The sequence below is a fragment of the Meles meles genome, chromosome 9, assembly GCF_922984935.1.
Source record: "Meles meles chromosome 9, mMelMel3.1 paternal haplotype, whole genome shotgun sequence".
NCBI classification, from domain to species: domain Eukaryota; kingdom Metazoa; phylum Chordata; class Mammalia; order Carnivora; family Mustelidae; genus Meles; species Meles meles.
Window position 1 is genome coordinate 17,980,647 of NC_060074.1, and position 255,491 is coordinate 18,236,137.

General features: G+C 39.9%; 1 protein-coding gene across 2 annotated transcripts; it reads left to right on the forward strand.

The window, feature by feature from the left end:
• The first annotated feature begins 63,877 nt into the window (after window positions 1-63,877).
• On the forward strand, window positions 63,878-242,917 carry ADAM23 (ADAM metallopeptidase domain 23). 2 transcript variants are annotated; one of them, XM_046019347.1, is made up of 26 exons: window positions 63,879-64,405; window positions 65,582-65,799; window positions 110,759-110,835; window positions 157,543-157,606; window positions 170,130-170,212; window positions 171,253-171,316; window positions 175,939-176,011; window positions 180,854-180,930; window positions 182,735-182,800; window positions 189,927-189,998; window positions 192,132-192,295; window positions 193,283-193,367; window positions 194,314-194,404; window positions 196,817-196,865; window positions 198,995-199,094; window positions 202,367-202,438; window positions 203,347-203,436; window positions 204,723-204,803; window positions 210,796-210,846; window positions 211,745-211,808; window positions 213,731-213,836; window positions 216,714-216,833; window positions 218,137-218,305; window positions 220,280-220,391; window positions 232,542-232,632; window positions 239,509-239,688. In XM_046019347.1, exons 1-26 carry the CDS (start codon window positions 64,192-64,194, stop codon window positions 239,555-239,557), a joined length of 2,502 nt encoding a protein of 833 aa, XP_045875303.1. In that variant the 5' UTR covers window positions 63,879-64,191; the 3' UTR covers window positions 239,558-239,688. The 2 variants fall into 2 exon arrangements, with proteins under 2 accessions (XP_045875302.1, XP_045875303.1); XM_046019346.1 differs by lacking the exon at window positions 232,542-232,632 and having other exon boundaries at window positions 63,878-64,405; window positions 239,509-242,917.
• The last annotated feature ends 12,574 nt before the right edge of the window (window positions 242,918-255,491 follow it).

Consider the following 255,491-nt stretch of genomic DNA (forward strand, 5'->3'; position numbering starts at 1 on the left):
CTTCATGGTTCCTCCTTTTGTAGGGTTTTTCCTCTTTCCAGTGGCTTTCTAGGAAAACCGGTTTGCCCACACAGCAAGTGGGCCTTGCTTTGGTGGAGGTGGCCACTGTCCCTGGCAGGGCTCGGGGACGGTGGATGTTTTCCAGAAACGAGGAGGAACTTTTCTTTCCTCCCTTGCTTTAATTGTGTTTGACTGGAATTGTCCTTCTCTGTTGGTCGGAGCTGGACCATGAGGATGATTGCAGACCAAGCTGCGTCCTCTGGGGAGTGGGCAGCAGGTTAGGAATTCGTTTCAAGGGCAAAGAAGTGCTCTTCTCATGGCAGAGCTTCTTCGTAGAGAGCCTTGGACGAATGCTGTCGGTATTCGTGGACAAGAGAGGGTATTCACGCTAGGGGCCTATTTAGCCAGAGCAGCTCCATCCTGGCCCTGCCCCTGCCCCTCCTCCTTCAGGCAACTTACTTAAAAACAAGTCCCGGAAACCAGTCCCAGGTAACAAAGCCCAGATACAACTGTGGGTCGGGCCAGGTGGAGGTATTCAATCAGTGGGGGCCCATACTGTCTCCTAGCTACCAAGGAGTATGGGCCCCGCCCTTTGGGTGCCTTTTGGGTGCCCATTCTTACCTAGGCTAGTTCAAATATCTACTATAGGGTAAATTGAATTCAATTGGTCACTTATGTGTGACCTAGCAGGACTGTGCAGCTTTCTCTGTGTTACAATCTCATTGGTCACCTGTGCGTGGCCAGGCCCAACCACATGGCCTTTGCCCTTAAAAGCTAGTCTGTAAGGCTGAGGGTCATCGTTTCTTTGCAAGAGACGTCCGTGGCCTGTCAGTTTGATTCTTGATGCTTGGCGCGAAATAAAGCTTTGCTTGAACTTTGCTTTGTATCAGTCTCGCTCCTTTGACCATGGATCCAACATTCACAATCTAAAGGTTTTGTTTTTCTTTTTATCTCCTTATTCACAACTTGGTCTGAGATCAATCTTGATGATGTCATGGAGCACGAGAAGCATCTGATAGACCAGAGCTCTGAAATTCATCACTAAATAGATGAAAAGGGATAAAAGTCTTTCTCCCTTTTAACCTCCTCCCTCCCACTCACCCTGCTTCCCTTCCTCCCTCCTTCCCTTCCTTCCTTTCGTTGATTCAACCTTTTCTTTTATTCATTCAATCCTTTTCTTTTAGAGGCGGTTCCGTCTAAGCTAGATCAACAATTGCTTTTTCTATTTAAAATTAAATTTTAACTATATCGGTCATCCCTGAATAATATATTTTTCTTCAAAAATGCCGGGAAACTACCGCTAAAGCTTCTGTGAAGGCCCCTCGTAGCACTACTCCACCGCCCCAGCCATTCCCTGCTGTGCTGTCTCTCGGGCATCGGGCATCGCTGCAGAGTAACTAAGGGAAGGCTGGCGCCAGGTTGCCCAGGCTCACATTTAATTCTACCAATTAACTGACTGTGCACCTGTAGGCAAGCTACTTAGCCTGTCTGTGCCCAAGTTTCCTTATGTGGAAAATGAAAATGTTACTAATACCTACTCCATAGGGTTGTTGTTGTTGTTTTTTTTTAAATATATTTATTTATTTAACAGAGAGAGCACAAATAGGCAGAGAGGCAGGTAGAGAGAGAGGAAGGGAAAGCAGGCTCCCGCTGAGCAGAGAGCCCGACGTGGGGCTCGATCCCAGGACCCTGAGATCATGCCCTGAGCTGAAGGCAGAGGTTTAACCCACTGAGCCACTCAGGTGCCCCTCCATAGGGTTGTTTTAAGGATTAAATGTAATAATAATAGATGTAACACTCTTAAATACTATATCACACGTCGTAAGCTTAATTAATGTGGGCTGCTGTTATGCCGCGTCCTACTTGATATATACATACTTCTCCCCAATTTCCAGTGATAACCACTATTATGAACTTGCAGAATATCATTTTAGTGTCATTTGTGTGTGTGCGCGACAAAATGGTATCCTGTTATATATAGTATTTTGCAACTTGCCTTTTTCAATTAGCAATGACATTTTGTGATTTATCCATGTTGACACAAATAAATTTGGTGTATTCCGTTTCTAAAATTTTTTATTTTATTTTATTTTTTTAACTTATTTACTTATTTATTTTTAAAAAGATTTTATTTATTTATTTGACAGAGAAAGAGAGCACAAACGGGGAGCAGCAGAGGGTGAGGGAGAAGCAAACTCCCCACGGAGCTGGGAGCCCAATGTGGAGCTCGATCCCCGGACCCTGGGATCATGACCTGAGCTGAAGGCAGATGCTTAATGACTGAGCCACCCAGGTGCCCCTTCTAAAATTTTATTTATTTTTAAGTTTTTATTTTGATTCCAGTTAGTTAATACAGTTTTGTATGTATGTTCCTTTTAACTGCTACACAATGTACTATTATGTATCTATAATTTCTTTAGCTATTTCCTCATTGATGGACAGTTAGAATGTTACTAATTTTTGTCTATGACAAATAGTGCCACATGGAACCTTCACATAAGTGTCTGTGCCGTATTGTGCGTATGTGCCAGAGTTTCTCCTAGTTAGAAATCTATATGTGGAACTGCTGGGCTGTAGGGTGGAATTAATTCACACTCCCTCTAGCAGTATTTGAGAGTACTCACTTCCTCAAAACCTTGCAAGAGCTCATTAATAAAATTAAACACTTTTGCCAGTCTAATGGAGAGAAATAATATTTAAATGTTTAATTTTATTAATGACATATTATTGTTTTCATTTGTATTTTCATGGTTTCTGGTGAGACAGACTTTTCATATGTGTATTGGACAATTTATATTTTCTGTTCTGTAAATCTTCTGTTCATAACCTTATTTGCATTTCTGTCATGTTGGTAGTCTTTTTTTTTTCTTTTTTTTAAACAATGTTTTCCAGAATTCTCAGATCTTTTTTTTTTTTAAGATTTTATTTATTTATTTGACAGAGAGACAGAGATCACAAGTAGGCAGAGCAGCAGACTGAGGGGGGTGTAGCAGGCTCCCTGCTGAGCAGAGAGCCCGATGTGGGGCTCCATCCCAGGACTCTGAGATCATGACCTGAGCCGAAGGCAGAGGCTCAACCGATTGAGCCACCCAGGTGCCCCTGTTAGTCTTTTTCTTATTACTCCATAAAACAATCTTTTTGAAATTTATTTTTATTATTTTTTAAGATCTTATTTATTCATTTTGAGAGAGCGAGCTAGAGCAGCACAAGTTGGAGGAAGGGAGAGAACCTTCAAGTGAGCATGGAGCCCTACCCGGAGCTTGATTTCACAACCTGTAAGGTTATATGACCTGAGCTGAAACCGAGGGTTGGATGCTCAACTGACTGAGCCACCCAAGTGACCTTGTGAAATTACCTTTTGTTAAGTATGTAGAAATACTTTTTGTTAAACAGTTTTGCTTATTTTTCAGCTTTGTTCGTGTAATCTGGGATCATTCAGACCAAAAATTGGACGTAACCAAACTGACCAGTCTTTTTTCATTTTTTTTTAAGATTTTATTTATTTATTTGACAGACAGAGATCACAAGTAGGCAGAGAAGCCGGCAGAGAGAGAGGAGGAAGTAGACTCCCTACTGAGCGAGAGCCAGATGTGGGGCTCGATCCCAGGACCCTGGGATCATAACCTGAGCTGAAGGCAGAGGCTTTAACCCACTGAGCCATCCAGGCACCCCCTTTTTTTCATTTTTTTAAAATGATTTTTCTTTTAGCATCTTATTTAAGAAAGCCTCTTTGCCACAAGTTTATAAGGATATCCATATATTTGTATCTGTAGCCATATATATGTTTTTCTACCCCCCCACCCCCGCCAGTAGCCTCTTTTTCTACATGTTATGTCATCTTCTTGGCCTGTGGTGGCAGAATACTTTGACTCTAGATAACATGTTTGCTCAGAGGCAGAGGAAACACTGCAGACCGAGAGGGAGGACTCAAAATCCAATATAGGATAATATAGGATCAGTAAAAGATTGCTTGGGCTTTGGGGGCAGCAAATCTGGGATGTGGAAAGGAGCAGCACTAGCTTTAAAAATACATTTTTTTGTCTTGAGATCAAGTGGAAAGAGAATATAGCAGGAAGGATGCTATCGGTGGGACAAACAGTGTGAGTGTGTTGTAGAGGGGGAATGGGACCAATCTGGGAACAGGGCAAGTTTGGAAAGAAACATCTGACGCTACCTGAAGAAATATGAATTTCTTGGGGGAAATGGAAACAGTACGCAAGAGTAAGGAATTAGGTTGTGCCACCACAGAAAAAGTGGTAGAGAAAGCAGTATTTCTGCTGGCCTGAAAGAGAGCTAGAAAACACATCAGAGGAGATACGTAGCTATTTTCTGCACCCCTAAAAGCTTAAGAAACATCACCCATGGTAATCCCAGCTCAGGAGTATACTGATGGAAGATTCTCCTGCTGGTACACATTTGGAGGCAGAAGGGAACCTAACCCAGGATGTAGGGCTCCTAAGACTCAAAACTCCATAGCCTAAACCCGTCATGTCTTCGGCATAGATGACATCCTGGTTTCAAACAACTAACCAACCGACTAACCAGAGAAACACATGACATCTGGTGGGGGAAAAAGAAATAGAAATGAGCAAGAAACTGAGACAGTGGGGAATATAAGCTATCCCTGTCTTTATTTTCTTTCCAGACTTCCCCCCCCAAGTGATGCTCTGAGTGTATCCTTGCTTCAAACTTAGAAGACATAGCTATGGGTGGAAAAAACCCCAAACTAAAACTGAAACTGAAACCTAACCAAACCAAACCAAACCAAAACAAACAAACAAAAAAAAACCCCAAACCAAGCAATAACTAAACATTTCCATGGGCCAGAAATGGAAACACTCCACAGTAAGCTGGGATCGCAGCATCAGCCTGCTGGGCTGGAGGTCTCGAAATAGACAGCGTTAGGAGGTCTCTTCTGCAGGGGAAAGAAAAGCAAAGCGACCCACATGTGGTGGGGCACCAGGGCAAGCATCACTGTGTAAAAGCAAAGGCTAGGGGGGCCTTCCCTGACCATGAAAGGAGGTGGAGACTGTTCTGATCACGGCTTGAAGCTGTGGCCTTGTAAAGCTGAATCCCTGCAGGGGACAGGAGGAAGTAGAGCAAACCCAGCAGTGGGACTTATTTGGCTTAGTGACTCAATCGAAAATAGCCCTGTCATTCTGTGTTTGGAGCTCTTCCTCTAGTGTAAGACCTGGTTCTGGACTCGGGTGGTAGGTCTCCTTGGGGGCTGAGTGAAGGCAACCGCAAAACTTAGAGACAGAGAGGAGTGATCACAGAGAGAGAAAACACGACAAAACAAGAACAGCAAAGACCACCCCACCTATGATTACCTTCCACCCCCAAATATAAATTAGCTTTCTGAGAAGCTACTGCTACAAAAGATAGTAAAAAAATATAATCAATCAGATGGATTCACTCCTAAAGGAATAAAAAAAAAAGATTTAAAAAATCATGTTTCAAATCTTCAAAGAGATAAAGAACAAGAAGTTACAAAATAGAAGGAGGCAGATCTGAGTAAAGAACGGATGGACTGTACACCAAAAAAGCAATTAAAAATTGTGAGAGTGAGGGCTGCCTGGCTGGCTCAGTTGGTAGAGCGCACAGTTCCTGATTTTAGAGTCATGAGTTCAAGCCCCACGTTGGGTGTAGAGTTTACTTAAAAAAACTATGAGAGTGAAAATAAATTAATGAAACAAAAAACTCTGTTGAGACAACACTATATTAGACACAGTAAAAGAGCACTCTAGTGAGCTGGAACTGAGTAATATTCTAATTAATATTACATTTTCCCGTTCCCTTTGACAGTCTTGTCCATGAAGGCCCTTGTTGGACTGATCCCTGTTTCTTAGCTTTCTCTTTCTATGTATTTTTTCCTACACCACTTGTTTTCTCCTCTGGCTTCAATTTTCTCCTGCAGCCAGAAGACATGAAAATATTAGTCGCAAGAATAATTGTACAATTATGTGCAACTGCCAACCCAGCAGATGATACACAGACCACTATAGCTTTTATTATTGAGTAGTTTGCTAGAATAGGAAAGCTGTTATTTAACCAATATAAATGCTACACTTGCCACAAATTGGCTTCTAACATCTCCCTGGCCTTTCTGCAACAGACATTATGATGAATAAATGCAGGGGCTCCATGTATTCATATGACACATAAGTTATGCTTATAGAATTATTTGACAAGCTTACCTTCTCTTTACCAGTATGTTCCTTTCATAAATTTTTGAAAGTTGTCCATAAGACTTAGGTCTGAACTGACAGGAAGGTCTTTATATCTACTTTGAGGACACTTCATTTTCAGAGTTCAATTAAGAAGGTAGACCCAACTCCAAAGACTTAAATTCGCTGGACAACCCAGAAATCAACTTCCCAAGTGCCAGTAGGACCAGTCTAAGCTATTTATGGGACCATGTATATGCCCAGAATTAAGAAAAAGGAATTAGTTAACAGGTAGGGTTTTGTATCAAATGGAGTGAATGGCAGTTCTTGGAATGACGAGGCTGTGACCAATAGTCTGAGGACTGGAAGTGGAAATGTTTGGGAGATCCTTCTGGTTGCTTTCCCAATCTCCCTAAAATTCCTCCTTATTTTCTAACAGAACCCTGATATTGTTCAGAGTGGCAATGTGCTCAGCCTTATGCAAGTAAGATTCCTAGGTGAGATCCATGGTCTAAGAAGCCAGTTGTGACAGTCTTCTTCTTTGCTTTCTTTGCCTCCCCTAACCCTCCTTAAGGGTGGCCATGTCACCCAGTTCTAGTAAATAAGATGTAAACAGAAGTCTACTGGGAAGAAGAGAAATATAATTAGTGCTGCTCTTCCTTCCTTCCTCCTGCCTTGAACTTGATGTTTGAGAATGGGGCAACTATCCTATGACCGTGAAGGCAAGACCAAGAGAACCACAGAAACACTAGCCCTGACATCATGCAGCTGGGTCAATGCTAGCACTAGCCTACCATTTCACATTTCGTTAAGTCAGAAAAATAAGTTTTTAATCGATGTACTTTTAGCCATGTGTAGTTCTCACTAATAAAGTGTGGAAATAAAATAGTTGGTTCCTTTCATTTTGTATTTTGAAAGACTAAAATGACTAGAACAAGTCTAGGCTGGAATGAAAAAAAGGTACATATTAACTCATCAGCACTAGGTAAGAATACATGCTCACAGAAAAGAGAATAGGAAATGCTTCCCTTATAACTATTGCTAGAGGAGTTTTTGAACGGATGTGTCAATCAGTATAAACACTGAACCATGATAAAAACTAGATTGATTGAAGTGAGTTTTTTTAAATGTTCAAACCACTATACTTTACAGAAAAGGGTTTTTCAGAATGGGAGTAGCATATCATCATTAGAGGGGTGAAGTGAGGGGGAGTGTCTTGGAGCCATCCACCTAGCCGCATACTGCTGTTGTCTGTTGGCTTGCCTATTATTTTTATTCTGAAATAATTCAACTTTACAGAAATGTTGCAGTATTAGTACAAAGAACTCCAATACACCCTTTACATGGGTTCCCTAATTGCTTTATCATTCTTTCTATATTGAAAGATATAGATGGAAATTTTTTCTGAACTATTTGAGAATAAAGTGGGGACCTGATATTCCTTTACCCATAAATTGTTCAGTTTGTATTTCTAAAGAAGATGGAAATTCCCTTACATAACCATAGTACAGTTATCAAAATCAAGAAATAACATTGATAAAGTAGTTTTATGTAATCTACAGAACTTAGTCTCATTTTGGCAATTGTTCCAACAATGTTATAGATACGATACATAAACAGAGAGATCTTTCTTTTGGTCCATGATCTAAATCAAGACTGAGTATTGTGTTTAATTGTCACGAACCTGCTAATTTTATAATTAAGTATGCCATGTGCCCATTTTCTTGGATGACTATACATAACAACTATAAAATAAGAAATGCCATGTTGAATCATCTATACTCTCTGTTTAGTTCATTATTCTGGGACTTAAGGAAGATGACTTTAAGAGTATGAATATTATCCTTAATATAAGTTTTTAATCTGCACTGAAGTTTTAGATACATGTAGTTTAAAGAGTCAGATAATTCCACAGGTTTCTTATGAAAGAATAGCAGCCCCTACCCCAACTTTATCTTCTCTGTTTCTCCTTTCTCAGAAGCAAATATGTTAAACTATTTTATCTGATTCTTTTAGTATTTACCTTCATGTATCTAAATAACATGTTTATATTATTACTTTTAAAAAGGGGTATTATACATAATCTATTGTTTTCCTGTTGTGAAAGAGAGTATAGCAGATGAGAGAACTCATCCCTATACCTGACCTTCCAACATAGTCATATTGTAATTTTGGTTAGGTGAGTACTTAGAGTTTATATTATTTATATTGTTCTATTGTTATAAATGTTATTGACAGCTGATGTCATATGATGACTTTTCCTTTCCTACTCAAATTTGCTTTCCTTGTACTTAATATTTATCTTGTTTTTATGTTTGCTTATTTTTCTATGTATATATCATGAATACAAAGCCGAGTTCCTCCAGTTGCCTATCTTTTTAGTGTATTCAGTTGTACTAGGTCTCTTATCAACTCATCTTCTGACAAAAATCTCTCCTGGAGCCCCTGACCTTCTCTGATCTAGACCAGTTGCCCCTCTCTTTCTGGGCTACATTGTCACTCAGGCATCTCTCTTTACCCTCACTCCGAGCACTTGCAAACCTTTTCTCCTTTGTTGCATCCCCCCTTCCTAAACTCCATGTCTTTCTCTTTCTTTTTCACTCTAACAGTTTTCTGGTATCATCGGTTTTTGAGCTTTTTGGCAGTTCTAATGTTTAGATTGAATCATGTCTTTGCTGTTTCTACTGCTGTCTTTTGACTCAACTTTCCTAGTTCTCATTTTCAAAGATGAGATATAACACATGCTACAGCATGGATAAACTTTGAGGACATCTTCCAGAGTGAAATAAGCTGGTCACAAAAGGGCAAATACCATATGATTCTATTTATTTATTTATTTTTTAAAAATATTTTATTTATTTATTTATTTGACAGACAGAGATCACAAGTAGGCAGAGAGGCAGGCAGAGAGAGAGGAGGAAACAGGCTCCCTGATGAGCAGAGAACCCAATGCGGGGCTCGATCCTGGGACCCTAAGATCATGACCTCAGCTAAAGGCAGAGGCTTAACCCACTGAGCCACCCAGGTGCCCCATACCATATGATTCTATTTATATGAGATATCCAGAATAATCAAATTCATAGACATTTTACAGAAAGTAAAATTGTGATTGCCGTGGTCTGGGGGTGGGGGAATGGAAAGTTATTGTTCATTAGGTCTAGAGTTTCAGTTCTACAAGAAGAGTTCTGGATTGCAGTGAGGCAGCAAAACAATGTAAATGTTCTTAACGCCACTTAAAAATGGTTAAGTTGGAGTAAGTTGACAGAGTAGAAAGTCCTTTATCCTCCTTTCCCCCCGTGGACACACCAATTCAACAACAATACATGGATCAATATCCTTTGTGAGAGGTCCAGAAACCAGTTGAGAGGACCCTACTACCAAGGTGAGAGCAAATCCAGCTGCATCAAAGCTGGCTGGAGAATTTGAAGCTCTTTTTCACTGTAATCCTTCCTGGTACAGTGCCACATGATTGGGAGGAAAACACCCAGTTCCCAGTTTCTCTCTGAGGAGGGAAAGAAAGCATTAAAATCATGTCCAATGTTTTGACATTTTGGACCATGTTCTAGTTTATTCTTTGCATAAAGTTGGATGGTGATAGGAAAGGCTCCTAGGTTGGGAGCTGTTAAAAATGAAGTTGTCAGTCTGGACTAACACACAAGCATTTGCCATAGCCTTTCTTCTTGTCTCAGTGCTGTGTTGATGGGTGAAAAATCCCTAATTCCAGCTTTTCCCTGGGGAGGGAAAGGGTTGGATTACACATCCAAGGTTTTAGATTTTCTGGAGGCTACCTAGGAGACTTAGGTCTGTCTCTCCTGTTTGAGAGTACTGATAGCTCTGGCATACTCTAGACTCCTGAGACACACTGAGGAACAAAGGCAAAGGTTTGGATTAGTGCACAGTTACCCACTAGAGCTCTTCCCCAGGCTCAAAGCGGAGTGAGCAGAAGAAAAATCCCAAATACCAGCTTCTCTCAGGGGAAAGGATGAACAAAAGGCCAACAGTAAGTCCTAATCTATTGATAACTACTTTAAATGTAAAAAAAAAAAAAAAAAGCATAGAGTAGGTGAATGGATAAAAAAGTGAGATCTAACTACAGGTGGCCCCTGACTTATAATTGTTTGACTTACAATTTTTTTACTTTATGATGGTGTGAAGCAATGCGCATTTAGTAGAAACCATACTTTTAAAAAATTTTTATTTATTTATTTTGACAGAGAGAGATCACAAGTAGGCAAAGAGGCAGGAAGAGAGAGAAGGGGAAGCAGGCTCCCCGCTGAGCAGAGTCCGATGTGGGGCCTGATCCCAGGACCCTGAGACCATGACCTGAGCTGAAGGCAGAGGCTTTAATCCACTCAGCCACCCAGGCACCCCAAGAAATCATATTTTGAATTCTGAATTTTGATCTTTTCCCAGGCTAGTGATATATGGTATTATGTACTCTCATGATGCTGTTCCCAGTCAGCACAAGATCTCAAGGGTAAATAACCGACTGATACACTTACAACCATTCTTTTTTTGGTCTTAAGGTGTGACTTATTTATTTATTTGTTATATTAACATATAACGTATTATTTTCCCTAGGGGTACAGTTCTGTGAATCATCAGGCTTACACATTTCATAGCACTCACCACATCACATACGTCCATAACTCAGCCACTCTATCCCTACCCCCACCTCCCAGCAACCTTCAGTTTGTTTCATGAGATTAAGAGTCTCTTATGATTTGTCTCCCTCCTGATCTTATCTTGTTACATTTTTTCCTTCCCTACTTGCCATGACCTCCTACCTTGCCTTTAAAATTCCTCATATCAGAGAGGTCATATGGTAATTGTCTTTCTGGTTGACTTATTTCACTTAGCATAATACTCTCTAGTTCCATCCACATGTGTTGCAAATGGCAAGATTTCATTTTTTGATGGCTGCATAGTATTCCATTGTGTGTGTGTGTGTGTGTGTGTGTGTATCTATACCACCTCTTTTAATCCATTTATCTGTTGATGGACATCTAGGTTCTTTCCATCGTTAGGCTATTGTGGACATTGCTGCTATAAACATTTGGGTGCACGTGCCCCTTTGGATCACTACATTTGTATCTTTATCACTATATTTGTATCACTACATTTGTATCTAAATACCCAGTAGTGAGATTGCTGGGTCATAAGGTGGCTCTATTTCCAACTTTTTGAGGAAACTCCATACTGTTTTCCAAAGTGGCTGCACTAGCTTGCATTCCTACCAGCAATATAGAAGGGTTCCCCTTTCTCCTCCACATCCTCGCCAATATCTGTCGTTTCCTGACTTGTTAATGTTAGCCATTCTGACTGGTGTGAGGTGGTATCTCACTGTGGTTTTGATTTATATTTCCCTGATGCCAAGTGATGTTGAGCTTTTTTTTATGTGTTTGTTGGCCATCTTTTTTGGCCAACAAATTTGGCCAACAAATTCAAAGAATTCGTCTTCTTTGCCGAAATGTCAGTTCATTTTTTCTGCCCATTTCTTGATTGGATTGTTTGTTCTTTGGTTGTTGAGTTTGACAAATTCTTTATAGATTTTAGTTACTAGCCCTTTGTCTGATATGTCATTTACAAATATCTTCTTCTATTCTGTCAGTTGTCTTTTGGTTTTGTTAACTGTTTCCTTTACCATGCAAAGGCTTTTGATCTTGATGATGTCCCAACATTTTTGCCCTTGCTTCCCTTCCTTTTGGCAAATTTCTAGGAAGAATTTGTTGCAGCTAAAGTTGAAGAGGTTGCTGCCTGTGTTCTCCTCAAGGACTTTAATGGATTCCTGTCTCACATTGAGGTCTTTCATCCATTTTGAGTCTATTTTTGTGTGTGGTGTAAGGAAATGGTCCAATTTCATTTTTCTGCATGTGGCTGTCCATTTTCCCAATACTATTTGTTGAAGAGACTGTCTGTTTTCCATTGGACATTCCTTTCTGCTTTGTCAAAGATTAGTTGATCATAGAGTTGAGGGTCTATTTCTGGGCTCTCTCTTCTGCTCCACTGATTATGTGTCTGTTTTTGTACCAGTACCAACTGTCTTGATGATGACAGCTTTGTAACAGAGCTTGAAGTCTGGAATTGTGATGCCGCCAACTTTGGTTTTCTTTTTCAACATATCTCTGGCTATTAGGCATCTTTTCTGGTTACATATAAGTTTTAGGATTATTTCTTCCATTTCTTTGAAAAAAATGGATGGGAATTTGATAGGGATTGCATTAAATGTATAGATTGCTTTAGGTAGTGTAGACATTTTCACAATATTTGTTCTTCTAATCCGTGAGCGTGGAACATTTTTCCATTTCTTTGTGTCTTTCTCAATTTCTTTCATGAGTACTTTATAGTTTTCTGAGTACAGATTCTTTGCCTCTTTGGTTAGATCCCATTGTAAATGGGATCAATTCCTTAATTTCTCTTTCTTCTGTCTTGCTGTTGGCATATAGAAATGCAACTGATTTCTGTGCATTGATTTTATATCCTGACACTTTACTGAATTGCTGTATGAGTTCTAGCTGTTTTGGAGTAGAGTGTTTTGGGTTTTCCACATAAAGTATGATATCATCTGAGAAGAGTGACAGTTTGACTTCTTCTTAGCTGATTTGGATGCCTTTAATTTCTTTTTGTTGTCTGATTACTGAGGCTAGGACTTCTAGTACTATGTTGAATAGCTGTGGTGATAGTGTACATCCCTGCCATGTTCCTGACTGTAGGGGAAAAGCTCTCAATTTTTCTCCATTGAGAATGATATTTGTGGTGGGTTTTTCATAGATGGCTTTGATGATATTGAGGTATGTACCCTCTATCCCTACACTTTGAAGAGTTCTGATCAAGAAAGGATGCTGTCCTTTGTAAAATGCTTTTTCAGCATCTATTGAGAGTATCATATGGTTCTTGTTCTTTTTTTTTTTTTAACTAATGTATTGTATCACATTGATTGATTTGTGGATGTTGAACCAACCTCACAGCCCAGGAATAAATCCTACTTGGTCATGGTGAATAATCCCTTTAATGTACTGTTGGATCCTATTGGCTAGTATTTTGGTGAGAATTTTTGTATCCATGTTCATCAAGGATATTGGTTTGTAATTCTCCTTTTTAATGGGGTCTTTGTCTGGTTTTGGGATGAAGGTAATGCTGGCCTCATAGAATGAGTTTGGAATTTATCTTTCCATTTCTATTTTTTGGAACAGTTCAGGAGAATAGGTGTTAATTCTTTTTAAATGTTTGGTAGAATTCTGCAGGGAAGCCGTCTGGCCCTAGGCTCCTGTTTGTTGGGAGATTTTTGATGACTGCTTCAATCTCCTTACTGGTTATGGGTCTGTTCAGGTTTTCTATTTCTTCCTGGTTCATTTTTGGTTGTCTATATGTCTCAAGGAATGCATCCATTTCTTCCAGATTGTCAAATTTGCTGGCGTATAGTTGCTCATAATATGTCCTTATAATTATTTGTATTTCTTTGGTGTTAGTTGTGATCTTCCCTCTTTCATTCATGATTTTATTAATTTGGGTCCTTTTTTTTTTTTTTGATGAGTCTGGCCAGAAATTTATCAATCTTATTCTTTCAAAGAACCAGTTCTTAGTTTCATTGATATGTTCTACTGTTCTTTTAGTTTCTATTTCATTGATTTCTGGTCTAATCTTAATGATTTCTCTTCTCCTGCTGGGTTTAGGCTTTCTTTGCTGTTCTTTCTCCAGCTCCTTTAGGTGTAGTGTTAGTTTGTGTATTTGAGACATTTCTTGTTTCTTGAGAAAGGTTTGTATTGCTATATTCTTTCCTCTCAGGACTGCCTTTGCTGTGTCCCAAAGATTTTGAACCATTGTGTCTTCATTTTCATTTGTTTCCAAGAATGTTTAAAAATTCTTCTTTAAGGATGAGTCAAGATGGCGGAGAAGTAGCAGGCTGAGATGACATCAGGTAGTAGGAGATCAGCTAGATAGCTTATCAAACCATTCCGAACACCTACATATAGGAGATCGAAGAGAAGAAGAGCAACAATTCTAGAAACAGAAAATTGACCACTTTCTGAAAGGTAGGACCGGCAGAGAAGCGAATCCAAAGTGACAGGAAGATAGACTGTGGGGGGAGGGGCCAGCTCCCAGCAAGCGGCAAAGCAAGGGAGCACAAAATCAGGACTTTTGAAAGTCTGTTGAACTGAGGGACATCGCTCCAGGGGCTAAACCGGGGTGAAGCTCACACGGGGACAGCATGACCTCAGGTCCTGTGGGGTCATAAAAGGATCAGGGGTAGGGGCACCTGGGTGGCTCAGTGGGTTGAGCCGCTGCCTTCAGCTCGGGTCATGGTCTCAGGGTCCTGGGATCGAGTCCCGCATTGGGCTCTCTGCTCAGCGGCGAGCCTGCTTCCCTCTCTCTCTCTCTCTGCCTGCCTCTCTGTCTGCTTGTGATCTCTCTCTGTCAAGTAAATAAATAAAATCTTAAAAAAAAAAAAAAGGATCAGGGGTATCTGAGTGTCGCAGAACTCACAGGTATTAGATTGGGGAAGCCGGCTACAGAGACAGAGCCAAGGAGTGAGCTCTAAACTCAGGGTTATCTTGAACCATAATCTGTGGCACAGGCCACTGCTCTGTGAGTGGGGTCCCTACAATATCCGGGGAGAACTCCCTGGAAGAGCTCAGGGATCTGTGGAGTTCAGAGACTCCAGGTGGAGCTGTGTGCCAGAGACAGAGATGCTTAGTCACAGGCTGGGTGAGCTCAGAGCACAGCCAGAGGCCAGGGAGACAGGAGTGATTGAGCGCTTTTCTCTGAGGGCTCACTGAGGAGTGGGGCCCAGAGCTTTTGCTCCTCTGGGCCGGAGATTGGGAGGCCGCCGTTTTCATTCCCGTCCTCTGGAACTCTGTGGAAAGCATTCAGGGAAAAAAAGCTCCCAAAAGTGATCCCAAGCGGATTACTTAGCCTGGCCCCTGGTAAGGGCGGTGCAATTCTGCCTCAGGCAAAGACACTTGAGAACCACTACAACAGGCCCCTCCCCCAGAAGATCAACAAGAAATCGAGCCAAGACCAAGTTCACTTACCAAGGAGATCAGTGGAATTCCAGAGGAGGAGAAAGCAAAGCATGGAATTCATGGCTTTCTCCCCATGATTCTTTAGCTTTACAATGTTAATTAATTTTTTAAAAATGTTTTTCTTCTAATTTTTTTTAAACTTTTACTCTTTCTTTAATTTTTTAAATTAGTTTATCCTAACAATACCTTTCATAAAAAAATAATCTTTTTTGAAACTTCATTATTATAGTCATATTTTATCCTTCATTGTATCTAACTTTATTTTTTGTATACACATAGGGTTTTTTCTTCTAAAAAATTTGGGGTACAACTTCTTGTAATAGATCAAAATACACCCTAAATCTAGCACTGGGCTTATTCTAGTCTCCAGCCCGAGCAAATTCTCTCCACTTTCTTTTTCTTTATTCTCCCAACCAACTTATCAACTCCTTTTTTAGAACTAATCTTTGACAAAGCAGGAAAGAATGTCCAACGGAAAAAAGACAGCCTCTTCAACAAATGATGTTGGGAAAATTGGACAGCCACATGCAGAAAAATGAAATTGGACCATTTCCTTACACCACACACAAAAATAGACTCAAAATGGATGAAGGACCTCAATGTGAGACAGGAATCCATCAAAATCCTTGAGGCAAACACAAGCAGCAACCTCTTCGACCTCAGCTGCAGCAACTAACTTCTTCCTAGGAACATCAGCAAAGCAAGGAAAGCAAGGGTAAAAATGAACTATTGGGATTTCATCAAGATCAAAAGCTTTTGCACAGCAAAGGAAACAGTTAACAAAACCAAAAGACAACTGACAGAATAGAAGAAGATATTTGCAAATGACATATCAGATAAAGGGCTAGTAACTAAAATCTATAAAGAATTTGTCAAACTCAACACCCGAGGAACAAATAATCCAATCAAGAAATGGGCAGAGGACATGAACAGACATTTCTGCAAAGAGGACATCCAGATGGCCAACAGACACATGAAGAAGTGCTCCACATCACTTGGCATCAGGGAAATACAAATCAAAACCACAATAAGATACCACCTCACACCAGTCAGAATGGCTAACATTAACAAGTCAGGAAATGAGAGATGCTGGCAAGGATGCAGAGAAAGAGGAACCCTCCTACACTGTTGCTGGAAATGCAAGCTGGTGCAACTACTCTGGAAAACAGCATGGAGGTTCCTCAAAAAATTGAAAACGGAGCTACCTTTTGACCCAGCAATTGCACTACTGGGTATTTACCCTAAAGATAAAAAGGCAGTGATTGGAAGAGGCACATGCACCCGAATATTTATAACAGCAATGTCCACAATAGCTAAACTATGGAAAGAACCTAGATGTCCATCAACAGATGAATGGATAAAGAAGATGTGGTATATATATACAATGGAATACTATGCAGCCATCAGAAGAAATGAAATCTTGTCATTTGGATGGAACTAGAGAGTATTATGCTTAGCGAAATAAGTCAGAGAAAGACAACTATCATATGATCTCCTTGATATGAGGAAGTGGAGATGCAATGTGGGGGGCTTGGAGTGTAGGAAAAGAATAAATGAAACAAGATGGGATCGCGAGGGAGACAAACCATAAGAACTCTTAATGTCACAAGACAAACTGAGGGTGGCCGGGGGGAGTGGGGTAGGGAGAGGGTGGTGGGGTTATGGACATTGGGGAGGGTATGTGCTATGGTGAGTGCTGTGAAGTCTGTAAACCTGGTGATTCACAGATCTGTACCCCTGGGGCTAATAATACATTATATGTTTATAAAAAAATTAAAAAAAATTCTTCTTTAATTTCCTGGTTGACCCATTCATTCTTTAGTAGGATGCTCTTTAGACCCCATTTATTTGGGTTCTTTCCAACTTTCCTCTTGTGATTGAGTTCTAGTTTCAAAGCACTGTGGTCTGAAAATATTCAGGGAATGATCCCAATCTTTTGGTACTGGTTGAGACCTGATTTGTGACCCAGGATGTGATCTATTTTAGATAATGTATGTGTACTAGAGAAGAATATGTGTTCTGTTATTTTGGGATGGAATGTTCTAAATATATCTGTGATGTCCATCTGGTCCATTGTGTCATTTAAAGTCTTTATTTCCTTGTTGATCTTTTGCTTAGATGATCTGTCCATTTCAGTGAGGGGAGTGTTAAAGTCCCCTACTGTTATTGCATTTTGTCGATGTGTTTCTTTGATTTTGTTATTAATTGGTTTATACAGTTGGCTGATCCCATGTTAGGGGCATAGATATTTAAAATTGTTAGATCTTCTTGTTGGACAGACCCTTTAAGCATGATATAGTGTCCTTCCTCATCTCTCATTATGGCCTTTGGCTTAAAATCTAATTTGTCTGATATAAGGATTGTCATTCTAGCCTTCTTTTGATGACCATTAGCATGGTAAATTGTTTTCCACCCCCTCACTTTAAGTCTGGATGTGTCTTTGGATCTAAAACGAGTTTCTTGCAGACAGCATATCAGTGGGTCTTGGTTTTTTATCTATTCTGATACCCTGTGTCTTTTGATTGGGGCATTTAGCCAATTTACATTTAAGGTAACTACTGAAATATGAATTTAGTGCCACTGTATTGCCCATAAGGTAACTGTTACTGTATATTGTCTATGTTCCTTTCAGCTCTGTTACTTTTAGGCTTTCTCTTTCCTTAGAGTACCCCTTTCAATATTTCCTGTAGGGCTGGTTTGGTGTTTGCAAATTCCATCAGTTTTTGTTTGTCCTGGAAGCTTTTAATCTCTCCTTCGATTTTCAGTGATAGCCTAGCTGGATATAGTATTCTTGGCTGCCTGTTTTTCTTGTTTAGTGCTCTGAATATATCATGCCAGTTCTTTCTGGCCTGCCAGGTCTCTCTCGATAGGTCTGCTGCCAATCTAATACTTCTGCCATTTTTTTTTGTTTTTTTTTTGTTTTTTTTTTTAAATGTCTTCCCATTTTATTTATTTTTTCAGCGTAACAGTATTCATTCTTTTTGCACAACACCCAGTGCTCCATGCAAAACGTGCCCTCCCCATTACCCACCACCTGTTCCCCCAACCTCCCACCCCTGACCCTTCAAAACCCTCAGGTTGCCCCAACCTCCCACCCCTGACCCTTCAAAACCCTCAGGTTGTTTTTCAGAGTCCATAGTCTCTTATGGTTCGCCTCCCCTCCCCAATGTCCATAGCCCGCTCCCCCTCTCCCAATCCCACCTCCCCCCAGCAACCCCCAGTTTGTTTTGTGAGATTAAGAGTCATTTATGGTTTGTCTCCCTCCCAATCCCATCTTGTTTCATTTATTCTTCTCCTATCCCCCTACCCCCCCATGTTGCTTCTCCATGTCCTCATATCAGGGAGATCATATGATAGTTGTCTTTCTCCGATTGACTTATTTCACTAAGCATGATATGCTCTAGTTCCATCCACGTCGTCGCAAATGGCAAGATTTCATTTCTTTTGATGGCTGCATAGTATTCCATTGTGTATATATACCACTTCTTTATCCATTCATCTGTTGATGGACATCTAGGTTCTTTCCATAGTCTGGCTATTGTAGACATTGCTGCTATAAACATTCGGGTACACGTGCCCCTTCGGATCACTATGTTTGTATCTTTAGGGTAAATACCCAGTAGTGCAATTGCTGGGTCATAGGGTAATTCTATTTTCAACATTTTGAGGAACCTCCATGCTGTTTTCCAGAGTGGTTGCACCAGCTTGCATTCCCACCAACAGTGGAGGAGGGTTCCCCTTTCTCCGCATCCTCTCCAGCATCTGTCATTTCCTGACTTGTTAATTTTAGCCATTCTGACTGGTGTGAGGTGATATCTCATTGTGGTTTTGATTTGTATTTCCCTGATGCCGAGTGATGTGGAGCACTTTTTCATGTGTCTGTTGGCCATCTGGATGTCTTCTTTGCAGAAATGTCTGTTCATGTCCTCTGCCCATTTCTTGATTGGATTGTTTGTTCTTTGGGTGTTGAGTTTGCTAAGTTCCTTATAGATTTTGGATACTAGCCCTTTATCTGATATGTCGTTTGCAAATATCTTCTCCCATTCTGTCAGTTGTTTTTTGGTTTTGTTAACTGTTTCCTTTGCTGTGCAAAAGCTTTTGATCTTGATGAAATCCCAATAGTTCATTTTTGCCCTTGCTTCCCTTGCCTTTGCCGTTGTTCCTAGGAAGATGTTGCTACGGCTGAGGTCGAAGAGGTTGCTGCCTGCATTCTCCTCAAGGATTTTGATGGATTCCTTTCTCACATTGAGGTCCTTCATCCATTTGGAGTCTATTTTCGTGTGTGGTGTAAGGAAGTGGTCCAATTTCATTTTTCTGCATGTGGCTGTCCAATTTTCCCAGCACCATTTATTGAAGAGGCTGTCTTTTTTCCATTGGACATTCTTTCCTGCTTTGTCGAAGATTAGTTGACCATAGAGTTGAGGGTCGATTTCTGGGCTCTCTATTCTGTTCCACTGGTCTATGTGTCTGTTTTTGTGCCAGTACCATGCTGTCTTGATGATGACAGCTTTGTAATAGAGCTTGAAGTCCGGAATTGTGATGCCACCAACTTTGGCTTTGTTCTTCAATATTCCTTTGGCTATTCGAGGTCTTTTCTGGTTCCATATAAATTTTAGGATTATTTGTTCCATTTCCTTGAAAAAAATGGATGGTATTTTGATAGGGATTGCATTAAATGTGTAGATTGCTTTAGGTAGCATAGACATTTTCACAATATTTATTCTTCCAATCCAGGAGCATGGAACATTTTTCCATTTTTTTGTGTCTTCCTCAATTTCTTTCATGAGTACTTTATAATTTTCTGTGTATAGATTCTTAGTCTCTTTGGTTAGGTTTATTCCTAGGTATCTTATAGTTTTGGGTACAATTGTAAATGGGATTGACTCCTTAATTTCTCTTTCTTCAGTCTTGTTGTTGGTGTACAGAAATGCAACTGATTTCTGTGCATTGATTTTATATCCTGACACTTTACTGAATTCCTGTACAAGTTCTAGCAGTTTTGGAGTGGAGTCTTTTGGGTTTTCCACATATAGTATCATATCATCTGCGAAGAGTGATAGTTTGACTTCTTCTTTACCAATTTGGATGCCTTTAATTTCTTTTTGTTGTCTGATTGCTGAGGCTAGGACTTCTAGTACTATGTTAAATAGCAGTGGTGATAATGGACATCCCTGCCGTGTTCCTGACCTTAACGGAAAAGCTTTCAGTTTTTCTCCATTGAGAATGATATTTGCGGTGGGTTTTTCATAGATGGCTTTGATAATATTGAGGTATGTGCCCTCTATCCCTACACTTTGAAGAGTTTTGATCAGGAAGGGATGCTGTACTTTGTCAAATGCTTTTTCAGCATCTATTGAGAGTATCATATGGTTCTTGTTCTTTCTTTTATTAATGTGTTCTATCACATTGATTGATTTGCGGATGTTGAACCAACCCTGCAGCCCTGGAATAAATCCCACTTGATCGTGGTGAATAATCCTTTTAATGTACTGTTGAATCCTATTGGCTAGTATTTTGGCGAGAATTTTTGCGTCTGTGTTCATCAAGGATATTGGTCTGTAGTTCTCTTTTTTGGTGGGATCCTTGTCTGGTTTTGGGATCAAGGTGATGCTGGCCTCATAGAATGAGTTTGGAAGTTTTCCTTCCATTTCTATTTTTTGGAACAGTTTCAGGAGAATAGGAATGAGTTCTTCTTTAAATGTTTGGTAGAATTCCCCTGGGAAGCCGTCTGGCCCTGGGCTTTTGTTTGTTTGGAGATTTTTGATGACTGTTTCAATCTCCTTACTGGTTATGGGCCTGTTCAGGTTTTCTATTTCTTCCTGGTTCAGTTGTGGTAGTTTATATGTCTCTAGGAATGCATCCATTTCTTCCAGATTGTCAAATTTGTTGGCGTAGAGTTGCTCATAGTATGTTCTTATAATTGTCTGTATTTCTTTGGTGTTAGTTGTGATCTCTCCTCTTTCATTCATGATTTTATTGATTTGGGTCCTTTCTCTTTTCTTTTTGATGAGTCTGGCCAGGGGTTTATCAATCCTATTGATTCTTTCAAAGAACCAGCTCCTAGTTTCATTGATTTTTTCTATTGTTTTTTTGGTTTCTATTTCATTGATTTCTGCTCTGATCTTTATGATTTCTCTTCTCCTGCTGGGTTTAGGGTTTCTTTCTTGTTCTTTCTCCAGCTCCTTTACGCGTAGGGTTAGGTTGTGTACTTGAGACCTTTCTTGTTTCTTGAGAAAGGCTTGTACCGCTATATATTTTCCTCTCAGGACTGCCTTTGCTGTGTCCCACAGATTTTGAACTGTTGTGTTTTCATTATCATTTGTTTCCATGAATTTTTTCAATTCTTCTTTAATTTCCTGGTTGACCCATTCATTCTTTAGAAGGATGCTGTTTAGTCTCCATGTATTTGGGTTCTTTCCAGCTTTCGTCTTGTGATTGAGTTCTAGCTTCAGAGCATTGTGGTCTGAAAATATGCAGGGAATAATCCTAATCTTTTGATACCGGTTGAGACCTGATTTGTGACCCAGGATGTGATCTATTCTGGAGAAGGTTCCATGTGCACTAGAGAAGAATGTGTATTCTGTTGCTTTGGGATGAAATGTTCTGAATATATCTGTGATGTCCATCTGGTCCAGTGTGTCATTTAAGGCCTTTATTTCCTTGTTGATCTTTTGCTTGGATGATCTGTCCATTTCAGTGAGGGGAGTGTTCAAGTCCCCTACTATTATTGTATTATTATTGATGTGTTTCTTTAATTTTGTTATTAATTGGTTTATATAGTTGGCTGCTCCCACGTTAGAGGCATAGATATTTAAAATTGTTAGATCTTCTTGTTGGACAGACCCTTTGAGTAGGATATAGTGTCCTTCCTCATCTCTTATTATAGTCTTTGGCTTAAAATCTAATTGATCTGATATAAGGATTGCCACCCCAGCTTTCTTCTGATGCCCATTAGCATGGTAAATTGTTTTCCACCCCCTCACTTTAAATCTGGAGGTGTCTTCGCGTCTAAAATGAGTTTCTTGTAGGCAACATACTGATGGGTTTTGTTTTTTTATCCATTCTGATACCCTGTGTCTTTTGATTGGGGCATTTAGCCCATTAACATTCAGGGTAACTATTGAGAGATATGAATTTAGTGCCATTATTAGCCTGTAAGGTGACTGTTACTGTATATTGTCTCTGTACCTTTCTGATCTACTACTTTTAGGCTCTCTCTTTGCTTAGAGGACCCCTTTCAATATTTCCTGTAGAGCTGGTCTGGTGTTTGCAAATTCTTTCAGTTTTTGTTTGTCCTGGAAGCTTTTTATCTCTCCTTCTATTTTCAATGATAGCCTAGCTGGATAGAGTATTCTTGGCTGCATGTTTTTCTCGTTTAGTGCTCTGAATATATCATGCCAGCTCTTTCTGGCCTGCCAGGTCTCTGTGGATAAGTCTGCCGCCAATCTAATATTTTTACCATTGTATGTTACAGACTTCTTTTCTCGGGCTGCTTTCAGGATTTTCTCTTTGTCACTAAGACTTGTAAATTTTACTATTAGGTGACGGGGTGTGGACCTATTCTTGTTGACTTTGAGGGGGGTTCTCTGCATCTCCTGGATTTTGATGCTTGTTCCCTTTGCCATATTAGGGAAATTCTCTCCAATGATTCTCTCCAATAGACCTTCTGTTCCCCTCTCTGTTTCTTCTTCTTCTGGAATCCCAATTATTCTAATGTTGTTTCATCTTATGGTGTCACTTATCTCTTGAATTCTCCCCTCATGGTCCAGTAGCTGTTTGTCCCTCTTTTGCTCGGCTTCCTTATTCTCTGTCATTTGGTCTTCTATATCACTAATTCTTTCTTCTGCCTCATTTATCCTAGCAGTGAGAGCCTCCATTTTTGATTGCACCTCATTAATAGCTTTTTTGATTTCAACTTGGTTAGATTTTAGTTCTTTAATTTCTCCAGAAAGGGCTTTAATATCTCCAGACAGGGTTTCTCTAATATCTTCCATGCCTTTTCGAGCCCGGCTAGAATGTTCAGAATCGTCATTCTGAACTCTTGATCTGACATATTACCCATGTTTGTGTTGATTAGGTCCCTAGCCTTCGGTACTGTCTCTTGTTCTTTTGTTTGTGGTGATTTTTTCCGCCTTGTCATTTTGTCCAGATAAGAGGATATGAAGGAGCAAATAAACTACTAAAAGCGTGGCAAAGACCCCGGAAAAATGCGCTGTAACCAAATCAGAAGAGACCCCAAATTGTGGGGGGGAGAAAGGGGATAAAAACAGGTTCTGAAAAAAAAAGAAAAAAAAAATTTTAAAAATAAAACAAAAAAATATAAAAAAGAAAGAAAAAATATATATATTTAGATGAACTAGTCAAAAAACGTTAAAAAAAAGTGTAAAAGTTTTAAAAAATTTAGCAGAAGAAGAAAAAAGAAAAAAGAAAAAAAAATTGAAAAAAGAAAAAAAATTGAAAAAAGAAAAAAAAATTGAAGTAGCCGCAAGACTAAAGAATCATGGGGAGAAAGCCATGAGTTCCGTGCTTTGCTTTCTCCTCCTCTGGAATTGCTCTGCTGTCTTAGGAATTGAATCTGCTTTCTCCTTGATAGATGAACTTCGTCCTGGCTGGATATTTTGTTGATCTTCTGGGGGAGGGGCCTGTTGTAGTGACTCTCAAGTGTCTTTGCCCGAGGCGGGATTGCACCGCCCTTACCGGCGGCCGGACTAAGTAATCGGCTCGGGTTCGCTTTTGGGAGCTTCTGTTCCCTGAACGCTTTCCGTAGAGTTCCGGAGGACGGGAATGAAAATGGCGGCCTCCCAGTCTCCGGCCCGGAGGAGCCGAGAGCCTGGGGCCCCACTCCTCAGTGCGCCCCCAGAGGACAGCACCCAATCACTCCCGTATCCCCAGCCTCTAGCCGCGCTCCGAGCTCACCCAGCCCGCGACCAGTTCAAGGTAACCCCGAGCTGAGAGTTCAGTCCTCGGCTCTGTCTCTGCAGCCGGCTTCTCCGTTCTAATACCTGCGAGCTCTCCGACACTCCGACACCCCCGATCCTTCTGTGACCCTGCGGGGCCTGGGGCCACGCTGGCCCCGCGTGGGCTTCACCCTGGTTTAGCCCCTGGAGCAATGTCCCTCAGTGGAACAGGCTTTTAAAAGTCCTGATTTTGTGCTCCGTTCCTCCGCCGCTTGCCGGGAGCCGGCCCCTCCCCCCGCGGTCTATCTTCCCGTCGTTTTAGATTCACTTCTCCGCCAGTCCTACCTTTCAGAAAGTGGTTGATTTTCTGTTTCTAGAGTTGCTGTTCTTCTTCTCTTCACTCTCCCGTTGGATTTGTAGGTGTTTGCAATGTTTAGATAAGCTATCGAGCTGATCTCCTGCTACCTGATGTAGTCTCAGGCTGCTACTTCTCCGCCATCTTGACTCCTCCGCCTTCTGCCATTTTTTTTTAAAGATTTTATTTATTCATTTGACAGACAGAGATCACAGGTAGGCAGAGAGGCAGCCAGAGAGAGAGGAAGGAAAGCAGGCTCCCTGCTGAGCAGAGAGCCCGATGCGGGGCTTGATCCCAGGATTCTGAGATCATGACCTGAGCTGAAGGCAGAGGCTTTAACCCACTGAGCCACCCAGGTACCCTGTAATACTTCTGCCATTTTAAGTTACAGACCTCTTGTCCTGAGCTGCTTTCAGGAATTTCTATTTGTCATTGAGACTTGTAAGTTTTACTATTAGATGATGGGGTGTAGACCTTTTTTTATTTTATTTTTTTATTTTGAGGGGGCTTCTCGATCTCCTCGATTTTGATGCTTATTCTCTTTGCCAAATTAGGGAAATTCTCTGCTCTAATTTGCTCCAATATACCTTCTGCCCCCCCTTTCTTCTTCTGGGTTCCCAATTATTCTAATATTGTTTAGTCTTATTGTATCATTTATCTCTCAAATTCTCCCCTGGTGGTCCAGTAGTTGTTTGTCTCTCTTCTGCTCAGCTTCTTTATTCTCCATCATTTGGTTTTCTCTATCATGAATTCTCTCTTCTGCCTCATTTATCCTAGCAGTAAGAGCCTCCATTTTTGATTGCACCTCATTAATAGCTTTTTTGATTTCAACTTGGTTAGATTTTAGTTCTCTTATTTCTCCAGAAAGGGATTCTTTAACATCTTCCATGTTTTTTTGAGCCCAGCTAGCACCTTGGTAATTGTCATTCTGAACTCTAGTTCTGATATATTACTAATGTCCATATGGATTAGGTCCCTAGCCGTCAGTACTGCCTCTTGTTCTTCTTCTTCTTCTTCTTTTTTTTTTTTTGTGGTGAGTTTTTCCAACTTGTCATTTTATCCAGATAAGAGTAGATGAATGAGAGAACAAAATACTTAAAAGTTAGCAACGATCCCAGATAAATATACACTAACCTAATCAGAAGAGACCTGAAACTGGGGGTGGGGGGAGAAGAAAGGGAGGAAAAAGAAATTTATGTATATATTAGACTGGTAAATAGAACATAGCCACACACTTAATTTTGGGTATATTTTGGTATGTTAGAAGAATCTACCTCCCAAAATTTTAAAGAAAGAAAAACTTATATATATATACAAAAATAAGGGTAAGCATGATGAAGGGACGGACTATGACTGTAAAGATGAAAATTTAAAAAGATTCTAAAAAAGGAATTTATATGAAGTTGGTTGGAAAAAGAGGAAAGAATGTGATCAGGCTGGAGACTAGCACAAAGCCATGTGCTAGATTTAGGGTATATTTTGATCTATTCGAAGAAATTGTATCCCAAAATTTTAAAGAAAACAAAAAAACCCTATATGTATACAAGAAATAAGGTGAAATTCAATGAAGGGATAAACTATGACTATAACAATGAAAATTTAAAAAGATTTTTTAGAAGTTTTTGATAAGATAAAATAGTTTAAAAATGTTAAAATAGGAAAGAGGAAAATTTTTAAAAAATAGAATGAGAAAAAAATAAAATTAAAAAAATTGAACTTTGAAAGACTAAAGGATCATGGGAAAAAGACATGAATTCTTTTTTTTTTTTTAAAGATTTTATTTATTTGACAGACAGAGATAACAAGTAGGCAGAAAGGCAGGCGGAGGGCGGGAGCAGGCTCCCTGTCCAGCAGAGAGCCTGATGCAGGGCTTGATCCTGGGACCCTGAGCCAAAGGCAGAGCCTTAATGCACTGAGCCACCCAGGCACCCTGGAAAAAGGCATGAATTCTATGTGTTGCTTTCCCCTAGCTGTGGAGTTCTGTAGTTCTCATTGATTGGTAAACTTGCTGGATGTTCTTGCAGATCTTCTGGGGAGGGGCCTGTTGCAGTGATTTTCAAATGCCTTTGCCCGAGGTGGAATTGCACCGCCCTTGCCAGGGGCCAGGCTGAGTAATCTGCTTGGGTTCGCTCTCAGTAGCTTTTGCTCCCCAAAGGCTTTTCGTACATGTTTGGAGGATGGGAATGAAGATGGCCGCCTCCCAATCTCTGCCCTATCGGAGCTGAGAGCTGGCGGCCCCACTCCTCAGTGCACCTTCAGAGAAAAGCAGTCAATTACTTCCATCTCCCTGGTCTCAAGCCGCACTCTGAGCTCACCTGGCCTGTGATGGAGCATTTCTATCTCTGGCACACAGCCCTGTTTGGAGTCTCCAAACCCAGCATATTCCTGCAGCATACTCCCGCACTGCTCCTCCCAGAGGAGGAAGGTGAGTCTCCCTGGATCTGCTGCTTGTTGGGTCCCTGTCTGAAGAGCAGTGGCTTGACTGTACCTCGGATCACGGTTTAACGTAACCCTGAGCTGAGGGCACACTCTTGGGCTCCGTCTTTGCATCTGGCTTCCCCATTCCAATACCTGGGAGCTCTGCCAGCCTCAGGCACCCTGGGTTTTTCTGTGGCCCTGTGGGTCCTGAGACCACACTGTGCCCATGAGGGCTCCACCCCCCTGCTTAGCCTCTGGAGTGACGTCCCTCAGTAGGGCAGACATCTAAAAGTTCCAATTTTGTGCTCTGTTGCTCTCTCACTTGCTGTGAGCCAACACCTCCTCCCATGTCTATCTTCCCGAATGTTGCCTCGAATTCACTTCTCCATAATGTCCTACCTTCCAGAAAGTGGTCGATTTCCTGCTCCTAGAACTGCTGCTCTTCTCTTCTCTCTCCTGTTGAGTTTGTAGCTCTTTAGAACTGTTTGATGACTATCAGCTGAACTCCTGGGACTTGATGATATTTAAGTCTCATACTCCTCTGCCATCTTGCTCTTTTCTACTTACAATCATTCTTACAATTTATAGGAATCATTCTAGTCCTATAAAAACATCCTGTTTTTCATTTTTGGTACCGTATTCAATAAATTACATGCAATATTCAACACTTTATTATGAAGTAGGCTTTGTGTTAGATAATTTTGCCCAACTATGGCTAATTTAAGTGTTCTGAGTATGTTTAAGGTAGGCAAGGCTAAGCTATGATGTTCAGTAGGTTAGGTATATTAAATGCATTTTTGGTTTATGGTATTTTTGAATTAAAATAAGTTTCTTGTGATGTAACCCATCATAAGTTGAGGAAATTCTGTGTATGCTATATATAGGAGTTGTACTTTAGATTTAAAGACACACATAGACTGAAAGTGAAGAAATAGAAAAAGAGATTCCATGTTAATGGTAGCCAAAAAAGAGCAGGAGTGGTCCTACTTACATCAGACAAAATAGACTTTAACTCAAAACCATCAGAAGAGTGAAGGACATTATATAATAATAAAAGGGTCAGTTCACCAAGAAGATGCAACAATTTATATCTATAATGAAACTTTTAAACAAAACTGAGTTAAATCTGCAACAGAAATGGAAAACATGTTTGCACAGGGAAGAAGAACTTGAAAGTAATTATACAATTATAAATTTTAAAATACAACAAAATGACAAGTTATATAGATTATTTTAATTATGCAAATGAATAAATTTTTATTTCACATTGTTCTGAAGATTCTGGCTAATTCAATTAAATAAGAGAAATCAGAAGGGAAAACAAAACCAAAAAATTAGTGACTTAAAATAGCAACCATTTTATTATCTCTCACTGCTCTGTGTGTTGACTGGGAACATCTGGTGGTGTTTGTTGTCTCTTTTGTGGCTGCAGTCAGATGCTTACTGGAGTCCTGGGACAGCTGGCCCTCTCTCCTTGCAGTTTCAGAATTCTTATGTCTACATGACCTCTCCATATAATCTTTCTGATAGGGTAGCTAGACTTCTTATTCTGTGGTTCTACATTCCCCAAACTACATGTTCCAAGAAGGAGGGGGCACAAGCAACTGATCTTTCTAAAGTCTTGAAGTGATACTGCATCACTCCTGGCACATTTTGTTGGAAATCTGGAGTCAGTGTAGTAGGATAGATATAGATACCATGAGGCATGCACTTTGGGGGCCATCTTTGAAGACGAGCTACCACACAGTGTGTGTGGCTAGATATTTCCTATTGGAAGACAAGCAAAAATGAGGTAATATTCCTTAATGATAGACATAGTTGCATTAGAGGTTTTTTCTAGTTCAGGTGGAAATGTGTGTGTGTGTGTGTGTGTGTGTATAGACATTTGAATATTTGTAAATGCATACAATCATCACCTAATAACAGATTATCAGAGAATATTTATATCTTGCTAAGTGAGGTGATATGAAGAATAATGTGACATACAATGAACATTAGGCTAGAAGTCAAGGAATTCCTCTTCTGAACCAGGAATTGTTGCAATACAATAGTGTGATTTTTGGACAGGTTGAAATATTTCTGGCTCTTCCTTTCCTCAACTGTAAGAACCTTCTGGGTTTGAAATCCTCGGTCTCTAATCACCTGATTCTAGGACTCTAATCACCTGATCACTCTAATACTACTCTCAAGACTGAGCTGAAATATTACCTCCTTTGTCATGCCCTCTAAAAATCTAAATCATGACTTTCATAGAGTGATATATATCAGATTTATAGCAGCCAGCCAAATTATACAAAGAGTCTTAATGTTTAACCACATTTATAGAACAAGTGAATTGCTAAATTAGCCATAATTCAGATTATTTAGAAATGGGCTGAAAACATCAAATTTGTCTTTTTTAAATTTCTGGATATAAAACATAGGTGAATGTCTCTATGAATATGCCTGTTGCAATCATTATGTAAATATATGTAACCGTGTCTGTTTTAGTTGGGATAGGCGAACTGTTAAAACAAACAACCCCAGCATTTTTGTGGCTTAACATAATAAAAGTTTAGTTTTTGCTCATGCAATATGGATGTTCAACATGGGTCTTCCCAGGACAAATAGTCCTGGGAAGCTCTCTTCTTTCAGTTCTTTTCTACCACGTTTCTTCACTTTTCTTTGTGTCCTTGGGGGCTTCTCCATTCATTTGACAAGTGAGGTGAGAGAGGGAGAATTGCAGGTGGGAGGATTTTATGGTCCGGCTCTGGGAGTGTTCATTGTTTCTGTCTGCGTCCCATTGGCCAAAGCTGAGTCACATGCCTCCTCATTGCAGGGGAAGCTGTGAAGTGTAATTTAGCTGTGTGCCTAGAAAGGAGAGAAATTAGATGTTGGTGAGCAACTAGTACCCTATGCCACCATGTCCTTTTTTCTTTCTTTTTAAAAAGATTTTATTTATTTGAGAGTGAAAGAAAGAGAGAGAGAGAGAGAGCACAAGCAGAGGGCAGATGAAGAAGTAGGCTCTCCACTGAGCAGGGAGCCCATGTGGGGCTTGATCCTAGGGCCCTGGGATCATGACCTCAGCCAAAGGTGTGCACTTAACCATCAGAGCCACCCATGTGCCCAATCATGTCCTTTTTTCTATTCCTATTTTATTTTTTCTATTCTTATTTATTTCTTCTATTTATTTATTTGTTTCTGTTCCTATTTATTTTTTTCTATTCGTATTTTACTTCACAGGCCTTAAACATTCATTTATCTATATTTATGTTCTATTTTTCACTTTAATATTAGAGATGTGTAAGTAGAAGGAATGGAGAGAGAGTTTTGGATAGGTTTCAAAGGATCTTCTACTGTATCAATGAACCTTTGTATTTATGGTAAAGTGGGTGGGGTTATGGCTTGAGGGTCAGATGATGGGAAGGAGGCTTCTTGGTAAATACTTTCTCTGATGCACTAAATGTTCCACAGGAAAAAAAAAAGAAGTCTTAGTTTAAAACGGATAACTCATTATCAGCTAAAGTCCTGCTTTATAGTAATTCCTTTAATTCCCAGCACATTAAAATCCAAAGTGATTGGCAGGTTATAGTCTGAAGAACTATATTTCACTCTTTGAATTTCACTCTTTGAATAGTTTTGTATCTTGGTAGCTCCTTCAGCTCCTTTCTGTTGTTGCCCCCAAATATCCAGTCATTAGAAGCATGGAACTGCTCACTTTCTAGCCCATTAAAGATAGTACTGGCTAGTATTTTGGTAATGAGGCTTCCCAGTGCTCATACTGTCAGATTTATGAAGAAAGGTATTTTAGTAACAGGCAAAATTCACTTCCAAGGAGGAAATCTCAGCCATATTGCTAGTTCGTGTCAACACAGATCAGTAGAAAGATAGATTCCCTCACCAGATGCGAAGGTCATGTTTTTTTTTGGTTAACACTCCACATCTGTCACTAAGATAAATGAATCTTGGTAATGACATATTGAAAGTGAAAAAGACAATAACATTGCATTTTAATTGTCTTTATGTCTGTTATACAGTATCTTCTTTCCAGAAATGCTTTAAATTTAAAACTGACTTAGCTGGAGTTGTTTGGGATGGAGAGAGAAGTCACTATCTGTAATAGTACAGAAAATGTCAAAGTGTAACTGCTGTTCTCAAATCCAACAAGGACTGCAGACTAGATTATGAAAATGGAGTTGAATAGGGCCTTTCTCAAGCTTACAAAGAGTCTGTTTTAGTCTCATGGATGTTTTTGCCAAAGATTTTTTTCTTTGCATGCTAATTAGATATTCCTTCTTAGTTGTACTTAATCTTCTACTTTGAAAATTCTACCAACTATCACCTAATGATTAAATTTAGAATAAAAATTAAGGAATTATATTGCTGTTATCACATAAAGTTAATATATTTCCATTGTGCAAAATTGAAAAATGCAGAAAGGTAGAAAGGAGAATGATAATTGCCCCAATCTCATTCCTCAGAGAAACCACATTTATTATCTTAGAGTTTTCTTTTCTAAATATAGATATACTTTTTATAAAAGTTAAGCAGTTGTAATCATACTGTTCATCTTGATTTTTTACTTAGTATTATAAGGATTTTTCATCTCATTACAGATTCCAAAAACTTGATTTTACCAAAATACTTTTAATTATAAAAATGTCAGTATTATTATTATAGAAAATTTAGAAAATACATAAAGAGAAGAAAACAAAAAAATTACCATAATCCCATCAATCAGTATTTATTTGGCCCTTTCTTGAATATTGATATTGTATATATTTTTAAGATGATTGAAATTATTAATCATATACCATTTTGTATTCTGTTTCTATCACCTAATCATGCAATATAAACATTTTCCTAAGTCATCAAAAGTCTTTGTAAATTAAGTGTTAAGTTTTATAAAATTCTATCATATGATTATTTAGTCAATACCTTGTTGTGCAAAAAAAAAATGTTATGATGAGTTTCTCTGAATGTAAAATTTTGTTTGTATTTTTGAAATTTTCCTTAAGAGAGATTTCTAAAAGTCCAGGGTTTGAAAGTATTAAGGTGTATCATTTACATTTCCATAATGGCACACCTCTTTGCATTTCTATAGCCATGAATGTGTGCTTGGCTCACACTGTTGTCTGTTTTATTTATTTGTTTATTTAAGGCGGGGTGATAGAGAGAACATTAATGGGGAAAGGCAGAGAGGGAGGGAGAGAGAAATGCAAGCAGGCTTCATGCTCAGTGCAGAGCCTGATGCGGGGCTTGATCTCACAGCTGGAGTTGGATGCTTAACCAACTAAGCCACCCAGGCACCCCTGTTGCCTGCATTTTAATATCTAAAAAAAAGATGTAAATGATAGATGAGGATCAGTATCAGTTTCCTCTGATCAAGCTGATTCTGAATAGTCCATACAGTTTCCTGGGGACTTCAGCCATTTGAATCTTGCACCTTCCGTTCTGTGGGGTCAGAAGGAGCCTGTATACTCACGTCTATCATTCTGTAACATTTTTGAGTGCTGTGGCCATGTGCTAGATTCTGGGGATATAGAGATAAATAAGCCATAGTCTCTGAACATAGGGAGGATTTCCCAACTGATATTTTTAAGTATATGATGCTAAGATATTGAGTCTCTTGGATGTTGGGACACCTAGGTGGGGTTTGAGGTGACCAGAGCCATTGGAATGGTCACTGACAGACATTGGAACTTTCTGTTTACCTCAGTATGCTAAACAAATACTATTAAATATTGTTATTTTAATTTAGGTCTGAATGTTATTAATATTGGGAAACACTGTCTCCCAGTTGTATTGATCTTTCCAGGTCTTTGTCTTTCTTATAACTATGGAGTCATGGGCAAGAACAAATATTTTGTGAGTCAACCATTCTTTCTTCATTGACCCCATCATACATACACCCCACGATGCTGACGGTGGTGGAGCATGCTCACATTTTCTGTGACCTACAATGTAATTGGTAAAACTCAATATCCCTTATTGGGGGCTGAAATAAGCTCTTTGCAGGGCTGCAGGACTACCTGGGACAAGGAAAATCTCTCTTTCTTGAAAGCTTAGACAGCGTTTGTAAATTCTATGTTACAGAGGAAAAGATCACATTTTCAGAGGTCTTTAACAACTTTCCTTTAATCACACATGCTTCTGATATCACCATGGAGAGCAGTAAATATTTTCTAATAAATTGCTACAACTTGCAGGCAAAGCAACTGGGTAGAAGCAGCTCTGCAGTCCCCAGGTGCTCCCAGATTTAACAGACACCCACAAACACAAAGAAGCAGACTGTCAAGATATATATAGTTTAGTTTTGGTTAAATTCAACGGAAAATTCTCAATACTAATCTTCCTTTTTTTATCAAGCACTGGCACAACTGATCATCCCTTCCTTCTGGAAATATGACTTTTACTTGACTTCTGGGCACCACATGCCTCTGGTTTACCTTATGTCTCACAAGCTGATCCTTTCCAGTCTTCTTAGAGTTGGTGTAGTCCCAAGGCCAGTCCTCAGTTTCTCTATCTCCACTCATTTCCTTGGTGATCTCATGTAGTGAGGTGATTGAAAGGCTTTAAATATCACCTGCATTATGACTCCCAAATTTTTAAGAGATTTTTATTTATTTATGAGAGAGAGAGAGAGAGAGGAGAGAAAGAGAGAGCGAGCGAGTGCAGGGAGGAGGGGCAGAGGGAGAGAGAGAAGCAGGCTCCCTGCTTAGCAAGTCCCACATCAGGCTGCTTAGCAGGGAGCCTGATGTGGGACTTGATCCCAGCATCCTGGGATCATGACCCAAGCTGAAGGCAGACACATAACTGACTGAGCCACCCAGGTGCCCATCACTCCCAGTTTTATCCTCTACCCATGAACTCCATTTTCATATATTCCACCATTGCCTATTACAGTGGGAAAGGCCAAGTGGAAGACACTAGAGCTGCCTCTATCTAGGAAATTAGCAAACCCAAACCAATATTACATTCCAGAGGGGAGTGTGGAGATTACTGTCGCCATCAAGGATTTGAAAGATGTAGGGGTGGTGATTCTCATCAAATACCCATTCAACTTTTCTATTTGGCCTGTGCAGAGAACAGATGAATGCTGGAGAATAGCAGTAGATTATCAAACGCTTAACTGAGTGGTGGTTTCAACTGCAGCTGCTGTGCTAGCTGTGGTTTCATTGCTTGAGCAAATCAACACATCCCCTCATACCTGTATGTAGTTATTGATCCGGCAAATGCCTTTCCTCCATCCCTATTGCTAAGGTCTGCTAGGAGCAGTTTGTTTTCAGCTGGCAAGGCCAGCAATATATCTTCATTCTCCTACCTAAGGGTATATCTACCCTTCAGCCCTATGCCATAATTTAGTTTGATCCCTTTTCCCTTCCACAGACTGTCATGCTGGTGCATTACATTGATGACATTATTCTAGTTGTATCTAGTGAGCAGGAAGTAGCAACTACTTGAGACTCATTGCTAGGACATGTGCCTGTCATCCCCTGCAGATAACAACTTCCCTTTTGAGACAACTCTTGACCTGCTACTGAGCCTTAGTAGACTGAAGACTTAACTATGGGAAACTAAGTTAACTTGCACACTAAACTACCCATCATGAACTGGGTGTTATCTCCCACTAAGCCATAAAGTTGGATTTGCACAGCAATACTCCATCATTAAATGAAAGTAGTATATATGTGATGGGGCCTGAGCAGGCCCTGAAGACACAAATAAATATGGTCCAAATGCCCATGATCTGTCTGGAATGGAAACTTACTCTGGATATGGATTTGCCTTCCTGTATGCAGTGCTTCTGCCAAAACTACCATCTGTGGACTTACAGAATGCCTACCCAGTGGCATGGTATTCCACATAGGATTGCTTTGGATTGAGAAACTCACCTCACAGCAGAAGTGTGCAGTGGCCTATGTTCATGGGATTCATTGATCTTACAATATTCCCCATTATCCTGAAGCAGTGGTTTGATAGAATGGTGGAATGGCCTTAAGAAGACTTTGTCACAGTGCCATCTAGGTCGCAATGTTTTGCAGCCTGGGGCAAGGTTCTGCGGAAGGCTGTATGTGCTCTGAATCAGTATCTAATAAATAGTGCTATTTCTCCCAAAGCCAGAAATCATGGGTCCGGGAAACAAATGGTGGAAATGGGAGTGACAACAGTCACTATTACCCATAGTAACCTACTGGCAAAATTTTGTTTTCTTTTCCCATGATCTTATTGTCTGTTTGCCTGGAGGTCTTACCTCCAAAGGGAGGAATGCTTCCATCAGGAGGCATACCAGTGATTCCATTGAACTGGAAGTTAAGATTGCTTTCTAGTCATTTAAAAATAGGCCTTTGAATCAGTAGGCAAAGAAGAGAATTAATGTTCTGGCTGGGATGAATGATCCTCACTATCAAAGGAAGTACTCCACAATGGAGGTAAGGAGTATGTTTAGCATGCAGCAGATCCCTTCAGGTGTGTCTCTCTTTTTCTCTTTCCAGCTTTAATGACATATAACATTGCATAAGTTTAAGGTGTATAATGTGATGATTTGGTACATGTACATATTAGAAATGATGAGCACAGCAAGATTAGTTAACACATCCATCACCTCACATAGTTACTTTTCATGATTTACTCTCTTAGCAACTTTCACATATATAATACAGTATTGTTAACTATAGTCATTGTATCATACATTAGATCCCCAGAACTTAATCATCTTATAACCAGAACTTTGTACCCTTTGACCATTCTCCATTTCCCCCAACACCAGCCCTCAGCAATCACTATTCTGCTCTCTGTTTTTGTGAGTTCAGCATTTTTAGATTCCACATAAGTGAGATTATATAGGATTTGTCTTTCTCTGCCTGACTTACTTCATTAGCATAATATCCTTAAGGTCCATCCATGTTGTTGTGAATGGCAGGATTTCCTTCTAATTATGGTTGAATAATATTCTATGCATATACATATACCACATTTTCTTTATCCATTTATATGTTGATGGATACTTAGATTGTTTTAATGTCTTGTTTACTGTGAATAATGCTACAATTAATATGGAGGTGCAGGTATCTCTTCAAGATAGTGATTTCACTTCCTTCAGGTATTTATCTAGAAGTAGAGTTGCTGCATGATAAATCCAATTTTATTTTTTTAGGAAACTCCGTACTGTTTTTCACTGTGGCTCTATCAGTTTACATTTCCTCCAGCAATGGACAAATGTTCCAATTTCTCTACATCTTCACCAACACTTGTTATTTCTTGTTTGTTGATTTGTTTAGTAGGCACTGTGCCCAGTATAGAGCCCAGTGTGGGACTCAAACCCACATTGCATGCCCTCCTTACTGTTTATCACCCTCCTCCCACCCCTGTCCCCTCGAGCAACCCTCAGTTTGTTTCCTATGATTAGAATCTCTTGGAGTGCCTGGGTGGCTCAGTGGGTTAAAGCCTCTGCCTTTGGCTCAGGTCATGATCCCAGGGTCCTGGCATCAGGCTCTCTGCTCAGGGGGAGCCTGCTTCTTACTCTCTCTCTGCCTGCTTCTCTGCCTACTTGTGATCTCTGTCTGTCAAATTAAAAAAAAAAAGAAGAATGTCTTATGGTTTGTCTCCCTCTCTGATTTTATCTTGTTTTATTTTCCCCTCTCTTCCTCTATGATCCTCTGTTTTGTTTTTTAAATTCCACATATGAGTGAGAGCATACAATGATTGTCTTTCTCTGGTTGACTTATTTCACTTAGCTTAATACCCTTTAGTTCCATCCCAATTGTTGTAAATGGTAAGATTTCATTTTTTTGATGGAGTAGTATTCTATTGTATGTGTACGAGTGTATATACCACATTTTCTTTACCCATTCATCTGTCGATGGACATCTTGGGCTCTTTCCATAGTTTGGCTATTGTGGATATTGCTGCTGGAAACATGGGGGAGCAGGTACCCCTTTGGAGCACTACATTTGTGTTATTGGGGTAAATGCCTGGTAGTACAATTGCTGGGTAATAGCGTAGCTCTATTTTCAGCTTTTTGAGGAACCTCTATACTGTTTTCCAGAGTGGCTTCACCAGCTTGGATTCCTACCGACAGTGTAAGAGGGTTCCCCTTTCTCTACATCCTTGCCAACATCTGTTGTTTCCCGATTTGTTAATTTTAGACATTCTGACTGGTGTGAGGTGCTATCTCATTGTGGTTTTGATTTGTATTTCCCTAATGCCAAGTGACGTTCAGCATATTTTCATGTGTCTGTTGGCCATTTATATGTATTCTTTGGAGAAATGTCTGTTCATGTCTTCTGCCCATTTCTTGATTGGATACTTTGGGTGTTGAGTTTGATTAGTTCTTTATAGATTTTGGATCCTAGCCTGATAAGACATTTGCAAATATTTTCTCCCATTCTGTCAGTTGTCTTTTGGTTTTGGATTGTTTCCTTGGAAGTGCAAAAGCTTCTTGTTGAAGTCCCAATAGTCCATTTTTGCCTTTGATTCCCTTGTCTTTGGAGACATGTCTAGCAAAAAGTTGCTGTGGCTAAGGTTACAGAGGTTGCTGCCTGTGTTCTCCTCAAGGATTTTGATGGATTCCTGTCTCATATTTGTCTTTCATCCATTTTGAGTCTATATTTGTGTATGGTGTAAGGAAATGGTCCAGTTTCATTCTTCTCCATGGGGCTGTCCAATTTTCCCAACACCGTTTGTTGAAGAGACTGTCTTTTTTCCACTGGATATTCTTTCCTGCTTTGTCAAAGATTAGTTGATCATAGGGTTGAGGGTTCATTTCTGGGTTCTCTATTCTGTTCCATGGATCTGTGTGTCTGTTTTTGTGCCAGTACCATACTGTCATGATGATTACAGCTTTGTAATAGAGCTTGAAGTTTGGAATCGTGATGCTCCAGCTTTGGTTTTCTTTTTCAACATTCTTTGACTATTCAGGGTCCTTTCTGATTCCATATGAATTTTAGGATTATTTGTTCCAGCTCTGTGAAAAAAGTGGATGGTATTTTGATAGGGATTGCATTGAATTTGTAGATTGCTCTAGGTAGTGTAGTCATTTTCACAATATTTGTTCTTCCAATCCATGAGCATGGAGTGTTTTTCCATTTCTTTGTGTTTTCATCAATCTCTTTCAAGAGTGTTCTCTAGTTTTCTGAGTACAGATCCTTGCCTCTTTGGTTAGGTTTATTCCTATGTGTCTTATGGTTTTGGGTTTAATTGCAGATGGAATCAACTCCTTAATTTCTCTTTCTTCTGTCTCATTGTTAGTGTAGAGAAATGCAACTAATTTCTGTGTATTGATTTCATATCCTGCCACATTGCTGAGTTCCTGTATGAGTTCTAGCAATTTTGGGGTGCAGTCTTTTGGGTTTTCCACATAGAATTACATGTCATCTGCAAAGAGAAAGAGAGAGTTTGACTTTTTCTTTGCTGATTTGGATACATTTTATTTCTTTTTGTGTCTGATTGCTGAAGATAGGACTTCTAGTACTATGTTGAACAACAGTGGTGATAGTGGACATCTCTGTTGTGTTCCTGACCTTAGGGGAAAAGCTCTATTTTTCCCCATTGATAATGATATTTGCTGCGGACTTTTTGTGTATGGCTTTTATGATATTGAGATATGTTCCCTCCATCCCTACACTGTGAATAGTTTTAATAATTTTTTTAAAAGATTTAATTCATTTATTTCACAGAGATCACAAGTAGACAGAGAGGCAGGCAGAGAGAAGGGGAAGCAGGCTCCCTGCTGAGCAGAGAGCCCGATGTGGGGCTCGATCCCAGGACCCTGAGATCATGACCTGAGCCGAAGGCAGAAGATTAACCCACTGAGCCACCCAGGTGCCCCTGTGAATAGTTTTAATCAGGAAAGGATGCTGTACTTTATTAAATGTTTTTTTCTGCATGTATTGTAAGAATCGTGTTTCTTGTCCTTTCTTTTATTAATATAGTGTATCATATTGATTGGTTTGAGGATGTTGAGGCACCCTTGCAGCCCAGGACCTTAATACCTGTTTCCTTCCCTACATTAGGGAAATTCTCTCGTATAATTTGCTCTAACATACCTTCTGCCCCACTCCCTCTTCTTCTTCTGGGATTCTACTTACTTTAAGATTGTTTAAGTTTATGGTATGAATTATCTCTCAAATTCTTCCCTCGTGATCCAGGAGTTGTTTATCTCTCTTTTTCTCAGCTTCTTTATTCTCTATCAATTTGTCTTCTAATTCTCTCCTTTGCCTTATTTAACCCCAGTTAGAGGATAGCAGTTAGAGCCTCCATTTTTTATTGTATCTCATTAATAGCCTTTTTGATTTGACTTGATTAGATTTTAGTTCTTTTTATTTCTCCAGAAAGGGATTCTCTAGTGTTTTCTGTGCTTTTTTCAAGCTCATCTACTATCTTTACAATTGTTATTCTGAACTCTGGTTCTGACATCTTACTTATATCCATAGTGATTAGGTCCCTGGCAGTCAGTACTGCCTCTTGTTCTCTTTTTCGAGGTGAGTTTTTCCATCTTTTTTTTTTTAAGATTTTATTTATTTGACCAAGAGTAGGCAGAGAGGCAGTCAGAGAGAGAGAAGAAAGCAGGCTCCCCGCTGAGCAGAGAGCCAGATACGGGGCTTGATCTTAGGACCCTGGGATCATGACCTAAACCGAAGGCAGAGGCCCTAACCCACTGAGCCACCCAGGTGCCCCAAGTTTTTCCATCTTTTTTGAGGTGAGTTTTTCATCTTCTGCCCAGAGAAGAATAGATGAATGAGAGAACAAAACACTAAAATGCAACAATGACCCCAGAGAAATATAGTCTAGGCAATTCAGAATACACTGGAAACTGAAAAAGAAATTAAAATTTTAAAAAGAGAGCGAGAGAGATTATAATCAGACAGGTGAATGGAACAGATCCTGGTCCTGTGTGTATTTTGGCCTGTTTGATAGGAAACTAGATCCTAAACTTGTAAAGAAAGAAAAACTTATATGTTACAAAAATAAAATTAAGTAAATGAAAGGATAGAATGTAACTGTAAAAATGAAACTTAAAAGACAAAACAACAACAACAACAACAACAAAAAAGAAAGAATAAAAACAGACAGGTGAACAGAACACAACAATACACAATATCCTGGGTGTAGTTGGGTATGTTTGTTAGAAGAAGCTGCATCCCAAAACTGTAAAGAAAGAAAAACTTATATATATACAAAAATAAAATTAAATACATTGAGAGGATAGAATGTAAGTGTAAAGATGAAAATTAAAAAAAATATTTTAACTGACTGAGCCACCCAGGCACCCCTTAAAAAGGATTTTAAAAAGAGAGAATATAATCAGACAGGTGAAGAGAACAGAGAAATATACTGGATTCTGTATGTATTTTGGTCTGTTAGAAGAAACTACATCCCAAAATTATAAAGAAAGAAAAACTTATATATCTATATAAAAATTAAATACAATGAAAGAATAGAATGTAACTGTAAAAATGAAAATTAAGATCCCGGGGTCATGGGATCAAGCCCACATCGGGCTTTCTGTTCGGTGGGAAGTCTGCTTCCCCCTCTCTCTTTGCCTGCCTCTCTGCTTGCTTGTGATCTCTGTCTGTCAAATAAATAAAAATTTTTAAAAAATGAAAATTAAAAGACTAAAAACAGAGTTGAAATAAATAAAAAATTGGTTGAAAAGGAAAGAGAAAAAAATTAAAATTGAAAGACTAAGGACTCATGAGGAAATAACCATGAATTCTATACACTATCTTCTCCTAGTGCTAGAGATTAACAGTTCTGGGTAATCTGTAAACTTGGTCTTAGATGGATGTTCTTGCTGATCTTCTGGGGGAGATGCCTGGTGCACTGATTCTCAGGTGTCTTTGGCTATGGGGGACTGCACCGCCTTTGCCATGGGCCCAGGCTAAGTAAGCTGTCCGGATGGTTGTATGTGGCTTTTGTTCCCTGAAGGCTTTCTGCGCAGCTCTAGAAGATGAGCATGAAAATGGTGTCCTCTCAATCTCCAGCCCTGAAGCCAAGAGCTCACATCCCCCACGCTCTTCACTGAGCCCTCAGGGAAAAGCAGTCAATCACTTCTCTCTCCCTGGTCTCCGTCAGCACTCTGTGCTCACTCAGCCTGTGACTGAGCATTTTTTTTTCTTTTTTTAAAAGATTTTATTTATTTATTTGACGGAGGTCACAAGTAGGCAGAGAGGCAGGCGGGGGTGGGGTGGGGGGGCGGGGAGCAGGCTCCCTGCTGAGCAGAGAGCCTGATGGGGGCCTCTATCCCAGGACCCTGAGATCATGACCTGAGCCGAAGGCAGAGGCTTAACCCACTTATCCACCCAGGTGCCCCTGACTGAGCATTTCTATCTTAGGTACGTAACCCTGCTTGGAGTCTCCTAACCCCACAGACTCCTGTGGTGGACACCCATACTGCTCCTTCTGGGGAAGGAGTTTTGTTGGGGCTCTGTCATTTCCTGGGCCCGTGCTCCAGGAGAAGTTGCCAGATCCTGTGTGTACCCACACAGCTCTTTCCAGAGGAAGCAGGAGGGTCTCTCCCAGACTCTGCTGCCTGCTGGGTCCCTGCTTGGAGAGTAGTTGCCCAGCTGGGACTCTCTTCATGGATTATGGCAACCCTGAGTTGAAAGCGCAATCCTGGGCTCACTGTTTGCAGCTGGTTGCCCTGAACTCTGCTGCACTCCAGCACTCCCATTCTTTCTATGACCATGGGGATTCTGAGAAACCATAGTATCTCACCTTCGACTCCACCCCGCTTTGCCACCTAAGAACCTTTTAGGCAAGGCCGTCCCTCCCTGGAGCCGACTTCTAAAAAGTTCTGATTCTGTACACCACTGCTGTATCACTTTCCAATAGCTGGCTGATGGAGGTCCCCTCCTCCCACGGTTTATCTCCCCATATATTGCCTCCGATTCATTTCTCCACACCTCCTACCTTGCAAAAAGTGGTTGCTTTTCTATTTGTAGTGCAATTCTTTTCTTAGATCTCTGGTTGAGTTCGCAGGTGTTCAGAATGATTTGATAGCTATCTAGCTGAATTCCTGGGACCAGGTGGATTGTATTTTTCAGAGGGCCCAATAGATCTAAACAGTTATCTAAACAGGTTCTGTACAAATTGGAAGAAAGTTGGAAGTTGAAACATCGGTCTGTTAGTGTTGGAGGACTTCTTTTCTCTGTGGATAGGTCAGTCCCAGGAGAAGAAAAGCAAGTTGATCTGAACATGCCCAGTTTATTCGTTTCAAATTTACTCATCAGATCTCTTTTGTACCCCAGGAGTGGAGACAGTGAAGGGATAGAGAGAAGCCAGGAGTAGAATGCAATAGACTTCCACTCCCTTAGAAAAGGGATCTCTGAAGGTACTTAAGAAGGAAAAGATGAAAACAAAACAAAATTCAAAGGAAAGTATAACCCAGTCACAAATTAAAAAAAAAAAAAAGTAGTTTGGAGAGGAAAAAGGGATTGGATGGATAAGAAAGAAGGAGGTTTTAAAGGCATAGGCATTTTGGTTTTGAAGAATGTATTTCAAGAACAGAAAGGAGATGCAAGGAGCAGGGTTGTTCTGTCTTGATCCAGAGGACAGAGTTAATAGCACGTAGTGTCAAAGTTATGCCAACATGGTCTTTGGTTGAAGGTAAGAAAGAGCTCAGGACTAGAGCTATTGAAATGTGTGTTGGGCCATCAGATAGTTTTTCACAGAGCAAGTCATTCTTGTGAGCCAAATCTGGTCCACTTTCATGTTGTCTTTGACTTCAGGAGGTATTTAAAAACATTTGAGTAAGTAGTTAACATTAAGACTTAGTAGTTAATCACTTTTAAAAGTCACCAAAAATCTGGATTTCCAATTCCTCCTGAAAAATTGGAAGATCTAGCAGCAATGGGCCCATTTACCTGAAGGTCACAGTTGGACAGAGCTGTGTAGGGGCTGCCCCGTGTAGATAAGGCATGTGCTTCCCTTTTTGCCATGGTCTGTACCACTTCTAATGGGACAGTACCTTCACTTTTTCCCTTGCCTACCTGGTTTCCATAGGCATTTGACTTTTCTACCCTTGTTGTACTGGGCATCTCAGCTCTGGGAGGGAGGATAAATTTAACAATTTTTGACCAATAACTTCTCTGAATTCATGATTTGGTGCCATTTTGTCTTACTTTATCCCATTTTAAGTGTGGCTAGCTTCCTTCTGTGACGTGCTATTTTCATTATTCCAGTAATATTTCTTTTTGCTTTGGAACAACTATATGAGCTTTTCATCTGCAATAAGCAAACAAACAAACAAAAAACAGCCAACAGGATCTGCAGAGAGGCTTGATCCCAGCAAAGTGGGAACACAGCCAAATTTGTTAGAGGTATTGCTTCTTCCCCTTTGGAGTACTCCCTCACTGAAAATGGAGGCTCCCTTGTTCTGGGTGTCTTCTTTCAGCTTCTTTCAGCTTGCCCTCGCTTAACAAAGGTGTCATTGCTTAACAAAGCCCCACAGCACCCCCACACATGGTTCTGGTTAGCCTGTTGGACTATTTAGCATGGCTTAATTTCTGAGAAGCGATTTCAAAGCCAAGAGAGAAAGGTTATAGTTCCATAGTCAGCCTAAGGAGTACTGATCCCAAAGAAGTAGATGAATGAGGAAATGTTTCTAGAGAAGCTAGGAAGAGATGCAAAGGATAGTGAGGAGCCAGAAGCAATGGGAAGTGAGATGGCCAAGGGGAAGTGGTAGGGCAGGGACTGAACAAAATGTGGGTGCATGACAGAGTGGGTGTAAGATGAACTTCGTTGAGTAGAGATTGTAATTATTGCTGTTACCTCTATGTATCATTGGTACTGGAGCAGAGGTGGTTTCCTTTTGTGTTTGTCTTACCTGGTTGACTGAGCATGGCTTGTATCTTATTTTTTTATAGTGATTGACAGCCAATAAAACATATGGTGATAAAGGGAAAAGAAACCCTAGATTTTAAGGAATATATATATTTATAATAATAAAATCACTATATTATAACATGTATTTCAGTGCTTTACCCTGTAGGGTGGCTGTTCACTCACAAACATTGTCCCATTCTCAGGGAATAGTCCCAGAAAATGAAATAGAGTACATGTTCTTGGGTATCGCCAAACTACAGCTCACGATCTTTCCCAAGGCTCGTGTTGCAATAAAGCATCGTTTTTTTTTCCACAACATAAATACTAAATATTGGAGGCATAAACCAAACCTGTGTACTTCACTAGAATAATTTATATCAATCAGCAATACTGTCATATTCCAAAATATGATCATTGACGAGCTTGCAGTATGTTAGAGCTTCAAAGGATTTCCAAATGTACCACTTTTTAAATTCCTCATGAGGCTGACACATGACCTTTGATCCTTCTTCAGTCTTGAATAACGTGCTCCTGCCACTGCAAAGTACTGCCATTCTGCTGTTCTTAGCTGTTCCTGAGTTATGCGGAAGCTCATTTCCTATTAACCCTTCAGCAAGACAAACCACCACCAAATGGAAAGACATGTTGTGATGGAGGGTTGCCTTCTTGACTTAGACCCTGAAATATCATGGTCAGTAAATCAAAGAATAATTACCACTATTTCTCTTTAAAACTTAGACCCTGAAATATCATGGTCAGTAAATCAAAGAATAATTACCACTATTTCTCTTTAAAAGATAATAAAAATGGAAATGAACATGTATACATATTGATTACACTCAGATATACCATACGCATACTCAGATTATGCTCAGATATACCATAAAGTTGATATAAAGACCAGAACAATCCTAGCTCTACTGTATTATAAATATGCCCCATCTAAAGCAAACACATTGGGTGAAGTAGCCATCAGCTACATAGCCCTATGTATTTAATGTGACAAAGTACAAAATATTCAGTGATAGGGTTTTAAATTCTACATTGCAACCAACCTTTCAGGAACTACCACTTGTGTAGTTTTAGATTAGTATCAAAGATGAATGAGACATGGGGAGATGGAGAGGAGAAGGGAGTTGAGGGAAATTGGAACGGGAGATGAACCATGAGAGACTATGGACTCTGAAAAACAACCTGAGGGTTTTGAAGGGGCGGGGGGTGGGAGGTTGGGGGAACCAGGTGGTGGGTTATAGAGAGGGTACATATTGCATGGAACACTGGGTGTGGTGCAAAAACAATGAATACTGTTATGCTGAAAAGAAATTAAAAAAAAAGGGAAAAAAAAGATGAATGAGGCATACTTACATTAAAAATTACTATTTCTCTGACATTCCAATTTAACTGGGTGTCTTGCATTTCCCATTTGCTACATTTGACTGTGCAAGCCAGAATGGTCAAGGATTTATGTATTTATTTATTTGTTTATTATTAAGTTTTAAATTTCAATTCCAGTATAGTCAACATATAGTGTTATATTAGTTTCAGGTGTACAGTATGGTCATTCAACAATTCTATACATTAGTGTTCATCATATTAAGTGCGCTCTTAATCCCTATCACCTATTTCACCCATTTCATCCCCCCCCCTTTCTGGTGAGCATCAATTTGTTCCCTATAGGTAAGAGTCTGTTTATCGGTTTGTCTCGCTCTCTTTTTTCTTTTGCTTCTTGAATTTCACATATGAGTGAAATCATATGGTTTTTGCCTTTCTCTGATTTATTTCACTCAGCATTATACTCTCTAGCTTGATCCATGTTGTTGCAAATGGCAAGATTTCGTTCTTTTTGATGGCTGCATAATATTCTATATATATGTGTACGTATATACATACATATATATGTGTGTGTATATACACACCACATCTTTATCCATTTATCTGTTGATGGACACTTGTGCTGCTTCCATAGTTTGACTATTCTAAATAATACTACAATAAACATAGGGGTGGATGTATCTCTTTAGATTAGTGTTTTTGTATTTTTTGAGTAAATACCCAGTAGTGTGATTGTTGGATTGTAAGACAGTTCTATTTTTAACTTTTTGAGGAACCTCCATACTGTTTTCCACAATGGCTGCACCAGTTTTCATTCCTACTAGGAGTGCATGAAGATTCCTTTCCCTCCACATCCTGGCCAACACTTGTTTCTTGTGCTTTTGATTTTAGCCATTCTGACAAGTGTGAAGTGATATCTCATTGTGGTTTTGATTTACATTTCCCTGATGATGATTGATATTGAACATCTTTTTATGTGTCTGTTGGCCATCTGTATGTCTTCTCTGGAGAAATGTCTGTTCATGTCTTCTGCCCATTTTTAAATTGGATTTTTTTGGGGTGTTGAGTTGTATCAGTGCTTTATTATATTTTGGATACTAGCCCTTTATCAGATATGTCATTGCAAATACCTTCTCCAACTCAGTAGGTTGTTTTTTAGTTTTGTTGATTGTTTTTTTTCACCATGCAGAAGCTTTTTATTTTGATAGTTTATTTTTGCTTTTATTGCCCTTGCCTCAGGAGACATATCTAGAAAGAAGTTTCTATGGCTGATGTCGGAGAAATCACTACCCTGCTCTCATCTAGGATTTTTACTGTTTCAGGTCTCACCTGAATAAACTCAACTCAGTAAAATAAACTCAAAATGTAGGTCTTTAATACATTTTGAATTTATTTTTGTTTATGGTGTAAGCAAGTGGTCCAGTTTCATTCTTTTGTATGTAGCTGTTCAGTTTTCTCAACACCATTTGTTGAAGACACTGTCTTTTATTCCATTGGATATTCTTGCCTCCTTGTTGAAGATTAATTGACCATATAATTGTGGTTTTCTATTCTGTTCTATTGACCTATGTGTATATTTTTGTTCCGGTGTGTATTTTTGTTTTGCTTACTACAGCTTTATAATATAACCTGAAATTTGGAATTGTGATACCTCAAGATTTGTTTTTCTTTTTCAGGATTGCTTTAACTATTGGGGTCTTAGTGGTTCCATATGAATTTTAGGATTGTTTGTTCTATTGAGTTTTGTGAAAAATGCTTTGATGTTTTAATAGGGATTGCATTGAATGTGTAGATTGCTTTGGATAGTATAGAGATTTTAACAATACTTGTTTTTCCAATCCATGAACATGGAATGTCTTTCTGTTTCTTTGTGTTGTCTTTAATTTCTTTCATCAGTATTTTCTAATTTTCAGAGTACAAATCTTTAATCTCTTTGGTTAAGTTTATTCCTACATGTTTCATTATTTTTGGTGCACTTATAGATAAGATTGTTTTCTTAATTTCTCTCTCTGTTGCTTCGTTATTAGTGTGTAGAATTGTAACAGATTTCTGTACATTGATTTTGTATCCTGTAATTTTGCTGAATTTGTGGACCAGTTATAGTAGTTTTTTGGTGGAGTCTTTAGGAGTATTATATATAATATCCTATTATCTGCAAACAGTGTAATTTTTATTTCTTTCTTACCAATTTGAATGGCTTTTATTTCTTTTTGTTCTCTGATTGCTGTGGCTAGGACTTGTAGTATTATATTGAATAAAAGTGGTAAGAGTGGACATTCTTGTCTTATTCCTGACTTTGGGGGAGAAGTTCTCAGTGTTTCCCTCTTGAGTATGATGTTGGTTGTGGGTTTTTCATATAAGCCTTTTATTATGTTGAGATATGTTCTCTCTACCCTACTTTGTTGAGGGCTTTTCTCATGAGTGGATGTTGTACGTTGTCTAATGCTTTTTCTGCATCTATTGAAATGATCAGGGGTGCCTGGGTGCCTCAGTTGGTTAACATCTGACTTCCACTCAGGCCATGATCCCAGAGTGCTAGGACAAAGCTAGGACATAGCATCAGGCTCCCTGCTCAGTGGGGAGTCTGCTTCTCTCTCTGCCCTTCATCCTGCTAATGCTCTCTCTTGCTCTCTCTCTCTCACATATAAATAAATAAAATATTTTTTAAATGATCATATGGCTTTATCCTTTCTCTTATTGTTGTGATGTATCACACTTATTGCTTTGTGACTCTTGAACCACACTTCCGTTCTGGGAATAAATCCCACTTGATTGTGGTGAATGTATTAAATTAATTTATTATTAAATATTAATTATTTAATTAAATTTATTTAATGAATTAAATAATTATTAATTAATTATTTTATTTCATAATTAATTACTAATTAATTAAATCAAATAATAAATTAATTGAATAATAAATTAAATTAAATAAATTTAATTAATAATTTAATTAATTAAATATTAGTAAATACTAAATACATTAAAATGTTTTGTTGGATTTGGTTTGCTAGTATTTTGTGGAGAATTTTTGCATTTATGTTCGTCAGGGATATTGGCCTGCAGTTCTTATTTTTGTGGTGTTTTTATCTGATTTTGATATCAGGGTAATGCTGGTCTCACGGAATGAATTTTTGAAGTTTTCCTTCCTTTTCTATTTTTTGGAATAGTTTGAGAAGAATAAGTACTAACTCTTCTTTAAATGTTTGGTGAATTTGAGAAGCAGGGTGGGGGGCTGTGGGGGGTAGGCAAGGAAAAAATGAAACAAGATGGGATCGGGAGGGAGACAAACCATAAGAGACTCTTAATCTCACAAAACAAATGGAGGGCTGCTGGGAGGTGGAGGAGTAGGGATAGGGTGGCTGGGTTATGGACATTGGGGAGCGTATGTGCTATGGTGAGTGCTGTGGAATGTGTAAGCCTGATGATTCACAGACCTGTACCCCTGTGGCAAATAATACATTATATATTAATACAAATAAATAAGTAAATGGTGGAATTTGCCTATAATGCTATCTGGTCCTGCACTTTTGTTTGTTGGGAGGTTTTGATTACTGATTTAGTTTCATTGCTAGTAATTGGTCTGTTCAAATTTTCTGTTTCTTCCTGGTTCAGTTTTGGTATGTTATATGTTTCTAGGAATGTATCCATTTCTTCTAGGTTGTCCAATTTTTTAACATATAATTTTTCATAATATTTTCTTACAACTGTTTATATTTCTGTGATGTTGGTTGCTATTCCTCCTCTTTCACTAATGATTTTGTTTATTTGATTCCTTCCTCTTTTTTTTCAAAATGGTTAGACCATTTACATCCCTCCCTCAACCGGTTGAATGTGGATTGCCCATGGAATAGTGTGATCTTGGGCATCCCTGGTAATGATAATACTTTCTGCCACTGAAACAATCCCTAAGTGGACTGACATCCAAGGGTGTCTGCTGACACCATTCCCAACAACTAGGACAACAAGCCCTTATTTAAGGGGAATTCTGGGCATCCCAGTTTCATGTGAATTATACTATCTTTTTGCTATTTTTGTTTTTTAAAGTAAGTTCTATGCCCAACCTGTGAGATCGAGAGTTGCATGCTCTACCAAATGATTCAATCAGGTGTCTCTATTTTTGTTGTTTTTAATGTTGCTCTATAGCAACCAGAATCATAGAAAATCAGTTTAGTTAACTTTAGTACTACAATTAAGGTGAAGATTAGTTTTTTTCAAAACCAGCCTCTGCAATATTCAAATTCTGCATACAAAAGTAAACATGTAAGAATAGATATCGTTCATTTCTTTCATTGTTGTCTGTTTATTAGTAAGAACTAGGAGGACAATATATTTGGGTTTTTCCAAGACATTTCTGGTTTAAGCCTCTTCTCTTGGCTTAAATATTTTTTTTATTTGTTTATTTTCAGCATAACAGTATTCATTGTTTTTGCACCACACCCAGTGCTCCATGCAATACATGACCTCTCTATTACCCACCACCTGGTTCCCCAACCTCCCACCCCTGCCCCTTCAAAACCCTCAGGTTGTTTTTCAGAGTCCATAATCTCTCATGGTTCATCTCCCCTTCCAATTTCCCTCAACTCCCTTCTCCTCTCCATCTCCCCATGTCCTCCATGTTATTTGTTATGCTCCACAAATAAGTGAGACCATATGATACTTGACTCTCTCTGCTTGACTTATTTCGCTCAGCATAATCTCTTCCAGTCCTGTCCATGTTGCTACAAAAGTTGGGTATTCATCTTTTTTGATGGAGGCATAATACTCCACAGTGTATATGGACCACATCTTCCTTATCCATTTGTCCGTTGAAGGGCATCTTGGTTCTTTCCACAGTTTGGCGACCACGGCCATTGCTGCTATAAACATTGGGGAACAGATGGCTCTTCTTTTCACTACATCTGTATCTTTGGGGTAAATACCCAGTAGTGCAATTGCAGGGTCATAGGGAAGCTCTGTTTTTAATTTCTTGAGGAATCTCCACACTGTTCTCCAAAGTGGCTGCACCAACTTGCATTCCCACCAACAGTGTAAGAGGGTTCCCCTTTCCCCACATCCTCTCCAACACATGTTGTTTCCTGTCTTGCTAATTTTGGCCATTCTAACTGGTGTCAGGTGGTATCTCAATGTGGTTTTAATTTGAATCTCCCTGATGGCTAGTGATGATGAACATTTTTTCATGTGTCTGATAGCCATTTGTATGTCTTTATTGGAGAAGTGTCTGTTCATATCTCCTGCCCATTTTTTGATATGATTATCTGTTTTGCGTGTGTTGAGTTTGAGAAGTTCTTTATAGATCCTGGATATCAACCTTTTGTCTGTACTGTCATTTGCAAATATCTTCTCCCATTCCGTGGGTTGCCTCTTTGTTTTGTGGACTGTTTCCTTTGCTGTGCAGAAGCTTTTGATCTTGATGAAGTCCCAAAAGTTCATTTTTGCTTTTGTTTCCTTGGCCTTTGGAGACATATCTTGAAAGAAGTTGCTGTGGCTGATATCAAAGAGGTTACTGCCTATGTTCTCCTCTAGGATTCTGATGGATTCCTGTCTCATGTTGAGGTCTTTTATCCATTTCGAGTTTATCTTTGTGTACGGTGTAAGAGAATGGTCGAGTTTCATTCTTCTACATATAGCTGTCCCGTTTTCCCAGCACCATTTATTGAAGAGACTTTTTTCCATTGTATATTTTTTCCTGTTTTGTCGAAGATTATTTGATCATAGAGTTGAGGGTCCATATCTGAGCTCTCCACTCTGTTCCACTGGTGTATGTGTCTGTTTTAATGCCAGTACCATGCGGTCTTGGTGATCACAGCTTTGTAGTAAAGCTTGAAATCGGGTAACGTGATGCCGCCAGTTTTGTTTTTGTTTTTGAACATTTCCTTAGCAATTCGGGGTCTCTTCTGATTCCATACAAATTTTAGGATTATTTGCTCCAGCTCTTTGAAAAATACCGGTGGAATTTTGATCGGAATGGCATGAAAAGTATAGATTGCTCTAGGCAGTATAGACATTCTTCCAATTCTTGGAATTATAGAGATTTATATAATTATATAATATAATATATTATAATTATATAATTAATTATATATTATATATAATTAATTATATAATAATCATATATAATAAATAATTATATATAATATTATAATAATATAATATATATTATATATATATAATATATAATTCTTGGAATTATAGAGAATTATAGAATTCTTCCAATTCTTGGCTTAAATATTAATAGCAACTGTTTTACTCTCAAAAGTTTCTCAATTTGGAAAATAAATTTTCTGTTCTCCTTATTAGATCCTCTTTAGTGCTTTTCACTGCAAATGGGCACTATTCTCAACTTCTTTACAATGGGAAACAAAAATGCCGAGCTTTATATCCCCATAGAGTGACCCACTCTCTTTTACTTGTTCCAATTAAAGAAAAGTTTTTACAAGGCAAGGAGGTCTCCTCTCCTCACTCCTTTTTAACATTATACTAGAAGTTCTAGCTAATGCCATAACACAAGAAAAGGAAATAAAAAGATATATGGATAGGGAAGGAAGAAGTAATACAGTGTTTGTTCACAAATGATATGATCATCTATGTAGAAAATACAAAAGCATTAACCAAAAAAATCCTGGAAGCAAGTATAGCAAAGTTGCAAGACACAAAGTGAATATACAAAAGTCAACAGCTTTCCAATATACTAGCAATGAATAACTGGAACTTGAAATTAAAAACACAAAACCTTTTATATTAGTACCTCCAAAAGTAAAATACTTACGTGTAAGTCTGCCTAACAAAATATACAATATCTATCTGAGGCAAACTACGAAACCCTAATGAACAAAAACAAAGGAAAGATTTTGTGTTCATGGATGAGAAGACTTAGTATTGTTAAGATGTTAATTCTTCCCAACTTTGTCTATAGATTCAGTGTAATTCCAATCAAAATCTCAGTAGGTTATTTTGTGGATATTGACAAAGGTATAATCCAAGAAAGAAATATTATAAGCTAGACTTCATTAAAATTAAGAACTTACGCTCTGCAGAAAACAGTGTCAAGAGAAGAAAAAGACAAGCCACAGATGGAAGAAAAGATTTTGAAAGACACATTTGATAAAGGACTATTATTCCAAATACACAAAGAATGCTTGAAATGCAACTAAAAGAGAACAAACAACTGAATTTAAAAATGAGTCAAAGACATGAACAATCATCTCTCCAAAGAAGATATACAGATGGAAATAAATGTATGAAAAGATGCTCCATATCATATACCATCAGGGAAATACAGAGTAAATCAACAATGAGATACCATTACACACCTATTAGAATGACCAAAATCTAGAGCACTGATAGCACCAAATGCTGGTGACGACGTGGAACAACAGAAGCTCTCCTACATTGCTGGTGGTAATGCAAAATGGAATATACATTTTAGAAGGCAGTTTGGTGGTTTCTTACAAAACTAAACATATTTTTACCATACGATCCAGCAAACATGCTTCTTGGTATTTACCCAAAAGAATTGAAAACTTATGTTCACACAAAAACCTGCACACAGATGTTTATAGCAGCTTTATTCATAATTTCCAGAACTTGGAAGCAACTAAGATGTACTTCAGTAGGTGAATGGCTAAATAAACTTGTGTTTTCAGATGCTGGAATATTATACAACACTAAAAATAAATGAGCTATCAAGCTATGAAAAAACATGAAGGAACTGTAAAATGCATACTAACAAGTGAAAGAAGCCAATTTGAAAGGGAAACACAATATAGGATTCCAACTACATGTCATTCTGGGAAAGCCAAAAGTATGGAGATAGTAAAAAGTTCAGTACTTGTCCAGAGCTGGGGCAAGAAGGGGTGAATAGGCAAAGCACTGAGTATTTTTAGGGCAGTGAAAATACTCTATATGATATCATAATGATGGAGATATGTCATACACTTGTCCATATCCATAGAATGTACAACAACCAAGAGTGATAGTTATGTAATCTATGGACCTTTGGTGACTTGGTGTCAATGTAGGTTCATCACTTGTAACAAATGTGCCTCTGGTAGGGGGATGTGATATTGGAGAGGGAATGCATGTGTAGGGAGAGGGAGTATGGGAAATTTCTGTACCTTCCCGTCAATTTTGCTGCAAACCTTAAGCTGCTCTAAAAAAGTCTTAATAAAAAAAATCTCAAGTAAGGACTTGATGAGCCATAGTGAACGAATCAAATGTGCCTGGAAGGTGAAACACTTTGAGTGGTCCATCTTAGGGCAGGTACCTGACTCTAAATGAATAAGCTATGGCTGGATTTGGAGAGGAACTTTGGGAGCAGGATGATGAAGTGTGGACATAATCTTGGGAACTGATTTCTTAGAAAACTTTGAGAAGTGGGAAGATCTCTGAGCAGGGAGCGTTTCCTCAGAGGGTCCACTCAAAATTAAATTAACACTATATATGTGCTACTTGTTATTTGCACAGAATTTATTTATCAAATTTCAGATGCTACCCCTTCATAAAGATATTTTAGGACTTGGATGGTTATGTTCACCTTATCCACATTTCTTCTGATGTTAAAGTCTTTGAATGCATCCTCGCTCATTCTTTATCTTGCCAGATGGTATGGTCCTTATTTTTTTAGGTGTTTTCTCTGGTAACAGCTTGGTAATTTAAAATGCTTTTTCGTGGATCACATTTAATTCCTTTTTAGGGTTTGTACACAATAGTTTGGTGTAATTTTGATAACATTTTCTACTTGTTTATCAATTTTGTTTTGTTGTCATTTTTTTAGATGAAATTGTTTTATTCAGGGGACAGTCAATTTCAATCTGTTTCCCACACTGAAGTTGAAGGAGTGTGTGTGTGAGAGCGCGTGCATGGATCTGGGTGTTATTGCCAGCTATAATTTGGATAATATTCCATGTGTGGGGGGATATTTGATGGTAGGATGTATAGCTATTTAGATATATAAATAGTTTAGGTTACTTATTCCAAAACTTACTTGTTGATAATAAAATTCTTTTATTAGTTTTTTTGGCCATGTCACACAGCCGCAGGAAATTTGTTTATAGTTTATCTCTGTTCACCCAAACATTTTCTTACATGGAAGAACTCCGTGTTTTCTGCATGATAGGGCATTTCAGCATGCAATCTATCCCTCAGATAATTTATCAAAATAGCAAATAAAAAGCCTTAAAACTTGTTTCTGGAGAATCCTTGAGTTTCTCTTTTCCTTCTGGAGAAGTGATTGTGTCTATCATTTGTTCTTTGTCTCTAATCACGTCTGCATCCATGACATGAATAGTCAAGTCCCATGACAAGCTAACAGAGATAATCCAGCCAGCTAGGTTTTAACTTATATGCTGCAGTATAGTAAATGACAAGAGGTGAGCAAAACATGTTTTGTGACCTAAGGAGCTCTATAAATGTTAGGTGTTCTTTTTGCCTTAGAATAAATAACAGAACACAAATATGTAATGACTCCTGGTCAAGGTTTAAGCTTTCATAGTTATGTCTTTAGAAACCTCAAAATTTTAATATGTTGGCAAAATCTAATATTGTTTAATAGGGTAGATTAATAACTGTTGCTAATTATAATATTGATCAGATTAAGTCTAATGGGTGGCTATGTGGTTAATTTAAAACTTAGAAAAAATTAAATTCTCTGGTAAGTGAAGATCTTGGCCCTCTCTTGTGAAGTGCTACTTCAATGTAAGAAACCAATGTCTAGACCATAATTGGGTATTGTTTTGGAATTATGCAAATAATTGTATAGAATGTCTATATTCAGAAATCTCTAATGCAGAGTTACAGATATAATTCAGAGGAGTTCTGTGTGTGTGGGCACCTGGGTGGCTCAGTGGGTTAAGCCACTGCCTTCGGCTCAGGTCATGATCTCGGGGTCCTGGGATCGAGCCCCACATCAGGCTCTCTGCTCAGCAGGGAGCCTCTCTCTCTCTGTCTGTCTCTCTATCTACTTGTGATCTCTCTCTGTCAAATAAATAAATAAAATCTTTAAAAAAAAAAAGAAGAGTTCTGTGTGTGGATCAATATGTCAATGTTATTTTTTAAAAATATTTATTTATTTATTTATTTGAAGGAGAAAGAGAGAGGGAGATTGTGAGAACAAGTGGGAGGAGGGGCAGAGGGAGAAGCAGATTTCCTTTTGAGCAGGGAGCCCGATACAGGACTTGATCCCAGGATCCTTGGATCATGACCTGGGCCGAAGGCAGACGCTTAATGGATTGAGCTACCCAGGTGGCCCTATGTCAGTGGTTTTAAACAGACAAAATAAAATCTAAAGTTGTATTTGTAGCCAAGTGCCATGACTTAAAAAATAGTATAGATTCTTTCAAGAGACTGTTGCAGGTTTTCTGTTTTGTGGCAGTTGTGGAATAGATTATGCAGTAGCATGTTTTTCAGTTTCGTTTTAAACAAATCAATTGTTAGTTAAATGTGGAATAGGTAGAAGATTGAATTTTAGTTATATTTTTGTTGAATTTTATTATTACACTTGATTGGTTGATAGTGCTAGTGAATCATTCTGGTGTGGTTGGCAATTTCTGCTTTGGAGTCGGGCAAACATGGCTCCTGACCCAGCTCTGCTTCCCACGTGACGGCAGGCGAGTGAGTCTCAGTTCCCTCATCAGTCAAAATGGGGGTCATGACAGTAGACCCTTCACAGAATTGTATGAAATTAAATGAGATCATCCAGTTAAAGTGCTTAACTCAGTATCTGGCACATAGTAGGTGTTGTATAGATATTTCTTCTCCTTCCTCCTCCTCCTCCTTGTTATTTTGTTATTATTCTTTCCTGTGTTCCTTTCTGTTTCTCACCAAATTTGGGATTATCTAAAATAGGATTTAAGAAGCTGCAGTTGCTGAATTCTGAAGATATACTGAAGGTAGTACAAGAAATTCACTAGATGAAAAAATTACCCCTTGGAAATATTTGAGACATGAAAGATAAGACAAGTAGGAGAACAATAGCTATTTTATTTGGACGGATTACCTCCAGAGATGTTGGGACCACCCTCCGAGGTACTTTTCCTTCCTATTGGGCACTCCCATTGCCGGATGACCAGGATTTTTGCCAGTTTTTGTTTTGTTTTGTTTTTTGTTTTTCATTTTTTAAAACAAACCATGTACAAAGCATGATGGAAAGTACTGGAAAGCCTGGAGAAAGGAAACCTAAATTCAGTCCCAGCTTTGCCACAGATTGGTGTGGCCTTGGCAACAAGCTGAAACTCTGCTCCTTAGCTTCTACAATTGTACGATAATAACTTTGAATTCCTAAAAGATCTCAAACATAACTTCTGGCTCAAATGTTTTCTAATTCTATATTTTCTTGGGTTCTGTGGCAATTATACTAACCTTTTTTCGTTGTTTTGTTTTTGTATCTCTTCTTGTTCAACGTTAACTTATGAAAAGAGAAGATGTAGGGAAAAAGACCTTGGGAACAATACAAGACTTGAAATCAGGGTTCTAATTCCAGTTCTGAGGTAATCTTGGGAAATCCCTTGACCCAGTGCATTTTAACCCTGGCTGCACATTGAATTAATCTAGGAGGATTTTAAAAATACTGATGTTGGATTCCACTCTTGAAGGTTCTAAATGGTCAGGCATCGATAAGTCGTTAAAGCTCTCTAGGTAATTTGGATGTGCATCCAGGAGGGAGACTCTCTGCAACACTGGTGAGCCTTAGTGTCCTCACATCTAAGATGGAGTGTCTAAAAAAAATAGTAATAATTGCCCTTGCTATGTCACAGAATTGAAGATCAAATAAAATAAAACAGATAAAAGCACTTTGTGATGTGTAAATGCATAGTAATTATTAAAGCAGACATTATTAAAGGGCTTAGCTATTGTTATTATGCAAATGTTAGGGATTATCATTGGTATATTAATTCTGCTGCTGGAGTTCTAACCTTTTCAGATAAAATTCACTTGCTGTCTCTAAAAGTAGTTGAGGTTTCCGCCTACCTACTCAATTAGTATGTGGCAATTTCCTTCCCCTGTTTTGCTCTGTGACACAGTGAGGGCTTAATGATTACCTGTTGACTCAGATTATTCTTTTTTTTTTTTTTTTAAAGATTTTATTTATTTATTTGACAGAGAGAGATCACAAGTAGACAGAAAGGCAGGCAGAGAGAGAGAGAGGGAAGCAGGCTCGCTGCTGAGCAGAGAGCCCGATGCGGGACTCGATCCCAGGACCCTGAGATCATGACCTGAGCCGAAGGCAGCGGCTTAACCCACTGAGCCACCCAGGCGCCCTGACTCAGATTATTCTTAATAAACATAATTCTTCCAAGTTTTGCATGGCATATGTCATCACCACGAATCATCAGGACTTGGTTGTTTATTCCTTTGTGCTACAGCTTGTAAATGCTCCAAACTGTGGGATAAACTAGCCCAGTGTTTGTGTGGTTGGGAAAAAAATTAAACTGTTTTTCAAATGTATCCTATTCTGTCAGGAAGTCCTAATCATCCTTCATTGTAATGTCAAATCTGTGAAGAACTTCATTTTAGGTTTCTAACAGTGGTTACTTTTCTTTAGATATGTTCATGCTTCGACAATCTGACACATTTTTGTTCAACTGTTCCACCAGAAATGCCTGTGGCCAATACATTCTTTCCTCCCTGCCCCAGGACTGTTGGACTGTCACATCTGGACTTTGGAAGTTGTCCTACTGTGGTCAGTCCTTCAGAATGAGCAGAGGCATATTTAACATAGACTTGTGGGCTTACTTTTCAGGCACTTGAAGGTTGCCTGAGACGTCAGGCGTGGCCCTGCGTCTGGAGACCGTACTTGCTACGTCAGAGCTTCCTCAGGACTGAGTTTTGAGGAGTACAGGCAGGTCACGGATGGTAACAGGCTCCAGGAAGGGCTGTCACTGTGTGTGTTTCCCTGTCCCCTGACCTGTCATGGCTGTAGCATTTATTCAGCATTTTCCTGCTCACCAGAAAATACATCTTGGCAAGACAAGAGAGCAGTCTGGGATCTTTCAGTATCTGTATTTTTTTTTGTGGGGTCGGGGGCAGTGATTTCTGGCATCCCCTCCATTGTCTGAGTCTAGGAATTATCTCTAAATGGAGGATTGCTTCTCTCCTTAGGAATCCCTTCAAGGGATGCGTGTGTATTAAGAATTAAACAATTGCATTGCTAATGAGATGGATAGCTAAATTCAGTGAAGAGGTGGTTTTTTGGGAGTTAGAACCATGTCTATTATTACACATGCTTTTCTGCTCACAAGCAGACAAGATAATGCAGTTGATGAAAAATGTTAAGCTTAAGATAGATATTTATACACACATGTAGTTAAAAATGGTAGGTTGACAAACGAGAGCCTGCAGGCTGCATGCTTTTTACATTTTTAAGAGGGTTGTAAAAAAAAAAAAAGAATATGCGTCAGAGACCATATGGCACACAAGGCCTAAAATATTTACTATCTGGCCCTTTATAGAAAATGTTTGCTGACCCTTGAACCATGTGCAAAGCACCCACAATAGATCTCTCTCTTTTTTCACTTTCCCTGAGAAGCACATTGTCTTCTGTCCTTGGTGATATTCATTTCTACTTGTAAAATCAGTATTCACAGCCATTCTAAAAAGAGAAGGAGAAAACTTCCCGAGCGGAATCTGTCTCAGGATCTGCCCCCAGCCAGCTCTGTCGAATGGGAGCTGTGCCACCCCTCGCCTGTGTTCTCGTTGTGGCTTCACTCCACGGACCACCCCTTGGCCTCAGTGCCAGCCACCAGTTTGCTGCGTGCCTTCTTCGACCTTGGCTTTTTGGCCACATGATTATTCCACTCTACTTGCTCTTGTAAATCTGCTCTGTTCCATTGCCCTCTTTTTTTTTTTTCCAGCTTTTTCTTTCCAAGGCCCCTTTTACATGATTCCTTTATCTGCCTTTCCCCCCAGTCTCAGCCCTTTAGAGGCAGGTGCCTTCCAAATCTAATATTTCTACCACTTTCTTTTTTTTTTTTTTTTTTTAAAAAAACATTATCTATTTGAGATAGAGAAAGAGAGAGAGAGCGCATGAGCAAGGGGGAGAGGGAGAAGCAGGCTCCCTGCTGAGCAGGACCCTGGGATCATGACCTGAGCTGGAAGCAGATGCTTAACCTACTGAGCTATGCAGGCTCCCCCTACCCCTACCTTTTACGTGCTCCTAACCAGGCCCAGTTTTCTCACTGCTTACAAAGTGGGTCCAGTTCTGCCCCTGCAACAGACTCTAGCAAAGAGAGGACTTCTGGCGTCTTCCAGAACCAGACGAGCAGAACCATGTTTGTGAGCAGTATGGCTACTCTTTCCGGGTACTGGTCACACACACCCTTATTTGTGTTCCCTTGGTGTCCACATCCTCTGGAGTAATTTCCTTCCCTTGGACCTTCTGGCCTGTTGCCTTCATCTATGACTGCGGCAGTTTCTCATGTCTGCCCCATGGACCTAGCCAGTCCAATGGTCCCTGATGCCAGGGGATACTGCACACATATCTAACCAGAGATGTCACAGCACTCGAACTCCTGGTGTACTGCTTTCTGCATTTTAGTCCAGCTGGCTGAATCCTTCCCTGTCCTGCCTGTGACTTGACCCTCTACACAACACACATTCATCAAATGCTGACTCCATTCTGGGTACTATGTCATAGGCTCTGGGGATCAAGGAGGACCAAGATGCAGCCCAGTTAAGTATTATTTTTTGACAGGGGAAGGGTAGCATGCAGAAACAGGAATATAGAGCAAAGAAGCAGGTGGCAATTAACAAAGTTATTAAATATCAGGAGAACACAGAAAATATTTGGAACAAAACTGTATAACCATAAATATTCTGAGCTACCTAATGAGACTATTACTAAATCTAACGTATTACCTACTTAAAGAATATTTGATTCTGTCTTTAACCTTCCCTTAAATGTATGATTTAAGGGTCAAACCTCTGGTAAATTTTTCTGAGGGATTTACTCTTTCTCTAACTCCTGATCTCATTTGCTGATACATTATCTTGCCTCCAGACATGTCTGCAAACATTAAAGTTCTACAAATAAATGCAGTCATTTGATTATAGTGCAAAAGACAACATCCTGCTTTGTGAAAACTCCTGCTCCTTATTTGAAACTGAAATGAGTCCTCATGCTCTTCCCCAAGTACGTGGGAGGGTGGCTTAAACTGGTGGGTGTTCAGTTGGTCCAGGCTGACATGTAGCTTTATTTATTGGAATTGGCTTTGAGACGCACTCAACTGCAAGATAGTCCTTTAAAAAAACAGGATCTCAGCATCTTTCTCCTTTCATTTCCTTCTTTCTTCTCATTCCTTGTATACCTCCTTTCTCCCAAGCCCTTGTTCAATATTATATAATATATATAGTATATATAATTATTATATTATATATGTAATATATATAATTATTATATATATAATTATATCATTATATCAGATATAAGCCAGGACATGCTTGTCTTGAGACACACCCAAGAACACTGATGTATAAGTAGGAACTACAGGAAGATGGGAGTGTTCACCAGCCTGCTACACTGTGACTACTGCAAGTTACCACACACTTTTTGTTTATTCATTCATGACGTATTTTCTTTTTTTTCCTACTCAATAGATTTTTATTATTTTTAAAAATTTCTTTTCAGTGTAACAGTATTCATTGTTTTTGCACCACACCCAGTGCTCCATGCAATACCTGACCTCCTTAATACCCACCCCCTGGCTCCCCCAACCTCCCACCCCCCGCCACTTCAAAACCCTCAGGTTGTTTTTCAGAGTCCATAGTCTCTCATGGTTCATCTCCCCTTCCAATTTCCCTGAACTCCCTTCTCCTCTCCATCTCCCCATGTCCTCCATGTTATTTGTTATGCTCCACAAATAAGTGAAACCATATGATACTTGACTCTCTCTGCTTGACTTATTTCGCTCAGCATAATCTCTTCCAGTCCTGTCCATGTTGCTACAAAAGTTGGGTATTCATCCTTTCTGATGGAGGCATAATACTCCATCGTGTATATGGACCACATCTTCCTTATCCATTTGTCCGTTGAAGGGCATCTTGGTTCTTTCCACAGTTTGGCGACCACGGCCATTGCTGTTATAAACATTGGGGTACAGATGGCTCTTCTTTTCACTGCATCTGTATCTTTGGGGTAAATACCCAGTAGTGCAATTGCAGGGTCATAGGGAAGCTCTATTTTTAATTTCTTGAGGAATCTCCACACTGTTCTCCAAAGTGGCTGCACCAACTTGCATTCCCACCAACAGTGTAAGAGGGTTCCCCTTTCCCCACATCCTCTCCAACACACGTTGTTTCCTGTCTTGCTAATTTTGGCCATTCTAATTGGTGTAAGGTGGCATCTCAATGTGGTTTTAATTTGAATCTCCCTGATGGCTAGTGATGATGAACATTTTTTCATGTGTCTGATAGCCATTTGTATGTCTTCATTTGGAGAAGTGTCTGTTCATATCTCCTGCCCATTTTTTGATATGATTATCTGTTTTGTGTGTGTTGAGTTTGAGGAGTTCTTTATAGATCCTGGATATCAACTTTTTGTCTGTACTGTCATTTGCAAATATCTTCTCCCATTCCGTGGGTTGCCTCTTTGTTTTATTGACTGTTTCCTTTGCTATGCAGAAGCTTTTGATCTTGATGAAGTCCCAAAAGTTCATTTTCGCTTTTGTTTCCTTTGCCTTTGGAGACATATCTTGAAAGAAGTTGCTGTGGCTGATATCGGAGAGGTTACTGCCTATGTTCTCCTCTAGGATTCTGATGGATTCCTGTCTCACGTTGAGGCATGACATATTTTCTGAGAGCCTTCTCTGTGCCACAAATACTATGCTAGGTGCAAGGGACACAAGACTGAGCTAAAAGGAACATTATTGTTGCCTTCATTTGGGGGAAGAAGCATCAGTTACAAGCTTACATTAATAAACATGTAACAGTTAATATCTTAGCTCTGATATAGAGAGGAATAACTAAATTAGTCTTTAACCCCCAACAACTCTGTGATCTTCGATCTCTGTATATGTGTCTGCCTTTCTCTCTCCCTTTTGCTATCTCTTTCCTCCCTCCCTCTTCCTTCTTTGTTTAGTGGGGGTTGTTGGGTGCAAAAATTTTCCCATGTACTTCAAAGGTTCCTCTGGCAGGTCTAAGAGGTAAATTGACATGAGACAGATTAAAGGAGAAAAATAGATTTAATTTCATACATACAGAAACTCCACATACATGAGAATTCTAAAGACAGAAAGGTAAAATGAGATATATCTGCTCTCCTGGGCTAAGGAATGGGATGGGTTCTGGGGATTCAGAGAGTGGAGGGCAATTCCCAAGGCAATAAGAGTCAGAGCAGATATTTGGTAATTAGTTGTTTGCACTGCTGTACAAGGGGTCACTCAGAAAAAAAGTTATCCCTGGTAATAAATTTTATTCTGGGAAGGACCCCCAATTTAAATTCTTCTAGGTAGCTAAGGAAGATGCAAAACTTTCTCTTGAGCCCACAGGTTTTCCAAAATAGTCCACGTGCCAAAGTGGCACGTTTTGGGAAGACTTGTTCTGACCCTTTTGGTGGAGAATATGGCTAACAGCACTAAGCTCTGTCACCACTATGGTGAGACACACACACACACACACACACACACACACACACACACACAATTTTTTTCTACTTGCGGAATTCTGGCTCCGCCACCGTAGATGTTATAATCTCCATTTTAAATACAAATAATGAAGTAAGACAATATTGTTACTTGCTGTCATTGGATGGATTAATAAACGAATGCTTGCACTGTGGGAATTTGGGGACAGAACTATGCCACAGGCCCTAATTTGAAACCAACCATGGTAGTTAGTGCCTGCAAACTTACCTAACTCAGGGACTTTCGATTTACATTTTTTTTTTTCTCCCAGCAGCAAGAGTAAAAGCTCCTCCTTTCTCTGCAGAAGTCAGGACTAGATCTCAAAATTTGAAATGTGTCCTCTCCAATGCATGCCTACCCACATGGTTGTCAAACGATGGATTTGCCCAAATAGCTGCCGCACACTTAGTTTCTAATCTCTGTATTTCTTGCCTACAGAATTTCTAAGTCTTCCCAGATAAACCCAGTCACGCTTTCTGAACTTTTGAGCAAACATCTTCTGGTAATTTCTGCTTTCTGCAAAACCCCTAGGCATAGGCACAGGGGACAGGCCGGGGTGGAGCGCCCCAGCTCTGGGGATTCCTGCGCAGGAGGTCTGGCTCTCTGCGAAGCAGCCCGGCTCAGCGCGCTCTCCAGCCCCCGCCAGCCTGCAGCCAGCAAACGTGCCTCAAAGCCCTCGCTTCACCCGCTAGGAGGGAGCTGAGTGAGAAACAGCGCTATTTTAACCTCCCTGGACGCAATCCTTTATATTTATTCGAAGAAAGGACATAAAGGATTAAGAAGGAAATGCTTGGCCTTACTTTCTCCCGGAGGAGGGGGTTGGAGTAGAAGGGGAGTGGAGTATGTAAGATTTGCGGTGGTAGAAGAAGTAGGTAGATTTCTCTGGCTGATTGTTTCCTCCAGAGCATCTTTGTCTCTGGCCAGGAAACCCTCTCATTCTTCTTTCTTCCCCTCTGGCTAATCTCTGATTGCCAGCCTTCCTCCTCTCCTGCCCCCACCTCTGAAGATGCCACCGTCACCTCTGATGCTGCCTGGGATGCTGCATCACTCTGCTGCTTCCCTCCTTCGCTCCCCCTCGCCCCCCCCTTCCCTCCACGATAAAGCATGCGCAGTGCGGCCTGTGCCTGGCAATAGCAACAGCATCAGTATCAGCATCAGCATCAGGACCCGAAGGCGCGCTCGGGCGCGCTCTCGAGGGCGGAGCGCACGCCCGCTCCGCGCGCCCCCGCGCCGCTCGCTCTCACGCGCCGTCTCAGCGCCCTCAGCCCCAGCAGCAGCCCCCGCAGTCGCTGGAGCGGCCGCGCCCGCCGCAGGGAGGGAGGAGCATCTGGGGAGGCTCCAAGTTGGCGGAGCGACTAGGACCCCCGGACTCTTCAGCGGCCGCCCGGGAGGGGCTGAGAGGCGAGCGGGGGAGGGGGCGCCGCCTAGCCTCTAGTTCCGAGCCCCGAGCCCCGACCCCCTGCCCGCGGCCGCACCATGCGCGCCGAGTCGGCGTGATCGGCTCCGCCCGCAGCCTCCCCGCAGCCTAGCCCGGCGCTCTCGCCGGCCACACCGAGCGGCGCCCGGGAGCTATGAGCCATGAAGCCGCCCGGCAGCAGCTCCCTGCGGCCGCCCCGGGCGGGATACAGCCTTTCCCGAGCCTCCCGCGGCCCCTCCGACGGCCCCGCCGGCCCGGCGCCTATCCGCGCCCTGGCCCGCGCGCCGCCCTGCCGCCTGCTCCTCATCCTTCTTCTGCTGCCTCCTCTCGCCACCTCGTCCCGGCCCCGCGCCTGGGGGGCTGCTGCACCCAGCGGTGGGTATGGCCCCGGTGCCCTTTGCATTGCCTTGCCCGCGGGGCCCTGCAGAGGAAAGCGAAGGGCACGCGGGTCCGTGCGCTCCGGACACGTCCCGGGCTCGGCCTTTCCCAGCCACCCTGCCTGCCTCTCCACCCCTCTTTCCCAAGCCCCGGTTCATTCCAGTTCACTTTTTGAAGTCCATTTCTATTGCATTCACTAAAACCCCATTGCAATTACTGCCGGTTCCACTGGAAGGTATTTAGTGGATGCGGGGTCCCTCAGCGATCTCTGCAACTTGGCAGAGGGGAAACCAGTGGCCGGTAAATGCAGCGAGGGAGCAAGTTGCTTCTTGGGTGGAGAGCCTGAATGCGAATGCGGGAGGACGTAATGATAATTAGGGGTAATGTGTTGTTTCCTCAGATCGCCTACTGGGTTTATTCACTGCTGTGGGAATTGAGGTGGGGGAGGGAAACTTCGGAGGTATAAACCTATGGTTTGTAATTCTCAAAATGCTTGTCATTATAATGAACAGTTAAGATAATATGATAGTCAATACATTGATGATTGGAAATCACTGGAAGCAGAGAGCTGGCCTTGGCAGAAAAATAAAAGGAATTGGAAAGCTGCCAGGATCTACTTCCCTCTATGGCAAAAGATTTTTGCCCCTCTCAAAGTTTAAAGCAGAAGGAATTGCCTGTTTTGTTTAATACATCAATTAACAACCCGTATCCATGAACTCAGCACTCAAGTTATCTCAGGGGCGAGCGTTCTTAGCTCTCGGATGGGATACTCCTAGTCAGAGTCCCATTGCGCTCCTGTAGACTCAGAGAAGGGGTGGAGAGGAGGGTCAGACCCTCTGAGCATGTTCATTTAATGTCTTCCTTCAAGTCCATGCCGCCCACCACCCCCATCCCCCATATTTAGAAGTATAAGACTGGTTAGAAATGTACATATAAAACACAAATAAAAAGAAATAGTACATTACTGTCTAAGCCTCATTGGCTGTTAACGTATCCAGGCCATTTCACTGTTGCAATAACTTGCTTTGCTGATTCTCTACTTCTTACCTGCTTATACACAGAGAACTTTGTTTTTGCAATTAATGGAAAAACACATCGTAGTACTTATGTACTTATGGGATATATGTGTGTATTTGTGTATCTTTGTGCACCCCCTCTCCCCCCTCCCCCCAGCTCCGCATTGGAATGAAACTGCAGAAAAAAACTGGGGAGTCCTGGCAGATAAAGACAACACATTGCAACAGCATAACAGCAGTAATATCAGTGACAGCAATGCAATGCAGAAAGAAATCACACTGCCTTCAAGACTCATCTATTACATCAACCAAGACTCAGAAAGTCCTTATCATGTTCTGGACACAAAGACAAGACACCAGCAAAAACATAACCAGGTAGGCATGGGTCTGGGTATGCAAAAGGAGCTGCCATGAAGAGTTTTCCTTTGATTTGATTTTCTGCCAGAATCTGAGGTCACAGATTTTACTGCAGCATTTTATTGGTAAATCAATTAATATTACGATAGGTAAGAAACTGGAGGAAGCAAACCTGGGATCTCCTGTGACAGGATTGCTGTTTGTTTTTTTCTCTCTGACTCTCCTGTGGAACTTATGTTTTCTCATGGCTTTTTAAAGTCCTAGCTGGAATGTGGTCCAGGTGTCTTTCAGGTGCATTGGGCACTGAACAGGCGTTGAGTGAGCATGTTCACGGTCCTGACTTACATCTGTGAGGCTTTATATAAGGGTGCAGTGTTCTCCTTCCCATATTGAAAACCGCTTTCAGGTCGCACACACGAGATTGCTGTAGCAGGCTGTTTGTGGATTCCCCATCAGTTCTTCACTTAGAAATTGAGTGTTTAAATTTAATTTTAAATTTCTTTAACCGATCAATAGGAAATAATGCCTTTTTTTTTTTTTCCTGATGTGTTTTCAGTAGGCAAACAATTTGACATTTTAAAAGATGATGGCAAACTGTGTAAATAATGTGGAGACCAGTTTGGGCCAGCATAATCTTTCAGGACTTTATATGCATTCATTGCAAGTGGTTGCTTTACTTTGAAGATGGTTCAGAAAGTGGCACTGATTTTTAAAAAGGCATTCAATGGAAGATGAAGAGGCTTCATGTTCAAAGAGTTTGAAGGATCTTTTTGTCTTGCTTACTGTTCTTTATTTGAGTTAGTGGTATTTTGGACAGATTTACACAATAGGTCAATCATCAGTGCCTCGGTTCTTCATCAGGAGCAGAGAATAGAGTCTGTATGTCAAGAATTTACTCTGGGCTAAACCTGTCCAATGGCGAAAAGTACTGTCTAAGATCTAGAATTTAAGAAAAATATCTGTGGTTATATCACTGTTTTTGTTAGTCTTCTGAAATATAGATAAGTTGTAATGGTATTTACTCCCATTTTGCAAATGGGAAATTAGAAATTTAAGGCTCTTGGGTGTGTTTCCCAAGATTGTAAAACAGCTAATATGAAGTTCAAGAAGCCTGAGTACTTCACTTTTATTATTTTCTACAAGTCAGGTTTCTGAGAAAATGCTTCCTTCATATTGACTATTACTGGAGCAGTTAATTTTGTTTCACAGTATTATGAAGTGTCTGTTACCCATCTATGACATCAGCTCCTATGTAACTTCATGGGTTGACTCCTGGATCCTGCCTGCCCATTTGTCTTGTTGATAGGAGGAGTGGATGGTGACTTTAAGGAGGAAGAATCGAAGACCCTCTTGATAAATGCATTGGGACTCATTTTATGGCTTTCCTAATAAAGGAGCTTTTCTGTAGTTGAATGGCAGGTTCTCAAACCCCAGTGCCTTTGCATAGGGTGTTGGAGGAATAAAAACCCAAACCAAACCAAACCAAACCAAAAACTTCCTTAAAGCCCATTTCAAAGAATGCTCAAGCCCTCCTGAGCTGAGACTTAAAAAAAAAAAAATCTCAGTGGAATATTTTTATAACTCAAATTTGGAGGCAATGGCTGATGCCTGTCTACTGATGGAAAGTTACGTGATTTTGTTGGGTGGAACATGGTTTGACTATTCTACACTTAATTTTTATGATAATAAGTTTTGTTAAACTTTCTCCTGCCACTCATATAAATTTCTCACTGTGAAACACATATTTGCAGTTGAAATGATTCTTCTCCATTTCCACCCTACATGGGGGGTGGGGGTGTTCTTTTATCTCAGAAAAAAATGTTTACATGGAAATTATATATGAGAGCATTTTTCTCCTTTTCTTATGAGTTTAACTGAACAAACAATTGTTGCACATTTGTGCAAAGGAGTAAGCTAAAGATTCAGAGATAAGAGATAAGGAGTACAAGGATGAACAAGACATGGTCTGTCCTTCAGGTGACACAAAAATGAGATAAGCAAGATTCTAAAAGGTGCTTTCACACAGGTATAAACAATATCTTGTATCGTGGATGCCCTGAAATTTCCCTTTGTGTTCTGTGATTTCCTTTTTTTGTTGTTTTTAATCCTCTCTTGAACTAGTTGACAAAAAGTAAGCCATATGCTTTCTACTGTATCTTAGGATGACTTGCCTAATAATAGTGATGAGAGATAATTGTCAGTTTAGCTGTTTTACAAATGTTTCAGTAAGAGAGAATCTATAGAATTTCATCATTTTTGGTTTTATAAAAGAAGTTTTGATTTTAATATCTGTGTATTAGATACCTTTTTTCCTCTCCTGATTTCATTGCACTCAAGCACATTTTAATGAATGCCTTAGAAATGCTGAATCACTGTGCCATTCTCATGGATCCTTAGATTGGGGGTAGAGGTGAAGGGAAAAGTTCTCAGATATAGATTGCAAGGCAGGACTTTGTATTTATTTCATAAATATTCAGTGTTGATCAGTCCTTATTACTTTACAACTGTGAAAGTGAAAATGTTATTAACTCTTTCAAAATTTGTGAGTTTAAAAGCAGACTGTGCAGAGCACCTATGGAATACCAGTGTTTCTGAAAACCTGAAAGTTCTCTTTGTCAGAGATTGTCAGGATCCTTTTTATCTCTAGGCAGGGTGATGCATAACTTACTGTCCACACTGCCATTTTGGAGAGTGACAGTGAGCATGCTGAATAATCATGCTAGGATAATAGGCATAAACCAAGATGCTCCATTGCAGATGGGGAATGTGGTCACCTCAGATCTAGATGGTTATGTTCCTTGAGTTTTGGTGCTTACCGCAATTCAAGTTTCTTTGTAAACAGTTTTGTTTACTGATGAATTGTTGTAATTTTTTTTTTTTTACCACCTTGTAGATGTATCAGGATATGAAATGGAAAAATTCAGTTTTGTTTTGTTACCAAGACTTGTCTCTTTTATGTGTAGAGATTTTTATAAGCAGAAATGGAAATTTATGATTACTGAATGTAAGCATTTTTGAACCACGAATGCAATGTGTTAATGCAATGGGCCATACATTTAAAAAGAGGGAGAAATGATTTAGATTTATTCATTTATTCATTCACTCATTCATTCTTTCATTCAGAGAAAATCCTATGAGGTCTGTTTCTAAGGAAGATAATGAGCTTGTAGTGGAGGAAAAATAATTTTCCTTCGACCCTTCTAAATTCTTGGCTGAACCTGCACCCTGCAATAAAAGATTAACAGGAGGAAAACAAACAGAAGTTTCTAACATGTGTATCTCCTCTGTGTACTTGGGAGAGACCCAGGAAAACTGAGTCTCTCTCCAGAAAGGCCCCCATCACTAGTTTAGATAACATCTCCAGCTAAAGATAAAAGAAGATGTTGGGGTGAGAGGTGGGGACCCAGCTGTGGGAGGCTGTCAGGAGAAGCACAATAAGCAATGGCAAGGTAAGTCTTTGCCTTCTCCACTGATGAGAGTTCCTAGAGATTTATCATCATTGTCTTCTTGATACAGAGAGAGAGAGAGAAATAGAGAGAGAGAGAGACCCTTACAAAGGGAGATTTCTTATAAAATGTAAATGACTCTTACAGAAGGACTTCTACTCCCATTTTCAAAACTTCTCCTGTGTCTGCTGTTTCTTAGAAATAATCAGCCTAAAATAATCCTTGTGCCAAAGAAGCGTATTTTAGGATGGTATATTCTCTCCCCCTCAAACCTTTTCCTGAAACTTTTCTTTAGTTAAAAATTACTTGCTTTGCATCCTACTCCCTTAGGATTCTTTTCTCTTCCTGTAGGGAAGGGATGGAAGAGGTACCGTATGCACAGCACGGGGTCTAGGAAAGACAGAAGTCATCTCCTTTGACTTTAGTTGCCTTGCGCACAGACCTTCCCTACTGTGTGGGTGGGGGGGGGGATTAATTAATTCTTAATTAGTTAAGACTTAATTCTTTATTCTTAAGAGTCTTAATTCTTAATGGAATTAAGAATATGCAGATTATGACATGCAGAATGAGGGGGCACAAACCACCTGAATAGGGATCCTTTAGTACCTGAGCGGCCCTCCACCCCGGGTCATGGAGGAACAGGAGACATAGAGCAGAGTAGTAAGCATCTACTACTTATGAGGTGGTTGCGGCTGAGGTTTTTAACTTTTCCAGGGCTTACCTCCTAAGTGGCTATTTTGAAGATGTTTATTTATTTTATTTTAAAAGATTTTATTTATTTATTTGACAGACAGAGATCACAAGTAGGCAGAGGGGCAGGCAGAAAGAGGAAGGGAAGCAGGATCCCCGCTGAGCAGAGAGCCCAATGTGGGGCTCCATCCCAGGACTCTGGGATCACGACCCGAGCCGAAGGCAGAGGCTTTAACCCACTGAGCCACCCAGGCGCCCCAAGATATTTATTTATTTTAGAAGGAGAAAGTGAATGAGTTGGGGGGACAAAGGGAGAGGGAAAGAGAAACTCAAGCAGACTCCCAGATCAAGCATGTGGCTCCATCTCAGGACCCTGAGATCATGACCTGAGCCAAAAGCAAGAGTTGGACACCCAACCGGCTGAGCCACTGAGGTGCCCCTAAAGATTTTAATTTGTACCTAATTATTTATTTATTTAATTTATTTTATTATTTTTATTTTTAAGTAATCTCTACACCCAAAGTGAGGCTTGAACTCACAACCCCAAGATCAAGAGTCATCTGCTCCACTGACTGAGCCAGCCAGGCACCCCCTCAGTGGTTATTTTTAAAGGTGCTCCGGGAAAAGCAAAGCAGGAACTTAGCATGGGAATCCTAAACTCAAGGTCTTATCTAAATGTCCAGACTCTGGGTGTGAGTTCGCTTATCATGCTGAAAAGCACTTAAGCAGCAACTCAGAAACAACAACAAAAAAGTTATTTTTCTCATCCCAATTGACCCGGTGTTAATCGTTAGGATATTGAACTTTAGGGAAAATTCTAGACACTGTCAGGATGGTGGATAGTAAAAACCACTGTCAGAGTTTTGGTCACCCAGCACATAAAACATCTGAGCAGAGCAAAAATGCCAGTCAGTGATATCAGTGGACAAATGAAGGTTTGAAATCCTGTCCATTAACCATTCCCTTCTTTTGTTGAGATCTGGCCAAGAAAATAAAGCCCTTGGGTCCTAAGGTTAAGGTAGTTGTTCAGTTGCAGACTTGGGTGAGGTTATGAAACATGTGTTGGGCTGTCTTTCATATGTTTCTCTGAATTTGTCCAGAATTATCAATATACGTGCAGCAGGCAGTCCCCTTTACAGTGCATATACCTTCCTTGGCCCATAAGTAATCTGAAACTAAGCGGTTACCCAAAACCATCTCTGCTCAAGAACCACGTTGTCATTGCATTAAGATTAGGCTTTGGTGTAGCAGCCCAGTGTGTTCTGCCAGCGTGGCTGACAGGCTGGTGTTTACCTCAATCATTCGCTTTTGGGTGTCGCATGCAGCAACGCCTAGCTCTCAGTCCTTGTGAGGGTTAGTACCACGCCTGTGCCTGACAGAATGTGGATGAATGCTGTACACTTTTGATGTCAGGGAGGCAGAAAGAGAGTGAGGTTTCCATCCAGTGGTTTGAACGGGTAGTCCCAGGGAGACTAAAGACAGATGGGATTTCCCAGGGGCCGGCGGGCATGCAAATGCGTTGGGAGTGGAGGGAAAGAGAAGTACATATATGGAGAACCACGTCCGTGTGAGATGCCTCAGGGCCCTAAACCTACAGTGGACATCAACTGCTTGATCAGGATGCCTGGAAAAGTTGAGGTTTCCCCGAATGGCTGGGCCTTGAAGCCCAAGACCATGGATATTGTGTTCCTGGGGACACAGTCTGGTTCGTATTCATCCACGTGGCATTGGTACTTGGGGAGATAGGGAGGATTGGAAAAGGACATGTGAGGGCTCCTGCCAGGTGCCACATGCTACCTTGCAAAGTGTCCCGCGTGGGAGAAGCTGAGAACTGCACAGAGCTGCGGGACAGGCTACAGGAACTGGTAAAGTGGCTTCTGTTGGCCAAATGGGGGCAGAGTCAATAAATCAGCTGCATAGACCGCTAATGGGAAATAGCCTTTGTGGAGTCCAGTGACATGCCCAGCAGTTACAGCAGCCCTTTAAAGTGAGCTTTGCCTTCTGCCCATTGTACAACAGTATTACGACTGTTGGAGGGCTTGAATGGGAGCTGTGAGTGGGAGCCGTAGAGAGGTAACTTCTAAGTGTACATCTTCCAGAGGGTGTAGAGGGGTCTGCGGTGGCAGGGGCAGGATCTGCAGCCAGGAAGGGGTCCTCTCAATGGAAATTAAATTCACAGACTCCCAGGAGGATGCATAGTGTGGGCCAATCTAATGGGTGGTGAAGGCAAGCATCTGAATGAAAGGTTTAAAGAGGCCTCCAGAAGGGTGTGAGATGTCCACGTACCTTGGCCTTCCCAAGCTCAAAGGCGCAGTGGAGAACAACTTGGCAGCCACAGCATCGCCTCATACCTGAGCAGCAAGCATAGCGATAAGCAAGGGATTCGGGGTAAGCACACAGTTAAGTGTGAAATGTCACTCAAAGAGGTCAGTGGCAGGGAATTCATATAAACAGGTATCTGGTTCAGCAACCAAGTCCTGGGGAGTGCTTGCCCTCAGCAGCTGCTGCGTCTTCCGGGTTTCATCTCTGCTATAGTGGAATGTTGCAGTGTTTGGGATGAGGTTGTAGATTTGGGCATTGTCACAGGTGGAGGGAGCCATCTGGAGATGGGTGCCCCTCTCAGGTGGTTACCCAGGAGGGGAACTGAAGGGTCAAGGGATCTAGTAAGGTTGCATACATTTGGGGTGCCCAGATTAAGTTCTGCTTGAACCGTCAGGAGCATTTACTGGTATCACAAGTTCTCAGCAAATTTTGGGGGTCCCTGGGGTGCACCTCATAAATAATTAGGCAGTACTGTTCTCCAAGGAGGTCTCCATCCATAGATAGTAAGGGCAGGAGGGGCACCTGGGTGGTTCAGTCAGTTAAGCATCTGACTTTTGGGTTTTGGCTCAGGTTGTGATCTTGGGGTGTGAGATCAAGCCCTGCATTGGGCTCTGCACTCAGCGTGGAGTCTGCTTTTCTCTCTCTCTCCTTCTCCCTCTACCCCTCCTGCTCATGGGTGCTTTCTCACTCAATAAACAAACAAACCTTTAAAAAAATAGTAAGGGTTGGAGGCACCTATGTAGCTTGGTTTAAAGAAAATTTAGTCATATGCTCCTGACAACTTAACGTTTGGCTCTATATTACTAGAGAAGTGTCTGAACTACATAAGCCAATCAGCCAATTAGGTTTGAAATTAGGGCCATATCATGATCAGCGCCCAGAGGTCAGGATGCCGGTGCATATGTAAGCAAGGCTGGTGGGCTTTAAGCTAGAATCCATACCTAGAAGCTTTTGAGTACAGCCCCTCTAAGGGCTGGCTTCCAAGTCTTACTGTCCACCCCCCCCCCCCCCCGCCCACACTAGGGTGCAAGTGGGGGCGAGTGCTGTATGGTCCAGCAACTTTCTAGTGTTGCTTCTCTGGGTGGAGGAGAAGCCCCATGATCCAGATGGCACACAAGGCACAGAGTAAGGCCAGCAGCAGTGAGCATCTGTATTTTATCATTGTGCACCTGTCCATTGACTGCCCCATAGTGAAGATTTATTGTGGGTCAACAGTTCAGGGGTAGCCTCCTTCAAAGTGGGGTAGGGCCGAGTGGTGTAACTGTATCGCCATGCTGTCATCTTCTGATGTTGCTGGTGTCAACCAGCCTGAGTGCCTCTTGCCCTTTTAGAGCTCCACACCATCCCTTCAGTGGGTCCCAGTGCAATTATTTCTGCCTCCTTTGGGGAGGTATGGTTAGGAGAAATGAGCCATCCAATAAAGCCACTATACACTGGACTTTCAGGAGGAATTTGCATATCAAGCTTGGAAGTGTGCTCCAGGAGCAGTATGGTGGGTCTGTGTTTTTTCTAATGGTCCAGGACTATGACTGGGGTGTCATAGCTGACCACTTGTCCCTGATTAGGTCATCAATGAGTACCAGAAGGCGAGATGATCAACATTTTAAATCTGTAAAGAGACTCAAAATCAGTTGTGGAAAAATGTAGATAATATTGTCCTGTACGATGAAAGCATCAGATTCCCCCTTGATCACAATCACAGGCAGCATGGCCCAATGAGTCCACTTGGTGTGAGGATCATGGTGGCCATGTGGCCTAGAGTCTAAAGTGGTAAATGCCCCTGGCAGCCAGAAAGCCCATTTAGGAGTCTGATTACTGCCTTGTAACTTAAGGAGCAACTTGAGAGATGAAAGTACCACTGCATGCCCTGTAGGAGAACCCAGTGCTAGCCCAGTGCTCTGATACACGAGAAGTCAAATGAGATCCTTGATCTGAGTCAATGATGTCTGCAGGGCTGAATGGGACAGGATGTATTTAGAAAAGAAAGAGATTATCTGCTCCATAGAGCTGTTCCTGGTGGTATAGGAAGCAATAGGCCAGTAAAGGGATCCACACATGCAGTTGTAAAGTGGAGAGTGCCCACTGATAGAGGAAATGGCCCCAGTGACATCCATCTGTCAGAGACTACAAGGGCATAGACCTCTGAGGCATGACAGGACAGTGTGCAGTGTTTGGTTTGGGAGCATAATTTGCTCAAAACAAGCAGAATGCCCTGTGGTAGGTCCAGGTCACTGGGGCAGCAGTCCCCCACGAGCTAAAGAGAATATGGGACCATTTGGCCAGGGAATAAGGAGCAGGGAAGTGGTGACTGAAAAAGGTCAGAATGGTGGAGCCAAGAATTGATCGATGCATGTGTGCGGAGGGCCAGAGGAGGGCTGTGGTTTGGTGGAGATGGTGGTGGTGGTGGGAGGAGCAACGGAGGTTTTGGTCGAGAACTGGTGGCAGAGAGCCCCAACTGGTGGTGACCTGGATTTGCACCAGGGCTTCCACTTTCAGGTAAAGGTAGTCCCTGGAATCGTACGTAGCCTTTGAATGTGCTGAAAGGCAGGTAACCTTAACTATAACTAGTGCCTGGCCAATGTCTCTTCGAATTGGGGCAGCCCAAAGGGCATGGTGTTGAATGAGAAAATTGTTCTGCCGCCATTGGCTTGATCAATACTTTATTCTGTTAGCAACTTCCCATGAGTCAGTAAAAATATGGACAAGAGGCTTGTCATGGGCAGTGGTGCTCTGCACAACCATTTGTATTGCTACAAGCTCAGTGAGCTGCGCTAACCCAACTGGCCATCTTTGATAAAAATGGTGCTACTGGCAGGATGGTACCCTGCTGCTCTCCAGTGGGCTCCACTGGGTGCGGTGATGGTGCCACCATTGGGAAAATACACAGACTCTCCTTCTCATTCCATCAGCTTTTCCAGGGGCTACCAGAGACTTAGGCAATGAAGACATTGTCCAACAGTTGTTCAAGGTCAGTGGGCAGGGGACTGAGGAGTAGGAAAGCCATATCCTCCTGTAATTTGGAAAGACACATCACATCGGGTTTAGCCTGTTCCTGAAGGTACCATTCCCATTTTAGCAAAGAGGCATTTGTAGCTGTGTGAGCCATCGTTGGGAGGCATCCCTTGTCCATAGCATAATGGTAAGTTGGGTACACAGGAGAATGGGCTCCATTACCACGAAGGCCTCTGTTTCTAACAGAGGCAATAAGTGAACAGAATTGATGTTCTAAGGGGGCAGTGAACAGCTATGAAGGGCAGCTGTATAGTGCAGAAGCCTATAAGGCAGCTAGGAGGAGCCATGTTTAGTCCATGGGTAGAATCCGAGATGCATAATGCATGGTGGCCAGTGCCTCAACCCAGAAAGAGGAACCATGGGGATCTGGAGGTCAACTGATGGACTTGATCTTTATGTCAGCTGTAAGGCTGTTAAGCTCCTCCCCCCAAAATGTGGAGGATTTGCATGTGGTTGCATAAATGGGTTTAAAAATGATGGGTAAGTATGGTATGTGTTGTTTCCAAAATATGATAAGACATGTTGAGCTTGCTATAGTTTGGTGGGGGGGCTGAATAGTTACCAACTGATGATTAACCACGAGTGGAATTTTCCAGGCTTTAGAGGACCAATTAATACTAAGAAATTACACAGTTGTGGCTGGCTCTTTAATCTTATGTGGGGCGATAGTCCACCCTATGTTGTGGGTGGATCACCAGCCCTGTTGGGGCCTCTCACACCCCATCCTCTGAGGGGCCCTGCATTAGAAGGTCATCAGTCCAGCACCACACAGTGCAAGCAGACCATTGTAAGGGTATTCAGGTCTTGCTGGCAAAGACTATGGGCAATAGTAGACTGTTAAGAGAGCCCATAGGCAGCCAGGTGAAGTTATATTGGATGCCTTCGAACATGAAGGTGAACTGCCGTTGGGATTCCTTGGTGACTGATACTGAATAGAACCTATTAGCTAGATCCATCAAGGCCAAGGTAGTCTCCTGGAGCCCTCTGCATGTCCTTGCTTAACTGGAAAATGTTGGGGATTGGATCCTGAGCTTCTGCAATAGGGAGTACCTGAGCACTTAAATTTCAGTAGTCAGCTGTGGGGTGCTACTCATTGGTAGTGGGATTTAATATTGGCCAAATGGGAGAATTGAAAGGAGAAATGGTGTGTTTAATGACTTTTCCTTTAGTAAATTTTGCATTATAGACTACAGTCTCCCAGTCCCTTGTCACAAGTGATATTTGGGGACTATTTACCATCTTAATCGGGAGCTGGCAGTCATATGGGCTCCCAGTGTACAGCTCCCACAAGAAAGTTCAGGAATTTGGGATTGTTCCAGATGGCACAACGACATGTCAAGGCAACCATACCTGTAATGGGATAGGGTAGGGCCAAAGAAGCCTTTAGCGCTAAAAGATTTTTCGTAAAGATTGTTCCAATAGTGACATCCAATGGAAATTGAATGCCTTCTACTCTTCTGTTATGCCTTGTAGTTTGAAGGATGCCCCTGGCTTATGTTTGGAGGGGTTCTTAGGTAGCACTGTAATTTGGGCTTCAGTGTCAGTGAGAATAGTAAAATGTTGCCTATTATGTGTGTCACAATGGATAATTACAGATGTTATCAGAGGAGGAATAAGTTCAGAGAACTGCCTAGGGCAGGGGCCTTGGCAGCCAGTTTCAGAGAAAAGGATATGGGATTCCAGATCCTACTACAGGGGCTGGAATGTTCTGAGATGTGATGGCATCTATCCTTGGTGGAATTTGTGGGGAGCAGCTGGCAGTCCCTTGAGGTGCCCTCAGTGCCCAAGCAAAGGCTTCTAACTTGTATTTGGGCTGTCCAGAGATTAAGTCATTAGGGACACCAGATCTCCAGAGTTGCCAATACAGTGAGGCCTCTTGGTGACCTTGAGAGGGAGGGAGCTGGGTCAAGGCATCACTCGTCAGTAGGGACTGAAGAGGGGCCTAGAAACTTCCAAATTCCCAAAGGGCACCTTCACTGGGTTCCTGGCTGAGGGGGCAGTGGGTTCCATTTGCCTTTCCCAGCAAACAAGATTTGGGCTTCAGGAACACTCATTTTCCCGTCTAGCTACAACACTGATGAAGTCTGACGCCTGCTGTCCTGTGTCTAACATTTTTATGAGTTGTAACAGCGTGGCCTTATAATGAAGGGGAGTGCCCTTTAAGAAGAACTTAGATCCTGGCTCCAAGGGATCTCCTCTGGGTTGGAAATGGTCAGGGGCTCTGTGGAGTATGATGTTCAGCAAAATGATATACTCATTAAACCATCTCAATTTTACGTAAGAGGAGGTGCACTTTATCTGGCGCTGTCCACTCACAGTGAGCCCAGACTCACTCAGTAATAATGCGACAGACTGATGGGACGAGTGCCAAGCCATAAACATCGAAGTCAGGAGAGGCAGAGTGTCATTCTCCTTATCCCTGTGGGCTCTGGAGGTGTGGGGTGGTCTCTTCCCCAGGTTCATCCTCTCTTCTATGGCTCGATGTATTTGGGAGTGCCCTTGTTGTGGTGGCAACTCTGGGGGCCCTCTTGTGCATCTCTCTTGTGCGTCTGAGCTTCTGCAAGCAAAAGCTTGAAGCCAATCAGTGCCCTTCTTCCCTTTCCTTTGGACATATTTTTCTAGAAAATGTTGCATTTGTATCATGGTACGCTTAGGTGTCTTTGTTTTTCGTTCATGCTGGTTGTCATTAGATGTTTTGTTATGATGCTGGGACAGAGGTTGTCTCTTCCCAGGCTCATAGTTGCTGCCTCCTTTTCTAGGGTGTCCCAATCAACGTCTGTGGGGTTGGGGTTCTCCTCCACTAGGGTAATATTAGCCAGTGTATTTGGGAATGCCCCCACGCGCCAAGAACGTAGCACTAGTAATTAGGCATGTAGGTATGCCACTGTGCTAAGTAAAGCCTAAGCCGTGCTAACTGGGATCTTACTAGTATCTGGTAGTTTTTGGACCTCCTCTGGGAAGTTAGCAAGAGCTGGTACCATGTGCTTGGGGGCCCTGCTTTTATTAAGAATTTGTTTTGTGGGGCACCTGGGTGGCTCAGTCATTAAGCATCTGCCTTCAGCTCAGGTCATAATCCCAGGGTCCTGGGATCGAGCCCCATGTCAGGCTCCTTGCTCAGCAGGGAGCCCACTTCTTCCTCTTCTGCTTACCCTGCTTGTGTTCTCTCTCTCACTGTTTCTCTCTGTCAAATAAATAAATAAAATCTTTAAAAAAAATTGTTTTGCCATACCATGGCAGGGGTGGGACTTCTGGTATCCCATCGAGTTAAGGGACAATCTGTGACGGCAGCAAGGAATGCAGCAACGTAGAATAAGTTTGCCTCAGCGGTGTTTACCCACCAGGGTGCCGTGATCCCCCTGGTAGAGCTGTCACAGGATAGGGCTGGTTTCCCAAGCTCAGCACCTGGTCCTGATCACTTGATGCAGTGGGCCCAGGAGCTGGCCTTCCCTTCGGGCACTGACCTAGGGAATCTCTCCTTGGGTCCTAAGACTTGATAGCTGGAGCCCCTGGTTCCTGCCTGAGGGAGAGGGTCAGAGCCCTATCATCCTTAGTTATCTCACCTTGGCTCAATCCTGGAACTTTCCACGTATAATTATAGCCAATCACCTCCAGACCCGATGCCCTGAAGGTCTTGTTTAGAGACTATTGGGCAACTCGCCCACCTCAGACTGAGTCCTGCTTGTTGGTCTGTGCAGGGGGCGTCTGACCTTTGACTGCATCAACAGCTTAGGTCGGGGATTCGAGGCAATACCTGGCAGGAGCAATACACAGCAGCACAAAGCAACAGCACAGACCACTAGCAAGGAGTGCTTCCTTCCTGGAGAGGCTGAGTGGTCTGGGAGAGGGAATTAGTCAGCCATTTGCAGCTCAGTGGCATTGTTTTTTTTGGGGGGGGGGGGAGTGGCAAAATTTGCCCACAATCCCAACTTCATCTCCAATTGGAAATCCTACACTCAAGTCCTTACCTAATGTCCAGGCTCGGGATGCAAGCAGGGTTATCACACTGTAAATGCCTGGCAGCAATTCAGAAAAAACAAAAGTTGTTTTCTTCATCAAATCTACTCTCTACCACCTCAGACTGAAGGGAGAGAAGAGAGAGGTTTAAATGAATTTAGATCACGATGATGATTATTGCACGCTACTCAACGTCAGAACAAGACTGGTTTCACATTTCCTGACCATCCAGCTGCTCCTTTGTTCTTGGTGTAGGGCAGCTGGAAGAGTTACAGGGTCCTTTCTCAGAACTGATAGAGTGGTGACTATGGGTTACACGCTAATACAAACTTTTACATTGGCCTCAACTTGCTTTCCAGTTTACATTGGCCTCAACTTGCTTTCCAGGCTTTCCAGGTGTTCTGAAGCAGTCATTACAAAATGGTAGTGTATAGAATTCAGGCTTGTAATGGTTTTGCTTGTAATGCCTGGTATATAGTAGGCTGTCAGTAAATAGCTGTTGAATGAATTGATGATTGAGCACTCATATGATAGAAAGAGCACAGTGCTTCCTGTGAAATTCTGTGTTATAATCAAATTGACAATTCAAAAGAGCCTCAAGTTTCTGTTGAGAATTTCTGGCACAGCGACAGATCAGTAGGAGAGATGATTTTGATCTTGAGTTTTTAGTGCTGCATAAATTGCACTGTATGTTTACATTACCTAAAATAGTGAAAATATCTGTATCAACAGTTCTTCGATCATTCCTTTCACTATCACCCACTATTAATCATGGATTAATAGTGGATAATCAGGAGCTGACCATGTGACAGTTTTGTGGGTTTTTTTTGTTTGGTTTTTTTTTTTTATTGCCATGGGTTAATTCTCAATGGTGGAACAAGAGGTGTGTCCACCTATGTAGTTTCAGATAAATCAGATTTACGTCTGTGGTACATTCGTTCTCCTTGGTTCCCTAAATGTTTATTGAATGCCTTTTGAATCAGGCACTGTGCCAGACTCTGGGAAAAGTGGCAAAGAGTATTACTGAGTCCCTACCTTTGCTCATAATTGAATGGGCTTCAGAAACAATGCAATTGGTGGTGTGTGGTTCATGTCAGTGCAGTTGGTAGTTGCAAGAACAAAAATACGTGGGCACCCAGCAAAGTCAAAGAAAATGTTGTGGAGGAAGAAACAATTGAGCTGGCCCTAAGGAGCAGTTAGGAGGTACGTTTTCGGGAGGTGGAGAGAGGGTGGTGGGTGAAGGAGGGGAAGGAGACTTACAGAGTGAGCAGCCAAAGCCTCCAGCCTGCTGAGAAAGGAGTTCAGTGTGGTCAGGAAAGCCAAGGATGGGAAATATAAAAGAATTGGGCAGTAGTGTTACATCTGTAGTCAATTAAAAAAAAAAACCAAAAAAAAAAAAAGTAGGGGCGCCTGTGTGGCTCAGTCAGTTAAGCGACGACTCTTGATTTTGGCTCCGGTCGTGATCTCAGAGTTGTGAGGAGGTCAAGCCCCACATTAGGCTTTGCACTGAGTTTGGAGCCTCCTTGAAGTCTCTCTCTGCCTCTGCCCTGCCCCTCCCGTCCCCCCTTACACTCTTTCTCAGAAATAAATAAATAAATAAATAAACTAAGTCCTCCAGAAGCCCAGTAATGGACATGTTTATAGATACGGCAGTTGAGATTTATTTGATTGGTGTCTTCAAAAAGGACGAACAGCTGGTCAGGGGCAGACAGAGCCAGGATTCAAACCCAGGTCTCATCCTTTGCAAAGCCCACGCAGGAGAGAGAATATATTGGTCCATGGGAGTGGTGGTGGTAAGTGTGCAAGACTGTGAAGAGTGTGAAGAGCTAAGGGGGTTAGATATTCTGATATTAGATATTGAATACCAGATGGTGAAGCCCCGAGAAGTCAGGAGGTGAGTGCATTATTTTTCCGATGTTGATTAAGGGTCACTTCTGTGGCTCCTCAGGGAACTTACCTTCTCTTACCTTGTGGGATGAGACAGACCTTAAACGCATCAAGAGCAACGCCAGCGACAATGACACAAAGACGTCAGGCACTGACAAGTGCTTGAGGATGAAATAATGTATGTGTTCGAAGCCGGTGAGTGTGATGAGTCCCTTGACAAGTCGGAAGACTGGGCCCATTGTCTAGGGTGGGAGGGACCCACCTGCCGTCACTCCTCCACTGTTGACTTCGTTCCCCTGCCCCTCCTTCACCGCACACTCAGCCTTCCTCGTTCTGCTCCTTGCCTGGCCCCAGGAGGTGTTTCTTGGACTCTTCTGTTCTGCGAAGTCTGGACCGTATTTGGTCACTTCACCCCGGACTGATGGGATGGCCACTGGCTCTTTAGCAGTCTGAGCTGAGGTGCACGTCCCAAGTCTTTCTTCAGTGCGTGTTTCTCAGAAGTCTTCCTGATCTTTCTGCTCAGGGCTTGACTCATTCCTGCTAACTATGGAACTATTCCGTAGTTATTCTATTCCTGCCTTCACTTGTTCTCAGGTTTCTTTAACAGATTGGGCCTCGGTCCTTCTCTCGGGAGCCAGTCAAAAAAGAATCCAGGACCATGTAAGTGCCCAACGCAGTTGCCCCGGTGTGGTGGCATCCCCCAGTCTGGGAGTCCAGTCAGGCAGGAAGAGAGCTGTCCACTTGCCTCCCCCATTTTCCTCCGTGGAACGTTTGTTTTTCTAGCCATCTGACATGAACCTGGGGAGTCATCTTTGACTCTTTTCTCTCCTTCGTCTTCTGTCTATAAATAGTCACTTATTAAGTCTTGACGCTTCTCCCTCGAATACATTCCTCCTCCTCTCTCTGTATTGTGTTCTTGTCATTACCTTTTGTCTCTCTCTGTCAGTCTGTCAGTCCCACTGCTGACAGATGAATCTCGGAACACTGACTTCACCCTGTGACTCCCTTTACTGACACGCAACAAGCATGGTTTTAACTTGGTGGATTTTACTTGCTCAGTGAAGGAGAGAACGTGAAGCTGTCTAGAGAAGAGCTTCCCTTCTGTTTACTGTATACACGTTTGCTGTTCTGCCGTCCTTTGGCATTTTTCCAGGTCTGTTTATGCAAAGGTCAGCCCATGGCAGGAGGTAGTTTTGTCTGGATGGTTCCACTTGTATCTGTCCGAACTCCAGGGCTAGTTGGGAAAAATCCTTGTGATCAGTGGCCACAGCTGAATCTGTCCCTAATGTGTTCTCAGGCTTTTGTTGTAGGTTCAAATGCTGTTAAGTTCCTGCTTTAGAAGACCCTGTCTTCTCTATCTTTAAGATCTGAGTAATGAATTGTTCCTAGAGTATAAGTTTTTCTGAATAAAAATTTTTTATTCCTCTCCAAAATGTACGTAGTCATAAGGCTGTATTCACACAAAGTATTCAATTGACAAATGACGGGGGTGCCCTTTAACCTTATGAAAGACTCATTCATTCACATAATTCATTCATTCAAAATCCACTCAGCATCTGAATTTTGTAGTTTTACAAAAGAGGCTTTGTGTTTAGAATTTATATAAATTCGGTACAATTTTAATCAAAGCTAATGCTAGGGATTCTATTATAAAGAGGATAGATCCAGTTGCTATGTTTTAGTCAGAATAATGAAAAGTTAAGAACAATCATGTTCATTCATAGCCAATTAGGATACAGTTTTTGCTTTTTATAGAGTAACATGAAAGGTGCATTCTCCAACATGGGACACCCATTCTGGACGGAGCCAAACCTGGCTTGATGCTCCGAATAAGGTTTTCTTGTTTTTGTTTTGTTTTTATTTTTGTTTTAAATATAGGCTATAGAGTAGACAGAGGCTAGTTTCCCCATCTGGAACATTACAAATTAATGAATTGAAGGTCTACTTTTGATTCTGTTTTGAAAGATATTTGTTTGTTAATAAGATCTAACAACACAAAATGTTCTCTATTTAAGAATGAAAAGGATGGAAATTCAAATAAGTATCCTCTACTGATAGACACTAATTATAGAGAGTTAAGTTCAAAGAAACCAATGAACAGAAGTATAAATAACACCCCTATAACTAATGACTATATTGTTCTTTTAAAAATTTTATTTATTTATTTTGGATGGGGGGAGAGAGAGCACATGCACACAGTGGGAGGCGAGGGGCAGAGACAGGGAGAGAGAGAATCAAGCTTAATCAAGCAGGCTCCACCCCCAGCACGGAGCCCCTCACGGGGCTCAATCTCACAATCCTGTGATCACGTCCTGAGCTGAAACCAGTGGTCAGCGATGCCTGACCAATTGAGCGACCCAGACACCCTCGACTGCTCTTTAATTTGATCTATTCTTATATAGTTGAGGACGTTCACTTCTTTCTTATCTACATGGTGTGTCCACTTGAGGGACTCAACCCAGCCATTTTTAACCCTAGGGAGGTAGTGAGAACAGGCTAATCACATGCTCTTGCATCACTTCCTTTTGCCCTCAGTGGGGCTAAAGATTAATATTAGAAGTGAAATCTAAGTGCACCTAGAGGCGTTTCATAAAAAATATTCCAGGGCCACGAATACATTGATTTTTGAGTCTTGCAGATGGGCTCCATTAATAATATAAATCAGTCAACACTTAGGGGAGTCCCTCATCTTCCATGTGTCTTCTTGCTCTTTACTGTTTCAGCTAAGTAGAATGCACTAAATCAACTTGCAACTTATTCTGCAATACACTGGTAATAGCAAAGATAATATATTACCTTTGGAGCGAATCTAAACAGTTTTATAAAGTCATTTTCATATCTATTATCTCACACAGTCCTCACAGCAACAGAACAGGTTATATTATTAGTGATTATTATTTCTGTGTTCTAGATGAGAAAACCAAGTCCAAAGAAGTCAGGTCAGTTGCTCTGGGTCTTGGGAATTGTTGGCATGACCAGAATGGCCTGAACTTCCAGTCTCTTATTCTTTTATTACACAGTGTTTGTGGGTTGAACAGGGAAGTTTCTGTCCCTTTTAGACAACTTTCCTCTCTATAAAAAGGATCTGTGAACTAATTACACCATAATACACAATCACACATACCCTGGCCTTCTTCTGTAACCAGTTGTGGGGTTTTTTTTTGTCTTTTTTTTTTGTTCCCCCCAAATGAGAACTCCAGATAAATAATCTTGTTTAAAATCCTGACATTTTTACAGTATTTTGCTTACCTGCTTACCTTTTCTTGTTATACTTCCTTGACTTTCTTTTTTTCCTCTCTCAGATTTCCTTCCTTCTTGTTAACTGAACCAAGGGTGTTTCGGTGCTTCCAAATTATAAGTTAGACATTTGACCATTTTAGAAAAGCTTTTATTTTTTTTGGAAAAATATTCTCCAGCACAGGAGTCTTCAGCCTGAAGAAATAGGTCTTTGAAACAAGTTGAATTTAATAAGAACTGATTCATTTACCGTCTGTTTTGTTTTGTTTTGTTTTTTAACTAACATCCAATTTAAACTTTTTGTCAGCATGGGATAACCAGTGTTCCTACACAGCCATGATGTTATTTCAGTGCAAAGCAGGAAAATTGGCACTTTAATGATCCAGTGTAGGCATTTTTTTGTGGGATAAATATGATTTGTGCTAGCCTGTTTAGAATGTCAGATAGTGACTTTCTTTACTAACTCATTTGCAATGTAGTGAGGGAAGAATGGTTGGGGAGTCAAGGGTCACGTCTGCTAATATCATCAAAACTTATCAGTAACATGGACATAGTGATAGTGTTCACCCCAGAGGTTGTGCCTGACTCAAATGGGATGCCCATGCAAAGCGGTTGGTATAGCACCTGGCATATAGGGAGTATATCATTTACTCAGTACATGATACCCATTTATTACTAAGTACAGGTCTAGGGAACCCAAGCTACGAACTGCTCTTTTATGAATAAAGATTGTTTTATTCAAAAGAAGGTGGGCTTAGAAGTCATTGTAAGGACATTTGTGGGGAAGGGTGACACTCTGGGTGTCCCTGGTATCATGGCTGCAGGTGACCGTGACTGAGTCATCTCCAATGAGAGTGGCATACTTAGGCAGGAGTAAATACCCAAAGATGTGGGGCGGTGCCTTAGGGCTACTCCTTTAAGCCAGGTTGAAGCAGTATTATGTCAGCATGGCGTTTGTACTCTAGGGGATAGAGGAGTCTTCCCTAAAGGTCTGCTAACAATCAGGGCTCGCTGGAGCAGGCTTACAATCAGGCATTTTGTTGTAAGGTGAACTGTTTTCCTTGTGGAGCTAATTACTAAGGTGGGGATGGTGTGGCTCCAAATACTATAAATAGCATGAATTTGTATGATAATTTCCCTAAGGAATGTCCCAATTAGATAAACATCCACATCCTTCTCCTTCTTCTCCTCACTCCCAAGTCTCCACAAGAAACAGAACCCGAGAAGTACTTTCATCCGCAATTGATAGTTTTCTTGGCTTTGGAATGAAATGTAGTAATTATAAAACCATGTCAAATGGAAGTATATAGACCTCCGAACCAGAAGCATTTAACTGGGTGAAAATATCAGAAATGCAGTTCTGGTTCTTATATTTTTCTTTTCTTTTCTTTTTTTCTTTTTTTGATTGATATTCCCGAACATGCTATAACCAGGAAATAAAGTTGTGGGCTTGGCATCTTAGCTGCCTTTTCTTTTTTTTGAAGATTTTTATTTATTTTTTTGACACAGAGAGACACAGGGAGAGAGGGAACACAGCAGGGTAAGTGGGAGAAGGAGAAGCAGGCTTCCCCACTGATCAGGGAGGCACGTGTATGTGGGGCTCGATTCCAGGACCCTGGGATCATGACCTGAGCCCAAGGCAGACACTTAATGTCTGAACCACCCAGGGGCCCTGCATCTTAACTGCCTTTAACCAAAAAGAGTTCACATACTGACTCCCTTTCTCTTATAAATTATGGCTAAAAACAATGAACGATTTTAACCATTTTGGGTGTATATTTCTGTGGCATTAAGCAAATTCACATGATTGCGCACCAACACCACCATCCATCTCCAGAATGTTTTCAGCTTCTTCAGCTGTAACCCTGTCCCCATTAAACACTAATTCCCCACCCCCTTCTTTCCCTAGGCCCTGGCAACTACCATTCTACTTTTCCTCTCTGTGAATTTGACGATCCCAGGTACCTTAGAGAAGGAAAATCACACAATATTTATCCTTTTGTGACCGGCTTATTTCACTTAACATAATGTCTTCAAGGTTCATCCATGTTGTGTAAATATATCGAAATTTCCTTCTGTTTTAAGGCTGGATAATATTCCTTTGTATGTCTTTACCAAATTTTGTTTATCCCATCGTCTGTTGATGGATGCTTGGAATGTTCAATCTTTTGGCTGTTGTGAATGATGCTGCTATGAACATGGATGTATAAATACCTTTTTGAGTCTCTGCTTTCAGTTCTTTGGGTTGACACCCAGAAGTGGAATTGCTGGAGGTTACAGTAATTCTGTTTTTAATTTCTTGAGGAATCACCACATGTTGCACAGCAGCTGCATTTTAGATTTTATTTATTTATTTGACAGGCAGATCACAAGTAGGCAGAGAGGCAGGCTCTGCGCTAAGCAGAGAGCCCAATGTGGGGCTTGATCCCAGGACCCTGGGATCATGACCTGATCCGAAGGCAGAGGCTTTAACCCACTGAGCCACCCAGGCGCCCCAACAGCTGCATTGTTTAATAGTCCTACCAGCAATGCAGGAGATTCCAGTTCTTTTTACATCTTTGTCAACACTTGCTTCCTGTTTGTGTTCTTTTTGACATCAACCATTTTAATCCTAGTGGTTGTAAAGAGGTATCTCATAGTGGTTTTTATTTGCATTTTTCTGATGATTAATGATGTTGAGCCCTTTTTCATTTGCTTATTGGCTCTTTGTCTATCTTCTTTGAAGAAATATCTGCTTAATCCTTTGCCCATTTCATAACTGGATTGTTTTCTTGTTGATGCGTTACAGGAGTTCTTTATACATCCTGGATATCAATTTCTTATCAGATATATTTTCTCTTACTCCATGAGTTGAGCTTTCTACTGAATTATCAAGTACATTAGTACTTGAGTGCACAAAAGTTTTTAATTTTGGTGAAGTTCAAATTATTTTGTTGTTGTTGTTGCCTCTGCTTTCCATGTTGTATCCAAGAACTCATTGCAAAATCCAATGTCATTAAGTTTTCCCCCATATTTTCTTCTAAGAGTTTTACAGTTTCAGCTCTTACAGTTAGGCCTTTGGTTCATTTTTACTTAATTTTTGCATATGGAGTAATTTAAGGGTCTAACTTCATTTTTTACATATGCTGGAAAAGACTTTACCATTTGCTGGAAAGACTGTCTTTTTCCCATTGAATGGTCTTGGCACCCTTGTCCAGAACCGTTTGATCATAGCATGAGGATCTATTTCTAGGCTCTTTAGTGCATTGGTCTATATGTTTATATTTAGTACCACACTATTTTGATGACTGTAGCTTGATGTTAGCTTTTTCAAGATTGCTTTGCTTACTTATAGTCCCCTGAAATTCCATATGAATCTTAAGATGGATTTTTCAATTTCTGCAAAAAAAGTCATTGTTTTTGATAGAGATTGCATTGAATCTGTAGATTGCTTTGGGTCATACTGACTTCTTAATAATATTGAGTCTTCCAATCCATGGACCCAGGGTGTTTTTCCATTTATTTGTGTTTTATTTTATTTCTTTCATCCATGCCTTTGTAGTTTTTCAGTGTCCAAGTTTTTTACCTCCTTGGTTAAGTTTATTCCCAAGTATTTATTCTTTCTGATGCTATTGTAAATGGAATAGTTTTCTTAATATCACTGTAGGAACATGCATTGTTCATGTATAAAAATGAAGCTAATTTTTGGGGCACCTGGGTGGCTCAGTGGGTTAGGCCTCTGCCTTCAGCTCAGGTCATGATCTCAGGGTCCTGGGATCGGGCCCCGCATCGGGCTCTCTGCTCGGTGGGGAGCCTGCTTCTCTCTCTTCTCTCTGCCTGACTCTCTGCCTACTTGTGATCTCTCTGTCAAATAAATAAAATCTTTAAAAAAAAATGAAGCTAATTTTTGTGTGATTTTGTATCTTGTAACTTCGCTGAATTCATTTATTTGTTTTAATAGTTGTGTGTGTGTATGTGTGCGCTCGCACACATATGTGCGTGTATGTATCATGTTGCTAGGGTTTCTCAGAATTCTGAGATTCTGGCATGTTGGAAGATGAGTAAGAATTATCCAGAAATAGTTGGTGTGAGGTGATTCCAGGAGAAAAGAGCTTTTGAAAAATAGAGTCAGAGAAGGGCCTAAGAATGATGTTCCAGAGAGATGCTGCTGGTGAGATCATGCTGGGTACCCTCTGATTTATCACGAAGTCCTTGGTGGGAGTTTCTGGTGGGGGGCTTCAGGGGTTCCGAAGAACAGTCTTAGGAATCAGAGGGAAAGGAATGTTATCGTAGGTGAAGGACAGATGACAAATTTGCATATATAAACACATACACCTTCACTTGTAAAATTAGTGTAAATATATGTGAAAAATTAGTAGTTACTCTACTCTATTTACATGGTTTAAGAATTCAGAGTTCATAAAAGAATAAAATGAAGAGTAAAACTCTCTCTCTCCCAGTACTCCCCAAAGGCTGCTAAATTTTTATTTTTAGTTCTTTTAACGTTGAATAATTTATTTCTGCCCTATTTTTGGATCCATCAACCTAAGATATTATCTTTTCTCTGCTTGCTATGAAATGTGAAGAATATATCGCACTATGTTATGCTCCTTCCTTTCTTTCCCTTACCTATTGATTTTTATTTCTTACATATTTTTAATTTTCTGGTAGTTTTAGCAGTGATTTTATAGTCAAGACGGACTTTGAGAGGCAGGGCTTAAGATTAGAATTAGTGGTGAATTGCTGTCTTCTGCCTCTGGAGAGACCCAGAGGGACAGTGGAAGGACAGTGAAACACAAGTGCCCTCCTTCAGTGAATTGCTGGGAGTTCTTTCTCAGACTTGGAAGGGTGATGGGGAGGGAAGGAAAGAAATTCTGTGGAGGAAAGATTGTATCTATCCTCCTCCATTATTTTGTAAAGGTAAAAAGGGGCCAGAAGATGAAGGGCCTATTAGGATTTTGTTCTGGTTGTAATGGGAAGCCATTAAAATGAATTTTAAACAAAAAAATAACGTTATCTGATTTGTTTTTTAAAAAGATCATTCTGGCTGCATCAAAAACAATGGGCTGTAGAGGGGCAAGAGTGGCAGCAAGGAGACCAGTTAGGAGATGCTCACAGTTGTCCAGGATAGAGTTTCTGTGGCTAGCACTAGGATGGTCGCAGAGGTTTTACAAGGAAGTAGTTGGTTTGGGGTGTATACTAGAAGTAAGCTTCCAGCTTGTTGATGATTTGAAGGTGGGTAGACTAGTAGAAGGGAGGAGTTGTGGTAGACAGAATAATGGCCCCCCAAAGATGCCCACATCCTAATCTCTCCAGAACCAGTGAATATAATTACCTCACATGGTCAAAGGTGGCTCTAATCACCAAATTCCAATGTGTGGAGGGATTCCCCACACCAACAAGCAATTCTCAGGACACTATTTACCTGGAGGTAACATCAGATCCCACAGGTTAAAGGGTCTGTCCTACAAGACTGCTCCACATCCTGGGTCACTCTCTCCAAATCCTTATGTGTTCGCCAACCTGAAAGCTCTCTGAACTCTCTCTCTCCTTTTGGGCTTTTACTGAGGCTTCATTACATAGGTATGATTCATGAAATCATTAACTATCAGTGACTGATTCAACCTCCAATCTCTCTGTCCTCCTGAGAGATCAAGGGGTGGAACGGAAATTTCCAAACCTCTGTTTGTGGTTGGTTCCCCTGGAACAAGCCCCCATCCTTAGGTGCTTTTCAAAAGTCATCTCATTAACATAAACCCAGTTGTGGTAGAAAGGAGCCTGTCATGAATAACAAGACATCATTGCAACTTTATGGCTCTGAAGTGATTTTAGGGACTGAGGACAAGAGACTAAATATTATGACAAATGGTGTTCCCGTTGCTTTTATCTCAGGAAGTTCCAAGGCTTTTTGGAGATGTGAGCCAGGGACTGTGGACAAAGACCAAATGTTTATGAGAAATATCTTTTGGTCATCTAAATGAGAAATTTATATACTTCTTATAAATCATGATAGAAAGAGACTTCGTAGGTGTGACTAAGTTAAGGATTTTGATACTGGAAGATCATCCTGGAATATCTGTGTGGACCCAATGTATTCCCAAGAGTCCCAAGAGTCAGAGTCAGAGAAGGAGAGGTCATGATGGAGGCAGAGGTTGGAGCCATGTGAGGAAAGACCCAGGGGCCAAGGAAAACAGGTGTCCTCTAGAAGCTGCACAGGTAAGGAAACAGATCCTCCCCTTGAGCCTCCAAAAGGAACCAGCCCTGCTGATACCTTAACATTAGACTCTAGACTTTGATTTTGGACTTTGGTCTACAGAAGTGTAAGATAATAATTTTTTATTGTTTTAAAATTTGTTATAGCAGTAATAGGAAATTAATACAGAAATCAAGAATGACTGTAAAGCTTTTTCCTGGGATGAAATGTTACTATTTTCCAATAGGGAAAAGGCTAGAGGGAAGTTGAAAAGAAGGCTAAGAAAAAAATCTGCCCTTCTGGCAAACTGTAGGTCATCTGTGTGGATATGTTGAAGAGTAAATTGGCCATGGTCTCAGGGACAGGTTGGAATGAGATGTCAATATGGGAGCCACCAGTATATGAATGATATTTAGAGACCTGGGGTTTTATGCCCATGGAGAAAGCACATTACATTAATCATGGCAAGATGGCTTAGTAACTTCTAAACGGAAGCCACATACTGACTTATTCCCCCTCATTTCTTGCTGTTTAAATTACAGTTGTTTTCTTTTGAGTCACCAAATGACATTTCAAATGATAATAAGAAGCTGCCACTTTGAGAGGAAAAAAAAAAGCCACATTAAGCATCCTTCTAGAAGATCAAGTTTCTGGACTGTGTAGATAGTTGCAGTATTTCTTCATTATTTTTGGAAGAATACAAGTGAGCTCATTTAACAGATTTAAACCTAAGTTTAATTTGGGGGGATTTCTATGGTATAAATTTTAAGAATTTGCTTCTTGGTTACATAACATTTAACTTTTGAAAGAGCCAAACTCCCCTTTTCTGTTGGTATCAGCTGCTTCCTGCTGTTTTGTTTCAAGGGCTTTGGTGACAACTGAAAATGAACTTTGAAATCAAGGTTAAATTTTGTATAAAGGCAATGCATGTAGAGGAATCTACATAAATTCATGTATTTCCTGAACAGACAAATCAAGGTTTCTCAACCAGGGGCAGTTTTGCTCTCCCCAGGGCACATCTGGCAATGTCCAGAGATAGATTTGGTTGTCATACTTGGGGTGGGATGCTACTGGCATCTGGTGCTTGGAGGACAGGGATGTTGGTAAACATCTGGCAGTGCACAGATTCATGCAACCTCAAATGTCAATAGTGCTGAGGTTGAGAAACCATGTTCTAGAACTTTTGTAAGCTCTAGGCTAGGAAAATGGGAACAGTGTTCTTTCCATCCTTTAACATAAGCACTGCTTCCTACTTAAATCTAGTTGTGTGCTGAGACTTTATCTTTTGCTGCCCTGACATAACTACTACAATATTTTTTCAGACTCTATATTTTCTATTTTATGAGAAACTAGCTAATTTAGTGTTACCTGGAATGGAAAGCAGAAAGAAAAGAGTTTGCTTGAAGTCTTAATTAAAATGGCTCTTTTCTTTCTTGGCTAAGATAAAACAGTGTTAAATGTTACAGTCTTAGATTTGTGGAAAGATTTTCATATTCTAAAAGAATTTTTTTTTAAAGACTATTTATCAGGTATTCCTAACATCATGCCCTCTCTAGTCATGATTAATTAGATACTTCCTTGGTACAGTTATTTGCTTATTTTAGGTAAAAGAAAATGACCTAAAATAATTATGATTGAAATAAAATGAAAATTTAAAAATTGCATTATCTCTTTCTTATTCCTTGAAACTATTGAAATTACAAACATTGTGATTTTGAAAAAATATTGAAAAGAAATTTCCTTCCTGTCATTTGGTAATATAAGTAGCAGCCCAAAGAACAGATGTAGGAATGAAGGGATTTATACAGTGCTCTTGCCTCTTCTCATTTCTAATTTTTTTTTTAAATCTTACCTGTTATTTTTATTTATTTATTTGTTTATTTACAGCATAACAGTGTTCATTGTTTTGGCATCACACCCAGTGCTCCATGCAGTACGTGCCCTCCCTATTACCCACCACCTGGTTTCTCAACCTCCCACCCCCCCGTCCCTTCAAAACCCTCTGGTTGTTTTTCAGAGTCCATAGTCTCTCATGGTTCATCTCCCCTTCCAGTTTCCCTCAACTCCCTCTCCTCTCCATTTCCCCATGTCCTCCATGTTATTTGTTATGCTCCACAAATAAGTGAGACCATATGATACTTGACTCTTTCTGCTTGACTTATTTCGCTCAGTATAATCTCTTCCAGTCCCGTCCATGTTGCTACAAAAGTTGGGTATTCATCCTTTCTGATGGAGGCATAATACTCCATTGTGTATATGTACCACATCTTCATTATCCATTCATCCGTTGAAGGGCATCTTGGTTCTTTCCACAGTTTGGCGACCGTGGCCATTGCTGCTATAAACATTGGGGTACAGATGGCCCTTCTTTTCACTACATCTGTATCGTTGGGGTAAATACCCAGCAGTGCAATTGCAGGGTCATAGGGAAGCTCTATTCTTAATTTCTTCAGGAATCTCCACACTGTTCTCCAAAATGGCTGCACTAACTTGCATTCCCACCAACAGTGTAAGAGGGTTCCCCTTTCTCCACATCCTCTCCAACACATGTTGTTTCCTGTCTTGCTAATTTTGGCCATTCTAACTGGTGTCAGGTGATATCTCAATGTGGTTTTAATTTGAATCTCCCTGATGGCTAGTGATGATGAACATTTTTTCATGTAGCCATTTGTATGTCTTCATTGGAGAAGTGTCTGTTCATATCTCCTGCCCATTTTTTGATATGATTATCTGTTTTGCGTGTGTTGAGTTTGAGGAGTTCTTTATAGATCCTGGATATCAACTTTTTGTCTGTACTGTCATTTGCAAATATCTTCTCCCATTCCGTGGGTTGCCTCTTTGTTTTATTGACTGTTTCCTTTGCTGTGCAGAAGCTTTTGATCTTGATGAAGTCCCAAAAGTTCATTTTCGCTTTTGTTTCCTTGGCCTTTGGAGACATATCTTGAAAGAAGTTGCTGTGGCTGATATCGAAGAGGTTACTGCCTATGTTCTCCTCTAGGATTCTGATGGATTCCTGTCTCACGTTGAGGTCTTTTATCCATTTCGAGTTTATCTTTGTGTATGGTGTAAGAGAATGGTCGAGTTTCATTCTTCTACATATAGCTGTCCAGTTTTCTCAGCACCATTTATTGAAGAGACTGTCTTCAGGACAAAAAAATTGTATATTTTTTCCTGTTTTGTCGAAAATTATTTGACCATAGAGTTGAGGGTCCATATCTGGGCTCTCCACTCTGTTCCACTGGTCTATGTGTCTGTTTTTATGCCAGTACCACACTGTCTTGGTGATCACAGCTTTGTAGTAAAGCTTGAAATCGGGTAACGTGATGCCACCAGTTTTGTTTTTGTTTTTCAACATTTCCTTAGCAATTCGGGGTCTCTTCTGATTCCATACAAATTTTAGGATTATTTGCTCCAGCTCTTTGAAAAATACCGGTGGAATTTTGATCGGAATGGCATTAAAAGTATAGATTGCTCTAGGCAGTATAGACATTTTAACAATGTTTATTCTTCCAATCCAAGAGCATGGAACAGTCTTCCATCTTTTTGTGTCTTCTTCAATTTCTTTCATGAGTGTTCTGTAGTTCCTCGAGTACAGGTCCTTTACCTCTTTGGTTAGGTTTATTCCCAGGTATCTTATGGTTCTTGGTGCTATAGTAAATGGAATCGGTTCTCTAATTTCCCTTTCTGTATTTTCATTGCTAGTGTATAAGAAAGCCACTGATTTCTGTACATTGACTTTGTATCCTGCCACGTTACTGAATTGCTGTATGAGTTCTAGTAGTTTGGGGGTGGAGTCTTTGGGGTTTTCCCATTTCTAATTTTTGCAATATAAACTTTAATACCAAATTGGCTAGAGACTTTGACAAACGTGCATTATTTAGTAAGGCATGGGATATACCTTAATTTCTGTGACTTAAGGTCAGGCCCCTAAGGTCGTAGATACAGTTAATAAATTAAAATAAATAAATGCATAGTATTCCATTGTGTATATATACCACATCTTCTTTTTCCATTCATCTGTTGATGGACATCTAGGTTCTTTCCATAGTTTGGCTATTGTAGACATTGCTGCTATAAACATTCGGGTACATGTGCTCCCTCGGATCACTATGTTTGTATCTTTAGGGTAAATACCCAGTAGTGCAATTGCTGGGTCATAGGGTAGTTCTGTTTTCAACTATGCAGCCATCAAAAGAAATGAAATCTTGCCATTTGCGACGATGTGGATGGAACTAGAGCGTATCATGCTTAGTGAAATAAGTCAATCGGAGAAAGACAACTATCATATGATCTCCCTGATATGAGGACATGGAGAAGCAACATGGGGGGTTAGGGGGTAGGAGAAGAATAAATGAAACAAGATGGGATTGGGAGGGAGACAAACCATAAATGACTCTTAATCTCACAAAGCAAACTAGGGGTTGCTGGGGGGAGGTGGGATTGGGAGAGGGGGAGGGGGCTATGGACATTGGGGAGGGTATGTACTATCGTGAGTGCTGTGAAGTATGTAAACCTGGCGATTCACAGACCTGTACCCCTGGGGATAAAAATACATTATATGTTTATTAAAAAAAAAATTTGGAAGGGGAGGCGAAAAAAAATCAATAAATGCATACCTTTAAAAATCTCTAAAATGAGGTGCAATAACAATGTATACCTAAAAGCAGTGACACATTTTAAGGTATTAAAAGCAGTTAAGATAGAATGACTTTCGGAATATGGAAATCGTTTTGTCGGAAATCAAAGATCAGCATTGTGTAAGAATTATTAATTATTAATTATTTCTTAAGAAACCTTAAGAATACTTAATATATATTTATATACATCCATGCATGCAATCTGTGTGGTTTGTTAGTGAACTACCCTCTTCATTTGCTGATCATTCTTTTATAATTTTAGCACATACATACAAGACATATAAAAATGATGCTCTTGGACTTGAATTCTTTTGAGGGAGTTTGTGGTGCATAATATACCTCTTGGGTTCCAAAGTGACACTGTTTTAATTGAAAATATTTTTTTTTTTTTTTTTTTTTTTAGATTTTTTTTTTTTCCTTTTTATTAATTTTTTCAGCGTAACAGTATTCATTCTTTTTGCACAACACCCAGTGCTCCATGCAAAACGTGCCCTCCCCATCACCCACCACCTGTTCCCCCAACCTCCCACCCCTGACCCTTCAAAACCCTCAGGTTGTTTTTCAGAGTCCATAGTCTCTTATGGTTCGCCTCCCCTCCCCAATGTCCATAGCCCGCTCCCCCTCTCCCAGTCCCACCTCCCCCCAGCAACCCCCACAAATCAAAACCACAATGAGATATCACCTCACACCAGTCAGAATGGCTAAAATTAACAAGTCAGGAAATGACAGATGCTGGAGAGGATGTGGAGAAAGGGGAACCCTCCTCCACTGTTGGTGGGAATGCAAGCTGGTCCAACCACTCTGGAAAACAGCATGGAGGTTCCTCAAAATGTTGAAAATAGAACTACCCTATGACCCAGCAATTGCACTACTGGGTATTTACCCTAAAGATACAAACATAGTGATCCGAAGGGGCACGTGTACCCGAATGTTTATAGCAGCAATGTCTACAATAGCCAGACTATGGAAAGAACCTAGATGTCCATCAACAGATGAATGGATCAAGAAGATGTGGTATATATACACAATGGAATACTATGCAGCCATCAAAAGAAATGAAATCTTGCCATTTGCGACGACGTGGATGGAACTAGAGCGTATCATGCTTAGTGAAATAAGTCAATCGGAGAAAGACAACTATCATATGATCTCCCTGATATGAGGACATGGAGAAGCAACATGGGGGGGTAGGGGGATAGGAGAAGAATAAATGAAACAAGATGGGATTGGGAGGGAGACAAACCATAAATGACTCTTAATCTCACGAAAATATTTTTTAAAACCCAGCGAGTGGGTTGCTTTGTACAGATCTTTACAGTAACCCCCGCCCCCCCCCCGCCCCCCCAGTTATCTTATTTTTCTCATTTAAGCACTTGCTGTTTCAGACAGTAAGTTATCTGGTGAATTATACACTCCTCACTAGTTCTTTTACTGGAATATTTTTGTGTCCCCCAATATTCATTCATTTATTCACTCATTCATTTAGTGCTTATTCACTTACTCATTTATTACTTCTTTTTTAAAAAAGACTTTATTTATTTATTTGACAGACAGACATCACAAGTAGGCAGAGAGGCAGGCAGAGAGAGAGAGGGAAGCAGGCTCCCTGCTGAGCAGAAAGCCCAGTGCGGGGCTCGATCCCTTGATCCTGGGACTGTAACCTAAGCCAAAGGCAGAGGCTTTAACCCACTGAGCCACCCAGGTGCCCCTCATTTATTACTTCTTAATTCACTTAATCACTCAATAAACATTAATTGAAAGGTCTATCTTTGTGCCTTGTATCTATCTGCCTTCTCCGTATCTCAGCTTGCATGTATGTATAAGGTGCATGTCAAACTTAGTGGTCCCGAATGGAAGTCTTGAATTCTCACTCCCACCTTCTCCAGAAGGTGTTCCCCATGTTGATACGTTGCTTATGTCTTCTGGTTATTCAGGCCAGAAATTCTGGGGTTTTCCTTCTCTCCTCTATTTCATACCTCCTCTAACCACATCTAATCTGTAAGCAACTCCTGTTGACTTTGCTTTCACTGCATTCCCAGAATCTGACCTCTTCCTGTCAATTCTGATGTTACTCCCAAGTCCTGTCCGCCATCACCTCCTACCTGGATTATTGCAACAGTTTCTTAACTAGACGCTCTGCTTTTTCCTTTGACTCTCCAACCCTCAGCCACTTGGTGATTGTCAACACAATAGTCTGAGTTAAATTTGAAAAATGGAAAGGAGATCATGTCACTCCTTAGCTTAAAATCCTCAGTGATTTCCTATTTCTTGAAGAGTAAAAGGCAGAGTTCTTAACAGTGGCTAGAAGGCTGTGCACAACCGATACCTCATTGCTTCTCTTATTCATTGCCTATGATACTCCCCTTAAGTTGCTTCACTTGACCCAAATTGGCCTAGTTTTCAACATACCAGATATGCTCCTGCCTCAGGGCTTTTGCAACTAGCTGTGCCCTCTGCCTGGAGTTCTCTGTCTCCAGCTATCCATGTGGCTTATTCCTTCACCTCCCAAACTTTGCCCAAATGTCACCTTTTCAGAATCCTCCTTTGTCCCCTCCACTTAATATTATCATGTCTCCATGATATGCAGATCCTAAATTTTTGCACCTCTTACCTACTTTATTCTTTTTGCCTCCTTGGTTAAATTTATTCCTAGATATTTTATTCTTTTTGGTGAAGTTGTAAATGAAATTATTTTCTTATTCTGCTTTTTTATTACTATGTAGAAATGCAACAGATTTCTATATATTGATTTTATATTCTGAAACTTTATTGAATTCATTACTACTAATAGTTTCTTTTCGTCTTTCTGTCTTTCTTTCTTTCTTACAGAATCTTTAGGATTTCCTGTAGAGTATCATGTCATCTGCAAGTACTGGCAGTTTTACTTCTTCCTTAACAATTGGGATGCCTTTTATTTCTTTTTCTGGTTTGATTGCTGTGGGTAGGACTTCCAATACTACATTGAATAAAAGGGGTGAAAGTAAATATCTTTGTCTTGCTCTTGATCTTAGAGGAAAAGCTCTCCATTTTTCACAATTGAGTATGATGTTAGCTGTGGGTTTTCCACATATGTCCTTTATTATGTTGAAGTATGTTCCCTCTAGACCTACTTTGTTGAGAGTTTTTATCAAGAATGGATGTCGAATCTGGTCAAATGCTTTTTTTGTGTCTGTTGAGATGATCATATGGTTTTTATCTTTCCTCTTGTTAACGTGATGTATCACATTGATTGATTTTTGAAATATTGAACCATCCTTGTATCCCTGGAATAAATCACCTCTGATTGTGGTGTGTGATCCTTTTAATGTATTGTTGAATTCAGCTTGCTAATACTTTGTTGAGGATTTTTGCATCTGTGTTCATCAGGGATATTGACCTGTAGTTCTCTTTTTTGGTCATGTTTTTGTCTGGTTTTGGCCACGGGCTAAGTCTGGTTTTATAGAATGAATTTGGAAGTTTTCTCTTCTCTTCTCTTCTTTTTTTGAAATAGTGTGAGAAGAAAAGGTATTAACTCTTCTTTAAATGTTTGATAAGATCCGTATGTGGCTCCATCTGGTCCTGGATTTTGTTTTTGGGAATTTTTTGATTACTGGTTCAATTTTATTACTAGTAATCAGTCTGTTCAAGTTTTCTGTTTCTTCCTGATTCAGTTTTGGAAGATTGTATATTTCTGGGAATTTACCCATTTCTTCTAAGCTGTCTAATTAGTTGGCATATAATTTTTTTATAGTATTCTCTTAGAATTCTTTGTATTTTTGTGATGTCAGTTGCTATTTCTCTTCCTTCATTTATGATTTTATTTGAGAACTCTCTCTGTTTTTTCTTGATGAGTCTAGCTAAAGGTTTATCAGTTTCATTTTCTTTTAAACAAAGCAGCTCTAGATTTCATTAATCTTTTCCATTGCTTTTTTTCAGTCTCTGTCTCATGTATTTCTACTCTACTCTATTTTTTTTTCCATTTTATTTATTTTTTCAGCGTAACAGTATTCATTCTTTTTGCACAACACCCAGTGCTCCATGCAAAACGTGCCCTCCCCATTACCCACCACCTGTTCCCCCAACCTCCCACCCCTGACCCTTCAAAACCCTCAGGTTGCCCAACCTCCCATCCCTGACCCTTCAAAAGTAGGCTCTGCACCTATTTTGGGGCTTGAGCTCACGACCCTAAGCTTGAGAGTCACATGCTTTACCGACAGAGCCAGACAGGTGCCCCTCTGCTCTAATTCTTATTATTTCCTTTCCTCCGCTAACTTTAGGTTTTGTTTGTTCTTTTTCCAGTTCATTTAGGTATAAGGTTAGACTGTTTATTTCAGACTTTGCTTGTTTATTGAGATAGATCTGAATCACTATGAATTTCTTTTTTAGAACTGCTTTTGTTATGTCCCAAAGATTGGACTGGTCTGTTTTCATTTTCATTTGTCTCCATGTATTTTTTGATTTTTAAATTTGATTTCTTCATTGACCTATTGGTTTTTAGTATCATGTTGTTTAGCCTCCATGTGTTTGTGTTTTCCCAGTTTTTTTTCTTATAATTGATTTTGAAGTTTTAGACTGTTGTGGTTGGAAAAGATGCTTAATATGATTCATTAAATTTCTTAATTTATTCTTAAATTTATTGAGATTTGTAGCCTAACATGTGATCTGTCCTGGAGAATGTTCCATGTGCACTTGAAAAGAATATGTATTCTGCTGTTTTTGGATGGAATGTTCTGTATATATCTGGTAAGTCCATCTGGTCTAATGTGTTGTTCAACCCATTGTTTCCTTGTTGATCTCTTCTATCTGAAGGATCTATCTATTGATATAAATGGGCTGTTAATGTCCCTTACTATTGTTAAATTGTTGTCAGTTTCTCTCTTTTTACCTGTAGAATTTATCATCTAATTTATCATCTAATTTATTTGTTGATTGTATTACTCCCCACTGCCCCCCAATACACACAAAAATGCAAACTCTGCTTGAAACATGGTAGATACAATAATTATTTGTTGATTCAGTAAATTATTTCATATATGATGTAGATGCTAATGAGGTAGCACTTGATCTGAGACAATAGGTATATTCCAAAGTACTACTTGTATTTTCATATGTTTTCAAGATTCCAAGTAATTTTGGATTCTTATTTGGAAATTAAAATGGAGTTTTAATGAAACTAAAACATTCTGTAGACATGGTGAGAGCTATCATTTGCTTACTAATATGGGCATGATATTCTGTGTTACTGTCAATATTCTAAATATTATAGTTTTAAAAATTACATGGCTACATGCTGAATTGTTGGCATTTTTCAGAATTCTGTGAAAGATGAATGTTAGAGAAAATGAGGTCACATCAGTATTAGTGTTTCCATATCTAGCTTTGAGTAAAGTATATGTATCATACTTATGCCTGTTTTGAGTAAAACTGTGATGCTTGACAACTGAGATTCTATGTCTAGGAATAGTGCTTAATAGTGTTACTTAGGAAGTCTAATGGCATCTACATGTTTGTAAAATGGGAAAATTTATTTTTGGGTTGGCCCCTCATTTAATAGTTACTCTTATCATCCAAAAGAGCAGAATGCAACCCATCTGTGGCCATAGTTAAGGTCAAAATTCAGAACAAAGGAAAAGAACCAGCCACAACGGAGAACCAGAAAACACAAAACTCTCTCTAATCCATAAATGTAGAGGGACCTGGGTCCCTATAGACATAGGAGGATCAACCCAGTAGCATACAACTTGTGATACCTGTCTTACAGAGAATAGTTAAGGAAAGCAAAGACCTCTTAGGAATACCATTGTCACAGAGCTGTGTATTTCTGAGGAACTCCTAAGTGTAGCCTGAGGAATTTCTTCAACTAGAAATAATGGTGTTGGTAGAGATCCAAACACAAATCAGCTCCGAGCAAGAATAGTGGGAGACACGCCAATGAGGATCAAAAGAATAAAATATTTTTTATTTTATTATAAAATTAATATTTTATTTTAAGTATTTTAATATATTTTAAGATATAAATATTTTTATATTTAAATATTTTAATTTTTATAAGAAATATTTTAAGAGACCAGAGATCTGGTCTGGATAGGTCTGTTTAGCTTTCTTTGGTTATACATTTTCAGTAGTTTCTTAGGAAAACTGGAAATTCATACTTGAGTTTATATCATTCGTGATTTGCTGGATATAAAAATGCTCAAGTGCACTATGAAATTACCATAATTTTCTTTTTGTATTTCAGATTCACTCATTGTTAACTAATCCTTGTGTGGTCATTATAAAGTTCTCAGTTAAAAAATTTTCTTTCTCTCTGGATAGATATCTGAGCCCACTGGGCTCTTGTAGCTAGCATTCCAAGGACCAGAGTCGACAGACAAGGAAAATAAGCCTCCTCATGGAGGGCTGTCTTACAGAAGCTTTTCTTCTTTCAGGGTAGTATTACTGTTATATAAGCAAATTAAAAAATCTGTCATATAATGAGTCACTGACATTCAGCATGGAGCTCGGTGGTGTTTGTTTTTTAAAACTTATACTCTTTTTCTATTCTTTTATTTAGATTATTTAGTGGGTGTTCAATAATTCTGGCTAGAAAGACAAAATATGTTCTTACTTTATGACAAAGAGCGTTAGCAGAGAGAGAATCACTCCTTGGGGTTGTGTGGTTTGGTGATGTAGGAATTGATGAGAAAAAAAAGGTGAATCATACCTCAGCTACTAGATTAATGCATCAAATTAAATGTTACTATTCAGGAAGGCAGCAGCAAGAAACGGTTTCCATGGTAACTGTTGTCATAGTTGTATTTTACTCATCTTTCAGAAAATATATGAAAGCAAAATAACATAGCTGTAGTGATACTTTTAATGATTTGTCCATATTCAAAGAGCAAGAGCTCTAGTGGCTTATGATTTCATCTCTCTCTTGAGCTGGCACTGTCAGCTCAATATCCAGCAGACATTAATCACTAGGGATAAATGTATGGGAGACAATTCATAGAAATGTCCAAAGACGTTTTGTCACTGAAGATGTATTTTTCCAGAGTTCTTCTGAGTTATGGAAATGATCACTAAGGAAGATCTTAGTGTGTCTCTTTAGGGCTAAAAAGAGGCCCCCCCCCAACCCAAATATTATTAGCTTCTCTTCTTTGGCTGGCCACAAGGAATTTTAAAAATAAATTTTTATTGCACCCAACTCATGATTTATTCACTGGAGTATCTGTTTGGATTATCAATGCCCATTTTCCTCTTTCTCTTCAGGATCTCTCTTATGTCTGTATCAGACTTTGAGAGTACTTCAAACCCAGTGAGGATAGGTAAGAAGAGGGAAGAAGGTGAATCTCTAAAACTGGTTTATTTAGTAAAGCACTCTTGGGAAAGATTTGGTCAGATGTTAAAACTCAGCATGCTATCCTTTTTTTCTGTATCATCAGATTGGATATTTGAATGTTGGCTGGATTTCCCTCAGAACTGAAGTTCTAGGTTGGCTCAGAGAACAAGGTCAAGCAATGACATGCCTCCATCACTGGGAGGTGTTGATCTGTCTGTGTCTTGTGAGAACAGTGCTTTGCTGCTGTTTTGGTGTTGTTTCTGAAATGTCCACCATGGTGGGGGCTCCAGCTTCCTAGTGTAAGGCTAAAGATAGATTGAGTAACAAAATACACTAGTATTTTTTTGCACTTGTATGTGCTCACATGACTTACTGATCTTGTGAAATGCCTTAATTTATAATAAACTGCCGTGTTTTAATTCCTACCACAATTCAGACTGCAGTTTAGTGTTCCAGAATGGAAGTTCTCCTGGGTTTGACTTAAAAAACATGTTACTTAAGTCTCTGTTTGTTAGCAAACACTCTGTTTGCAAACAGAGACACACTCTGAAATTTCATCCTATGAAATCAATTTTAAGGCTATCTGAATTCTACCTATCTTTAAATGCTGAGAAAGACTTCTCAGGAAGCTTTTCTCCGCTGTCTGCAACCTTCAGTGTTCTGGCCCCTTAAATTTAATGTGTTTGTTACCCATACCATACCATTGGGCAATTAATCATTCCTGAGTTTTACATGGCATCTTTACAAATAATATTCATTATTATATTATTTAATTGAAATATTATGTTTCTTATTCTTTGTGGTTTCTCATCTCCTTCTCCTTACTACATTATAAACTTTGATGTAAATACTAATTCTTCTCGATCTTTACCTTGGCCCCATTATCTCACACTAGGTTGGGACTCAATGCAGATTTGTTAATGGGTTAACTAGTAATCCTGTGAATTGGAACATGCTAGAAAGAAACATGATGATATTCTTTCCCACAAGCTACCTATTTAAATGCATCTTGGGAAGAATTTTCAGCAAATTACCTTAATTTGCAAAATTGCCTTCGTGTAACATTTGCAGCTGTTCCACATCTCAGGAAAATGATTCATATTATTTTAAAGACATGACAACGTGAACAAAGTCAAAGCATAATGCCTAATGGTAATTAGCAATAAAAAATATAAAATTTGCAAATTTTGCAGAGTATAAATGCACATTGGATTTTCTAGAAGGTGGCCAGCCCTTTTGGGAGGGAACTTTTAAGGTGGAGCTGACTGATAACCTTTCCGAAACAGTAATATAGTTTTCTTCTTTTTTCTCTTTCTCCTCCTACTTTACCCACTTCTTCCTAAATTATTGAGCTCTTTCTATGTGGCCAGACTTTTCTAGGAACTTTCTGTTACATTATTATATAATTTGATCCTCATCCTCATCCTATTGGCAAGCTATTATTATTATTATTTATATTTTAATAACAGAAAACACTGAGGTTTGGAGGGATGCGGACTTCTGGTGTGAACTTGGCACTTTATCTCACTGAACTGAAGCAGACACTTCCTCTTTCTTCCTTTCATGTGTGACCTTGAACAAAAAAATCATTTAACTTCTGTGTGCCTTCTAAAAATGTTTTTCTTCTATAAAAAGGCAATCAAACATCCGTTTACTACCTTAACTGCACAGGGTGCTATATTATTCTGATTGGTTGAGATAATTAAAACATAAGAAATATAGGGCATTTTTTTTTAGTTATTGAGAGAGCAAGTGCCTGCACAAGCAGGGGGAGGAGCAGAGGGAGACAGAGAGAGAATCCCAAGCAGGCGCCATGCTCAGCACAGAGCCAGGCGTGGGGGCTCGATCTCGCTACCCCGAGATCATGCATGGAGCCGAAATCAAGAGTTGGACACTCAACTGGCTGAGGTACCCAGCCTCCCCTAGGGCATTATTATTTTTATTACTATATATAAGAGTCTCAATCATATTGGTCATCACCAATGTGCAAACTTAGGATAAGGGGTTGGAACTAGGTATAATTAAAAATGATCAGTTGATGTTTCCTTTTGGACTTTCAAACTCCTAAGATATATTTACATATTTGAGTTTTTACATTTACAGGAAAAAGTTCCACAAGCTAGATTTCTGTGTTTCTTTAGCTGTGTGGAGGATAGATCCAGATTAGTTATTTATGGAAAAGACTCTATGATCTAAAGAAAGGGATGCCTTTTCCTCAAGTTTATTCCAGTTTAAACTTGATTATTTCTTATTTTAATTTAATTATTCAGGTCACTGGATTCCGTGTCTCCTGTGATGCAGAAAGAGGAGAAAACCACTCTGTATAACCATGTTGGTATAAGGCTCCATAATGAAGCTTCTTCCTTCAGCAACTCAACCCATTACAACAAAGCAGGCTCCTTCTAGGATATGAGTAGCTGCTCTCTTCCTTTTTTGTTGGTGAATTTCCAAATCCACCTTCTCTGAAACACCATCAGATGTCCTGAACCTCAAAAGAAAGTGGTGTTTGAGAGTCTATGAAGTTTCTCCACTATATTTGAAGGGAAGGGAGTAGAAACTCTTGGAGGGTCTATTGAAAAATCAAGAGTAGGGGCAAAAACCCAGAAGCAAAAAAGATAAAGAGAGAGGAAAACAGTTCCTGAAAAGGTTATGGTTTATATGCACAGGTGCAAACACACACTATAAGTAAAATATTTTAATGAACGTAGAATGAACAATATTATAGCAGTGAGGGAAAGAACAAAGAAAAAAATTACCTACAGTCTCACTAATAATCAGGTACTTTGCTGTTTTACTTTTTCCATGATTCTGTCCACTAGGAAAGACAGTTTATTAATCCTGTGTTCTAACTCTAATGACAGCATTTTGATCTTTCTAGCACCTTCTTTCCTAGAAGCCCACAACCCTCTTCTTTAGGAGGCAGAGCTGGAAATCTTCCCACTAATGTCTGCTTAGGCCTGCTTCATTCTCTTCAGGGCTTCTGCAGTCCGTTTGTAAAATATTTGCTTGTTTTATTGTTATGCTACTCCAGATAAGTTTTCTTCCTTACTTAAATGAGTGTCTCCCTAAATAAACAATGTATCTTAAGAGCAGGAGAACTTCTTCCAAATTTTCTTCTGTTACCCATACCATGCACATTATAGAGCATACTAAAGCACATCACTTGCTCAGATAACGTTATGATTGATTGTGTCGATACCTTAATTCAAGTTGCTTACTTTCTACTGAATTATGACATTCAGTCTCATAATATTTTCTGAATTCTGGGAAAGTGTAAACTTCCCACCCCCTATATTTAGTTTCAGTTGTGTGTGCACTCTGTAGAACACAGGAATTCTTGCCAAGTAGTAAAGAATACTGATTGAACACTCATTATGTGTGAGGCATTTTTGCATGGAAACATACGTACTTGGGAAATGCCTGATTTCTATTTCTGTAAGTAGAGAGAGTCATCATTTTCTCTTGTCTTCGTGTCCGTGTTAACGCCAACTGTTTTAGAGTATAAGTCCCAAGAAAATGTAACCATGTCTCTTCAGCTTATATAATATACACGATCGCTCAATATCATAACATTACTTGATAATAAGCTGCAAAGCCCGTCTTCACTGGGAACCTGACCATCTTCCAAAGTTATTTAATATGATACCATGAGGTGCCATTTCCTAAAAGGGGGGGAAAACCCAGAAAAACAAAAGCACATTGTTAAATGTGTAAATTTCTCTTCAGTGAAGGAGGTTTGTGTATATAATTGAGTTTAGTTGTTTTTGTTTATAGTGCTCCTGTAATTTCCCTGTGCCAGATTCTGAGTCAAAAGAAAAATATCAAGGTGCTTAGGCAACAGCTGTTCTCAGCCCTTCAGGGTGGTAATTCTGCACCCAGGGCTGTGCTTATTCTTGTCGGGAAATGATGCTCTGACTGTAAAACCCAGCATTTTTACCCCAGCGCAATTATAGTGACTATCCTTGTAAAAACAAGTGTTAGTCATCAAGTCTTCTTAACAGATATCCCAAAGGAGAAAATAACCCATTATGACCTTATGTGTGGTTTGTGAACTTTTCTCTGAAGTATTCCTATGATCCAGTTGTGTGCTACTGAGCACATTCTAAACTTCACTGGACGGTTCCTTCTTTGTAAAAGAAGAGCAATACTTGAGGTCGCCTTTGTATTTTCAGGGGTTTTAGTGGTCCTGGTCAGTTAGTCATCTCTAAAATATTTAATAAACTAAGTGATGTGGCTGCGTATTATAAAGCTTTCTACTCATCTTGGCCATTCTTCTAATTTTTTCGGTCATTTGGAAGAAGTAGGTTAATATGAAGTAAAAATGAAGGATATCCAAAAATGTAATTTGGAAAACAATAATGAGGAGGACTCGTTTTACCTGATTTGAAACATATTTAAATTTGACAATTATCAAAACTGCATAGTATTTTGTTAAATAAAACATGATCAGTTGATATGGAACGCAGAGATTCCAGAAGTTAAAAGCTACTTTAATCATGTCTAAGAGGAGAAATAAAAGAATGATAGAGAAAAGTAGCATTTGTCAGTACTTATTTTGATATAGGGAAGAATCTATGCTCTGTACAAATGCTGAATATATAACAACGGAAAGAGAAAACAACATGAGAAACATAACGTATGCCATTGCGTTGAAATTTTTTAACATGGATACAGATATATCAGATGAGTATACCAGCTCTGCTTGAGGTATGTGCGAGGAAGATGAACGCTTGAGGAACTCTTCAGTCATTTTATAGGAAAATGTGCTGCCTCTTTGCATTACAATAAGTTAAAATGTTAAAACCTTCTTACTGATTAAGGTACTACAATCAGATTTTTTTCTTTCCCTGTGGAGAAACAGGGATGTGGTTGATGGCATTGTGATTGTTTCAGTTGTTGTAGAGGATAGTCTGTCAATACGTTAGTATCATAATGTTGTTATTGATGGTGCTGATGGTGGTGGTGCTGGTGCTGGTGGTGCTGGTGGTGCTGGTGCTGATGGTGGTGGTGCTGGTGCTGGTTGTGCTTGTGCTGGTGATGGTGGTGCTGGTGGTGCTGGTGCTGGTGCTGATGGCGGTGGTGCTGGTCCTGGTGGTGCTGGTGCTGGTGCTGGTGGTGCTGGTGCTGGTGTTGGTGGTTGTGCTGGTGCTGGTGGTGCTGGTGCTGATGGCGGTGGTGCTGATGGCGGTGGTGCTGGTGCTGGTGGTGCTGGTGCTGGTGGTGCTGGTGCTGGTGCTGGTGGTGCTGGTGCTGGTGCTGGTGGTGCTGCTGCTGGTGCTGCTGGTGCTGGTGCTGGTGGTGCTGGTGCTGATGGTGCTGGTGCTGGTGCTGGTTGTGCTGGTGGTGGTGGTGCTGGTGCTGGTGGTGCTGGTGCTGATGGTGCTGGTGATGGTGGTGGTGGTGGTGATGCTGCTGCTGGTGGTGCTGTGGTGGTGGTACTGGTGATGGTGGTGCTGGTGCTGATGCTGGTGGTGCTGGTGCTGATGGTGCTGGTGCTGGTGCTGGTTGTGCTGGTGCTGGTGGTGGTGGTGCTGGTGCTGGTGATGCTGCTGCTGGTGGTGCTGTGGTGCTGGTGCTGGTGCTGGTGGTGCTGGTGCTGGTGCTGTGCTGATGGTGCTGGTGCTGATGGTGGTGGTGGTGCTGGTGCTGGTGGTGCTGGTGCTGATGGTGGTGGTGATGCTGCTGCTGGTGGTGCTGTGGTGCTCGTGCTGGTGCTGGTGGTGCTGGTGTTGGTGGTGCTGGTGCTGATGGTGGTGGTGATGCTGGTGGTGGTGCTGTGGTGGTGGTGCTGGTGGTGGTGGTGGTGGTGGTGGGTGCGGTGCCCGTAGTGGTGGTGCTACCTCTGCTGCTGGTGGCGAGGATGGTGGTGCTGGTGCTGATGCTGGCGATGGTGGTGATGCTAAGTCAGTTGCCACACGCTGTGCAGAGTAAGCATGGGGCACAGTTAGAGGCGAGCTTGCTATCTTGGCCACACATGTGTCTGTGAGATCAGGCATGTCATTGAGCACATCACACAAAGCCCACCTTTTCAGATTCAGTGTGTGGCGTTTCCTCTAAAAGTTATTTTCTTTATAGGCCACATTAATTTTTAAAAAAGTTTGAAAAAGACTTTTTTCCCATATTCATTTTTAAAACTATTTTTGCAAATGTTTTCCACCATGTCCTGAACGTTTCTTCTCCTGGCAGGTGGATTCTTAGTCATCTTTTGGAAATTTTTTTTAAACTTCACCTTGTCAGTGAATGGTTCCTGGGGCCCCTGAAGCCTACTGAGGCTGGCCGCTCTCCCTGCTTCCCTGAAGACAGCAGCTCCCTGGAGGGCAGGGCCTGTGTCCTAGACCTCTTTATGCACACAGTGGGACTTAACACCTGTGTGGGGAGTGAATAGATAAAAAACAAAGGGAAAATCCCAATATTAATGTTATTTGGTAGCACCTTCATTAACTGCTATTAACCTGAATCTTGTCACATTGACTCATAATCAACTTATTTAATGACAGTCAAATTGTGTTACTCCCACCAAGTCTAGAACATGGGGTAAGTGGTTCCTACCAGCTGCTTTATTTTACAACAGGCTTTTGGTGGGGTTTGTATTTGTCTCATTGCTTATTTGATGTAAGGTCAGCCTTTTAGTCTGTTACTGTCAGGTCTTTTTAGTGTTTATAAAGTTGCTCAAGGAGGTACATTTATCACCTTTTTAGGGCCAGGGTAACATTAATGAACTCTAATTTGCTATTTAATATATTTTTTAAAAGATTTAATTTATTTCTTTGACAGAGAGAAAGAGAGAGAGAGAGAGCGCACAAGCAGGGAGAGTGGCAGGCAGAGGGAGAAAGAGAAGCAGGCTCTCTGCAGGGCAGGCAGGGGGATCCCGATGTGGGACTCGAACCCAGGACCCCGGGATCATGACCTAAGCCGAAGGCAGTCGTTTAACCATCTGAGCCACCCAGACGCCCCTCTTTAATATTCTTAATAGAAAATAGGCCCAAGGGCTTATCTTATTTCTCAGGAAGTAAGTTTTCTTTTTTTTTTTTTTTTTTAACTTTTGGTTCCCAGAAATGGAAAAATTTCCCCTTGTACAAATTATTCATCAAAATCTTCATGTAAAAATTAAGGCTTCAAGACACAGAATGAATTTAGATTAAAGAGTCTATGATGTTTGTGTCAGAAGATAGAGGTTTTGCTGCTGCTGCTGGAGACCTCATTTAACAAGACAGTAATTTCTTTCTCTGTCATGTAGTTGTCTGCATGCAGGAAGCCCAGATCAAGTGCGATGACCCTGTTCTCCATGGTTCTTTGGGGTCTGGTGTGGTGTGCCAAGGTGTCAGGAATTTGGGGTCCTTCTTTCTCATTGCTTTGTATTTAAAATTTAATATTTGTTAATTTCCTTTTTATTTTGTATTTTGGTTATTATAGTGATTATCCCATCAGCAGTTGTGCTTGACCAGGGACCACATCATAGATGATTTGTGATACCACTGAGCCTTAGGAATGAAGTCTGCAGGAAGGATGTTTGTGAGTGGGGAGAGGGAGTGAGTGTAGATGTTGCGTTTATCACTTCTTTGTTCCGTTGTTGTTGTTGTTGTTGTTTTTCTGATGGGGGATAAAGGAGAATTTTATCTTGGGTGGTACTTTAACAAGACTACATTGATTCATTAATTTGCATTTTTTAAAGATACTACCATGAACTAAATTAATCCTTAACATTTTTGTTTAGATGAAATAATCTTTGTATTTTGAGCTAAGGCACAATAACAACAGTATTTGTAAATGTGTGACCCTTAAAGGGGACAGAAACTCTGAATATTCACAAGAGGCATGGTTCTAAGTGCTTTCCAAAGGGAAAGGTTGCATTTTACTGACACATTCTGCTGATACACCATTTAGAGAAAGTTCCAATTTCTGATGAAGAGCCGAGCGCTGACATGATTTTTCACTTAGGTGTGCAGAAAGAATTTATTAGCTTTGTGCACAAAAATAGGCTGAAATCAAGCCTTAATTAGTCAAACTTTTGCATAATTCATCATAGTCACTTTGAAAGTCCAGCTGAATATGCTCTTGATTTTTATCACAATGGGTTCATTTTAAAGGACTGATTGTCTTTTATTAGTTCTTTGCTACACAGATATTTACGTCTTCCAAGTGAAACCACGACAATGCACCTAGTATCTTTTTAAAGAAATGGATTGTTACACAAGAATCTCAGAAGAAGTGCATCAATCCATAAAAATGTTTTTCTTATTTAATATCATTGATATCAATACAATCAGCTTTAAAGACAGGAAAGTAAGCTAAGGTTCTTTCTGTCTCTTTGAATCCACAGGCTGTCCATCTGGCCCAGGCAAGCTTCCAGATTGAAGCCTTTGGCTCCAAATTCATTCTTGACCTCACACTGAACAAGTAAGTATTTAGTTATAATAATCCTGCTAAGAAGCAAGTGCAATAAAACTTTACTTCATAATGATGCTTTAGTCAAAATAGTGCCTTTGTTGAAGCAATTGATATTTTCTAGCTGATTATGTCATATGGCACTTAAAGAAAAATATAAAAGCCTGAGGTTAATTCTTTTTTTTCTTTTCCTGAAAGAAAAGGCATTTAACATTTAACTTGTTAAATATCTCAGATATAGTACTTAGTATGATTTTAAATGGAATAAATATTTGAAGTAATGCTAGTTAATTAAATGTTAACTATAATGATTCCTATATATAGAAAGCATGATAAATCACTGACTCAAGTATAATTAGACATCAGTCTAGAAATTTCTTCCATTTTACTTTTCATTATGCAGTTTGCATGGCTTTCGTACAAAGAACAAAGAAAATGATAACTTGCAATGCTGATGTTGAGAAGGTTCTTTGCTTCGTAATTTTCTCTAATACAGTTTCTTAGGGATTTGGTCCTGATGAAAATTTACCTAGTTTTTCTCTGAGCATGTGTTTATGTTGATATTTAAATGCTGTTTCCTAAGTTGGAACCAGTTATACAGATATCTTTGTACAAGCACAAATGAGAGCTATTTACTGAAGCAGGACTCTTTAGCTTCTAATTGAGCTAGCAGTGAGATTTTCTTTGGTGAAAGATATGTCCTGTATGATTTTCTGTAGCTGAGGGAGCTCCAATCATTATTTTAAATTCTTAGCAGTATTTTGACCAGGACGCCATCTTTGCCAGAAAGACACCACGTAATGCTATCAGACGCTATAATGTAGGTGGCCACAGTCAATATCTGAGAAATTGCAAGAGTATAAAGAACAACTATTAAATTTCTTGTATGCCAAATTCTGTGAGCTCTGCAGAAAAAAATGCGGAGTCAGCATGGGTGCTCCATACTCAAGTGCTATTGCAGCTTTAAGTCAGAATGAATCAGCAGAACTCAGAATTTCCTGTGGTAAAGGTGTTGCAGGTTTTCCTCTCTGAGTCTGCTGGGCATTGGTTGAGTGTCCTTTCATCCTGCTGTGTCAGCGCTGTACCTGCCCAAGAGATTTGTCTTGCCAAATCTTAGACTATGTTGCGTAGCAAGGAATGGCTAATTTTAGTTTGTTTAAGGCCCTCTATTCCTTTAACTCTTACTGCAATGGAGACTGCCATTCCAGACCGAAGGGAGGTGATAGCAACCAACATTGCCATGTGTTTTGAACATGAAGACATCATGGCCACAACAGAGCCGCCCATAACCAAGGAAGGCTCACATGGGATGTGCATTGGACATAGAGGTCTGAAGACACCTCAGAACATTATTGACCTCTAGTATTAACAGGCAGAGGAATCAAGTTGAATACATACTCTGAGTGGTCCTTGCCTCTAAGAGCTTATAGTCTAGTCGGGAAACACTAATAGATAAATATATAATTTTAGAAGGTGTGAGATTTGCTGTGCTAGAGATAAGCATGGGGTGCTCTGCGAACACCAAAGAGGCAGCTCTGCAGGCAGGAGGAGTGTGAAAAGTCATCCTGGAAATGGTGACGGTTGAGCTAAATCGTGGAGGGCAGGAGTTCATGAGGGAGAAGTGTTGGGCATGGGCGGAAGGGGGAGAGGAAATGGAGAGCTGTATGTAGACAGAGGAAAGAGCGTGTGCTAAAGAGGCAGGGACATCTCGCTGTGTGGCATTTTCAGGAAGCATGAGATTTTTGTTGAACTTCCCGGTAAATTGCAAGGCGGAGGCAGAGGGACATGAGTCAGGATAGGTCGGCCCAGGGACATCTCAACTCATGGAAGATCTTGTATGTCATGCTTAAGATCTTGGCCGTTATCCCCTGGAGTCTGAAAAATGAAGTAAGGGGAATAAACAGAAGTTCGGCTTTCAGAAAGTGCTAAGAGGCATGGAGAGGAAATGCTCTTAAGAAATCTTCAGTTGATAAAAATCAAAAATCAAAACTTGGATATAGATAACACAGCAAAATGAAGAGTTAAAGTTGGCAGGTGCCTTGTTTGGATAGCTGGGCAGAAGGTTGTATCCAGATGAAATGGGCAACACGGGGAACAACTGGCTCAATGAGGAAGAGAAAAAGATGTGAAATTGGAATTGATTTGCAGGGTTTGGGACATACATGAGGCCGTGTTTAGGAGATTGGTGGTGTACTAATCTGAAGCTCAGGGAAGAGATGGGGACTGGAGGGGCACATGGGTTGCTCAGTTGGTTAAGCTCAAATCATAATCTCAGGGTCCTGCGATTGAGCTCCGCATTGAGCTCCCCGATCAGTGGGGAGTCTGCTTCTCCCTCCCTCTCCCTCTTCTGTGGCTTGTGAGTGTGCGCACGCTCTCTCTCTCACTCACTCACTTGGTTTCTCAAACAAACAAATAAATAAATAAAATCTTAAAAGAGAGAGAGATGGGGGCTGGAGACTGTAGGGAGTTATTCCCATATAATGTTAAAAATGACAAGGATGATTGTGAATGAGATTGCCCAGGGAGGGTAGGTCGAAAAAGAACATAAGGTGAGAGGATAGTTAAGAGTTGAGGAGAGGCAGGGAAACCCATGAAGAGACAGAGACTGAGTGCTCAGAGACATGGGGCGAGGAGAATCAGGAAAATGAATAAATTGAGAAGTTCAGAACAAAAAGATGTGATTTATGGCCTCACATGCAAAAGGATCTAGTGAGCTAAGGAGCCAAGATCGCCCTTCGTATTTATCCATTAAGTTACCATGGGTCTGAAGGCAGTAAGTTTCGGTGAAGCTCTGGGGCAGAAGCCACGTCCCAACAGGCTGGCAGTGACTGAGAGGAGGTGATGTGAAGACAGCAGCTGTCCACCGAAGAGGTTTGGGTGAGAGGGAAAGAGGAGGAGGGCAGTGGCCAGTAGAAGACACTGGGGCCAAGCAATGGGCTGGTAGGTGCGACACAGCAAGTTGACAAGCTGAGCAATGGGAACTAGAAAGAGGGAGAGGTGAAGATGCAGAAGAGACAGGAGTTACTTTACGGAGCCAGATCTGGGTGAGGACAAAAAGTCATGAGACCAACAGCACAAGGGCAGAATGTGGTTTTGAACCCGGAGGGACAGTGCATTCCCAACCTGTGGGTGTATGCAGGCAGAGATTGGTTTGGAGGTGAAGGGATGGCATTTGGGAAATACCTCTTGAAATTTCCTTCTTGAGGACAGCCTTATCTGCCATGGGGATTCGATGGACAGGGAGGATGGGTTGAGGGTGAGGAAAATGATGAAAATTTAGGCTAATTGCTGGAGGGATGGGTGAGGAAGCTTACCAAGATCATGTTGAACAATGTATGAGCAACCGTCATCAGAAATGATGTGTTACATGTCAGTCTTTGAGTCATTCTTCCTGATGGTGTTTTTTTTTTTTTTCCTCCTTAACCTGGCATGTTCCATCAGTTAAGCATGTGAAAGAAAAAAAGGAGGCAGATGGTGGATCAGGTTTTCTGGTGGTAGCACAGGGGAAGAAGAGTGGAGACACAGCTCTTTGAATATTGGTGAATTACTTGGGTAGTTAAGTATCTGTATTCCGGCTGGGCAAGAAGAGAGATTAGAGATTAGAGATTCGAGACTGAGCTGGGAGGAAACGGAGGTCTTTGTAGGGAAAAGTAAATGGAGTGGAAAGGAGGCATGAGAGCTGTCTGTACTCGTATGGTATCTCCCTGGGGCAGTCTCACGTCTTCTGAGCTCAGCATGATTGTGCGATTCTGTGCGACCCAGAGATGGGGAATTGTATAAAAGTATGATGTGTGTGGACCAGGTATGTCTCTAGTTTAAGTGACTTTCAATGGCTGGGGTTAACTAAAAAGTCTGATCCATGTTAGAGTAAATTAATTCAGTCACAGAGGAACTGAAAGAGCTTTTGAGGAAAGAGGGATCTCATTTCTACCATGGAGTGGCCACACTACTTACAACAATTTTAAATTCTTGAGAATAGAAAAGAAAAATGTACATGGTAAGTACATGGGCTCAGTGAAGGAATGAGAGCATATGGATCTCAACACAAACTAATCAAAGCGGTGGCCACGGAATCTAAATGGATCATGCCTTTGCCAGGCCTGTACTGCCAGCTTATGAAGACTGCCTGAGGTGGGTTCCTGACAGGGGGGATTTGCTGACTCTGTGCTTTTATAGTTTGGACAAGTAAGGCCCTGGCTTGCTGAGGCATCTCATGGCAGAGATGTGTGTTTTATTGGTTTGTTCAGCAAATGTTGAGCAAGCATCCATTGTATGTCTGGGACCACAGTGGTGCTGGTGCTGCTGGGAATAGGATGGGGAGGGTCCCCGTCTCCCGCCATAGAGCTTCCCTCACTCACTAAAGACAGCTCATATGTGATCAGAGGAACCACACGTGGAGGTGGCCAACATGTTTTGGATGTCACCGAAGCCAGAAGGTCTGTCAGAGGAAGGACACTGAGTTGAAACCTGATTGTCAAATATGAGTCACCACCAAAGCTAGAAAGCTGAGGACAGTGAGGAGAGTAAGTGCAGTGGGGTGGAATGAGGAGGTGAGGTCGAGAGGAAGCATGTAGCCAGATCATGACGGGCCATCACCCACAGAGCATCTACAGAGATGTGTTCGGTGGAAAGCCATTGGAGGGCAGTAAGCATGGATGTCACACCATCGGATTTACATGTTACTTAGCCCAAAAAATCCTTGCTGTGGCCTCACAGGACTTTCGGTTATTTTCCTTTTAGGGATATTCCCCCTTTCAATTTTGTTTTGTTTCCCTTCTAGAATAACTGTTTTTCCAAGTTCAGAATCTTTAAAAAGTTTTACTAGATTAACAATGCTTAGTGTGTATTGATCCTGGAAGTCGGGGAAGTCCAGTGATTGTCTCCTTTATACTTGTGATTGGAATTATGCCAAAGCCTATTACCGACCATTTAATTGCTGGTGTCTTCACCTGTTTTAGGGAATAATAGTAATCAGAGCTACATAAAGGTTGAGAGCACAGGTTCTAGAATCAGACAACCTGAGTGTGAATCTGGGGGCTGCCATTTACTAGCTGTGTGACCTTGGGCAAGTTTCTTCTTTTTAGTAACAGTTTAAATAACTCACATGCCATAAAATTCATTTAAAGTGTATCATTCAGTGGTTTGTGTTATATTCACAGACTTGTGCAATTATATCACCATCTAATTCCAGAACATTTTTGTTTCTCCACAAAGAAACCCTGTACCCAGCATAATCACTTCCAGTCCCGTCCCTGTTGAGTGAAATAAGTCAAGCAGGGAGACTCAAGTATCATATGCTTTCACTTATTTGTGGAGCATAACAAATGACATGGAGGACATTGGGAGATGGAGAGGAGAAGGAAATTAAGGGAAATTGGAAGGGGAGGCGAACCATAAGAGACTATGGACTCTGAAAAACAACCTGAGGGTTTTGAAGGGGCGGGGGTGGGAGGTTGGGGGAACCAGGTAGTGGGTAATAGGGAGGGCACGTATTGCATGGAGCACTGGGTGTTGTGCAAAAACAATGAATACTGTTATGCTGAAAAAAATAAATAAATAAATTAAAGTGAAGAAAAAAAAAGAAAAACCTTGTACCTTTCCTTTCCCCTCTTCTCTAAGCCCTTGGCAACCACTCATCTACTTTTTGTCTCTGTGCATTTGCCTGTTCTGGGCATTTCATATAAATGAATTCATACAACTTGTAGCCTTTTGTGATGCCCCTCTTACTTAGCATAATGTTTTCAAGGTTCATCTATGTTGCATTAAATAATATGACATTGTGGTGCACTTCAGTGGCTCAGTCAGTTCAGTATCTGACTCTAGATTTTAGCTCGGGTCATGATCTCAAGGTTGTGGCATCAATACCCGAGTTGGCTCTACACTGTCTGTGGAGCCTGCTTAGATTCTCTCTCTTCCTCTGCCCCCAACCCTTGTGTATACGTATGTTCTCTCTCAAACAAACAAACAAACAAACAAATAAAAAAGGAGAAGGAAGTTCCTAAAACTAAATAAAGAAATACATAATAGGCCATTGTGTGGATATATTATTAACTTCTTAAGCTTTAGTTTTCTTCTTAAGCTGCAGGTTGTTGTAAGGATTAAATGAGATCATGTGTGGTACTTACACATGTCTTCTAATTGGAAAGGGTGCATTCAATGCTGTGGACTGAATTGTGCCTCTCAAAAAATTCCTGTATTGAAGTGTTAACCCTCAACATGACTGTCTTTGGAAATAGTATAAGGAGTTAATTAGGGTAAGTGAAGTTATAGGGTGGATCCCTGATCTGATAGGATTAGTATTCTTATAAGAAGAGACATCAGAAAGTCCCCCCCCCCCCCCCCCCGCCCCCTGTGTGTGTGTGTGTGTGTGTGTGTGTGTGTGTGTGTGTGTTGGGGGATTCAGCATTAAAGAAAAGTCATTGATCTCATCGAGCTTCTGATCTGATGAGAACAGCGTAAGTCCATTTTTGTTTCAGTCAGCATTTTTTCTGACTTTGTAGATGAGAAGAGGGTGGTGTACCATATGATCTTTTCCCTGCTGAAAGAGGACTGAAGAAAAAATTAGAGACATTTGGGCCTGTGGTTGGTATGCACTGAAGGTAGTGAGCATGGGTGTGCAGAACCTGATATCCACTGGGCCATAATCTGGGTATTAACAGGGTTGCTTTATCTAAAATGATGGAACTAGGCTTTGAGAGTGTCTCACACCAGCATATCTATTTTTGGAAAAGGTGGGGAATTGCTTGGTGCTTCTAGATTCCTCTCAGCAGTCAGAACAGATATTCAGGTACTTGTTATGGTAGCTCTTCTGTGTGGAACCAGGTAGCTAGGCTGAGTCAGTCTACCTCTGTGGGCTCATGGGAAAACCCCTTAATCCAAGGCTATAGCCACATTCTCCAATGTCACTTATTAGGAAAATTGTATTTGGGGGTCACAGCTTGTCCCCTACAGCCCCATTCTTTCATGTACATACTCTGTTGGATAGAACATGGAGTGGTAACTGGCCCCCCAACAAAGGTTAAGCCTTCTGTATCCTCCAACAAACCTATGGGAGACACTGCTAGACCTGGATCATGATGAGATTTGGCCTTGAGATACATACACAGGTAGTGGTGACATTTGACATTGGGCCACCCCAAATCTCAGAAAAATCAGGGTAGCATGCCCAGCTGAGAGACGTACCCAGACCTCAACTACGATACTCTTCTTTGTGGAGCTAGGTGATGTTTCCCTTCACTCAGGGATGGGGTCTGAGGTGTGTACTGATGAGTGTGTGTGGAAGGGTGGGGCGGTGTAAGGATGCAGATGATTAAAGTGGTTTTAGTGTCACCGCATGGAAAGGGAGGCACTCAAAGAAGGGGTATGTGTAATGGCATGATGAAAAACTCAAAGTAATGCATTCAGTAAGGTAGTTCTGGATTTAGGAAAAAGTCTTTGTTCTGATGTTTTTCTGGGAATCAGGGGTGTTTGATTTAAGATGAATATTTAGAAAATGCTAATTTAAAGAAATATATGCACACAGTAATTTGCTCATTAAAAGTAGTTCATGCAATGCTTTTGAAAGAAGAAAAGAGCCACACTGATGTAGTTTCAGTTAGGTTAAATAAAGTGCCTGACTTTTGTGTTGATTATTATGGTTAATTTATTCTTCATTCAGTCAACAAACATTTACTGAGCATCTTGTTTGCATAAGATACTGTGCTGAGCGACCCAGGAAATTCAGAGCTGTGTAAAAGAATTCTCCTCTTTGGGAAGCCACAGTAGGAAAAATGGGATTAAAACATATATAAATAGTATTAAAACATGATAGGAAGTGAGGCCTTGGTGCCAAGGCGAGGTTTTATTGGAAAGGTGGGATTTGATGGTTCATCTTAAAGGATGCTGTCTTGGCTTCAGGTGCCTTGGTAGCAGAACCTGAGGCAAACATTCCAGGAAATACCTTCAGAGAGTAGGGAAGTGAGATGTGGAAGAGAAGGGAGCTGAAAAAAGCTGATTTCCCACTGGGGCTCATTCCTGCTGAGGGAACCCTGGCAGTTGGGGAATTCTTCCATAGAATGTCATCCAACTGAGGCGTGAGAAACCAGGAGTTTTGTCCACCAACTGCGAGTCTATTGTTGGTTGAGGGCTGTTTCTGGGGGCAGTAATTCTTGAGTACTTCCGATGCCTCCTTTTAGATAGAGAACATGTCCTGGGGCCAGGATCTGGGTCTTCCCAGTCAGCTGCCTGCAGCTGCCCCCCAATCCCCCCACTCCCCATACTTCCCCATTGGCCAGGGCAGAGTGGGGCAGGGCAGAGTCTGCTACATGCACATGCTTTCCAACTGGGGAGATATGGGAGGGAGAAAAGCACATTGCACACGGGGAAGTGGAGGAGCAAAGGTGTGGGGAGCAGGAAAGCATCAGATTCCTGTAGAGAGTGAGCACTGGTGAACCTCTTCACTCAAAGAAGCTGAAACTATCAAGGAGTAGATGGAAGGCAGACTGCCCTTTTGGATTCATTGGGTTCTAAGTGGAAAATTTAGTCTCTTTCAGCTCTGCAGATTTGGAGATTTGAACTTAAATTTGGTTTGTAAGCAGGAACATGTAGAGAAGAGACAGGCTTCCTGCCCCCATTTTCCTTTCATGAGTGGATAGGACCAGGAGTTAGGACCAGGAGTTAGTGGCTGAAGAAGAGTATGAGGCAGACGGCCTGTATGCTAGCCCAAGACTGAACTGTTCTGTCTTCCATCTCAGCTTGTGGATTTGTAGGACTTCTGAACCAAGATTGGCTGGCGAAGTGCGCCAGTGATGACCCCCCACGTCCACCTTCTTTTCTGCCCATCGGTCCTAACTCATAGGCTAAATCCCTCCTGACTTCTGACGTCTGCAGAGGGAAGGCTTTCTGCTATAGTAGCAATGATGATGATGGACCCTCTGCTAAGCCCTTTACCCATTTTCTCCTATTTAAATACCTTTAGACCCCTGTGAGGAAGATGTGAAAATCCCCATTTTACAGCTGAGCAGCTTGAGGACTGGTGAGATTTAGTCCTGTGTTGGGATTCAGCATGGGATTTAGTCTGGAGTCTTATTCAGTTCTGCTTTGATCACAGCACTGGACTGTTAAATTACAAATGAGCTGGGCATAATACTAATGATTGCTCATCTGTTCACATTAAGTAGGAAAAACGAATTGAACTATTTTAGTCAAATTTAACAATGTAAAGAAAACCCAGACATCCCCAGTAGGATTTCAAATAATCCCATTTGTTGAGCAGACCATCTGTGTGGGCTGAACTGTGTCCCTCCTGAATTCGTATGTTGAAGTCCTAACCCTTAGTATCTCAGAATGTAACCATATTTGGAGAAAAGGACTTTATTATTATTATTATTTTAGATTTTATTTATTTGAGAGAGAGAGAGAGAGCAAGCATGTGCATGAGTTGGTGGAGAGGCAGAGGGACAAGGAGACTCCTGGCTGGGTGGGGAGCCAGATGTGTGGGATTGATCCCAGAACCCTGAAATCATGACCTGAGCTGAAATCAGATGCTTAACTGACTGAGCAACCCAGGGGCTCCTGGAGAAAAGGACTTTAAAGAGGTCATTAAGTTAAAATGAAGTCTTCAGGGTAACCCAATATGACCAGTGTTCCTATAAGAAGAAGAAATTTGGACATAGACCTCTGTGTGCACAGAGGAAAGACCATGTGAAGACACAGTAGGAAGGTGGCCATCTGCAAGCCAAGGAGAGAGATCTCAGAGGAAACCAACCCTGTGCATGCCTTGATCTTGGACTTCGAATCTCCAGGACCAGGAGGAAATAAGTTTCTGTTGTTTCAGTCGCTGGACTTTAGTACTTTGTTATGGTGGCCTTAACAAATGAGCACACATCCTAATTCATTTATTACTTATTGCAGTGAGACATTCAGCATTAAGCTGCCGCTTATTAATTGGTAGATCTTTCCTAGCTAATATTCCTACTATAATTTCCAAGTACTTTTTTGAGAGATTATGGTCTCTTTTGCATTTATGTACTTTAGGAAGGGTCAAACTATTTTGGTGGCTTTGAAGACATTTCTGTGATGATGAGGAATCTTAACAGGTAGAGGTCCTCAAAGTTGCCATAAGTATTGATTGCCACTGTGTCATGTGTAGTATGATGCGGATAATATTGATTTTCATATGTCCTAGAAGCCCTAGAGTGTTCTAAGTTTCCCATTGCTGTCAGGGATGAGCTGCTGCAGGGTTTCTTCTGCAGGCATCTTTTCCTGTCTAGGTCTAGACATTTTGTTTCTATAGTGCTGGATAGCTCTTCTTTTTGCCATATTTTCTCTGAGGAGGTGAGTACATTTTAGGTCTCCCTTGGCATTTCTGGTTGGAGAGTTAACCCCATATTGTTTTGGATGCTTTGGATGTTATCACTGTCATTTGCTTTTGATGACGCATCTATATGCTGGTAGATCAGGTCCAGAAACTTGAAAAATGTATAATAAAGTAAGTATTGCCTACATATTAATAGGTTCTAGTACCAGTTTTTAGGATGTGTATCTGACCTAATTTCAAAATAGTTTGAGAAATGACTTTCATAGTTAAACATAATAATAACAGAAACATTAAAAATAAAATCTGAATTAAACCATTGGTATTTATATACTGATTCTTTATTTCCATAGGTAGATGAGATTTAGTATAACTCTTGGGTGGTTAAAGTCAGTGGATGTTAGCCCTCTGCCTGTGGTAATTATGAGACTTTCTTATCCCATATCCTCTTGCCTATTAACAATAATTGTTATAGGTGTTGGAACCCAGGGAAGTGAAACACCAGGCTGAGGAAATAAGGAGGGTCATAAGAGCTAGATTTAGACTCTAAGTTCCCAGAGATAATACTGTGATTGGCCAGAAAAGAGAAATCTGTGGCTACAGCCTCTAGTACCACAGAGAAAAAAAAAGTCATCTAAGAATTTCTAGCAAAATCAAAGGGATCTAACTGTCAGTGGAATCATATTGCACTATTTATTTAATTGAGGAAATAGAAGACATATCTAATGAATTAAGAGACTGTGTCTTCACTAATGATTACAAAAGACCCTTTCCAGGTATCCACCCTAAGGCACAAGGTGGGCAAGTAAAACTTGAATCTGATTAATTCTTTGGCCACTTCTTGGTCTTTTTTATTTTTTATTTTTTTAAGTAGGCTCCACACCCAGAGTGGGACTTGAACTCATGACCCTGAGATCAGGAGTTGCATGCTCTCCTGCCTGAGCCAACCAGGCACTTCCACTTCTTGGTCTTTTGAAGACAGATAAGTTTATAAAAATTGTGGCAGAAGTTGAAATCTTGACAAAAAATTGAAAAGCAGAGAGGATTAGATGATACTAGGCATCTGAGATGAGTTAATCATGGTAGTTACTGAATGTAGATCTTATTTTTCTGACAGGTGAGAAAAGACACATTCTGGGGGGTATAATTACCATTATCTGATAAAAGAAGTTTATCTGTCTGTCTCAAGATATAAACGTTTTCCTGTCACAGAGGAACATCCCTTTTGCTCTGATGTTGCCACGACGTTAGGTTGCATAATCGTTAATATCTGCAACCATGGTTTTGTGAATGATACGAAATGTTACACTTAAATGGACATTTCATATTGACGCTCTGTATTAGCCAAGTGCATGAAGTTCTTTCTAGCCTTGGCAGATTTATCAATAGATTTCCATGGATTGAAACCTTTTATAAACCATTCCGAGCACTTCTTATTTCAGAAATGCATATTTAGTACCTGCTAAGTGCCAGACACTGTTGAAGCCACCAAAGAGAAGTCCTCCTGTCATGAAGCTTACAGAATAATGGAAGAGAAGAAAGTTTATAGCTGTCTAAGTGACAGTCTGAATTGTGCCATGGTGGGGTGGGGGGGATGGGCGGGGTTTGGGGGGAGGAAGAAAGGATGCTTTTTTCCGCACGTAGTAGGGGTGGGAATAGATGGGAAACTTAGATGTCTAAGCTCAGAGCTAAGACTTAAGAGTTGGCCAAAGGTTTGAGGGTTAGAATGTGAGGGTCTGAAGGTAAGCAAGAGAGGTGAGAGACGGCGTGAGAGAAAAAGCAGGCTTAGAGAAAGAAACAAAATCACGCAGCTAGTAAGTGACAGAGTCGGGATCAGAACTCAGTGGTGCCCACTATCACAGCCTTTGAGAGTTGAGACATTTTTTAGTGATGAAGGAATCCCACTGGAATTATATTTGAAAAGCTCTACAAAGGTGAACCTCAGATAAATAAATTCTGCATCACTTGTCTTTTACATCTTGCTTTATTTTCAGTACTACTATACTTTGTGTATATCTAGCCTTAAACAATACTATATTAAAATTTCCTCTTACTACAGTATAGATTTATATAAAGTAAGAGCTTGATATCAGATAAAAGGGCTCATTAAGATTCTTGGCCGTCTGATACCAATAAGAAGTGTGTTATTTCTAGAACCATTGTTTTTGATGATTTGTAGGCTAGAATCATCATTTAGAGTCATTTTCCCTAATCCTTTAAAATTATTTATAATATTAGAATCCCCAGTATTCGAATCCTAACTATTGTTTATTATGATTTGCTTATAAAAGTGATCTTTGTAAACAGCCTAATTCATCTTCCATGATGATATCCATGTGGTTTATGTTTCAGTTATATTTTTTTTCCATTTTATTTATTTTGTTTCAGTTATATTTAAAAACAAACCAATCTATATAGGCTTTTCCATAAGACCATTTCTTTTTTTTTTCCTTTCTTCTCAGCGTGACAGTATTCATTGTTTTTGCACCACACCAAGTGCTCCATGCAATACGTGCCCTCCCTATTACCCACCACCTGGTTCCCCCAACCTCCCACCCTCCGCCCCTTCAAAACCCTCAGGTTGTTTTTCAGAGTCCATAATCTCTCATAGTTCATCTCCCCTTCCAATTTCCCTCAACTCCCTTCTCCTCTCCATCTCCCTATGTCCTCCGTGTTCTTTGTTATGCTTCACAAATAAGTGAAACCATATGATACTTGACTCTCTCTGCTTGACTTATTTCGCTCAGCATAATCTCTTCCAGTCCCGTCCATGTTGCTACAAAAGTTGGGAATTCATCCTTTCTGATGGAGGCATAATACTCCATCATGTATATGGACCACATCTTCCTTATCCATTCGTCCATTGAAGGGCATCTTGGTTCTTTCCACAGTTTGGTGACCGTGGCCATTGCTGCTATAAACATTGGGGTACAGATGGCCCTTCTTTTCACTACATCTGTATCTTTGGGGTAAATACCCAGCAGTGCAATTGCAGGGTCATAGGGAAGCTCTATTTTTAATTTCTTGAGGACTCTCCACACTGTTCTCCAGAGTGGCTGCACCAACTTGCATTCCCACCAACAGTGTAAGAGGGTTCCCTTTTCTCCACATCCTCTTCAACACACGTTGTTTCCTGTCTTGCTAATTTTGGCCATTCTGACTGGTGTCAGGTGATATCTCAATGTGGTTTTAATTTGAATCTCCCTGATGGCTAGTGATGATGAACATTTTTTCATGTGTCTGATAGCCATTTGTATGTCTTCGTTGGAGAAGTGTCTGTTCTTATCTTCTGCCCATTTTTTTGATATGATTATCTGTTTTGTGTGTGTTGAGTTTGAGGAGTTCTTTATAGATCCTGGATATCAACCTTTTGTCTGTACTGTCATTTGCAAATATCTTCTCCCATTCCGTGGGTTGCCTCTTTGTTTTGTGGACTGTTTCCTTTGCTGTGCAGAAGCTTTTGATCTTGATGAAGTCCCAAAAGTTCATTTTCGCTTTTGTTTCCTTGGCCTTTGGAGACATATCTTGAAAGAAGTTGCTGTGGCTGATATCGGAGAGGTTACTGCCTATGTTCTCCTCTAGGATTCTGATAGATTCCTGTCTCACGTTAAGGTCTTTTATCCATTTCGAGTTTATCTTTGTGTACGGTGTAAGAGAATGGTCGAGTTTCATTCTTCTACATATAGCTGTCCAGTTTTCCCAGCACCATTTATTGAAGAGACTGTCTTTTTTCCATTGTATATTTTTTCCTGTTTTGTCGAAGATTATTTGACCATAGAGTTGAGGGTCCATATCTGAGCTCTCTACTCTGTTCCACTGGTCTATGTGTCTGTTTTTATGCCAGTACCATGCTGTCTGGGTGATTACAGCTTTGTAGTAAAGCTTAAAATCAGGTAACATGATGCTGCCAGTTTTGTTTTTGTTTTTCAACATTTCCTTAGCAATTCGGGGTCTCTTCTGATTCCATACAAATTTTAGGATTATTTGCTCCAGCTCTCCATAAGACCATTTCTGCAGTAGTTTCAAGTCCTTATTTCAGTTACGATAGTTTTTAAATGAAAAATATATTTATCTTTCTTACAAGAGTATTTTTTCAAGTAAGGCAGAAAATCTCTAACACATTGTAGAGTGCACATATCATTTCTTCTTCCTTTATTTTTTGCCCAAATGACTTCACACATGCAATAAATCAGACTAAACTATGTGACAGGCAGGATCTCGCAGCATAAGGACAAGACTATGTCTCTTATAAACCCCTAGAATTTCTTAGAGACTTAATTGCGTCTGAGGCTCTTCCTCATTACTGCTAGTATTTATTCATTAAGCACTGACTGACCTGGTACTTGACCCCAAGGAGATGCTTTTCTCTTTAAAGCTATTCAGATGATGGTAAAGGGTTTCTTTATGTGACTATTCGCCTCCCCAGCCCTCACTCAGTCCCACTGTGCTTTGCTACATTATGGGGAAACAAAGAAGAATGAAATGTAACTTCTTATAATTTAGGGTGGGATGAGGGAAAGTTACACAGAGGAAGAGATGGTTGAGCTGAATTTTGAAGGACCAATTCAAGGACAAGTAGGTAATGCTTTTGGTGCGGTGTGGGGCAGTAACTCTTTGAGCACTCATTTTTTCTTGCTGTTGTGTCAATGTTTGTTAAGGAACAGTCTTTACTGGGTACATGGGAGTGATGGACTGTTGATACAGGGAGTTATTTTGCATTTTTCTCTCACCAGTATCTCTACCTGATCCAGCTTTCCAGCTAGGAGAAGTTTTATGAACTATAAAGGTGAAGTACTGATATTTTACCAAGGTTAGCAATGCAGATGTGCTCGTTTCCCTTTGTTTAGTTAACTCTGTGCCTGTATAATCACTAAGGTACTCGTGACTGAATGTAAACATTTAGTGACAGCGCTGCTTTGAGAAGTAGATAATATATCTGTCTTTTCATCCAGCTTTGAATACCTGGGCTCCTTGTGTCCTTTCGATTTGGTGAACTATAAAAAAAAATGAACAAGCTGTAAGACATGATTAGGTATTATTTTGATAAAAGCAGTTTGAGTCAGGGTTTTCAGGTGTGTGGATTGAAGGCAGCAGGCGTCCCTGCACCCAGCACCATTCACCACCATATGCCCATACTGCATTTTCCGTGTTTGGACTTGATAGCTTTCCCAAGATCTGCTGTGCGGAGGTACTCTTTATGATTAAAAATTGCCTACCTTGTTTAGAAAGTTATTTTGGGGGTGTTTTTTATGAAGGAAATTCTTTTTTCTTCCTATAAGGCCCAGTCTAGAAGGCTTACTTAATGCCTAGTTATACTGATTAGGAGATATTAATATCAATGTAGAGAATTTCATAATGTTGTGCCCATTGTCCTATAGCAAAGCTGTATAGAAAGCCAAAAGAGAACCAATATTTTTGACTCTTTCTTTGAAGTCCACTTCCTGATCAGTAATAATTAAATTACATGGCTCTCAAAGTAAAAAAAAATAATTCACAGATCCTTAGGTGTTACTGAGCAGGTGTGATGCACAGGTATGTGGGTGGTTAGCCATCCTAATGGATGATAATTACTGCGTTCAATTGATGCGAAGACTTATCTCTACTGCAGCAGCGGATGGTACAGACCCTGGAATCCAAATGTTTTTCTCAGTATGATTTGACCAACAACACTGTAAAAGTGCTTTTTCTAGAGTAGCATTGAAGTCCATCTCCTTTCCTTTGTGTGAAATTCAGAGAGTCAGTCTTTGCTCCATTCTTGGCACTAAGGGAAGTCCAAGAACTTAAGCATGTGTGTCTTTGAGCTGAATGCACTGTCATCTGCCTTCACCGGGGAGGGTGGTCTGGGTAGCTGGGGGATACTTTCCTGCCATGCTTCTCCATCCATTGACCCCTTTGTCATCTTCCAGTTCTCAGTTAGGGCTTTGAATGTATCACCCTCATGCTTTTATTTATTTTAAATAAATTTAAATAGAAGGTGTTTTCTTGGCACTTGAAGAAAGTGTAGTCCAAATTATCTTTTGAGACTTGGATTGAATTACAGAATATTTTCTATTTTGGTGTTCTTCAGAGTCTAAAGTCAAGATGCAAATGTCCTTTTAATTCTTAAATTCCACATATGAATGAATCATATGGTATTCGTCTTTCTCTGATTTATTTAGGTTAGCATAATACACTCTACCTCTATCCACGTCATTACAAATGACAAGATTACATTCTTCTTTATGCCTAATATTCCATTTTGTGTATGTGTGTGTGTATGCGTGTGCGCGCCATAACTTCTTCATCCATTTATCAGTTGATGGACAGAGCCGGGGAAAGAGAGAGAGAGAGAGAGAAGCAAACCTTAAAACAGACTCTTAACTACAGAGAAACAGACTGAGGGTTGATGGAGGGAGGTGGATGGGGATATGAGTTAAATGGGTGATGGGTGTTAAGGAGGGCACTTGTGATGAGCACTGGGTGTTATATGTAAGGGATGAATCATTAAATTCTACTCCCAAAACTAATATTACACTATATGTTAACTAACTAGAATTTAAATAAAAACTGGAAATAAACACAAAAATAAAATAAATGCCCTTTGAAGGGTCTTATTTCTTGTATTAAAGGAGAGAGGTTAAGTGAGCTTTCTGCCTTTGCTGATTTGGCTAAAGTGTGCTTCTTTTCAGTCTCCACTTTGAAATTGGAGGGATTTACAAAGGCTGTAATTGTGCCTCTTGAGTGAGATTTCAGGTATATTTGTATATTTGGCTCCTGTTTCCAAGAACAACTTAGAGCTTCTTCTTGAACTTCCTTTGACTCATGAGAGATGGGGCTTACATACATTGAGAGTCGTGTAGTCCAACTCCCCAGCTGATTTACACGTCCCATCCTACTCCACTGAGCTGTCTTCTAGTGGATTCCAGAACACCTCCAAGCCTGAGATAGCTGATTCTTAGACTATGGCTGCCTTATGAAGCCCTTTTCTTCAATCTCTCTGTCGTTTTTTACCTCCCAGTTTCACTTTTTGCACTTAAAAGCCTCTCAATCATAGAGACTGAGTATTAGTCTACTTCAATTAGACAGCCGTGTCTAGAAATTGGTCATGAGATTGCTATTGTCCCTTCACAATAACCAAGGGTCTGCTTGTAGGTGTTCCGTAGAAAATGAAATAAGAATACAGATAATTTTTCAAGAAGAAAAGATTGGAAAGTTATAAAAAGAATTTTTGTAATACTTGGAAAGTATTATTTTTTTAAGCATGTGAGAAGTTATTTATAGTTTTCCCCTGCCAGTGCTCAGTACTATTATACAGCAGGAGCCTTTTGCAGTTTAAGAAAATGGTATTTTGAAGTCTAGAAGAACTTTCTGCAAGGTGAAAGCAATCTGAGGATGAATTCTGTCAGATTTTTTGTCTCAATGTGTTTTACAGATGACTTGAACTTAATCAGTCTATTAAGAGAACAGTTAGTAACTACCCATTAGTAGACATAAGACCCAATGTGTTAAGTATAATTTAGTTTTTTTTTCTAAAATTGCATTGAAATATGTTAAAATGTTTTAGTATTCTGGTTAAAATTGAAATGCAGTAACTTAAAAAATATTTTTAGTGTCTTCTTTGGAGATAATATTAGGTTATTTTAAAAATCAAACTTGATGCCCACAAATTAATTGGTATCTTATTCGATTATATTGGGGAGAATAATATCAAAACCACACTGAGTTCCTTCTAGATAGATAGATAGATATAAATATGTTTTTGAGTTGGCTCCACAGCCAGCATAGAGCCCAGGGTGAGGCTCAAACCCATGACCCTGAGATCAAGACCTGAGCTGAAATCAAGAGTCAGATGCTTAACTGACTGAGCCACTCAGATGCCCCTAGTAATTATAGCATAATTTTTTAAGATTTTTAATGAACATATAATGTATTATTGACCCCAAGGGTACAGGTCTGTGAATCGCCAGGTTCACACACTTCACAGCACTCACCATATCATATAACCTCCCCAATGTCCATAATCCCACCAGCCTCTCCCTATCCCCCTCCCCTAATTATAGCATAATTAACATACAGTATTATATTAGTTTCAGGTGTATAATATAATGATAAACAGTTCTGTACATTACTCAGTGCTCATCCCGATAAATGTACTCTAAACAAGAGTGAAATTCAACTCTTGGGGACTACACCAAAATAAAAAGCTTTTTCACCCTGAGGGAAACCATCAACAAAACAAAAAGATAGCCCACCAAATGGGAGAAGATATTTGTGAATAATATATCTGAGAAGGGTTTAATATCCAAAATATATAAAGAACATGTTTTCATATTTATTATTTTTTATATTTACTATTACTACTTTTTAAAGTAGGCTCCATGCCAAGCATAGAGCCCAACACGGAGCTTAAACTCATTACTCTGAGATCAAGACCCAAGCTGAAATTGAGTCAACGCTTAAATGACTGATCCACCTGGGTGCCCCTATATTTATTATTCTTAACAGATATAGCATCCAAATCTGATAGAATATTTTCTTTTTACATGCACACAGCAAGCCCCTTGTGTTTAAGGGTGTGCCCTTTAAAATGGCCAAGTTTTTGATCATTTGTCTTTGTTCAAAACAGGCCAACTTCTGATGAATTCATGTAAAAACTTTTCATCAATAACTAGTGATTTTCTTCTGTGTTACCTGTGAGCCAGCAAAGACATTTCCTCTGTGTTTATGAAATAAGTATTTTTTGAATGCATGTATTCTTTTCAGTAACATGCTGTTTATTGAATCTTTACTATGTACAGCAAATATTAGTGGTAAAAATCAGTACTTCACATTGACTTGAAGAATAGTAGAAAAGAAGTCATGCATTCATAAATAGCATGCTTTGGTGATTATGACAAATATCCCTTACTTTTCACATAACTTCAGGTGCAGAGGACCATTCATACCATTAATCATCTTTCTCATGAATGGCACACTACATCATTGGCCTGGATGAGGCCCAGTACTGTAGAATGTTTTCATTCTGGTCCATCTCCAGTCATCTTATTCTCCCCACTCCTATCCTAATGAGGCAGTCATCTCAAAGTGTTTTACATGTTCTTTATTTGTATGTGTTCTTTTTTTTATAATTCTTTTTTAAATTATTTACTTGAGAGAGAGCTGAGTGACAGAGAGCGAGCGAGAGCGAGCACAAGGAGGGGAGGAAGGGCAGAGGGAGAAGTAGACTCTGCTGAGGAGGGAACCTGATGTGGGGCTCCATCCCAGGACTCTGGGATTATGACCTGAGCTGAAGGCAGATGCTTAACCGACTAAGCCACCCAGTGTCCCAATTTGCATGTGTTCTTATAAATATAGCTATTACAGTTTAATGGCATTTAATTTTATTTTATAAATAATGTTTTACCACAGATCTCCACTCAAAACAATGTTTAAAAACCTATGCCCGTAACTGTGTATATCTCTCCCATCTAGCTAACTGTTGGAGAGTGTCCGGTGGAGGTATCTAACACTCTTTCATTTCCTCATGGGACAAAATCTAGATTTCCTTCAGGTCTCTACAAGCACAAGCCATATTGTAATGGACCTGTGGACCAACTTCCTGTCTAAGAGTTTCTCAGGGGCATATACCCAGCAGCAGGATTGCTGGGTCATAGGACATGTGTATACATAGTTTGATGTAGTCCTGCAGAATGGCCCTACAGAAAGTCTGCCATAGTCCTCTTGAGCAAAGCATAATGCTCAGTAGAGTGTTTAAATCCCATTCATTTGTAGGGTGGGCTGAGTGGTTTTTTTTCCTCTAAGCATAGTTATTTTCTGTATGTTTGGGAGCTATTGCTTATTTTTTTTTTTTTTGCTATTGCTTATTTTTATTGGTTAATGATTTCAGAAATGTAAGATTAAACCTTATAATGTAAATCAGCATCTCCTTTGGTATAAAATGGTTCCCTTGGAATTGCATTAATTTGGTCAGGCCGCCCTGAGCCTTACGGTAATGGAAATTTTACTCTTCTAGTGCACTGGGCTGTTCGACGTTGTCACGGTGTTAATTTGAAAAGTTTGCATAATTACAAAGGAGAAGCATATTCACTTTAAAGAATTGGATTCTTATTTATTTATTTATTTATTTATTTATTTATTTATTTATTTTGAAGATTTAGAGAGTGAGAGTGCACACACGTACAAGTGAGTGGTGGGGGCAGAGGGAAAGGGAGAGAGAGCATCCTAGAGCAGACTCCCTGCTGAGCATGGAGTCCCACGTGGGGCTTAGTCTCACCACCCTGGGATCATGACCTGAGTTGAAGTCAAGAGTTGGTGGCTCAACCCACTAAGCCACCCAGATTCACTAAGCCACCTTGGATTCATACTTACTTAAAGTTAAGTGTTCAACCATATGCCGAGAGAGCCTTTGGTAACTGTGGGATAAAAAGAAAAGTTTGGGTGGTAAGAGGTGGGAATGCTAAGAGGGATGAAGGAATGCATGGCCCATCAGCATCTAGAACTGCTGGACGCAAGGGAGAGGCGTGGTCAGGATTTGTGCAGTGAGCAAAGTAAGAGTGTGGCATGGTGGAAAGTCTGCTTCAGGTGATAGCTTAAAGGTTTCAGTTTGCATTCTGATCCTGTCACTTGGGGAAATAATGGCACTACTCTGAGCCTTAGCTTATCAAATGGTACATGGAGAACCAGCCAAGGGGCAGTGTGGGGGAGACTGGCATGTGAAGCAGACCTGTAACAGGTGTTCCATTCCTCCAACAAAGTACACTTTCTTCTTCCTGACGCTTCATTATCTCTTGCCCGATATTCTGTCATCAATTGATTCTGGGTTTGCTTGGTGTAAGGATTTCCTAACAGTCTCTTGTTTTCTATTTTTCTATTCATGGAAGCACTTGATTGAAAGCTGTAGTAAGGTTTTATTTTAAAACCGCTCAAAATTATCACAGCTCCACTTACCAGTTGCGTATGCTGAAATGATGTAAATTTTGACCTATCTTTTCCCATTGCCTAAAACCTATAAAGGGCTATTTTTAAAGGTCTAATATTGTGAAACTTAGAAAATGTAAGGTTGCTGGGGCAGGATTGTTTCACATTAAGGGGGTTTTGAAGATAACTAGTTTATTCCTTGAAATGCTAACCTTAAAAAAATGAGTTACTTTTGAAAGAATCCTCCCCAAATGGGTATTTTTTGTGTCTTTGATAGAATATATATTAGATGTATTTTCACTTTTTTTTTTGACATACAAGATTGTTTGCTTGCTAGACCAGCGGTGCAATACGCGTCGTGGCTGTTTGGTGCTGTGGGCTGTGATTTTGGCTCCCAGTGAGCCTGCTCTGTCATCCCAGCTCCTTTGCTTTTTAATATGCTGTAGCCAGAGTAAGAAATAACCAAAATTATTAACATTTTAGGTAAATCAAGAGTTAATAACCTTGAATAAAGACTTGAAGTCTTCTCTAGACAAGTGTAGGAGATGCCCCGCCTTTAAAATAATGATTTCAAAAGCCACTTTCCAGGTGGTTAAGAAGATCAGGAATCTGAGGTCTGGAAATTAAGGGGTATTATTTTACTTGGTAACAGAATAACTTTAAAAACATTAACTATCAGTCTGTTACATCCTCTGTTATTTATGGAATTTGCACCAAATTTTACCATTTACAGATAAATACCCTGAAATTCATTAATAGACTCTTGCCTAAGGTAGACTCTGGTATGTGTTGAGTCCTAGAACCTAGAATTTCCAGCTGATAGCTGTCATTTTCCTTTCCCAGTATGGAGTATATTGTCATTTTCCTTTCCCAGTATGGAGTATATTGCCTGGAGGGTTTTTATGTGTGTGATTATAGATTATGTGCTTGGAATTATTAAACTGTACACTGTGTAATCAATCTTTTATTTATTTATTTCTAAAGATTTTACTTATTTAGTTAGGGAAAGCATGCGTGCATGAGTCAGGGGAGGGGCAGAGGGAGAGGGAGAGAGACAGTCTCAAGCAGGCTCTGCATTGAGCACAGAGCCTAATGTGGGACTCTGTCTCACAACACCGAGATCATGACCTGAGCCGAAATCAAAAGTCGGGGACTTAACTGACTGAGCCACCCAAGTGCACCTGTAATAAATCTTTTAAGTTATTTAAATCGTGAAGATTAAATAGAAGGAAAAGTGAGTGTATCAGTCAGAAATTTGATGAGGGTTCTGGGACTAAGAATGTTGATTTCAAGGTATTAAATAAATACCAGACTTGGTTCCTATAAGGTTTCTTCTCCTGACTTGGTAGAGCCAGGTGGCTTGCAGATCAAGAAGGGCTATCAAACCTACTAGCTCTTAAATTTGCAGGTGGGTATATATGCAACCATAGGCTTCTAGCAACAACAGTTTAGATCTGGTTTCACCTCCAGAACTATCAGCAAAAGGATAAAAATTTTAACTCGGACAGACGAAGTTAGGAAGATTTGGGATTCAGGCAAAAATGACAATAATAATTGACTTACTGAGAACTTCCAGTGTGGGACACAGTTCAAAGTGCTTTATGTGAACTGACTCATTTAATCCTCACTACAACCCAGGAGATGATGAACCCAGATGATGAAACCGAGGCACAGAGAATTTCTTGCATGTTAAGAACACACATCTAGTTAGTGGTAGCCTGAGATTTAATCAATATATTAGCTCTAGAGCTACATGGTGTCTCTAAAGAGGCAGTCCCATCTATCTGCAGGGAAATCCAGGTTTTCATCCAGCTTTTCCTCTCTTGAGAGAGAGTTTTGTATCTCTGAGGCAATGCAGACTCACATTGATTCCTAGGAGGGTCTAGCCTAGTTGGGTGTTGACCTAAAGTGGATCGTCACATTAAGAAGGGTTAGATTAAAAGTTTTTCATTCTCTCACAAGACTGCATTGTTTCTTTCCAAGTTAACGTATGCCTCTCAGAGGCCACCAAAAATTCCTTGGAATTTCTTATCAAGGCTCTAGATAAGCCATGCATTATTTTTCATCACTATGGTCTCTACAGACAAAAGGGAATCTTCATGTTCCCAGTTATCCCTTGTCATATTTGAGCAAGTTTTGCAGAGAAAAGGGTTTCTAGGGAGGAATGTGTTACCATGTGCTGACTCTGGAGAAGGCAGGATGATGCGGGGGGGAATAAAGAGGGAACAGGGTAGGGATGGGAACAGTAGCTACTTCAGCTGAAAAGTAAAATGTGGTGGTCTTAAACTTCTGTTCCCAAGGTGCAGCAAGTGGTGGGTGTTTTTTTGCTAGGTAGATGAGAATCTCAATTTGGTAGTCTTTCTCCTGGGCTCTCCACCGGTTTACAATATTAGTCATCATGCACCTTAATACTCCTATGTTTCCACTCTCTGGCCTTCACTCTGTCAGACTTTTCCTCAGTTACAGCTTGACATCCATATTTGCTTGTTCAGCTAAAAAGGCTGTCTTCATTTGAATGTTACCTTCATTGTTGCAGATTCAATCTTTTTTTTTTTTTTTTTTCAGGCTCATTTGACAAATGTAGATATTATCTTGAGTTTATTTATTTATTTTTCTTCTAATTTTTTTTTTTCAGCGTAACAGTATTCATTGTTTTTGCACAACACCCAGTGCTCCATGCAATATGTGCCCTCCCTATTACCCACCACCTGGTTCCTCCTACCTCCCACCCCTGACCCTTCAAAACCCTCAGGTTGTTTTTCAGAGTCCATAGTCTCTTATGGTTCGCCTCCCCTTCCAATTTTTTTTTCTTTTATTTTTATTTGTTTATTTACAGCATAACAGTGTTCATTGTTTTGGCATCACACCCAGTGCTCCATGCAGTACATGCCCTCCCTATTACCCACCACCTGGTTCCTCAACCTCCCACCCCCCCCCCCACCCCCCTGCCGCCCCTTCATAACCCTCTGGTTGTTTTTCAGAGTCCATAGTCTCTCATGGTTCATCTCCCCTTCCAGTTTCCCTCAACTCCCTCTCCTCTCCATCTCCCCATGTCCTCCATGTTCTTTGTTATGCTCCACAAATAAGTGAGACCATATGATACTTGACTCTCTCTGCTTGACTTATTTCGCTCAGCATAATTTCTTCCAGTCCCGTCCATGTTGCTACAAAAGTTGGGTATTCGTCCTTTCTGATGGAGGCATAATACTCCATTGTGTATATGGACCACATCTTCCTTATCCATTCATCCGTTGAAGGGCATCTTGGTTCTTTCCACAGTTTGGCGACCGTAGCCATTGCTGCAATAAACATTGGGGTACAAATGGCCCTTCTTTTCACTACATCTGTATCTTTGGGGTAAATACCCAGTAGTGCAATTGCAGGGTCATAGGGAAGCTCTATTCTTAATTTCTTCAGGAATCTCCACACTGTTCTCCAAAGTGGCTGCACTAACTTGCATTCCCACCAACAGTGGAAGAGGGTTCCCCTTTCTCCACATCCTCTCCAACACACGTTGTTTCCTGTCTTGCTAATTTTGGCCATTCTAACTGGTGTTAGGTGGTATCTCAATGTTGTTTTAATTTGAATCTCCCTGATGGCTAGTGATGATGAACATTTTTTCATGTGTCTGATAGCCATTTGTATGTCTTCATTGGAGAAGTGTCTGTTCATATCTTCTGCCCATTTTTTGATATGATTATCTGTTTTGTGTGTGTTGAGTTTGAGAAGTTCTTTATAGATCTTGGATATCAACCTTTTGTCTGTACTGTCATTTGCAAATATCTTCTCCCATTCCATGGGTTGCCTTTTTGTTTTGTTGACTGTTTCCTTTGCTGTGCAGAAGCTTTTGATCTTGATGAAGTCCCAAAAGTTCATTTTTGCTTTTGTTTCCTTGGCCTTTGGAGACATATCTTGAAAGAAGTTGCTGTGGCTGATATCAAAGAGGTTACTGCCTATGTTCTCCTCTAGGATTCTGATAGATTCCTGTCTCACGTTGAGGTCTTTTATCCATTTCGAGTTTATCTTTGTGTACGGTGTAAGAGAATGGTCGAGTTTCATTCTTCTACATATCGCTGTCCAGTTTTCCCAGCACCATTTATTGAAGAGACTGTCTTTTTTCCATTGAATATTTTTTCCTGTTTTGTCGAAGATTATTTGACCATAGAGTTGAGGGTCCATATCTGGGCTCTCCACTCTGTTCCACTGGTCTATGTGTCTGTTTTTATGCCAGTACCACTCTGTCTTGGTGATCACAGCTTTGTAGTAAAGCTTGAAATCGGGTAACGTGATGCCGCCAGTTTTGTTTTTGTTTTTCAACATTTCCTTAGCAATTCGGGGTCTCTTCTGATTCCATACAAATTTTAGGATTATTTGCTCCAGCTCTTTGAAAAATATCGGTGGAATTTTGATCGGAATGGCATTAAAAGTATAGATTGCTCTAGGCAGTATAGACATTTTAACAATGTTTATTTTTCCAATCCAAGAGCATGGAACAGTCTTCCATCTTTTTGTGTCTTCTTCAATTTCTTTCATGAGTGTTCTGTAGTTCCTCGAGTACAGGTCCTTTACTTCTTTGGTTAGGTTTATGCCCAGGTATCTTATGGTTCTTGGTGCTATAGTAAATGGAATCGATTCTCTAATTTCCCTTTCTGTATTTTCATTGTTGGTGTATAAGAAAGCCACTGATTTCTGTACATTGACTTTGTATCGTGCCACGTTACTGAATTGCTGTATGAGTTCTAGTAGTTTGGGGGTGGAGTCTTTGGGGTTTTCCATATAAAGAATCATGTCATCTGCGAAGAGAGAGAGTTTGACTTCTTCCTTGCCAATTTGGATACCTTTTATTTCTCTTTGTTGTCTGATTGCCGTTGCTAGAACTTCTAATACTATGTTGAACAAGAGTGGTGAGAGTGGGCATCCTTGTCGTGTTCCTGATCTCAACGGGAAGGCTGCAAGCTTTTTCCCATTGAGGATGATATTTGCTGTGGGTCTTTCATAGATAGATTTTATGAAGTTCAGGAATGTTCCCTCTATCCCTATACTTTGAAGCGTTTTCATCAGGAACGGATGCTGGATTTTGTCAAATGCTTTTTCTGCATCAATTGAGAGGACCATGTGGTTCTTCTCTCCTCTCTTATTGATTTGTTCTATCACATTGATTGATTTGCGAATGTTGAACCAACCTTGCAACCCAGGGATGAATCCCACCTGGTCATGGTGGATAATCTTTTTAATGTGCTGCTGGATCCTGTTTGCTAGGATCTTGTTGAGAATCTTTGCATCCATATTCATCAGTGATATTGGTCTGAAATTCTCCTTTTTGGTAGGGTCTTTGCCTGGTTTGGGGATCAGGGTAATGCTGGCTTCATAAAAAGAGTCTGGAAGTTTTCCTGCAGATTCAATCTTTTTATTTTTATGGGTGTTTGCTGTTAGAAAGATAAAGCCTTCTATGCTTTCTAATCAACTGGAAAAAATGTTAATTTCTTTGTTGCTGACAAGACATTTAATTTCTTAACCCAAGTGCATAGTTATGATTCTAAGCTTTGTCTGCGTGGAATGAGAAAAATCTTATTTTCCAGTTAGCCATACTTGTATTTAGACCTTGAACAGTAGACATTTGCCTAAATTAACAATTTGCTAAACCTAGAAGTATAAATGCAAGAGGTGACTTGGCCGCAATAATTTTCAACAATGTAAGAAGGTGTGCAGATGATCTGAGAAACATCGTGGGATTCTATATTATCTTGCAATAAAAGGAGTTTCACATCTATTTAAGAGCATTTTGCTTTTCGACATTGACATAGTTAGAAATAAATACAGGGCTTTTTTTTTTTAACACGAAGAAAGCATATTGAAAGCTTTGACAGCTGATAAAGTCATGATATTCTAGATGACAGATGCAGTCAGATCCTTGTCTCATGGGATTTACTGTATGGAGTTTCACCAAGCGCTTCATTCGAAAGTGTGTTTTCTTAGACTTTGTCTGAATGTCCAGTGTTGTGTATTTTCAAGTCATAATTTTATACTTGTGTTTGGTCTTGCTGATATAAAAATGCAAACATGATTTCCAGTTTGTAGGTGTCTTTAAACTTTGCAGGAATGTCCTTTATTTCATGATGGACCTATACAAGCCCTTAATATCTAGGCTGGGAGGAGATGGTGATCATAGAGCACCAATCTATAGGGCAGTCATCACTGTGCAGCCTGCTTGGAATTCCTTCACTTTTAGGTCTGTTTGCCAATAGAAATCAGGATATGAAGAGAATGGGTGAAGAAGAGATAAAAAGGGTAACTTTCCTCTCTTTTTTCTTTCATTGTCTAGTTCATTTTAAATTACTTTCCCAATAGTACTTAGAAAAGTAAAGGGCTCAACAAAGTCCTCTGCTTTTCAGGTTTTACTTTTTTTTTTTTTTTTAAGATTTTATTTATTTATTTGACAGGGAGAGATCACAAGTAGACAGAGAGGCAGGCAGAGAGAGAGAGAGGGAAGCAGGCTCGCTGCTGAGCAGAGAGCCCGATGCAGGACTCGATCCCAGGACCCTGAGATCATGACCTGAGCCGAAGGCAGCGGCTTAATCCACTGAGCCACCCAGGAGCCCTCAGGTTTTACTTCTTAAAGTAGATGTTAGTATGCATTGAACACCTCCCAAGTTTCAAGTACCTTTGAGGAATAAAAATCTTTTCTTATTTCTGAGAAGTTAAGAACAGCATTGGACTTGTAACAAAGCACCTTAGTAGCTTGATGGATCACTCTCTGAACTTTTCTCTCTGAGGTCACTGGCAAGGTTCAGTCTTAGTGATTTCTGTCCAAAAGCAGATGCTCATTAGAAGGGCAGCTTGCCGTGACAAAGTCATGGATATTCCAAGTTACTTCTTCATCCTCAGTTGAAGGTACGGACCTGTTGTTACTGAATATAAAAAGGAGCTAATGGAGGATGTTTAGATTAGTTTCTTTTTAATTGTCAAAAATTTTTGTACTTCTGAGCCATAGAAGAGTAACTGTTACATCGAAGCAATTTTCTGAAGGAAATATTTTGTTGTTGTTGTTTTTAAATGATACCGCTTATTATAAAATTCAAAGTCAGGGCAAGAAAGTACAGAAGAAAAAGTTAAAAATAACCATCTGGAAGTCACCATTATTAACATTTGTAAACTTAATTCAGGGAACTCTCTATGCATACAGATGGGGAGTTTTGGTAGATCATTTACAAAAGAGAGGTTATTCTATAATGCTATTTTAAACATAAGTGATTAAATTTAACAAACTTGGAATTTAGTAAGTGTTAAATTTAATGAAAGAAGAAGAAGTGAAATGAAAGAAATTGATGAAAGGTGAATATTTCTTTACAATGAAAAGTTACTTGCTAAACAGTGAAGAACATTGTTTAGAGTGATTAAAAAAAAAGAACGTTTCAACTAGATTGTATATTAGAATGAAGAAGAAATTAATATATTTATTCTTCTTCCACTTTCTTCCTTACCTGTTAGTCATAATATTCTTTTTACATAGTCACAGTTTATAACACTTATATTTTTTTCAATCCTTACAATTCCCCTTAAACTTAAGGGGTTCAGTGCCCAACTTGAGTCCTTTTTTACTGTGGCTTCTCCATTCCTCCTGAATTATTTGTATTTTGCTTGACTGGAATTAACTGAAATGTTTGTTGTTCAAGACAGATTTTTGAGTGTTATAGCTCATGATTTCCTGAATGTGCAAAAATGTTTGTTTATTGCCATTATATTTGAAGAATAACTTGGCTGGATATAAAATTTTTGGAGCATACTTCCCCTAGGACCATATGGGGATGGCCCCACCATGTCTGGACATTGAGAATTGCTGTGGATGAATCAGAGGCAACCTCATTTCCGCTCCTTAGAGAGATTGCTTCTTCTGGCTTAACATGATTATATGATTTTTCCATATTAGTAGCTTCCCTAAGATTAATAAGACTATTCAGTATAAATGGTGCTTTATAAAGTTTTCCAGGAACTGAAAACTGATTTGTCTGAGCTTCAAACTCAAGGCTTTCTTTGATTTTAGGAAATCTATGTTCCATTTTTGTCTTTTCTTTCTCTTCCATGTTATTTATTCTCTTCTTCAGGAATAATAACAGTGTATATGAGTGGTCTTCTGTATCTGTCAAATCTATGTCATTTTATCATTGATTCCTGACTGTGCTTTTTCTGTTCCTATTTTCAGCTTGATTTGCATCTTTAGAACATTTATTTTTATTTCACTTTTTTCATCCTGATCTTTGCCAGCTTCCTTTTTATCTTTTTCTGTTCTTTTATGATGTTTCTTTGAGAGCCTTTTAAAAAAGAGGCCATGTCTACAATTTCTTTGAGGTCATAGGGAAGTGTTTATCTGAGCTTTTCCTCTGTTTCCTTGTGATGCATATCCTTCATCTCTCTGGCTTTGGTACTTTCCTTCTTTCGTATTTATGCTCTAGTCCCCTGTTCCTTTCTTTTTGGTTTTCATGACTCCATGCCTGAGACCAACTGTTTGTTGAAGCATCGTGTAGGAGGAGGGGAAGTGGCAACAGGGAGGGAACCAGGGACCCACAGCTTGTTTGGGTTTGTTGCCCTATTCACGCTTCACAGTCTGTTCCTCTCCTTGGGAGAGGCCATCTTCCTGGAGGCATGAGGGGGTTAGTGGAGTTCATTGCAGAGTTCCTGGGAGCTCTATGTGTTGAACAGAAGTTTACCCTGTTACCTTCCTTTACCTCCTTTATTTCACATCTGAAAAGTTCTTTGAGCAGTTCAGATTCTGGGGAGATACGTGTTGGCTCAGAGGTTTCAGTATTTAGCTTCATGGTTTTTGGTAACTTGAAATTAAGACCATTTCTTTTCATAGGGAACGTGGAGTAGTTTTTTTTTTTCTCTTCTATTTCTTTATTCTTCTGTTGTTGTGTATGAGGGGTTTATAATCTGTGTAAGTAATGGTACATGGAAAAAAAAAACAATGACAGGCTTAAGGCAGAAAATGAGAGGGAGGAAGTATTTTCAGTTCTTGGAAGTATTTTGACCATTATGGGTATTGTTATCATGGCAGTAGCCTTGGATTTGTAGAATGAATGAGTTGGTAACACTGAGAATCTATTAGCTAGGAACCTTCACTGAGTTATCCAATGCTAGGTGGAAATGCCTGGGGTTGGGCTGTTAGGATCATTGGTTCAGTGACACCTGTGGTAAAATTGGGGCAATTAGAAAAGAGTGCAATGCCTAGAATGCAGGTAAAAGAGCCAAAGAGAACTGATATCCATGTGCTTGCTATCTGAGATAGCAATATCTGTGCTTGCTATTTATGGGATTAAAAAAAATTAGAATTATCTTTCATTTTTAAAACAAGCTCTTTAATATCCTCTTAAAGAATAAGCAAACTAAAATTATTTTTTAGTTAAGAATTATAGGATGATCAGGCGTAAGGCACAGAAAAAAAGAAAAAGCCTCATTATGCTATTACTTCGCTCATCCTTTCTGATTTTGAGTTGTAGTTTAGTGTGTGTATTCAAATTGTTAGTCATCTCAAAAATATCCTCTGGTTTTAGATATTATTAGTCATGCAAAAGGCTGAGTGTCATTACATGGCCTCAGGATTTTTAAAATTGTGCATAAAAATAGAGGATTGACAATACCCTGATCCTCTGAGCATGCATGTGAAAAAAAACCTAGAATAAACTATATCAGAATTATTGGATGTGCTAAATAGTCTAGCACTGTAATACATTTTCTCTGATGAAAATATAAGAACTCTGAAAAGGATTTTATCTTGTTGAGCAAAACAATATCTGAAAGTGGCTTTATCATATGAGTAGACTTCGGTCCTGTGTGACACTGTCTTGCTTTTCCTTAGGTCCATGGTTGGTGTCATTGCTCATGACTTCCACCTTCCTGCACGCAAGTAAATTTCTTAAACAATAGGAGAAGGTGGGAGTGAGAAAGGGAAGACATTTGGTGGCATTGTTAATTCAGAATTCAGAAATGCATTGGGAATTCAGAAATGTGCTTTAAAATAGCTATCAAAACAACTGAGAGTGATTTCGTTTCCAGCCAAGGTAGTTTCAAGAGCGATTGAAAACCCAGTATTTGTTGTTGTTGTTGTTTTTTAAATCAAATTTATATTTGTAGATTGTTACAGTGAAGGGCATGGGATGGTATCACTTACCATGTTCTTTGAAATCCGTTATCAGCCATGGCCGCTCCCTATGGGGTCTACTTAACCTTGAGCCACACACATCTTTCTCTGTCCTTATGTAGCTCCACAGAAAATCAGTGCATGGGAGAATTTTGTTTGTCTCCTGCCTTTAGCCTCCTGTTCCATTAGCTGTCTAGTTCGAGGGTTAAATATTTTGGTAATAAAGTCATAGATATTTCAAATCCTGTCTGGTCTATTATAGTTTGTTATATTTCTGAACTTTTCTTTTCCGTACTTTGGTGTTCTCCAAGAACTTCTTTTCCCTTTCTAAGTTTTCCTCCTTTAATAGAAATGGACTCCTACACGAACACTGGAATCTAAAAATGGCCTAATAAGCCTGCTATTTTTAGGGAAGGAGAAAGTTGTCTTTTGTTCTCTCTGTGCTTTTCACTTCCCACATGTTCTTTAGACGTTTCCCCCCTCTGGTCTTGGTAGTGAGAGCTTTCTAATTCCAGATACTTTTCCTTGGTCACTTCTGGCTCCCTTTGTCTCATATTCAAAATATTTAATGTCATAATTGGATTGGGCTCTTCTGTTTCTATTATTGACAGATATTTTGGATTCCTTTTCCTCTAATCTATTAAAGTTGTGAAATATCATACATAAAAGAATGGAAACATGTTTTTACAACTTAAGGAATAACAATAAAGTGGACATTCATATATACTCAGCATGCAGGTTGAGAAAGAGAACAGTCCTAGTGTCTAAGTTTGTGTAGGAGATTTGGGAGTTGTTTTTCGTTTGTTTGTTTGCTTGCTTGTTTGTTTACCTAAAAACAAAACCAAAGACAAAACCAGAAAATTAGTAATAAGTAATAACAATGGAATTTTCAGAATAATATGAAAAAATGTGGATGCTCATTTATTCCTTGCATTCCATAAAAAAAAGAAAGCTGTGTAGGATGGTAAGGAGGATTAGTACTGAAAGGGTTCAGCTGTTGATGCTGACTTATGGATACTTACCTAAAGATAGAGACAGAAAGTAGCCCGAGTCTCAGTTTTCTTGCTGCCACGTGTTGTCTCAGGCCTCACCTTCCTTACTTGGGACTGAGCTCTGCTTGTAGGACCCTCAGTGCCTGTGGATTCCTCAGACTGGGGTGTGATGTATCATTTTGTCTTGTCTTTTATTTCTTCTGAACTTCCTGGCTTGTGGACTCATCCTCCACAGAACTTTGTCAGGATACCTCTTCTGTGTAGGTGATGGTACCAAAAACTGTGATACAAAATGCACCTGCCATTTCTATGGGATGGTAGTTTGGAGAGTCTCCTTTGCTTCTCTGGTGTTCACATGCTGGCATCATCTCTAGACTCTATGCATTTCAACTCCTGAATATTCTCTTGGCCCAGAGTTTTGACTCTCCTGGATTAGTAGCTTTTGGATTTTTCTCCGAGTGTAGTCTACTCCATTTTCTACCCCTATTGGGAATTACCAAACCTGGGTGTGAATCAGTTCATTCAGGATCTTTCTCCTTCCCTATCATTTCCAGCTCGTGATTCTAGAACTTACTGTTGATACTTAGTGAATTTGCCACTATGGAGCCATAGTTAATTGTTAGAATTTTCATGAGGGTTCTAAAAATGCCTGTTTTTAAGATAAAACTAAAAATAGTTTCTCTGAAAGGACCTAAATAGCATAGTTTCTCCTTTTTTCTGTGTCAGTCTCCCTGGGATTTGGCTGGTCCTAGAATCTTATAAAGGTTTTGCTTTTGATCCAAACATTGAGGGGCACTTTAATTGTGAATGTGGGTAAGATTGTCGACATGGACTTAACATTTTAAGACAATTTAATGGAAAAAAAAAAAAAAAGACAATTTAATGGAAGTTGTCTGGCTAGAGGAAAAGCCCATTTATAGAAATTGTTTTAAAACTCTGTTGTTTTAGATATCTGTTGTTCTGCTTTTTTCTACCACTGATTTGATTTTGGCACTGACACATTATGTTCATTAAAATAGAAGGAATGTGTCTTCCCATAAATTATTTAAAGTGACTTTAAAGACATATATTTAGAGAATCAAGTGTCAATAGTTAATGATTTGAGTAGCTTTTAAGAGATAAAAATTCTGTTTCAGCTTTATGCAAAATGTTCAGACTATGCAGTTAGACTGGAATAGATTGCTCACCTGTGCTCACTATTTTATACGTATCCTTCAAAGTGACATGAAATTTCATCAGATTTGCTTACCAAAAGCTACTTAAGCAGGATACTTAGTATTCCCTGTTATCTTTGGTTTTTCAGTATCTTTTTTTTTTTTAAGATTTTATTTATTTATTTGACAGATGGAGATCACAAGTAGGCAGAGAGGCAGAAGCAGGCTCCCCGCTGAGTAAAGAGCTTGACGCGGGGCTCGATCCCAGGACTCTGGGATCGTGACCTGAGCCCAAGGCAGAAGCTTTAACCCATTGAGCCACCCAGGTGTCCCGGTTTTTCAGTATCTTTACAATAAAGCATGTTAGTATGACTTTAAGTTTTTGAGTTTTTTTTAGTTACAATTAAGTAATGGTTTTGTAATTTTTTTTTTAAAAGATTTATTTATTTGACAGATAGAGATTACAAGTAGGCAGAGAGGCAGGCAGAGAGAGAGAGGAGGAAGCAGGCTCCCAGCCAAGCAAAGAGCCCGATGCGGGGCTCGATCCCAGGACCCTGGGATCATGACCTGAGCCGAAGGCAGAGGCTTTAACCCCCTGAGCCACCCAGGCGCCCCTGGTTTTGTAATTATTATCTGATTTTTAGCACACCACTTAAATAGGTTGGTGTTAACACAGATATAGCTTCAGCTTCTTAAATATTAGCTCTTACATTAGTTTCTGTGGCAAAGTTTTTTATTCATTATTAATCTAACCAGTAGAGGAGTTTATCACTTTACATCTTGGAAATTGAGGTGTTTATTCTTTTTTGGCTGAGGTACATAGGAACATGTAGAATTAACAAGAAAACTGTAAAGAGGTTTTTTATAGTACGTATGGAATATGAGTGGAACTTTTCTTCTAGCACCATTCTTGAAAATGTTGGCTGAAGTCATTCCAGTACGTGGCAGCTGATTATTTCACAAAGCGTGTACCGCATAGATGAGATGCGTGCGTTAATGACCCCCAACTCCCAGCTTAGTTCAGGTATATTTTTAGGGTAGGAGAAGATGGCCGTCATACTCACATCACTACTTTAAGTTTGGAAGATCCTATAGGGATCCTATAACCCAACATTCTTGTTTTTTTGTAAGAAAACTCACCCAATATTGTTCTACAATATTAGGAACTTCTGCAAGGCCTCAGAGACAGTGTCAGAGTCAGGCTAGGAACTGGATCTCTGGATTCCTGTTTACTCATCTGTTCATTCATTGACGTTAATTCAGTCTACAATACATACATCTGGGTGCTTGTTTAGTTCAGGCATTCTTTCATAACTGAGGACAGAACCCTGAGCAAAGTGAAAAAGGCCAAGTTAGCACTACAGTGACTTACACTGAATCTGAAAGTTCACACCAGTTGGATGGAATCCCCTTTCCACAGAAGCTACAAATAGTTTTTCCGGTAAATTCTATACTCCTCAGAGGCCCATTATCTTGCTATTATGTCAAAATGGCACATAGTTTGGAAGTATGAAAAATTCTCTGGCCAGAGCTATTAGTTAGTTGGACCTTAGGAACTCGTGATTTTGTTTTTTTTGTTTTGTTTTGTTTTGTTTTGTTTTTTAACAATCAAAGGTCCAGTGGGTCAGTTTTTGATGCCATGAAGTATGGGATGAATTTGAAGATTTTTTTTTTAAGAGGTAATTTTAAAAATGGGTGTTATTTTGTATACTAGTCATTTTGTACTTGAAGAAACCCTTAAAAATTTCTCGTTTTTCTCCTCTTCTTGTTGCCATTCTGTGTTCTTTTTTTTCTTTTTAAGATTTTATTTATGTATTTGACAGAGAGAGATCACAAGTAGGTAGAAGCAGGCAGAGAGAGAGGGAGGAAGCAGGCTCCTCGCTGAGCAGAGAGCCGGATGCGGGGCTCGGTCCTGGGATCACCACCTGAGCCGAAGGCAGATGCTTAACCCACTGAGCTATTCAGGCGCCCCCGTTCAGTGTTCTTGTCTGCCATCTTGGTTTGATGTTACTGCAGAAGTACGTTTCTAGGTGCTATGTTGTGATAGTTTCTTAAAAGCATGTACTATTTAGGAAAGGCTGTGGTTATGATCTCTAAACATTCCTGTTATATTATGTATGAAGGATCCACTATTGCATAGAATGTTGTTTCCAGCTTAGTACAGAGAAATCTGTACTTAGACAGTTTCAAATAACCTTTCCCTTCATAGGGCCCTGCAGCCCTGTCGTCAGTCTGTCCCGTGGGACCTGCTCTGTGGCCTTGGGGCTCAGTCTGGCCAGCAGACACCATCCAGCCTCCGGATAGGGCAGCACCAGCGAGACAAAGGGTTAGACTCCTCCTAGACAGAGCAGAAAGAGAAAGAAAGCCTATGAAAGATGACTGTGGCTCTTCTACAAAAATCTTACTGTCCTTGAACTATTTTTTATTTGTATTTCTTTTAATTTTTATTTATTTAAAAAAATTTTTTCAGTATTCCAGGATTCATTGTTTATGCACCGCACCCAGTGCTCCATGCAATACATGCCCTCCTTAATACCCACCACCAGGCTCACCCAACCCCCTACCCCCTTCCCCTCCAAAACCCTCAGATTGTCTCTCAGAGTCCACAGTCTCTCATGGTTTGTCTCCCCCTCCAATTTCCCCCAACTCCCTTCTCCTCTCCATCTCCTAATATCCTCCATGTTATTCCTTGAACTATTAAAAGAACATAAAATTGCGAGTTCGCACTAGCATTTGGATAGGACAAATAGCTACAATTTACAGTAAAACCATTTAAAGAAATGAAAACATTTAGGTAAAAATCACATAGTCTTTGTGAAACCTTTAGTGGTCCCCCGCCTGTTTTATTTGTTTCTCCCTCGGTCTTCAGCAGTTAATTGAATGAGTGAAGGAAAGTTAAGGCTACAGGTTTTCATCTGTGGAAGGCCTTTTCTTAGCGTTTCTGCTGGGCTTTTGCTGTTCTCTCCTGCTGCTAACATTAATTACTTTGCAGATGGCTCTAAGTGACCCAGTTAAAGAATCTTATCTGTATTCAGCCCTTCCCAGGCCCTACAGTTTTTGCCGCTTCTGAGGACACAGAATGTGCCCTGTGCTTTCCGTTCGGACAGAAAACCGAGTTTGGCCTCCAAAGTGCTGAGTTCCCGATTCTAGCGCGCCCTTCTTCCCCAGGTCACAGCTCCTCGCTGAACCCGGTGTCCTTCCTGGGCCCAAACCTCGCCCATGATGGATGCCCTAGCCCAGCTGGACTTTTAACAGGATATGCCTCCCTGTCTCCATGGCCTGGTCCCTCTGTCTGTATGACCTGCTCTTTCCCGCCTCTGTTTCCCTGACGGTATCGCGTCAGGAAGCTGCCTTGGCCTTACTTTCTTACTGAAAAGCTCCTGATATCATTGTTGAAATGAATTTCCTCCTTGTGGGTGGGGGGCCGCTTGATGCTTTGTTATTCATCCTAGGCGACCTGTGGCTTTGTCTTATTTGAGGTATGAGATGACCAACACCTCCAGGGTAGGAACTGGGTTTTTCTTTTTCCCCTTGTGTCCTCACGCAGTTGGTCTAGCATGAATAACTCCCAGGTGTTCACGGAACAGTGGGAGCACTGAGTAGGGGGACAGAGGCAGACAGCCCGGCGGATACTCCCCGCATGGTGGCTGGTGGCCTTCCCAGCTGCTGTGATTCCTTTCCTGTCCCGAGCCTAAAATTAGCCCATCATTAAATTCTTCCTAAAGGCACTGTGTTCCTCTTCTTTTAAAAAAATATAGCTTGTATTGTGGCTTCTTATATTAAAAGGTAATATATATTCAAGGTAAAAACTCAGGAATTCACGGGTGAGCCAAAGAAAGAAAATAAAAACGGTTGAAAGTGCCCCAGAAAACAATAGCTCGCTGTTCTATTTGAGTCTCTATCTTTGCAGACTTCTTGCTTTCTGTAAATGAAACATATTTCTAAAAAGTTACCAAACATAATGATATTCAGTCATTTGCTTTTTTCACTGAACAATGTTGTAAACATCTTTCTCATTGTCTCTAAAACCACATATAAAAAAACCCACCTCATACCTACATCATCTTCAGGGAATCCCTGTGTGTGTGTGTGTCTGTGTGTGTGTGTGCTCTTATTTAGTTATTTCCTCAGGAAACCTTTATAAGTAGCACTTAGGAGATTATAAAAACTTATGGATTTAAATGGTGAGTGTGTTTTTAGGACTTTGATAGCTGTTGCCAAATTGTCCCCAGCAAGACGCACTAAAACACATTCCCAACAGTAATGCGCAGAGCACTCGTTTTTCTAACTCTTGCCAGCTCTGGCTGTTCTTATTCATTTTTACTTTCTAAACTGATGGGAAAAATTGGTCTCTTATGGTCGTTTTAATTTACAGGTCTTTTATTACTAGTGCAATTGTATATAATTGAGAACCATTAGTATTTCTTGTTTTCTTTTCCTGTGAACTGCATTTTGCACATTCTGTTTTGTTAATTGCCTGCCCGCATCCTTTGCCCATTTTCTATTGAATTGTTTATCTGTTTTTATGTGGTTTTAATTTTGGCTCCTTATGTAAAGGATGGCAATCCTTTGTTTTTCATGTTTTACAAATGTTTTTTCTTGAAATTTTATGGTATTTTTTAACTCATGGAAGTTTAAAAATTTTTTTATAGTCCTATCTGTTGTTCTTTATAATTTCTGGTCTTAATAGCATGCTTAAAAATGCCTCTCCTTCCTAACATTCAACTGTATTTTTATAACTTTCTTTTAAAAAATATAAATCTTTAATGTATACATTTTTAGTTTGGTGTAAGATATGATTAAGGATTTAACATTCCCAAAAATGTTAAGTCACTTGTCCTGTGCATATTTATTCTTTAGTCTCTCTGTCTCTCTCTCTCTCTCTCTCTTTTTTTTTTTTACCAATTAAAATGCCATTATTTTCATATATAAAGTTTTTTATATAAACGTGAATTTCTTTTCTCCCATTTGGGCCATCTGTCTCATCAGGTCAGTGCTCTGTATCTTGGTTATTATAATTGTAATATAAATAAAATAGTAATATCCTATTGTAACTCCCCTTTTAAGAAAAATGTTTGGGTAGTCGTAAGCATTTGTTCTTTAAGATGAACTTTGGAATAATTTTGTCAAGTTGCAAAAATTTACTGGATCTTGCATGGAATTAACGTTAAAGTTATTGAGTATATGTACGTCTATGCATATATACATGTATGTCTATATATCTACAGGCATAACACATATATGAAATTCCTTTCTGTTTTTGTCATTATTGGTAGAATCTTCTCCCCTAGACTATTTCTAGTTGATTTTTGCTGTGCACATGAAACTGGGTATTTTATTTTTGCATTCTAATCTTGTGACCAGCTACTTTATTTAATGCCTATTATTTCTGGTAGATTTTCTATTAGTTTCTTTTTTATTCTTTTGACCATTTCATGCATACTTGGAAAGAATGGAACACTGTGTAAACGGATGTGCACTTTCTCTGATAAACTGAAAAAATGGAAGAAGCAGGGAGTTTTTATCTTAGGACATGGCAAGAATTGGACCGCTGTCTGTCCTGGACAAGGTTATAGGAAGGCAAGGTGGATCACAGGTCCATACCCATTCTGTATGATTTCACTATGTGTGATGCCATGTTTAATAGCTGTTAAAAGAAGTGTTGGGCATGTTGGAAGAGAACTTGCATTGGCAATATTCAGCACACTGTAGTATTCAACATTAGCTTAAATTATGCATCAAAGCATTTCAGTTACTTGTAATCGTGTTCAAGATGTATGAAAAGGTGTGCCGTTTTATTTGGATTCAGTTTACCCGGTGTTTAAAAAATCTTTTTTTTTTTTAACGAGATATGGGGGTAAAACCATGTATGTGAGAATACTTGGGACTCTATTATGGAAGAAACTCAGAATCACTGGTATATACTTGCAGAAATATTGGCAGCCACAGCTTGGAACATGTTAGCCACTTCATATGGTCTGACTTCAAAGCCAAGGAGGAAAAATTAATTTTTATTTAATTAAAGATCTCTGTTGATTCCATCTCCTTAGAAGGGAACTCTTAATTGGCTACTCTCATTGGCCGATCAAGCCAGCTTGGGCGGTGGTCATCAGCTTTTACATCTCAAGTTCATTCCTCCTTTCTCTCCTAGCTTCTCCTTTGTCTGCTTCCGTGTCTGTTAACATGCAGCCCTGCCCGTGGTGGTCCCCGTTATATTAGGTTAGTATTATGGTGTATGGGCCCATCACCTAAGAGATGCAAGAGCGCCTCCACATTAAAATTTTGGCCGCAACCTCTTATGTGACTTAGAAACTCATTAAGTTCCTGTTGTGACCCTCAAAGAGGTTTATACCCCTACATCCTGCTTCTGCTAGGAGATTTCTCCACCTGCAGCTCCCCTTCTATGAAATATGCCCACATTCCCAGCCCTTGCCTGGCAGGCTGTCTTTGTTTGACTTAACACAAAGCTTCTATTCAATCTGTAATTACTTTTACCCACTTAACATATCATTTCTACTCTTTTAAATTCCAACCTCTTCATGCCTCCAATCTTTCAGCACAGCTTAAAAGTCTTATTGTATAGTTTACATTCAAAGGATTATATATTTTCTAGATGAAACACTTTCGGTATGAAAATTATTTTAGGTGGGATGATTAATTTTTTCCTAAACCCTGAGAAAAGTGGCTATTGAAAAACCATTTGACTTTTAAGCCTATTGTTTTCAAAAAAGGAAAGCAACATAAGGACAGAGGATAATTATAAGGTTACAAACTTAAGCTTGTATGAATATACTGAGTTTAAATTCTGTGTCTCTCTTCATTACAAGTTATAGTAATTATTTGATGAATTAAAAATATGTATGTATATAAAAGGAGAAAAGAGAAGCTTCTAGTGTAAAGAGGGAAGAGGCAGGGTGCTTCATTGTACAATGCTATTATGCTTGAAGCCCCATGAAGGTGCTCATCTCCATAGTGACCAGTGTTCGTTATTAAATGAATGAATGAGACCTGGTGGAGAGGGCAGCAGGAGACTTCTCAGGTGAATCTGTCAGGGGCCTCTGGGCATGATCAGCGCTTGCAACATTGAGAAGCTAAGCCCTGTCAAACAGAAGATAATCAGATGAGTGAACATACATTATGGAACTGGACATTAGTGGCTGTCTTGTTTTTCTACACACAGTTTTTTACTCTTTGTTCATATAAATGTTGACTTCTGTGCCAGTCCCAGTTTTGAACACACATGGAAGTAACTTCTGGGTTTTACTACTGAGGACTGAATTAAAATATTTGTGCTATCGCACTCTTAAGAATGAAGACCTCGGGGTGCCTGGGTGGCTCAGCGGGTTAAAGCCTCTGCCTTCAGCTCAGGTCATGATCCCAGAGTCTTGGGATCGAGCCCCACATCGGGCTCTCTGCTTAGCTGGGAGCCTGCTTCCTCCTCCTCTCTCTCTCTCTGCCTGCCTTTCTGCCTACTTGTGGTCTCTATCTGTCAAATAAACAAATCTTAAAAAAAAAAAAAAAAAAGAATGAAGACCTCGCGTGACAAGAAGCATGGCTGATCAAGACCTGACAAGTCCAGGGTGCCACGGTGAATGTGGATTTGTAGCTTCCTGACTTCCACATCTCTGATTGCTGACTCTCTCCTGATGTTACACACTCAGAGAGAGAAACCAAGGGCACTAGCCAAGGTTGCCCTAAAATGTTGGCCATATAGGGGCGCCTGGGTGTCTCAGTGGGTTAAGCCTCTGCCTTCGGCTCAGGTCATGATCTCAGGGTCCTGGGATCGAGCCCCACATCGGGCTCTCTGCTCAGCGGGGAGCCTGCTTCCCCCTCTCTCTCTGCCTGCCTCTCTGCCTACTTGTGATCTCTGTCTGTCAAATAAATAAATAAAATCTTAAAAAAAAAATGTTGGCCATATAAACATAATCACAGAGGCCAAAAGCAACTGGAAAAGGAGACATACTCACAGACTGCTTGCTTAGTAGCATTTCAGCTTTAGGATAATTTTCATTTCATAGACTAGCCTGATTTTCTATATAGAACTTGATGTACATACCTAAAATTTGACTTTGATGTAGGGTAACCATATGTCCCAGAACTTCTTGGCTTACATCTATTGTCCTGGCATAATTATTAATGAGCCCCTTTTCACTTGCCAAAATGGCCAGAATTCTATGACCACTCAGTTGGTAAGCCTTGGTGCTTGCTACTATTATTCTAAACTTTTCCTTAGATCTACTGATGCCCCGTTGGTCTCTAGGTCCTTTTAGAAGAGCTCATTCTGCTCCCAGTAACCCACACAATTTTTTAGTCAGGGGTATAAACGGTGAGGATTCAACAAATTTCAGTGTCTTTCAGTTTCAGGGAACGTGGATTTCAGATGTGTGCTTCTGGAGACTGATAGTTTGACTTTTTTTTATAAGGAAGTAAATGACTTTGAACACATATAGACCAAATAGTGTCCTTATGGTCCAGCCTTTGTCTTTCCTAGCTTTTCCCTCATAGCCCAAGGCCCTGACCTTTACCTAATTAAACAATTTGGTTGATTAGCCTATTCAGCCTTTCATGACAGGGTTACCCAAAAGAAAACATATGATTCTTTCTTTAAAGTAAGAGATTCAAGTTATTTTCAAAAAAAAAAAAAACAAAACAAAACGAAACAAAAACAACCCCCTTCCCCCAAACAACCTAGGAGTCATCCACCCTTTTTAGTTAATAGGATTTTTAGTCAGAACAGATTCCTAGTAAATAACTTTTCCCAGTTACTAGGATGCTTGGCTTCTCCATAATGAGTCTAAGTAGAATATATAAACCTTTGGGAGTTTTGAACACTTGGCTATTTGTGGGCTTATTTTCGTGAGACACATAAATTTCAAACTTGAGGACTCCAACAAATTATTTGTATATATATATATATATATATACCTATATATATATATATATATAGATATATTTATATAAGAAAAAATCTCCCCAAAGCATATTTCTCTCTTTGTGTGAATTTCCAATGCTTAGATCTTGTAGTGGCTTTCTTTGTATATCTTCTGATGATTCTGAAATTCTTTGAATATTAAATTTCTAAATTCTTCTTTGTGATAAAGCTTAGAATTAGGGTAGTTGAAACCATGTCTCTGTAATAAAGATGAAATCTAAGATTAACATTATAGAATTTTATCTCTTACCCACCTTATGGTCCAATACAAGTTGAGTGGTTTTCCTGAGAAGCTCTTCTCCAGATCATGATGTAGGAACCTAGGCTACACCCATCTTGTAGCCATGCCATCTGGGGCACAAGGCTTCCAGAGTTCCCAAGGAAGAGAGAGCTTGAATAATCATGCATGGAGTATAATGTCCACACTAGAGGGGTAGACATCACTTCTCACCATATCTTATGAGCCATTATTCAATCTCTTGGCCTTAACCTCACTGCTGGAGAAGCTTTGAAATATAGTCTTACTGTGCTAAGAAGGGGAAAGTGAAGTGGGATATGGTGGCTGAATAGCATCGTTTCTAGCACAGCTCCCTTCCTTGGTTTGATTCTTGACTCCCTTGCCATGTTTTAATGGTCTTACCATTTTCTTGCTCTTAGAGTTCAGGGTCTTCAAGGTGTTTACCGTTGTTCTTCATCTTTGAGTAAAATCACATTCAGTCTGACTCTAGAATTCATGTTCTTTTCACTGTACCTCAGTGGTACGGATTCACCATCAAGTGCAGAGTGAGGGGAGTTCAAGAGAATTTCCTTACTCCGGCTCTTCCTCTCTCTTCTACCTTGCTTTGAATTTCCATCCTACAATTATTCCTTTACTTCCAAGAATCACCCCTTTCACCAGATAACTAGGATGAGGAGCATTGCAGTATCCCTGTAATAGCTTTTTGGTACTTAAATGATTGGGAAAAGGATGTTTATTTCAGAATTTAGGGTGTTCCAAAACTCCCTTTTATCAGTTTCTAGAGGTGGTCAAGCACCCGGTTGGCTGATCAACAAAGCAACTTGATCATTTATGCTTGGGACCGCAATTGCCAGATAGATCAGCATTTGCAACAGGAAGTTCTTCTGGGGCAACTAGTAGAAACAGAGGTGGGGGAAGGCCTTGAAGAGCATCTGCAAGCAGAGGCTGCCGGACAGCCCATCCTTAGGCATCCAGAGAGGGAGATTACTTACTCCTTCCCCTCTGGGTGGGGCCAGAGATACACTGCTTGCATAATTAACTATTTCTTCTTTCCACGGTTACTTGCTGTCACTGAAAGACCTCATTTCATAATTCTTTAAGACTATTATAGTTAATTAGGTTACATTTTGTTATTAATTCACTTTCAAGGAGATTACAAACAATACTTTAGGGTGAGATGACTAATCGCATACATGTGTGCTGATTTGGCTTAGTTTCAGTTTCAGAAAGTTGTGCCCTTCATCCCAGCACACCGTAGATGTTAGTAGATGTTTGTGCACTTGGTGGGTGTTTATTAAGTGCTTACTTTGCACTAGGGATTTAGCCAGGTTTTGGATGCTTTGGTGAATGACGGCAGCAGTGTTAAGGGAGGGAGTGCCATGGTCAGACTGGAGGAAAGGCTGGAGCAAATGAGGGAGGTGGTGGTTTTTTTTGTTTTGTTTTTTAAAAAATTTTATTTATTTCACAGACAGAGATCACAAGTAGGCGTACAGGCAGGCAGGGGCAGGGGGCAGGCTCCCCGCCGAGCAGAGAGCCCGATGCGGGGCTCGATCCCAGGACCCTGGGATCACGACCTGAGCGGAAGGCAGAGGCTTAACCCACTGAGCCACCCAGGCGCCCGAGGCGGTGGTTTTGTATAGGAGGTGGAGGGGGAATGGGGAGGTGACAGGAGCATGCAGCGTTATGTCCAGCTCAGTGTCTGTCACACATGCCTGGGAAAGTCACTGCTTTTCTTCTTTAAGACATCTTCAAATGCAGCCTATGTTAGAAATAGTCATGTCCATGGTTGGGGGTGGGTGAAGGGAAGCCCTTGAAAAGGCGAAGTAGGATAATTAAAAAGACCTTTATCAGATTTGGCAATTAATGATTAGAAAGCTACTATATGCCCTTGTCATCACAAGCAAATAAATTTGTTTTCAACTCTCAGACATACTCCAGTGATTGCGTGGTTGAGAATTTTGAAAATAATGAATTACCTGTAGAGAGAGGTAATTAGAAGGTAGTTAGTGAAACCTCTCTCTGCCTTGGTGTTATGGAAGTGTTCCTCAGAGAAATATTACCATCAACAGCCCTGTTTATGTCTATTCACAGTGCTAGTTGCTGTCTTAATGAACTGGGAAAAAAGAGATGTTTCTGTACCCTGTCAAGTATTTTCAAGTATATAGAGTTAAGAACTGTCGTTACTTGGACTATTACTTAGATTTTTAAAACGAATAGATGCACCACAGTTTAGTTTCAGATGTAGAAATATCAGTAGACATGGGGCGCCTGGGTGGCTCAGTGAGTTAAAGCCTATGCCTTCGGCTCAGGTCGAGTCCCGCATCGGGCTCTCTGCTCAGCAGGGAGCCTGCTTCCCTCTCTCTCTCTCTCTCTCTCTGCCTGCCTCTCTATCTACTTGTGATCTCACTCTGTCAAATAAATAAATAAAATCTTAAAAAAAAGAGAAATATCAGTAGACGTATATTTGATTAGTAATTTCCATAGAAGAAGTTGTCCAAGGTACCAGCATCTGCCTTACTTGTGTGTTGAGAAGCTCGACCTTCAGCTGATGCAGGAGACCATGCTGGAGGTGCGCACGCGTCTCCCCCTCTGCTGATTGGCTCCACGCCGCTCCGGCCTTCCTCACTGGAGCATGTCAGACCTGCATCAGATGCAGCTCTCAAAATGACGAGTTCTTCCACACTTCTGTTAAAGCAGTAGTGTCAAGATTTCCTAACAAGAAAACCTACACTTGGGCAGAACTGGAGAAACTAGAATGTCAGAGCAAGAAGGGACCCTGGGAGTCATCTTCTCCAGCCCTTCCTTTTGCAGAAGACGAAGTGGAGGCCTAAATTTCAGGCACACATCTGCCTCATATGTAGTAGAACCTACTTTTGTCTTCCTCTTACCATTAGGATGAAAGGAGTTAACCTCTTTCTAGTCCCTACACAGTGCCTGTGACCTAGTAAATGTCATGTATGACCTAGTAAATGTTCAACACATGGAACTTACCATTTGTCATCATTATTTCTAATGGCAGAGCCCAAAGAACAACTCAGATGCCCCAATAGTTGCCTGCTCTTTCCGAGGCTCGTAGTTTGCATTCTCCACACTGTAGAGGGAGAAATGTGTTTGGAGAAATTGAATTAAAATAAAAGCAGTGGCAGCCTCATTCTCATTGCTGAGTACGGACTTAGTGCTGAGTTCTGGGCTCTGCCTGGCGTGTGCTTTCATGTAGCCTCCAACGTCCCATGGGATTCATGCTCTCTGTCGCTTTTGTTTGACTCAAGTAAAGGCCGAGTTTGGTAACTGGCCTATGATCACAGCACTAAGGAGAGGCTGGGTGAGGCTTTCATTCCAACTTTGTCTGATTTCAAAGTCCTGATTGATGACTGTTATTTTATTCCAGGGGTTGGCAAACTGTGGCCCACAGGCCAAACCGAGCATACCTGGTTTTGCATAGTCCTCAAGCTAAGAATGTGTTTTACGTTCTTAAATGGTTGAAAAAATTGAAGAAGAAAAAATGTCATGACACATGAAAATTAGGTGAAATTCAGATTTCATTGTCCATAAATGAAGTCTTAACTGGAACACAGTTCCGCTCATTTCTTTATATCACCGTGTCTGTTTCTAGAGTTGAGAAGTCGTGGCAGAGTCCATGTAGCCCGAAAAGCCTGAAATATTTGCTGTCTGGCCTTTTTGCTATACTTTTCCTCAGTGATAATGTTTTTGAGAAACCAGTTACTTAGAGCATAAATGTGGGATTTTTATAGGTTCTGTCTCCTCCTTTCCCTGCCTGCCTTTTCTGTTGGTTCCATATTAATTAACCTATCAGTTAAATGATGCATGGTGTGTATAAACAGAGTTCACCCTTATAGTATCTCTATTTTGTCTTTTTTTCAGAGAGTGATGATTTGTATAACAGGCATGATTTGTTATTGGAGAACATTCAGGGCTCTTGATGAGAACCTATTTGTGCTTGCCGTGGAGGGCGGCTCTGTGGTCTACATGCCCCGGGCAGCCATCTACTGAGCTGATTATTTTTAAAACCTCTAAGTGTCTTGGATGCCATAATCACTCTATTTTCTTTCCCCTGTAGTGGTTTGCTGTCTTCTGATTATGTGGAGATCCACTACGAAAATGGGAAGCCACAGCACTCCAAGGTACAGTTAAGAACATCTGTACATCCTGTAGCATAAACGTACTTGCTCATAGAATTCTTCATTGCACACTGCTTTGTTTTGATGTCTCTCTCAATAAAATTAACTGTTCTATTATACAACGATGCTATTTTTAAATTCAAAATAAGTTTAGGAGAAACTTATTAAAACTTATGAATGTTCGAGATAGCATTAAAGAGTCTGTATATTCAGGTCAATGAAGAAATGTTTATTGTTTTGGTTATACATACAGTATCTTCTGTAAATGAAAGGTATAAAGAGCTTTACAGCTCCATAGCAATACCTTCAAGTAGGAGATCGCCAGCTCGTGGTCATAGAGTCTGAATGATGAGACTAGAATGTCTGTTTAGTCCGAGAGACTTTGGTGTCCGAGAAGGACAGAGGACAGGTGTGGGAAGGGACATTCAGGAACATTGTTCTTAATCTTCACCAGAGTTCTGGGAGATGGATATTATTATTTGTGTTATGCAAAGGAAGGAAGACATTGAGGCAGAGAGAGAGCGCCAATAAACTTGCTTAAGCCCACCATGCATTGTCATAGAAAGCTAATTGGGTACTTGATTTCCTTCCATGGAGATTAACTATTGTCTTAACTGAGTGTCAGTTAAGAGCCAGTGGGTTTCGATGCAAATACGATTATTTGCATGTAAGGAAGACGGTGAACTCTGCCTGTCAGGATGAAAATCCTTGGGATGGCTACATTCAGAGAGTCTGATTTGTAGAAGTCCATAGAGTGCCACTGAGCCTAACCAGTGTCCACGGAACAAATACCACGGGCACAGGAGAGGAAACAGGGACATAAAATAATGGGAAATGTTGCTTTTTTTTTTTTTTTTTCTGTGTTGCTAATGAGTATGGGCACAGAAGTGGGCCTTTCATGTGTGGGCTCACTGGGTTGTGTAGCACAGAGAACTAGGATTTTTCAGGAGGATAGTTTCTTGCCAAATATTTATTGGTGGCCTTCATGGTAAATACTGCCCAGGGGGTTATGGAATTTCTCAGGATTTATAACTGTCCAGTTAACAGTGGGCACATTTATAATTCGGTGCGTGTTTTAAACCTCGGAACTATATGCCACAGGTTAAGAACTTCAGTATTATCCTTACTCTTCTATTGGTTCTGGCCTCAGGATAGGTCTTGGGGGCTGTTGAAGATCCCTAAAAGTGAATGCTGCGGAAAATGAGCAGAAATGTGAAATCAGGCATAGGAGTGGTGCTTTCTGGCATTTGCACAAACCAAAGCTTCAGTCAGCCGCACCAGTGTCCTGAGCACTGCAGAGGCTGCATCATGAGTCTCGAGGAGGGACGATGGCATGAGAATTTGACAGACTCAGCAAAGGAGTCACCTTTGCGGGCCTCAGTAACCTGAGTCAAACTTCTCACTAACAAATTCAGTCCGGTTTTTTTTTTTTTTTTTTTTTTTCTAGAAGTAGAATAGCTAATTGGCCTCCAGAGGTCATTTGAGGTCCTAGAAGGAAGCCTTATAAATAAGGCCCATCAAAACTCCTATCAGTTGCAACTAGAATTTAAAACAAAGGGTATTTCAGCTGCGGCAAAGGAAGTGTTTATTGTAGTTTGTTCTTGTGTTCATTGTTTTTCCCTTATTTATGCCTCATTTTCTCCAAACAGGTCATATACCCAAACTTACTGCTTCATATATAGTGAATTCATGGTAACAGTGTTTTTCATATGCATACGTATTTGTATATACACGCCTCAAAACCAAGATGACATGGTGCTCATTATGTTGAAGCAGACATTTTTTTAACCTAGTAACATTATGAACATTTTAAAATGTCTTAAATAATCTGCTAAACTTGTATTTCTAAAAATGCATAATAGCCTTTCCTGTTCATTTGCTATAATTTATTTTAAAATCCCATAGTAATAGACATTAGATTGCTTCCAGTCTTTTACTATCCAAATAATTTGTAAGGAAAGGCCTTCCTGATATATTTTTTCAAAAGACTTAATTAATTAATTAATTAATTTGAGAGCAAGGGGGTGGTGGAGGTTGGGGAGGGGCAAAAGGAGAAGGAGAGAGAGTCTGAAGCAGACTCCAAAGCAGACTCCACAGAGCTCATGTGGGATTCAATTTCATGACCCTGAGATCGTGGCCTGAGCCGAAACCAAAAGTGGGACACTCAGCTGCCTGAGCCACCCGGGTGCCCCTCCTGAAGCATTTTGAACACATCTTTAATAATTGCTTAAGGAATAATTCTGAGAATGGGATTTTTCTGAGTCAAAGAATTGGTACTTTAAAGGGTTTGCTACATATTGGTAGTTTTTCTTTCTGAAAGTTTGTTTAGATCCACACTCTTCCTACCATTACACACGTATTTTTTAAAACTTTTTTTTTGAACTTCAGATTGCCTTCCACGTTAGCAAAATCTTCGTACAGAGTACCCGTGAAGGAAATTAACATGTAAGGATGATTAGGTTAATTAAACCTGGTCAATCAACCCAGTGTGCAACCTATCTTCCAGAGATTTCACACTGCTTAGACAAAAGTACGTGCACCACACTGTGTTATTCATTAGAGAGGAAAAGAATTACTCCAAGCCTATTTGGCTTTAACTTTAAGTGCAGACATTTAAAGTATCCCGAAAATTAGTTTCAAACAGAATGATGAGTCCACACTTTGAAGAAGCTTGTCAAGGTTTTCCCTCTTTACCACCACCAAGCCCCTATCTAGTTCCCAAGTCTTTCCAAGAGAGGCTGGTGTCTTAGGCTTTTATTTTTATTGGCTGAAAGTGGGTTAAAAGGACTTCTTTCCTTGTGAAGCAAAGACAGGAACTGGAGAGGTCAATGAATTATGTAATCAGTATAGGATGGGGCGCCTGGGTGGCTCAGTGGGTTAAAGCCTCTGCCTTTGACTCAGGTTATGATCTCAGGGTCCTGGGATTGAGCCCCGCATCGGGCTCTCTGCTCAGTGGGGAGCCTGCATTCCCTCCCTCTCTGCCTGCCTCTCTGCCTACTTGTGATCTCTGTCTGTCAAATAAATAAATAAAAATCTTAAAAAAAAATAAGTAATCACTATAGGACAGGGGCCAGGTATCAGTGAATGAGTATGGAAGGGCTTTTGTTCTGCATTCTGCAGAGCAGTTGCTTTTGTTAACGTTCCAACACGGTGCTCTGCACACGGCATGCGATGAAACAACTTTGGTGACTTGTTGATTGACTTTGTTGATGAACCTATTAAAAATGAGTTAATTTTTGGTGTTTTAGTTCTTGTATAAATGAACTAGGTGTCAGTAGGACAGCGTAAAAATCCTTTTCAACTTAAACGATTTCTATTAAGTTCCTTGGAGATGAACCAGTAACTTGGAGAGCGTACTAGTACTTTGGTTTCAGTTCTGCTTATGAAAAGAAGTCTCAGCTGGCCAGCAGGGAAAACTGAACGGATAGATGCTCTGCTCCCATCCCCAATTCCCTCTGCTTTTTTCCTCTTTATCATTATTGGGCAGGGAAAATGCCCTTTCCTAGCTCTGTTTACTCACCTTGGCTTCTTCCTGTCCCCTTGCTCAGTCCGGCTCTGGGAAGGAAGAGCCACTTAACTGATGGGAAGGAGTTGGGTATGTTTGTGTTGTTGTTCTTACACCCTTCTTTATGACCGTATACTGTATGATTCCATTTATTACAGGAAGAGCACATTCTCGGTACTCTTCTCTAATCTAAGTTGCACAAGGGCAGCCTTGGTGTGTGTGTGTGTGTGTGTGTGTGTGTGTGTGTGTGTGTGTGTGTAGGTGTGTTGTTGGGGGTGGTTCTCATTCTATGTTGTCTGCCCTCAGGTGGGTCAATCTAGCCCACACAGGGTACGCCATTAGCAGGCCTGCAGGATTCTCAGCTGATCCTCTCCTTTGGTATAGTACTAGCAAAAATGAAGGTGATGCTTTATTCTGTTTCAGTCCTGGGTCACTGTCTCATTTGGTTTTAAACTTGTGTGGCTACCTCCTCACATGGTCCAGGATGCCTGTGATCTGAACGATGGACAATAGTAAGTGCTAGTGAGGATGTGGAGAACTAGAGCCCTCACAGACTTCTGGTAGGAATGTAAAATGGCGGAACTGCTTGGAAAACACTTTGGCAGTTCCTCAAAAAGTTAAGCATGAGGCGCCTGGGTGGCTCAGTGGGTTAAAGCCTCTGCCTTCGGCGCAGGTCATGATCCCAGGGTCTTGGGATCAAGCCCCGCATCGGGCTCTCTGCTCGGCCGGGAGCCTACTTCCTCCTCTCTCTCTGCCTGCCTCTCTGCCCACTTGTGATCAGTGTCTGTCAAATGAATAAATAAAATCTTTAAAAAAAAATTAAGCATACAGTTACCTTATGACCCAGGTGTTCTACTCCTGGGCAGGTATCCAACATACGTTTAAGCAAAACCTTACACACAGATGTTCATAGCAGCATTATTCGTAATTATTCAAAAAAGTGGAAACAATCCAAATGGCCATCAATTGATGAATAAATAAGATGTGATATATCCACACAGGGGAATATTATTCAGTCATAACAAGTAAGGAAGTACATGACACAACATGGATAAACCTTGTAAACATTATGCTAAGTCAGAGAAGCCAGTCACAAAGGACCGTATACTGTATGATTCCATTTGTTGAGAATGTCCAGAATAGGCAAATCCATGCAGACCAAAAGCAGGGTACGGTTTCCAGGGCTGGGGGTGAGGAGGAGTGGGAAATGACTGCTCGTGGGTGCAGAATTTCCTTTTGAGGTGATGAAAGTATTCCGGATTAGTGGTGACGGTAGCACCTCTGTGAGTGGACTAAAAACCACTGCATTGCACTCTTGACAAGGGTGAATTTGATGGCTTGTCACTTATATCCTAAAGGAAAAATAAACCCATAGGTGGGTTTATTTACCCATCTCCTCAACAAACATGAATGCTTTGCTCCTTTCAGATTGGTCTTGTCCCTCAGGCTCATGAATAAGTCATTAGTGTTCATTAAACAGATAACTGCTTCAGCTTGCTGTGATCTAGTCCCTGTTCGAGGTACTGGTGAGGTACGAGGTGAACTAAGCAGGAAAAAATAACCTACCTTTATTCTTTGCTTTATCACTGCAATCACATCACTCTCCTAGAAGTTTCTGTACTTTTTGTTTTTTAATCGAATCATCACCGTGGCTCAGTGGAAGCTCACTCCTTCCGTGAAGAGTTCTTGGCAGGGTTGCTATTGGAGGAAATGGGCCTCTGTGGGTATGACTCCTGGCTGGGAAATTAAAAAAAAAAAAAAATCAAGAGCGCAGACAACACTGGCTCCTCACAAAGCTATTTTAAGCTTGAGTAGGATAATTTTGTATGAACTATTAAAAATTTATATAGTATTGGCACAGCTAAACTGTTCTAATACTTGAACATTTTTTTTCCTATTAAGTCTAATGAAGGTAAATAATTAAACTGGTGTTGGGGGTCTCAAATTCCCTGATTGTCTGATATATTTTTTTCATTTCCTTATGCTGCAGTATTCAAATTCAGGTATATGTGTCTGGTTAAAGAGATCTTTTTCTCTTTTGCTATCAGCCTACTGACGTAGTAAATAGATTAATAGAACCTGATGATTGAAAAGTTTGAATTTAAAGATATGCATGTAGAATAATCATTTGAATACAGTGTTCTATTTCATTATTACATTCAGGAGCTGAAATATCAAAATATATATACACATTTATGAGCTAAGGCCTGTGTAGTTTCTTTTCAAATGTTTATCCAGATGTTCAGGAGTTTATAAGACTTTTTTTTTTTAATGTTTTATCTATTTATTTGAGAGAGAGAGAGAGCTAGAGTGGGGAAGGGGTACAGGGAGAGAGAGTCTTAAGATGTCATGCTGAACGTGGAGCCCACTGCAGAGCTCGATCTCACAACTCTGAGATCATGACCCTGAGATCATGACCTGAGCGGAAACCAAGAGTCGGATGCTTAACCATCTGCGCTACTTAGCACCCCAGGAGATTATGGGGGGTTCTTAAATGATGAAGATAATAAGAACTGGCTGGTTGAACTTCACTGAAGAGCAGATGAGATAATTAAACAGACACAAAGGTGGGGGAGTTTTAAAATAAATCAAATTGAAATAGTAGCTTCTATTTTCCAACAGGTTGTATTGAAATTGAGTAGAAAGAGTCAAACTGTTTCTGTCAATCGATCAGTGATACCAGGGAACCAAATCTCTTTTCCTCTTTCACTTGTTGGCACTGGCCTCGGACGGGTACTCCCAAACCGCTTCTGATTAGGAAGTGTTTGCAAAGATGCACATTCAGTCAGGGTCCCGTCATTTGCAGGAGTGGCCTGGTGGTTTCCAGTGGGGTTCTGAGCTCCACAACCTCATGGAACAGGTTTACCATTATTTGAACATCATCTGGCTTGTGGAGAGTTCGGATGGGGGAAGTGATAGGATTACGAGGTAGATTACTAGGGTTTTTAAGTTCCTTTAACTTGCCAAAAACTTCCACTTATTGGATGCTCCATTTTGTTGCATTTTAAGTAACTCACTGACAGTTACGAATCCAAAAACACTGATGCCTGTGTGGACACGCTTTGACTCGTGTCATGTGCTGAATGAGCCCCTTTTGTTCTTCTGCCTGCCACTTGCCTAGTCATAGATCTGTGATGCACTCCTTGATTGTAAAGTGGCTGGCCAGGGCCCCTGAACTGTCTGTGGCCTTCCCAGCTGGGGAAAGAAACTCTAACTGGGGAGACTGAAAATGTGTCATTCAGTTTAGCTTTTTGCTGTCCTTATCAGAGCCTTTTCGCACTTTGTCAATGTCTCCTTCTCTGTACATGGAGGTAGTAGTTACTATGAGACAGTGACTGAGTGTTTCAGATGGTTAGATCCTTAGGTGGAAGGCACCCCCAGAGCTGAGTGTCCAACGTCACTGCTCACAGCGCCCAAGAAGGAATTTCTCTTTTCTTTCTTTCTCTTCTTCTTCTTCTTCTTTTTTTAATGTATTACTTGTTGGACTTTTATTTAGTGTATCCATAGCTTAGGTTGTTTTTTTCCCCATACCTTTTTTTTTTTTTTTAAGATTTTATTTATTTATTTGACAGAGAGAGATTGCTAGTAGGCATAGGGGCAGGCGGGGATGGGGGGAGGGGAAGCAGGCTCTCCGCTGAGCAGAGAGCCCGATGCGGGGCTCGATCCCAGGATCCTGAGATAATGACCTGAGCTGAAGGCGGAGGCTTAACCCACTGAGCCACCCAGGCGCCCCTCCCATACCTTTTTAATTAACATCTTAATTTTATTTTTTTCCTATCCCAAGATTCATTCTTTATATACCACACCCAGTGCTCCATGCAATGTGTGCCCTCCTTAATACCCACCACCACACTCACCCATCCCCCCACCACCCTTCCCTCCATAACCCTTTTCAACTAGGATTTTTTGAATATGAAATACTTTGAGAGTTTATTTTGTGGTAGTATTTATAAAATGCTGCATACATCTGGAGAATTACCAAATAGTATTTTTATGGTCATGCTTTCTTAAAAACTTGTTATAAATTTAGTAATAAGAAACTCAGAAAATCCTATAATACTACAAGATACTAAAACTAATTTAGAGCCTGCTGAATTCCTCAGAGTGCTTAATTATAACCACATAATCCAGATAGTCAAGCTTTGTTATGATAATAGATATCAGGAATTGCATGTTACCTCAAGTTTTATTTAAGGTTCAGAAAATACGGTGATTTACCTTCAAATACGCAGAAAATTGAAATGGTTTCTTCAGAAAATATCCTACCTAATTAAAGCAACTAACAATGACATTTATACTGAGAGGGCATCAATCTTCAATTTCTAATGTGAATTAAAATAAAATCTAAGAAAGGACTTGGAAGTATTTTCTGGGAGAAAATATTTTTAGGAAAATCTGGAAAATATAGCTTTTTTTTTTTTTTAGAAAGGTAAAGTAAATATGACCTTGTTTGCTATGCACTAATAATAATCACCTGACTTAAAAGAACTTCTTGGTGTGATACAAAGTGCTAAATAACCAGTTTGATGGAATTTACAGTTACCTATGGCTGTTTTTAGAATCATGTGAAGAGTCTGGAATTTAATTGCAGAATATTGACCTGGATTCGCAAATCGCTGAGGCGTGTGATACCATTTGTCCTTATAAGTTCCAGGATTAATATGCAAATAAAACTTCTCATGTTGTATACAAGTCAATATTTTTGTAAAAAATTGCCTTTTGAGAATCAAGCCCCATACAAAAGCAAACTTTCACAAAATATTAACAAAGTTATAATACCAAATTTAGACTACCACCCTGGAAATGTGTATTATAGTTTCTAAGAGGAAAAAAACTGAATTGGTTGGGGAGTGGTCTTTGATATATGGGTAGACGTCCTTATCACTGTAAATAACCTCTGAGGCTATTGTAATACAATATAATGAACAGTAACCAAAATGACTGTAAATCATCAACAAAAAGTCAAAGTGTGATCAGTATATTCTATTTCAGAAAACAAATAAGAAGCTTCTGGTTAAACAGTGTAGATTCGATGATTATATTTATCTCAATTCCTTCCCAATAACTTAGTCAAATACCGAAGAATAGAAAAAGGATATAAACCCACAAGGACAAAGACAGAAGAAAGGACTGCAGATGAGAGGTATTCATAAAATTTTAGGAGACAGAAAGCAAATGGATGAGGAGTAACTATCAAGTTTGAGATTTTCCTGTTCTGCTAAGTTCCATTAGGGGAAACCCAAGAAGCAAGCCAATTGAAGATTCATGAATTGAAGGCACATGAAAGCAGAGAGGTTGGTTCAAAGTCTACATGGAGGGCTTTTACATCCCTGATGCATTTCATATGCCATATAGCCAGGCAGCCTTCCCTTTTGTAGTAGAAGAACTCTGTTTATAGACAAAAATGGAAAGGAGGGGATTTTCAGAGAAATAAGTTTCCTAGCAATGAACTGTGTACATTTTCTTAATCAAAAGCTTTGTCTGAGTGGCCAGCCCAGTGAATAAGCCAAGACGCACATCAAGGCATGTCTTGAAATTTCATGAAAATGGGGATGAATAAAAATTTTCCTAAAAGAGAAAAATTATATTTTATAGGAAATATCTAGCATCAGAATAACTGCCATTTCTCAGCAGCAACCTTAGAAGCTGTGCACAATGGTGTTGAAATACTCAGAGAAAATAATTTCTAATCTAGAATTTTCTACCCACTAAATGGTTCATCTAGTGTGAAGATAGAAAAAGAAATTTTTAATACAGAAAGGGAAATTAGAGAATCGATTCCATTTACTATAGCACCAAGAACCATAAGATACCTGGGAATAAACCTAACCAAAGAGGTAAAGGAGCTGTACTCGAGGAACTACAGAACACTCATGAAAGAAATTGAAGAAGACACAAAAAGATGGAAGACCGTTCCATGCTCTTGGATTGGAAGAATAAACTTTGTTAAAATGTCTAAACTGCCTAGAGCAATCTATACTTTTAATGCCATTCCGATCAAAATTCCACCGGTATTTTTCAAAGAGCTGGAGCAAATAATCCTAAAATTTGTATGGAATCAGAAGAGACCCCGAATTGCTAAGGAAATGTTGGAAAACAAAAACAAAACTGGCTGCATCAAGTTACCTGATTTCAAGCTTTACTACAAAGCTGTGATCACCAAGACAGCATGGTACTGGCATAAAAACAGACACATAGACCAGTGGAACAGAGTGGAGAGCCCAGATATGGACCCTCAACTCTATGGTCAAATAATCTTCGACAAAACAGGAAAAAATATACAATGGAAAAAAGACAGTCTCTTCAATAAATGGTGCTGGGAAAACTGGACAGCTATATGTAGAAGAATGAAACTCAACCATTCTCTTACACCATACACAAAGATAAACTCGAAATGGATGAAAGACCTCAACGTGAGACAGGAATCCATCAGAATCCTAGAGGAAAACATAGGCAGTAACCTCTTCGATATCAGCCACAGCAACTTCTTTCAAGATATGTCTCCAAAGGCCAAGGAAACAAAAGTGAAAATGAACTTTTGGGACTTCATCAAGATCAAAAGCTTCTGCACAGCAAAGGAAACAGTCCACAAAACAAAGAGGCAACCCACGGAATGGGAGAAGATATTTGCAAATGACAGTACAGACAAAAGGTTGATATCCAGGATCTATAAAGAACTCCTCAAACTCAATACACACAAAACAGATAATCATATCAAAAAATGGGCAGGAGATATGAACAGACACTTCTCCAATAAAGACATACAAATGGCTATCAGACACATGAAAAAATGTTCATCATCACTAGCCATCAGGGAGATTCAAATTAAAACCACATTGAGATATCACCTGACACCAGTTAGAATGGCCAAAATTAGCAAGACAGGAAACAACGTGTGTTGGAGAGGATGTGGAGAAAGGGGAACCCTCTTACACTGTTGGTGGGAATGCAAGTTGGTGTAGCCACTTTGGAGAACAGTGTGGAGAGTCCTCAAGAAATTAAAAATAGAGCTTCCCTATGACCCTGCAATTGCACTACTGGGGATTTACCCCAAAGATACAGATGTAGTGAAAAGAAGGGCCATCTGTACCCCAATGTTTATAGCAGCAATGGCCACGGTCACCAAACTGTGGAAAGAACCAAGATGCCCTTCAATGGACGAATGGATAAGGAAGATGTGGTCCATATACACGATGGAGTATTATGCCTCCATCAGAAAAGATGAATACCCAACTTTTGTAGCAACATGGACGGGACCGGAAGAGATTATGCTGAGCGAAATAAGTCAAGCAGAGAGAGTCAAGTATCATATGGTTTTACTTATTTGTGGAGCATAACAAAGAACATGGAGGACACGGGGAGATGGAGAGGAGAAGGGAGTTGAGGGAAATTGGAAGGGGAGATGAACCATGAGAGACTATGGACTCTGAAAAACAACCTGAGGGTTTTAAAGGGACGGGGGGTGGGAGGTTGGGGAACCAGGTGGTGGGTAATAGGGAGGGCACGTATTGCATGGAGCACTGGGTGTGGTGCAAAAACAATGAATACTGTTATGCTGAAAATAAATTAAAAAATAATATTCGAAGCATGGAATACAATGTTAATAAAATTAAATTGAATGTAAAAAAAAAGAAATTTTTATATATACAAGTTTTCACCAAATTATAATCCATGATAAGTTTTCCAAGAAAGTACCAGAAGATGTGTACCTTCAAAAAAGGGGCGAGATCATGAGATGATGAATGGAAAAGATGTGAGGTGTAGGATTCTGTACAGAAAGGAGGCAGAAGAGTTCCCAGGATGACCCGAAACAGAACTCCTGGCTGGTGGCTCTGTGTCAGGTCCCGTGGGAGGCTGAAGGGGGACAAGAGGACTGTCTCCTGGAATAAAACAGATGTGATAAATTACCTGATATGTTTAGCCAGGATGTAGCAGTGAAGATATTACATTCAGAAGTACATAGGTGAACAGCAAAAGAAACAGAGAAAAGAGTTAAAAATGATTGTCATGGATGTGAGGAGAAAGGGAGAAAGTAACTGCTGTGTGTGTGTGTCTCTGTGTTTGTGTGTGTGTGTGTGTTTAAAGATTTATTTATTTGAGAGAGAGGGAGGGAGGGAGAGAACGAGCAAGGGCGTTCACGGGTGTGTGAGCAAGGGGAGGAACAGAGAAAGAGGGAGACAATCCTCAAACAGACTCCCAGGTGTTTGGGAGCCCATTGCGGGGATCTCACGACCCTGAGATCATGACTTGAGTAGAAAATACAAGTAGGACACTTAGCGGACTGAGCCACACGGGCACCCTTGTGTTTTAAAATAGGCCTTACAGTTACTACTTGACTTTGAAAATTAATGTAATACTTCTAAGAAAATAGAAAATGTAATACTTCTAAGAAATTTTTTAATGAATTTTAAAAAGTAGGAAGGCAAACATTAAGATTTTATGTAGTTTTCTATTAAACAATTATTTTTTAAAAAAGACTTTATTAATGTGTGTGTGTGAGAGAGAGATAATGAGACAGAGCATGAGCAGGTGGGGAGAGAGGGAGAAGCAGGCTCCCCGCTGAGTAGGGAGCCCAAACCAGTACTCAATCTCAGGACCCCAGCATCATGACCTGAGCCAAAAGCAGATGTTTAGCTGCCTGAGCCACCCAGGCACCCCTGTCAAACACAGTTATAAACAACACTTCTGGGGTTTCTCCTCAGTTTGATAGAAGACCTTATTCCATAGCAGTATCTGGTAAGTGTTTACTCCCTTTCATGTTTAAGAAAGGTCGGTAGGTTGTACCAGGTACTTCGGTGTCTTATTCTTGTTAATAGCCTTTTCTCTTTTATTAAATTTAATAACACAGTGTCATTGTAGAAAAGTTGAAAAATGGCCTCGTGCCCTTTGAGACTTCCTGTCAACCAGGAGGAGTTTGCAGGACCATCTTTGCAATTCTTTTTGGCTTATAGGAGCGTCGGTAATATTGAATGATGACCCAGAGAGCATTGTTTATCAGCAAAACCTTCTTCTGTGTTGTAGGGTGGAGAGCACTGTTACTACCACGGCAGCATCAGAGGAGTCAAGGACTCGAGGGCTGCTCTGTCGACCTGCAATGGACTTCAGTACGTGCGAGTCTCCTGTGGGAGCGTGGACTTGCTTTCGGCCACGCGCTGTTCCCATCTTTTCTTTCCCAGACGTTTGTTGTGGGGACTCTGCTGTGCCAGTCGCACATTAGGGACTAGATATGGAGTCATGAACAAGGAGGGCATAGTCTCTGCTGTCTTAACATTAAGAGTCTGCAAGAGACTCAGGGATTAAACAAATGATTACAGAGATTAATATTGAATTACCCTTTTGGTAGGAACTGTGAAGGGGAGGGTCAGGGGCTTAGGAGGGTGATCAAACCTCATCTAGGGAGATTTCCCAAAGATGTACACCTGAGAATGTAGCAGACGGGTAGTATGGGCCACGGGAGGATGGGAGGACCAAAGAGAGGAGCTCATATATTGGCGTCAAGGCAGGCTCTAGAAAAACCGCTCTAAGCACCTTTGAGACCCAAATAGTAACCCTCAATGTAAAGACCTGGTTGTGGCCCTGTGATGCAAAAGGATCTTGAAAATCTTACCTTCCTGTATCTCTCAAAATTATATGCAACACAGAGTCATACTGCTTAATGGAAATTCACAGTTGGAAGCCACAAATATGCTTCTGTTTGCCTTTGCAGAATAAGATGGTTTTAGATGATGGTAACGAGCAAAGAAACCATTTTCTTATAGGTGGTACGGGATTTGTGTAACAAGAAATTCGTACTCGGAGAGTGTCTTGGAATTATAACGGGACACATTGGAGCTGCATGGATGGTCCTTTCCAAATTCATCTTCTAACATTTCCATTTTGTTTCAAAAATTAATTATAACATTTATAATTTATATGCTCATGGTATACCCTTTAACACCTTCTGTAGCTTAGCTATTGTCTAGGACAAGGCGGAGACTATAGTGGGATCCCACATAGGTAGATGAATTGGGTTTTGGGCAGTATAAAGAAAATTTGTCCAGGTAGAGTGCTCATTTTTAAGGATGTAGTGTGAAGCTCATTTGCTGCTTCTTCCTGTTTGCCTTATTTTGTTAATTTTCTCCTCGTGCGGTTTCTTGTCTCGTAGTGGTATGTTTGAAGATGATACCTTTGTATATATGATCGAGCCGCTGGAGCTGATTCACGATGAGGTAAGTCTGTGACCTCAGTTTCCTTATGGTGTTTCATTCTTTTAGCATCTTTGCCTTTGAGCCATAAGGAACATAATGTGGATGTCAGTGTACATGTATATGTCGTACCTTATTTCAAGCGTAGAATGACACTGTGAATTTTAAAGCTTAAATTGCACATCCCAGGTGTGTTGAGAAGCTGGTGCTTGTGTATTGAATTTAGAAACGTGCAGGCTGTGACCTGCTGCATTGGGGAACATAAGCCACCAACACGGATGGCCTTGGCCCATGGCTCTGTCAGCATCCAAGCTCCCACTTTGGGGAAGTGAAGCCCATGGTTCTTTTGATTGAAGGTGCAGTTTCAGCACACTCACACAGGGGAAGTGAAGTCCCAGGATTTATTTATTTATTTATTTATTTATTTATTTTAATTTATGACAGAGAGAGATCACAGGCAGAGAGGCAGGCAGAGAGAGTGAGAGGGAAGCAGGCTCCCTGCCAAGCAGAGAGCCCGATGTGGGACTCGATCCCAGGACCCTGAGATCATGACCTGAGCCGAAGGCAGCAGCTTAAACCACTGAGCCACCCAGGCGCCCAGTCCCAGGATTTATTACATATAGATTCCAGAATCTAGGATGGGGATCCGTAAGCCAGAGGAAGGCAGTCCTCCTCCATCCCAGGTCATGAGTGAGCAGGAGATAGAGAGCAGGGTAGCAAGAACCTACTACTTGAAAGGGGGTTAGAGTGGAGGTCTCTGACTTATAGCGGGCTTAATTCTAAGTGTTTTTTTAAAAAAAGATACCCTGGGAAAAGCAAAGAGGGAACTTAGCGCAGGAATCCTAAACTCAAGTTCTTATCGAAATGTCCAGACCCTGGTTGTGAACAAGGTTATCATTCTGTAAAATGCCTACGCAGCAGCTCAGAAAAATACAAGTTGTTTTTCTCATCACACCAGACCACACACCAGTAAGGAATGATAAGAGGCAAGAAATCTAGGTTTTTGGAAGTAAAGGTAGTTCTCTCCAGTCTACAGAGCAAAGAGGACATTATGTTTTGTACCGACCCACTTCTTTTCCTTTAAACTCGCTTTTATTCTCACTTCTTCTTTAGATAATTATATGACTTTAAGCATATACTTAACTTTTATGAGAATCTTCAGTGGGAAAATTTGTAGTTGAACTACGATTACATTAGAGAGCATTTAGCTTTTTTTAGAGATAGGGAAGAAAATAATGTTTAGAATCGTGCAGAGGCCAGCCACCTAGATAAGAAACCATAAGGGCATTATGCTAAATGAAGGAAGGCAGACAATAGAAGACAAATGCTGTATGATCTTGCATATGTGTGCAATCTAAAAGTACTGAACTCAGAGACAGAGAACAGGTTCGTGGTTACCGGAAGCCAGTGGGGGGAATACATGAAGGTGGTCAAAAGGTACAAACTTTCAGCTATGACATAAATGAATTCTGGGATGTAATGTACACCTTTGTGACCATAGTATCTTTGTATATTTGAAAGTTGCTTAGACAGTAGATTTTTAAAAAATTAACATATAACGTATTATTTGTTTCAGGGGTACAGGTCTGTGATTCATCAGTCTTACACAATACACAGCGCTCACTACAACACATACCCTTCCCAGTGTCCATCACCCAAGACAGTAGATCTTACAAGTTCTTATTACAAGCAAAAAGAGTAATTGTGATGTTATGGGTGTTAACTACACTTAAATATTTTGCAGTATGTACATAGATCTTTATATTGTACACCTTAAACTTATATAATGTTACATGTTATTATATCCCAATAAAATTGCACAAAAAAGGAATCATATACTCTACTACTGTTGTTCACTAATAGAATCAAAACAAGTCTGAAATTTGATTTGTATTTGTTAGATATTGTAATGAGGACTTACTGCATGCTGGGCACTATTTTAGGTGCTAGGGATAAAGTGGTGAATAAGATAGACATAGAGCCTGAGTTTTATGGAGCTTATAGTCCACAAAAGTAGATGGGAAAAAAACAGGGTAAGTAAGTAATTACATACTGTTTGTTAGCTAGCATGCTAAGGAGAAAAAAAATGAAGCCAAGGAGGAAGAATTACAAGAAAGGGCAAAATGAGATGGTATTTTTGAAGGAGGTATTTCAAGAAATTAGGGAGCTAGAAGAGCCTTCTAGGAGAAAAGAAAATGCAAAGGCCCTGTGGTAGGAGTATGTGTTATAGGAACTTTGAGGAGTCCATCTAGGATGGACAGTGGTAGATAAAGGGGAGAGTTGTAGGAGATGAAGGCTCTGAGAGGTAGCAATAGGGAAGTCATATCAGTGAGAAGATCTGCTAATGGGAAAATAGTATTTTGACAGTGATTGAGTCAGAATATTACAGTCATTTGATGGGGTGCAGAAAACTTTTAAAGACTCTTTTATCTTTTTTCACTGAGATAAATTTTGACCTGGGTATGAGCCATTTAGACTATTGATCATCACAGTTGAACACGCTTTTTTTTTTTTTTTTTTGCAGTGGCAACGTGTGTGTGTATGCACACTCACACATACACACATATGGTGTAAGTTTCAAATTTGAGACAGGTGTGATTAAATTTTAATGTATAATGTTTGCTTAAACTGTATCATTTTTCAACCAGTAAATATGAAAATTACTGGATAACAAAGACAACCACCCCTAGATAAAGATATTTTGATTAAGTAAAATGTTTTTCCTCTACTTTAGTGATAGGTAAATAACTTGTGTGCAGCAAGATTATTTGACTTGGTCAGCAAACAATTGACTTTGATTTCTTGGGCTGATTATGCTAAAAAAGAAAAAAAAAACAAAGAATAAAACAAAACCCCAAAATAATGACTCCCTAAGACTCAGAGTTTTTAAATATGTAAAATATGTAAATATATAAAATAAGATGTTTTTTTCAATGCATCCCCGATAGGGCAGTTTTGCAGGTTTGATGAATTAAGAAATGTATGTGACTATGTTTAATAAACTGTTAAAGAAATTTATAAGTACAAACTGTTATTGTCATAGTATTTAAAGCATCCGTTTTACATCGTTATACCCATAGTCATGTTCTTCAGGGTCTGATTGTTCCATGCCTACTCCCTTTTTTCTTGCTTTGCTCCTTACTCCCTACCTTTTTGTTCATGTATCAGTCCGTCTTCATCTTCACCATGGGGAGAGGAGAAGGAACAGGGCTTGAAACTTTAGTAGCTTTTAAAATTGTGTTTCTAATCCAGTTGTGAGTTTCATTGCTCTGAGTATCATTTTACCTGTTATCAGAATTAAGAATTTACTGAAGTTGAATTTAGATTTGTTGATGTTTAGTTTATTATTACTGGTTTTATTATGCTTTTCAGCAAGTCAAGTAATATGGATGGGATATTTCTAATAAATTCATGTTCTCTCTCAAGTAGTGAATAGTAAAACTTAAGTATTTTGAGTTTCATATGTAATCTATTAAGAACACTTTTTTGATAACTAGTTTTATGCTTATGAAACTAATACATCATAGGAAATTTGGAAAAGCAAAATAAGCAAATACTTAACCACATTTTAAGTTTCCATGATCCCATCCTGGAGAGAGAACTTCTCTTCACCTTTCAGTATATATTCTTCCAGTTTTTCAATGATATGTTCTTATATATTTTAAGATAAATTGAATCATTATTCTGTAATAGAATTTTAGCTCAATGGTGGATCTCTCTGAATCACTGTATTTTTATATGTAAAATAAAGATAAAATATGCATTGTATAGAGTTCTTGTGAGGATTAAATCAGGTAATGTGTAGTACCTTAATGGTGTCTGGCTCATACTATGCGCTCAGTAATGGAAGCTAATAGTAAATAATAATAATGAAAATAAGATGTTTCTAGAAGAGTGGTTTCTAGGGCAAAGGATATGAATATTTTCAAGGTCATTGATAAACATTGCTAAATTTCTCTTTGAACTATGCTCCCAATTTATTCTTATCGCAGAGTATGAGAGTGCTTTTTACTTTGCAACCATAATTAACTATGGTTATCATAATTTTAAAACCTTTGCCAACTGGATGGCAAAATTGGTATATCTTTTTTTTTAATTTGCATTTTGAAGGAGTATTAAAGCGTTCATCATTTTTTAATATGTTCATTGACCATTTGTGTTTCTTTCTTGTGAATTTCTTATTCATGGCTTTGAAGAAAGCTAAGGTTTCAGAGTAGCTAATAAAACTACTTCTTTTTTTATCTACACTGGAGCAATTGGGTAGTGCTCTCCTTTTTAAAAAAAATTAAGGATCCAATAAGACATACTCATCATTTTTGATAGCTAAAACATTAACATATAAATGTTCCCATTTTTTTTTTTAATATTTTATTTATTTGACAGAGAGAAATCACAACTAGGCAGAGAGGCAGGCAGAGAGAGAGGAGGAAGCAGCTCCCTGCGGAGCAGAGAGCCAGATGTGGGGCTCGATCCCAGGACCCTGGGATCATGACCTGAGCCGAAGGCAGAGGCTTTAACCCACTGAGCCACCCAGGTGCCCTAAATGTTCCCATTTTAAGAAGGATACTGGAGAAAGTTCTAACACTGTCCTGTAGAAGCTTGATCACATCTTGCTTTTTAATGGTCCACAATTACTTTTGTTTCAGAAAAGCACCGGTCGACCACATATAATCCAGAAAACCTTGGCAGGACAACATTCTAAGCAAATGAAGAATCTCAGTAAGTTTGAATGAAGATGGCCCTTTTATTTTCTGTCGTAGGAGCCGGGCCTTGGTGGAACTCCATGCACGTGCAGGAGGTGAAAGTAGTCTGCAGTGAGCCCTGTGGGTGGGCAGTGGCGCGAACTATGGCTGCTGTAGAATGAGGCCTGGAGAGCCCTTGCCCATGGAAATACCGAAATATGAAACCCAGGAATAAACTCCTGTTAGGAACCAGACAGTGTGGCTAAATTTAATGGTGTTTTGCAATGAGGCTTATCCTCAAATTTCTCTGGCAGTTTCCTGCTTTTCAGACAATTTGTATTTTCTCGTTCGTATGCTCTGGTTCTGAGGCATTTTAAACATATTGATGTTGACAAGCTTCTTTTGGATTATTGGGGTATGCAATATTGCTTCTGTACATTAATGCCAGAAGTCTTAAAAATTCATTCAAAGTCTTACGCCATACATTATTTTTAAATCTAAAATGAATTAAGCACAGTGAATTTTAGATATTGAGGGTCAGGTGGTATTAGGTCAAATATGCATAGTCTAATGACTCTTGAATGGCTCATTACATTTTTGATGATGTTTGGAAGAAAATATTATTTGAATTATGGATTAGAATTTGTACATTACAGATAGAATTAGATTTGTGACCATGAGAATGCGAAATGTTTAGTGATCGGAATACTTTTTTCACCTTAGTTTATTTTGATTTTGAGATGTGTGCTATCGATGTTGCTGTTTCTTCACATAATATTTTTATTTTATTTTATTTTATTTTATTTTATTATTTGCATCATGATAAGTGTATTCATTAATCCCCATCACCTATTTTACCCATTCCCCTCCCCTTTACCTCCCTTGTGGTAGACATCAGTTTGTTCACCATAGTTCAGAGTTTCCTGGTTTGTCTCTTTTTCTCTCTCTTTTTTTCCTTTGCTCATTTGCTTTGTTTCTTAACTTCCACAGAGGAGTGAGATCTTATGGTATTTGTTTTTCTCTAACTAACTTATTTCGCTTAGCATTATACTTTCTGGCTCCAATATCTGTTGTTGCAAATGATAAGAACTCATTCTTTTTTATGGCTGAGTAATATTCCTGTGTGTGTGTGTGTGTGTGTGTGTGTGTGTATACCACATCTTCTTTGTCCTTTCACCTATTGATGGATATCTGGGCTCCTTCCATAGTGTAGTCATTATCAGTAATGCTGCAATAATCATAGCAATGTATGTATTCCTTTGAATTAATGTTTTTGTACTTTTTTGGTAAATACCAGTGGTGTGATTGCTGGATTTCAGGGTAGTTCTGTTTTTAACTTTTTGAGGAATCTCCGTACTATTTCCCACAGTGGCTGCACCAGCTTGCATTCCTGTCAATAGTGAAGGAGAGTTCCTGTTTCTCCACAGCCACACCAGCACTTGTGGTTTCTTGGATTTTTGATTTTATCCATTTATCCATATCACACAAGTGTGAGGTGATAGTTTTGATTTACATTTCCCTGATGATGAGTGATATTGATCATCTTTTCATGTTGTCTCTTGGGCATCGGGATGTTTTCTTCAGAGAACTGTCTGTTCATATCTTTTATCCTTTTTAAAAAATCTATTTTTTTAGGGAGAGAAAGAGAGAGTGAGTGCATGCATGTACAACAGGGGAGGGGCACTAGGTGTCCCTCTTCTGTCCATTTTTTAATTGGATTATTTGGTTTTGGGGTATTGAGTTGTATCAGTACTTTATATATTTTGGATACTAGCCCTTTATTGGATATGTCATTGGCAAATATGTTCCCCCATTCAGTAGGTTGCCTTTTAGTTTTGGTGATTTTTTCCCTTTGCTGTGCAAAACCATTTTATTTTGAGATAGTCCTAATAGTTTATTTTTGCTTTTGTTTCCCTTGTCTCAGGAGACAGATCTAGACATCACGGCTGATGTCAGAGAAATTACTGCCTGTGCTCTCTTAAGGTTTTTATGGTTTTTAGACCTCACATTTAGGTCTTTAATCCATGTTGAGTTTATTTTTGTGTGTGGCAGAAGAAAGTGGTCCAGTTTCCTTCTTTTGCATGAAGCTGTTGTTGAAGAGATTGTCTTCTTTCCATTTTACATTCATTCCTCCTTTGTTGAAGATGAATTCATCGTATAATTGTGGGTTTATTTCTGGGATTTCTATTCTGGTCTGTTGATCTGTGTGTGTGCTTTTATGCTAGTACCATACTGTTTTAATTACTACCACTTTGTAATATAACTTGAAGTCTGGAATTGTGATACCTCGAGTTTTGTTTTTCTTTTTCAGGATTGCTTTGGCTATTTGAGGTCTTTTGTGGTTCCACACAAATTTTAGGATTGGTTGTTTCTAGTTTTGTGGAAAATGCTTTGGTATTTTGATAGGGATTGCGGTAAATCTGTAGATTACTTTGGGTAGTATAGATTTTTTTTTTAATTAATTTATTTTTTTCAGTGTAACAGTATTCATTGTTTTTGCACAACACCCAGTGCTCCATGCAATACGTGCCCTCCCTATTACCCACCACCTGGTTCCCCCAACCTCCCACCCCCGCCCCTTCAAAACCCTCAGGTTGTTTTTCAGAGTCCATAGTCTCTTATGGTTTGCCTCCCCTTCCAATTTTTTTTTTTTTTTTAAACATATAATGTATTTTTATCCCCAGGGGTACAGGTCTGTGAATCGCCAGGTTTACACACTTCACAGCACTCACGATAGCACATACCCTCCCCAATGTCCATAACCCCCTCCCCCTCTCCCAACCCCACCTCCCCCCAGCAACCCCCAGTTTGTTTTGTGAGATTAAGAGTCATTTATGGTTTGTCTCCCTCCCAATCCCACCTTGTTTCATTTATTCTTCTCCTATCCCCCTAACCCCCCATGTTGCATCTCCATGTCCTCATATCAGGGAGATCATATGATAGTTGTCTTTCTCCGATTGACTTATTTCACTAAGCATGATGCCCTCTAGTTCCATCCACATCGTCGCAAATGGCAAGATTTCATTTCTTTTGATGGCTGCATAGTATTCCATTGTGTATATATACCACATCCTCTTTATCCATTCATCTGTTGATGGACATCTAGGTTCTTTCCATAGTTTGGCTATTGTAGACATTGCTGCTATAAACATTCGGGTACACGTGCCCCTTCGGATCACTGCGTTTGTATCTTTAGGGTAAATACCCAGTAGTGCAATTGCTGGGTCATAGGGTAGTTCTATTTTCAACATTTTGAGGAACCTCCATGCTGTTTTCCAGAGTGGTTGCACCAGCTTGCATTCCCACCAACAGTGGAGGAGGGTTCCCCTTTCTCCGCATCCTCTCCAGTATCTGTCATTTCCTGACTTGTTAATTTTAGCCATTCTGACTGGTGTGAGGTGATATCGCATTGTGGTTTTGATTTGTATTTCCCTGATGCCGAGTGATGTGGATCACTTTTTCATGTGTCTGTTGGGAATCTGGATGTCTTCTTTGCAGAAATGTCTGTTCATGTCCTCTGCCCATTTCTTGATTGGATTGTTTGTTCTTTGGGTGTTGAGTTTGCTAAGTTCTTTATAAATTTTGGATACTGGGTAGTATAGATGTTTTAACAATATATGTTCTTCCAGTCCATGAGCATGGAATGTCTTTCTATTTTTTTGTATCATCTTGAATTTTTTTCATCAGGGCTTCATAGTTTTCAGAGTACAGGTCTTTTCACTCCTTTGGTTGAGTTTATTCCTAGATACTTCATTGTTTTCAGTGGAATTGTAAATGGGATTTTTTCTTAATTTCACTTTCTGCTGCTTCATTATCAGTGTGTAGGGAAACAATAGATTCCTGTACATTGATTGTGTGTCCTGCGACTTTACAGAATTCATTTATCAGTTCTAGGAGTTTTTTAGTGAAGTGTTTCAGGTTTTCTATATATAGTATCATGTCATCTGCAGATAGTGAGAGTTTTACTACTTCCTTACCAAGATGGATGCCTTTTATTTCTTTTTGTTTTCTGATTGCTGTGGCTAGGATTTCCAGCACTATGTTGATTAAAAGTGGTGAGAGTAGACATCCCTGTCCTGTTCCTGACCTTAGGGGAGAAGTTCTCAGTGTTTCCCTCTTGAGTATGATGTTGGCTGTGGGTTTTTCACATAATGCTTTCATTATGTTGAGGTATGTTCCCTCTAATCCTACTTTGTTGAGGGCTTTTCTCATGAGTGGATGTTGTACTTTGTCTAATGCTTTTTCTGCCTCTATTGAAATGATCATATAGTTTTTATCCTTCCTCTTATTGATGTGATGTATCATGTTGCTTGTTTTGTGAATATTGAACCACACTGGTGTCCTGGAAAGAAATCCCACTTGATTGTGGGTTTTTAAAATGAGTTTAAATGCATTTTTTAAATATATTGTTGGATTCAGTTTGCTAGTATTTTGTTAGGGAGTTTTGCATCTGTATTCATCAGGAATATTGATTTGTAGTTCTCTTATGTGGTATCTTTATTTGATTTTGGTATCAGAGTGATACTGACCTCATAGAATGAATATGGAAGTTTTCCTCCTGACTATTGTTTTGTAATTGAGAAGAATAGGTATTACCTCTTCTTTAAATGTTTGGTAGAATTTGCCTGTGAAGCCATCTGGTCCTGGGCTTTTATTTTGGGGGAGTTTTTTGATTTCTGATTAAATTTCAATGCTGGTAATTAGTCTGTTCAAGTTTTCTCTTTTTTCCTGCCTTAGTTTTGTTTTCATATATTTAAAATACATATATAAATATGTATTCAAATATATATATACATATAGTTTTCACATATTTTGAAAACATACTCCCATTGAACTGCCATCAAGTATAAATTTTTGTATTCCCTTTTCCTTTACACAGGTATGGAAAGCAGTGGCCAGTGGCCCTTTCTGTCTGAATTGCAATGGTTGAAAAGGAGAAGGAAGAGAGCAGTGAATGTGAGTGTGGCATTGAACCATGGATGGGGCCACTTCACTCAGTTAAATTGCTTGCCTGAAATCACATAGTATCTGAGTATATCTAAAACAGTTTAGATTTGGACAACATCTTCTCACAAACCAAAACAACAAACCAAACTCTTCCTATGGTTTGAGTCTTATAGGCATATTGCATTTTAGTCAGCTTTTTCTATTTGATATAAACTGGTTACAGTGTCCTATGAACCTTGATGTCATATAAGGAATGTATTGTTTTAGCTTCATTTTCTAAGCATTTTCTTATGAAAATTGCAGTGCATTTTTTTCTATTAAAAGTACAGCAGACTTTTTCATATGGCTTATATAACATTATTTGAAACATTTTTGTTCACCAAAAGGGCAAGGGGAAGTGTTAGGTTTTGAAATGTTGGCTAATGATGCTTGTTTGTAGTTCTTTCAGACTGAAAGCTCTGTTTTACCAAAATTTGAAGCTGGATATGTTTTCCTGAGGATCTGTTTGACCATTAGTGTCATGACAGTTACTAAATAAGAATCATATAATTATATAATCAACAACTGTAGTATAGCTCCCATGTATTGATAAATGTATAGGAGCTTTGTAACTGAAATTATGTTCCTAGTCTTTTTCATAATAGATTAGAAAGCTGTAATGATGGGGACTGTTTCGTAATTACATAGTGAATGCTATGTAACCGAGAATTAATTCCACAGCATATAGATTACATGGTAATTTACTAGATAACTTAATGAGTAATTATCTGAAAATTGCACATTTTAGATAATGTTTTGCTGCATGTATTTTTTTGTGAAAAAATTAGACCACCAGTCGTCAGAAACTTAGTTACAGGTTAAATTATCCTCTCTTTATGCTTATGGATACAATTTTTCTTTTTTTTTACTTAGAGATTTTTTTTTCTTAATCTTGAGATGTGGTTGGTAATAATAAGTTTTATATAGAGTACTGATATTTCACTACAGTCCACCCCTATCAAATATAAATTGATCAGTGACCTTGTGTGTAAAGAAATAGAGTCATTATCGGTTTTTCAACTGTGAAAAAAGAATTAAAATGCTTAGCACTTGCTCTTAAAATTATCAAGGAATAATCAAAATTTAGAAGCATTTAGAAAATAGTAATTGTCAATGTTTGCTCCCTTGAGAAATCGTGTGGTTAAGATTTAGTACATTATTATTAAATTTCACTCCAGTGAGTTAATGCTTCTTTTGCCTATATTGATAGCTGTTCCACATGTACTGTGCCATTCTTATTAAATGAGTTTTAAGTAGATTTCCTTTGAAGTTTTAAGTAAGCAAGAATCGTTTTTATCACATTTTAATGCCAAAGAAGTTGAGATTTATTTATTTTAGCAGAATTATACTGTACACTTTTCTCTAGAGTATTTTTTTGTATGAAAATCATATAAAAATAACATGGACTGGGGGTGCCTGACTGTCTCAGTTGGTAGAGGGTGCAACTTTTGATCTTGGATTCGTGAGTTCGAGCCCCATGTTGGGAGTAGAGATTACTTAAAAATAAAAAAAGAAAATCTTAAAAAATAATAACACAGGCTTTTCTCTATCCTAATGAGTATTTTAATGATAATTAAATACAGTTCTTTCCTGAATACTTGAACATTTATCCACATTTTATAGTCACTGTTTTTGATTTTGCTGATCAAACTTCTTCCAGGGTGTTTCTAAAGCAGGCAACAAAGAGTTCTTTTGAAATTCAAAGTCAGTCCACAAGTTAATAGCATCATAGATACACCCACCACCATTCTGACCATATTCTTATTTTTCACAGCCATCTCGTGGTGTGTTTGAAGAAATGAAATATTTGGAACTTATGATTGTTAATGATCACAAAACGGTAAGAATATGAAGAATCAGTGAGGGGCGCATGGGTGGCTCAGTTGGCTGGGTGACTGCCTTTGGCTCAGGTCATGATCCAGAAGTACCAGGATGGAGTCTCACACTGGGCTCCCTGCGCAACAGGGGTCTGCTTCTCCCTCTAACCTTCCCCCTTATCATCTCTCTCTCTCATTCTCTCTTAGAAATAAATACAAAAATCTTAAAAAAAATAATCAGTGAGTTTTAGACCTAGAAGCTTGCTTAAGAAAGAATACATTTCACTTTATATTGAATCATTATTTGTTACTTATTAAGGCCAATATATTTGGATGCTTTATTTCTTTGGAACTATTGAATGCCTTGATTTATTTCATGTGTTTGGAAACACTGGGCTTTATAGAATTTTCACAACTCAAATAAACAGATGAATATTTAATGGTAATAATGAATGGATTTAACTATTTGTTTGACATCTTTTACATACCTTCATTTAAAATTGTTAAGCTGTACTTTTCTTTATCTATGTATTTGGTCACTACTTTCTAATTTACTCCATGTCTTTGTTCTGAGAACATTTTTTTCTTACTAATTATGATCACTTGTGGCAGATGTAATTATAGGAAGTGAAGATGTATCATAAAATCATGTCCAAAGAGACAGTCTTTGATGACTTATCTTCTTTAAATTTTGGAAAGATGAGTAATATTGTGTTACTTAATGTCAAAGTAAACTGTGATTTAATATGTCATCTCAATAACATGAAAAATAATTACTGCCTCCATTGGCTATTCTTGAAAATAGAGTAGAAAGTTTCTTTTTTTAAAGGTTTCATTTATTTATTTGAGAGAGAAAAGGCAAGCATGAGCCAGGGAGAGGAGGGCAGAAAGAGAGGGAGAAGTGAGCCCAGGGATCATGACCAGAGTTGAAGGCAGATGCTTAAGTGACTGAGCCGCTCAGGTGTCCTGAGCAGAAACCTTCTTACCCGTGTTTTACTTAATTGTGTCCCTTGTAAAACGGGTTGACCGAAGCCTAGAGCTTTCTAAAGAGTCTTGTCCAGTAGGCTGTTTGCTAGTATAACCAACACTTGGGGTGTGCTTAAATGTTTAACACCTAGCTCTGTGGGGGAAAATAGCCTTGGTTTCTAATGTTTGCTGATAGCTGTAGTGTAAATACTACCATCACGGCTGATTTCAAGCTACTGGAGTGAGGTCACTAAATGAGGAGGTGGGAAAAGTTGCATCCGTTTGGCTCTTGTGAACTGTTGGGAGCTGACTCCAGCACCCCATTGCTGAGCCTCCCAGACTGTGTAGGCTTGTTGTACTTCTTGTAACTGTATAAGTTAATGTAAGAAATTATATAAAGTAAGAGTGTAGCTGTTTTTATGAAAACTGAGTTATATTTCTGGAAAGATAAGAATATTTTAAGAAATATTTAAAGTCAGTTATGGGTTAAAAACTTGTAAAAGATTGCAATAAGAATTCACATTGCTTTGCATATATCATTAAGTCCTTGTTTTACTTTAAGGAGACAAAATTGGGTTAGTAGGTGATAGAGTAAAATGACAGTGTGCAATTCTAATTAGTAGACCCTACTCAAGAAAAGGCCTTGAAACCATAAATTTAAAAAATATGACTTAATTTATTTTTAAACTTATACTTGACTCTCTACATTAGCAGACATTTTCTATTACTAGCTAAATACTGGTTTAGTTATGCTGAGTATTATTAAGTGGAATACCTGTTAATTATATATGCAGATTTATTTTATTTACCAGTAGCTTTTAAATATATTGCTTGATATATGTTAGCAGAAGGAAAGGAGAGGTCCTCTCTGGTTGGAAGGAAAACCAAATATATAGACAATAATTTTAGATAATAAAGGCTAAACTAAGAGTTTCAGAAGGACATTAATTTGCTTGAAACCCCAAGAAAATTTTTCATCTGAACTATTTTTGTTGATTGGGACATTGAGATTTCTTGTAGGTATTTCTCAGTCCTTAGCGTTGTGGCATTTGTGAAACTATGGCATTAGACACTTCCCCTTTTTCTAATATCCATTATGCAAATACTTTTAAAGTCATGGAAGGAATAATTATGATTCATCCAATGCCTTTAAATTCACACAGTACATTCACAGAAAGCTGGGAATGAATAGAACACTTCTCCAACCCATGACTTCTATCTCCCCATCTCCTGTTCCACCATACTCTGGTAGGAAGGTACATAAAGCTATCAGTCAGATTAGGTATCAGTAACTGTATAAATTGGAAACATTAATTTTTTTTAATATTATACACTTTGGATTTATTTTTTAATCCTTTTAAATGGAAACATTTACATAATCTTGTCATTATCTTATAAATATAAAATAGCACCTTCCCATTATAATATCATTTTCATATATGGAAATTTTCTGCACATTATAGCATATATTCTGTGATAAACTTATCTTCTTTATGCTACCAGATTTGTTCACGGTAAACCTTGGTAATCGTTTTATTATTATTATTATTAAAATTGAGTGAGAACTAGTCATGATATGTTCATCTATCTTTGAAACTAGAAGAAAAGAACTGTAATTTTCACTGATAAACTTGGCAGAAATACATAGTAAGAAATGAAATAAAAAGTTTTAATTTTGAGTAGTAATAGTACCTAAAGTGGAAAGAAATTACCTAAGGTGATTTCTACGATTTAAATAAATGTTATATCTGGGGTAACAACATATTCCTTTTGCTTTGAGGCCAGGATACATCCAACTCCCACATAAGTGTGTCATTTTATAAGGATTTTTTTCTTTTGAGATGTGAGAAAAAAGTTTTTGTAAGGTGTGCTTTATATGAAATGAAGAAAATGAAGATTGTTTTTGCATTTGATTACCACAAAAAGTAGTAAATCAGAACATGGGTCAGAGTCCTGAAATTCACATTTTTAAAGTAAAACCGAACGAGAATAATTAACATCTGTTTTTTTAATACCTGTAGATTTACTGTTGGGTTTTAGGGTGATGATCCTTGAAATGACTCATTATACAGTCTTTGTGCTAGATGAGGCAACGCAGTTGTTTTGATAGCTGTCACCCTCAGACTGAAAATCAAGCACTAATTTTATTTTTTTTTTTCAAAAAACAAATTTCTTTAAGGGTTGTAATTACTCAGGAAGGCAAAGTAAAATTTGGCACTTTAAATGTAAATTATTTTCAGTGATCACAAATTGTGAAAGTAAGTTTTATCGTAAATGGAGATTGCACATCTTTCTTTGTATGCAAAATTATTTCTTATTCATGCAGGAAATAGAAACATTTTGCCCACATTCACATTCAAGCTAATCTCTTTAATTCAGAGTAACCTAATATTGGCTTCCTGAAAAAAGGCAGACACCTTATTTTGAACAAGCATCTTGTTATCAATGGCTTTCAATTAGGAAAGGAAAAATCCCTCAGTTTTGTAGAAAGCATCTTGGTAGTTGGCTGGTGGAACCCAATTTGTGAGCCAGTTATAGCCTTGATAAGGATCTGCAAATATTTCTTTGAGTCACTTGAACTAAATATAAATATGAAAAGCCTTATTCTAATAGAAAATTGGTTGAAATATCTTAAAGTGCATGAAAAAAGTTTTGCTTACATTTTTGCTGTATCCATACGTATAAGTCTAAGTGCAAGTGTGTTATAGCTCAAATATTTTTCAATTTAAGCCCAATTTGAATCCTATTTAAAAATCACTATCTGTTATGGGCACATTAACAAATTATGAGTTCTCATCAAGAACCATGATTTCTTGGGAATATGCATAAACTATTTTATCAGAATTGTTAACTGAAAAAGCTTATCTCCTATCTCAACCCAAAGTAGGCATTGAATTCCAGCTGTGTGACCTTGGATAAGTTCTTTGTCTTCTCTGAACTTCACTGTCCACCTTTCTAACATGGTCTAATAACACCCACCTCAGAGAGTTGTGAGGAGAAATATTTGCTGTAGGAGAAACACTTACAGATCCTGGTAAATCCTAGCTGCTCAGTTAAGTGGAACTACAAGTGAACAAATCTTGTGAGTACCCTGCGTGTCCTCTTTCGTGCTCTCTCAGCAGCAGTGGACACGGTTGATCACGCTCTCCTGTGTGGAATACTTTCGGCCTCTTGACACAACAGCTCTTCTACCTCCCTGGCCCGCCCTTCTTAGGCTTTTGCATCTGGCCTCTGGATTAGGGCAGTGCTCATAGCTTGGTTTTGGGCTCTCTTTTCTCTCTATAACTCTTGCCAATGTGAACACTTCCAGTTTCAACCTTTAAGTAATATCATGACATTCGGGGTGCCTGCGTGGCTCAGTCAGTTAAGTGTCCAACTCTTGGTTTCGTCTCAGGTCATAATCTCAGGGTCGGGAGATAGAGCCCCACATTGGGAGCAGGGAGTATGCTGGGGATTCTCTCTCCTTGGCCTCTGCCCCTCGCCACCTCAAAATAAATAAATAAATAAATAAATAACATCTTTAAAAAATATATCATGACTTTAAATTCATCGCTCTCTACTTTATGCCTCTAGCCTTCTGAATCCATACTTACGTATCCAACTGTCTACTTGCTTGCCAGCTCAGTATTGAACAGGCATCTCTAACATTTCTAAATCAGCACTCTTGATTTCTTAGTCCTAAGCTTCTCTTTGCCTCATCGTTCTTATTATTTTAAATGACACCTCTACTTCCCCAGCTATTCAAGTTCAAGACCTGGGAGTCATCTTTAATTCTTGGCCTTCCTGCACATGTCCTGCGAACCCTGCGAACCCACTCACTTCTCTCTGCAGCTGTCCAACCTTCATTATCTTTTACTTGGACTCTTGCTTCCATGCTTGACCTTTCTCATTCGCTTACCCCACAGCGGAGGGAGCTTTCTATAAAGGAAATCAGAGGCACGGAGATTACAAATATGAAATAAGTGGAAAACATCACAACAGCAAAAAAGACTTCATTTTATTAGTTTTTAACTTGCATGTCCTGTTTTCCCATGATCATGATTCTACAAAAAGAAGTCTCCAAAATGGACAAATTCATGTTCAGAAGCACAGTGAAGTTAATTGTCATAGGTATATAATACCACTGCCTTAGAATAGGGGTTGGTTAATATTTTTCCTTTCTTTTTGTAATGTATGCTTCTTAATGTCAAGACTTTTATTATTTTCATCACCCCAAAGGGACTTAATGTGGAGGCTTTTGCTTTTACTTTAAAAAATATCTTTGAGGGGCGCCTGGGTGGCTCAGTGGGTTAAAGCCTCTGCCTTCGGCTCAGGTCATGATCCCAGAGTCCTGGGATCGAGCCCCGCATCGGGCTCTCTGCTCTGCAGGGAGCCTGTTTCCTCCTCTCTCTCTGCCTGCCTCTCTGCCTAGTTGTGATTTCTCTCTGTCAAATAAATAAAAAATATTTAAAAAAAATACCTTTGAAATTTTTTAGCGTGTGGAATTTGCTGGACAACTTAAAATGCTTAGCTATGTATAGCAACTTCTTTGTGCCAGGTTTGAAAACCCTGTTAAAGTGCCCTGAGATACTTAGATCAATATGAGGTTTTTGGCCCAGTTACATGCCCAGATTGATGTTTACTATAAAAGAACACATGGAGACAGTTTGGATCAGATTACGATGCATGGAGACAGTAGTAACATCAAGTTTGAGTTCATTCTGAGTCCAAGTCCATTCAGGCCGTGATAACAGAACACTGCAGACTAGGTAGCTTGTGAATGACTCTAGGGGCTGAGAAGCCCAAGATCTTGGTGCCAGCAGGTGGCGAGGACCTGCTTCCTGATTCATAGACAGCACCTTGCTCTGCGCCCACTTCCTCTGGAACAAGGAGCAAGGGAGCTCCCTGGAGTTTCCTTTGAGGCACTCATCCCTGTCATTAGAATTCCACCTTACGATCAAAGTATCTCCCAAAGGTGCCACCTCTTAATACCATCATTTCGGGAGTTAGGATTTCAACATATGAATTTGGGGGGATATAAACATTCACATTGTAGTAAATGTTATAAATGAAAAATGGTGATAAATTAGTGAATGCTGCCAATAACAGTACTGATTTATTGCACATCTGTCATGGGTTGTCAGTGTATAAAGTATCATAAAAAATAAATACCAGGCATGTAAGCATGAAGACATAAAATCTTTGTTTTAAAAACATAGTACCAGGGGTAGAGAGAGAATGAAATGAAGGGAGCCTGACAAATTTATAGTGTGGAAGTGGGCAGAGGAGGAAAAAAAAGAATTTCATGGATTTCCAGTGTAGAACTGTTTTTAATCTTTATGAAAGATGTGTTATTTTAGAGATTATGATTAAAGACAGATTTTAAAGATTTATGGTGCAAATCTGATTCGGTAGTTTTGAGTATGTTTTCCTTTTTCTCAGTAGAGGGCGTGATCCCCCTATAGTTTTCAAATCAGTTTTCAAATGTCCTCTCAAAGACATACTGCTCAGTATTCTTTGCTAAAACCCTAGCCCTCCAGATGTTGTTATGGAATTATTTTATTAATTTATTTTTATTTATTTTCTTAAATAATCATAAATAACCATAAACAATCTTAAAGTATCCATGCACTTCATTTTTACTTTGGTCCCTCCTTTGTTCTGACTTGGAACAGTTGAAAGGCAAAGGCTTTGTTTGGCCTCCTTGGAGGAGACATTCTTCGGAAAGAATATATGAATATGTATAAGAAATGCAATCTATATCATGATCTATCAGTATCTAAAGTGTTGTCTAAGATATTTTCGTGATCTGTGTCTGGTCTTGAGTTTAAAGGGAGAAGTGTGTCCACTTGGGACTAAATTTCTTGGCTAAGTCCCTCGTAAACTGTGAAGGTTGTTTCAGTGAACACAAGAAGATTGCATTTGTAGACATTAAGACTGAGTGAACAACTCGTTTCTCGGGTGTAAAGTTTCTCACACAGATTTCTACAGGTTCTCTTCATACTTGGAACTGGTACAGGTGTTTTAGATGGAGTTTTGCTGCCTAATAAACACCACCATATCCAATATGGTGGACTTAGAATTGTCTATTTTTAATCCCCATAGGTACTATTGCTTTCTTTGAAATGTCTGCTTTTACTGATATGTGAAATTTACCATTAAATAATGATTTGGCAGTGACTGGTCTATCCTTTCCCCCCCCAGTATAAGAAGTATCGCTCTTCTCATGCACACACCAATAACTTCGCAAAGTCTGTGGTCAACCTTGTGGATTCTGTAAGTATCCCAGTTTTCTTGAACCTACTTTTCCAAGATGGGATGGTTTATATTTCTTTGTTTACTTTTTACTTTAGTTCTTTCTTGGGCAAAGGTAAAAAAAAAACACCATCGTTAAGCTCATCTGGCTAAGAAATTATAGAGTGTTCTGCTTCACGAAAAATAATATTAACAGTGTTTTGGGGATGGTTGGGTCATTCTCCGCATCCCAAAGATGCATTAGTTTTGCTTCTAAGTGATGTCTAGACCTCTTTGTCACCTAGAATGTGACAAAGGACAAAAACACTAGAGAAAATTAGCTGCTAAAAAGAGCATAAATTACACCTGATCTAGAAACTTTGTTAATGATGACCAATTGAGCTTATTGTCTTAAGTATATTATAAGAGAGCTAATTGATTCAAGTGGAGTATGTTTTTTTTAAGAACTGAGATTTATTTTCTTAGTAGTGAAGGCTCAGATTTTATGTCTAGAGGACAATTAAGCACAGTCCCCCAAATAAAATTAATTTGAAAGAGTACGTTCTATATCTCCTTACAAAGACTCCTAGCTCTATAAATCATTCAGACTGATATTTTTTTCTGTCTCATTTTTAAGCTACAGAGAATAGTGGTTAAGATTTTCTTCCTGTTTCCTGATTTAGGTAGAATTACGTAGATGCGAACATTATTTGTTGTGTTCCAATGAATAGTTCAGTTTGGCTGGTCCTAGATTAAATACAGCACACTACTTTGTTTTCTAATGTAAAGTGCTATTTTGTCCAGTTAAGTCTATTTTTATCCGATACTTATGGTATGTTCCCTCTTAACTGGGAAAAAAACCACAACTTTTTATGAATTGCCAACTGTCTAAATGATACTTATTTCCTCCAAAGAACTGCCTTCGAAATAGTCCCCAAACCTTTCATCATGTAAATACTCACAACATGTCAGACCTGTAGGCACAGTTGAGTAAAGGTGTAATACAGGCGGATGGGCAGAGTGTACCATATAGAGTTGGGACTGAAATTCTGAAAGCCAGTTTACACCTGGTTTATTAATCTTCTGTAATTTCAGCTCTTGTCAGCAGTCTTCTCAGAGGAGACTATAAGTGAATATGGAAAAGAGAAGTTGCCAAAACTGTTGACTTGGTAACATCTCTGTGTTGGTCATTCTATCATGATTGAATAGAACCACCTCTTGCAAAGTGGAATTTTTATTTATACTTATATTTAATATACTTATATTTAATTTATGTGTACTTATATTTAACGTATATTTATATGTACTTGTATTTATTTGGGTTGTCATACAAGGTTCTGAAGCTGGCCAATTAATTTTTAAAAGACATTGCATTTAACTAGCTTGTTGTAAAATCATTATAGGCTCAGGTCGATTTAGGCATGATGATACTCCTTTTCTTCAGTGTATTCAAAGATCACCCATTATTTTCTTAATTAGCTTGAAAATAGGACAAAATGACAGCAGTCTTAGAAATTGCTTAATTGTGTGAATTGTTTAGCTACTGGGTCAAAAGTCAAGAAAGAGAACAGAAAAACACAGTTTAAATAGGGAGTAAGGCCACCGGTGAAGGGGAAGGGGGTGATATGAATCTGCTTTTCCCTGTTTTGGCCCAGATCTAGGATTCCCTCCCAGTGTTCTTTTACGTGTCATGGCACATAAAAGGACCTCCAAGGACAAGCCAGCCATGTTCCTGGGCACTGGTGCAAGGATTTGCTGATCTGTTTCAATCCTGCAGGACTGACTGGTGGTACTGCACTTACTCAGAGCCAATAGGTCAGGCTCAAGCCACTCTTCGGGAGTGATTTTACTGAACCCTGCTTGGAATTTATGTCCAGACTGTAGAATCTTGACATCCCTACTGTCCATCCCTTAGTGAGATGCCTGGCCAATAAATGTGCTGATTTGGGATTAAAATAGTCTTGTAGGAGAGGCTGAATTGTGTGATTGTTTTTTCTTTCTTTCTTTCTTTTTTTTCTTGGAAATGAGAAAGTTAAGAACATTCTTTATGATAAGCTAATTGTGGCCTCATGTTCTCCTCTCACCTCCCCTCCTGTCCTTCCACTGATTCTGAATCACTGATTGTGCATGTTTGACCCAGTGTTTTCCTCCTGCACCTGTCCTGTATACCCTCAGATTTACAAGGAGCAGCTCAATACCAGGGTTGTCCTGGTAGCAGTAGAGACCTGGACTGAGAAGGATCATATTGAGATCACCACCAACCCTGTGCAGATGCTCCATGAGTTCTCCAAATACCGGCAGCGTATGAAACAGCACGCCGATGCCGTGCACCTCATCTCGTACGTACCTGCAGTCTTTAGGTTGACATTGATCTTTATCCCCTTACTGTATCTGTTAAGTTATACATCAGTGTACAGATCTTGAATTGATTCCTCTCTCTGGTTATATAAATAGCAGGGAGGTAAGTTGTCTGGTGCCGGCATGGTGGTTCCATGGTCGTAAGATTTACTTTTGGAGCATGTTCTTACTTTAACACTTTCCGTCCTCCAGGTCAACTCATGATTCAAGGTGGCTGCTGGTGCACCAGCCTTTTTTTACAGGCACCAGAAACACAGGCAGGGAGGAGTGCAAAAGAGCACTCTTTCCAGCTGAGTCAGGTCTTTTAAAGTAGATTTCCTGAAAGCATGCACATATCCATTTTACCAATGAATCATTTGCTGGCTCGTAGTCACATGCCACACAGAGCTTCAAGAGAGGCCAGGAAATACAGTCTTTTGAAGTGAACCATCGAATAAAATTGAGATTTTTATCAGTGAGGAAAAGGATGACTGTACTGTCTTTCGATATATTAGGTGGTTTGCTATTCATGACAAAGCTATTTTCAGTTAAATGAACACTCTTAAGTGCATGAGAGGGCAGTGACCGCACTTTTGAGAATCAGTTTTGAAGCTATTTTCAGAATGTCAGAATCAGACCCACCAGATTCTTCCTTCCTTGCCTCTCACCTTAGTTCTTTACTTCCTTGTCTCTCAGTCGATAATCAGCAATGTATAATAATTTAGAAATTTATCATAATTTATAATAATCAGCCAGTGCTTAGTAGGTTCTCAATTAATGTTTGCTCAACTGAGATTTCTTCACATAACATAAATTTAAAGGTATTTATGACAACATAAATCTAAAGGTATTTAAAATATAATTTTCAGTTTCTTGAGGGAGAATGACTTTGGGGTGTTCAGTGTGGAAGAGTGAGTAGGTGTGTCTTGGGAGGGTGTATATGACGGTCACTACATTGGTTTCCTGAGAGCACTTCTTTTTTTCTTTAGGCGTATGACATTCCACTATAAGAGAAGCAGTCTGAGTTACTTTGGAGGTGTCTGTTCTCGCACAAGGGGAGTTGGTGTGAATGAGGTAAATTTGATCAATTTTCTTAAAGTAGAGCTTTATCTTTGCATCTGACCTCTTTCTTCCCTGTGGCCTAGTTTCCATCCCTCTTAGGCTTGTTTAAAATGACAATGACATAAGAATAAGGTATGAGTGATTTATACTAGTAATTGGAACCCAAAGTGGTCTATGGTGTTAGAAGAGAGGTATTGCTTCATTTCATAATTATGGCTTTTCATGTGTATCAGGCAAATGCATGCCAAAGATTGGTCCAGATATTTTTTTTACCTCTGTGGATAAATTTTTATAAACTTACTATTCCTTTCCTGATAATTTTAAGCTATAATGCTCTCCTACGCATGTTAGATTTAACTCAATTAAATCTAAGAGTTTATGATTATGTTTAATCAGTATTTTTGTTTTCGCTCCATATAAAATTTCCATCTTTATGCCTTCTACCTATCCCTCTGTAGAACTCATTGAAACAAATATTTCCTTAGTCTCTTTGTTTGGATTCTAGTACCTTCATTTATATCGAGGAAATCCTTACCAGTTGGCAACAGCACCCAAAAAGCCAAACCAACTGTATGTAAACCCTGATCAATGCCAGAATATATTATACCAGCTAATCCCAAAAGCCATCATTCAGTCAAGACCTTTCTTGGCATACTTGTAGTAAGTTGAGTTTATTCTTGGTTTGGTATGAGTTGAATCAGGGCATAGCCTTTTAGGGCTTATATTTTATGTTTCCATGTGAGAGCATCAAGTTCTGAGAGACGTCACATAGGAAGAGAGGCTTTCTGCTTCTTGGGCCCAGTTGCAAGAAGAAGTGATAAGGAGCATATGCCATCTTTTGATGCTGTGAGGCTCTACTTAGGGAACTGAGATGATATGTAGTGATGATTAAGAAATAATAACTAGCTTTGTGCACTCTCTCAAATGTCTCCCACACACTTTCAACTCTGAAAAACAGTATGGTCTTCCAATGGCAGTGGCACAAGTTTTATCGCAGAGCCTGGCTCAAAACCTTGGAATCCAATGGGAACCTTCTAGCAGAAAGCCAAGTATGTACATTGACCTTCTTACTCACTTTCATGTGCCATTCTGTCTGTATAGTGCATGTACAGTCAATAATACATAAATAATTTTCATTCCTAAGTCATTGGAGCTTAATTGTAGTGTACCTCCTTCCTCTTCAAAAAGGTGATCCAATGAGCAACTGCAGGTAATTCTCAATCTGTTTGGGTTGTAGATATTCTCCTTCAAAACACATAAAATCGTACTTTCTCAGAACAGGAGCAACTCTTTCTCACATTGCAGAGTGTTGGGGTTTAAGGCAGAGGGTGAACAGTCACCCTCTGTGTTCTAAGCAGTGGAGTGTAGACCCTAGGTGTCAAAAAAGTTCCATTGGGAGTCAATAATAATGCAGCTGGATCAGAAAATAGCTTAGATCTAGTGTCAAAGAGGAACTCCAATTCTAATTAAACTTTCCCGCCTACCTACCTCTGAACTCACCCACATGGTCCCATCAGGAAGGTTCGGGAAGAAGGCTCCCCTATAGGCAGCCCTGCTTCGAGGGCCCTTTAAGCCTGGAAACAGGTGGTAGAGGATAACCCTCGCATGGGCAGGTCACGCCAAGGGGAAATCCAAACAGGGCCGCAGATCCCATCCAGTGGGGAAATGCAGCCAGTGAGTGCTGCTGGCACTCTCTTCATTAATCAGAGGAGAGGAAGATGGAAAGAAAGGGCTGAGCTTCCAGTGGCAAAGTATCCAAAGCCCACAAGAGTTTTAGGAATCCATGAAAAATTTCAATTTCCTTAAAAATCAGAATAAAATCCAACCTGGATTATATTCCTCTTTGACCAACAAAGTAGTAAAATACAATTTCTAATACATTTCTTGTGGCATGAGGCAAAAGTGCCTAGGACCCCAAAAAGTCATAATGGGATGCCGTGGAAGGAAGGACCAAGGTCTTCCCTCAAATTATTCTCTTACGTGGAAGTCTGTTCTCCTCTGTGAAAGTATCAGATGCTAAAAGTAAAGGTCTCCCTGCCCACCTCAGCTCCCCAAGGAAGAAAAGGACAAAAACCTACTGTAACATTATCCTACATTTATTTTATACCTTTTTGATGACTATCAAATAATTATCATTAATGCATAGTGTTACAGAAATTTGAAACAAAATACATATCCGGGGCTTCTGGATTCCCTTTATGGGTATATTAAGTCATCACTTCATGTGTATATTAAGTCTGGTGGCATTTAGCAGATATCCACAGACTTGCATTTATTAGAATCTTGCTCAGAGTATTTGCTTTCCAAGGGATCACATAGTACACATTAAAGGAGGTGTTTTGTGTTTGATCAGCTGGGATAGATGGCCTTAAAATCAGAAGGGAGTAGGGCCAGGTTTATGACCTTGTTTGGGAACCTGGGAGCCTGGAAGAGGCCAACGCTGGGGTCAGCTGGGAGATGTTATGGAGTTGGGTGAGGGGTTGGGGTGAGAAGTAGGGGTTCAGGACCAATGCCTGGAGTAGGTCCTTCCTAAAATGTTTCATTCCTTTGTGACTTGTTTGTTTAGGTGGATAGTTCTTTAGTTCTGAACTTTGACTTTTAAAAAAATCTATCTGGAAGCCTTTCCTTGAAAATATCTTTGTCTATGATAGAAAAGAGAATTGGAAAAAAAAATAAATGAATGAAAAGAACAGCCCATTGCAGTATCAGTATGTCAGTCTCTGGCATCTCGGTTGAGTTCGCGATAGTTAATGTTTAGTTTTAATGACACTTTACATTTATATTTTAGAACGCTCTCTTTTCCTAAACCTTTGAGCATAGTGTTCTGCAAGTCTCTGGCCAAACCCTGCTTTGAATCTAGCAAGTGAATTCTCTCCTGTAACTTCCAATGTGCTCTGTTGGGGGAGGTTTTCAGTAATGATTCACGACGTGTGCAGGAGAGCTTGACCGCTTCCAGAGTGTGTGCTGGCCCTCATCTTGTGTGAGCCCTCGAACCGCTCTGGGCGATGGGCGGAGAGGCTGTTCTCCATTTTCAAGGTGGAAACACTAAACCCAAGAAGTACTAAGTCACTTGCCTGCAGGACTTGCCTATCAGGGAGACCTTGAGCTAGAACTCAGGTAAGCCTTGGTCTAGAACTCAGGCTTTTCATTTCCAGACCAGGCTACTTTTCATTAAACATTAGAACTAGGAACTCGGTTGAGTTTTCTGAGTTACAAAAATGAAGAGAGTGACAGTTTTATATCTTGCCAGGGGTTGTCTTAGGAAATAACCTATACTTCTGGAAAGGACGTAAAGAAACAGTGATTGAATGGAAATAGATTTTGTTTGGTGAGATTTTACATTCTGTATCTACATGACATGGAATTGGTAATAAGGACTTATCTCAAAAGTGGAAATGCAAATTAAAGATGTGACTTTTGTTGTTTTTCTTCTGTTGCTTTTTATTATTTCATTGGACTAGAATGTGACTGCACAGAATCCTGGGGCGGCTGCATCATGGAGGAAACAGGGTAACTTTTCGTTATACACGCATTTGCTTTATGCCTTTCACTGACATTGCTGCATGGAAGTGCTACACAGTCTCTCGGGTACTGGTCTTTTAGGCTCAGCACTCGGTATAAGTTCAATCATTAATTATCTGACATTTTAAAAATGAAAGGACTGATTCACCTTATATTTTAATTTTTTATTTAAAGTTGTTGATAATAGTAAAGTATAATAACAACTCCTATTTCTATTAACCTTTAAAAGAAGCCCATTATTAAATGCTTCTAAGTTTAGTAGAGGCATTGATTTTTTTAGTGCACTTAGAATACAAGCTCGTTGTCTGCCTGAAGCAGTCGTGAAAATCAATTTCTTCATCAATTTATATTTTAAGGAACTCACAAATAGACATATTTGGTGCAGTAAAAATGGTACTATACTGCTTATATAATCGATAGAGCTTTTTTCTTATTGAGACAGAATTATTGTGTCTAAAATTGGTAGCATCTATTGATAGACATTTGAATATTTTCGCACCTATCTCCTCTCTCTTTGTGAGGATACTTTGAGAACTAGAGTCACGCCTGGGAGGGGCTGGGAGCCAGGGCCTGGAAATATTGCCCCCCGCCCCAACCTGGCTCCTGCCCCCGTGGGAGCCACTAATCCAAGGCTCCCAAGCTAGAGCCCACTCCTACTAGATGGAAGACATTGTCTCACCCGTGTCTGTCCTGCTTCTTCTGCCCATGCCAGAGATCTGCTCAATATATTGCCTATTTCTGGTCCTCCTCCTCTCCTGAGTAATCCCAGTGGCCAGAGGCCCTGACCTACTTGTACAGAGTCCCTTCTTTACGTTCCCACCAGGAGTCGGGCTCATGGGGAAAAGAGGAGTGTGAAAATGAGGATTTGCAGAGATAGTCAACAGTTCTGCCTGCTGCTTTAGAACATATGTTTCTAGAAATGCAGTTTAAACCTGAAGCTGTTAACTTTCATGCTCCCCTTACTGTTCTGCCATAGTTTAGTAAAATTATGGCTTAAACAGCATTTTTGAGAACTACTATAGGAAGCTAATACCATTTATAATGTTGCTTCTATAAGGAGGCACTTTCTGTCTTCTAAACTCCTAATTTCTAAATGAATCTTCAGACTGACCACCCGGAGGATAGAAAAAAAAATTAAAGTTAATATATATATTTTCTTGAGTACACATTTCTACATAGTCCCTTTAAGAGATCACTGTCAACAATGTCAAAATTTTTTCTTACTTGCATATACTACCCTCATGCATCAGGATACAAAAAACTTTTTGATTGCATCCTAAAATCAGTGGCCTGTTACTCTCAAATGAAGTACTATGAAAAATATGCCCAAAGAATCAATGCATATGATTCAGTTTAGCCTTGCCCATGTGTATAATATCTCCCTATGTACTGACATAGGAATAGTAATTAGATTAATTAAATCACAAAAAGCCTCATATCATATTCCTAAATCATGAATGTGTTTGAAGTTGAGCCTGAAAAGCTATAACCTAATTCTAATTCAGAAGGAGCTTACCCTCATTCTGTTTTTACCAAGTGTGTATGTGCTAAAAACATATATACATACATATGTATATATATATTCATGTTTGTATATGTATGTTTGTGTATATATAGTATAATACTTTAGGATTTCCTTGTTTGCCTCATTGGTGTTGCTGCAGTCTGCATTATGTGATCTTTACTAGATTGTCAAAATTCCTTCCTCCAAAGTAAAATCTAATAAGTGCCTTTGCATCTTTTATTCAGGACAGAGGCAAAAAAAAAAAAGTGCTTGCTTTACTGAGAGAGAGCAAATAAAAATGACCACACTTTAAAATAGAGCCTAGGTGGCGAAGTTTTGTGATAAGCTTTCCAAAACTCTTCTAAGCCCAGGCATAGAAGGGCTTGGCTGCTGAGGAGGTTATAACCTGACTCCCAATCTGTGGTTTTCTTTGACTATCTATTTTTACAAATTCTACCACATATACTTATTTGGCAATTTGAACATAAATGGACCTGTGCGGAATCGTCTAGATCCAGAGTGAACATGTTGCTCTAATTCACGGGTTCTAATTTTCTTCTCTGATGACTGCTTTCGGTAAATTATTTACATAATTGATTCTTTATTTTCTCAGGGTGTCCCATTCCCGAAAGTTCTCAAAGTGCAGCATTTTGGAATATAGAGACTTTTTACAGAGAGGAGGTGGAGCCTGTCTTTTCAACAGGCCAACAAAGGTTAGTAATTCAGGAAGTGTAATTATTTAATTTTTTTTAACTTCTAAGAAATTTGTTTAATGTACGTAACATTTATGAAATCAATATAGCCTTAGAAATCATATGCACCTCAGATCTGCTCACAGTCATTAGTCACAAATCTCTTATGGGAAAAGACTGGAAAGCCATGTTTGCATTTTACTCAGTGGGAAATGTTGAAAAGTAGCACATGCCTTAATAAAACGAGATGCAAATATCTTTTTACGTATCTTTACATATCTTTTTACAGTGGAACACTGAAAAATGCTAGATACTTGTCTTGGAAAACAGGTCTTTTTGGGGAGGAGGGGATTTGTCTGATTAGTATTTAGTCATAAAAGCCATTATCATATGAAGTCTGGTCCTGTGTAAATGAGCGACAAAACCAGTTTTGCTGCTGTGAGTCTCTGATTTTTTCAGTGCTAGTTGTACCCCTCCCACTTCGTCCTCCAAACAAAGAAACAAACATACTTCAATCAGAATATCTTTGAAATTTACATGTTAGGATTTTCAACCTGCTGCTTAGAGGTTGTGGGTTAGATTAACATATATAGTTTTAACCTGTTTCTCTGACGAAAAGTCCATTTTCCATTGACATTCTCTCAAAGAATACAACTAGTTCCTTGGCTTTTTTTCTTTTCTTTTTGAGTGGTCTATTCTCCTATCTAGGCTATCCAGATATAAGATATAGATGTAGATATAGAAATAAGAAATACCCACAGAAGTTAGCCAAAAGATGGTCCAAAGTATTTATGGATCTCATAAATACATATGCGTATTTATTATAGAATCTCTTTATGTGGGAAGGCCCATGGGGTCAACTGTCATTTCATCAAAATTCATATGTGCATTGTCACAATCCTTATCCATTAAGTTCTTAATTCAAAAAGCTCTGAAAATTGGACGTCTTTTTTGTGAGTTTGCAGAAAACACATTAGGCAGTAAAACTTCTCTTGGACTGAGAACCTTTATTACCCCTCATAGCATAAATATTTGTAAGTATTACTGCAGACATATAAGTGTTTGTGATTATAGGGTATGCACCAGGCCCCTCAGGGCTATTACATAGAACATGCATCATACTTTTCTACAATCTAGCAAAGCCAGAAATTTCAAACTCACTGGGTACAAAGCTTTTGCATAAGGCACTGTGGACCTCTAGTAACATATTTGGAAATGAATCATTCAACAGGCAAAAAAGCAGGATTGCTGCTAATTAGCAGATGGTATAGAAATTCTAACATTGCAAATTTCATATTTCTTTTGAAAATACTACTTCGTAAGTCAAATATCGTCCCTTTGCTATACAAAATGTGTAATGCTTTATAAATTGAGAGTAGTGAAATCATGTTAACCTTAAGGAAAAATAATCACTGACTAATGTGGGTAAATGACAGAATAATTTACTCCTATCCTCATAATTAAGTGATACTTCTGTAGTCAGGGGATGTTAGTTGGATGCCTGACATCTGTATAAAATCTCAGTGAGTCTGCAGAAAAAGAAACAGGAATTATAAAGTGACCTTGCAACCCTTAAATCCAGCTGTCTGCCTTTCATGGCATTGACCCTCAGAACAGAAATCCAAAAACTTCCATGTGTTCAAAATGGGGGAAAGGAGTAGTAATGAATTGATGGGAGCTGCTGGCGTTAATGAGTTGAAGTGTACATGACTAATCTCACCTGCCTAGTGTCTCACCAGCCAATTAGAAGTATTGTGCCCGAGAGCACAACAGTGAGTCCCAAGGTTTCTAGTGTGTGTGTGGAAGGATCCATCATTAGATTTCTGAAACTGCCTGTCAGTAGAAAAAAAACTGTTCAGGTAACTTGAAAACTAAATAACGATACATCTTCAATTTTAAAAGTTAGTAAATATGGATTTTTTTTTAAAGCTATGTGGTAGAATGATTTTTTAAAAGCCCCGGTGTATTCCAGTAGAATAATTTGTATGTATGTATCAAAGAACTGACTTTTTTTTCTGAGTGCTTTTAGTCAATGAAGGTGCCCATGCGTGGTGCACATGTTATTTTCCACATTATCTGCATGCCTCTTTTCTGTGCTGTGGGATCCTTCCCACCTGTGATGTTTTCCATCCGGTTTGTGATCAGGGCCTGCTGCTGGTTGGAAGAAGGCTCCTAAAAGCGAGATCTAACAGCTGGTTCCACGCGAGGCCTGAAGGAAGTGCTAGCCATGTTCCTGCCTGAGCTTCCCATTTCCATTTTCTCCTGCCGGCTGATAAAATACCACAGAGATTAGGACTGGTGATTGCACTCATTGGACTTTCCTATGGAGGAGTCTCACCCAAGTACCCTGGAAAGCTTTCTTGCTTTGAATAAGAGTTTTTCCTTCCTGGAAGTGGAAGGAGAATCGGGTCTTTCTTAGATGGCCTCGGTGGAAGGCAATCCTTCCTTGGGGTTCCTAGAGGAGGAGTCTCTCTTGCCCTCTCACATTCCTGTCTTTGAGCATTTGGGTTGGAATGTGCTGTTCCAGTCTTCACGCAAGTGTAATGGGCATGCAGAGGGAGCTCTTGCCCCAGCTGAGGGAAAAAAGGAATGTTTCTCATAAACGCTCAGCTCCTCCACGATTGGCTGCAGGATGGGTTGTCTGGCCGGGAAGTTCGTAGCACTAGTGGAGTGCATTTTTCCAGAAATTCGACTCCTCCAGTGTTCCAGGAATGACTGAGAGATTCCTATACCTCCGTGAATATGTCTGTGCATTTATTTAATGTACTTTAGACAGGACAGATTTCTTTTCAATGAGAATGATGGGCATGGATTTCCAGCGGCCCCTTTTCTACACTTATTTGCATTTCCTTGATTGTATTCATTACATGTGGCTGTGACTGAAACATTTTATCTGTTTGACAATTTTTGTGTTTTCTCAGCTGCCTGGAGATAAGTCAGTAAATTAGGTATCTGTGAGCCTTAGCATCGCATCTGAGCTCCATTAGCACATGTAATAAATGATCTATTCCTTTTGATAGCTCATTTCCATTAATAAGTAATTCTAATGGTAGAGGTCATCTCTGGAGCCCACCTCCAGAGAATCCTCCAAGAAATACTACCCATATGGTTATTCGAAGTGTTATTAATAAGTGAACAGTGTTACCACACAGACATCGTTTGTAAGATGCCGTTAACAACAGATCACAGAAAAATTGCACGTGATTACAGGACCATGTATGTAGCCCTCTTTGCGTGTTGATTTTCTGTGATAAATTAAAATGTTTTTCCTTTCTCTTCCTAATCTCTTTTAGCTATTTGAGCCCACAGAATGTGGAAATGGGTATGTGGAGGCTGGAGAGGAATGTGACTGCGGTTTACACGTGGTAGGTATAAGAGATCTATCCTGCCTTTAACGCAGCTCCTCCCCAGAGCAAGCAAGAATAGCAAGAAGTCTACAGGGTCCTTCTCTGTGGTGTTACTGTCTTTCTTATCTCTCATCTCTCTCATCAGTGCTTAATCCCAGCTCAGACATGTTAGAATTCATCATGTCCTTATGACCTAGTTTGAAAAAACACCTAATGGGTTCTTCTAATCAAATCTCCTACCTCTTAAAAATTCACGGTTCATATTCATCCCATTCAAATATTATCAAATCACAAAATAGTCTTTCTGTGGTATGTATTATTTTTGTCTTTATGAAACTAGATAGAGTTTGGGAGCCCCTGCCTGGCTCAATCAGTAGAGCACATGACTCATGATTTTGGCATTATGAGTCCGAGCCCCATGTTGGGTGTAGAAATTACTTAAAAATAAAATATTTTTAAAAAGAGTCTTGGGGCGCCTGGGTGGCTCAGTGGGTTAAAGCCTCTGCCTTCGGCTCAGGTCATGATCCCAGGGTCCTGGGATCGAGCCCCACATCGGACTTTCTGCTCCGCAGGGAGCCTGCTTCCTCCTCTCTCTCTGCCTGCCTCTCTGCCTAGTTGTGATTTCTCTCTGTCAAATAAAAAAAAAAAAGAGTCTTAAGAATGTATTGGAACTAACTGAAGGTGAGATGCCTGCTAAGAAACAAGCTTACTTTTTGGTAGAGAAGCCCTTTCACAGGAGATCATACTTGGCTGAAAAATATGGCAGGAAGGAATATTATCATTGTTTAAAGTGATGACTTCCTGAAATATTTGCTTGTTATTGTTTCAGTCTCCTCATGTGGATTATACGTCCGTCCTATGTGGAGAGTGGGGTGAAAGACCAGCCTGTAAGCTTTCTCACTTACTCACGTGAATGTTCCCTCTAGGAATGCTATGGATTTTGCTGTAAGAAGTGCTCTCTCTCCAACGGGGCCCACTGCAGCGACGGGCCGTGCTGTAACAATACCTCATGTCTCGTGAGTCCCCCGACACTTCCCTCTTGTAGGCTATATCTCTCACATGTACACAGAGCATTTGTAGAGCTTGCCAAACATTTGTTGATTGGCCTGTGCTTTCGCAATTTTTGTAAATCAGTAAAGCTACCTAAATTCTGTGGGTCAAACCCTTTACCTTTACCAGGATGCGCTATCGACTATCCTATCCTTCAGCGCCCCCTTAAGAAAATATACCTAAACTCCTTCCAGAATAAACTGAGAGTTGTCCTGCTAAGGTAGATAAAAACCACATTAAATGATTGAATAAATGGTTGGATAGAAGAGGCACAGTTCCTGCAGTCTTTTTAATAATGTGACCTACTTATAACATTTTTCTTTAAATTTACTGCTACGTATATGTACATTTATTTTGGGCCTAATTTACTATGGACCATGAACCTCAAACCTAGTGCTCATATTTTTTTAATGCTTGATTTTTAAAATCCCCTATAAAGGCAAGAAGGCTCCATAAAGAAGTAATCTACGTGTGTATATTTATATGTGTATATATACAGCTTATGTGTGTATGGACTTAGTTCGCTTTCATCTGTAGAACCTCCAGTCAATTCTTGAGAAGTCATTTTTTTAAATCTTCCTTTTTCTCATTTACAAAACCTCTAGTATTTCTTATAACCATAAAGTTACATTATTTTATTATTTTATTCGGTACCAAGAGGTATTAGGCGTTATGGTATTTTAAGAAATGCTAGATTAGTTGCCTTATGCTTCCCCCACCAAGATTATAAATTGCTTGACATCAATGATCTCTTTCCTTCACTTTCACCCATTCCCTCAGTGTGACTGGTGTCACTGAAAGAAGTTCATATGAATTCTCTGAAAATTGATTGTATATATTTAACTAACGTACAATTAAGATCCAAGCTAATAGGTACAATTAGTGAAGGTTGGGTGTGTCTGTCAATCTTCAGAGAGATCTTAAATGTTTATATTTTAGTGATTTGTTCTTTTGTTTTAAACCATACTGCTCTATCTTCTTTACAGAATTGCTGGTAACCTTGTTTTCCAAAAGTAATATTCTGAGACCATGGGTTTTAAAATCTGAACATTTAATGCCTTGGTTAATGACTCATATTTACTACAGGGAATGGTATCTGGGCCTTGACTCTATTCTGCAACCATCTTGCTAATTCATAAAAAGAGTGTGGTAATGGCTTTGGGATGGTATCTGAATTATTGGTAATATAACAATGCCAGGTATTTGAAATACTAATTAACACTAGCTCCTAATATTGAATTTTGATGTGCAGTTTCAGCCACGAGGGTATGAATGTCGGGATGCTGTCAACGGGTGTGATATTACTGAATATTGTACTGGAGACTCTGGCCAGGTATGACAAACTTGATTTTAAATAATACATTTTACTTGCAAATATTGGACACATTGGAAAGCTTTCGATTGGGCTACATGTGTGAATATGATTATTTGGTTTCTTTGTTTTTTGTTTTGTTTTACTTTATTTTCTAGTAACTTCTAGATCTCCGATATGCCTTTTTTTTTTTTTTAGGAATATTTATTGTGTTTCCTTTACCTAGAGCTCTTTTTTCTTCCAAATTTCCCCTTCATAATTAGTTTCCTTTATATGGTTTCTACCCAATCAATTGATTTTTCTTTCTGTCCCCACATCTAAAATAGCATATTCACACTGATGAAGAATTAATGTACTGTTTTCAAACATTTTTAAAGCCACCAAACCCTTTCTTTTAAGAAAAAAATTGGTTGGATGCCCACTGTAGAAAGCAGAGAACAAGGTATACTGCTCTGATGGAAGAAGGGACCGGGGACACGTGTCCACCTCTCTTGGTTCTGTCACCAACTGTCCCCCACTGGCAAGGTCCTAGCATCCTGCCCCCTATTACTCTAACATAATTAATGTTGTCTACTAGCAGTCCTTCTTTATAGAATGTTTATGTTTTAGAAATTTAAATCACATTATTTTTGAGTCTTCATTTTTCATTCAAATGGACGTTTGCTGAGCACCTGCTGTGTGCCAGGCAAGCACTGCGGTAAATGTTGGAATACGGAAGGGAACGAGATAGGCAAGTCCTTACACTTGCAGAGCTTACGGTCTGCTGGGTGGAGAAGTAAGTTAACAAAAACATCTGGTGGTGCTAAGTGTAATGTAAGGTGGTGTGGGAGGTGGGGTGCGGGGCTTTAGGAGGGGTGCGCAGGTGCATTTTCCTGGAGGAGCTGGTATTTAAATAGAAAGGCACAGAAGGAGGACCTAGTCCGAAAACAGCAAGTAAGGAAGCTGGGCGTCTTCAAGAAATGGAACGAGAGCAGGAATTGCTGAAGAGTAGTGGGGAAAAAGCAAGAGGTAGTTAGGAATCAGGGCAGTTAGGGAATAGGTAAGGATTTTGAATTTCATTCTACTTTTATTTTTTATGACTTCAAAAACATGTTCCTGCACTATTCCACGGTTTTTATAAATACGCTTTTTACAATTGCATGAGAGTCTGTTATGTGGATTCCTTAGTTGACTTGGGACTTGTTATTCATTGGGGGATATTTAGGTTGTTGGCGGTTTTTCATTATTATAATTAATATGGCAGTGAACATCTTTACGCATCTTTAAGAGTATTTCTTGTTCAGGGTTTGCTCCTTAGGGTAAATGGCCCAGAAATGGAGTTGTCTTTTGCCAGGTATTATGGTTTCCAAGGGGCTCCCCATAAATAGAATATGGTTGGAGGTCAAAATACCATCTTTCGTTTTGAATACGGCCAAGTTGAAAGCTGTAACTTGGTGTGAGAGCTAAGTGAGTCTCTTTATAGATCCTAGATTCAGGCTGTAGGAACAGCTTATTGACAAAAGTAGGTCTCGAATGACTTCTCCTTGCAGGGATGGGCCCTTGTCTTATATGTCTCGGAGGAGCAGCGAGGATAGTATGATTTATGTGGATAGGCAAGAGAAGAATGGCGGAAGTGAGCCAAAGGGCCAGTAATTCTTCCCAGGTTTGTCAGTCATTCAGTCACTCTACCTGGCTCAGGGGGAAGGGAGTGCCGAGTAGCTGGAGGTAGGCTGAGTTCCCTTCACTGGGAAGGAACAAGAGGAGGGGGAGACAAAGGTTTCTGAACGTTCTTGATGTATGTTTTCTGAGATTCAATTCAAAGGGACACTTTTAAGGATGTGATACAGTGAAATATGTTCACACTATTCTGTATTGATTTTTATGCATATCTGTTTCTTCTATTTAGATATGTAAATAGGGTTTCTTTGCGTTTTCCTAGAATATAGTAAAAGTGTTAGAATTGTGGGTTCTGTGTTTTGTGCCAAGTTTTATGTTTTGTGACAATCCTGGTGTGCTGTTTCACTGCGTTATATTTTTAGTTTTGTAGAATACTACTATTCTTATACCCATCATATATGGTTTTGGTTCTGTGTGTTCAGCTATTTTCAAAGTACAGTTTTTTCATTTCAGTCTTTAATTCCTGAATTGCCATAGAACTTACTGGAAGTGAGGTTTTTTATAATGAGGAATCTTTGTTCAACTTAATAGTCTACTGTCTAATTTTTTTTTAAAGATTTTATTTATTTATTTGACAGATAGAGATCACAAGTAGGGAGAGAGGCAGGCAGAGAGAGAGAGGAGGAAGCAGGCTCTCTGCCAAGCAGAGAGCCCGATGCGGGGCTCGATCCCAGGACTCTGGGATCATGACCTGAGCGAAAGGCAGAGGCTTTAACCCACTGAGCCACCCAGGCGCCCCCTGTCTAAATTTTTAAAACATTTTTTTAAAGATCTTATTTATTAGAGAGAGAGAGAGTGTGTGGGAATGAGAGCAAGAGTGAGCAGGCACAGAGAGGGAAAGGGACAAGCAGACTCCGCACTGAGCGTGAGCTCGAAGTGGGGCTCGATCTCAGGGCCCTGAGGTCATGACCTGAGCCGAAATCGAGAGTTGGACGCTTAACCGACTGAACCACCCAGGCACCCCAAACGTTTCTTTTGCTTCATGTATGTAAGGTGAAAATTGAGCTGTTAAATTGATTTCTCGGTGGCATATTAGAATAACATGTTCTTTTAGCAGTAATTTCCTTATATGACCAGAATGTGCCTGAAATAGATAATTGGAGTAGAGGGAGTTAAGATCCCCCAGAATTCTGCTTTGTAATAGACAGTGAGCCTTGAATTTAATTGATAATAATTATGATTAGGAAGAAGGGGATCTCAGAGACTATCTGCATCTTTGAGAATTGGCATCATTGTCAACACCATGGCTTTTTGCCTTGTATCTCACGTCTTTGCTTAATTTTGATATTACCCTTTACTGAGGCCTCTGAGTTACTTTTTAAATTCACAGTTTATCACAGAATAAACAGTACTTGTGCAACTGAGAGAAATCCTTGGCAAATGATACTGGATGATATAATAAAGGTATTTTTGAAAGATGTGGGAAATGTGTCTTTGTTAGCACTATATGGGTGACATAACACAATTAAAAATAAGCACATTTAAATGCTACTGCACTGTTGAAGCCTGCCTCCCGTGAACTTTCCTGCACAGCCTGAAACCGGGGGCTGGAATGGCATTTAGAGACTGAATCAAGAGCTCTACTCACAAGCAGAATAAAGCACACAAATTTATGGTTCTTCTGTTTTAAATGTCCCCAGAGAATGTGAGACATTCTATAATTTCCCATGTTAAATATTTCAGTGATAAGCAACTTCCTTTTATTAGCCTAACCTAAAAATAAATTGATTAGAAATCTTGCATGTAGGGACGCCTGGGTGGCTCAGTTGGTTAAGCAACTGCCTTCGGCTCAGGTCATGATCCCAGCGTCCTGGGATCGAGTCCCATATCGGGCTCTTTGCTCGGCGGGGAGCCTGCTTCTCCCTTTGCCTCTGCCTGCCTCTCTGCCTACTTGTGATCTCTGTCTGTCAAATAAATAAATAAAATCTCTTTTTTTTTTAAGATTTTATTTATTTATTTGTCAGAGAGAGAGAGAGCGAGCGAGAGTGAGCACAGGCAGACAGAGTGGCTCTCTGCTGAGCAGAGAGCCCGATGCAGGACTCGATTCCAGGACCCCAAGATCATGACCTGAGACGAAGGCAGCGGCTTAACCCACTGAGCCACCCAGGCGCCCCAATAAAATTAATAAAGAGTTCTACAAATGATTTTTTTTAATTGAAACATCACAAAAGCCAACTGTGATAAATTAATTTTAGAACCTGCTATACCTGTTCCAATAGCAACATTTCTTTTGGATTTTTGTTTAGTGTGATTGTATTGGTCTTGGAGTAAGTGAATAATTAGTTGATTAGTGAATAGTTGATTAATAAGATACTGATTGCATTTGGAGTGGATTTGGTTAGATGAAGGAGGCCACAAGGATGTTTGTTTCTGTGCTGTTGGTCCAGCAGGCCACGTTTTGGTGTTGATAATTATGTCTTTGAATAGTCACCGTCAGATCGATTGAAAAGCTGTAGTCAATGAAAGCTTATGTGAAAGTCTTTAGAAAGATGTAGAACCAAAGCATTTTATCTCAAAGTGCTTCTTAGCAATTACAAATTCTAAATTAGTTCTATTACCTTTCTGTAGTGAGCCTGATAAACAGTTTGATATGTGCAGAACAGAGTTTAACTTTTTTAAAGGAGATTTTATTTGGAGAAGTAGACTCCCCACTGTGCAGGGAGCCTGGTGCAGGGCTTGATCCCAGGACCTCGAGATCATAACCTGAGCCATAACAAAAGCCAATTAACCAACTAAGCCACCCAGGTACCCCAGAACAGAGGAACTTAATTGTGTCTGTATGGGTCATTCATTTATTTACCCAGTTAGCCAACAGTAAATGAGCACCTACTCAATAGCCATTGAGCCCAGTTTTGTTCTAGATGCGATGGGGGCAGCAGGGAACAGCGCATACCATCCCTGCGTGTGTGGAACTCACGTTGGGATGGGGACCATAGACAAACAAGTAACATATATGAGTAAGAGGTGATAAGTCCTATGGAGAAGAAAACCACCAGGAAATGGGGGACAGAGAAGGCCAACGTGGGAGGAGTTCCAGTTTTTGAGAGCAAGCCATGCAGAAACCTGGGGGAAGATTGAAGGAGGAGCAGGGCAAAGCCATAGGGTGGAAGGATGCATGGCACGTTCGCAGAGAGTCAGCTCAGTCATGGCAGAGCATGGATGGGGTCAGAGAGAGGATGGATTTGGGATGGAAATATGCCTATCATGTTGAACTCTCACGTCCGTTGAGTACATTGGAAAGCCATCAAGCAGAGGAGCGGTGTGATGTGATTTATGTTTTAGAAGGATGCTCCAGTCGCTGAAACAGATGAGGGCAGAAGCAGGGTAATCAGTTGAAGGCTGATGCATGATTCAGGTGAGGAATGATGGCGGATTGGACTGGGGGTTGGCAGTGAAGACGGAGAAAAGTTGTCAGACTGTGATTCTGCTTGGAAGGTAGACTTCACAGGATTTAGTTGACCAACTACTAGAAGGATGTGAGAGAAGGAGAGACACAGAGGATGGCTTCATGGTTTGGGGTCTGACCAATAGGAAAAGCAGAACTGTCCTTTACTGAGAAGGCAAAGACTCTGGGAGAGACCTTGGTGCATATTACTGTGTTTCTTCCTCACTTGCTTTCCCTGTATATTGCTTTTTCTTTGCATATTTGCTTTGAACACTGCTCTACAGAGCCTTTGACTTGAACCATCTCCAGTTCTCTCAAATGTGGCAAATTAAGTGCATAGGGACTAAAAATTTTAATTCATTCCAGGGTAACGTTTGGGAAAATGAAGTGTACTTTTAAACAAAGACTTGATAAATGGGCCTGGAAAAAGAAATAACCATCCCATCACAATTGTTGTAGTAGCATATCAGAGAGGTCAGAGATCTAACAGAGATGAGCACTCACATTGAGTTGAAAGAGTGTTTCTTCTTCTTCAGGAATGTGGCCTAGAAGTGAGCGTCAGGGGTGTCAAAGCAGATTTGACATTTCCCAGGTCCGAGAAAGGTCCTGTGAGTTAGAACCCAAATGTGTCTACTCCTACATAACAAGCTGATTCATGCCCTTCGTTGTCCATTTTAATTCCTTCTGCTTTTGACTCTGTAGCCAAGTGAATGCAAGTTCTTATTCTAGTCTACCTCAGAGAAATAAAAAATATTTACTGTCTGGGTGAATTTATTATTTTTACCAATAATAGAAGAAATTGTTTGGATAATCTATTTATTGGATAATCTATTTAAGGGGTTACTTATGTTTTTCTAAACTTTCCCAATTATATATTCACCATGCTTGCTTTTTTTTGCATTTTTATAAATCATACACATAATGTGAAAGTACTTATGTTGAACATTAACAAAAAACATTGTATTTTTTCAGTGCCCACCAAACCTTCATAAGCAAGATGGATATGCATGCAATCAAAATCAGGTATGCTGAGCTATAAGTTTTTTCTTTTTCTTTTTTTAAGATTTTATTTATTTATTTGAGAGAGAGGGAGAGAGCATAGCAGGGAAGAGGGAGAAGCAGGCTCCCCCATGAGCAGGGAGACTGATGTGGAACTGGATCCCGGGACTCCAGGATCATGACCTGAGCCAAAGGCAGTCGCTTAACCAACTGAGCCACCCAGGCACCCCAGACTATAAGTTTTTGATGCAATTTTAAAAGGACTAGTTTGTGAGGGTATTTTTTCTTTCTGATGAATAGATCTTCGAAGGGAAACGACATCTCAAAGAACCATACGTTATTGCAACAGACTTCCAATTCGAGGTGGCTTCATGACATATCAAATATGAAATATAGTATGATATGAAATTCTGGTGACAAATTGTCCAGACTGAAGGCAAGGGAAAAAATATAATGACTAAAGAATTAAGAATCTAATTTATTGAGTTGTGACCATCTTTCAGTAATGTCGGCCTATTGTGGGAAAATATGACTGTTATAATGTGTTATCATCTGTGATCTTGTGGGTTTTGTCTTTTCTGAAGCCATGTTCTGATATAACATTCATACCCAGCTAAAAATCATTTTGGAATCGGCCAAGGAAGTGTACCAACGTTTGTTTTCCGTAAAATTTAAAATTTCAGATGATTAATGTTGACTTAAAGAGCTGTACTATGAGATCTGTTCTGAGTTCTAGAATTTAACTGTCTACTCTGCTTCCCTTAAGATGTTTGTGATTTTTATATTCACTGTGAAAATATTGGGGTATGGAGTGAAAAGCAAATCAACTTATCTAAAAACAACAAAAGGAGACCTTGCAGTCCAAATCTGGGGGCAAGGAAACGGGCTGTGTGGGCCTCCTAATGTGTGTCCCTGTCCCCAGGGCCGCTGTTACAATGGGGAATGCAAGACCCGGGACAACCAATGTCAGCATGTCTGGGGGACAAGTAAGTTGTGTTTTCCTGCTTGGTGATTACACGTGGGTTTCTCTGATGTTATCCTGCTCTGCCAGTCTTGCTGAAGACATAGACAGCTTGGAGAGGTGTTTTTATTTTATTTTATTTTTTTAAGATCTATTTATTTTATAGAGAGCGAAGGTGAGGGCAGAGAGAGAGAGAGAGGGAAAGAGGGTCTCAAGCTGATTCCCTGCTAAGTGCAGATCCCGACACAGGGCTCAATTCCACAAGCCCAAACCATGACCTGAGCTGAAATCACCAGTTGGATGCCTCACTGACTATGCCACCAGGTGCCCCTGAAGTGATGATTTTTTTTTTAAATCTAGGAAAGGGTGAAATAAAGAGAACCGTGAATCTCAGTCACAGAACCACAGAAAACATCTGTTGCAGCTGGGGACTGGTCATCCAAAAAAAGCCGTGTCACACAGTGACGGGGCTGTCAGAGAGGGGATGTTACGTGTACATGCAACGATTGGGGTCAGTGTGGCGGTCACATTCATTATCCAACTACTTGTATGATTCACGCTGTACCTTGGATTTAACCATTACCCCTGAGATTAGCCTCTGTTCCTTTACGCCGGGGAAGTACCCGACTTATTTTTTAAATTCTGTGGTTGTATCGTCTCACTTTGAACGGAAGAAATGCAGGTCCTTCCTGAGCCGCAGACCCAGAGATTTGCATACATGGTCCATGCTCTCAGTACATTCCCTGAATGTTAATGCACATTCTCTCTCTCTCTCTTTTTTTTTTTAAGATTTACAAAAAAAATTTATTTGAGAGAGAGAGAAAGAGCATGAATGGGGGTAGGGTGAGGGGAAAGAGCGGGAGAAGCAGGCACCCCACTGAGCAGGGAGCCTTGACTACATGGGGCTCGATCCCAGAATCATGACCTGAGCTGAAGGCAGATGCTTAACTGACTGAACCACCCAGGCATCCCAGTGCACTTACTCTCTTCCTGACATTTATAGTGCCTGTCCTGTGAACTTTGGTTCATGGGGACCAGACGACAGAGAGGAATGGGTCTGTCTTATTGGCTGAGACTAGGTCACCCTCAAAAGAAAATAAAGCACACAAAAGGAGAACAGAACCCCTGCAGGAATGATTTCCATGTTTGGCAAATATCATTTAACTGAGAGATGTACTTTCAGTGCTTCAGTTTTGACAGAGGAAAGATAATAGAGGCGTATTTGTCTTTTAAAATGTTTAAATACGGGGTGCCTGGGTGGCTCAGTGGGTTAAGCCTCTGCCTTCGGCTCAGGTCATGATCTAAGGGTCCTGGGATCGAGCCCCGTGTCGGGCTCTCTGCTTGGCAGGGAGCCTGCTTCCTCCCCTCTCTGGCTGCTGCTTTGCCTACTTGTAATCTCTCTCTCTCTCTCTCTCTCTCTCTCTGTAAAAAAAAAAGAAAAAAAAATTAAAATGTTTAAATACCAAAACCCAAGTGTTGACATAAAATCTTAATTGCCTAAGACTTTATAATATCTTTTAATACTTATATAAAACAGGCCTAAGAATCTTCGTTTTCTACCTGCCACCTCGCTAATTCCTGCTGATGACCATTCCTCCTTCCCTCCCTCAAACCCACCAACAAGAATTGGGAATCAGTTTGTTTCTCGAGTTAAAAACAGCAGCGTGTTGGAGCTGTCTTGGAGTAGCTTGCAAGAGCCAAGTGTTAAATTCTGAGGAATTTCAGAAACCTGTTACCATCTCATTGATAGCTTAAAATTAGCCATATGTTACACCATGGAAATTGACACGATGGTATTTACACCATGGAAATTGGTAAATGCTATATGTCCAGATTTTTTTTTTTTCTTTTTCTGGAGAATCAGTTGTTAAACATTTACATGCACGCTGCTGGTTGTGCGTAACAAAGTCCACTAAAACACATGGTCTTCGTGTGTTCTTCTCCAAGAGGCTTCCGGGTCTGACAAGTTCTGTTATGAGAAGCTGAACACAGAAGGCACGGAGAAGGGGAACTGTGGGAGGGACGGAGACCGCTGGATCCAGTGCAGCAAACAGTGAGTGGTCAGCTTTGGGGGCATGATGAGTGATTTGGAAGCCCTGACTCAAATGTGACTTGAGCACAAAGTAAATGTTTCTGATTTTTTTTTAAAGATTTTATTTATTCACTTGACAGAGAGAGAGAGAGAGAGAAAGCATGAGTAGGGGGAGAGTCAGAGGGAGAAGCAGACTCTCCAATGAGCAAGGAGCCTGAAGTGGGACTTGTTCCCAGGTATATATTTCAAAAAATACATTAGTATATATATATAGTATTAGTATTTAGAAGCAAATGGCCGTGGTCCAAGCTGTTAACCATAGCATAGACTCAACAACATTTCCGTAAACTTCAGAACATTTCTCATATGTCATATTTTACTTAAGATGCTTGTTTTGAAAAGACACTTTGCTAAGGTATTACGCAATGCTGTCAGGTCTTAATTTTCTACTTTCACTGGAACATATGGCCTATGAATGTCCTAGTATGCACAGAACTCTACAAGCAAAATATGTAGACTCTGTATCTATTTGGGGGACAATCCAAAGTAATACATATTTTTGATCGTTCTATGAGCGCAACACCATTTGATTTCATTAAACATCTAATGCCCATATCATATTTTTTCCCTTCTAAAAATCATCTAGTTAGTGCATTCCAGAGGAATCTTTTTTTTTTTTTTTTCAGGAAATGAGATATTCAGGAAATGAGAAAATGAGATATTTTCAAAGTACATTGGTAATATTTTCCCCAGATTAATTGAGGAACATTAAAATTGTGATTTAGTAGTTTATTAAGGTTACCTCAATGACATGGAGCTATGGGACCATCAAGTTATGGGCCAAATTTCCTTCATTATCCTTTCCTAACAGTGAGGATTCTTCTAATTCTGAGGCCGAGGAAGGATTTAAAGAAGGCTTATTTTTCTAGTTAATGATCTGTCTGTTGTGCTTCAGGAAACTTTGCTATTCCAGGCAGTCCTTGATGGTGGACGAGGTCTGACGAGGCAATAAATCTTTGACCATAGTTTCTTTAGAATTAAACAAAAATAACAGGACAGAACTTCCCACCTCATGTCTCACAAGTGAGGCACAGATGTTCCAAAATATTGCTCCTCTTTCTGAGGTGCCAGAGACTAGGAGGAAGTGGGGCCTAAAGTCGTAAAAATCCATGTGGTTGAACACCTGGATTTCATTAGCTTCTTTCATTAGCTTAATGTCCTAAACAAACCTGATCATTTCTCTGTATCTTTGTCCCTTCAAAAAGTTTGGGAGGCACTAGATTGGATCATTGTTAAAGTTAGCTTTTGACCAGCTATTAACAGAATATCCAACCACCACTGAGTTGAAGAAAATTAATGCGTGTTTTCTGAAATGTTCAAAAGTTGGGATATAGAACATAGAAGGAGAAAAGTGAGTAATACACAAATGGACAGTTTGCCAAATAATTATTACATGAGCTCCCATGTCATCCCTACCTGGATCAAGAAATAGAACTCACAGCATCGCAGAAAATGTATCCTTCCCCACAAGGTGCCCTTACCTTGCTCCTGGAGGTTCTACTCATCCTGACTTTTATGACAATTATTTTCTTGCCTTTTAGAGTTTGGCTGCCTCGGTTTTCCTCCCTAAATGATATATTTTGCCTAAAAGTTTGGTATAACATTTGGGAATCCTACTTCATGTATTATTTTGTATTTTGCCTCTTAAGTTCAGCATTTTAAGCGTCTTGCATGGTGTGTGTCACGATTCATGTTTATTGTTCATGGTTGTATTATCATTTGTCTCACATACCCTGATGTAGTCCCCACTCTGCAAAAATGGGCATTTAGGTTGTGTCCATGTGTTAGCGTTAGGAACCACGCAGCCACGGGTATTTTTGTACATGTAACTTCGTGCACATTTGTAGACATTCTTCTAATGCCTACATCCAGAAGAAAATTTGCTAGGTCGAAGGGTATGTGTATTTTCCGTGTCACCGTATGATGTCGCAGTTTTCTAAAATGGGCTTGACAGCAAACCTGACCTTCAATAATATGTACATGAGGATGTTGTGGAGTCACATACCGAAGCAGCACTCGGTATCATCAGACTTTCTGGTTTCCTCCATCCTGGTGGGTATAAACTGCTACATTCTTGTGGTTTTATTGCATTTCTCTGATTACCAATAGAATTTAGTACATTTTCATGCATTTATTGGATATGGGTCTCACTCTCTCTCTCTTTTTTTTTTTTTTTTTTTGATGTGTCATTTCAATTTCTTGCCCTTTTCTAAGAGGGAGTTCATTGTTTACTTAGCAGAGAGGCTGGACGTAGCTGCTCTCAGGTGGGCTGAGTCACTTAACGATGTCACTAAAGATCCAGATGATTTCTCCCCTCTGCTCTGGAATGCTTAGCATGCTGAGTGTGCATTCTTGTGCTGTGAGCTCACTATAGCAAGGTGGATGCCAAGGCCGCACATTCAAAAGCAGGCAGTATGGGAGTCAGAACAAAAGGTCTTTCTCCCCGTCGTGTTCTAACCTCTTGTCCAGAAGCAACATTCTCCCCAGCAACTTCCTAGCTGGCTTTTCCTCACATCTCAGCATCCAGGGGCCACTTTTAGCTCTATTAGGGCAGGGAGATGGCACGAACAGTAGTAGCCAGGGGTGCCATGACTAGCTTCAACCAGTCATGATCTGTCCTTTTGGGCTGTGTATGTTGCTACCCAGACAAAACTGTGATCCTGTTAGCAAGGAAGGATGGGGGTCATAGCCAACCAACGAAATCTGAACACACATTTTTATATAGAAGGAGAGAAAATATTTTCCATTTTTGAATATATGCAGACTGAATAGTTTTGATGATTTTGAGCTTGATTCTTCCTGTCCTGTTCTGTTTCTGTTTTTATTTAACATGCTCAGTGATGTGTTCTGTGGGTTTTTACTCTGTACCAATCTTACTCGAGCTCCGCGTATTGGTCAGCTTCAGGGTGAGATCATCCCAACTTCCTTCTACCATCAAGGCCGAGTGATTGACTGCAGGTAATATATTAAATATTTGAAAACCTAGTGAATCACAAGAATTACAAATTCAGAAAAATCAGGTGAAATTTTTCTATTTCACACAAGAGGAATGTTGACTTTGATTTTATGATCACCTTTCATGTTTGGAGTTATTTAAAAAAAAGAAAACAAAGTTGTATATTGATTTGCAAATTGCATTTGCCCAAAAATCAGACCACTTTTAGTAGTGGGGCACTCAGTAATTATGATCATCAAGTAGACTTACAGTACCCATTTTGACCCATGATTAAAGCTTTGAGCATTGGAATAGGTCACTGTATGAACACTCTGTGTATTTTATTTTTTATGACCAAAAAAAGGCAGTTAAAGCTATACTTCATGTAACATATTTCTGGTTTAGGAGATGGCTTAATAAGTAGTCAGTCACATACAGAACGTATTTATTAAAATATTATTTATACTGTAGGCAAACATTTGATATCCAAATACCTGTGAGAACAGGGCACAGGGTGTATGAAGCTTCTTTTTTAAACCAGGAAGTCATATGATATTCCAAGTAAGTATAGTTCCCTTCAAAGTAGTCATAATTCTAAAATGCTATGCTTTCATTCAGATGGTATTGTTGTTGCCCAAAACACTATTGGGATTCCCCTACAGAACTGCCTTTAGCATCTGCAAACTTTCATCTGTAGTATCCTTAGAGTAGCAAACCTTCACCTTATGTGAGTGAATGTAAAATTTGGAAACATGCAAAAATTTTTCTGAACAAAATTTAGGAAATTGATTAGGTAAACAAAACAAAATTCTCTTGGTGAAATGATTGCTTTTTTTAAACATTTATTTATTTATTTGAAAGATGTTGCACGTGTGTGCAGGAGCTTGTGGGCAGGCGAGGGGCACAAGGAGAGAATCTTCAAGCAGACTCCTCACTGGGCATGGAGCCCGCTGATGCCCTGAGCTGAAACCAAGAGTCGGACACAACCAACTGAGCCACTCGGGCGCCCCTGTTTTTTTTTTTTTAATTGTTCTGAACACCATTATAACCAGTCTTAGACAATAAGATCCTTCCTGGAATAAATGACCTTTTTTTCCTGATGGCATGTAGTGTAATAATGATAATGAGAGGTATTTCATGTCAGTGTGCTCTTTTATTAAGGGGAAGTGGGGACAAGGGAAAGAAAAGGAAAAGTGGAGAAATAGTAGGAGCCATTCATGTCAGCTGACAGCCTCTTTAGTTTCCTGAAGGGCAAGCCTCATTCATGTTGACTTTCTCTTTCTAACTATGGTGCTAATGGTTGTATGACTATCTCTCTCCTTTTAGTGGTGCTCATGTGATTTTAGATGATGATACAGATGTGGGCTATGTGGAAGATGGAACGCCATGTGGTCCTTCCATGATGTGTTTAGATCGGAAGTGCCTGCAGATCCAGGCCCTAAATATGAGTAGCTGCCCACTCGACTCCAAGGGTAAAGTCTGTTCAGGCCATGGGGTAAGTAAGCATCTGTGTTCCGGTTCAAACCTTTAGTGTCTGGCATCCTCAAAGTTCACAGTGGTTAGACTTCCATTCTAGCCATTCTCCCTTTGTGAGTGTTACCAGTCTCTATGCTCTGACTATGATGATTTCCTTCATATCCTTATCTGCTAAGGATAATACCCATATGTGTTGATACGATTTTATCTTTTTTTTTTTATCACTGGCTATTTGTATTCACTGCATTGTCTATAACTTGATGTCTAAAGAGTTGGAAGAAAATTGATATGGTTCCTAAAAGAGCTATAGACCCCATGTGCATTACTTTGTACCATTCAAAATAACTTCATTCCTCCCAGTAATTCCCTTTTAGCTACTCAGCCTGTATCCCGAGCATTGTGTGTGCCCGATCGCGTAGACTAGAGCTTGGATCACTGATAGAATTCACATGTTTCAAGTCGAACAGTTATGCTCAGACCTTTACCAGCTGAAGAGAAGAGGCTGTCTCTATTCACACCTGCATGTATTTCTAATTCCATGAACTAGTTGAATGAGTTATATTTGTAATTCTGTGAAGTGGTTGGGCAGACACTTCCTGGCAAACCTAGGCTTAATATCTAGAAACAAATTTTAATAACTATTTAAATTGGTTTAATCAAAGAAAGATATTTCCAAAAAATTAATACAGACTTTAGAAATGGAAAAAAAAGGAGACATGAAGAAATTTTGAGAGTGATAATGTAAAAGGAAGATGCTGGAATGAAGGTAAACGTAATTCAGAATATAGCTAGCAGACAATGTGGAGGAAAAAGAGGTAGAGAGGCCTAAGGAGGACATGCCCAGTGACTATTTAGAGTTTCACGTTTGGTTGAATCCTAGGCTTGTGGGATGGAGAGAGGGCAGCGTAGCTTAGTGATTTAGAGCATGGATTTGGAGGCTAGATGGAGCCATGGGTTTGAGTCCTGGCTCTGCTTCTTGTTCTCCTGTTGACTTTGGGCAAGTCACTTACCCTCTATCAGCCACTAGGCTGCTAGAGTGAGGATTAAATCAGATGCCTTACAGAAAGTCAATGTGCAGTAATCACTCTGTCAAAATAAAAGCCCCAGAGAGACCTTCCAGTTACTGTTCTGAACACATGATAGCACTTAACGCCTAGAAAGGCCCTTCATTCTCTACTACTCCACCCACTTTTTCATCCTGTTAAATAGAAGTTCAAATTCAGCCTCATTAATCATAATTGTGATATTATAACAATTCAGATTAAAAAGCTTCTTACAGCAATAAGCTCATGTTCAATTTACTACCTCTAATGATTGGTCTCTGAATGTATCTCACAGGCAGAGAAGTGTTTAAACACCTCTGTCTCTGGTTTGCAGATGGTGATTTATTTCATCTAAATTACAGGCCTATTCCAGCACGCTCCTTGGTCTCCAGGACAAGCAAAAGGAGACAAAGATCATGCTAGGGGGTCTTCAGCCTGACTGACTAAGAGAAGGGCGGTGGGCGGGGTGCTCATTTGGCTGAGACAATGCCACCAAACAAATGTGATATTGGACGCAGTGAGGTAAAACAGGGCATTGGTGATTTGTGTCTTCTGGTCTTTAATCTCTGGCCTTGTCACTGGAGCCCAGGATCTATTAATTTCTTGAATTAAGCTTATGTTTCTAAAGTACGTTCTTTAGAAACAACTACTTCTGAAAAAAAACGACATCCTCAGACAGTTGTACACTTAAATAATTTTTCAACATAAACAATTAACATTTAGTTAAAAGTTTCTTCTTTTTAATGGATTGCTCTTTCTCTCTCTAATTAACAAGAAAACACCAACAATTTAATGTATCCATCGTCTCTCCTTCTCAACCATGGGGGACTTAAAAAATTCAAAATGGTTTTTAAAAGTTTCTGCCCTCCCCCATGTCTCTTTTACTTTTCTTGCCATTATTCAGAAAAGCACAGCAAAAATGTGCCCTCTGTGTTCTTTGTTCTTCACAGGTGTGCAGTAACGAAGCCACCTGCATCTGTGATTTCACCTGGGCAGGGACAGACTGCAGCATCCGGGATCCAGTCAGGAACCTTCACCCTCCCAAGGATGAAGGACCCAAGGGTTTGTGTGATTTCGGTTTCAATCCATTGCGTACTGAATTTGTTGGTCCTCTTCCAATGGTGCCAGTATAACAACTTAATAGATTTGAAAGGAGACACATCAGAATATCTTGTGGGTTTTGTTGGTTTTTTTTTTTTTTTGCCATTCAAATATGTAATTCATGTTACTGCAGAATTAAAGATTCTAGAATGATGTGTTGCTTTCAATACAAATACCAAATACAAAATGTTTAATACATTTTTAATACAAATACCAATACAAAGATGTTTAAATTTCCTCTTAGTTTAGAACTGAGATGAGGAAGAAGTAAGTATACCAGTTTCCTTCCTTCCAGTTTCCTTTCTTTCTTTTAAACCTTCTTTTTCCATAATCACATATGTTCATCATTTTATAGTGTATCTATGCTATGCCAGTTTTCTAATAGATAGAGTCTTTTTGGCTGAGATGAGACTACTCATTCCTCAATATTTGAGTCCTCCAGAGGGAGATGGCAGTTTTCTGTGCTCTGTTTAAACACAGCTTTGATTAGAAAGAAGTTGAAAATCTTCGCAGAACTTTCATTCTTCAAAGAGAACATGAAAGATCAGGACTTTGTTGTAATCAGCCATCAGACAGAAAGAAATTGGAATTTTTTTTTAATTCTTATTTTTTAAAAAGAATTTATTTATTTATTATTTATTTATTTAGGGAGAGTGAGCAGGGGGAGGGGCAGAGGGAGAGAGAGAGAGACTCTCAAGCAGACTCTGTGCTGAGCATGAAGCTCTACTCAGGACTTCATCCCATGACCTTGAGATCATGACCTGAGCCAGAGTCAAGAGTCAGATGCTCAGAAAACTGAGCCACCCAGGCGCCCCTTAAAATTTTAGAATTGGAAGGCGTCTCAATGGCCATAAGAACCACCCTCATTTTCTGGATGAGAAAACCCAGGCCTTGAAGTCAGGTGACATCCTATAATTACCCAGGTAACCAGACACAGGTCTGGGGCCAGGACCCAAGGGCCCAGTGTCAGGCTCATTGTCTTCCATTACGTTGTGTTATAGTATAGTCTTTGTCATCATGAACATGGTAATCACTTTCTCATTATTCCCCCTATTCAAGATCCCTCATATGATTTTCAAAGGTCTGAAAAAGGCATCCGTTGCAATAGGCTTACTTCAGCACCTACAGCATTGTACCTGAGAAACCACAGTTACTAGTACAAAGAGTGGGTCCCAATGACATTATACATCATGATATATGATGTCTTCTTCTTTTTGATGGTACCACTAATGGCATTTTATAAATAATTATCATGATGCTTTCCCTGTAGGTAGGAAAAACACATATAGAAATAGTAGCATTTGATCTGCTTAGTTTTGCATGAAACTCATTTAAACTCTCTGAACTTCAGCATTGTCCATATGGGAAAATACGACTTCAAAAATGTATGAAGCTCCATGGTCCTCGATTCCTGAAGAGATGTAGCTGGTCCGGGTGCATGTGTAATGTTCAGTAATAGTGGGTGTGTTTAACACTCTCCGTGCATTTGCAGAATATGGCCATGAAATTAAAATTCTGTAGGACTCATAGTCACGCCCTCACAGTCTATTTCTGTTCTCCTTCTTCTGTTTGTAAAAAGGAACCAGTTCCACTTTTAAATTCAGTCTCTAGTTACTTTAGAACTGGAACAAAAAATTCTTGGATCCACCTTCAGAAGTTAGATTTAGAGCAGATTTAAGGCTCTTACAAGAAAAGCAGATGTTCACACTTTCCAGAATTTCTCTCCATGGCATATTAGTTTCTCTTCATTCTCCTAAAGCTCTAGATGCTGTCTCTTCGAGTGATGTATAAAGATGCCTGAAGAGATGATCAGAGCTCAACTGGTTTAGCCTCTGTCCTCTTTCATTAGGTGGGGCGGGGGGTTTATCAGGTGTCTACTTCTGTCTGTTCCCCATTCCCTCGCCCACCCATGCCTAGAAAGCTTAGTTGGAGGCGTCAACAGCTGCGATCTGGAGAAGAGATTCACAGTTGGCTTCTGTCTTATTTTCCTTGTCCCTGTGGTGCTCTTCTATATTTTAAAAATAACTCTTAAGACCATTCAAGGAATACATGCTTATTGTAGAGAAGTTTGAAAATACAGAAAAGATTGAAAAGAAAATAAAAATCATGCTTAATTCCACAACTCAGAGGTAATCCATATACACACCCTGGTATGTTTCTTTTCTGTTGCATGTTTTCTTTTCTCATTTTTAATGAAGACAATGGAGTCACTAGGGGAAGTAAAGGTGCCCACTGGTTCTAAAATTGTTAAAATCCTCGTGACTCTGGTAATCTTGATTAAATTGAAAAAAGCCATTAATCCCTACAAATGAAGAGCAGTCCTTATTGTAAATTATTAGATTTCTGGAAAAGGCAAGCAATTTTAGTATGACTAAATAAAATAGCTCTGTCTATAATGGTTATTAATATCTTTCTAGTCTCTATAGAAAACTCCATTAATACACTAGTAAAGCGAGAAACAACAGAAATCAAAGTTTAACAGTGAGTTTATGTAGTGAGTTTATGATTTTACTTTTGATACTCTGGCTAAAAGAAAATGGTAATAGAGAAACTCTGGACTTTATCTCTAATTTTATCTAGATAGCAAATATTTATTGACTGTCTACAATCAAACGACCACATATCCTTGGGATACTGTAGGCACTCAGTAAACGTTACATCCTTTCCCATTGGGAACATGTGAAGGAAATAAAATGGTGCACGTTAGTGCTGATTTTCAGTTTATCAGTAATCATGTCATATTGCCTTGTTGAAGAGGAGGAGGTCATGAACTCCAGATACTGAAACAATCTGTACTTTCTTTACTGTAGGTTCAGTAACTTGTGAGGTGCCTCGGGTTTCCTCTAAATGCCATATATTCTTTCTCATGATGGAATTAGTTTGGGTGGCACTTACTTTACTGATCACAGTGGGTGCTTCTCAATTGCTTGCCATGTATAAGAGGCAACACCCAAATGATGTGGCCAGTCCTATCCATACATGAAGGTTTTCTGTATAATACAGTGACAGCATATTACAAAATACTTAGTTTAGTGTGCTTTCTTGTTAGGGAGGAAAAAAATTCAAAAAGAAAATTGAAAATGTTGCCTTTTTTATTCCTAATGTGGGCATAAAGGATAAATTGTCTCTAACTGCAGGCCTCTGGCTCAAAGCCTAATTAGTAAGAATCAAGGAGAACTCTGTGACATTGCTTCAGTTGATTTGGGAGCATCAGAAATGAGCCGATGTGGTTTGCGTATTTTATTTTAACAGTAAGTTTCTGGAAGAATAAAAATTCAACCTCTCCATCTGAGTAGGGACAAAAAAAGCACATGAAAATAATGCCACTGAAGTCACTCTGCACTTGTTGACCCACCGTTTAAAGCACACTGGTTTATTTCCTCCAACTTCTCAAACCAAAATTATTAAAGACAGGAAATAGCATTTCAAAGCACAGACCATGTGAGCAGGGATTTTTTTAAAAAAGGATTTTCTATTGCATATTACTTCACTCAACTTCTCCACATTGTCATTTATTTCACATATGAAGACTCTTCTGGTGCTTCTTCTCCTGCAGTGTGTCCACTGAATTCATGGAGAGAAATTATTTTGGTTTGTCCTCATGGGGTACAAGTTTGCACCCTTTAAAAGGCCTGGAACTCCCACCTGCTACAGGGAGAGCCAGTAGAAGTACTGGTAATTTTTGACAATTTATGGACATCTTTGCACGGTGCTTATTATGCAACACAATGGAACATCTCTCATTGGATGATTCGGATCACCATTATGGGAGGGAAGAGAAGAAACTGGAACACATCACATGTTGTCATTGATAAGGAAGGGCAGAGATCATTCCTGCGAGCTTTGTCAGCCCCCCTCATTATGTCCATAGTCATCAATCAGAGATAGAAGGGCCTTAGTGGCCATTCAGTTGAGACCCATTGCTCTGCAAAGGAGAAAACCAACTTAATCTGGGTTAACCACTAGATGGGGACAGAGCCAAGAATCAAACATAGATCACCTAATCTTGAGCTGATTGCTTTTCCTGTTATCGGGCACTGCCTCATTTAAAGCTGAGTATTCAGTTATTCTTCTGGTTCTCACAGCACAGCAGTAAGTGGAAGAAGTGAAACAGTGACCAGGTAATGATTAAGCTGGCTAGCTGATCCATTACCTGCCAAGGGAGTATTATGTTATTAGCATTTAGTATTTTGAGAACAATAATTTCTAAGTGTTAATACCTTGAAGGATATTATTTAGTGTTTCCATGTACCTTTTCCATATATCTTGTTGATAACTTCCTTTGTGAATGCACAAATATTTGATATTGTAGTTCAGACCATTGGATACTATGTTACCATATATGATTATGCTCATGTATAATTATGTATCACTTATGTATTATTCTCATTAATAATGGCCTCCTCAATAACCAAAGATTTACCAGGTTTAAAATTTTTTTAGTAGCTGAGTTCAGAAAAACTCCGTGACATTCTCAGTGACAGTGTAAACTGACTGAAATAATGTTTTTGTATGAAATAATTTGTTTTTCATCTTTTTTGGACATTTGTCCCAATGTACCTGAAAATGAACTTAATTGCTTTTTTAAATTTTATGGAGAAGAGTAAAGAGATCTGATTGTGTGTTTAACATTGAAATATGGAGCTAGAAAACACATCTGTTCATCATGCCAATATTATGCTCTAAAGTATAAAGAGTATATTTAGTGTTTATTTCTAATCTTAAATTTTAGCAAAATCATAAATCCCTGCAGAAAGAACCTTGGCTTATAGAGTACAAATGATGGCTTTGATGCCTCCTGCCTTTGAAGTATTAAGGGATGCAGGATTATAGCCCCTTTGGCTCATTAGAATGACATGGATGAAATAATGTACCTTTTTGGTTCAGAAACTCCCTAAAAGTATGAAAAAAAAACCCAACTCTTCATTTTCAAAAGCACAGTTTCACACTATCTGAAGCATGAATTGTCTGTGGAAGAATTCTACATATAAAATAGAGAGTCTTATGAAAAAGAGGAAGGATGTAGTTCGTACCTTAATATTACATGCTTACTAAAAATTCTGCCTTTTTAGCACGAGTGATCCTAGATAGCAGGGAACCCAAATGACAAACAGTGATAATAATAAACCACAAACAACAGAGATTAATGAGGAAACAAAAATGAAGACATACTGCTAGGTAATAAAGAATTTCCACAAACAACTTATAATGTGAAGGTAAGTACGTTAAAGAGTTAGGGAACAAACTCAAATCCCTAATAGGGGGATTGCGTTATTGGCTAGAGTCTTTCCAAGTTCCATCTCCAGGTTTGGTGGGGTGCAAAGAAAAATAAGGTGTATCATCATGTGCCTGGCATAGCTCCTGGAACACAAAAAGACAGTTAATAGACAAATAAATGAAGGAATGAATGAATGAACAGTTACAGTGAAGTCGTTAATAAATTAGTACAGAGTAGAATGACAGCATAAACCCCCAAAAGCTCAAGGGTTGGTTTGTTGGTTTGTTTTAATAAGAAGATATCTCCTTTGTAGCTGTGAGGAACAGCTGAACCCTCAGTTTTCAAAGTTGTTCCCTGTAAAAATCTACCCACTTGCGAGCCACTCGATTAATTCATGTCAGCTTAAAAGCAGGTGGAGTCATGACCCCCTGAAGAGATAGCGCTGTGAAGTATCATGATACAGAGTCAAGTGTACATTTTCCGTACACGGAAAACATACATTTTCCGTGTAGGTAGTGTGGGAGGGAAGGCAGGCAAACGAGGAGAGGAGATACTTTTGAAAAAGCTCTTTCCCACTTATTTTATCTTGCTTTACTGTTAAGAGTGGTTATCCGTTAAGAATTTGGAGATCGTCATTCTTGCTTGGCAGAGACTATAGACTGTTTATGTGGAATGCGTATTGGAAGCAACTTAGCAATGCCTTGCTCCTCTGGTTGGTTTCTAAAACCCACATGACAGATTGCCTCATCTTCTTGATTCTACAGTGAACAATTACATCCATAGCAAACACAAAAGCCTCCTTAAATTGCTATTTTATTCATCATTCATGCAGTTACAGTTTTTAAAATTTATCAGATATTCATTTAGCACCACATTTTGCTGGTGTGTGTGTGTGTGTGTGTGTGTGTGTGTGTGTGTTTTCCTACAATTCAGCATTATAAAGAGTTGTAGCTTATATAAAAACTGAAGGTAATAGGACTTTCACGCCTTTTGGCTGTGAGGGCCAATGTCCAAATCTTCAGCAAAATCAATCATTCAATCAATCAACCACAAAATAATATATCCTTGTTAATTTAGTATTCTGAAGGCAGTGATTTTTACGATCTTAAAAAAAATGAGTATTTATATCTGTAATACCTTTCATTCCAGTATTAGCCTCCACAATTTAGAAATCTGAGATATAGTTTAGGTTATTTTGGATTATAATGTATTGTCATATTTGGAAAATATCACCACCACCTTATGTTGGTCTTCTTAACATTCCTCTCAGTGCCCTCAGTAGACTTTCTCTGTTTTTTGTTGTGTTTCCCATCCTTTTTTTTTTTTTTTTGCTTTTTAAGAACAACTCAGCTCATGCCTACCCAATGATAAAACTAGAATCTCTCCCTCATACTGTTTGCCATGTGATAAATTGAAGTACAGCTGCTCACCAGAGTTGGAGATCCAAGGTTCTCTTTCTTCTGTGGGAGCGCAGTTAGACAAAAAAGTCAATGAAACCAGTATTACGCCTTAAAAAAACTGTGAGTTCAAATTGTGGTTCTTTGCTTTGCTTCACTGTCTCACGGCACCTGGTCTGTGTGATGCCGCCTTATCAAAGTGAATCTCTCTTTTCATTAGTAAAGTGATCTGAAGCCAGTACTTTTGGTTCTCATGGAGAAGAGGTAGAGTGTGTGTATGTCCACATGCTTCCACCTACCCGTCCCCCCGGCAAACACACACTCAATCATAACTAATCTGCTTCCTGCCTCAACACGAAGCTTCATCTTGCCTGTGTGGAGAGCATCTTGGGGACCTCTGCTCATTGCAGGCCCTTTTTGCAGTATCCAAAATCTCTGCATGGAAGGGATGATGTGCGGGGATTGAGTGTCTCCACTCAGTCATCGACCGCCGGGCCGTCCCAAGCTTCCCAGTGACCCTAACTTTCTCTCAGTGAATAGTTTATGCACTGGGAACTGTCAACAAGAAACCTAAATGTCCAACTAATGGGACAGAAACCCAGACATCGCAGAGTTAGGTGAAATACATTCTTCTATGTGAAAATACACTTAATTTTAAAGATAATTCTGTTTTAAATTTGTAAGGATTTTCACAAAATTGGGGGAAAAGTTCTGAATTTTTAAAACGCATAGCTCCTTAGGCTTCTTTTGCCGTTTGAGAAGTTTATAAAGTATACTAATGGTTTGTTACTTGGTAATTAAAATCCAGACTTGCTGTTATGCAATTTAAGTAGCATTTTAATTCCAACTCATTCCTTGTAGGAACTCTAATTCCAAGTAGGTTATTTATGTGTTTAAAAGTATTTATAAGAGATGATGTTTTTAAGAAGGGTTTGTGGAGTTTGAGGCTTAATTATCCTCAAAATCACCGGAATTATCCTCAAGTATTTTCAGTGTGTACATAGACCTTCATCTCAAATGTTAATGGAAAGATGTCAGTATTTAACTGACTCTCAAAGGATTTACTAAATAGATTATTTTGTGTGTTAACAAAGCCGGTGTGTAATTCATTTCCTATGTTAAAAAAAAATCTCCGTTTTCCCTCCACACAGTGAACATGGCCACAAGCAGGCTGATAGGTGCTGTGGCAGGCACCGTTCTGGCCCTGGGGGTGATTTTTGGAGGCACAGGGTGGGGAATAGAGTAAGCATCTTTGTGAGTTTCAGAGTGTTTCTCTTTGGTTCCTGGTGTGTGAGCTGACCCTTGGTACCTGACCCCTACTGTGTGTTGTCTCGTTGACATGAGTCCCATGCTACTGCAACTTGTGGTGTGGTTTGGATATGCTTGTGTCGTGTGGTTTTCTTGTGCAGTGAAGAACCTTCTCCTGTCTGGAATAATGTGGGGCATAAAATAATACTGGGGTGCTTATGATGTCTTCAGAATTAAGATGATGGTCCAAAAGCTTTCATTGCTCCTCTACTTACCAAAAGCCACTTCAAGATACAGACCTTTTATTATCATTATTTTTTATTGGCCAAAAAAATGTTTTTAATATGAGTGTTTGATTAGGATTCCTTTAATGAATGCGATCTTCACCAGCCAAATAGATCCACATATCTACATAAGTATTATCAACGGCTGTAACTTCTTTTTAAGATAATCTGAATGATAGTCACTAATACATTTTCCTTTTAATTAAAATGATAGGGGAGGCTTTGGCTTAATTTTTTCAAGGAAGATATGTAGGATATTGCCTTCATTTTTTTCATATAAAATAGATAATTCAAATTAGAAATTCACATAAATATTTGGGACTAAGAGTATGAAGAAGAAAGAGGTATTTATCCAAACCTGCAAAACCTTCAGTGAATAGTTGCCAATTATCTGGTGGTTTTGTCTTCAAAGTAGCCAGTGCATTAATTAGTAAATTATGTGTCACTTGCCTGTCGATCTCTCACAGAAATATAAGCTCTTCTGGTGCCTTCATTTAGGTTACTCTGTACTTGATCTACAGCCTCAAAATAGGTGTCAGTTCTCCATGGATATTGCCTTCATGAGGTTGCTAATCTGCAGGCCAAAAGATTATTGTGATTGTTTCCCCTCTCTCCCTAATTCTAGAGAACACTTACAGATGACAGAAATACCCCTTCATGTGCTGTCTTTGTGTTCACGTGGGCGGTGGTAACACTTCCCAGTGGCCCAGGGATGAAGTACTAGTGTCTTAAGGAATCACCGGATACCCTCTACTCAACCGGTCCAAACTACGGGCGTGTTGATCCTATCACACACTTTCCGAACTCCTTAGTCCCAGTAACGACAGCCCCCAGGTGCTCTTCCATTCAGGGCCGAGGAGAGCCAGGCACTGAACATCAGTAAGGTCCTGCTCTGTGTTAAAGAGTACCTGAACTTTCTCTCGCCTGGTGTGAAGGACTTTGACTAGACTTGCATCGGCTCACTCACATCCTTCTGCTAGGGACTGTGAGGTAGTTAACTCAGGGCAGCTAGAAACACTGGGAAAGATATTTTGTTTCTCTTTACTTGTTAGAAAAGAACGTAGTATGGTAGAGGTAATACCTTTAGAGAAAATAAACCCTGTATTGTATAATCTCACCTTGGATCTGCAGACTGGGTTATATATAGAAGTAACTCCTTTTCCAGGGGAAATTTTCTATATACATTTATGTGAAATTCCTCCTTAAAGAAAGATAGTTTTCTTTAAAGAAAATCTTTCCAATGGTGTTTTTTAGATTATTTATTAACCGTAATTGTGATGTGCTGCAGTGTACCAACTAAGGAATGCATTTTAACAGGTTTCCCTTTGAGCCTTAGAGATAGGCAAACCCCAAGGCATTTGTTGTAAAGCAGGGTCCTTGTTACCAGCCTTTGTTCTCATCCTCCTTTCCGATCTTGTTGGTTTGTGCCTGTTTCTGGTTGTGACAGGTAAGTCCATATGAGTGTAATTTTTCCCTAAAAATAGATTTGTTATTTATTATCCTTGGTTCATACACTATTTTTATTTATTAGCTGATTGTTTTCCTTCTATATCTAAATTTTACCATAATTGCTAAATCATAGATGTAATTTTTAAAAAATCCACAGTAGCACAATACCAATTGTTTTAAAACTTCCTAGCTCAGCTGATGGTGTCATGTTCATTCAGTCACTAAGGATTCCATGGACAGAGGTTTGGGTTTTTTTGTGTGTTTGGGATTTTCTTGGGGGGTGGGGATGGGGGGCTTTTTTTCCTACTCTGTAGTTTATAATTATAAATCAGGAATCATTTCTCATGAATTATGTATTGATTCTAACCAAGCCTGTTTTCTGAGCTAGTAAAATGCAAATGATGCCTAAAGCATAATGTACGCAGAAATATAAATATTTTCTCAATGTTTGTTTCAAAATGTGTTTCCGTATAGAAGTGTGGGAAGGAAATACATATAAATGGAATGTTTTGTTAGAGCAGGGGTTCTCGAACTTTCCACAAGGGGCCAGTGGGTAAATGGTTTTGACTTCGCAGGCCACAGGATGTTTGCCACAACCTATGGCTCTGCTGTCTTCGCACAAAAGCAACTTGTAAACAACATGAAAAGGAATGAGTGTGGTTGTCTTCCAATCAAATTTCTTCACAAAAACAGGAAGTGGGGCCAGATTTGGGCAGTGGGCTATAGCTTGCTGACCCTTGATTTATAGCATATGCTTTAGAGTCAGACAAATCAGTCTTCAAATCTTGCCTCTGTCACTACATTCTAGAAGCCACGGTTTCTTCTTCTATTAAACAGGGATAGTCATCATTCCTACCTCGTATGGTTTTTGTGAGGATCCAGTGAGCTAGTATTTGTCACGTGCTTAGAACCGCACCTGACACATAGTAAGTGCTCAATGCACAGTGACCAGCCTGCCTTTCTTGCTCTCTTGTTACTAGTTATTGTTATTTGTGCATTGCTGAAGGCCACTGAGATGTGTGTTCTGTAGGACTTCAGTGGTTAGTCTTAAGAATGCGTCACAAGCCCACAATCCTGAAGAGACCACATCCTCAAACCCCCATTGCCACTGTCCTCCCACCTTTCTACTCTCCCTGACAAGCACTGGGTGGTCTCGGAATTAAAAACCTGTGATGCACACGATTTTAGTGCTGCTCAAGATGGCATCCATTTATGTACACAGTTGAGGGCACCAATGTGAGCAGAAAAGAGAATTTTTTACACAGAAATGAAGGGGTTTAGGGAAAATACCAGAAGTAGTGTTGTGGCTTCCAGAACAGGATATTCAGTCAGGACTGGAAGTATGGTGCCAATAGGGGTCCTGTACCTATGTATTAGCATCCCAAAGGATGTGATATTCAAAATAATTCTTGGAATTAAATTAATGTCACTTAAATTGAGAACTCGAGATAAGGCATTTTCCCCTGTGAGTGGAAAGGATGTGCTGTTCTATGTATCACCTCTGACTCAAACAATTGATGGAAACTCCACCTTGGGTTTTCTGTCTTACTGTCCTTTCCGCTCCCTTTTATCTCCAGGCCGCAACTTGCAAATGGGGACTTGAAAGATAGTCTCAACTGAACCTGCAGAATCTCATTTCCGTTTCCCACAGAATCCCCCAGAGGAATTTTAGGGTTCCTCCCTGTCTTGCATTTGGAACCACCCGCCATTGTTGTTTCAACACTGTATGGATCCCTACAGTGAAGCGCCTGGGTGGCTCAGTGGATTAAGCCGCTGCCTTCGGCTCGGGTCATGATCTCAGGGTCCTGGGATCGAGCCCCGCATCGGGCTCTCTGCTCAGCAGGGAGCCTGCTTCCTCCTCTCTCTCTGCCTGCCTCTCTGACTACTTGTGATCTCTCTCTGTCAAATAAATAAATAAAAATAAAATCTTTAAAAAAAAAAAAAAAAAAGAAACGCTTCTCTGAGAGCAAGGCTTCAAAGTCAGATCTTCGAAATTTTAAGTGTGAACTGTTTCCACGTGGAGGATTTAAAAAAAAAAAAAGTAGCCTTTGCACCACTTAGTGCGGGGCTTGAAAGAGCACTTGATTAGAATATTTTCCCCTCTGTTCCTGCCCTCATGGGCCAGTCAAGTCAGGCTAATCCTAACCCATCTGTGTTCTCGATGTGCTCTTTTGCTTGTTTGATTCATGATCTTGGGAAGGAGGAGGAGAAGAAAGAAGGGCAGTGCCGGCTGTTGGGGTGCATTTGCTTCCGATCTGGTGGCAGGTGAATTTAAAGGAAGCTCAGCGTCAGCAGTGCGGACGCTGTAGCTGTGGAGGCCATTCCTCTCCAAGCAGTAGCTCTCCGCAACATCGGAAGTGCAATTAAGCTAAGTCAATACAGGTGATTGACGTGTTTAGCAATTTTTTTTTTTTAATGCAGGGTATTTACTTCCTGAAACCGCTTAACTGCCTTTCCCTGTGGTAACGACAGGCGTTGGCTCATATGACTTTCTTCCCATGATCCTTTGTCACAGGTCCTAGTGCCACCAATCTCATAATAGGCTCCATCGCTGGTGCCATCCTGGTAGCAGCCATTGTCCTTGGGGGCACAGGATGGGGATTTAAGTAAGCAACAGCGCATGTCTGCTTCTCAGTGGCTCTGGCACTTCTCTTTTCTGCTTACATAACCAAGTTTTGAGTTCCTGCTACAAGATTGCCAGGTTTAACGCTAAATCGCTACAAGTACGTATTTTTATTGAGAAACGGGTTAGGGAAGAAGAAACATGGATCCACAGATGTCGTCTTCAGGCTCGTAGGAGGACAGGAAATGTCAAAGGCATTCCACATGCACAAGCTTCAGGAGAACAAAGGAGAGGTTCTCCAGGAGAAGGCACTCCAGCTTTTAGGAGCAAGCATCCTGAGATAAAGTTTTTTATACACGATGATTAGGAAACTAGGTAGTCGGAAATAAGTGGATATAAAGCCTTTGCGTCTGTTTAAAACTGGTTTATAGTCCACTGACATTTTGAGGTTTTCACAACCTAAGTAACTATTTGTTCTTTATTTTTCACACGTAACATTATTCATAACTTTGTGATTTGAAAAGCTTCCTTATTGACTGAATTGGTTTCACATTGGAATTTGAAATCTGTGGTGTGGTGATACCTAAATATTTTCTAATTAACTGCAAATTAACTGTTTGTTCCCTTTTAGTTTGGACTGTGCATGGATCACTCAACTAAGTTTGTTCAAATACACATGGCAGAAATTCACAAATCAACCTTAATTATGATCAAAATCTGTAAAGCTATCTTATCAAGTTTAGCTCTTTTCATAGCTCAGATTCATTGGATAATTACTTTTTATATCTTTTCGTACTTTGGTGGCTTGAATACTATGATTTATAGATAAAACTTCCTGTGCCAAATGCTCCCTGTGATAAATTAAGTCCCAACCAGATCTATAGGAACAAATTTAAGTGGGAAATAAGACTATTACCTAAATTCAAAGCCCACTCTATCGGTTACTCAATAGAGGAAGTTTTTTACTTGAATGATCTGAATAATTGCATCAATTATGAACTTTATGCTATTTTACATTTTGAATCCTGAAATCAAAATATTGAAACCAGATAAAATGTTATTAGAAACTGATTAGGAAGGAAAAACAAACCACATGACGATTTCAATACATTCAATATTTTCTCCTAATCTTGTTACATTAAGATTTAATGAGTAAGCCTACAAGTTGTTGAATGGCTTCAACTTGGAAAGTTGTTACCAAATGGCACTTCCTTTTTACAGAGATATTTGTAAACTTGAACTTGTTTGCTGAAACTGTAGTTTGGGCATCATTGTGTTTTCAAAAACACACACAAAATGGGCAGCTCAAACTTGAATTTCTCCTTGTGGTATTAACAAAACATTGCACAGATAATGAGTCAGTCATGATACCTAACAACAACAACAACAACACAAGACATATATGTTGTTGTTGTTCTTTGGTTTTGGCTAACCTAATTCAAGCAAAAGTTTTTTCTTAGTGCCATATTACTGTTAAAAAGTCATTGCACATTATGGTAGTTCCATGATGCGTTATTATTTTATAATGCTCCCTTGAACTTTTTATAAATATGCTTCAAGAAAAATAAATTTGGCTTGTGCCCAAACTTAAGCCTTCTTAGCATCAGGAAGCCTCAGTTTCAAGGGTTAGAAAACAGTCCTGTGCATCTTTTGCTATCCAGCCGCACACAACGCCAAATTGACCATCTCGGCCTTTGGAGACAAGAGCACTGTTCTGTAGCAGGACCTCAAAACAGTGGCCTGGCCTAGCGCACAGCTTGAATTGCATGTTTCTTTGGGGAAAAACGGAAAAGCCTTCATCACTGTGTATATAAGTGGATTAGGCCCTGTGCAGATTATTTACATGTGAGAAATATGTCTAATCATCAGAAGAACAGAGAAAAGGAAGGGGAGGTGGACACCTAGTGAGGTGAGAAACAGCCCCTGCTGACCGCCAAGTGGGGACTACCGTGCAGACATGCATCCTGCTGTGCTAAGCCAATACCCCTTCCCGTGCCCTATGACCCTAACAGTTACTGTAAAGGAAAACATTATAGGGAGGCACACGATAATGTGAAGTATCTTTATGACCTAAAGCAAAGAAAAAAAGCGAAACCAGAATAATGCTTCAATTTTAGAAGTTTAAACTTGGAGGAGCCCCTCCTCTTTGTGAAGACTGTTGGTTGCCATCTGAATTTGCTTTTGATTTTAACAGTAGCCATATGGTTTACATTAAATGTTAAACCACTACTTCCACTTTGCAAGAATAGGCTTTGGGTGCCCGATGATGCAGGTTAAGTTCCCCACCACCCCCCGACTTGGGGATTTTGGAGACTCTTGGTCTAGAAGTTATTTGCTAGTTGAACTGAAAGTCTTTGAGTTTTTCACTGAGTTCAGTGTAAATACAAAAGAAGGTCATTTAGGATCAGAAGTAGAAAATAGTTTGTAAAAGGGATTGCTCTAAATCCGGTCATTGGAAATCCTTCCTGGAATTGTGTTTTACTAAAAGAGAAAAGCAAAGCAAGTAGCCAAGTTGCCTGAAGAACTGGAGGGTCCTTAAACTTTTAAGTCAAAGGAAACCACGTTCACTGCTCAAGGGAAGTATTGCTTTTTCCTAAAGTCACGTTTCTTGGGCTGGAACACTGAGTCATTAAAATGTGGAAGAAGTGTCATACCATACCTGTCCCGTTCAAGTATAAAGGAGAAAACAGCTATGCTCTGACCCCTGACAATGTCTGCCATTCTCTACAGACTTTTTCTTAAGCCATATTTCCTCTGAAATAGGTGGTAAAAAGCATGTCTCCGTGAGTGTGCATGCATGTGTGACTGTGTGCACCTTTGTGTGAATAAGTGATAATGAAGTTTGGTCAGGATAATTGTGATAAAAACAATATACATCTAGATGACATCTTTCTAGCAGAATAATAATTTGCAAGCTTTGCTTAATGCAAACAAGATTTCCATAAGCAATGTTGTAAAACTCAAAAATGCTTTATTTGGTAGGCTATTTTATTGAACACATCCTGTACATAGGGTCATGTGTAGTAACTTCAGTTAAGCCCATACTCCGGAAGTAGTTGGTTTATGGATTCCCAGTCTTCGGAGCATTAGTTCATTTCTCTGAGAAATCCTGTGAAAAATGAAGGTAGCTTCTTGGCACACCTAATTGTCCAACTTTTCTCCCAAATTTGCATCTTTTTATAAGCTCAAGGCCCCCATGTTCCTTTTCCTCCCCATCACCTACACACAGACTAAAGCTAAGGGATGTGCTGCAGAGTACTGCAGACCTTGGTCCTGGTTGACTCATGAAGACTCATGGCCTCTATTCAGTTTTGAATAGTAATGCTGCTTGATTTGATTTTTAGGGTTTTTGCTTTTACTAAACACTAGAAGAATCAAGTAGATGAAGGGCCATTCTGTAGCATCTTCTCTAAATCCTAGAAAGGGTAAAAAATACATGAAAAGATGATTTGAAGTTTCTATTTGAAAATCAACAGAATTGCCATTCCCACCTTGGACATGGCTTTTTATTGGTTATTCCCTAAATTTGAATATAGGAATGACATGTGAGTGATATAGTTATTTATACGCCTATGAAGTTGTGAACACCATGAACCATGGTGCTCAGAAAGAGAAATTCTAGCTGATAATAGGAAAGGAACTTGAAGGTAACAGAGACAGTTTGTTGATTGGATTTGAGGAGGAGCCTCGAACTCTTCCAACCATGTTAGCACGCCTCAGACTGTGGAGCCCTGTTACCATGCCCCACTTTCCTACCACTGGCTCTCAATGGAATTCAGTGGCAGTAGTGGTCATACGTTTGGCAGAGCTGCTCTTGATGTCAAAAGTGTTACTTTAATAAATCTACATAGTAACCGTGATTTCCTCTCTATAAGAAGTTACTTGGGTTATAAGTTCTTACTGAGCCTGATCTCGACCATAAGCAACTCTGTTTGTTCTGTGTTCATTTCAGAGGACATGCTAAAGAACAGGTTAAAGAGAAGGTACTCACATGAATGATACGTAAAGGATCATATCTGGGTTTATCACAAGGAAAGTTGAAATCCTGAATATCAAGTTGGATGAAACTCGAAAGGAATTTAATATTGCTAATTCTCTTTTCTCAAAAAGAGTAAATGTCTTTTGTTTTTTATTTTTGTAGAATTAGGAAATGGAATTAATCGTAGGTAGTCTCCCTATGAGGAAAACCAAGCTGCTGCGTATCTGAATCCCATGACCATATCCCAGTGGGGAACAAGGAACCTAATTCCTTAAACCCTACAGCTCCTGGGTTAGGTACTTTCTCACTCAGACTTAGCAGCCTGGCCAGGAAGATCCACGGTCAGCACCCTGACGCAGCCCTCTGGGGAACGCTGTCAAAGGTGGCTTACGAAGGTCCCCTAGGAGGGGTCGTGAGTGACGGATTCTTGGTGAGCAGTGATAACTCATTGTGGCAAGATAAGAAGGTGATAGCAGTTGGTAAATACCCTTGAAAGTACTAGAGGCTTTACAGACAGAGATGGTTGTTGTTACCTGAGAGTTTTGTTTTGATGTTTTATATATATATATATATAACATATGTTGTAGACAAAAGTACAAGTTTTTCAGACGTCATCAAGATTGATGAAAACGAGATCAAAGCAAAACTTATGGATTATGGTCATATTGTACAATGATCCTGAAATACCTTAAGGATTATGATGAGAAAGTTTGTTGCCTTCCCAATCCTAGTGAGCGGAGGGAATTCAGTTGAAACAGTTGTGGAAGGGAGACAGCGATTATCTACCTGTGATAGTTGCACTTTCACATTAAAATGGGAAAAAAAAGATTTTTTTCATGTAGAAAATTCAGGGCAGGCAGTTCTCAATATATGGTGAGTTCTCACAACTCACCTTGGTAGTTTTGCCATTGATACGTGAGGAGCCCTCACAGTCAGCCTGCTGCGGGAGGGTTCTTTTCTGTGCTCATCTCAGGGCCCTGCCTTCCTCCCTCTGGGACGTCTGTAGGGAAAATACAGTGCCCTGTTGGTAGTCAGAGTCCATTTTCCCATATAAATACATGGTTCTACAGGGTGGCATGTCCTCCTGGTCTGACCTGGGAACTCATTCAACCCACAGAATAGATTTTCTTTAAAATAATGCAATCTAAACTTCCAACACTGACTTTGAAAAGGAGCACAAGCTTTTGGACACTGGAGGTTGACTGTATGCCAGGCTGAAATGGGAATTCACATCTCCATTTAAAAATGAAGTGGATTCTAGTTAAGACCTTGGACATGGCTAGTTATCTGCCATTCCCTGAATTTGAATAAGGGAATTTAGACCTGAGCAGTGTAGTCATTTACACGCACAGCACTAGCTGGCTTGAGCTTTCCTCTGTATTCGTTTTTAATTAAAGGGGCATTAGTTTCGCATTTCTCTTGAATTCCAGCAACAGATAGCTAAATTGGCGGAGCCCCTGGTCCTTCAGGGTCATTTGGCAAGGTCAAGCAGTGCTTGTTTTTCCCCATGTGATTCACGGGTAGAGCTGTTCCTTACACACCATACACCTACCCTTAAGGGCTGTGAGTGTGGGTAGTAGGCACAGGTCCAGTGCTCTGAAGCTAACAAACTCTGCCAGATGCATTATGGGAGAGGTCCCTTTTGGAACCCCAAGCAGCAGCAATCAAGAACATTGACTCAAAAGAGGGTTGTTGGAGGTGACAGGGACTGGGGAAAAAAGGAAGTAGCACTGTTGCAAATACCGGCTAGGCCAACAGACTGCAGGCTTAGGCCATTAATGAAGCCATTTTAATGAAACTTTAAAAGCGAAGGGAGATTTTTCTTTCAAGTTTCATTTTTTTTAAAATTTTTGTTCTTTCAAAAGAGAAGTATCAAAGTGGTCATCTTGGGAGAAATGAGAACTTTGCGGGATGCCTTTATACATATTTTGAGCTTTGGTATTGTTTTTATTTTGAATTACGTGGCGGGGAGGAGGAGGAGGAACACGTAATTTTTTGGCACTTAGGGCTGAAAGGAGATCCGGCTGGCCCTGAGAGGGCAGAGGAGAGAGGGATCTTGGGGCCTCCCAAGCTCCAGTCTTGCATGAAGCCTCGATGGCAGCGTTGCACCCGCCCAGTGCGCAGACTAAATGCATGAGCCCCCTTGCTTGATGCCCCACATGAAGCCAGACCATGGGGAGGTTGCAACCAACTTCTGTTGTTGCCTTGTAGTGTCTTGCCGGTTCTTTTCTTTTTCTCTTTTTCAACATAGGAACCACTTTTTAGGAGACTGGACACTGTGAGCAAGGCGTTTTAACTTGCTTATTTCCACTAGGCTTAAGTGCTGCATTTGCTTAACTAACCCGAGCCTGTGTCCATTCTCCTTGGAGTGTACTGTCTTACCGTGCACTCTGGTTTTCAACTTACTTGATATGAAAAATGCTTGTTCCATGGTGGGGTAAGAGCTCACACATCAAGGCAGCAAGATAACTGGGTAGAACAAGGCTCTTGGCCCTCTTGGCCAAGGCCAGTCCACTGATAGAGAACTCTCAAGTCCTGGAAGGAGGCAGCTAGGAGCCCTTCAGAGTTTTGCGTAGCTCCCTTAATGGGCCTCTAGAATGTGGGAAGAGCCCTTCCTGTTGTGTTCATCTGGTTAAAATTAGCCAGTAGCCTTTACTTCTGAAATAGACCGATTGGGCTGTGGAGACTTCCACTGATTTAAAATGCACAACTGGAAGCTTCTTTGGGTCTTTACAAATGGATGTACGCTTGCAGAGATGTTGTAAAGACACTCAAACATGTGAGCTGTCCCGCGTCTCCAGTTATTTTGGGAAGGCCGCCCCCTGTGTGAGTTGATTACTTTGCTCTGGAACTAGCGTTGTTGTGATTCTCATCATCCTGCTCTCATCATGATCTGATTAATATTGTGGATTTTTCCCTCTCTGCCTGCATCTCTGGAAGAAATGTCAAGAAGAGGAGATTCGATCCCACTCAGCAGGGCCCCATCTGAGTCTGCTGTGGCAGCGGGTGAGCGGTGCCTCGCACCGTTGGATTCTGGGTGCGACAGACCCGCTGCGCCGTTGCCGGACTCTTCCATCTGTAAGCAAGACCGCTGGGTGGTACTGACCACAGTACTGAAGTTGGGGGACAGGGATGGGGGGACAGGAAACTGTCCTGTGGGGAATAATTTCAAAGAACCCCTCTTACCACCTGTCAAGAAAAGGGGATCAAAGAGAGTGTTATCAAAAGAACTATTTCAGAATTTTTTTTTCTAACTAAAGGAAGAAGGAACAATAACGGAAAATTAAGTGCAATAAAAGAGCCATTAAAAAATAGCAAAAGTTTTTTTTCTTTCCTCAGCCTGCTGGCACTTACTACCTTCTAAATGATTTGGCATGATTTTTTTTTCTTTTCCTACCAATGACACACTCCAGTGGCATGAAGATCTAATTTTCGAAAGGGTAAAATCCGCATGGCCTATCTACAACAAGCAGCTAGCAAGCCCATCCACAGCAAAACCTGCAGCTGAATTCCCAAGGTGAACCGGCCGGGGAACACGGGGTGCTGCCCGGCCCTCACCCCCTTGTCTAGGCCAGCCACGAGAGACTCCACGGACCCCCGCTCTTGTTGAGTCCCTTTCCCCGTGTGCTCGCCTGGACCAAGCATCCTTTGGAAATGGGAGCTGGAACTTGAACAATGATGCTATTGTATAGTTCTTTTATAAATGTAAATATGGAAATAGATTTTGACATCATTTTCACTTGTCTGTACTGGAATATTTTTCTTGTAAAAGTTCTCTGTAGATTGGAGTTTATTGTTTGCTCCCCATCTTTTGGGTTCTTTTCGCTGTTTTCTCTCTCTCTTCTCTGGTAACGTGTGGTTCAGTGATTTGGGGGCTTGCTTCAAAAAAGATGTAGACAGATGCAGGGAGTTTGGGCACAAAGCAGGTGCAAGTTAACAAGGAAATGCGGGAACGAAATGAAATGCTTGAAACCAAAAATAAGCAAAAGCGGGGCAGGGGGGGACACAAACAACTAAATAACCCATACTAAAAACACAAAAATTATGTCAATGCAAATATATGTACTGACAAGTCTAACTTTTTTTGATGTCGTTATAAATGTATGTATATAATGTAAGAAAGTAGACACCCTCTCAAATGAATCACAAAAGTGCCAAGCTCATGATTTGCATTTTTGGTTTTGACAGTTTTCTTTCCCTGTCTTTAATGTGAAAGGAGGATGAACTTAAAGCCTTAAATTAAAAAATAACTTTTCAATGTTAAAAAACTGGGGGGAAAAGTTACACTTTCCATTTCATTCACAGCTGTTATTGTCAATATCTCATTCATGCTTCATCTCCCCGCCTTGAAATGCATGTGGTAGACCCCACTGGCAAGCTGGTAACGGACACACCGCAGTGGCTGCCTTCTTGTGAGTGTTGCTATCGTGGGCTTCACGTCTGTGCGGTGTGTTTTCCATAAATCTTGTCAGGGGCCTGTAGTGTGTTACCGGTCTGTGGAATGTTCTGGATTGCGATGGGATTCTACTATTCACAAATTTGTTCATTCTTTGGCCTCCAGGCAGATGAGCCGATGTAATCTGGGTTCCCAAGTCCCTCTTGAGTTTCCTTCACTGACACCACTTTCTTCTTCCATTTAGGATCAAGATAGTGTCCGTTCAAGTTCATAGTATATACGTGAATAAAGAAATCTGGTCTGGACTTGGTTTTGAATGTAGAAACTTGTACGTGAGTCCTTCACTCAGCACCCACTTAGACACTTAGAGACGAGCTTTCCTGAAGCATCCCCTCCCCACCCCAAGAGGCTGCACTCCTCTAACGCCCTTTTTGCAGGAACAGGACATGCCATTGTCTATTCACTTCGTGACAACCAAATGAATTGCTAGATTTGGCTTTCAGTCCCTTTTCAGCAAGACTCATGACACCAGTCTCACAATTTTTTGCTTCGATTTTGGAAAGGATAATGTGCTGAAAATGTGCTGCTTAAAACTGTGAGGTTTTTTTCCCCCGGTATATTGAATTGTGCCGTATCACAGTCATAGAAAAGAAACCTTACTTTCGGTATGCTCCAGGAGATCAATACCTAACCTCAATCCTGTTACTGCTTTCTGAGTAATAGGTGCTACCCAGGTGAGCAGTTTTTTCTCTAGAACTACTGTATATTTGTATCCTAACAACAGGGCTATCTCCAAGGTTTATCAGCCTTATTCTCGGCTTCATGAGACACAGGCTGTATCCCTCCACCTAGTGGCGATGGTTCTTTCAGTCCAGAGGAAACTCAGATTCCTTGGCATCTCTTCCTGTCACCGTACTGTTTATGTCTTTGTTGCTGGGTCCTACTTGCCGGCGGAATCCATCTGTTACTGACTACACCACGCACATTTCACTGCTCTTCTGGAGGCACCGCATGTGACTTCACAGAACCAAACCGTAGTGGTTACAAAACAAGCTAAATCTCTATTATTAACTTTTGAGCATTTCACAGACAACATTGTAAGTGTGCGATGTTACGTTTTAAATCAGACCACAGTGGTCCCCAAATATTATGTACATAATGGCAAATGTCAGTGTAACTTTTTGTTACACTGGCAGTTTCATAGGTAACCACACCTATGTTCCAGTGTTAAATTATCTGTGTGTATATGTAAAAGACACAAGCTTTAAGCTACCTGTGTATGAAGATGAAAGATAGTGCAACCATACCAACCGTAAACAATGGATTATACTTACCTTGGGTGGTATTCGGTTATGTCGTTCCAAACTCTTTGCTGTCTTTTCTCTTGCACATGCCATTCATTTGCTGATTTTTTGTGGTGAGAATAGTCCTTTTTATTAATTTGAGCTCCAGGTCCAAACGTTTCGCTGTCTTATTGTTACCCAACAAGAGTTAGCGTTCAGTGATGACAAGTTCCCATTTCATCCACTCTTCTTTGCCGCATTAATTAACGACACCTGGATGAGGAGGTGTGCGCTAACTTCATTGCTCACCTGGGATACTGCATGAGCCCACTGAATTAGTGCTACTCCTGTTAGATAAATGAGCAGTACACATAGGTGCATGTTATGAAACATGAATCACATAGAGCTGTGGAGTTTTACCAAGTAGTATGTTTTTTGTTTTCATTTTTGTTTTTACTATGCAAAGATGGGAAATGCACAAACTTCTCAAAGACTCCAGTGTCTGAAGAACTTTACAAATAATACTTGAACCTTTCTTTAAAGTCATCCTATCATATTTTATAGTCATCGTTGCTTCCATTGTTAATTTTTGTTTTTAAATGGTTTGTAATTTTTTAAGTGTACAACCTGAAGTTTTGTTTGAAGTTAATAAATTCATTCATAATCTCGTTGGCTGCCTATGAATGGAGATTCAGTAGTCATTGTATGCATCTTTTAGTCAAGTGTGTCCTAAAATCTTTGCTAAGATAGATTGTTGTAGCTTTATACTTCGACCAATTTTCTTAGGCCCCCTTTTTTTGTGTGATCTTGTGGTAGTGATTAAATGGCCACGTGCCTGATATCAAGAGTTTTTTTAGCACAGGCTTCTCAATCAAAGGCTCACTGAAAATTAAAGCAGTCAATGGAGCAAAATAAAATCTCTGATTCGTGAGAAACAAATTCCTGATTAGATCAGTTTCATTGGATTTATTGGAAATGCTCTGCCTCGCCTCTTATAAATGGGGGGGGGAGCCCACCTTAGGATCATACCATTATCAATTATTTTTTTTCTTTAGTGTCTCTCTTCTGCATCTATAGGGGGAAACTAGGGATAAGATCCACACTTCTGACCTGGGACAGAATTTATAAACAAGCTACAAAGAAAATAGAAGTATTTGGTTATACAAATCGTTTTATCAAAAACATTCAAAGGAAGAAATTTCCTCACATCTCACACGAAATTGGTTACCAAATGATACTCCTTCTTTACAAATATCTTTCAGTCTGTCTCTGTCCTTGGTTTGACCTCAGCAGACTCAGGTAAATCACATATATCTACCACACTGACATGCAGAGAGGCTGATCTGATTGCATCGTTCTGCTGAAAGTTTGCAGGGAGGGGTTCTTCATATCCTCTAGGATGAAGTCCAAACTTAATAGTGTAACTAAAACTTCTGCCCGCCTTCCACAGCCTCAACCTTGTTTATTTTTCTATTGGCTTATCCTCTCAGTCCCCTAACTTAAGATTCCCCTCCAAGAGCCTCTGCTACCCAAGCTGAATAATCTCTTGGAAATTTTATATCCATTCACCATGATCTGTTTGTTTCTATGTCATTTCTTGTAATAAAAGAAATATAGTAACACTTTAAAGTAACACAAGTATCATACTTTAAACCAGAAGAAATTTTAGAATATCATTTTAAGTTTCACTTTAGAAGAATTATCTGATTTTTTTTATGTGTTTTCCTTTAAGTCATTCTGTTTTTGAGGTTGACATTGAAATGAGTTCTACCCCATGCTCCCTTGGATGCTGACTGAGAAAGGTGGTCTGAAACCAGAAATTCCCTAGACACAGAACAGCAGCCCTACAGTTAAAACTTTAATGTGAATAATTAATTAAGTAGATGATCCATATGCTCACAATAGAATTCTTTTTTTAAGATTTTATTGATTTATTTGAGAGAGAGCATATTTGAGACAGAGCCTGTGCCTGCGCATTTGAGTGGGGGGAAGGGGCAGAGGAAGAGGGAGGTGCCAAGGGAGAGGGAGGGGGAGAAGTGAACTCCCCACAGAGCAGGGAGACCCACGTATGGCTGGATCCCAGTACTCTGGGATCATAACCTGAGCAGAAGGCAGACACTTAACCAACTGAGCCACCCAGGCACCCCTTAAAATGGAATTAAGTCACTGGAAATTTAAGATAGGCACCCTTTAGGTTAATATGCAAGGGTTAGGGACTTCCATTTATCAATTTACTCATTCAAGAACTATTTAGGAAGCCTCTATGCCAGGAACTCCTCAAGGAAATCGAAGGAACAGAAGGAAATTCTTGGTCTAAAGTTGCTCAGAATTTAGAAGAGAGAGATACAGGATTAATGTGATGCAAAACATCATGAATGGGAGAGATGAGAACTGATGTGGGGCAGGTGGGAGCAGGATGCAGGAAGGCTTCCTGAAAGAAGTGACTTTTGAACTACCTTGAGAAATGACAAGAGTTCACTAGTCTAAGAAAGTGGGAGGCATGCTCAAGGCACAGGAAGCAATGTGTCAAGATCCAGCAAGAGCTGCTCAGACCCTTGGTTAAGGAATGCTACGTGTCCATGTTTCCTTCCATTCTTTCTCCTTCCCTTTTTCCTTCTTTTCCTCCTACGTTTCACAAACCACTTGGTCTATAAAAATCCTACAGTGTTGTGCCAGGTCTCAGGGACACAACAATGAGCTCCTAATCTTAGAAATAAAATGCAACATGTAAATACAAAGTGCTAAGTGCCCTGGCAGACGTTAAGTATTCGGTACTTCAGAAGAAGAGAGGAGGGAGACTCTATCGCTGCCCTTGAGATCAAGAAGGGCTTCACAGGGGAGGTGGCATTTGAGAAAATAGCTGAGCCATTGGACCTAATGCCATGGCGACTTATTGTTAGGTTAAGCAGGACTCATTTGGGTTGGTAGAAGTGCACTCAAATTCCTTGAAGAAGAACCACCTCTAACAATGAGTCTAACTTTCAGATATCTGAATTCTTCCAGCTTGTGTGGAGATAATGGCTATAAGGTTCTCTACCAGAGCCTTGTATTCTTTAAATATTTTCCCACTGTGTGCTTGCCCATCATGGCTCAGTCTTAAATGTTTGGGGCTGTCAGTAATGACAACGAGGGCTTTTTGACCTGATCTGTAAATTTCTAATATTTTCTTCACATAAAGATCCCTGGCTTAATTTCAGTCTGGAACGAGGGGATGGATAAAAACCGCTAATATTTTTGGGGCGCCTGGGTGGCTCAGTGGGTTAAAGCCTCTGCTTTCCGTTCAGGTCATGGTCCCAGGGTCCTGGGATCGAGCCCCACATGGGGCTGTCTGCTCAGCAGGGAGCCTGCTTCCCTTCCTCTCTCTGCCTGCCTCTCTGCCTACTTGTGATCTCTGTCTGTCAAATAAATAAAATCTTAAAAACAAAAACAAAAACAAAAAAAACCGCTAATATTTTTAAAGCATCATTTAGTGTGTCCTTCGATTAATGAAGGGTCAGAATCATTTTCTAAGTCTGATTGCACTTGCAGTCCAGTAAATTTATTGTTTATCTGTCTTTTATGCTTTGGAGAGATTGCCATTCCTTGAGCTTTTCTGAAACCTGTCAGCAGGTCTGGCTCCTCGACTAGAACAAGTTCTTGGCCATAGACGTGACTTCTGGAGAGAGAGCAAATGCCATGATCTCTCATTACCAGAGGATTGTCCTGCTGGGATCTGCTGATACTCCTTTGTCAGCCAATTGCGTGCATACACACTTGCCCTGGTGTGGCGGCAAAGACGGCACTTGTGACCCCACAGAGTCCACTCTTAGGAAAACATTTATCTGACTGTGATGATCATTGAAAGCCAAATTAGCTGAGTCAATCGATGGGTCCTACAAAAACAAGTCAAAACAAAGCAAAGCAAAGCAAAATAAAACCAAACAAAAAATCTTTGTCCTGAACGATCAGGAGTATTTCAAGGGTTCTTCAGATCTCTTCGGAGCTTTAAATAGCTTCCAGTCTTCAGGGGGTAAATGAGCTTGCAGCAAAGCTCCTTGCTTCTTCAGGCCCAGGCCTCAAGGTGACTTGGATTGTAAATAACATTAGAGACACCTCTAGTCTGCAGCAAGACTATGGGGCCCTTGTAAATATCACAGAGATAGCGCATGGACTATATGCAGTACGTTTTCTATGGTGGTGAAATGGCCATAAAGCAAGGGCTTTTGTCGGCAAATTACCCAAATGAACAGAAAGTGCAGTCTAGGAAACGAGGGTGGCCAAACCGATCTGGGCTGAAGAGCACATGCCCTAGCTCTCCTCAGCTCTAGCCAGTTATCACCAGGTGGAAAATTGGCTCCTTATCGCCCTTTCCATTTATTTTTCCAGAGGAGCTAGAAATCCAGACTTCTATACAAAATTTCCTAGTTTTTACATGGTGCAGCCAATTCATATTTTAAAAATATTCAGTGCATCCCGGTGGTGCAGGCAGAAACTGTCTTGGTGTAGGATTGCACCTCTTGGCCCCTAGTATGGAATTTCTCCCTAATTAGTAAGACATTTTCACGTGTGGCCCCCTGAAATCACCTGATCACTCCAGGGAATACCCAGACATGGCCTTGCATCCAGTCCGGGCAGCAGATTGCCAAGTGGAAGTCAGGCAAGGGATCACATGAGTTGCCACTTGGCAGTGTTGACATACTGACAAGTGGCCTGTCCAGGGTTACCTCCTTTCGTGGTGTTTTGTGGGCTAAGCTTATGCAGATGTGCCTGTTTGTGAGCAACTAACTAATAATGCATCCGCAAATAGGCTTTGGCTCAACGCTCACTAAGGCAACTTAGTGGCTGCCTGGATCCTAAGCCATATGTGCCAATCTGTTAGACACAGTGCTGTGATTGATTATGAATGTCTGCTACCTGGCAGACAACCAGAACTACCAGACTAGTTCCACACAAATCTTAAGACAGTCTTTCTTTCAGTCTCTGACTCTCAAAACCAATTGAATTTAGGGGTGGATTAGACAATCGAGCTAATTCAGAGGTCCTATGTAGTTTTCTGGATCCAGGGAAATAAGAAAAAGATTTTTTAAGAGGCTATTTTTAAAGATTTTTATTTATTAGAGAGAGAGAAAGACGGAAGGAGGGAGGAAGGGAGGGAGAGAGCACTAGTAGAGGGGAGGGACAGAGGGAGAGGGAGAAGCAGATTCTCTGCTGAGCAGGGAGCCCTATATGGCGGCCTATCCCAGGACCTATCCCAGGAGCCTAGGATCATGACCTGAGTCGAAGGCAGATTCTTAATGCATTGAACCACCCAGGTGCCCCATGAAAAAGATTTTTTTTCTGAGCAAAGAAATACAGAAGCTAAAAAATTCAGCAGGAAGGAACACCTTAAATTTTTCCTGATTAATTATGAAAATTTACATGTCTAGTACAGAAAAATCAAAAAACAAACAAAAATTTAAAGAAAATTAAAATAATCATAATTTAATCAGCAAGCTATAGCCCTATCCATATTTTGTTAATTTCTTGAATCTTTCATTTTCTCTCGCCGCTACGGAATCAGCCCACAAAGATAGGTGGCAAGTGGGTCTCTCTGAGGTCTGTGTTTTCATTCTCCTGCTCATGTGCATGGGTGCATGTGTGTGCTGCTTGTGTGCCCACTACTACCATGTTTTGTATTCTGCGGGCTCCAGAAAAGGATGAGACAGTCAGATCATTAGGGAAAAATAGTCCTTTCTAATCTCTTGGCCTGGCCTTAGCCTGTTTCTACTACTAAGAAGACTTCTCCTTCCTCCTACAACCCAATCAAATTCCTATTTGCAAATGACAGTACAGACAAAAGGTTGATATCCAGGATCTATAAAGAACTCCTCAAACTCAACACACACAAAACAGATAATCATATCAAAAAATGGGCAGAAGATATGAACAGACACTTCTCCAATGAAGACATACAAATGGCTATCAGACACATGAAAATATGTTCATCATCACTAGTCAATAGGGGGTTTCAGATTAAAACCACATTGAGATACCACCTTACACCAGTTAGAATGGCCAAAATTAGCAAGACAGGAAACAACGTGTGTTGGAGAGGATGTGGAGAAAGGGGAACCCTCTTACACTGTTGGTGGGAACGCTAGTTGGTGCAGCCACTGTGGAGAACAGTGTGGAGATTCCTCAAGAAATTAAAAATATAGCTTCCCTATGACCCTGCAATTGCACTACTGGGTATTTGCCCCAAAGATACAGATATAGTGAAAAGAAGGGCCATCTGTACCCCAATGTTTATAGCAGCAATGGCCATGGTCGCCAAACTGTGGAAAGAACTAAGATGCCCTTCAATGGACAAATGGATAAGGAAGATGTGGTCCATATACACAATGGAGTATTATGCCTCCATCAGAAAGGATAAATACCCAACTTTTGTAGCAACATGGACGGGACTGGAAGAGATTATGCTGAGTGAAATAAGTCAAGCAGAGAGAGTCAAGTATCATATGGTTTCACTTACTTGTGGAGCATAACAAATGACATGGAGGACATTGGGAGATGGAGGGGAGAAGGAAGTTGAGGGAAATTGGAAGGGGAGGTGAACCATGAGAGACTATGGACTCTGAAAAACAACCTGAGGGTCTAGAAGGGGCGGGGGGGGGGGTGGGAGGTTGGGGGAACCAGGTGGTGGGTATTGGGGAGGGCACATATTGCATGGAGCACTGGGTGTGATGCAAAAACCATGAATACTGTTACGCTGAAAAGAAATAAAAAAAATTCCTATGCACCCCCAAGTGTCACCTCAAATGTAACCTTCTTAATGAAGTCGTTCCTCCTCCTTCCATTGTTTTCTAGGTATGCACGGACATGCACACTTAGTGGTAGAGCTGGAATGAGACTTCTATGCACTCAATACTTCAGAGCCCACGGTATAATCATTTTATTGCCCCTCTTTTATCCCCATTTTATAGTTAAAAAGCCCCTCTATGTTGAAGAGGTTGAACACCTTCCTTTAAGATCACCATTCTATAATAAATGGCAAGGCCAGACTCAGGACACAGGCAGTCCAGTTCTGGATCTTTTCCTGAACCCAAGAAAGCATGGAATAAAGCACTTGTAACACAAGAAAAGGAGCAGGAGGGTGTTAACAGGAGATCCTCAGAGAGAATCACTTGCTGCCTACCTCTGTGGGCTGAGCCAACCAGCAGCGCTGCTGGAACAACTAACTACTCCGTTACTCACTGTCCCCCGTGGGAGTATCCCAGTTCAGAGAACCTGTTTGGTAAAATCTTCTCTTCTCTAAATGTAAATATTAACCTCTTGTTAGAACTAGAGAGAGAGAAGATAGCAGCAGGACTGAAAACGTATTCCTATGGCACTCCACCTAGGAGGGAATACGTAATCCAGCTTGAAGTAAGTGTGGGGCATTGAGTGAGAGAATAAAATGGGATTTCTTTGTTACTGCTGATAAGTGTAACAGTTTTCTGTTACAAAACTGGTGAGTGAAAGATTATAGGAATGCCATTCTCAATCCCATATGAAAAAGAACTCCATTGAGTCAATGAGTACTATGAACATCTCCCAATGAAAAGACCTTTGGCCAATTATGGTGGATCGGGAATCCCAGTGCCCAGATGTTGCTCTGCAGTATATCACAGTTTATAGAGGAGCTGAGAACTAGGGAATGAATGCCTATTTGTGATGAAAGTGTCACACCAGGTAAAGGAAATTACAGCTAAACTATGGAAAATCAGTAGAGGAAAACTCCCTCCTGCTACAGAGGTGAAGGAAGGAGATCCACACACTTCTCAGGGTAGAGTAGCATTTGAACTGGTTTTGAACAATTGGTGCACTATGGACACATGGAAATGAGGAAGAAAAGTGTCATAGCTTGAACTAGATAGGATGTACAAGTTCAGCTAAAATAACAAAGACTAAAAATACCAGTGGCTTAAACAAGATGGGAATTTTTTTCCCCTTACACGAGCAGTCCAGAGATGATGTGGTAACTCCGAACACTGTCCATCTTCCCGCGTGCCATCCTTAGTACATAGCTTGTGTCCCATGAAACAAGGGCTCTGTGCCAGCGTCCCTCACCTTCCAGGAAGCAGGAAGGAAGATGGGGACATGGACAGAGTACCAGTTCCGGATACCAGTCACATAGTCACACCCTGTTGCAAAGGAGACTAGAGAATGTAATGGGTGGGGCATGTTATCCCTAAAGAAACAGGTTGGTGAGTCATGAGAGTGGATGGTGGCCCCTGGGTGGGTGTGTGATGTATTGGTCAGATCCACTTTGAGGAATAAAGGGAGTAGAAAGGATTTGTTCCTCTAACTGCTGGGAAGGCCACCAGAGATGGGCATCAGCTGTTGGCTGTTTTGGGGTTTGCCTCAACTGAAGAAAACTGCCCTTGCTGAGGTCGGCCATGTCAGTGGTGGATTAGTGAGGGCTTATCAAGGCCCAGACCTCAAGCCCTGACTCAGAACAGCTCTCAGGGCCTGACCACCTCCAAAACCTCCTCCTCCATGGCCTGCGAGGAAAGTCGTCTCCTGTCCAACCCTACTTCCTTCCCTCCCTAGTAAACAGCTTGTCCCTATTCTTTGCCTCATAGATGCGTCCCAGGAGACCCCATCTGGAACATTCGCCAAGCGGCTTGGTTTTATCAGAGAATAGAGTATACAGAAAGGAAGGAAGTGAGGGATGACCTGTAGCCTTGGGTAAAGTTGTCGATTACAAACTGTGGTGTGTGGGCTCGATTCTTAGGCAACCGCAGGAAGCAGTTTTCTGAGGACCAGAGCAGTGGAAGCTGTCTGGCTGTAGTATATAAGACGGAGAGCCAGGAGGTAGTATCCAAACTGGTTAGGACGCCAGGCCCATACCACAGGTCGAGGATAAGAAGGAATTGAAATAGGGCTCTGGCAAGGCAAAAATGAATGGAAGGGACAGATTCACACAGGTAGGATCAACAAAAGTGAGCAGCTTGTTGTGAGAAGCAAGAGAGAAGGAAGGGTTAAAAAATGAAGGCCAGGTTTGATACCTAGTAGTTGGGACGATGGGGACAGTCTGGAGGAAATCCTGATTTAGGAGGCAAAGTGGTATTCCATTTTGGATCCGTTGAATTTGAGGTGCTTGAGAGAAATCAGGTGAAGATGTCCAGCATGTTACTGAAATGAAGATATATATAGAACACCTTGGAGGGTTTAGGATGGAAATATTTACTTCAGAACCATCTATAGATGTAATAATTTAAGCCATGAAATTAGAGGCAGATTCTTGAAGAGGTACCACGGAAAGGGAAAGGGAGAGAGCAGGGGAGACGAAGACCTGATGAAACGGGGCTGAAATATGGAATAAATGTAGCAGAGGAAGGAGATTACTTCTGTGAGTTTGGCACTATGTGCTCGAAGATAAGACTGGCAGACGAACTGAACTCTGTTTGTCCCAAGTCAGAACTTAGCAAGAAAGGGTGAATCCAGTCTTCCTGCTGCAGCCATGATTCCAACCCAGATGAAATCAATAATGGCTTTCCATAAAGGGCAACATCAACTTCCCCAAATTCTGGGAGCTTCACTAGGATATATTTAAATATATTTAAATTCTTCACTAGGAGATATTTAAATTGGGATATCCAAACCTGAAGAAACTTTTGACAATATCTCAGTATAACAAGAGAATAGGTTTTTTTTTTAAAATCCTTTCATTTCCATTACTATAACCGTAATTATACTTCCTTTAGTCCAAAACTGAAATTATAAACATTTGGCATTCTAGGAATGAGAGATGAGAATGACACTCCCCTACTTATTAGAAGCCAAATATTGATTTATCAGCAGAGTAGCTGTTTATTAATAACACCATGGTGACTCTCCGCAGAATACTATTACTTCTGGGCCACAATGATTCAAGTGCGAGTGGTATAAGGTGGAACACAACAAAGGTGGCAATTGTTCTTGACTCCCCGAATTACATTCTCAGTACCACATAAAGGAGAAGTAAGATGCTCAAGACATTTCATCAGGCATTTTGAGAAATGTGATTTGAACAAAAGAAATAAAAGAAGCCAATCTAAGTAGGGAATCATGGTCATAGATAATCAAAATGGCTCTATATTTTATTGAGTTCTCAGAAAGTTGTATAACCTCTCCTTTCCTGGTGATGTATTGCCCGGAGCCACATTTCATTAGTAATGGTTAGAAATGAAGAAATAAATTTTTCTTTATTAATGCTAAAAAAAAAAAACTCTGAGAAGGCCTTGTACTCAAATATTTATATGAGACCAAACACTCAGATGGAAGGAGGAAAATGTAGTCAATTCAGTCCATTTTGGCTTTGTTCTCAGGACATAGATACCGAGTAGGTAGCTGTCCATATAAAATAAAAAGCCTTTTGCTTTTTACAGATGAATGAATTACAGATGAATGTCCCTGGAAGAAGTCCTTTGACTATCAAAGTTTGTACAATTTCCAGTTGGTTACCCGGAAAGGCAAACAATTCATATATCCACATTTCACATATCACTTATATTAGTGGACTATTACAAATATTTTATAACATAGATCATCTCTTTGTTTGGCTGACTTTCCCTTTGGCTATAACATAGATCGTCTCTTTGTTTGGAAAAACCTTATTTTGAAGGTTAGTTAAATAGCTCTGAAATTAGTTTGGTTGGAACACTTTGTGTATATTTACTTTTATTATAGTAAAAGAGAAAGATAAATTTTGAATTCCTTGCACAAAAAGTGATCGATATCTAAAACTGAGTTCCTTGCACAAAATGTGATTGATAGCTAAAAATAACATTGACATCTTGATTTCGAAACAAGTGATTTTTTTCCCATCACAGAAAAATTAAAGCCTGGAAGCACTCCTAACAGAATAGTCCCAACTCCTCCTAATACTCTTCTCCCCCATCTAGATTTTATGAGAGCCTGAGAATGACTCCATCTCCCTTTTCACCGTGAGGGAGGCTATTATATAGGATGTGTTATGGGGTTAACCCCTCTCATGGGAACCATTTTAGAAAAAGGGAGAAGTGTGGTGTAAACAATCTACTGGGATCATGGTTCTGGACAGAGTATGGTTGAACTATGGTGATTTAGAAATGAGGTGGGCCATGTTTATAAATATGACTTTTCAAAAATGACCAGAGAGACAGGGCATGAGTCTCTTAGCAGATGAGAATGGCTTTAACTTTGTTTGCTGTTTTGATTTCCTCCTCTGTTTTACTGGGTTTTTTTGTTTTGTTTGTTTGTTTTTTGATGTTTGAAACATTTACATCTGAGGCGGGTAAAGAACAGGTTCAATAGTTGTTTCATTTTTTTTTTTTTTAAGGGGGCTGCAGAAGAAGAAGGAGAGAATCTTAAGCAGGCTCCACACCCAGCACATACCCCAACGTAGGGCTCAATCTCACAACCCTGACATCATGACCTGAGCCAAAATCAAGAGGTGGACGCTTAACTAACTGAGCCACCTAGGCACCCCAGTTCAATAGTCTTTACGACCAGCAGCTCATCAGAGTGTTTCAAAAACTGCCAGGCAGGGGGTGCCTGGGTGGCTCCATGGGTTAAAGCCTCTGCCTTCAGCTCAGGCGGGGAGCCTGCTTCCTCCTCTATCTCCACCTGCCTTTCTGCCTACTTGTGATCTCTGTCTGTCAAATAAATAAATAAAATCTTAAAAAAGAAAAGAAAAGAAAAGAAAAAACAACTGCCAGGCAGTTGATGAAATGTTCAATACGAATGCTTCTTGTATGTGAATTGTTGCCTGACATTTTTCTTGTGTCTATATGTGTCTTGAAATGGTCTTGAAATGGGTCAATGCAATGGTCGTATAATAGATCTTCTAGAAAATTCTCTCACTCCTGTTACCTAGGGAGCAAGAGATGTTGAATTAAAAGCTCAAGAAATTTGTTCCAAAATCAAAATTTGCAGCTGGGGATGACAAGTTATGTTAGATATCAAATGTAAATGTCATATTTGAGAGCAGAGTTGGTCAGTTTTCTGATAGCAACTCTGGATCAGGTTTACATGTTGAAAACAATCACAAACGTACACACGGGAATTGGTAAATGTCTCACTAAGATTTAATTGATGCCTTGGCTGATGTCACACTTTTGTTAGAGTCTAGAAGTTTTCTACACGGGAGCTAATTCAAAACCGTGTATGAATGGGTGTCCCAAGGTGTCAGTTAGGTATGAAACTTCATCTGGATAGGGAATCCCAAGATGAGACAGATATATATATACATATACACACATATAAACAAACAACTATATATGCATATATATTTTGAATATGTAACATGCTTTTCCAAATCTGTGCCTATATAAATTATGCACAAATTTAAATTCCCTTAGAACATAAAGCTTAGATATGCCAGAAGCATGGGTCCTGTTAAAAGAAATTTATTCTTCAGGAGCTGCTTGTCATTACAGAAAGGGTGGCTCTCCTCTCATGTGAAAGGTTTTCAAGGAAGAGGTAGGGAAAGGGTTAAACAGAAGCCTGATTGCAGAGGGGCTGACTGTCAAAGAGGCATATGCTCTCCACATATTTTGATAGATGTCAATAGTTTCACGTGTGTATGCCTAATAACACTTAAATTTGGTTGATTGATACTAGCCAATTTTACAAGCCTAAGGGGCCATGATTTTGTTCTAACGAATACTAACGCAACCTCAGTTTCTGTTGATCGAAGACCTAAAAAAGTTAAAAGACTGAAGTCAGTTGTACATTAAAGCCATGTTTTTCTTCCCAATCTCTATTATAATACATGATTTCATTTCCTTCATTTCACTCTTGTGCTTAAATGATCTTGTTTACATGTTTACTTCAATATTGTTAGTGTTCTCCAGTAGAATGGAATTTCCACAAAAGCAAAGATTCTACTTATCCTGTTCAGCGATATATATCCCCCATGCCCATAACAGTGAGTGGCACTCTGTGTGTGTGTGTGTGTGTGTGTGTGTGTGTGTGTGTGTGTTATATTGAACAAATGAATTGCTTTGGTTTGGGTATATGTGTTAGTATATTTCAATTCCTTGTCCTTTGCCTCATCTACCATATTCCTCATCAACTTGTGGATTTATGAGTAGTTTAAAGCATACCTTGATGACCTTATTGCACCCAGTATAGGACATGCTTTGAAACAGCAAGTGTTGCCGTGATCGTATAGTGGTTAGTACTCTGCGTTGTGTGAAACAGCAAGTGTTCATCTCAACAATCTGCTTTCTGCTCAGGAAGATGCCATGGATGGACCCTCACAATTCACTATCCTCACT

What these genes read in the sequence shown, in the direction of transcription:
- ADAM23 (XM_046019346.1), top strand. Translation starts at nt 64,192, where the DNA reads ATGAAGCCGCCCGGCAGCAGCTCCCTGCGGCCGCCCCGGGCGGGATAC. An exon ending in ACCTTCTAGCAGAAAGCCAA is followed by an intron (nt 194,405 to 196,816) that starts GTATGTACATTG and finishes TCATTGGACTAG; the next exon opens with AATGTGACTGCACAGAATCC. An exon ending in GGCCGAGTGATTGACTGCAG is followed by an intron (nt 216,834 to 218,136) that starts GTAATATATTAA and finishes CTCTCCTTTTAG; the next exon opens with TGGTGCTCATGTGATTTTAG.